This window comes from Xyrauchen texanus, chromosome 19 (assembly GCF_025860055.1).
Source record: "Xyrauchen texanus isolate HMW12.3.18 chromosome 19, RBS_HiC_50CHRs, whole genome shotgun sequence".
Taxonomy (NCBI): Eukaryota; Metazoa; Chordata; class Actinopteri; order Cypriniformes; family Catostomidae; genus Xyrauchen; species Xyrauchen texanus.
The window spans coordinates 10,162,892-10,437,456 of NC_068294.1; the positions used below are offsets into that span (position 1 = coordinate 10,162,892).

Here is a 274,565-nt window from a genome sequence, read left to right on the forward strand (position 1 = left end):
CAGTTTGCAAATAACATTGCAACCTTAATCTAAACGATTTAATCTAATTAAATTAGATCATGTCTCAATTATACATAGTTTACTTCAAAGACTTGTTTAAGTTAGTCCAAATGACCAGATGATCCTATTTCATTGCATGGCAACCTAGGCCGCTCTGCAGACTAAATCACTAAACCGGCCATCGATCTAATTAGATTGCAGCACCTCTCACTGCAGATCGCAATGCAAGTTTGATCTTTACTAATTGATACATCCCAGTCCTACGCCTGTATGCAAGAAGCCCATACCTTGGACCAATTTAACTGTTCCACTCACTGAGTTTTAATTGAGTCCACATTAAAATTTACTTATAAAATGATAATGGGCTTCCATGCAAATGATCCCATCCCAATATTGCCATGGCCAGATTTGCATATCCACAAGCAGCTTGGGAGTTCAGAAATCAATATAGATGATTAATAATGTATTGGGCCAGAGGAATAATTAAATTCATTTCATGCAGGAACTCAGTCAGGCTTGGCAAACGAAAGGTGCCATTTGCAACACATTAATTTAATACAAGTTGCTGGAATTGCAGTTTCAATTACCAGGATTGAAAATAATAAGGTGCGTTAAAAATTACACTTTCAAATATATGTTATTTCATTTAATGTGACTGAATACATTTAGGGATTAATCCCCCTTTTTTTGCGCATTTACATATTGCAGTAAATTGCTGAATGAAATTGCTCCTTACAGTCGGGCATTCCCATTTGAATATGTGGGGATTGTATCACTTGGGCCTAAATAATCAACATCTGCTCTCCTTCACTCTGTAGAGCACTGCCCCGCTTTCAACATACACAAATACGACAGTGCACACTTAATAATTACTGTATAACAATTTCAGTCTGAAAACAGAGCCTTGAAGTTTGTGCGTAAATAACACACTGCTTTAATGATTCATGAATTGACCAAGTTTTTTTTATCTTACTTAAATTAGACATTTTGGCAAGATTTCCTCAACTGCTTTTTATGGCAGTCTTGTGGAGCAGTGATTCTCTGTAGAGTGATTTGGCTGTAGTGTGTTCTTCACTTGTAAGCCCCATTATAGGATTATAATGTCCTAGATTATTATCATGACTCTGTTAACAACTTTGCGATATTAATGTTAAGCCTAAACCGATTTAATGAATGTTCTGCAGGTGGTTGCTAAAGCCATTTACTGTGTTTGTAACCTGTTTACCCACAATCCTCCCATCTCCACCAATGGGACTCGCTGTCATTGTCTTCATGTCTGTATCCACACATTACCATTTCATCTAAAAAACAAACATCTCTCTCTCTCCTGTTTTTTAACAACGCTTTCACATCCCATCAAAATTCAGCTTGCATAATGAATTAATTGCATGCATTTGAATCACCTCTGCGATTCGGGACGATCGTCTTGAACTGTCGACATGAAATTATGGACATTATGTTTTCCACAGCCTAGTACATCTTGGGCATTGCCCAGGCATTGTCAACAATGCACAGATTTTTGGTCTTTGCCCGTAATGAATGCACTCCAATATGTAATGACTGAGTAATCACATTATCTGCTGCATCTAGTTTGTGCAGACTGAGATATGCATCTGTGGCTCTGTGATAATTGCCAGGCAGAGAGAAGAGGAGGAAGAGGGGGAGGTGGATATATGCCCTCACTGGGGAGATGCACCGCAAATGATTATGCAGAATTGTTTTTGCAACAGGAGTGTCCGGCGTAATAAAGTTAATGATGTTGAAAGAAAAAAAAAACGATTAAATGCAGATGTTTCCTCCTTTTCCCTGCGATTGTGTGAATCTTTCAGCATGAGTTCTGTGAATGCTGCAGAGATACACAGGCTCTTAAATTTGGATAAGCCTCTGGATCATTCTGATTATCCGAACTACTCATCTCTGATATCCTCAGTGTGACCATCTTTGTAGATGTAGGTATGGATGGTAGATGGAAGATTGCAGTTGTGACATTCATAAAATTAAAGTACTTTATTTCCCTTCATACGTTAAATTAACAGCTGCTGGGTAGCACGCAATTGTTCTTGTTTATGCCTGACGCATTTGCATTGGCATGAACCACCACAGACAGCACAGGCAAAAGAACATGTATTTGTTTCTAATAAGTTCATCTTCATTGTAGTGGAAAAAACTTACAAACTAACTGAATTATCTTTTTAAACAAGAACAACTGATCAGCTGTAACAGGCAACTTCACAGTATAGGAAAAAATTTGTTGCATATATATAGTCCATGTCAGTGTTAAAAATGTCCCTGTCAGTGTTAAAACCTAGGGCCTTCTCGAACAGTATGTTCACAGAGGATATCGACACGTTGCTTCTGAAAGTTCATGTACTCTGAATTCAACCATATTCTATTGAGTTACTGACAAGCATCATACCCCATCAACTTACCCTCCGGTGCTTATGATAACATGTTGCATGAGGAATCTTTGAGACACTGGTTCTGGTCCAATGGAAACAAAGACGTAAATACATTCAACCAAACAAGGAGAGTGATTCAGAAGTTGCATTTTTGCTCTAAAATAAATTTTTACTCCACTGACGGTTTGTGTTAGGGGGTAGAGTTAATGAAATATGCATTCCTTTTGACTATATAACATCCTTTACAACTAAAAATAAAACTCGCTTTTGGCACCACTCTGTGGACATTTCACCAAGAAACTGGAGCTCACGTGTGTCCATACATTTAAAAACAATTCCAGCTTCAGCCACTGGTGGCAGTGGTTTAAATATCGCTAAGCACACATCGATTTCTTTAAACCTTCTGTTGTAAAGGATTACTTTTGTGCCAATTGTTTTGAACGTAACTTTTTGGGAAAAAAATACAAATATAAACTGAGAATGAATAAAAGCAAACTGAAACTGAAAAAATTAATTCAAAGAAAACAATTTACACTTAGTCTCAAATAAACTGCATAATTTGTTAATGAAATTCTCTGCTTGAATTCAATGATCAGGACTTACGAATGCGCTGCTCGCATTTTCAGTCACGCTTCCAAAGTTTTCATTTACACTCCCGGAGTTTTCATTTGCAGTTCTGACACAAAACTCTTGTGTGGGCGGCAGTGGCGTCGCACCCGTGGGGGATGTGGGTGTTTTAACACCCACACTTTTCCCGATGAGAGGGTTCAACACCCACACTTTTTCTGCAGTTTTGCCACAGTTTTGCACAAACGCCTTACTACAGCCGCTCCTCCGGCTGATGATTGGCTGTTCTACCTTAAGTCCCGCCACTCTTGGGGGGGATGTAAAAAACAACAACTTGCATCACTTAAATGGGAAGCTTTTTATATCTTGTATGTTATACCTTTTGTACCCTTCTGTCATTGTATTCATCGTTTTTATTGTTAATAAACAAACCACATCCATCCCCCGCACTTTTGAAAAGCTTGCTACGCCCCTGGTGGGCGGGGCTAACAAAGAGGAGTTCTCATTGGCTTGTGAGATTGTGAGTGACAGCTCTTTGAACTGGAAGTAGAGTTGACCTTGAAGGAGCTTCTGGTTCAGCTTTTGCATGTAAAAGTGCGATGGTACCAGAGATCCATTGCCCCTTATCAGACTAGGATCTTGCTATTCTTCATGGATTCATGAATCCCTTGACATCACCTTTGAAAGGCCTGGAGCTCCAGACAATATTTTACAGTGATATTATACAGACTATGTTCTACTAAATTTGCTTTGAGTTCTAGATTCAAACAAACACAATTCACAAGCGCACAAGCAGTTACACTTTATTAGTCTAAATCTGACTCTTTATATGTGCAAGTCTCTGACTAGCATCCTGACAAATAAATCTCAATACCCAGAATGCATACTTGGAAAGGAAATGGCTTATGTTACAGATACAGTACATCACTAGGAAGGGCCCTTACATCAGGCACATTCCATTTCATATTCAGGCAACAGTTGTTTAGCATTTCTTATATTAACATCATTTATGCTTATAAAAATACTTGAGAGCACTTGAAGATATAGAAAAATCATTATAGTCTATTTGTTGGCTTAAAGTAAAAGCAAATATCTGTTCATCTGTCAGCTGCTTTCAGAGAAAGAATATGGAACTTAATCCATAGTCTAACTCGAGACCAGACACGTGTGAGTTTTCTGGATGATAAATTATGATTGTCAATTGATGTCTGAAAATGAACATGAACGATATTTCTCTAGCTTGATTTTGCACTTTTTTTAGCTATTTGATTAGTTGTAAAACAGTGGTCTATTACTGATGCTTGATGTTAAGACATTTCAAATGATTAATGGTTTGTCCTGATTAATTATATTGTGCTTGACAGTGAAATGTACTGTATAGGAACACTGAATAAATGAAAAGAATGAGCGTAAATGAACGTAAATATTAAATGGTGTAATGCATTAACAAGCAATGTGCATATTATTCACTTTATAAAGGGAAAAATGGAAAGGAATGTAAATGGAAACAATGGAAATCGGCTTGACAATATAAATAATAGTTTAATGTAAAACTGAAACCAAAAGACACAAACACACACATAGGACAGACAGCTGCCCGTAAACGTTCTCTCTTTGTCGCACCACCATCCACAGTCGGCCTTTATCCCTCTCGGAGGCTTGATTAGCGTGATAAGGGGCCGGGTGTGTAAAATCAGGACCCGGCCCCGCCCTCCGCCCTGTCACAATTTTGTTTTGCTGTCTGTATATTGTGTACAATGTGTATTATGTAATATGAATGGATGTAATACGGTATGTGTGCATTTTGATCAGTGAGTGTTGTGTTTTCTGTATATCTTGTATATTATCTTGTAACTATGAGATGCAATGTTGGTGTACTGCACTAATAAAGTGATTTGATTTCTATAACAATTTTAAATCAAGTTAAATTCTTGCAAACTTTAAAATCAATCATTCAGCTGTTTTTTTTATAGAAGCCACATTTGAAACAGTGAATACCCATGCAATGCAATACCGTGAAAACAAGATCCATGCTTGATTAAGATTTTCATAATCTGTTTCAATCCATCAGAATTAATGGGAAAAAAGTGCAGCACATGCGCAAACAATGGGGTAGTCATGATGACAGCCAGGGGTGGACTGAGAAGAGAAATCGGCCCAGGATTTTACATCTGGCCCAAAAGCAAGTGAAAAGATGTTGTATTCAGATGAAGTTTTTAAGGTGAATATGAGATGGATGTATTTATAAAAACAATGTACATCACTAACCTAAAACGTTAACGTAAACCTAACAAATGCTGTCTTAAAAGATAAATGAGAGGTGAACAAAACAGACATGCTTACCCTTAAACAACACCTAAACCTAACAAATAGTATTATAAAAGCAAATTCGACATGAAAAGCACATTTACTAAAGCAACCACATCATATCGTGTAGCTTCTATGTCACTTTTGCTTCACTTTCATTTTGACCATCCTTGTTTTATCTCGAGACTCAGTCTCCGTGTCCAAAGACACTCTATTAGATGAGCTGCCGCAGAAGTAAATCAAATTGGAATTAGTGTGTAAATGTAGGTGGATCTGTAATGCAAGTGTTAAAAATGTATAATTTTTCAAATGTTGTGTTAAGATTAAAAGTGTTTAGATATCATAACAAAGCAGGGTGTGAGTAACAGAGTGAAAAAATAAGTGTTTACAAAGTCATTGACAGCTATAGTACTTGTGATTTGTGTGAAAGTGAATAAAACGCATGGTTGTTGTAGCACCTCTAGAGTTCATTTCACCAGGAAACTTCAGCAAAACATAGAAAGCGACGTGTAAAACACAGTTTGCAAAAAATGTGTTATAGTAACATTCATTCTATGAGACTAGGTTGATATGATAACATCTTCTTATTCTGGTGTTTAGGTAAAATACAGTAGTAGGCTCATATATCCTTCTTTCTGCTTATTATTTCACCGTGACGTAATCTGAATTAGTTACTGAATATCTAATGGGTATATTATGTCACAACCATGAAGATTTCTCAATTACCTGATTTTGCAGCTTAGTTTCCATGCATGGTCTTGGTTGTGGTAAAATTGCATTGGGAAAGTTAAAGTTCATTCAACTTTTATTTGAAAATAGCACACACACACACACACACACACACACACACCAATCCTGTTTTCCATGATATGGTCAATTTAAAGTGGAAACCTTTGCTCTGTTCATCATTATATAACTGTAGCGTCTCTGGTTTTGAGGCCCACATCTTTTTTATGATAAAATTACTAAATAATCCCCCAAATATTTACAATTTTGCCTCTTCTTCTTCTAGGTATGCCGCACTACTCCAATAATAATTGTTTGACACACCTTATATAATGCTCGCTCCATTTTAAATGGCTTTCTGCGACTCTTCTTTGTATTTGACAGCCTCTCTCCTGTCCTACTCATCTCTTAGTGTCTCAATTCAAAGCTTTCGTGCGTTTTTGTTTTCATGTTTAATTATATGGCTTCTGTGATTACCAGGTAAAACAAATTATGCGCTCTTCTGGCAGCAGATAAATCTTGGTTTCAATTTGCCGTAATGACCCGTGTAATTTTTAAGCTGTGCCTACATACCCGCTCTTTTAACGGGCATCATTAGTGGGCCGGTGTATTAGATATACATTTCTGTGGCTTAATTTGGTCTCTCAGGAGCACTTGTAAGGATGCAGCTGCTGCTTCGCTGCTACATGACGCCCTTAATTTATTTATTTTAAATGCTGTGATTAATTGAGTTCTTGAGGAATGCGAGACATCCATGCTGCTGAGGTCAGAGCCTCCTCCATATCCGCAAATTTTATGAGAAATGCAAAAAAGGGTAATGAATACAAAGGAAAAAACTCTCAAGCTGTCTGTGGAGTGAATTATCCAGAGAGAGCCCCGCAGAAAGGAGTGGAGAGCCAGATTCACACCTCTCTATGCAGCCGTACCTGAGACTATCACCTTCATTCTGATGGGTAAAGGCACCTTTAGACTGTGAACGCCAGTGTTGTAGTCGAGACCAGCTCATCCGAGTCCAAGTCCAGTCCGAGACCAGATTGGAGTCTAGACCGAGACCAGTATAAAGGCTGAGTCTAAGACAAGAGTTTTATATGAATGTATTAAATGATTAGTTTAAAGAACTATTGACTCTAGGCTCACATATCAAATAAACCTCATTTATTATTTTCATAAGCTTATGTTGGTTAAACAATATTACCAGTTGAGAATAAAATTTAAATAAATAACATGTCCTAGGTTAAGTGAACAAATTGGTATTACAAATATGACTTGTCAGTGTTAACAAACTGTTAGTGAAAAACGAAATGTTCAAAGTGCCAGTGTGGCTTAGCATGCCAATAAAACTACAAACTTCTGTATAGTCTGCTATTATATTCCATTCAAGTCAAGTAAACATTTCTGCTTTACAAAATACAGTGGTACTGTTCTATGCAAATGGGCCTGAAAAACCAAACAATGTATTAAATATGAAAATGTTTGCACAGAAAGTGCATTTGCATTACATGTATTAACAATTGCACTACTATATTTTATTCATTGTAAGTCAAGTAAGTATTTCTGCTTACTTTTGCCTGCAAGATTTCATCTCTGGGTATGTACAGAAACCATCAAAGACATTTGTTTTTGCATGTAGAAAAACAACTGCAAAACAGCATTGGTTGAACTGATCGTGTTTTTGTGGAACAAACCCTTATTAACAAGACACAGCACAAATGGAAGTTTCTCAAAGTTACCTCTCAAAACACAGTCTTTTGTTGACTGTAGGTAAAAATCCACTTTATCCAATGATTAGTTTGTTTTCAGTTTTAAAAATATCCCAATGTTGTTTTAATGAGTGAGAAGATGCTGAAAATGATTCAGTGAGATAGCAGTACGAACTAATCGGACTGAATAGCCAATCGATTCAGACCTTTTTGCAATCCCGTTTGGCCAATTCGCTGAAAAGAACCGACTCGATAGAATGATATATTTGTGAACTGGGCAACACAAGTTCTGATTCTATGCAGCATGCTGAAATGTGGGACAAATGTCAAGATGTCTGATATTGTCTATCAAAAATGTTTGTCAGAAAAGTTGAAGCATTTCACATAAAACATTTTTAAAGGGGTCATGACATGGTTTTTTTTATTGTATTATTATGTTCCCTTAGGTGCAATTATAGTATTAATATATTTTTTTTAAGAAAAACTTTTAAAATCTAGTGATTTATGACCTTTTCCCACCCTGTTTCTCATCCTCTGATTCAAACAGTCTGTTTTGGGGGCGTTTTCCATTTAAGACTTCAGTGTTAACACCCACTGTTATGATTGGCTAACGTCAGTGCCTATGTATCAATTATTGACACCCCCAGCCAGAACAATATGCAAGTAAACTAAGTAAAAACACTGTGATTATTCATAATGAATGAAATTGCGCTTTAAAAAGTAGTTTAAAGTTTAAAATAGATTACTTACAGTTTGCGTCGTCGTTGTTCCCAGAATAGTCGGCACGGACTTATCTTTGAGCAACAGTTTTCTGGCAAAGCCAGCATCATATTGAGATTTGTTCTCAAAACAGTCATCCTTAAAATGTACAGAACAAACGCTTAAGTTAACACTGCCGTGACTGGGACGTCCGCAAAAAATAAACTGCATCCATTTTTCCCTGACGTCTGGATCTTTCGGCAGCTTATTCAGAGGTTTTGTTTGACCACAGCCAGGAACAGCACATCTGTGTGGCATCGTAACTTTCTTGTGCACAAGTAGTCTCTGTCAGAGCTCGCTGTCCATCGACTGAACACTTGTGAGGCGACGGCGATACTGAAATGAGCGTAGTTGTCTTGCGCTTAAAGCGTAGTTATCTTGTGCTGGAGGCGGTCATATGCAAACGCTGGTACGTCACTTCTAACCGACACGTCACTTCTAACCATGAATCCAGAACGAGCTGTATTTTGAGCTTGATTAAATAAATGATTCGTTTAGAATGGGGAGGACGTCTTAAAATATTAAACTTGCAGGACGTTTTAATGATACAAAGACCTCTTATATACCAAAAGATCAAGGCAAATTTGGTTTCTCATGTCATGACCCCTTTAAAAGGGACTCGACTGAACTCGACTGAACTAAGTCAGAGTACACATTTGTTTGAGTTCGAGACAAGACCGAGTCAAATTGCTCTCGAATCCATGACAACACCAAGACCATGGAAATATGTGAAACGAGTCTGGTCTGGAGTACTACAACACTGGTGAATGCCATGACAAGACTCTCTCAGATTCTCTGACCTCACTTTAACTGGAGAGTGTGTTTTAAATTAAATGTTTTTCTTTCGTATTTGTTATGTGCAGAAACTATTTTTCCCTCTGGTTCCGACATTCTGTGGTCTCCTTTCCAAATGGTAGCCAGATATTATGAAATAAAATAACTGTTTATAACATTCTTTTTAAAATGAAACTGTACTAATCTTGAAATTAAATTATAAATCAATCAAATCAATCACTGTATTTGCATGTTTGCATTTTATTCTTTATTTTGTTATATATTTTTTTATTAGTCAACATGAAAATAAAGAAAATCAGGAAGAAAAAATGTTTTAGGTAAAAAAAGATTCAGACAACAAGAAGTTGTAAGATCGAGTTTACGAGCGGCCATTTTGGTATTCCGGAGCTGCCATAGAGTCTCAATGGCTGACAGCAGATACCACCGCAGTTTCACCATTTCTGACCTTCTTATACAACAATAGCATTTCGCCCCTAGTGACAATAATGATTAGCTCATTATAGATAATATTCTCTGCCAGGTAGGAGATATACACGGGGTGCGATGTCAGAGCATCCACCTACCCCAGTGTGCAGCCTATCAGTCCAGCACAATGTTCACCAAGGGATGTGGCAAAACTGTCAAGCTGTAATGTAAGTAGAAAAAGCTTCAATGTCTACATGTTTTAGGATGACAACATGTCCTTTTCCCCACCTTAAAAGTCCAACCAGGTTTCTAAATCACCTAAAATGCCAGTTTTCATTTACATTGTCTATTTGTGTTTGTCATTTAAAAGAATAAGTTAAATAAATAAATAAACCTAGCGTTTCAGTTTATTTTTATTAATATTTGCATGGCTTGTTTCCCTCTCTCTGCCTGCTGCATGTAAAAGAGAGACATAGCGTGTGAGAATGCTCGCTCTTGAAATGTCACTGTGTGAAATGGGCACTTTTAATTTAAACAATTGATGCAAATGTAACTCAGAACGAACACTTTTGATGTTCACAATACATTTGTCTAAAATGTCTGCATCTTCCCTCAGTTCCAGTGAACTTGTTAAACATTCAGCTTGATCTGTAGCCCACTGTAGTTAGTTAGTGCTACTTTGTGATATAGATATACTCGCTCAGGCTTTTAAGAAGCAGAAAAAGTTCCCGACTCCATATGAAGTTTGTGTTGTAAGGCTTTACAAGTATATATATATATATATATATATATATATATATATATATATATATATATATATAAATATATATATATATTGTTTGATTTATATACTGTATATATTTCAGTCTTTCTCAACACTGTAGAGGACAGGAATTGTAATACTTGGAGTTATGAAGACCAAGTGGCACTCGAAGCAATTACACACACACCTGCATTCAGTTTCTAGAACTCAGATTCTGCAATAACTATAAGTAAGTCTGCCTTGTGTTTTTACTAAAGATGACAAGTTCCTAGATATATTCTTAATGTATGAAGTCAGCTTTATATCATAACACATGTCGCCACATATAACAGTTATAGCCAAAGACCTGCTAAACATCTGGTCAAGATCAGAGAGCACCTCTTCATTGAGAACTCTCTCTCTCTCTCTCTCTCTCTTTATAAGCCCTCTATAGGTTAGTTGCTGCCTTTTCTCCTATCTCTATACATCCATCCATCCATCTAGCCATTGTCCTTTACTCTCACTTCCTCTCTGCTGGAGTCTAGAGAAAGAATGCTTACCAATATATCTCACACTCATAACGCTGCAGGCATTTTCTCAGCTCTCTCTCTGTCTCTCTCTGGGCAGGAGAGGAGAGAAAATCCTGCCTGTGTGAGGAGGTTCTGTTGGGAGTGCAAGCTTTGGACTCAGGCCCAGATCAATGTGACCTAAATTCAAATGCGAATTAGAAGGCTGTCAGTGGGAAAGGACACTCTGCAAATGAGCTCAGACAGTGCGGTGCCCCTTGGGGCCCCACAGAACCTAGGCCTCGCCCCGCCTCACCATTTTAATAAGTTCCAAATGGGCGACCTGGCTGCAATGTTCCTGATCAGCTCTGTACCCTTCCACCTCTATCTCAGAGGCTGCTCGCTGCCTTTGCACCCAGGAAGGCAACTTTCAAGGAGGCAGAAAGGGGAATACTCTTGGGCATCGGTAGGGTCCACTGACTCACTCACTCCACTCACACCTGGAGCAACCTGTCCAAGGTCACTAGAGAAAACTAAGCTCAAGAGGAAATAACAAAGCCTTTAATATGGGAGAGTCTTGATTGCTGTAATGTCTTAAAATGGCATTTTAAGAATTCTATGAATTTTAGGGTTGAATTATCTACTAAACAATATATATATAAAAGAAAATTATCTGGAAAGAAATATTTACATTATTATTATTATTATTATTGTGAAAACAATTTTGGTTAAAGGTTATGTATGTTATTTCTTCACACATGTGGCAAAACTGAATTATAATGACCAATAGTTTCCCATTGGTCAACAAACAGATGGTCCAGCCCCAAACTTATACCATTGGTTAAGCCAACGTTGCTGTGTCGGGATGGGGTACATTTCCCGTAGAACTACGTATCTTACTGCCCAACCACTATGTGATCATTGTTGGAGACAATTAATAGCTAGTCACGACTGTTTCCCGAAAAGTAGTAACTATATGGCACATCCATTGTTCGAACCACATTGGCTCAACAATATAGAACTGTCATGAATGGCGTTGCGCAGTGGGTGGAGTAATCTTTTCTCAGTATATCAAATTATAATAGCTAATTTACATGTACTACAGAAAGTTGTGAAAGCTGCTGAAGACATGGAAGCTGCGTGCACTATGTAATGCAGCAGATGATTACGCTGCAATAGTGGGGTTTCCCTCTACATCAGAATTTGGGGTTCCCCCAACACACTTGAGCCCATATACACATCCTCACCCATCAAAAACTTATAAGAATGGGACTTATGTGTTAACATGGACACATAAGTGGTGTCCTCTGACAGAAAGTGTTAAAGCGTTTTCTCTTAACAGCCTTTAATCCCTTTAACAACTGCATTTGTGTGTACGTGTCGTTTCAGAACGCCACTTTCTGCAAAACCCCGGAATAAGCAGTTTTCTTAAGTCAATGTAAACGTGGTCAAAGTCTTGATAGAATGAAAGCTCTATACAGTATGAAATTAAAGATATAGAAGCCTCAGCGATGTCAAATGATGTCCACACAGCAAACTAATAATGAACTAATAATGAACTTCTTACCACAGATAAAGAGCTGTAGTTTCAACCACACAACATTGTGATGCTGTTTGCGAATGTTAGTTGGAACTACGGTGTTGGGAAACACCAAACCATTGAACTACGTTGGTAATGATAGATCTTGCAACCATTGTTGGCTAACGATGCTTTTGGGAAATGCACACCTGGTCGGGGTTCTCACACAAAAGGAGAAGGGTTTTAATAACGCCACAGATACATACTGTAGTTTAAATATTTGCAGGGAAATCAACCTACAAATGTCTTGTTTATAATTGTCACTGCATATTAAACTGGAATAGAATAATATATTTCAGCATATAAAAAATAATACACAAACTGTTTAAAAAAATAAATAATAAAGCAATAAATAAGCCCCTTCTGCTCACAAACAGGCATAGCTGCAAGCTCTCACATGCCATTATACACTGTGTGTTATAGAGGTCATGTCTGCCACACGGGGTTGAGAGAAAAACAAAGCAAGAAAGAAAGCAAGATGATTCATATACACCCTTCATGTCCCCTATAACGGCCTCTTCCTATATGTTGGGTGCAAGATCCATATGGGATTGCAGCCTTTTTGATTGTATCCAATAGCATATGCTAATTGTTGATTGTCTTCAATATTATATGCTAATTGTCCCGAATTAGCATAATTCATTAACATTTGGGTCCTAATTACACAATGAATAAAGCCGATCTCTGAAGCTGCACTGTGTGCCTTGACTTACTAATGCGCCCAGCGATTAATGCGGTTCTGATTTGCATATTGCTTAGGAACTTGAAATATTAAAAGCATCGTAGAGTGAAATTTGTGATTAGTCCCTGATCAAATGTTGTTTCTTCTCCCCGTTTAAAACGCATTGCTTTGTTGCCCCTGAGGTGAGGTGTAAATCTGGTGTGTAGGTTTATTTACAAAAAGAACACATTTGCGAGCTTAAAGACATGCCTTAAAATGCAAATTACGAAGAAGTGGCTGCATTTTTTTTTTCTTAATTAATTTTATTCAACTTGTGTTTGTAGGGAAATTTAGAGGAACAAACGAATGAACAGTTTTTGTGTGTATAACGACAGCCGAACATGTTTGATATTTGATCTTGTATTCTCTTTGAAATTCTCTGATTAAGCACAATTAATGAGGCCCACAAAGACTAAAGCCAAATTATTCTCATTTCTCTCAATGAGGTAACAGTTCTCAGTCAGTTATTACATTTGTATTCAAATTTACAACAATATAATTATACCTCTTTGCAGCATTGTTTTTCTTCAATAATCATAACAATATATAAATATGTGATTCAATATCTAATATCTAGTAGCTGACATTAAATAATTTTGGGAAGTTGACATGCTCTGCTGTGTGACCTGCTATAGGATATATTCTGTGTGACACTCCATCTGTGCGTATTATGAAGAGCAATTTCAGAGGCTACATGGAATATTTGTGCTTTTAAAAATTCATTTGTCACACTGCAGGACCATTAAAATGAACTAAGGCAAAAAGGTGATTAAATACACTCAAAAGAAATGTTGACCAGTTACAGATCTATCAATCAATTGCATCCTGTTCTATTTAAAGTGTACAAAAAAGTTATCCTTCTTTTCACACCTGGGTCTGACTCCCAAGGATAGGATTAAGGGCCACACAGTGGGCCCCATGAGGAAGGGCCAACACAGAGGTAATTGAACAGCGCGTCTTTCTCTCTCTTTCTCTGAGTCTGCCTCTTATTCTGTGGTTCCCCCTGAGAGTGCGAGGGCTTGAGATCTGGAGCCTTTAATGAATGAGAGTGTCATTAAAATGATTACCATTTCCTCCGAGATCATATCCAATTTAAATGCATAAGAGAAAAAGAAAAGAGGAATAGTATGAATAAAATTGGTAATTGAAAAATCTTTGAGTTTTCTGCCAGTCAAACACAAAATTTAAAGCTTCTGAGAGAAGTTCTTATTTGTAGCTATGCCAAATAGATCCAATTACCTCTCTTTTTTTTCTGGTGTTTATTCCATCTCGAGAGCCCATCGGTGAAAGTGTTTACACCTTTAACCCCTAAAAAAACGCTAAAAAACTTTCCGCCCCCTCTTTGAGGTGTGGTGCACCACTGTGAAACCAAGAAATTTTCAAGTCTACTTTAAGTGAATTAAAAAGAGAAGCTGTCATATATAAGACCTTTCAGAAAAAGATGAAATTAGGAAAATAAAATAAGAGGACATATCGTAAAGCAATGGTTCTCAACTTGGGGACATGACCGAAAAAATGGGGTCCTAGTCTGTTCTGATCATTTCAAGGACAGCAGGAAAAAAAAACAATACATAATACTAATAATAAAAAAATTCAACATTTTAAAAGGAAGGAGAAAATTCTTCACATGTCTTTTGTTGCTGATGTCAAAGGCCATGTGTCCAGTCAAACTCTACAGGATGTTATTGTAAATGAATGTGTGACTTGGTTGAAACAAACCAAATTAGGCAGGTGGACAGGTTGTATGACATGCTCTCATCCTATCCAGAGCCATATAGAGAGAGAGTTGCGACAATGGAAGTTCTAAATGCTTGATCGTCACGTGATTCACGTAGACTTCAGATAGTTCCAGGAAGTGCTTTGGCGGTCATTTCAAACTGTTAGAGTAGAGTGACAGAACTGCGATTTCTGGTAATTAGTAGTCAATAAATGCATTTATTTGATATATTTATGTAACACACCGACATATGTATGTAGCATATGTTGTTTTTATTACAGCGATGTTGTTTTTTTAAAGATCAAATCAGCTAATATTTGAGGATTAGTGTTCGCTTACCGTTATTTGCCTCAACTTATTTCAGGCTAGGGTTTCTGTTGCCTTTTTATGTTACCTCATGTTCATTGTTTTCACTAATCTCATGGTAACTAATGTCATATTTATGACTTTTCAGATAGTACAGAGACAGGCTGGTGACAGGTGATTTCCAGCTCGCACCGCACAATGGGTCAATGAACTATTAACTATTAGCAGCAGTTACGTAAATGTAAAATGTAGTGAAATGAAGCTTATTGTTTACAATTCTTACAATTCTATATATAGTAATATAATTATTTATGTATTATAAATATTATATATCTAATGTATAATTCTTACAATACTTATTCATATACACAATATATTCAGCTTTAAAACAACTTAAGCATACTCGTATATAAACTGCCGTTCAAAAGTAATGAGGCTGAAAATTCAGCTTGGCATCACAGGAGTAAATTACATTTTAAAATACAATACTTTATCCAGTTCCAATCCTTGCCTAATCTGTTAGTTATCCGATAACATTCCTTATCTCCTAATTTAATGAGTAATACTCAACTATAAGGTTTTAATTTACAAGTTATTTTTATTTAGATGTACTGATAATATACAGAATAAGATAATATTATTCTTTAAACGTCTCACCTTTTAAAAGTGCGTCCCAAACGGTTTGTTCTGCTGCATCTCTACGGCGCGGCATGTGTTTGCTGCTACTTCCGGGAACTATTGAGAGGCTCCACGAGCCGCCATTGCTGTAAAATAACTTTCCATTGGAGTCAATGGAGTTGTCGCAACTCTCTCTCTATATGGATCTGGCCTATCATCATGAACAAAACTATGCAAGGAAAAAGAAAATACGACTCTTTAAGTACATTAAGGTTGAAAAGAGGAGAAACATGGTTTGGTCTGGTCATAATGTCTTTTGTGCAGTGTATTAATGGCTACCAAGAGAATGAAACCATAAAACTTCTAGAGATATTTACAAACCAAACACTTTAACTACAAACCTGTTTAGTTTTTCAAAAGTTGGTGATATTAAAGGAATATTCTTGGCTCAATCAACAGCATTTGTGGCATAATATTGATTACCAAAAAAATATATTGTTTTGACCTTCCCCTTTTTTTCTTTAAAAAAGCAAAGATCTGGGTCACAACATCCAACTAATTAAATGAAAACCACAATTATATTTCAAAATGGAACACAGAGACAGTGGAGATGAGTAAGCATGTAATGAGAAACAATTAACGTGTTTGCAGGAAATTATGGCATCAACCAGAAGCTAAGTTACACTGACTCAACTTGCTGAAGTTTGAGTGTATGTGTGTGTTCGTTTATGTGCGCCCAATGAAAAACAGAGCTAATCCAGGAGTTTCTTACATTTTAATTAAGAGAGAAAGCTTGCTGCTAATTTTTCAAACTTTTTTTGAGACAGAAAAAACCTTACTGTGACATTCTAACAGTAAATTTATAAAATATGAAAGTGGACAAAGACATTTAGTTTGAAATGTTTATGGAACTCCTAATTGAAAGCCATTAGGCTATTTGTTTAAACTGCAGTGACGGGCCTTTGGGAAACACTAATGCCGATAGGCTGAGATTTTAGAGGTCTTCAGTGACTCACACACCAGGAGGGAGCTTTCTAATCTGACTTTATGTTCTTCACAGATTAGTGTAACAAAATAATCCAATAAAGGCATTATATATGCTAAGAGCACTTCATTTTGGATACACGATACATGATTTGGACATGGTTTCATTTAGCTTGACAAGCTTAGAGCATAATACTAAACAACTAAATTGAGTATTTGACCTCCTTGTCTTAAGGCAGCATTTTACCCCAAAATCAAAAGTAAAAATAAAATAATAATATATATATATATATATATATATATATATATATATATATATATATATTTTTTTTTTGCATTGTGAAATTATTTTCATGACAATTAAACTTAACAACCTAATTTAATTTGTGTAAATAATCCAGATATTTTACTTGTGAAATTCTATATTGATTGTCATTAGATTTTTCATAACTGTAATACATTATAAGCATTAATCTTATATAATATAATAATTATAAGTGCATACTATATAAATATATATATATTTTTTTTATTAAATATATACTTTATTGAAAAGATAGTATTTAATTTATTATTGTAGTTTTTTTTAGCAATACAGTAGGCCTAATGAGAATGGATTATATTGTTATTTATTTATTTATGCTGTAATATGTGTGGAAATGTCCTTAATTGTCACAAAAAAACTGTTCTAAAAACAGACTTAATTTTCTTTAAACATAACTTAATTTCTTGTTTCTTTCTTTTGATTTGGGGGTGATGTATGACAATATATGACATGTTCTTGATTACTTTCATAAGATTCATCCGCATAGTCATTGTTAACATGGTTATCTACAAGCTACACAAACCAAACATTATGCAGGCATAAAAAACACTCTAACCTAATCAAATGTCTCTATAAATTGGTAACAAACACTGCTGAGGAACATTTCCACACAAAGCAGCTTGTTGTAAGATCTGTATCGATGGGGGTTCTGAGTGTTTATCAAAGAAATTACTGATCATAACATCACCCACATTGCTCTCCAAAGAGATGTCAGACCCATCTTGCATATTAGTCCTTGATGAGAAAAATGCAATTAAAATGTCAACTACTTTTTATTAGAATCTGCCCACCCTGTAGAGCTCAGCGTCCTCTAGAGTCCACTGCAGGCAGTCAAAGGATGGCACAGCAAAAGGATACCGTCAAATTTAGTGAGGAGTTTCAGCTGAAGTAGAACAAACAATCTGGCGCCTCCTTAGATAAGTTTAATCTACCACCTGTCCTCATATTTCACTCATGAGAGGTGGACTGGCCTTACCAGCTTGTAGCATGTCTCCCCAGTGGTTTTCTACAGCCCTTTTTACATTTTCTAAAAAGGATTAGTCGTGTTTTTAGTGCTATGATGGCACGTTTAGCACTAGCAATCGCTCATCTGCAGCATGGAGGTGGTGAAGGACTGCTCTGTTCTATTGTGCTGTGCAACTACAGAAGGACATGGAGAATAGAAAAAGACAATGAATGAAGGCACATTCTCTGTATATTCACTAAACAAAATAAATAATTTATTTTTAAATTTAAATACAAATTGTGTAAATATCACATGCAATGGCCCAAAAATGAATTTGGACACTTACAATCCCATTGCACTATGTGAAAGATATCAAATCTGAATGCGAATTAAGTAAATAGCACAGACAGTGGCCCCAAAAAGAATTTTAAGACACTTAAAATGATATTGCATTATATAACAGAATATCAAACCAAGTGTATTTTATTGCAAGCAAAACAATTAACAAAAATAGGGGGTTAATTAAGTCGCTTCCTTCCTTCCCTCATGGACGGCGGTCTTCTTTCGACCCCTCTGCGTTTCTGGGGGACAGCAGGGCACTCTTCCCTCCCTGGTAGCAGCTCCATCGCTCCAGGCGGTCGGGGAGTCCAGTCCCCACTCACATCGTGGACAGCGGCCGATCCCTGCGTCCGGGCAGTCGGGCTAACCCAGCGGATGGCAGCGGCGCTCCCCTGGGTGGACGGCAGTGTCGAGGACTCTGCGAAGGGCATCCCTCCTCCTTCCCAAGATTCGGCACCAGTGTTAAAGGTTGGGAACAGAAGGAGGATACGAAAGGCGGGTTGCTCCACTCAGGTAATGATTTTTACTAAACACCCAGAGCACCTGCCTTTAATTCTCTCTTTCTCTCTCGAACCGTTTTCACCGGATGCCTTTATCCCTCATGCGCCCCATCAGGCTGATTGGGGACCGAGCGTGCGTTGTTCCAGCCTGGCCCCGCCCTCCTCCGCTCTATATGTTTTTTTTTTTTTAGTTATGAAACAATAAATATTATGTTCAAATTATGTTTAAAAACTCTAATCATTTACTCATCTTCATCACAGATGTGTATGACTTTCTTCTGCTGAACACAAATGAAGATCTTTATGAGGAATATCTCAGCTCTGTAGGTCCTCACAATGCACTGAATGGGTACCAAACATTTTTAAGCTCCGTTTTTACAATAAATTCTCCTCCCTGCCCAATAGGTGGCGATATGCACGAAGAACGCAAATCAGCGCGACAGTAACCATCGTTATGAACATCATAATATCAGCTTTGTCTGCTGAAGTTCTCTGGTCACTCTCCCCCTCTGATGCTCTGGGAAGACTCCCTCTGCTATCGCTATAATGAGAGACAGGTATCAGAGATAATTATGAGCCAGGTGATGAGCCTTACTGCTCTCCTGCAGACCGACACATGACCACGCCCCCCCATACCACATGCCCCCTCTACTGACACTTATTTAACCCACTGCCTTACCCCCTTTTTTGGTCTTGGGCGCTAGGCAGGATGAGATCGCTGCAGTTTTGTCAACCTGTGGATGCACCTGCCCGTGACTCAATTGGATACCTAAATTCCACTCTCCCAATTGCACACTTCTTTGGGTTGGCCATGAGTCCCGCCCATCTCAGCGCTCTCAGGACAGCTCCCAGGTGTTGTTTATGCTGCTGCCAATCATTGCTGTAAATGATTATGTCATCTAGATATGCATCAGCATATGCCATGTGCGGTCTGAGGACCTTGTCCATAAGGTGCTGAAACGTGGCCGGGGCTCCGAACAAACCGAATGGAACAGTCACAAATTTGTGAAATCCGAAGGGTGTGGAAAAAGCCGTCTTTTCTCTGGACATTGGAGTTAAAGGGATCTGGCAATAACCCTTTATTATGTTTAGCGTCAAGTGAAATTGAGTCACGCCCAACCGATCGAGTAACGCATCAATTCGTGGCATTGGACACCGCATTCACTTTCCGGTAGTTAACACAGAAGCGGACTGTGAAGCAGAAAGTGCTGAGATGTTGCATAGGGGTACTGCTTCCAGATATCGCGTTTCATAGTGCACCAGATCTAAAACAAAGTGATGGAGACGTGCAGTTCACACTAATTGCTTGACAAGATCCATGGCAATTCTGTCAAAGGGAATCTCAATCAATGGCAGCAGGTGCAATGGCGCTTTTGGGGTGGCAGGTGGATTCACCTACTGAAATTCACGGCACACCGCACAACACTGGCGAATGTCCCCGTGAATGCCCGGCCAAAAGAAACGGGCCATTCAAAGTCTTTTTGTGACCTAAGAGGCCAGCCATTGGATTATAATGAGCCACCTGGAAGAATGTTTCCTGAAGGCTCATTGGTACTAACAGCTGAGTTGTATTCTCTTTGGCTTGAGTGTCCTGCGTCACTCGATACAGCCCCTGAGAACGGGAATTCCCTTGTCTGCATCATCCTGATATGGAGCCAACACTGATGGCCCTTGCAAAACCTCACCAGACATAATTTCGCACCTAACACCCAGCGTCGCTACTTTGCAGGACACATCCACACATATTACACTCAATAGATTTTTAAAACAGGGCCAATTGGTTCCCAGAATTAGTGGATGGGTGAGGCAGGAATTAACCGCGGCCTCGACTCTATGCCTTTTTCCCCTGAATCGTATCTCATTGGTAACCACCGGATACCTGTGAATGTCACCATGCACATTATGTGTCCCCACCTCCATTACTGGAAACTTCTCCTGGCTTTGTCTGGTTTCCCCACAGCTCCAGCAGACCAGACCAAGTCTTCCTTCCGCACTCACAGGGGCAGTCTCGCCAAACTGGAGGGGATAGCAGAGGGAGACAGTGGGGTAGGAGAGACAGACCAGGGGAAGGGTTTTGGCAGGGCTCCCCATCTCCGAGGAGCCGAGGGGAATGGTGGGGGGGTGAGGCATAGGGGTGGAGAGAGAGAAGAGAGAAAAGTACCACCAGATCGACAACTTCCATGTCTCCCACCAGTAACCATCTCCGGCAGGTATCACGGAGCTGCTGTGCAAACGCTTATGGGTGGCCATCCTTCCTGAAGCTCAACGAGCAGAAGAGCTGCTCTGCTCCAGGGTCCGACCGACCCGTTGCTAGATGGCCTTCCTCAGGTGGTTGCAATCCAGGAGGCTGGTGGCGGGGAGTTGTTCAGGGGCAACAGGCGGGCTGCCCACTGATCAGGAGGCCACCTCCAAACCTCCGTGATTTATTCAAAAAGGTCGAGGTACGCCACTATATCGTCATTTGGCCCCATTTTTGTAAGGGCCACCGGTGGGATGGGCTCAGAGGAGTTTGCAGTGCCAGCCCCCTCCCTGGCGTTCAGGCTCCGGAGCACCTGTTGGTCCTCTGCTTGTGCCTGGAGCAGGACCTGTAAGCGATATTCCTGCTCCCGGTGTACCTCCATGAGGGCTTGGTGGTGAGGGTCATGAAGAATTCACCCAGTGGTGTAGACTCCATAGCAGCGTTCTCCTCCAAAGCCGGGTTCTCAGCACAACTATAGAAAAGTTATTTTTTCGAGCAATGGAGGAGTCAGGAGACAACGAAGCAGTTTCAAGGTCAGTTCTATAATTTGCAGTAATGCTTTACACACACAAGACGGTAACCGTCCTTATGAGCATTAAAATAGCTCTCTCTGCTGAAGCTCTCTGGTCACTCTCCACCTCTGATGCTCTGGCGGGCCTTTTGGTGGAGGTCTCCCTCCGCCATCACTATAATGAGAGACAAGTTTTAGAGATAATTATGAGCCAAGTGACAAGCCTTACCACTCTCATTCTCCTGCAGACCGACACGTGACCACGCCTCACATGCCACACTTATGTATTACTTTTATGCTGCCTTTATGTCCTTTTAAATCTTCAAAATGTTGGTCACCATTTACTTGCTTTGTATGGACCTACAGAGCTGAAATATTCATCTATAAATCTTTGTTTGTGTTCATCAGAAGAAAGTTATTTACATCTGTGATGCATGAGGTTGAGTAAATGATGAATTAATTTACATTTTGTCCCTTTTAGGGGAACTGACTTCATGTGGTACCTCCACTAAAAAATTACCTTGGGACTAGTTGGTTTAAAATAATTGGCTCAGACAAGTGAAGTTCATTTTCCAAAAGTAATTATTTGTTCGATACAGTTTTAAGTGTAGTTGAATTGTACAAATGCTTTTTGGAGTCAATTGACCACTGCACAGCATCCAAACTATGAAAAGTGATAATATCAGAAGAATCATTATATCTATTAGCAGAAAGATCACATTTCTTTAGACACAATTTATATTCCCTTTTTTGTAGAGCAAGTGGATTCAACTCTCTGATCTGGGCCAAAAGTATTTAATTAACTATACTTGAAAGATTTTTTTTAAAATATATGTCTACACTATGTGGCTACTTCAGCTACTCTTTCATATATTTTTTTAATTTTAAGTTGGTTAATTACATTAATAATTTACCTCAGGAAACTTTTACTGCATAATGACCTTTAAGAGATATATTTGTTGTGTTATGTCTGATAACATGACACTGATACTGTGGAAAAGAATGGAAAGATGAAGGAGAAAGAATAGATCTTTTTAATGGAATTTAGCAATAGGTCTCTGGTGTGCTCATTATGATGACCAGTTTGACTTATTTTACAGCCATTTGTAATTAGTATTTGAGAGAATTATTGCCATAATCAGGCTAGAGTTGCTCCTCACTTCCTTTGTTAGCCATTAACTTTGCTGGTTTTTTACTTGCTATGTGAAGGCGGCCATTCATTAACTGCAGCAGTTGTAAAACTAATAAAACTGTACGGTTCCTAAAGGAAAGGTTTCATAATTTCATAGATATGAAATTTTTCTCAATCTCCAAAGCAGCCTTGACAAGGCCGTTACAGTGAGCTTGACCACATATTGGATACAAGTGCGATATTAGCTATAAATAATCCCACACTCATCGACTAGGGCAAAGTAGACCAGCAGTGTGTAATGACTAAAAATAAATAATGGTAGAATGGTTTGCGTTACTAATTTTTTACTCTACTATTGACCGTCATATATCAGCTAACAGATGTGGGCGGAGCTTCTTATCTTATCTGACCATAGCTGTGGCTGGTCTGTAAATCATGGTGTAGTTTGAAAAGAGTTCAACTCTGAGCTGTGTTTCGGAATAGTGATGAAGATCTGTGACCCAGGGGTTTTAGTATATCATTCACCATAAGTCTTTGAGCTCAGGCCAATCTCTTTTCCTGCGCTGGGTTTTATTTCTTGCGCCTTTAGTGCACAGCTAATGGCTTATTTATTACTTCCATACTTTATAAAGAGGATCCTGTGTGGCCTAATTAAGGGTCGGCATTCTTTGGAATTCTATGATAATTATGGGGCTTCGTTGTTTTAATATTAGTCCTTGCCAGGCTGGAACTCTTGTTCGTTTCTCAGTGTTCCCGGAGGGGATTTTTTTACGGCCGCTTTCACTAAGGGCAGACTGATGGATCTTGGGCAGAGCGGCTGTGAATGTTTACACGGCTGCAGTGAAAGTTGAGTCATCTCAAGTCTCCTGTTTCAAAAGTCCTTCAACAATCTGCTTTATATTTATGAAATATATATGAGAGCAGGAACCGACGCATGGTGATGGGGAATGTTCGCAACCAGCATTCACCACGAGCTACTTCGCAAGTTACCGGAGAACTGACTTAAGATCAGATAGGGTGTGAACATGCAGGATGACCCATGAAAGCTCTCATTGGACGTAACCCTATATGGAATATTTTCTTCAGTGCTTCTGCACAAAAACCCTTTCATGCATATGTATGCACTGAAGTGCCATTGCAACATAGATACACATCCTTTGCTTTTCCACATATGCATTTTATTACAGTACAAGATATATCACATTAATTAGTCAAATATACAGTACACTATTAAACTTTGCTGGTTTAGCTGGTCTCTAAGATGGGCCAAAGTGGTGTTTGTCTGTTTTAGCTGTATGGCCAGTTATTTTCCCAGCCTCACCAGCTAATAAGTGCCCAAAACTACTCTAAAATCTTCAAAACATACCTGCTTAACCAGCGTGCCATGTCTAGGAGACATGGCAGTATTAGGAGGTATTAGGCTGGTGTTAACGTTTTTTTATTTTGTTTTGTTCAGCAGGGTAGAGTCATGATATGACCAGACTGAAGAATATAATGTGTGAATCACTGACACCAATCTGTTCTGTACACTCCTGTACCATAGAGGAAGATTATACATTTTATAGATAATTGGCATCGGTTCTCCTGAGACAACTCAGAATGTTCATGTTGCCCTTCTAATGTTCTTACAACCCAGCGGACGGTCCCAGTCAATCATGGGCTTACTGCATGCACACATTCACTTTCATTTAGTCTGTCACCAAACAAACGCTTTTACCCAAAAGGCATCTGGAACTGCATTAAATAGATACATATTCATGGAGAGAGAAGATGATGAAATGCTTGCTGAGTGAATGCTGGTTTACATATGTTAGGATGTTTTTGAGCCATTACCTGCAATGAAGGATTTGGCAGGGAAGAGTGTGTGTTTGCAGGTTTTTGCATCCTCCTCGTAGAGCAGAAACAATACATTAAAAAAGTCACGTCAAATATTGTGACTGAAATCGTAGAAACCGTTTTAGTGCTCTAAAAACACATATTAAATATCACAAAGAAAATGCCTGAATTTTGCTTCTGAAATCTTAATTGTATCCACTAGGCTTGGGATCGAAGCTGTATTCACGTAACGCTAATCGAATGATTTTCCAGATGATTATCGATATATATTTATATCGATATAGATTTATTTTTTTCCAGATATAAATTGGGCTGCTCGTTGCACAATATTCTTTGTCTTTTCAAACATATTTCTCAACACAACATTGGTAAAGTGTAAGCGGTAGGGTTAATTATAGTGGGTCGCTCACCAGAAGTGTCTGGCGGACGACATGGCGCATACTAAAATTAAAAACAATTCTTTTCTTTGAAGGTTTGTATGCACACACCACGGAAGCGCCATGGAGCTCAACTCGCAGAGTTTCCAGTTAAATTCAACCCAAATCATAATCAAAAGACATAGAGTATTTACTCTAGTCATTACTGGATGATATATTGTAAACAAGTATTTTTCATAGAGCCTACACATTGTATTTTCAGTTGCAAGTATGTCTGTTTGTGGTTTCACAGCTTGAATGAAAGAGCTTTTCAATGATTTTTAATCATTCAGTTTGCACAGTTACGCCAGATTCATTTACTAATATGCAAACTCATCAATGTCAATTTATAAATTCTTGGAGAAGTACAATAACCTTTATAACTTTGGACTGCCATCAGCTTGTAATGTGTGTGTGTGTGATCTGTCACTTGCCCATGCCATGAATGGTTTAAATAAATGTTATGTCGCCCCCTTGTGATCTCCCAAATCTATTACATCAGGCCAGATTGAACGGAATGCAACTGGCAGTGAAAGGAAAGCACACAAATTAGGCTTACAAATGAAATGTCAGCTGATGTTTATATATATCGATACCTCAAAAATGTATCAATAAAAAAACGTGCCAATCAATAATCAATACATCAATATTTTATGACATATTATCCACCCTGGTATCCAACTTTATCCTGAATGCAGAAGTGTCCCCTGGTTCCGGAAACCTATTTTAATTTTCCTGTGTTTTTTCTTGCATCAGTGTATGTTTTATGTATTATGTGAAGTGACAAAAAAAAAAAGATGTGGCTCCATTGTGCCGATACTTTAAAGAGTCACGACGACCGTCATTTTACAGTATCTCACACATTAAGGGAGTGGGTGTATGACATGAATCTATGGCCTGGGGTTAGTTATGTTGAAATGTTATGACAGCCAACAACTGCACAAGTTGAGCCTGAACCTTTTACATTGATTCTTATAGAGACCAGAACTAGAAAACTGTCTAGAGGCAATCAGAATCATCATGGTAACGTCCAGTGGTTGCTCAGGAAAAATGTGGATTGACCAAAAACACTTGGTAGACATCAATGGTTCAAAAACTAGCTGAACTGTGTGATCAGCAGATTTTTGGCATGTGCAAGGGGATCCCTCTGTCCGATATGCATACTTTCCTGCTACACAGTAGGCAAAAATAAGAATGTCAATGAGTAGGATATCCAAATACTTGTGAAAAATATTCAAATGATGTATTGGAACTGCTGAGATTCTGAAGTGTGCAACCAGTGGACACTTTGGTATACCATAAGGCTATATGGGACCTAAGGTGGCAGGAAAAATGTCGGAGGAGTGTGAGATGTCTCATTTTAAGTGTAACTGGCAAGAAAATTGTTCCTCGTGGTTAAATTGTACTCTGCTGTCAATACGCAGAACAAAACCATAACAATTATGTAAATCATTTTGAGTCTGGTGTTGCTGGATTAATCTTGGCTTGGGCTCTTTTCATTTATGCAGTTCTAGTAAGTATGTCATGTATCAAAGAAAAAAACTGGGTCGAAGGACCATGCTAACGTGGCAGATATAGCCTGTCCGGGAATGTTTTTATACTATGCGAAGAGGAGGAGGGCGTGGCCGAAGGGTGTGAGTTGACTAATCAGTGGGAGAGAGAAGGAGTGGCCGGGACACCAGTTTGAGAGAAAGAAGGGAGACGCACGTGTTGTGTGTGTGCGTCTTTGTTTTGTTTATGTTGGAAAGCAGCTGCAGTGCTGATTGTTGGTCATCTGTTAATTTCATCACATTGTATAAGCTAGATAAGTCTGACATCTATACAAAAGCTTGGATTAGAGTCACTATATGACCTTCTTTATGATCTGCTATTCTAGTTATCCTCTGTGTGCTTTGGGTGCTCTGACAGCCCATTTTCTCTCTGAAAATAGTCTTATGGTCCACTGTAAATATGCAACAGATCGAGAAGCTCTCCTACACGGCCACTGCCCCAGCCTCGCTGGCCAAATCCCTGACTTAGCCTGTGCTCTTTGCTTTTTGGCAGGTGGTTTAAGCTCAGGTCTGTTGATTCCATCAGAGGTATTAGTTACTTTACCTCAACCAACCCTCATCCCCTCTCTGTGTCCTCATTAAGCATGCAGAATTCATTTGTTTACAAAGCAGCTGAGGGAGGGAATCTGAGCACACCCAGGGTGCAGATTGATTTATTAACTCTGATTTGTACCTGGGAGTTGATCACAGTGTCTCTGCTGTTTGAATTTCAATCGGGAAGAACTGTTCTGCTTACCAGTGATCTTCTAAAAACAAGCAGTGGTTCTTGACTGTTTTGCATCAGGACACTGATTTTACAGTGGACATTGAGTGATGACCTAATACGGTACCAAACTTTATTTATTGTTACCTTGCATTCTTTAGTTCATTTGTTTGTTTGTTTTTGAAGATGAGGGGATGCTACGAGTATGGCTAGTTTTTTCAAGTGAAATGTGAATTTGCATCTTCATGTTGTTGAGTTTGACTAAATGCATAGACTTTGATGTCAATAGCATAAGATATGGCAAGTGTTTTCTCCTCTCTTTTAAAAGTTAATCATCTATTTATTTTCCTAGCTTCGCTCCTGTTGCATTTTATTATTTGCATTTAGCATTGTTTTTCACTGCTGTCAGCAACCTACGAGAACACAACTGCGACACAATTGTTGGGTTGTTGTGAACTGCCTTCTAGTTTATAACAACATGATTATCGCATGGGTACTCGACGTCTTACTGCTCAATGTTCCGGTTCCCTGACAATGACCCCATTCTAACGAGTTACCGACAAGTGCCATCTCCCATCAGACATCTTTGCATCAATTTAAATGTGTTTACCTTTTTGTGTTGCAGCCTTGTGGAGATGGATTTTGGTCCCATGGAAACAAGGAAGCAATATTGTTCACATAATCAATTATGAGAGCTATTAAGAGGTTGCATTTTCCTTTTAAGATCACATTTTTACGTCACTGACAGTTAGGTTTGGGGATGGGGTCTAGGTTAGGAAGTAGGGTTAATCAAATATGCATTCTTGGTGACTGTATTACATCATTTACAACAAAAAACTCACTTTTGGCATCAATCTGTGTACATTTTACCTGCAAACTGAAACTCACATATCCCCACACGTTCAACAACATTTCCAGCTTTGGCCACTAAGGACTGAGGTTCGAATTTCAGTAAGCACAGATAGATTTTAGCTGAAAAATTAATTCTACGGTTGCCAAATTTTCAGTGAGATCAGTCTGGTTTAGTCGGTGAACAACGGTTTAGTTCACAATTAAAGTTGTGCCAATGCCTGTTTGCAACTCATGAACACATACTTTCAAGATATTTAGAAGTCTCACAACAGATTAGGGTTATGGTGTACATAAAGTATTTATTTGGATATGCATTGTACCCAAGTTCCCTGAAGTGATTTTATCTACTCTCCGATAATGGTTTATGATGATTTTGCATATTTTTGTTCTTCAGGGGATTCACATAATTGGAAAGCACTCACTCCCTGCATCCATTTCCTGTGCTATTTAATCGCTTCCAGGTGAGAGGTGATTTGACAAAGTAAAGATCTCATGTTTGGCATAATATTACAAAGGAAACATAAGTGAATTATTTGGCCTGAATGGGCTAGAAATATAACATTGTTAAAGCACAGACTTGAAACTCAATCCACAGTCCTACACCACATTTGGTTTTCATTCTTTTTCTTGAAAATTTAACAATAGCACCCAGGGATTAAGTCATGCGGCAGGTCGCAGCCAAACCAAACATCCTGCCTCCTACAGAATAATGAAGACAGATGAAAAAAGGAAACAGGTGTAAAGTGTACTTTTTTCATATTTTTCTGTATGTTTTCTCAAGGAGGCGTTTTATGCAGCGCTTGTCTTCGAACCAAAGGAAGCCTGTCTAGCAAAAACAAAAAAAAAGCATACCAAAACAAAACAATGGATGTTATTGTTCTTTCAACACAAACAGGGTTCCTGGGATGCTGAGCTCTCTGGGATGTTGCAGAAGTAATGGGGCTTTCTGCGACTCGACTCTCAGCTGCTAGGATTGAGTTTCCCATCGAGGGAGGTGTGACAGGGTCGGTCCCCAACAGAGCGGACCTACGGCCTGGGTTTACGACCACATCCAGTAACACTTCGAATTATACTCGTCTCGGTGACCCGGTCACACTCCCCACACGCCTCTCTCTCTGTTAGTTCTATTGGAGAAAGCTTCATGGGCCACACAAGGTCCGATTGGCAATGGAAATGATAATATTTCTTCAGCTGATACTGAGAGAGGTTTTGAGATGAAGAGATTGTGGTGAGAGTATGAGGTGTGGTTTTAGGTGGAGTTGATGACAGGAAAGCAGAGTTAACGGCATTGAGAAATCTGAAAGAAAAGCACTGTGGTCGCTGGATACTAAATTCTTACATTTTAAAAACGTACCTCGTTATAATTAAAGTGAGATTTTCTCTCTTGTCTGCTACCTTCACTATAAAGGCACGTGTAGCAGGAGAAAATTATGATAGGTTTGAAAAGTTATTCTGACAGGTGATTTTGCCTCCACCTAGGCTGTGAAAGACTGGTAACACTTGTCATAGTCGATGACAGGTGTAGGAACCGCAAGTGTCTCATCAGGACTAATAAGTGTTCAGCAATGGATGTCTCACTTTACAGTATAACCACATCAATTGAATCACCTCTTACAGTACAATAGATCACCATATGACCTTCTAGTTTCACCTTGAGGTATTTTTCTCTCTGGCCACCTTGCAGAAAAGACCAGCATAGACCAGAATTATTTTCCATGCTGGTCTCAGTTAAGAACCCACACACTGTCTGGTAGCTGATCTCTGGTACTTCTGTGCACACATGTAAGAGGTGTGCTCTTGACTCGCTGTTATGGCTGTGTTTCAGAGGTCAAAATGCCTGTCTTGGTGAGATATTGCAAACTCTGTTGACTAAGTCCATCCAGATGCCATAAGAACCAAATATCTAGATACATAACCCTGAAAACAAAGAGCAGTATACAGATGTGCTCGAGGAATTTTTATACTTAAAGTGAAGAGCCAGTATATTTGTGTTGTTTTTTGTAAAACTCTTATTAAGACACATAAGAGTTTAATAAACCTTGGGCAAATCCAGCAACTCTTTTCTTAATTTCATTTAAAGTGATTGATCTCAGTTCAGGAGACTATTGGCTGTCAGTAAAGTGTTAAACTTTATACGGACAGAGTCATGTGACAAAACAACATGGCGCTGACCACATCTGAGTTTGTCTTTGGAAGAAACGCCAACAAAACTACATCTGGAAAGAAGCCTAATTACATTTTTAGATTGAAACCTACTTAAGTCAAAATATTAGAGTCTCTAGTTTCATCTGATATGCCATTTTTTTAATTTCAGCAACTTATTGTAACAAATGCCACGGTGCTAAACACAATGTACATTATGTGTAGAATAGCAAATCCTATATTTACTCTGCATTTTCAAATTGACAAAAAAAAAGAGGCTTTATATGGAGTTAGGATGAAAATATGGAACTGTTCTGAGACCAGTGCAAACAGATCTCACACACTGGATAATTCAATAAATATCCTATAGCTTTCCTATGAATCCCAATGCATTAAATCCAAACCTCTTATCAAAAGTTCAGTTTCAGGCTGCAGATCATGTTTGAACCACTTAGCATGGTTGGCAGACATCGGACAATGATAATCAGTACTTACATTCAGAATTTATAATGTTGAATTTTATTTTAACATGGTTGGCTGTGATTAGATGATGTTGGCCATTACTTGTATCAGAATTAATTATGATAATTTGTAATTGGTAAAATGCATCAGCACTGGCTATCACTTGTTTGTTTGACAGTGCAAAGTGAGAACATTGAGATTTTGTTGCCAAATAAACATTGTAACCTAAAAATCAAATATTTTTTGTAAAGTTTTTTTATTTGTGCTTTTTCCAATCCACATTGTTCCAACGCAGCTTTACACAAAATCAGCTGTGATTGTTGTAACGTCTCAAAAACATGAATAATCAACACTGCTGGAAGCGTAATAAAAAATGTGATCAAACAAATCTGATTTTCTATAGCTTGGTATTATTTAAAATTTCACAACTTAGTCCCGCTATCCACATATGTCGACATACATTTATAGGAAATGTATTTGCTCTCTTTTTTATTTTTCTACTGAATGTTTATTAGGTGCTACTCAAATCAATATCAAAAAGCGAAATGGAAAAAGCACACAGCAGTCACACTCTGGTTTCAGGAGGTTATATAAATGAAACCTTACAGATGTTACATTTAAACTTTTATTATCAAGTGTAATATTTTTCAATATTTCATCAAAGGAGGGCCCCATATGAATCTTCTGAACCTATTCTAGTTAAGAGGCCTGGTTTGGACACCAGCACACCAGCACCGTCATCCAAAACACAAAATATGCTATATCTTATTTTTATTTATTTATTTATTTTTCATATATGGCTCCTTATGGAATTATCTTTGTTAGTAGCTCTAACAGACATTTTAACATATCTCGTGATCATAATCAAGAATGACAAGAATGATGGATGACTTTTAAATTACACACACCTGCAGAGGCCATTTGCTAGTTCCACACTATAACAAAATCATCCAATCTGGGAGGCAACCGCAACCTACAGCTTGAGGTATTCCTGCTCTTCCTGAAATATATGTTCCATAAGACAAGATCCGACTGTAGCAACACATGGTTTTGATGGGCCAGTGTGATATTTCCAGTGCTCCTTCAACGATTGGGCCTCCCATGGAAAGCTTCTCTGGTTGGAGGTGAACTTTAACACGGGTGATTTATACACCTTCTGAACTGTGCAAAGTTGGTGGAGGGCTCCAATGTCATCGCAGCCTGAGGCCTCAGGCACTTCCTGTTTAGGATGACTTACAGTTCCCTGTCAGTCCTTTGGGCCCAGTTTATGGCCGCCCAGCCCCTTGCTGAACCAGTACTAGGCCAGCACTGTCACTATGATATCACCAGTATACAGGAAGCATGTGCATTCCTTAGGCTACTCTTCAGTGCTGTAGATACGCAGATGGGCCTTACTTGAGGAGTGATATCATGGCATTAAGTTCTCTCACTCAACCAAACTACCACCCACACATGCACCTGGAAAGGAAATCATTTCTGGCAGTTTCTTTTCAAATAATTTGAAACCTATTTCTATTATTACTTGGAGATAGTGTTGAAGTACTTGAGACCAGACTCAAAAAAGTGTGGACTCAAGATCAGTCGAGTGCCTTCAAAAAATATACCATGAGAGCTTTGACTTATCAAATATTTTTCTGACTGACAATATCAGCTATTCCCCGTCTGTCGCTCTCTCGACGTTGTGTCGGAGACCCCCTCTCTTGAGCGCTGAATATGCCTCTGATCTATGAAAAAAGGCCAATGAGCAGTTGGCAGATAGTATTTGCATACCCCGCCCGCGGACATATTGGTATAAAGGCGAGGAAATACTATGAGTTCATTCAGAAATTTTCTTCAGAACCGATGGTCGTGTATGCAGTCAGCTGCGAGTTACACACCCGTTCCTGTTCCTCTGACGCTGCCTGCTGTTGGATTCTATGGCGCATTACAGCGGCTTTCTCCTTCTCTGCACGGCAGTGCAGTTTTCCCCTGGGCACATCGACAGCGCAGTTAAAAGAGTGATTTTCGCTAAAAGAGCAAATACACAGCTGGCATTAAACGTCCTTTTCAGGACGCGTCTTTTTAAAGACGTGTTTCCGCCTCTGTGTAGTTTCTGGATGCGGTTGATTTCTCCCCACCTCTGACGGTCATAAAAGCTGCTTTGCGTGCCTGGGCTGCTATTACACGCAGGCAGCATTTTATGAATGGTCTATGTTCTCACTGCGAGAACATAGCCATGACAGCATTGCGGTCGTGGCTTTCTTTGTCATGAGAGAAAGCCACTTCAGCTGTGCCTCGCCTCTTTCTTATGGGATTGGGGCAGGCGCCGCAGGCGATGAAGGCGATTTGGGGACAATGACGGGCTATATTTGCTGGGTAAATCCCCTCGAACCATCCGCCTCCCCGGCACGCTTGCTGGCTTCCATCCGAGCTCGGGATGAGCGATTTCTCTCCAGTGGTTTATGTTCTCAGTGCGAGAACATAGCTGTGGCAGCATTGCGGTCGCGGCTTTCTTTTGTCATGAGAGAAATCCACTTCAGCCGCCCACCGCTCCCGCCTCTTTCCTATGGGAATGAGGCAGGCGCCGCGGGCCATGGAGGCGATTTGGGGATAATGACGGGCTACGTTCGCCGGGTAAATCCCTTCGAACCACCCGCCTCCCCGGCACGCTTCCGTTCGAGCTCGGGATGAGTGCGGCCCACTTCACAGCCTCGGTTGAGGTGAAATTGTACGCTTTTTCTCCCAGGAGATCCCACTCCTCGGATCCCTGGATGATTCCTCCCTAGCCCTTGTGTGTCCGCAGTTCAGCGGAGGAACTCGCTGACCCAATCCACTGCGGGTACTTAATCTAGCCTGTTCTGGAATAGGTGGTCCACAGGTTAAGGACTCCTACCAGGACTCCCCCTGTGTGTATTATCCGCGGTACGGTCCCCTTACAAAAGTGGACCTGCGTTTTCCTTAGGCAGTACCCGGCTGCCCTCCGGTCGCCGTGTTGTAACAACTCCCCCCTCCTTGAGGCTGGATCTACCACCGCAAAACTTTCCACATGTCGCCTAAAAACCCATGTGACGTATTCACCACTCTCACCCCTTCCGGGCAGGTGTGGTCTCCGCAGTGTCTTTTCCCCTGAAAGAATAGGAAACTGGGTAAGACCCCCTTCCCTCGATGCATGTAAGGGCCCCGGATGCTTTTTGCTCTATGAGAGAAACATAGAGAGAAAAGAGGCCCAGGTTGGCAAGCATCGCCTTGTTCCCCTATCTAGGGTAACCAGAAGGATTCCGACAACTTTTTAGGGCATTGGGGAAGGGTACGTGCACTCTGACACAGCTGGTCGCCTGTGCATGTAAAATACCAGAACACGTACATGGCTCAGAGCATTAAATTTAAATTGGGCCCCTAGTGTTGCTTCTCCGACACAACGTAGAATTGAGCGACAGACGGGGAATGTCTAGGTTACTGTTGTAACCTCCGTTCTCTGATGGAGGGAACGAGACGTTGTGTCTTCCCGGCCATGTCGCTGAACCAAGCCACTGTTACGGCCAAACCTCACTGTCGGGTCCTCAGGCAAAATCCTGAATGAACAGACGCATTTGCCTCCCTTTATACCCGTATGTCCCGTATGGACATGCAAATTCTGTCTGCCAATTTCTCGTTGGCCTTTTCTGAAGTTCAGAGATGTTCAATGCTCTCAAGAGAGACCACTAGTGTCAGTAACCTAGAGGTTTTACATGCTTTAATACAGTGAAGAGGAATGCATATTTGAATTAGCTTTACTCCCAAACCCCAACCCTAAATGTAACATCAGAAGAGTAAAATTATAATCTACTGCATAATTTATACTATAGAAGATGACAAAATACTCGTCTGTGATGCTAATGACTCTGCTGACACAACACCGAACCAGTCATGCCACAGGAGAACAAAGTTAGCAAACTTAGACTGATGCAAATATTTCTGGTGGGAAATAGTGCTTGTCAGAAATTTTACTGAATGGGGTTGATTTCAGGGTACATGAACTTTCAGAAGCTACATGTCGACTTCCTGTGTTGCATGTTGCTTAAATTCATATGTAGGCACACTGTATAGTTGTTTACTAATTTGAAGCATTTAAGCATTAGCTTTTAGATCAAACGTTTTTAAAATTAGGTTAACCTTAATTTGTCAAGTGTGTCCAGTCTTTTGATCACAACAGACTGAGAATGTTTTTTTTTTTACTGAAATGTCATTTTCTATGGCTTTTACATAGCATTTCCACTCCAGTTTCAATCCACTTTCACATACATTAACTTTCTGTTTGTGGTTCTTGCTAAATCAACCGAAAACTCAGGTCAGGCCACCATTTTTCACTCTCCTACCACAAACTCTTCACTTGTGATTTCATTTTCAACCAAGGTCTTTTTTTTTTCTTCTTAAATGTCCATCAAAGGAAACCATGAAACATGAATTATTGAGACTTCCCATAAAGAGTGACAGACATGCTGATGCCTTCATCGTTTGATAAACCAGATGTAAATGCTGCCTATTTTTATGCGCTTTTCCCCATTTTGATGCACCAACCCTTTCTTGGTAGAAGAATGAAGAAGAGTGGCTCTGGCTTTCGACCTGAAGAATGGTAGTAACACACAAAATTTGCCATGGTAAGACCCAAAAACTGATAACAATCTGGCATGCACCCGTTCATTAAAACAACTGAATTTTCATTGAGAAAAATTAGGGAAGTCATTGGTATGAATGGATATATGATTGGGGAGTCTGGAAATGGTGTATGCCAGGTCTCGGTTGCATAAACGGAGAGATAGACAAAGCTCTGATACTCCCACACATTTTAGAGATACCAAGCAGACTTCCTGCTTTGATATGAGCTGGGGCATCAAAGGCTCAGTGAAGACACAGAAGATAAAAATAAAAATCTTCAAATGACTCCATTGCTGGTGTTTAACATTAAACACACGTTTATGTAGTTACACTGTGGACATGCTCATATTAATGTACACATGCAAACATACGCATATAACAGTGTACAACTAACACAACATATTAGCTCACTAAAAATAGTGGCGTTGCTAACTTAACTATAGGATAACTTATCCAGTTACAAGCTACTTTAAGGCAGAAACATAATTTACGCAAGTCCTTGAACACAGATGTTTCTGGCTACGCAATCTTTATTTCATGTGCACTTGTGTTCCAAAATGTATCAGACTAAACACTACGTATATTGTGGCAAGAGTTGCTGTAGGTATCTTTTCCTGTGGTTAAAAGAATCCGAATCAGAATGATACAAGGAATTTGTCTTGGTGGCAGAAGCTTCTAATGCACAAAAAATACAACAGCAAAACAGAGATAATAATAAAACAAAATTGAATAAAAATAAAAAGTGAATAGAAAAGTACTATAAAGTAAAATACTCTGTATTTAAAAAAAAATACACAATAAGACAAAAAATATATATATATTTATGTACAAATACAAATCTGTTATATACAGATGCAAGGGAATGTATGGGAGAAGAGATATGGTATGTTGGATAAATATAAATAGACAAAGCTGTGCATTGCACATAATTATTGCTCAATAGGGCAGTTTTAACTGTTCATGAGATGGATAGTGTGGGGCTTCATTCAGGAGCAAATTGTGGCTCTCGTGGAGAGTGCGTCACAGAAGGTTTACGGCCAGAGAATCTGGCCACGAATGTGGGTGTAGAGAATGGTTAATGGTGTCTGCCCGTTTAGCATGTGTCTCAGCTGGTATGATAACCTAGAGACAAAGCTGGACTCTATCTCCAAGTTATCTGTTTGACAAATGTGTGTGCAGGTATGTTTATGAGGGATTGTGTGTGTGTGTGTGTGTGTGTGTGTGTGTGTGTGTGTGTGTGTGTGTGTGTGTGTGTGTGTGTGTGTGTGTGTGTGCGTTTATTACCAGAGAGAGAGAGAACAGGGTAATTGCACCGAAGCCGGTTTAGCGATCGTGGGAGAGACGGCAACCAATAGTCTTGTAAAATCTACAAGCAATAACTTTGATACAAAAGAGTGTACAGTTCTGTCCTTTGTAGTCTTCTGATGTCTGATTTTATAGCTGAACCAAACCAGACAGTCATTGACTCAATAACTGCTGAGTAGAACTGTATCAGCAGCACCTGTGGCAGGTTGAACTTCCTCAGCTGGCGAAGGAAGTACAACCTCTGCTGGGCCTTTTTCACAGTGTCAATGTGGATCTCCCATTTCAAGTCTGTGATATGGCAGAGCCCAGGAACTTGAACCCACTGCTGCCACAGTGCTGTTCTGAATGGTGAGGGGGGTCAATGTTGGGGTGTTCCTCCTAATGTCCACTATCATCTCCACTGTTTTGAGCATGTTCAGCTCCAGGTTATTTTAACTGCACCAGTGAGCCAGCCGTTCAAACTCTCTTCTGTATACAGACTCATCGTCATCTTGGATGAGGTCGATGACAGTAGTGTCATCTGCAAACTTCAGGAGCTTGACAGAGGGATCCTTGACAGTGCAGTCATTTGTGTACAAGAAGAAGAGTAGTGGGGAGGGCATACATCCTTGGGGGCCACCAGTGCTGATCATACATGTGTTGAAAGTGAATTTCCCCTGTCTCACTACCTGCTGCCTGTCCGTCAGAAAGCTGGTGATCCACTGACAGATACAGTAGATCTGGGAACAGAGAATAGGTGTAATTTAGTCTGGAGTATAGCTGGGATGATGGTGTTGAAAGCCAAACTGAAGTCCACAAAAAGGATCCTTGCATATGTCCCTGGTCTGTCTAGATGCTGCAGGATATGATGCAATCCCATGTTGACTGCATAGTTCATAGTTCCTTGTTAGTTTGCTGTGTGGACATCATTTCACTTCGCTGAGACTTCTATATCTTTTATTCCATATACTGTATAGCTTTAATTCTGTCAAGACTTTGACCATGTTTACATGTACTTAAGAAAATGTCTTTAAGACAAGCTCTTCAAGGAGCTGTTCTTTAAATGTTACGTAAACACGAATGAAGAAAACATTTTATCACACATGGTTTCTGTCGGAGAACACAGCTTTTACGTGTTTGTATTAATAAGTGGTGTTTAAATGTGGCACATACAGCATATACACATATAGGCCTATTTCTAATTGCACATTCATTATAGAAACCCACATATTGTAAAGGCATCCATGCATATATTTTCCCAATTTTTTTCACAACATCAGAGTTTTTCCATTTAAATTTTGGTCTGAGATATACCAGACAGTTAATCAATCTGACATCAAGAGAAAGAAGACATGCTGTAAACTGGCCAGTGTTACATGTGCAATTTGTGAGGCTGTCAAATACTAGAGGTAATCAAGAGGACACCAGCTTTACAGCTCAGATATATCCCTCTTCCATTGAATTTTTCTTTGGACACAAGCACAAATCACACTTTGAATATCTCTCTCACCCTGACTTATCATCCAGTCAGAGAGCTCAGGAAAATTACTGCACTGGAGCAATCCCAGAAATGATTGATTCCGATCTGCATGGGTCAGAGTGTCTTTATGCTGGTTCTGTGCTTTGGTTCCAGCATAGGCCAAAACTAAAAAAAATGTAATGTGGTCTTTGGATAAGGTTTCACAAATATATCCCATCAACTGAGCATTGCTGGCAGGCGCAGCAGACCAAAAGGTCGAGACCTTGGAAGGATGAGTCTCGCTGTGAAGTTTGGAGCGGATCTTGAGATTTCTGGCCCGAGATGGGCCACCCCATGCTGAGAAGCACAGCATAAAATGTGACTTTTATAACTTGATGGACTGTTGATGTTTTAAAACATTGTGAAAGTGAAAAAGAGGCTGTGATAAAGTTTCATGTGATAAAGCATTGAGAGATGACGAAAGGATTTCAAGCCAAATGTAATCTTTATTTTTCTGTTTCTGTACAAAAAGCACGGGATCACAGGAAAAAAACAAAAAAACAAAAAGGAAAAAAAAACATGCATTTATTTACAGCATGGTCAGAGAGACGAAAGGAAAGTAGAATACATCTCCCTATTTGAGTTCTAAAAACATTAATTAAACATTGTGCTTTGATATATTTAGATATAATATTTCATATTTCACAAAGATGCAGTACCTTTCCCCATTTCATGTGGAGTTCAACATTTCCAAAGAAGCCAGCTCTCTACGTCTATGACAAAAAACAAAACAAAAAAAAACACTTTCACAAGCTATTAGAAATTGAATGCAATGGATAGAAATGTGTGTGTTTGTGTGTGTATATGTTTCCAGCCAGGCTGGATCTCTGAGAAGTGTGTTCTCTTGTGAACTTTGAGAATAAATTCAGCTGTTTCTGTACAATAGGACACTGTCAAATTGTATTTCCTTTACGCCATTTAAGACTAAACCCCGCAAGGATGAATGTAAATTAATTAGGTCACCTGTGATATAAAAGAGCTTTTCAGAAAACACTATTACATTTATATTCACTCACTCTCTTCGGGAAAATAGGAAAATCCATGACTGGAATATTAACATTACATTGTTTCTAAGTGGTCGCAGTAAGTGATATTTAGGTGTGTTAAACATAACCAAGAAACTGAATTTCTGGTAGTGTAACAAGCTGTAATGATTACCAACATCATATTTTGTAATTATGTTCCACATTTTCCCTTCTGCGACCTAAAACATTGCCGTTTTAAAAGTATTTCTATGTATCATATCACAAGCATGTTCAAGATTGGAGCCAAAGCACATCACTCTGGTCCATATTATTTTGATTTGTGATTTGAGACATACATTGTGTTGGAGCACATAAAATTTTAAGGCATCATTATAACCCCTTCTTTTATTTAATTTCACTGCTATTCCACTGAAATGTGGATAGCAAGTTGCTTGCAATATTATAACTACAGATTGCATAACTTGTGCATGTGTGTGCGACAGCAATAACAATACTGCCAGCAACACTGATGACAATTAATTGTTTCACGTCAAAACGAATTGCATGTGCAGTGCTGTGCAGGTTTGGACTTCTCTGATATGATCCATTTGGGAACATGTGATACATTTATCATGTTGTGTATTTATCAGCACATCAGATGTGAGCATAGAAATGCTGACTTTTCACTAGTCAACGCTATGTGGCGAAACAACAAATATCTAATGTAAAATAAATCTCACAAGGACAGAGAATTATTATGGAAACATTTTAGAAACATCAACAAAATCACATGATGAAGGATAAGCCATTTCAGTTATCATGACCAAAGCAAAGAATAATCAATCTGAAAACATACTGGTGCATATTGGAATACATTTTTCTTTTTTTTTTCTTTATAAGCATCATTTTCATCTGCTTGCTAAGATACATCGTTCTTGTAAGTGCCCCAACAAAAAGTGCATTAGGAAATAACTGATCATACACATTTCACAAGAACACACAAGACAAGAGGAAGAACAAACACAAATGCTTTTTGCAAAAAGAAAACATTAAATATACAATTGAAAAAAAAAGTTTGTATTTTTTTTACAAATGTGTTGGAGTTTTGCACCCTGCTTTTAAAAAACAGGTGTCCTGGTCATGTTCAGACCTCTTTTTTTTTTTTTCATTGTCATTTTTGTTTTTACAAAAACAATTGTAATCCCTTTAATTTTTCGCTCTTTTTACAATATCTAAAAGGTATTAAGACATCAAATGAGTTGACACAGATATTTGATACTATTAATTAGGCCTAACTCACCGGAGGAATCCCAAAACAAACTTTATAAATACATACAAAAAGCACAATAAGAAGTCCAACAATAAGTCTGATGAATTTGATTAAAACTGCAGAAAGCATTCCTGGCTTAAATCTACCTATCCATACACCTGGAACTACACTGGAACTACAAAAACAGTATGTTTAAAAATGACTGACATCCATCCACCTTGGCTGGAGTTTTTCCATCTGGAATCGTTTTGTATTTGTGCATTACTCAGTTTATTTGATTCCCACATTGATTGAGGTCACCTGCACCATTTTACTTGGATGGTAAAAATAAAAAAAGTCAACTACAATTACATTGATGTAAAAAACCAAAGACTTTACATTTCGTAAATAGGAATGGGTCATTTTTGATTGGCATTACAGTCCCAGTCCCATCTGATTGTGTTAGATTGCTCCTGTGATATAGACTCTTACCATCGAAACAAGAAAGTCTTGTGAATTGAACAGAGAGTGGCCAAGCAAAGAAGCCCCAACGGACAAGGACTGACCCCGTAGTGGGAAGCCCCTTTCCATTTCAAAACCCCAGCTCGTAGTTCACATTGTGCTAATCTCGTGAATATCCATTTCCTGACAGCTTCTCGGCTTCTTGCTCAAAATGCCACCTGCAGCTGTGGGTATTGACATCAGTGTTCTCAAAGTCACCAAGGATGAAGTTGTATAGGGCAATCAAACACAATCTATTGACATTTCAGGACAAGAGACATTTTCAGGCCAGGTACACTTGATTTTCTTTTTATTATTATTATTATTATAGGTGTCGATGATCTTTTTGGGCAGCTCCTCATACGATTGGTGATGTTTGATAAGAAATTGTCAGACAGGTATGGTGAGCCAGTGAGTTTTTTGTGGGCTTAATGAAGCCTTGAGGAGTATCAGGATCCTCTTCACATGGGAGGGACAATCAGGCCGGCCATAGCTGGAAAAGTAGAGAAACAAATGTCAACCAACAATAACAAAGACAGTTGACATAAGATATGTTGACATATGACATGACAGTTGACAGTTGAATATTGAATCACTTTGTTGCCATATTTGGACTGGACTGAGGATATACTGTGAATATACTTCATATGTTTTGAGAGAATACTTACAGAACTAGCTGAGCAATAGTGAGTATTTGTGTGGTTTCAGAAGTGAGGTCTTGAGAGTAACAGGACGAGAATTGATGTATTTTCAATCTTAAAAGCTTAAATTCTTACTATTTTACACAAAAATGATCTAACAGATGTAATATCCTGCTATATTTATTTAACATTTTAGAGAAGTCCAAGCACCTTTATTAAATACAAAAGCAGCAATGTTACTAAGTGCAATATCAGCATTGTGCTGTAGTCCATAAGTCCAGTAAACTTGCTTTATTGTTGTAAAAGCAACCAGCCCAAAGCATAGAAAGTTATGGATCAACTTTGACCTCAAACATTTAGTGAGACTCGTTTTTTATTTCTTTGTGACAAGTTCAAGAGGAGGATATTTCCCCCGATTGGCTCAGAGGCAGGAGAGGGGTGGGGTGCTCACCCTGTAGACTGCTCCCATTGGTGCCGGTGCAGGTGGGGGGCGGGGAGGTCTGTGGCCGGACGACAGGCGCGAAGGCGCTCTTCTGTTTGACTGCAGAGATCATATGGACAGGAGAGAATGAGAAAGGGCCCGCAGACAGAGAGATGGAAGAAGGGATGGATGAAGCGGAGGAAGAGGAGGTGGCATGAGGTTCCAATAGAGGGCTGGAAGGGGTGACTGAAACAGACACACACACAGAGACACACACCCGCACGCACACACACACACACACACACACACACACACACACACACACACACACACACACAAAGATGCTTGTGAGTGAGCAGGTGGTTATGAGGGTCATGCCGACTGTTAGTTTGTGAGGGTTAATTGAAGGGAAGGGGCAATGGTTGAGGCATTATGGGAATGAACAAGTATGCTACCTGCATGGCAAAGTTGATCCATAACTTAGAACTCTTGTGGATGATATCATATTTAGGTCATAGCACTACACATTTGGCCCTTATTTTTGTGCAGTTTCGCAGAAATACCAACATAAAACCATTTTTTTTTTCCGTTCACACAGTCACACATAAAGCATGCCAGAAGACAATGCTATCAGGACATATAATAGCCAATACACTTTACACTAGCCAATGACCTGAAGCAACCAAATTCTTCCACCTGGTACATGTTACTCTAGAAACATGTTACTATGCCTCCATTTTTGGTAAATTATATTTACTTGGCTTGTTGCATGTATTGCAGCAGTTTCCTATTGAAATGAACACTAGAGGTGCAAAACAACAGTGACTTTTATTCCCATGCACATAAAGATTATGTTCCTCAAGCAATGCATGACATCAAAACGTATACTATAGTGCATGAGTTATAAGGCAATACATTTTAACGTTTGCAATACATAACCAACAATATTTCAAAGCGTGTTCATGTATTAAATTGTGTGATAGCATAACTAATCTGCAAAGGTCCGGAGTGCGAGTCCTAAAGAGCGTTGATACATGAGTCGAAAATGTCATAGAATCACCACAAAATGACATTTTTTCCTTTTTGCAGTTGTGTTTTTCATCTCACATGCTTTTATGATACTATCGGTTATTTTACGTTCAAGGATAAGGGTGGGGAGGTAGGCTTTGTTGATTGAAAGCTCTATAGACATCTGTTTGGAAGAAAATTTTACTTGCTTTTAGCACCACTTAGTCACCATTTCACCTCGGAAATGCCACAATACATGTAATAAACCATGAAATATAATTTAGCAAATATTTCGCCACAGTAACCACGAGATCAGGCTCATATTCTTGAGTAGAAAGCTTGAGCTTTCACACCAAACTAGAGTAAAACCCACATAATTATCTAATGAATTAAATAAATTCCAATTGAAAACTCTTGCCAACTTGTTTGCCATTTTCATAATGAATGGAAATCAAACCTGCCATGACAGCTTTGCACAAAGCTTGGCCTGCCAAATAAGTGCCAATCACACAAGATACAGCTGCAATGTACTGAACATATGAACAGTCTTGTATAGTAACCCTGGTATATACTGTAAAGCAAGAGGACAAGAGCATTTTATTTATTGTTTTACTAATAGCCCTGGTTCTGTAAAAGACGTACCTAAATGAAGGTGCAGATAGAAAGCTGACTATTCTGACCGCAGTGAGGAAGCAAGTGTGTGAGTGAGTGGCATGGAAGTTTTGTTAATGTGTTAGACATGAAAGGAGATGAAAAATATGAGCGATCGTGGAGTTAGTTCTGATGGAGACATTCACAGGGAATGGTACAGCAGACAGACAAGACTCTTTCCCTCACAAAACACGCAAAGACTAACACATAACCTCAGCGTTTATTTTATAGATAGCCACATGATGTCAACAGAGTTCCCGCTGATTATAATTGTGATATCAACTTTGACACTGACAATAGTCGAATTTATCTGAGATTGTAAAATCCGACCAATCAACATCCAAAACATGCTCTGATGAGACAAGGTGAAGTGTGTCATTTTTGTGCCACTAGTGTCACGAAATGGAATTGCAAAAATAATAACCATTTTCAAACAGCTTTCCCCCAAACACTCCCCAATCTTCCATTTGTCGACAAAGAAATAATCTCGCCAACTCGCACCATTGGTTAAGGCAATGTTTCTTTGTATGGCTGGTTGGGATGCTCAAACAAAAAGAGTTTTGATCTGCTCATCAACTTGAATGGCTTACTTAAAACTGTCTCTGCATATTTAAGAAATAATCCAGGTTCAATACAAGTTAACCTCAATTGACAGCATTTGTTCCCCACAAAAAATACTTTTGACTCATTCCTCAATTATTTTATTTTTTGATTTTCTCCCCTTTTTCTCCCCAATTTGGAATGCCCAATTCCCAGTGTTCTCGAAGTCGTTGTGGTGCCTCTACGTCTTCTTATCATGTGGCTTGTTGAGCGCGCTACCACAGAGACATAGCGCGTGTGGAGGCTTCATGCTATCCTCTGCAGTCTCCACGCACAACTGCAAAATCCACGCACAACTAACCACGCCCCCCACTGACAGCCAACCACATTATAGCGACCACGAGGAGGTTACCCCGTGTGACTCTACCCTCCCAAGCAACCAGGCCAATTTGGTTGCTTAGGAGACCTGACTGGAATCACTCAGCACGCCCTGGATTCAACCTAAGGACTCCAGGGGTGGTAGTCAGCGTCTTTACTCGCTGAGCTACCCAGTCCCCCATTCCTCATTTATTTAAAAAAAAAGCATTGTGGTTACAATAAGGCATTTATAAGTGAATATAAGTGAACAGTGCCTGTCCATGAACGCTAAAATGTACATTGTTTTAAATTTATAGCCACAAGAATTAAACATTTTATGTGTTAACATGATCTCTGATAAATTGCTTACTAACCTTTTTTGTGTAGAGTTACTGTATATCCACTTCGTTGTTATGATGACATGACGCCAGTAAACCCCGTAATCTTTCACAAAGTTTTTTACACTAAAATAATGTTTACACATATAATATTTACATCTTGTTGCTATGCATTTGAAACAGTGTGTATTTTAATTATAATGGACTAGCCCCATTAACATAAATGGTAAGTGCTATACTGCAACCACAATATTCCCTTTTTTATTTTTTTTTATTAAATAAACGAGAGATGAGTCTAAATGTTTTGTGGAAATCAACATTATGCCACAAATACTGAGCATCACTTCTATTGAACCAAGGAACATTGCTTTAAGCTTGAATAAAAGAAAGTTCTTTTAACATCGAAAAATGACACACTTCACCTTTAACAACCCTGCTGAAATTACCAGCTTAGACAACTGTGAATATTCAGGCTGGTTTCTGCTGGTTTGGTGCTAGTGATTCAGCATAGCCATGCTGCAAAACTTAACTGGTAAGGCTAGTCGATCAGCATGATCTTTCAGGTAAAGAGGGTTGAGAATGAAAAGTCTTGCTAGTTAAGCTAGCTAAGAAGCCTGATGACCACACCAGCATCACATGCAGGGGTACCTGCTCCCAAAACAGCAGGGACATTTTCAGCAGGGAAAATGTAGGAACTGTTATCGTGCAATGTAGTTGACCAACAGGAGACTCACTTGCGTAAGGAGAGTTGGCAGCAGAGCCATTGAGGAAGCTGGGGGATCCAGGGACTCCCAGGTTGGTCATGCCAGCTCCGTATCCATTCATGGTGGATGTGATGGTGTTGTAGTTAGACTGCTGGGGTGTGGAGCTCGGCACGTACCCACGAGGAGACACGCTGTTTGAGTTGCGAGAGTAACCTGGAACACAAGACATTGCGACGGGTTAAAACCTCATGAGTTGTTGCTCAAATTGTAAGTAATAAAGCACTTGATGTGATTTGTAGATGTTGCAGTTGGACTGATGTGTGTCTGTAACACCCTGTGTTTATGTTTCTAGTGGGCAGGATTCCTCTGTAAGTGTGAGAATCTCTTGAAGACGTCCGGTGGTTATAAAAGCACTCAGTACAGCAGTCAACCAAAACTTTGTCCATGTTCCCATTAAAACAGCAGAGCTTGCAGTGTGTGTATTTTTACGTGTAAGTGTGTTTATGTTTGAGATCGAGAGAGAATGGGAAGATGTGTCATTGCTGCCACACATTCTACTCATCTTTCCAGTCTGATTTCATGAAAATTATGAAATTTGGCAACATTTTTGCTAAATGACATTAAGTGGTTCATTAACAATACTGTATCATGGTAGTTCTGAGGTGAAATGTACACTCTGTGGCGCTAAAATCATGTTACATGTTCTCTAAAACAGATGAGGATTTTAAGATTAACGTATAAAGTTTTAAATCAACAAAACCGAACTCTACACCCTAATCTAAAACCCTAACCTGTTCAACAGTGTCATAAAAGCAAATTGCTAACCTTACCTAATGCGCAGCTTCATTGCACTTTAATAAGCTTAAATAGTTGGTTCTCTTACGCTACGGGAAAGATTAATCTTTTCTGAGATATTGAAGCCAAAAAATTATCCTTAATTTTGTATCCATTGTCAACGCAGTGCGGCAGCTGCAGACCTTGAGCGGGCTAGCTAGCGAGCTCATTGGTTGCTCTGCGGCAACTGCTGCAGCCTATAGACGAGCTTGGGCGAACTCGCATCCAATGAGAGGCGTCCGTGCGCTCACTGCATCAAAGCCCGCCAAAAAAGGGCGTGACTAGAGTGCATATAAGCGTAGTTCGTAGGCTGGAACCCTGATTTTCATCTCTTCAGCGAAGCTCTTCGCATCACTGAACCGGAAGCTGCGTCACCGTTCGAGGGGCATCAAGCAAGCGTGGACAGCGCTCGAAGAAGCCGGCCGTCTTCGCCACCTTCAGCCGTCCTGCGAGCTACGCCAGCCGACGACGTATCCTTTTTAAAAGCAAGCTAGTTCTTAAAGAACTTCACAAAAGTGTACGAGCGTCTTTTTTAAGATGCCTCGCTCCACTTGCGCCTCATGCCGCGCTCCTCTCAGCACCGGAGACCGCCACATCATCTGCGCTCTCTGCCTGGGACTGGGGCATGCAGAGCTCGCCCTCGCCGAAGGCGGATGCGATCTCTGCGAGGAGCTGCCGATGTCTACCCTGCGGGCTCGACTCAAAGCGCTCAGGACCGAAGCGATTGCCTCGCCGGAGCCCATCCCTCGAGCATCGCCTTCACCCTCCTGCCCACCCGGGATGCGCAGTTGCCGCCGAGCGGCTGCTCTGCTGCCATCTCGGACGAAGAAGCGGAGGATAAGGGCTGTTCCATCATGGCTTCGGACAGCGAGGAGTGGTCAGGCTCACATGCCTCCTCCTCAGCCCAGGAATCCAGCAGGACCCGCGCCGGAGTCGAAGGGGAACTAACACGCCTCCTCACACAGGCCGTCGACCGCCTCGGGCTCGAGTGGTCACCGCCCCTTGAGCAGGCACCCAACAGACTTGACGGCTGCTTTCTACAGAGCCGCCGCCACGCAGCACCCCCTACCCGGGCCGCTCCCTTCCTGCCGGAACTCCACGCCGAGCTTTCCAAATCATGGAACGCGCCTTTCTCGGCCAGGGTCCGATCCCACGTCTCCACCTCTCTTGCTTCGGTGGACGGTGCCACTGAGAAGGGCTATGCTTCCATCCCTCCGGTTGAGGATGCGGTAGCAGCACACCTTTGCCCGCCCTCCGCGAGATGGCGGTCTAAACCAGTGCTCCCGTCTAAGGCCTGCAGAACAACTTCCGCCTGTGTTGGCCGCGCCTGTTCCGCCGCCGGCCAAGCTGCATCTGCTCTACACTCTATGGCCGTCCTACAGATCCTCCAAGTGGACCTTCTGCGGGAGTGGGATGAGGAAAGCAGGCATCCAGAGGTGGTTGCAGACATACGGAGTGCTACGGACCTCGCCCTCCGCGCTACCAAAGCTGCAGCCCAAGCTATAGGGAAGTGCATGGCCGCGCTGACTGTGACCGAGAGACATCTGTGGCTAACGCTAGCCGACATGGGAGAAGCAGAGCGCTCTACGTTCCTCAACGCACCGCTCTCTCCATCCGGTCTCTTCGGCTCCGCGGTGAGTGGTATCATTGACCGGTTTTCAGAGGTCCAAAAAGCCACACAAGCCATGAATCTCTTTCTGCCTTGTCGCGCTAGCTCCTCTGCAGGCCGCCCACGTGAGCCTCCTGCACGAGCCTCTTCACAGCGCCCAGCTCAACAAAGCCAGACTTCTCAGCGTCGACAGGGCGGCCGCCCTCGATCGCGCTCAGACAGCCGCCGCAGACCGCCGCCCCCCCCGCGGGTCTCGGACTAGAATTGCGCTGAAACCTGAACAACCGAAGTCCTCCTAGCTTTGTTTGCAAAACGATGGATTAGTCCCGCTGCGGCCGGACCACCGTCAAAGCTTCGCCCCCTGTCAGTCCCCTTCCTTCAGGCTACTACAGTGGTAGATTCAGCAGCCAACAAGCCGGTGTTAACGCCTGCTTGCCTGCGCTCAAACGCCGTTTTCACGGCGACCCAAATAAATCTGGTAAAGAGCAAGCATGCCATATGTGTAGAAAATGTGCCCACAACCCAGTGTTCACCTCTACACACAAGCATTACACATCCCGTGTCCATACCAGAGAGCAAACATGTCTTATGTGTAGAAAATGTGCCCACAATCCAGTGTTCACCCCTACACACAAGCATTACACATCCCGTGGCCCTATCACGGCACACTCACATAAAGCGGTTACGAACCGCTCGAGTGTTAGGGTTAATAAATGCACCCACGAATCCGTGCGCGCGCCCATTCTCTGGCCGCTCTGTCACACGACCAGCCTTATGTGTAGAAAATGTGCCCACAATCCAGTGTTCACCTCTACACACAAGCATTACACGTTCCGTGTCCCCATCAGAGCACACTCAAAAGCGGTTACGAACCACTCGAGTGTTAGAGTCAATAAATGCGCTCACGAATACGTGTGCGCGCCCATTCTCTGCCCGCTCTGTCACACGGCCAGCAAACACTTCTCTGTATGTAAGTCCCGTGCCCGTGACTATGCTTGCGTATCACTTAACAGACGTGACTCTTTCCCCATTCACCTCAATCGGGAAGTCACTCACAGAACAGCCTGTCCATGCTGTCTGCGAGCAGTCCAGCATAAGCACAGTAAGCGCGCTCACACATTCTGTTCAGCGCGCTGTGTGCGGCAATCAGAGCGATTTGGCCACTCACCCTCTAACATTACGCTTCAAAGCGTGGGAAGATATTCCAGGGATATCCGAATGGGTGTTAAGCACAATAAAACAGGGCTATTTGCTACAGTTCGATCGCCGTCCTCCTCGCTTCAGAGCGCGGCTCGAAACTACTGTGAACACGGAAGCAGCGTGCATGCTTCGTTCAGAAATAGCAAACCTTCTGTGCAAAAGGGCCATAGAGAGAGTGCCGCCTCCCCTGAGCGAGTCGGCGGCCTCAGACCAATATTAGATCTCAGGGTTTTGAACAAAGCGCTTGCAAAAAGACCGTTCAAAATGCTTACAACCAGCAAACTCCTCGCGCATGTGTGCCAGGGGGACTGTTTTATTTCTCTCGATCTGAAAGATGCATACTTTCAGATTCAGATAAATCCCCATCACAGGCCATTCTTGAGATTCGCCTTCGACGGCCAGGTTTATCAATACACCGTCCTTCCGTTCAGCCTGTCCTTAGCACCCCGTACTTTCACGAAGTACATGGACGCGGCGCTCGCACCCCTGCGGAGTCAGTGTTTGCGAATTCTGAACTATTTGGACGATTGGCTGATTTTGGCACAATCACATACGGAGCTTCTGTCTCACAGGACAGTTCTCCTCAGTCATCTGAACAGTTTGGGCCTTGCAGTCAATTGAACCAAGAGCTCACTACAGCCCAGTCAGACAATTTTCTTCCTTGGAATAGAACTAGACTCAGTGGCAATGACGGCTCGCTTATCTACACAGCGTGCGCGCCGTGTGCAGCGACTAGCCGCGTCATTTCAGATGAACAGCCTCACACCTCTGAAGAAGTTTCAGAGAGTGCTAGGCTACATGGCCTCAGCCGCAGCAGTACTTCAACTGGGTTTACTGCGCATGCACCCGCTTCAGCATTGGCTAAACACCCGTGCCTCTCGCCGGGCTTGGGCCACAGTCCGCCAGCCAATCAGAGTGACTCAGACCTGTATTTCAGCTCTGCAGCCCTGGACAGTGGCCGAGTGGTATCAGCGGGGAGTGATGATGGGAGCTGTATCTCGCCGAAAAGTCATCTCGACAGACGCGTCCAACACGGGTCTGCGAGGACTCTCCAGTTTTTTGGCCTATGGTCAGTTCAGGAAAAGCTCCTTCACATAAATTGTCTGGAAATGATAGCGGTCGAGTACGCGCTCGTGCGCTTCCTCCCAATCATTCAGGGTCACCACGTCCTGGTCCGCTCGGACAACAGGTCTGTGGTATCCCATCTAAACCGTCAGGGCGGTGTCAGATCCAGGAACCTCTTCCATCTGACGAAACGCATACTGAGTTGGTCCCAGCGCCACCTGCGCTTGCTGAGGGCGACGCACGTGCCAGGCCACCTGAACGACGGCCCAGACAGACTGTCCAGAGATAATATTCCCCCAGGGGAATGGTCCCTGCACGCTCAAACAGTCCAGACGTTATGGCGCATATTCGGCAGAGCAGAGATAGACCTCTTTGTGTCAGAAGAGAACTCTCACTGCCCAATATTTTTCTCGAAAAGCGAGGACGCACTGGCCCAGGACTGGCCCAACCACCTGCTTTACGCCTTCCCTCCCATCTCGCTATTACCACAGGTAATGCAGAGGATCAGGGAAACGCACCACTCGGTGCTCCTCATAGCCCCGCGCTGGGAGAATCAAACATGGTTCCCGGAGCTTACGCAGCTGTCACTGACAGCGCCGTGGCCCATCCCAGTGAGAGCAGATCTCCTCTCGCAAGCTCGTGGAACGATCTGGCATCCCCACCCAGAGCGCTGGGCGCTACATGCGTGGGTGATCAACGACTACCCGTCGCTTTGCCAGAAGGAGTAATAAACACCATCATACACGCTAGAGCCCCCTCCACGAGAAGACTCTATGCGTCAAAATGGTCTGTGTTTTCAAAATGGTGCACCGACAGAGACCTGGACCCACGGACATGTGGGGTGTCGCCGCTGCTCGTGTTTTTACAAGAGTTGCTGGATAAGGGCAGATCCCCATCCACGCTCAAAGTGTACGTGGCGGCCGTCGCGGCGTTCGCTGAACCCCTGCACGGCCAGTCACAGGATAAAAATGAGTTGGTCATCCGTTTCCTCAGGGGAGCTAGAAGGATGAACCCTCCGCGCCCCCCATCGGTTCCTATCTGGGACCTTTCTATAGTTCTCGAAGCTATGAAAGCCCCCCCTTTCGAACCGCTTCAATCCGTGGATGTGAAACACCTCTCACTTAAAACCGTTTTTCTAACTGCCCTATCATCAGTTAAATGGGTGGGAGACCTTCACGCGCTATCTGTCAGCACTGCGTGTCTTGAGTTTGGACCAAGTGACTCCAAGGTCATTTTAAAGCCTAGACACGGCTACGTCCCCAAGGTGGTCGGTACTCCTTTCAGAGCACAGATCATTTCCTTGTCGGCGCTACCAGCATCTGATAGCGAACGCGACGCCAATCTCCTTTGCCCAGTCAGAGCACTGAGATTGCATACTGCGCACTCCGCATCTTTCAGAAGCTCCAAGCAGCTTTTTGTTTCGTTCGGAGGGCGCACCAAAGGTCTCGCCGCCTCGAAACAGACACTGTCCAGATGGATAGTGGACGCTATTGCTGCCGCGTACGCGTCAAAAGACACTGGCCCGCACTCTTGCCGGCCAAATATTAATGCTCCACTCCACTAGAGGCATCCCCGGTCCTCCTTAATTCCCTGGGGCTCATGCAGTGGATGCTTCGCATGCACGGCGTTGACATAGGTGTGCCGCAGCGTGAGCTGAGCTTACGCCATCCGAGAACCTCTCGTCAGAGATTACAATCGGTTACTAACGTAACCTCGGTTCTCTAGATGAGGAACTAAGTATTGCGTAACGGCGTTTATCACGCTACAGCTCACTTTGTCAGCTTCATTCAATGAAAACCAGGGTTCCAGCCTACGAACTACGCTATATGCACTCTAGTCACGCCATTTTGGCGGGCTTTGATGCAGTGAGCGCACGGACGCCTCTCATTGGATGCAAGTTCGCCCAAGCTCGTCTATAGGCTGCAGCAGTTGCCGCAGAGCAACCAATGAGCTCGCTAGCTAGCCCGCTCAAGGTCTGCAGCTGCCGCACTGCGTTGACAATGGATACAAAATTAAGGATAATTTTTTTGGCTTCAATATCTCAGAAAAGATGAATCTTTCCCGTAGTGTAAGCTAGCTTACGCAATACTTGTTCCCTCATCTAGAGAGAACCGAGGTTACGTTAGTAACCGATTCGTTATTTAATGCAAACATTAAAATGTATCACCTCACAAGTCATGCACTATAGTAAAAAGTTTTTGATGTCATAAGATAGCATTGTGTGAGGAACAGAGCAAAAAGTAGGGCAATCTGCCATTTTACTGGTAATATGTTTGACAGAGAATAAAAGTCATTCAACGAGCCATGTACAAAATAATTTAGCAAAAATGTACAATAGGTTGAGAAACCTGATTCTATGAGACAAGGTTGGCTAATATTTTTCTAAGCTATTTTAGCTAATGTGCTGTCAATGGCCTCCCAAAACTAAAGTGCAAAGAGAGAGATTTGAATGTACCACTTGGCATCCATCCTTATCCACTCTCTGGACATTAAGCCTAATTTGCTGACCAGATCACAATTAAGAGCATAGTAGAGAAAATATTAACATTGAATACAGCCTTAGACAAACTTATGAGTGTGCTCATTGCAGTGCTCTTTACACATCTGAGCCACATGGGTATCAACATGTCTGCAATCATACACCATACACAAAATAGGTTGCAAATATCGTTCGTCAGCATAGAGCTGAAGTTGGTTAAGCCAGGGTGTGTGTGTGCTTCTTTTATAAATAAACTGTGTTCCTATGTGGTTTGATGAGCTGCAGGAGAGAGGTGATGTTTTTGTAAATCAGTTTGCAACTTGTAATTAGAACTCGAAACAATAATTAGTTTGACGGATGAACGAGAAGAGCAGTTTAACTGAATTAAAGCCTGCTGTAGTTGCACTGCATACGAGCATTAGGTATGGAATGCAATATTTGTATGATGGCTAACGGCCCTTTCCCATGACCTCATAGATTCCTGTAGGTGTTCTATTCCTGTGTGAATGAGGAAAACAGATGAGAGGAGAAGGGGATGAATGCTAGAAGGAGAGAAAACAGAGAGGTGTCAGGGGAATGAGAGTGTCTCTGTCTTCCTGCGTCTCTCTTTCTCTGATATAAGGAGAGTAATCTGTTCATTTCACATACATTCCCACTTCCTGTCTATGAGTGACAGAGCTGGTGGGTGAAGAGAAACATGGCTTGATGCTGTGGATATTGAAAACACACTCATGCATGGAGATGCTCATATACATATGCCAAGATGCACGCATTAACTCCCATAGGAAAGAAAATGACAAATGAGGTCTCTTTAAAATCTAATTTCCTTTAGTAATCTGGTGATCTCACTTGTGTCTCTTCTACAACAATGTCTTAAACCAACCTGGGGTGCATTTCCCAAAAGTATTGTTAGCCAACTATGGTCGCAAGTTATATTGTTACCAACATAGATCAACAATTTCATGTTTCCCGAAACCGTAGTTCTAACATTCGCAAACAGAATTGCAAAGATGTGAAGTTTGAACTACTGCTCTTTACCTGTGGTTAGAAGCATAGTTTCTTGTTAGTATGCTGTGTGGACATAATTTGACTTTGCTGGGGCTCTTATATCTTTCATTTCATAGTTATCTTTCATTCTGTCAAGATTTTTACCATGTCTACATGCATTTAAGAAAACAGCTTGTTCTGAGGTTTTGCAGAAAATGGCTGAAAATGTTCTGAAAACTCACTTAGACGCGAATGCAGCCGTTTAAGGGATTAAAAACTGTTATGAGAAAAACACTCATCCTCTGTCGGAGAACACTGCTTATGTGTCCATGCTAACAAATAAGTGAAGTTCTTACATGTTTTTAAAGAGTGTGCATGTGCGTAAGTGCGTCGGGGGAATCCCAAAGTCTGATGTAAAGGGCATCTCCACTCTTGCAGTGCAATGCATCTGTCGAATTTACAGCTTTCCTGTCTTCAGAAAATTTCACGCATAATACGTCTTTCTGGCATATGTGTAAATGAGCTATTATAATTTGATATCCGCAGAAGTTATTCTATACTCTCCCTGCATAACGTTATTACTGACAGCTCTATATTGTTGAACCAACATTGTTCGAATGATGGATGTGCGACATACTACGGTTTTGGGAAACAGACGTGACTAACTTATTACTTTCTCCGACAATGCATGGTACTATGGTGGTTAAGCAGTGAATTGTACAGGAAATGCATCCCTGGTCTCATAAAATCTTGCTACTGTACCATAATTTTTGCTAAATGAATTTGACATGGTTTGTTGTACATACAGTATTGCGGCAGTTACTGGTGAAATGAACACTAGCCATTGCATTTTTTACATCATATTTGCTTTTTTATGATACTATAATTTAAGTTTAGGCTTAATTTGTATTTTTATTTTTTTTTCACTTAACTTCATCAGACTAAAACTCTAAACTATGCTCATATTTGCCAATATGTCAAAGTCAGAGATTTGAATATGAACTAAAACATTTTTCATCACATTTTTTAAAGACCAAATTCTTCTGTGGTGTTATATACAATTTGATTTTAAATCTCTATATTCTTACTATGTATCAGATTGGCTTATTTGTTAATATTATAATATCTCCCATGATATTATAATTCTAAGACAATTCTGAGACAAAGTTGATCCTTAAATTAAACGTACCTTAAATTAAATTAAAAAGTTATATTTTAATTATTATAAAGTAAATTAAATTCACTCGGCAAAAGCTTTTATCCCAAGTTTGTGTGTTTTCTGGGAATGAAACCTATGACCTTGGGCTGTGACCTTGTGTAATGCCATGCATTCGAAGAGCAAATTAACCCAAATGTGTGCATACTGTGCTCAAACCTGTAGACTTTGTTTGCACTTGCAAACAACGTGTTTAATTCTTATAACGCTGTCATCCTGAGTCTTTCAGCTCATTCAAAGCCTGCGCCCCTCACACTTTTCTAAGGAGTGACAGGAAGTGTGTACACATACAGACACATACGTAAACATGTGTCATTCGTATAAACAGGTAAAGTTGAGTGGCAGTTTTGAGTGATGTGGGTGAAAGGCTTGTCAAAACACAGCCATGTGATCATCATGTACAGAACTGATGGGTGCGTGTGAAGCCCACCAAGAAACAGACGAATTGATCCAGACCCTGACTAAGAGGATGTGTGTGTGAGGATTTAGAGTAGTTTGAGTTCTATTATCAGGCCCCGCAAGTGTTTAATGTAATTCAATTTAAGAAATAAATAGAACTTAACACGCACACATCCACCAACCTTGGTCTGCCTGGGAGGCCTCAGAGATGTTGACGGCGAGCTGGCTGCTGAAAGAGTTAACTCCCATCATGCCCGAGTGGGCACTGGAGCCCGTCAGCGAGGGCAACTGGTTATGGCTCCGCGGCACACTGTAAAGCGCCTCTGTCAGGTCTGCTGCACGCTTTAAAATTATCTCCTGATCGAGACAGAGAAAAGAGAACGTGAGAGAAAGAAAAGGTGTTGAAGTAATTAATACAAAGCGCAGAGAGATGTACATATTATTAAATTCTAAGCTGAATATTCATGAGTTTTTATACCTGATTGTTATGCGGCATCCCATACAGTGCCTCCACCAGGTCTGCTGCCCTCTTCAGCAGTACCTCCTATAAACAAACAATGTAATTAAAAAAAAATATTAAAAAAATTATGTGATGTTGCGATATTTTATCAATATTATAATATTAGACTAATATTATTATTATTTATATACAATTTATATTTACATTTATGCATTTGGCAGATGCTTTTATCCAAAGTGACTTACAGTGCACTTATTACAGGGACAGTTCCCCCCAGAGCAACCTGGAGTTGAGTGCCTTGCTCAAGCACACAATGGTGGTGACTGTGGGAATTGAACCACCGACCTTCTGATTACCAGATTCATTTAATTTATATATCGATATTTACTGTGAAAGGCCCCCAAATAAAATAAAATAAAATATTGTATTAAATAATAATTAAAAAAATTAATAAATAGTATAATTCAGATCAACTGGCGACCTGTCCAGGGTGTCCCCCGCCTTTCGCCCAATGTTAGCTGGGATAGGCTCCAGCCCCCCGTGACCCTGTACACAGGATAAACGGTTGACGATGGATGGATGGATGGATAATTCAGATCATTCAAATACGTTAATGATGTAACGTATTTGCATACATACATTGTAGCAGTAGAGAAAATAAGCATTTAGACAGTATAAAAATTGGATTTAAAGTCAAAATATTGTTTATTTCCATTATATCATTGAACATAACCCTATTATTGGCATAATTCCATTTGAGCAATTTTTATTTGTTGATCTGTGTACTCATTGTATGCATTAGATGGACGCATTTGGAGTGTATTATTTCGGTTGTGTCGCATCTCATTAGATTTCAGCATCTTTAGTCATAAGCGCTGTGTTTTTTAGGAAGCTTTGTCAAGTTACACATAGTTTAAAACTTGAAAAGCAGAATTCCTGTGTTCTGTTGTGCCCTGTCCAGCTCTTTTTGAACACAAAGAGCATCTTCTGTGGAAGGCTTTGCTGTCTGCTCTCGTTGGTTTGAAGAGGCACGTTGCCTGCACAGCTGGAGTTGCGCTGACTGCCCCTAACTGCCACAGAATCAGCAGTACATCAAGCTTAAATTGCTCTGATGGTAGGAACATTCCTTATTACGGAATTTACCTACGGGTTAGGGGCTTAATAAATTGTGTTCATATATTTAACTTGTAATATTTCATTGAATTAATTGCACTACAGCCCTAATCATTTTATTATATAAATAATTAACCATTATTGAAGTTTCACCAAAGTTATTTAATTTATCTAAGTAATAAATGACATGTGTTCTAAAAACTAAACATGTGATGAGGCAGACAGAAAGAAAAAGCTGTCTGAATCTCATTTACACCAACCTGTCACACACACACATATGTACACACGTGTGCACACAGAAACACACCCAACCTGTGCCAAATCACACAAGCAGTGATCCAGTGCTGCGATCCTTTCAGAATGTACACATATACTCCACTCTCATTCTTCACACAGTGTGTGTGACTGTGGTTTTTTGTGTGGGTGTGTGCTATTTTGTAGTGTTCCTGTGAAAGTCACACATCTCCGCTGGCCTACAGACTCCTATTCTGGACATGAATACAGCTTTAAGAGCTTCTTATGCATAATTATTTTCCATCTGGTTCATCTGTACTGAATTAACGTCTAACATTTATCAACTCACTACTCTTTCCCAGCTGTACATCTCCTTTTAAAGACGTCATTGAATTAAAATGGCCTTTATTGACTTTATTAATAATTATCCCTGGTCTTATTCCCTGGAAAAAAAAAAATTCTGTTTGCAATATATAATTTTAAAATAACCTGTCTCCACCTCTGAAACAACTTTTCTAGAAAAATCAATAAGACTGCAGAAAAAATAATAATAACCAATAATCAGCGGTAGGAGTAATCTTATTACAAATTAATTAATTACTGTAATCTATTTCCCTTTTTAGTACAAAAATGATTGCAATGCATTACATTTTTAACAACAGTAATCAGATTACAGTTACGGATAAATTAATTATTTAAGTTGATAACTTGGGTTATACATATTTCTAAAATAATATTATTTGCAGAATACATGTAAAACATGAATGATTTAAAGTATGTTCTAATTAAAAAAAAAAAAAATTACATTTTATTTTGATTTTACGTACATCTAGTAAAAGAAAGTCAGTAATCTGATTACAACTTTTGAGAAGTAATTAGTAATTTGTAGTGGATAACCTTTTTTTAGTAACTTACCCAATAACGCCAATAATGTCATAGCTTAACCTGTAAAAATCTAATCTTAAAAAATGACATGACGTGTTGTTTTGAATAAATAAGACATAATAATCAGTTAAATGCATTCTCAAACTGAAGAGTGGAAATCTCTCACATGCACACACAGTGTTCAAAGAGAGGTAGGGGGTGACACAGAAGAAATCAGAGCTGGTATTATGGCAGCCTCTACTGGAGGTCCCCGGGGTATTACATTGAGACAAGGTGTGGGCCTACCAAAACACACACTTCACATGACTGTATGGGGAGGGAAGAGAAAACAAAAAAATAGAGAAATATGAAAGTATAAAGACAGAAAACACTCAGATCCAGAGAACTAAAGATGCAGTTAAAATATATCATGATAAAGTGGCACAAAAAACTCCAGGTTAGAGACAGTGAACAGGACAAAGAGAGTTAATGGTAGAGCAATTGTAAATCTCAGGACGAGAAGCAAAGGAGAGAGATATAGACAGAAAACAGCAATGAAAGATAAGCAAGGGGGGAAAGGGTTGGAAGAAATCAAAGGAAAAATAATCTAGGGAGAGAGAGAAGACAGAGGAAGACAAAGTGAAGGAAATGTGCACAAATAAAGTGAAACAGAGTGAGTGAATGAAAGAGTGAGAAAGTGATTGAGAAAGAAAGAGGAGGGAAGAGAGGGAACAAGCTGAATAGCGGGAGTTTGAGTTATTTTGTTTTCTTAAGAGTCACCAAGAGGCAGCTGGGGTTGCCTACAAACCTGTGATTACTGTACTGTGAGAACAACAGCCTGACTCTGTACACGCACACACGTTTAGCTGGCTGTCCAAATGGGGTCTTATTGACTTCTATTGTTCCTCAATTAAGAAATTCTATTGTTCTTTAATTATAATGACCAAATATGAACCCTAGCCTTAAATATATATATATATATATATATATATATATATATATATATATATATATATATATATATATATATATATACACACACACACACACACACACATACACTACTGGTCAAAAGGTTGGGGTCACTTACTGATACTTTATTATAATTTTTCACATTTTAGAATAATGGTAAAGTCATCAAAACTGGAATAACAAATGTTACTATGGGAATTATGTTGTGACTAAACAAAATTCAAAATAAATCAAAACTGTGTTATATTTTAGCATCTTCAAAGTAGTCAGCCTTTACCTAGAATTTGCGGAAACATTCTCTTGACATTTTTCTTGACATCAACTTCTTGAGGTTTCACCCTGAGATGCTTTTTAAACAGTATTGAAGGAGTTCCCATCTATGTTGGGCACTTATTGGCTGATTTTCTTTATTATTTGGTCCAAGTCATCCATTTCAAAAACTTTTTTTTTATTAAATTGTAGTTTTGTAATTAAATAAATTAATATGTTGGCACAATTATATTTTTGTCTACAAAACGAATTTCAAACATTTAAGCAGATCAAAAGATTTTTAACATCAAGAGAAACATTTCAGGCAAGTGTTTCAAAACTTTTGACTGGTAGTTTATATACAGTATATATAGTTTATTAAAGGGTGTATTAAATATAACAGCCTTTTGGGACATCCTAAAAAAAAAACTTGTATGGCTTTATTATTAATAGTAGTAGTAGCGGTATTAATATTATTTATAAAGAAGATGCAATTAAGTGTCTTTATGAGCCATTTTCCTTTTGAAAATATCCACAAAAAGATGATAATAATAATAATAATTTATTACTTGTTTATTTTTCAAATAGACATTTACATTAGACATTTTTCAACAGTTTTGTCACCAAAAGTTTAGGCCATAAAACGCACCCACTAAAATACACAAATGTAGCTCAATACTTAAATTTTTTATATATTTATATATATATATTTATTTTTACATTTATTTAGTATACTGTAAATACTGTATGTCTGCAAACATTTGCAGCATCTGCATCGTTGATGTGCATCTCTTTATGACTGCTTTATGCCAGACTGCAAGGCCTATATGATTTACCAGAGAGCCTGAAACTTCTTTGTCAAAGTTTCTGAATACACTGTTGAAACTGCTACATTTATGATGGAGAACAACAGTGACTTTAAGAGTACAGACTGAGAGAGGCAGAGGAAACCACCAAATATTCTGATGTTCTTTGGAGTTTAACTTTAACAGCTCATTTGGGACTTTGTTTCTCTGGCAAGTGAGGATTCAGGGGTATATGGAGACGGGGGGGGCAACTAGGCTTCCTCCTTCTCCTCCTCCTCATCCTCATTAACTTGCATTTCCCATGACAAAATATGACCTTAAGACTAACAGTCCTCCCCCAGCCAATCAGCTATGAGCAGTAACGATCCTCACAGATGGCTCAAGTCAATGACAAACACAGGGCGAGAGAGAGAGAGAGAGAGAGAGAGAGAGAGAGAGAGAGAGAGAGAGAGAGAGAGAGAGAAGAGACCTTATGCAATGTTGCTTTATCATTTAATTTAATGTATTTAAATTATTTATTCAAACTTTACATTAATAGTACTCTGATCAGTTGTAGCTTTAAACCTCATTTTCAGAAAATAACAGTACATAAGAAAAGATGGAATATAGTGCAGGTATAATATAATGTCCTTAAGGATGAGGGAGCATCTTGAAGTGATCTTGAAAACACACACATACTGTACACACACATTCCTTGATGGCAGGTGTCCAATCACCTTTTATTCTGCTTATTAAACACGGATTATTTTTACTATTGTAATTAAAGTTCAAAAGACTGCAGTGAAAATGATAGTAATAATAATAAAATAATAATATTTATTATTATTAATGAAAACAAAGTGTATTAATAATGTTATTAAAATTAAATAAATGCATAACTGTATTATTATTCATTCATTTGATTTAATTAATCAATCTTATTTTGCAAGAATAATATAATGCTCTGTTTTATACAGTTTATTAATATACAGTGTATTTGTGAGTTAGTGTGTATGAGTTGGCATTCAGTGCTTTTTAAAAATAAAATAAAATCCCAATCAAGGGTCTGATCACTAAAAAATAAAAGTGTTTCCTGTTTTACTGAATGTCTGGTCTTCAGTTACTTCATTAGGATATCCCTTTATCATAAATGCCAGTCCTCCCTCCCTTTCTCTTCCCATCTGTACGTGTCTCTGTGGTTTGTTTCTCCCCTGCTCTCTCGCCCGATGCTGTCCAGGTATGGGGCTCTTGTTCCAGGCTGCCTGCCCACTGCAGTTCCCTGTGTCTGGCCCCAGTCGCCAAACCTGTCCCTGGTTCAACAGCGCTCTGCCATCCACACCCAGTGGGCAATCTGTCACCAACATAGCCTTGGCACTGGCAGAACACCCCTCTCCCACTCTCTATCTCTCTCTTTCTTTTTCATACCTTTTTTCTCCTTTGCTCTACTCTCCTGTCCTCTCTTCCCTCTGGCCACGGCTCAGTTCATTAATCTCCATTATAAAACAGAAGTTAGTTAATGTGTCTGATGCTTGCTGACTACGACACCCTGCAATGGGCCCTTTGGCACAACATGAACACACACACACACACACACACACACACACACATGCACTAGTGCAAAAACACACATGCACACACGTGCTTAGCTATTCAAAAAACACACCCATATACCCATTCACAAATATACACTCGATCGCTAGCATATAAATACATAATCACATACTGTACACACATACACACATTAACTTATCTAAATAAGGACATATTGTACAATAGACTGCCTTTATTTACCACAAATTATAATTACTATAGACAAAGCCTAACCCTAACCCTAAAGCCCAAAAAGAGAAAATGTAGTCTTTTTAGACTTTTAAAAAACATATTTATTTAGGAATGGCTATTCCAAATCTGGACAACCCCCAGATGTCCCCAAAGGGATTTAGCAAATTTTTTGGAGACAATTTTGCTAGCTAAGTATGTACACACACATCTTGTGCTGTGTATGCTGACCAGGGGGTTGTTTATTGGGGGTTGTTTATTTGAGAAATAGAAGAAAGTGAGGTGTATAGAAAAAAGGAAAGTGAAAGAGAGAGTGAAAGAGAGAGTGAAGCATAAAATGGCTTAAAACAGACAAAAGGTGAATAGACTGTACAGATCTGCTCTGTGGATTTAGCTTTACTTTATTATTTATGTGCCGTCTACAGAAGCACCGGCGGCTATTTTAAACTCGCACCCCTTCAATTCTCTACAAACTATTTCACATCACACTTTCTCTCCAAAAACAAAAAGTCCTGCACATTCCCTCTTAAATTAAGTCTGCCAGCACAAATCAGGGCTGCGTTCCCTGTAGTCAAGGTGCTCTATAACCTCAATATCACTTCAAGGCTCAATTCTCACTTTCTTGAACCCCTAATGAAATGCAATCAATGATTGATAAGGTGGCAGTTGCCCTCTAGTAGACCCACTGATGATTACAGCTGGCCGTCCCGAGCACCTGACCCCGCTCTTGGCTCCAGAGGTGTGCCACCTGGCCCTGGGAGAGACAGGCACCGGGCCTTTTGTCTTATTAGCTGACTGTTGAGTTGTAAAGATCTGCCGCCTGCCAGGCATACAATTAGTCATCCTGTGATCTTTATTACTCTAGGGTGGTGGTCTTTCTTACCAGAATTCTACTTTGACACCCTCTCTTCCTCACCCAGGACCCCCAGGCACTGCTGGGGATCAGGTAATGGGACCTAAAACAGGGTCCCTTGCATCACAGGTTAAGGACGAGGCAGGAGTAGAGAGGGGTCTCTCTTGTGCTACTAAGAGGACTGTGAGCAAACTTCCACTGTGCCAGAAAGTGGAGGAATTTGGTTGCTTCATACATTTGTTTATTTGCAACGCCTTTAGCAAAAACCAATTTGTAATCAAAAACTAGAGATGTCATAAAATATTGATTATTGATTGGCGAGTTAGTTTAGCTATATATTTGTACGGCATCAATATATTCAAATTAGATAAAATTTGCATGCTTTCCAATTCACTCAGTTGTCCTCTGTTTAACAGTCTGGTGTATTCCAATAGCGTTGGAATACCATAAGAGGTTGATATAACCTTTACTGTATACTGTATACAATCACACAAACGCACACACAGGACGAGGTGAAGTGGCACAGATGGCAGTCCAAAATTACAAAGGCTTTTGTACTTCTTCAAGAATGAACAAAGTGATCTCCAAACTGAAGAGCATCAAAGGAACACATCTCTCAACACCCAAGTAGCACTCCTAGTAACTCATTTGTGGGAATGAACAAAGTGAGTTTGTAGGTTAGTGAAACTGGTGTAACTGCATGTCTATTATGCAATGTCTCTGTATGTAGCACTGAATTGGTATTTTATTCAAGCTGTCAAATCACTAAAAGACATTTACAGACTAGTTACTGAAAATACATTGTGTAGGCTCTATGAAAGATACTTATACACAATATATCGTCCAGTTATACTAGGCAGCCATATCACTCTGCAGCTCTTGCCTGGTTGCCCACTTAAGCTAAACAGGGTTGAGTCTGGCCAGTACCTGGTAAGGAGACCTCCTGGGGAAAACCAACGTTGCTTCTGGAAGTGGTATTAGGGAGGCCAGCAGGGGGTGCTCACCCTATAGTCTGTGTTTGTCCTAATGCCCCAGTATAGTGATGGGGACACTATACTGTAAAAAAAGCACTGTATTTCGGATGAGATTTTAAATGACCACTCTCTGTGGTCATTAAAAATCCCAGGACAATTCTCGTAAAAGAGTAGGGGTGTAACCCTGGTGTCCTGGCCAAATTCCCAGCATTGGCCCCTATCTATCATGGCCTCCTAATAATCCCCATTCATTAATTGGCTCAATAACTCTACTCTCTCCTCTCCACCAATAGCTGGTGTGTGGTGGGCGTTCTGGTGCACTATGGCTGCCGTTGCATCCAGGTGGATGCTGCACACTGGTGGTGGTTGAGCAATTTTCCAAGCTTAATCTTTTGAGGTTTGTCTCTTGAACTACTTTTGGCAACACTGATGCAGTTAGCTAAATGTCAACTGTCTTTAATACTTTTTGTGATATACTGTACTTATAAAATATAATGTAATAAAATGATGAGTACAGACAATACTTGCATTTTGCTGATGGTCTGTCTGATTCAACTGATTATTATCTCTTCCTTCCATTAGCTAGGATCTATTTGCCACCAAGTGAAAGTGTGCACTAGGACAAACTTGTAATTAAACTTTGGTGGTTACTGAAGCGTTATTAGAAAACACTGCTGAATTGTTCCTTATGTAATATGCAGTATTGGTTGTAATCTGATTACAAAGTAATCGTTAATGTAATATACAAAGCAATCAGTATTAATGTAATCAAATTACCAGCCTAATCTCACAGAATGAACTTTAATATAACACATTTTTTGCAAACTGGAGTTTTAATTGCTGCTGGTGAAATGAACACTAGAGGCGCAAAAACAATTATTAACTTTCACACAAATCATGGGTACTATGGCTGTTTATGACTTTATAATATCAAGTATAACAAAAATGTAATATATTTTTGCTCTATTACTCACACACTGCAATGTTATACTGTCAAAACATATTTACTCCAATGCATCTATGTATATTAAAGCTAGTATTAAAGACGCACCTACATTTACACACTTATTCCAATGATTACCTTCCGCTGTAGCTCACCTGATAGAGTGTTGGACTTTGGAATCTGAGCCTGGCGCCCAGCCAAGGGCTCTTTAAAAACGAAATTTAAAGTGGAGTGAAAATGCCATAGAAGTGACACGAAATGACGTGGTTGCTTCAAGTTGCTTCAGCAAATGCGCTTTTAATGTTGAATTTGCTCTTAAAATACTATCCATTAGGTTTAGGTGTTGGTTAAGGGTGTTAGGTTCACCTCTAATTAATTTTTTTTTAACACTACTGGTTAGTTTTAGGTTAAATATTTAGGTTATGGAGGTACATTTTATTTTCTATTTTCTTACTATTGCAACTAATATTCATCTTAAACCCCCAAAATAAACCCTGGGTTATTTAGTGCATCAAAACATGGATGGCTTTCTTAAGTACTAGAAAATAAAAAAAGCCATTTGCAAAACTTGAAATGGTTTTCCTACATGGTATCAGTCTGAAAAACCTTTTTCTATCTAATTGGGACCTTTATTTTTAAGAGACAGGCCGGTAAGGGTTCAGACCCTACATGAGATGTGCTCTGGGAGGCATGTGAGTTGCTCTCTCCCTTGTGAGATGTTCTGGATGAGCTGAATTCATGTCTTATATGTTAATCTCTTCAGTCCACATGCCAAAAGGCAGAAAGCACATGTTAGGCTGCATCAAGATGCTACGTTCCTCTCCTTTTCCTTTGCATAACCTCCACTGCACCGCTTCACAGCATGAAATCATCGCAAGACTCTCTGACCCCTGCTGTCTGAGTCTGGCTGAGTGTGCGTGTGAAGTGTATGTGGGTGAATGGGTCACAAGGAGTTGCTCATACGCTGTGCAGTTCATTCAGCACAGGTAACAAGGTAAGTCTGTTTGACTCTAGATTGTCCCGGCTCTCTGCTCTCTCACTCTGAAGGCTGTCTCTGGACCTGTTTCTATCTTCCTTTCTATATTTTCTTACTCCTGTTTTCCCCTTGCTTTCTTTCCAGGGGCTCAATTATGGGAGGTGGTTCTCAAGCACCCAGCGAGAACAGATCAGCTGACCCGGGAGTGCAAGCCATCCGACAGGTCCCCTAACAATGATAAATCACATACACACTTTGTCTGGTGAGCAGCAGCCCACCACACACACAACGTTATAGCAGCAACCTGCCACTGGCACACATATACAAGCTTACCATACTAATAAAGAATGACTAATAAAGTCAAATGTGCCAACATGACAATGCAGAAACAACAGATTCTACTTCCTCCTTAAAGAGTATACAAAGATGTATAAACAGGGCTTACAGGGGAGACCGGGGCTAGTTGTCACACGGGGAAGTTGTTACAAGGGCTATATCACATTAACTATATGGTTTTGAGTCAAAAGTACAATTTAAGCAAATCTGTGTTGGTTTCAAATATCTTGTTGAAAACTTTAGTTAATTAGTATAATTTAAAGTTCTATTTCAACTAAAGAAAGGCAGATGTTTCTATTTTTGTAGGTTCACTTTTACAAATTGTTGTGTTTTCATAATTGTTTTACTTTTTAACTTTGGCTGAGAAGCCTACAATAGACTGTTTAACGGCAGGTTTATTTTTTTTCTATTCACTTTTATAAATATATATATATATATATATATATATGTATATGTGTGTGTGTGTGTGTGTGTGTTTTCATTAATTTTTTCATTTCAGTTACAGTAAGGCACGTACATTGGACGTGAATGGGCCCAAACCATAAACTACAAAATACAAACTGTTTCAAAAATATAGCCACAAAACATAAAATGTTTTATGTATTAGCATGATTTTAGTGTGATAAAACAGCCTACTAAATGTATCTGTGTAAAGACATATCCAATATTACAACTTCATTGCAATGGCGACCTAACAATGATAAACCCTGTAAACGATTTTAACACTAAAATCAAATTAATAATGTATAATATTTACATTTTGTGGATATACTTTTGATACAGTGTGTATTTTAATATTTATGGACAGACACCATTATTTTCCATAGAAACCAATTGGCCCGGTTGCTAGGGTGGGTTGAGCCACATAGGGTTAACCTCCTCATGGTCGCTATAATGTGGTTCTTGCTCTCGGTGGGGTGCGTGGTGAGTTGTGCGTGGAGGCCGCGGAGAATAGCATGAGCTACGTCTCCGCAGCAACAAGCTCAACAAGCCACATGATAAGATGCACGGATTGACGTCTCAGACGTGGAGGCAACTGAGATTCATCCTGAGAGTCACTACACCACCACGAGGACTTAAAGTGCATTAGGAATTGGGCATTCCAAATTGGGGAGAAAAGGGGAGAAAATACTAATAAATAAATTAACCTATCCTGAGAAATGTTCTCTGGAGTAAAAAGTGACGACTAGCCCCAATCTTTTATGTTAATTTAATGTGTTGGGAACACAATCCATTTCTAAGTTTATAAGACTAGGCGTAATCCAGATGTCCAATAGAGTGGATATCACAGGCCGTTAATCTTGCGGTAACCTGGGACTGCCTGCGAACGTGTGTCCCGAATGCCAGCAAGAACTGCAGCTGCCTGCAGGAGAGAGGAGGGCCCTGAATCATGGCCATATTCCTCATCTCTCTGGACATAGAGGTGTACACTCACGGCCAAACCCACAACTGAAAATGAAATTATAGATAAACCTGATACATGTCTGGCCCCAGCGAAGGTCGTCAAGCAAACACAGCTGGGATTCTAAATGCTAGGACCATCACTGGCATACATACACATATCACACACACTGCAGATCTGATCAGGATTTTGGAGGGAGTGAAATATCTGCTGAAACACTGTCATATACTTTAGAAAGGACTATCCAGCAGCCACTTTTGTATCTTTTTTTTTAAACTAAAAGATATTAAATATAACCACCAGTAATGGTCCAAAATGGATTATACCTAATATAGAAAAATCAAAATAGAAAACAATCAAATCCAATTATCGTCATGGCAGCAAACACAAAAACAAAGATTTTCATGCACTGCTTGAAATGTCTAGCATAGCTGTTTACTACATTTGTAATTTTTGTTTTGAGGGAGTCAAGTATTTGCTAAAACAGTCATCTTTGAAAAACTATGCAGCAGCAATAGTTTTTTCTAATAGTTTTTTTTTTTTTTAACCAGAGGATATGAAACATAGTTTATTTACTTATTTGCATGCTCAATTACTTATTCATTCACTTAGTTATTTATTTACCTACTTGCAGCTTTATGTGTTTATTTATAGGACTGTGTGGCAAAAAAAAAAATCTTGGAATGGGGAATGAAGATAAAAAACATTTAAATTCTTATTGAGTTTTCCTCTTGAATGTATAAGTATATAAGAGGTGATAGCTGGCGGTCTGCCCCTGCCACATATCACGGCATCAAAGCAGCCAGACAATGTATGCTCACTATTAGTATCAATTTACAAATAAACTGCTTTTTTGGTGACTGGATCTCAGATGTCAGATTTTGATAAATGGTTTCAATTTGGCAGCTTTTTTAAAGTGTCAGTCCGCATCAGATCTGATCCCCTCCTACACCAGCGCCCTGCCCGAAAGAATCTCTCTCACTTAGCTTCCTGCCTTTTTAGGGGAAAATAATCTTTTCATACTAACCAGGCGGCAAACCGCCCAGGGCACCTGACAGCGTAATTTTTTTCACTTGACTCAGATTGTGCATATATGTGATTTGTATATATACATTGATTTAGTTGCACCCGTGTATCTTTTGTCCTTTGATTTGCTTGCTTGTTGCTGCCTCAAAGCTGCAATGTGCCACCAGCATGGATAACAGCACAGATCTAACCTCTGTCTCCCATCACTCTCGCTTTCATTCAAAAGCCTGCATCACACAAAAAGTCTCATTCACAAGCTTATAGCGCTGTTCTTCTACGCTATCAAACAGAAAAGCCTCAGGCTTTTAGAATGGAGGTTGGGCTCAAAATGAATGCGCAATCCTTTATTGCAGACATGAGAAAACATCTTTTTCAGCAAGCAGAGTTGAAGTACACAACGGCAAATCTGAGGATGAAACATTCAACATATATTTTACACCTGTTTCGCAAACGTTTTACACCCATTTATAAATTTACGCCAAGCATCTTTTTTCTTATGCTGGAGAGGTTGTGTAAATCTAAAACGCAGCCAGGGAAAACAATAATTTCAAAGGTGTGATTTTGATTTAATGTTAAATAGAAATGAACAGAAATCACTTCTGCCCTGTAACACTGACACCACTTACCTTAGGTAACCTCTCAGGGTCTCCAGGGTGACGAGGGATGACCTTCTGCAGCCTTTGGAAGCCGTAGTCTATGGTGGGCTCATTCAGAGCTGCAGGAGAAATATAAAATGTTATGTTTGTATGATTTAATTGATTACAGTTCTTTCAGAAACAGGCAATTATGTTATCTTTGTCACTTCCCCAAGTTCCTTGCATGACACTTCAGAGTTCAGCAGGATTAAATATCAGTGTGTATGTGTGTGTGTACGTGTCCCTCTATATTTGTTTACGTTTGTCCCCATGGCATCAATTTATTTTATGAAGTGTTTAGTGGGGCCCTGTGGCCTTCTTGTCCCCCTGTACACTTCTTTTTTTCACAAACTCTAACCTTTCCTGCCTAATTTAATTCCTTTCTCCTCACTCAACCCTCCACACGTTTGATTTCATTCTCTCGCTGCAAACAGCACCTCTGCTTAACCCCTCTTTCCCATCTCTCCATCTCTCCCCGTCGTGATACGAAACGCAGAAAGAAACGCCCTGAAAGCAGTTAGGGAGATATTTCTCCATAATCAAGCCCATTAATCATAAAAGGCTGTCAAATTTGACTTTGGGGACAATTTGTCAGCCTTCTTGCCCGGTCCGCTTTTGTCACCGTTGCCTCTTGTATTCCGTAAGGATGATTGACAGTCCAAATGCTAGCGAGTAGAATACCTAGTTTGCACCAATATGCATAAGCAGTGCTTTCATGAATAAGAATAAGGTAGCTGCGCAGGAGCAGGGGCCTCTTTTTAAAGGGCCCATTGCCATTTGTCGTGCGTGGCAAATAGATGTTATTACCATTATAACAATATTTGTTTTCTTTCCCCAGGAATGGGTCTCGGCAAACTGCTAAATCAAATTTGTTTGAGCAGTTTTCACGGCGAGGAGGAGAAAAGAGATCACAGAGTGAGAGGGGCTGTGGAGCAGGGGGTGTGGGCCTTACTGCGTGTGTGAGGAGTGAATTGGCGGCCCTGTCAGATTGAGGAAACGCTTCTCTGGATGTCCTGAGAAAGGCGTGGAAACTATATTGTTCCACCTCTTGGTCAGAAGAACTGTGGTCTGATCACACAGCAGTGGAAAGGAAGGGAAGAAGAAAAATAAGGAAAGAAAATAGATCAAAATAAGGAAGGAATGAGGGAAGGAAAAGAAAGAAAGCAAGAAAGAAAGAAAGGAATGAAGGAAGTAGAAGAAAGAAAGGAAGGAAGGAAAAGAAAGAAAGAAATTTAAGAATAAATTAAAAGAAAATAAAAGTAGGGAAAAGAAAGAAGAAAGGAAAGAAGGAAGGAAGGAGAAGAAAGAAAGAAAGAAAGAAAGAAAGAAAGAACGAAAGAAAGGAAAATAAATAAATTAAAAGAAAAGTAGGGAAAAGAAAGAAGAAAGGAAAGAAGGAAGGAAGAAGAAAGAAAGAAAGAAAGAAAGAAAGAAAGAAAGAAAGAAAGAAAGGAAAATAAATAAATTAAAAGAAAAGTAGGGAAATTAAAGAAGAAAGGAAAGAAGGAAGACAGAAAGGAAGGAATTAAGAAAAGGACTGAAGGAAGGAAAGAAAGAAAGAAATGAAAGAAAGAAGGAAAAGAAAGAAAGGAAAAAGAAAGGAATGAATGGAGAAGAAAGAAAGAAAGAAAGGAAGGAATGAAGGAAGGAAGAAAGAAAGGAGAACAAATAAATAAATAAATTAAAAGAAAAGGAAGGAAGGAAAAGAAAGAAGAAAGGAAAGAAGGTAGACAGGAAGGAATGAAGAAAAGGACTGATGGAAGGAAAGGACGAAAGAAAGAAAGAAAGAAAGAAAGAAAGAAAGAAAGAAAGAAAGAAAGAAAGAAGGGAATGAAGGAAGGAAGGAGAAGAAAAAAGAAAGGAAGGATAAAAAGAAAGGATTGAAGGAAGAAGAAAGAAATAAAGAAAGAAAGGAATGAAAAGAAAGAAAGAAAGAAAGAAAGAAAGAAAGAAAGAATGCAATTTCACAAAGCCATCACATAAAACTTGCTTTTTAATGAACCGTTGAACAGGGGGACACAAGGAGGAGGGGCTTGTCTCTATATCACACCCACGAGAAATTAAGCCCATTACTTCTCTTATTAAAATCCCCCTGAACTTTAACCCCAGTGCCCCATTGGCTGCCTGCAGGGCCTCTGTCCTCTCAGCCAATCGATATGGCTGCCTCCTGCGGAGAAGTGGGAGTAATTGGAGAGTGTGTGTGCGCGGGCCGAACCCTGACCCCGCCTGCATTACACAGCCCATATGAAGATGGATTGCCTGATTTAGTGTAAACATATGCTGCAATTCTAGCCATCAGTGCCACTTTCTCCATCGTAATTTGTATTGATTTTTTTCTCCCTTCCTCTCAGCCATCCACACGTGTTTGCGGTGCCTGACGTGCGATTTCGAAAAGGGAAAGATAATGCAGTTCAGTGAAGAGGTGGCAAGTGTGTGTGTGTGTCAGGGTAGAGAAGACGAATCGAGGGATGTATATTTATTATTAATTTAATCATCTCCTTATTGCAGGCACTGTGGGGCTGCATGTCTTTGTCTTTCTCTCTCTCTCTCTCTCTCTCTCTCTCTCTCTCTCTCTCTCTCTGTCTCTGTCTTGCTTTTTCATGTTTGAAGGTTATCAAACTCTCCACTGAGATCTACTGATGCTAAATAGAAGGTTGCTTTGGAGTGTGAGCTCACAGTGAAAGATTTACATTATTTCCTCTTTCGAACACAATGAGCAGCCATACATGCAATAGAACTCGGAAAAAAAAACATATACTTGTATAACTAGATCTATTACTGTTGACAAACTTCACATCCTCTAGTGTTTATATATATATACATTATATAACAATTCAGAAAATATTTAGCCATGAACAGTCATTATCCCAAAATAAACCCCCACAAAGTGACCAAGACCCCGACAACAAGCATCTTAAAGGGTAACTAAACCCTAAACCAACTTTTTTTAGTTAATGATCTGTAAGCATGGGGCTTTATTAGTACTGGTCATTGATTCAAGTAATTTTTTTGACATTTGTGTATAAAATGTTTTAATTCTACAATATATGGTGTAAAAACGTCTGAGTGCTGCCCTCTTCAGGTTGAACGGTGGCTACTGCAGTTGAATTTTCCTATTGGCTGTTTGCGGTACTTTGTGACGTAAGCGGTGACAGCTGACGTAAGCAGGTTCCAGCTCACCACGCCAGATTCATGTACATGTCGTCTTGCGACCGTGTGAGGAATAATAATAACATAGAGTCTGACAGCAGCTGTCAATTAATCCGTCACTACGAGTCTCAGGTGCCACCCCCCCCCGCTCAGCACCGCACTCGGTTCGTTCCCTCTATCCCCGCCGGGGTCTGCCCACTTTTCCTGCATTTTCAAATATTTCTAGTGGGTGGAGTCAGACTCTGAGCAGGTGTTTAGTTACCCTTTAAATAGAATATTGGATGTCCATCTTCAACCAATCTTTTTACCATCCGTAAGTAAATTATATTTCTATGTTTAAAACAATATATAAATAAAACAACATATTATCCCTTTCTTAGAATGGTAGACTTATTTCTTAAATAAATGCAATACATCTTAAATTATTAAAACTGTCTTTTTTTCTGTTGTTAATTTTGAGTTGGTCTGCATCTCGAACAAGCCTCCACAAGCAATCAAAACTGGGCCGTAGCCAGGGTTTGAACATTAGTGAGGTCCACAGTGATGTGTCAAGACTTTAACCAAAATTACACCTACAAATGCAACATATTCTTTACATCAAATTTAAATCTACAAATTAAAGGACAGAAACCAATAGTAACACTGAAATATTTTTTTAATCACAAATGCAGTTAATAATATTAATACTGACTTTTTGTCACATAGAAATGTACATTTGAAAATAAAGCACTGATTTTGAGTTGGGCAGCAAAATGTACTCATATTTACTCCAGAAAAACAGCAACAGTTAATTTACAACTCATTTATCTAGGACTATGTTAACTCTGTTACATATTCATATTATCCAAAACAATACATTTTCCTTTTGCCAGACTCACATGAGATGAGGTCATAGTCATATCAGTAACCTTATAAAAGATGTTTTATTCTACAAGGGGCAGAATTCCTCATGGGGGCTGTCATTTTAGAATCACATGACCAGCTGAATACTACTCGCTTAATCTCAGTAACCATCTTGTTATTTAACACTTTCACTCCTGGATTAAATGAATCGTGGTTGGTTGTGAATAGTGAATTTCTACAATGTAACTGAAAACTATTGATTTTAAAGGATGCTGCATCCAAACCACTAGGTGTCAGTGTAAGTCCAAGATGACATAAACAAAGAGTTACTGAGTGTAGCTACCTTTAATTCACCTTTTTCAATTAAATTTCATTAGAACTAAACATATTTACAAAGGAGGAAAAAGTCATAACTTCATACTTAATTCATGAGTGTCCAGGCTTTAAAGTTTTTTGTTAAATTCTGCTTTATATTTGCCTTTATGACAAATTACCTTTGTTCGTGCAGAGTATCCAGAGTTTAACTATGGTATTAGTAAGATCATGTTAATCACAGTTTAAAAAAATAAATAAAAAATCAACATGGTTAGATGTAATTATTGTATGTAATTAATTTGTAAAAAATATATATATATATATATATATATATATATATATATGTAGGCTATTAATATTAAAATGTATTACAAATATATACACTATTTCTGGCAAAATACCATAGTTACTACTACAGTTAATGTTACTACAGTAACTGTCAGTTATATTTCAATTAGGGTGCTGATTGGTGGAATGAAAAGCCTGTCATTACCGTTGTGAATGGAACAATGTATTCCTGTTTACCTCGTTACTGTAGTATAAAACGACGGGCTGTTTAATCTTGTTTCAACTAGCTTCAGCACAGAGCATTTAAGTGTCTAGTATCAGATGGGTTTATGACCGAGAATTCTGTGTCAAATTCAAATGGGTTGCATACGACTCACACTGTGTTATCCTCGGGATAGCATGCAGCAAGTGCAGAGCAGGTCCGTCAGATTAGTGAGACCGGTCTCGCTTTTACTTTGCTCTGCCCAGACACTCAAAGGAGTTATCATCCACTTTTTTTAATTATTCAGTTGTACATAGCATCAAAATGTTTTTTTGAATATGAAAAAATTACCGAGGTCCAGACCTTGGTGACCTCATAGCTGGCAATGGCCATGAATAAAAAACTTCCAAAATGCCACTTCCCAAATCCTCAAACTCTTTTCCAGCCAAACATGTATACATTCAGTCTTTGCTTGTTTACATCCATGCTCTCCAATGGGTTTACATCTATTTACCCTCCTCTGTTTTTCTATTTACATTCCCTTGTTCCCACTATTTAACAGGCCCTCTGGCTGATCATGTTTCCCTTTTCTTTGATGGCATCAATCTTTACAACATGGGAGCTCTTTAGGTGCCATATTCATTCCCGTCCTCTCCTCCTTTGCACCTATGATGGTGTGATTGTAAGCATAGTCATGCCCCTTCAGGCCACAATCCTAATCGTGTGTCTATGCCTTTCAGATAGAGGCTATTTCAGCAGTCTCTCTCTAACGCAGACTGAATGATTTAAAATGGAGCCCCCGATCCATCTAAAACACTTGATCAAGCCCTGCTCCATCCGTGGGAGGCGCTTTGATAGAATGGGGAATTTGATGCCTGTTTGGATTCCGACACAACATGCCTCAATTTCTCATTTTCATGTGCTACATGATTGATATGGGAGAGAATGGTTTCAAGCGGCTCTTATACCTGCAGATAGGTATCTCACACTTAGATTGCCCTTCTACTCTTTTGGGGGAAGACATTTAGAGATGCACAAGAGATGTGATACAAAAGGAAGTGATTTGTTTTCCTGCTCTAGTCTGTCAAGTGCTGCCCGGCTGTCACTGTGAGGTCACCGATCTGGATTGTTGACAAACATCTAAGCCCCCCTGTTGCGTGCCATTGATTTCAAGCCATCCATCTCGTCTATCTTGTCTGCTTTCCAGTCCTTGCATTGGAAAGGGAGAAGCGCATGAAAATATGCATAAATATGTTGCCCATGTGGAAGCGAATGAGCCTCTGCTGTGGATTAAAAAATCAGAATGCACTTCTTTACCCACAAAAGCACTCTCAAGGAATAAAACAAGAAGTGAGATTCAGAGTGCAATTCTGATCAATGATCTACACCCTGCTCCCCCATTCTTAACCCCTACAGCCCCCAAACCCTCCCACCTCCTCCTCCCTGGATCGATGCTCATAGAAATTTCATGAACTTTAAACTGTGATTGACAGTAGAGGCAGGGTGCACAGGCTGCTTTAAAGTGGAGAACCACCAGGGAAGATGAAGGGAAACCCATCCAAGCCTCTTCAAACACACAGACAACACAGACTCACACTGAAAACCACACACTTTTAATTACCGCATAAATGCACTTCGCTGTTATGGCAGCAATTACGAATGTTGAGCTACGTGATCTGACCTCAGTTTATCCCAGTGTGACAACACGCTTTGAAGCACTGTCTGGGTTTTTAGGGGTGGATAATAAACAAATGATTCTCACTTTTGGTCAAACACTGCATTAAAGGGATAGTTCATCCAACAATTAAAGTTCTGTTATAATTTACTGACCTTCTTATTGTTACAAACCCAAAAATAATTTCCATTTTAGATGAACTGTGCCATTAAGTTAAGGGATATCTTGATTTTGGGAAAATGTGTAGGCTGTTATATCACTTCACTGGACTCGGAATGTATGTGCGAGACGAGAACTAAGATCAGTGGAATACAAGAGGAGGATGAGTGTTTGATAAGCTGCAAAAGGATTTTCTCCACCAGGGGAATGTGTATTTCCTCTACAGAGATTCATATCACAATCAAAGGAGTCATTTTTTACTTTAAGAGTAGACCTGTGGAACCAATGTTGGATAATTAGTCGTTTCACGGGGGACACTTTAGACTGTGACTCCAAAATAATAACAGGCTCAGGTGTGGAAAATGTAGCTTTGAGGCACACTTCCTTGATGTGTCACTCAACCTAATCAAGGCACTACAGAGGCAATTACCCAGCAGATGATTATCTAGCCGGCAAGACAAACGGATGTAAGCGGTAATCAGCAGAGCTGCGTCACTACTCTGTCTCAGAGGAGAGAGAAGGAAAGAGAGAGTGAAAAAGTGGGGGTAAAAGATGAGGCTTTACTCTCCACTTCACTCTTTCTGCTCAGGAGTTCTGCATATGTTTGATGTTGACTGTGGTCAAGTTGTTAGCAGTCCAGACTCTACACATGGACGAGTTTGCGCTATTTCTGGATGTATGTCTAGTTATGAAGAAATAAGCTAAAAAGCTAAATAGACCGTATTGAATTTGGAGTTCCATTTTAATGGTTGATGTAAACTTTAACTGTGAACATTCCTGACCCGTATCTGTAAGATTTTATGCACTGCACTGCTGCCATAGGATTTCCTGATTAGATAATCACATGAACAAGTAGGTGTACAGGTCTTCCTAATAAAGTGCTCAGTGAGTGTATATCATCAGCATAACAATTGAGAAGTGAGTAGGAAAATTAGCATAAGTTTGAGAATGTCTTAGTATTTGGTCTGTTGCTTCAATGACAGTGTGTACTCAAGCTGGCAAGGACTCTGGAAGTTTGTGCAAAACCTGATAATCCATGTTATATCAGAACGGTTTGAGAATGTTCTAGAGAGAATCCTGAGTATTTTAATGGAAGCAAAGAAATCTAACCATTTGACTGGTTATAGATTCCTATACAAGAATAGCTGCCATTAAAATATCTGACTAAAACTGTATGCCACAGTCAGGATACTGTTGAAAGACCACCTCCTAAGTGAGACTCCTGAATACATCAGCATCCAAGCTGTGAAACTTGCTATGAACGAAATGATGATGATATCATGCCGGGTTCTGTTCTAGGTGCTCAGTAGCCCCACAGAGCTCATCCAATGGAACGTTCCGCTAATGTGTTCCATCTGCCCGTGCCGAGGATAAAAAGGTAACAAAGTGGCCCATTGTTCCTCAGTCTGGGCGACAAGTGAACTGCTCTTGGTCCCTTTCTGAGCTCTTGCATTGGGAACGGTCTTTGAGAAACATCAGCCATTACGTTAATGCCATAAAGCTTAAGTGCCAGTTTTAAAGAGCTTGTGTACTGGATGGCGCCAGAACTCCTGGCTGATGTGAGAACACAAGCAGCAGGTTCCAAGAGCAGCCCATGACCAGCTGGGAGCTCCTTGGTTTTCCAATCAACCTTCTTGGCCCTGGGCTTTGAAATCAAATCTCAACCTTGCACCATTGCCCAATGTCCATTCCAGCTCTGCGTTCCTACATTTCCACAAGTCTCTTAACAGAGCTGCAACTCCATATAATATTCCCTAGACTTATAGTAAGCAATATCAAGTTTTACATTCACTTTTGGCAACAGTGTAATGTTTGAAGTGTGTGCTTGTGTGCTCAGAGGCAGGAAACAGGGGCAGAATTTAGGCCGCCACAAAACATGTACACCTAGCCTAACCCCTGGGAGTGCTGCAGCCTAGTGTACAACCCTATGGTGGCCATAACAGTCACAAAACAATACCTGTCCAATAATTGCTGCTTAAACTAGGAGAAATTGGCTGAGCAGGTGGTCAGGGAGGTAGTCCATCCCTCCGATGCCAACTCTGTCACCCAGCACCCTATTTAGGCACCTTCCAGTCTTTTTAACAAAAGGTCTCACCCAGCAAAGATGCTATAGCTCTTGTTTGCAATGCCAAAGGCTGTCAGCCTGGAAGATATCAGGCATGTTCTGACAGGCAGTCTGCCACCCTGGAGAACAGTGCTCTTGATATTAAAAATCCTGCCCCTCCAGTTTACCCTTTCAAGAAGGTGAGAGGATGTTTGAAATACAAGTTTTGTTCTAGTGCATCTCTTTGAGTGAGGCAATCAAATAATATGATAATCCCAAAAGGCTGAATCCACTGCCATCTCTAAACTGCCCAAAAGCAACACTTTTGCTGCTAATTCGAATGCTTATTCCCTGCTCAAAACAGATTATGCCAGTCTAAGCAGGTTAGCTGGTCTCCCAGTCAGGCCAAGTTGGTTAGGATGGTCTGTTTTGTTGGTTTTTGAGGTTTTTTTTAAACTTGTCAGTCTGAGAAACCAGCTGGCCAACTAACTAAACCGGCTAAATATCTTCTTGGCCAGGCTGGGAGACCAGCTAAACCAGCTAAGCACAGCAAACTACCTTATGTCAAGCTATACTCTTTTTTTTATTTCAACAGGAATGGCTAGTCAGTTGCCAGAGCTAGAAAACCAGAGGCAATGATTTCCTACTCTGCTATCACTTACAAGTATCATATTGAATACATGACATCTGACCACATGCATTATTATTATGATTATTATAGCAGAGGCAGTAAGTTACTGGCGATTGGGAGGTTTGTGTTAGTGTAGGCTCGATCCATGCAGCCAGTCTCAGAGCTTGTAATGTATAGATCAATGTGGCCATGGGGGAAAGAGGATCAATGACTGTTGAGTTATTGCAGTATTTGGCTACTGATTTTAGAGAGCTGTGTTTTCCCAGGAAAGTCAATACCCTCAGGCTCTTCACACTCATCTCGCCCTCCTTCCTCTAACCCAACACCTGGGGGGTCTTAACCCCGAGAGAGAGAGAGAGAGAGAGAGAGAGAGAGAGAGAGAGAGAGAGAGAGAGAGAGAGAGAGAGAGAGAAGGGCTAGTGGACTGAAGGACTTAATGATGCATGCAGGCAGAAAGCAGAACTAACACAGAATAAGAGTAAATATTTCTCCAAAAGAAGAGTGAGAGAGAACAGAGTAGATGTGAGAAAGAAAGAGAGCGATAATAGTTCTCATATACCAGCTGCAACACTGAAAGTGAGGATGGACTTAACATTCTGCTAATCTAACAAGATGTCGTAGCTAGCCCGTCCACGTGTGAAATGTTTTCAGGGAACACGGAGAGATCCAGGTTTTTTTTTGGTAACAAGCTACTTTTGCCAACAAGTATAAGCAGCGCTATGTAGTATTCTTTGGTGATATTTCCAACCTAGTCTCATAGAATGCACATTACCATAACAACATTTTTGCAAGCTGAGTTATAAGTGTCACATTCTTTTCACCACATCTACAACAACCTTGCGTTTCCTTGCGAGTTCCACGGATGATTTAGACTTCATAAACACTTATTTTTCACTCTATCACTCACACACTGATATATTATTATATCAAAACACTTTTACTCTAATACATCATTTGAAAAAAGTTTTATTTTAATGCTAGAAGCTAGAATTACAGACATACCTATATTTACAAATTTATTCCAACATGACTATTTGTACAGTAGCTCACCTGATAGAGTGTTGGACTTTGGACTCGGAGGACTGATGCACAAGCTGACACGTAATACAACAATGTCATAGAAGCGAAACAAAATTACATGATTGCTTTTAGAACACTATCGGTTAGGTTTAGGTGTTGGTTTAGGGTAAGGATGTCTGTTTTGTTTACCTCTAATTTGCTATTGTGATACAATTGGTTAGATTTAATTTAAAGTTTTAGGTTAGGTAGGTATGTATGTTTTACTCATTAAAATCTTTAATTCACATTAAAAACCTCTAATTGACATCATATCACACGCTTTTGGTGCCACTTGCTGGATATTTCACTGGGGAACAGCAGCAATACATGTAATAAACACGCAATTTGTGTTTTGCAAAAAGTTTGCCACAGTAACGTTATTTTAATGAATTCAGGCTAGATATTTCTCCTGTTCATGCGCATCACTGACATTTTTAGAACAGGAGATCTTTGCTAGTCAAAGAGCACTGCTGATTGGCTTATGCACGAATGTATCATCTGTTGACAACTTAATTTTTTTTTTTACATCACCCTCAACAAACTCATTTAAAATGAATGCAGTATGTAATATAAACAGTCATCCTTTTCCTATGGTGCTTTAGTTTGTTCAGGAACAAAAGCTCATCTTCTGCCATTTTAAATTAGGCTTAACTGTCCTCTATGTGTCCTAGCTACTTTTAGTTAGTAGTTTACAGTGACACTAACATTTTCAAATGGGCAGCTTGACTGTAGTTGAACTACTTTAAATTATGAGTAGCTTGTAGCTTGGCAAGATAAAGTAGTTTCAAAGTAACTTCACCAACACTGGAGCTCGCAATGGTAAAGCCACAGCGAGCAGCTGCAGAGAGATTCAATTTCACTGTAACAGCCCCAGTGGTTCATTTTGTGATATGATGTCATTAAAACTGCGATCACAGTGGTATCGAAGAAGACATGCATCTAAATACTACAGCTCTGTATTTCCACTACACCCCACTAAAGATAAGATAAGTCCACCTACAATTAGTGGAATGGGCCCACTGACCGTCTAAGATGCATCTCTGGTGTCCATTACTGCTAATGAAAGACAGATAAAAGGACTATGGTAAAAAATAATCTGTGTCTGCAGCAAGATGACAGTTTCATCCACCATTGTACTTTTCCACTGAAACCCTGTATAAATCCATGTTGTCCAAATGCATATTTTAATTAATTAATACTATTATTAATAAACATTAATAAAATTAATAATTCCATTAAAACAAATAACCATCAAAGCAATTCAAGATTGAAGTGTATGTAACTTCTTGTTTTTATGAGCCTTGTCAGTAGGGGGCAGTAAGCATGCCTCAACTAACCTCACAGGCAGCACAGCCACAGAATAAGAACTTGTCAACAGGACACATTTTTGTCAGCTCGACGAAGCACAACAGAATGCTGGGATCTCGAGATGTGAAACTTGACACAGCATTCTAAAAACCTGATGTTTATGATACTAAAAACCAGTAAGATGCTACAAATGCATTTGTCTGATGCATATGTACGTAGACCAAACAGATGGAATGCAAGATGTGTCCTATCAGAACAGGAAAGATTGAGGAACTACATTGCTAAATTGATTGCTGTGTAGATAGGGTTATGTTCAATGACTTGGGGAAAAAACAATCTATTGACTTCTAAAGCAACTTTTTGTATTAACTAATCAGTGCTTTACTCGTCTGCCATATTAATGCAATATATTTCAATCTGTATTATAATATTACATATATTGTATATTTAATTGTTTGAATTATTTTGTATTGTTGATATAGAATTATCTTAATTTGAGAGCCTTTCTCAGCTAATACTGACACATGTGATTAATTGCAATTCATTTCATTAATTAATTTGCATGTCATGTAATTAATTTGATTAAAAACTTTAATTTTTTTTAAAAGATTGAATCAATTGAAAGCCCTACCTTTAAAATATTCAAACTGGCTTTAGTTTATTTGAAAACACCTAAAGATAAGAAGTGAGTTTGATTCTAGCTGGAATGAAGTGAAAATTTGAGCTCACTGGTGCTTATGGGAAATCCCTGGTGGAGAAGACATCATTGAGGTTAGATGCACTCTCATTCGTCTTCAATTATACACAGTCTGCCTATTTAGTATTTAAAAGCCTGCTTCATTTCACATTCATGAATTTCACATATCTCTGGCACAGTAAATAAGTTACTGGCTGTACGTCAGTGCATCCACAATCTAAAATATGCATGTGTGAATCTTATTTGCAGAGTACAATGAAAATGTATTCTGGGAAAGATTTGACATCCAGTGTCCAAAATTGGGCATATTGTGTCTTAAAGGAATTGCTATTGGAGCAATATCACACGTGCAAGAGTGCTGTTGTTCTGAATATCATCACGGCTGTAATTCATTTGGCAATCTTTGGGTGTATGCATGCAAACTGTGAGTGTATTGTATGTTAATGAAGTGGCGCAAAGTTCAGATTGCTATTTTCCTGAGAAGCAAGTCATTGTACTAAGATGGCAAATCGACTGGTAGAATTATTGTAAATAATACATACATTCTTTATAATTTAACAGAGCCTATGTCCAAGTCCTGACAAGAACCAAATTTCTCATGATTACAAAAGGAGTGTGTCCTTGTCATAGAAATATGCCTGGCATTCAACAAGGACGCAGTTAATACACCAAAAAAATATGTCCATATTTCTATTCTTCTAATTCGTTGCATACAGCTTTTTACACTACCAACTTCTTATGAATGTGCTGTCCTTATGTTACTGGTGCTTGAAGAAATTGACAATATAATATGATGCAGATAATGCAATAACCGTAGAAGAACCTCTAAATTAAACTGCACTTGACCCAGCATTTTAGCGCTTTGTGCACGGAATTTCACCAAACCAACTTGCACTTAGACTTAGTGCATTCTTGCACACAGAAAAACAAAACATCATAGCAGTGAACAAATATTTTTGGTGATTCAAAAGACTGGAGTCACTGTGATTAATACAATTCCCCACCACTATTTGGAAAGCTGCAAACACAGACAAGCGGTCTGATACAATTAGTAAAGCATCCCAGTGCTGCTGTACTAAATCAGCACTTTTGAAACACTGCTTGACCAATCAAATTTGAGGACCGGAACAATACTTTTCTATAAAATGGTGTAGCAAACAAACGAACAATATGTATATATATATATATATATATATATATATATATATATATATATATACACTCACCTAAAGGATTATTAGGAACACCTGTTCAATTTTTCATTAATGCAATTATCTAATCAACCAATCACATGGCAGTTGCTTCAATGCATTTAGGGGTGTGGTCCTGGTCAAGACAATCTCCTGAACTCCAAACTGAATGTCAGAATGGGAAAGAAAGGTGATTTAAGCAATTTTGAGCGTGGCATGGTTGTTGGTGCCAGACGGGCCGGTCTGAGTATTTCACAATCTGCTCAGTTACTGGGATTTTCACGCACAACCATTTCTAGGGTTTACAAAGAATGGTGTGAAAAGGGAAAAACATCCAGTATGCGGCAGTCCTGTGGGCTGAAAATGCCTTGTTGATGCTAGAGGTCAGAGGAGAATGGGCCGACTGATTCAAGCTGATAGAAGAGCAACTTTGACTGAAATAACCACTCGTTACAACCGAGGTATGCAGCAAAGCATTTGTGAAGCCACAACACGCACAACCTTGAGGCGGATGGGCTACAACAGCAGAAGACCCCACCGGGTACCACTCATCTCCACTACAAATAGGAAAAAGAGGCTACAATTTGCAAGAGCTCACCAAAATTGGACAGTTGAAGACTGGAAATATGTTGCCTGGTCTGATGAGTCTCGATTTCTGTTGAGACATTCAGATGGTAGAGTCAGAATGTGGCGTAAACAGAATGAGAACATGGATCCATCATGCCTTGTTACCACTGTGCAGGCTGGTGGTGGTGGTATAATGGTGTGGGGGATGTTTTCTTGGCACACTTTAGGCCCCTTAGTGCCAATTGGGCATTGTTTAAATGCCACGGCCTACCTGAGCATTGTTTCTGACCATGTCCATCCCTTTATGGCCACCATGTACCCATCCTCTGATGGCTACTTCCAGCAGGATAATGCATCATGTCACAAAGCTTGAATCATTTCAAACTGGTTTCTTGAACATGACAATGAGTTCACTGTACTAAAATGGCCCCCACAGTCACCAGATCTCAACCCAATAGAGCATCTTTGGGATGTGGTGGAACGGGAGCTTCGTGCCCTGGATGTATCCTATCAATATGGGCCAACATTTCTAAAGAATGCTTTCAGCACCTTGTTGAATCAATGCCACGTAGAATTAAGGCAGTTCTGAAGGCAAAAGGGGATCAAACACAGTATTAGTATGGTGTTCCTAATAATCCTTTAGGTGAGTGTATATATGTTTTCAACTTATGTAGTCACAGTGCATGTGTCCAACACATTGTTCTCTATCTTGTATGACCTTAGTTTTATCTCTGCTTTCTGATTCAAAGATATTCTACAGGTGCAGTTTCATTCATCTTTACAATTTGCAACACACTTGCTTCGCTTTGAGAATATTCTTTTGAACTTTAAGGAAAATTTAGCTATTCACAATGCAGGATTCATAAAAAAGCGATGCACCGTACAGCTGTCAGTCAAATCATCTTGTCAGTCCGAGCAGACATTAGCATCGCAAAGGAATGGTCGAAAGTAAGACAGGGCTGTCCTCTCCATTGTAAAGTTGTCTCTCTTTGCTGCTTACATGGCGAATGCATTTGAATGAGAGGTGCCTTCAACAAAGAAAGTGGGAAATACACTGAGATAAAGCTGATGTATAACAGAAAGCCTTAACACAGTCCTCATTTTCTATCTCTTTTATGACCATTGCTGTGACATTTTCTTATCGCACTAAACAGTCCTTGATCTGACCTTTTGCCTACCTTGACTGGCATCTGGATTTTACAGATGGAATAATCAGTGTGTGAAAAGCATCAATTTGACTAAATGATACTCGCCCTGCCTGATGGACAAAAGAGAACGGATATCGATCAAAGGTACAGACACAACCGTTATTGTAAAGTAAAAAATGACCTGCTAACATTATGCCATCTTGGGAAACCATCTTTGAGGACCACAAAGAATCTAAGTCACATTATGTTTATGTTAAAAAAGACGTCGAGGCACTCGAGAAAATGGACAAAGGCAACATGCAAAAATCAACCTCTGAAAAGAGTGACATAAATGTATTCTGATGCTGAAGATGGCGGGTAAAGCTCCAGACAGTTGCAAATGTTGTGTACCTGTGTAGACAAAGCGTCCCGGAGCTCCTTTGCAGAATTGCTTGGACTTGTAGGAGAGTGTCACCTCCACGACCCCAGGGATGTGTCTTGGGGGCGTCTGCACCCGGATAGCATGAGGTGTGATGAGCTTGAGGGCATCAGAGTACACTTTCAGTTGTCAACACTTAATTTACAAGCACTGTCTCCAATTTAAGAACAGTTAATATTGGGGCTAAAGAGTGATCCATTACTTCAAGAAGACAGTTATAGATTTTAGCCATATTGTAGGAAAAGTGTTGTACTGTAGTTTTTAGAATCAGAATCAGCTTTATTGCCAAGTATGTTAACACATACAAGGAATGTGTCCCAGCGACAGGAGCTTCCAGTGCATAACAATACAAAAACAAAACTAAAACAGCAGCAAGACATAGATAATCATAAAAAATTTATAAAAATAATTATACACATACGTACATACATACACACATACATAGTGCAATTCTAATACAAAGCTGTTATCTGTTATGTACAGTGCAAATTGTTTTTTGTTTTTTACACTACCAACTTCTTATGAATGTGCTGTCTTAGTTTACGTCACTGGTGCTTGAAGAAATGGACAATATAACAGGATGCAGATGATGCAATAACTGGAGAAGGACCTACAAATTAAACTGCACTTGACCCAGCCCTTTAGCGCTTTGTGCACTAAATTTCGACTTAGTGCATTCTTGCACACAGAAAAACAAACCTTCATGGCAATAAAAAATGTTTTTGGTGAGTCAGTGTGATTAATCAAATTCCCCACCACTATAGAAAATCTAAATATCCACGTACCACCTGGGGTACCTAGGATTTAAAACAATGTACCCAACCAAAAAGCCCAGTATAACTATTCTTACTGTATAAATATTTTAGATATGATATATATAAGAAATAATAATTTTATAAATAATATTTTTATATGCATTTTAATAATTAGTAGGGTGAAATTTATTTAAATACTAATAATTTGAAAATATAATAATAAATTGAAAATAGTTAGAATAATAAATAAATGTCTATTTTTGGTAAAACAATAAAGGGAGCAAACATAATAATAATAATAATAATAATAATAATAATAATAATAATAAAAAGAACTAATAAATATAGGTGATGATTAGGGTCAGACCTTTTCATATAGATATTCAAAGCTTAACTTTTTAAACTTCATAACTTACCTCACTCCAAACCAGCATTGTGCCGAAGACCACCTGCAATCCATCGAAGAAGTTGTCACCAATGATGATGACGGTGGCCCCCCCAGTCGTCCATCCCTCACTGGGACTGATGGCCTTAATGCATGGAGTGGCTGCTTCGGAAAACAAGATCACAACACAGAGTTACAGCAGGAAAGTGGCAACGTTCCTACAAAGTTTGGGAAACCTATCGAAAATGAATTATATTTACTAGTACTAGTTTTACACTGCTCCACATATCCTCAATTACAAGAGATAAAACTATTATTAACAGGAAACCCGATGACAGTAAGAGCTCCTTTGAACCTTTTTTCTACTGTGTTTGCACATTACTCAGCTCAATAAAACCATTACTTTTGTTTTTTGTTTTTTGTCTTTCTCGTAAATCCATCTTTGAGCAGGCGGTATGGAGACAGACAGGCTGACTGAGTCACTGCCCCAGTCTCCACTGGCTATGCACGGGAATTGATTGGTCGCAGCCTGGTAAGCTAAAAAAGGGTTGTTGGAGCAACTTCAGACCCCATTACTGCATGTAGTGCCATACACTCGTCGCCAATTTACTCAAACAACATCATGGGACAGCAAAGTTTCCAAACTTATGACTCGAAATCACTTCTGATTGTTTTTAAATGTTCTCTTTGCTGTGGAGGTAAACATGTATGTAAACAGGGAGTTTTGATACCTGTGAAGATTAATAGAACAAAGAAAACAAAACCTTTGGGTGTGATTTGCATTCACCTGTTGAGGTTCCCCTTTATAATTTCTGCATTGGTATTCTAGAGTGTTAAAGATGAAAGGCTGCCCATTTCCCATAATGCACTGTTCTCTGTGACTTCCTCTTCATGTTCTGCTCTCCAGAGTATTACTGAGTGTTACTAAAAGTAGAGCAATGACTGTTTTCCATCGGTTTGGAAACAGGAGCTCTGTGGTAGTTCCACAGTGACGATTCTCACACAAAAGTCACAGAGCTAATAACAATTTATTACATAAAGGAACAGTTCTGAGGTCAGCTGGGAAGAGGATGTTCTGGGTAGACTTTCATCACAACACATCAAAGCATCATTACTTAGAGCAGGCCAACCCTTTACAGAAAGTTTTTATTTTTATTTTTTATTTACAGGTGGGAAGTGAAAACCTTGTCTGATTTACCTGTATTCTGAAAAGTAGGTGAGAACTGACAAAGATACTTGTTTTTTTACTTTATTCTCTGTTGAAAAGACCAGCTTAGACCAGTTTCAATGCAATTTACATGCAGGTTTCCAATCATACTGGTTTATGCTGGCTAGTGTTGGTTTAGTACTTGTCTCGCTGGTGGACGTGCAGGTTAAGCTGGTCAAGAAGCCTTTTGGGGACAATAGCATACTAGCATCCCATGCTAGAGACCAGCATTCAAAACACAACATATTTATGTGTTTTTTTGAATGAATGAATTTCACCAATCTAATAATAAACTTTCTAATACACATTGTGGTAAATATGGTAATTTGGAAGGGTTTACATCTTACCTTCAGAGGGGTCCAGGCGTCGTGCCCGCCGCCCATGTTTGGAGTTGTTGTGGACGAACATGTTATCTGAAACAGCCAACACATGGCCGTCCACGTTAACTGTGGTGGACACCACCACCTATGGAAACACCAAAACATGTTTATTTTGGTTGGTTGTCCAAATGTACCATACCAAACCAAACCTTTTTCTGTATGTATATGTATTCTCACCTGAAATCGCCTCATGTCTCTGGGGTTCCCTGCATTTTTCAAACAGTTCTGGTTACACTTTAGGAAGAATTTCAGGAAAAATCTGGAAAACAAAGAAAGAAAAAAAGTCTGAGTGACGTGAACATATGAAAACACATGCATTCACCGGCCTTTAAAGCTGAAAAGAGTATTTCTGTGCCCCTAGTGTCACCAAAAGGAATAGCAGCAATAATTATAGTTTTCAAAGAGTTCCCTAAACACTCCCACATTTGACATTGGTCAGTAAGCAGATGGTCTTGCCCCAATCTAACACTTGTTTGCGCCAATGTTGTGTGTCTGCACAATGTTTTGATAGTGCCATAGAGCCACATTGTTTACCATTTTCAGGGGAATCAACATTCAAATGGCTTACTTATACAGTAGTTGACTGCATATACACGATAACATATTATTAATTAAATAAATAAATGACACTATTCAGTTTTAAACTACAAGAAAAAAAAACATTGATATAATTTTCACAGTCAGGAAAATAAAACCATGTGTTTTATGCAGCATGGTAACATCCGTCAGAGAGTGATTTAGCCCAGTCTCAATGCAGACTCTGAGAAGACACTCTGTGTAGACACATGATGTGTAATTAGAGATGAGCTTTGATTTTTCATCCTTTATATTGAAGACAAACTCTGCCTTGATTTACTCATATTTTTACCTCAGCCTGGCGCTATTGATTGGGAATGGATATCAATGAAGATGAGCCGTAATAGTCTCCTCTGCTGGAGGTAGGCTACAGTAAGAAATGGATTGCAGACTTAATGCATTTCCCCTAGCTGGTAATATCTATGCATTCATCTCCAGGACCATAAGCCACACTATTTTGATGGAGTGCTTTCCTTTTAATTGCCACATTATCACAATAATAATCCGGGCAGTTAACAACCAGCAAGGTCGCAGACAGCCATGTCACATTAACCACAGGATAACCTCCGCGCTGCCGCCCCACAGAGTGCGCGGAGAGAGGGATGCTGGGAGAAAAAGCGGTAAGAAAAGCCCCGTCTGCGATATAAATGGTCGGCATTTGCAGACAGCATTGATTTCTCCCTAATAAGACAGTAACAATATCTTTAAAAACACAGTGCTAACTCAAGCTATTTTTTAACCTCACTTTACTGCGTGACATAATCACAATATATACTTTAACCCCATCAGCACTCTTAAAGCGAATGCCCACAGAGAGATAAAAAGAGAGATAGAGAGAAATCTAGCAAGAAAGACGGATAGAAAGAAATTAAGAAAGAAAGAGAGAGAGAGACAAGGAGAGAGAAAGCCTGCTCTCTTTAGCTAGTATCGACTGACACTTGATCTGGGTTGCTCTGTTGGCTGCTAATGCCCTTTATGGCCATGGAATACAATAATATGGGGAACCCATCCCTGAGCTCCATTTATATGATATTGGAGACCTTGGAAGGAGAGATATGGATCAATAAGGATTGAATTAAAACACAGCAGGAGACAAGGGCTGTAAGTGAAGCTCTTCTCAGATATTAGAGGGAGTACTGTGTTCATCACCACCCCAGTCACCATTTGAAAGTAGAAAGTCCTGCACGGATCAGCACCGAAACCTGCCCTACCGTCAGAGTCAAGGAATACAGGGAAGAAAGAGAGAAACAGATAGATGAGGGTGAAAGAGGGAAATAGAGAGGCGTGGTGTGGTGGGGGGGTGTGACATGTGACGTGAGAGAGTCTCGTAGGTCTAGATTTCTCCATCTGCCACTGGGCAGGAGTTGACAGGGAATGCGAGATTCCAGGTCTCATCCTGGAAAAGAGGCAGCACTTCAAAGCGGGTCAGCTCCCTTCAGATCGGGGCTAGCCTAGTGTTTGGAAATGTGTGTGTTTTGGGGGGGAGGGCTGCTTTTAGATGACAAGGCTTGGGGTGGAATTGAGATCTCAGACAGGAAAATGGGGGCGAGAGAAAAGACACGATCAGGGCAGATTCTAAAATGGTCCTGTGTAACTAAAAGACTTTAAAGGAATATTCTGGGTTAAATACAAGTGCATGCTCTAACACAGCATCTGTGGTCTGCTGTTGAGTACCCCTGAAAATAATTTTGATTTGCCCATCAGTTTGTAAAACAAAAAAAACATGCTGACGTAAATGGACATACAAAAGAAGGCTTTGGGCCAATTGTTTTATGTTTGCCCCATAGACTGCATTGCTGTCTTTGCTAACTCAAAATTCTAATGTCAAACATAAATGTTTTGGACGGTGTCATTAAAAATGACTTAACATAACCTATACTGTATGTAAATTTTTGGCCAGTTTTACGAATACAAAATTGTTGTGGCCCAGTAGTTTGCACATATGCTCCAACATGTTGAGCATCGGTGCTCATATTAGCAACATGCGTTTGATCATGGCTTGCACCATGTCCCAGTTCTGTCCCGCTTCATTCTCTCTGTTATTTCCTCCCTTGATATAACTATTAATAAAAGTGACATAAATACATTTCTTTAATTATTTGAATTAAAGTTATTTATTGTTTTAATCACAAATCAAACAAAATGTAGGTAGTTTTTATCACACAAAAGTTTGCTTCTGAAGTGAAGGTATCTTGTGTTTAGAATGTGTATATATTTTTACAGTAAACCATGTCAAAATACTGATTTCAGGAATGTTCCAAGATGAGCTCAATCGACAGAAATAAATGGGGCCAGTCTGTTCCCCTTACAATACACACTGTTTAAAAAGTATAGCCACAAGATGCAAACATTATACATGTTAACATGATTTTAGTATGATAAAATTAGGAATTGACCAGCGTTATGCAATTTACCAGATAACAGGGCTTACAGGTGTTACATTGCCATGACAAAGATGTTGTAATATTTGATGTTACTGGACACAGATAAGCTTAGTAAGGAATTTTATCACACTAAAGTCATGTTAACATAATTAGTATAATAATTTGTTCTTATGGCTTAAATTTTGAAACCGTGTGTATTTCAATGTTTATGGATTGGCCCCATTCACTTCCATTATAAGTGCTTTACTGTAACCATGTTTTTTGCTTTCTTTTTAAAGATTAACAAGGGACGATTCAAAATAAGTTTTCCATAATTGCTGTTGATCGAACTTAACTTGTGTTGAACCTGGCATATATTTTATTTTTTTGCAGTGTACTGATTAACACAGCATTTTTTTAAACAGTCATTACAAACCATATATACTTAATCATATCACATAATTATCACTTTCACAGAGGCAAGAGTTTTTAACTCTTAGTTTGGACACTTGTCACCATCAAGTCCCCTACAGGCCCTTGCAATGACATACAGTATATTTTACCTGTGATACAAAGACCCTAGAATGAAATTAACAGACAGCTATAGGAATGACAGAATGACGTAAGAGATGAAATTGAGGTGTGGACAGAGAGTGAGAGCAGTAAGACTAACTCTCACGCTGAACCTCTCCCTCCCCATCTAAAACTTATTAAAACAACATAAATAATTAATGGCCTTCTAGAGCCAGGGCTCAGTTATTAGTCTCAGTGTTTCTTTCTCTTCATCCTTTTCTCTGTCTCTCTTTCTGTCTTTCACTGTCTCCCTCTCCCTCTCTCTCTCTCAGGCTGTCTCTCGCTCTCTATCTCTACTCTTAAAAAAGTGGGTAAAGATAATGAGGGAGTTGGCGTCTCTGTTGTAAGCCATCACCTCATTATGCTGGCCTGCAATCAATTACAGGGGGATGTGTGGCCCTGTCAGTTTATAATGTGCCTCCAACTCAGAGTCAGGAATTACTGCTGGTCTAGAGCACCTGCTGCACTTGTCTCTGTCTCTAACTCAGGGGACCGGCATGGGGTTCTGGGCCGAAGGGAGACCAGAATGGCTGGGCAGGTAGCTTCAGAGAGTGAAGGCCACGGTCCCACACCTGTGGCTCTGTGAAGAGCAGTTCTGCAGACCTTAAAGAGACTACTGTAGGGGGGCCTGTATAGCTCAGCCTGTATTGACGCTGACTAGCCCTGATGTTTCAAGTTCGAATCCAGGGTGTGCTGACTGACTCCAGCCAGGTCTCCTAAGCAACCAAATTGGCCCAGTTGCTAGGTATGGTAGTGTCACATGGGGTAACCTCCTCGTGGTCGCGATTAGTGGTTCTCGCTCTCAATGGGGCGCATGATCTGTTGTGCGTGAATCACGGAGAGTAGCATGAGCCTCCACATGCTGATAGTCTCCGCAGTGTAATGCACAATGAGCCATGTGATAAGATGCGCGCATTGACGGTTTCAGAAGTGGCGGCAACTGAGACTTGTCCTCCACCACCCGGATTGAGGTGAGTAACCGTGCCACCACGAGGACCTACTAAGTAGTTGGAATTGGGCTTTCCAAATTGGGGAGAAAATGGGATAACTTTTTTATAAAAACTTTTTAAAGAGACTATTGTAGCATCACTTAAGGCATGGTCACACATACTATCGCATGGCGAAATTCCACATGTCATTGGGAATCCACGCAATCCTGTATTTTGCACAATATTCTTCCAGTGGTGAAGAATTTCTTCTCACGGATTTCATGTGGATTTCAAGTTTGGTGAACTTTGACAGGTGAATTTGCCAATATTAAGTTGTTTGGTTTGGCAGTGACCTCTGTGTGGTCTTCGTACACAGCTACACTGAATATTCACAATAGACAAGGAAATAATTTGAGCAGTGTGTTTCCTTTTAATTTAAAGGCACTGTAAGTGATTTTAGCTGTAAGTGATTTTCCCCAAGCTGAGCCGTTGGATTAGCCATGCCCCCTTTCAAAACCCCATGTACTACACACCAAAGACACCAAAAGAGCTTTATTGAGAGCTGAACTTTTTGCCAAAAACAACAGCAGCAAAATAGCACCCTCAGCTGACAACTGCTATGAACAACATGGTATAAAAATGGCAGTAAGCCTCAATAACTCACTACAACTACAATACTATGAGAATGTGCAAAATGATTGACAGGCAAAAAGCATCATTTTTGTTTGCTGTTTACAGAGTCTAGAGCTGTCACAGAGACTGGTTAGATATCTCAGGACACTTATTTCATTAATATCTTGAAAGGAGAAGGAACATAACATTTCCATGAAAAATTTGCTTCATTGAAAAACAGCACCTTTATGTCTCACAGAGTATAAATTGCAGCATTAAGGCCCCAATATACTTCATTCAAAATCGAAGAAAGAATGGTGTTATGTCATTTAGAACAAAATCTGGCCATCTGGTTTTTGCATTCATTTTGGTGGTTCGTAAGAGCATGCCTGGGCAAACTTTTAAGAACAATTCCTACCGTCTACTAAACACCTTCTTACTGCCATTGGTCCACGTCATCCGTAGGTGTGACCTGAGCTTCACCTACCTTAAAACCGACAGCTAATTTTGTTTACATTGTTCAGTCAGTCAAAATCGGTCAACATGAATACACTGGCATGCAGATTTATTAGCAAGCTGGTGCAAATGTACCTACATCTGTACGATCGTTCACATAGAGACATTTTCCAAGACAATTTTTGTTGTTGTTGTTAAATTTGTCTACAAAAGGAATCAAATCTACTCAAATATTCTCAAGTGCCCATTCACTCATGTGCCATCTGCAGTGAAAGCCGTTCACACATCTGCCCAATGTAATCTTATCCTCCTTCTTCTGTCTTTATTATGCCCATTAACACTTTTAAACACCAATATTTAATAAATTATAATAACAGTGTAACCAACATATATTATGGCTGTATGAAGCGTGTCATGAATTCAAAAGTAAACAAGAAAAAGTGTTCTACTGCATATAGGCTATTTTACTGTAAATCATCATCGAGTGGTTAAAACAACTTATTCACTGACCTCATGTGAATTCTACTCAAATTCTATAACTTATAATATATCTATAATATCATCTCAGAATGCTATTCTGAGATGCAGGTTGGTGCTGTTTTGGCAGCATGAGGGTAACCTACACAATATTAAGCAGGTATTTTTAATGTTGTGGCTGATTGGTGTATGAAGTCCCAGAAGAAAATGTCATTGCTCAAAGGTTGCTCTTAACATAAGACTTAATGAAGTTCGCAGTTATGTTTTTTTTATCTCAGAAGATAAATCTGAGAAGCAGGAGATATCTTCATTCAATCTCATTACTGTCTAGGAGACAAAAATAACATATGAAATGGATCTCTTTTGTGATTTTTCTCCATACACACGCTCCAAGAATGAGATACTATAGTTCCTCATTATGACACAGAGTACAGCTTGTTGTATCTGGTGTGTTGAGTTTATGAGAATATGTTTAAAGACATATGTGCAGGCATATGTGCATACATTCATCCACATACACACAAGCAAACATCCTCACATGATGTGTGAAAAAGAGCATCTCTGTCTGCTTACCCATCACCTCACACACACACACACACACACACACACACACACACACACACACACACACACACACACACACACACACACACACACACACACAAACATCCCAAGAGTCTCTCATTTATTATGTTAGGCAAAAAAGAAAAAGAAGGAAAAAAATCTATCTTTCAGCAGAGGTATTTCTAAAAGCTGCCATGGATCCAATTCTTGGCAACCATTTGCAGAGAGCATTTGTTGCTTTCTATGAAAAGCTGCTCTTCTGTGGGACAGTTAAAATGGGTAGAAAGGGGCGACCTCTATTATAGACCTTGCATCAGATTAGCACTTTGCATTTTGTTCCATTCACAATGTTCCTGTCTCTCAACACACTGTAATTCTGCTAGATAGTTATCCAATTACATCACAAGAGTGACAGTGCGACAAAAAGTGTAATCAAAACACAAACATTTGACTGCGCTTGCAGCTATTGGTCCACTGGATGAACTGGTTGAAAGCCATGTAAGAGTTTCTTGTCATAATGTCCATTCATTTATACAGTAGAGTATAATAGCATAAAGAATGTTTTGGATTGTTGAGGTTGAAAAATCATATTATTGACTTTCTCCCGATTAGGAAAACATTAACAATAAAGGTGTGCAAAAAGGCAAGGTGTGTGTGTGTGTGCGTGTTTTTGTGATTTACGAGGACAATTTTGTAAGTTACAAATTAGTAATTACAAGGGTATTATGCTATAAATGAGATTTATGAGGACATTTCTAGTGTCCCCATAATTCAAATAACTTAAAAATCATACTAAACAATGTTTTATTGAAAATGTAAAAATGCAGAAGTTTTCTGTGATGATTAGGTTTAGGGGTTGTGTTAGGTTTAAAGGATAGAATCTATAGTTTGTACAGTATAAAAGTCATTATGTCTATGGAAAGTCCTCATAATGATAGGTAGACCAACATGTGTGTGTGTGTGTGTGTGTGTGTGTGTGTGTGAGAACGAGAGAGAGACTGGGCTCTCCTACACGTCATCAATTATTCACTAGCCAAGATGGCAATTACAGGACCGTGTACAATCAGAGTAAATAATTAATAAGGCACTCAAACAGTCTCTAGAATGGATCTTTGTCTCTCTCACTCTCTCCCTCTCTCTCCTTTGTCTCATCCTTTACACTGCTTCTAACGTCTGCTCCCCTGGCCTCTTACCTTTGTTATGAGCACAAACACAGTTTATACAGCTCACAGACTCTTGCACGTATCAGAGAAACTCGTAATGAGCTCTGCTTTAGGGAAGATGAGAAACCACTTTATATGCATTTTATTCTAAATAATGTTTCCTAATCAGGAAAGATGCATCTGGGGAGTTTGTAAAACATCTAAGGGGTGATAAACAGAAGGGAATTCATGTGTATTTAAAAAAAGAAACAAAATCAACCTGTGAAATTATTTAAATTATTTTGATATATCATGTCAACAAATACAAAAGTAAAACTAACCATTGATCAAGGAAAGTGCTTAGATCTTAATCAATAAAAATTAATCAAACTAGAGTTTTAGGTTTAGAGTTATGCATGCCCATGCAAAAGTTCCCACCAAATGTTATGGCATTGTGAGTGGTTGCAAATGTGTTGCTATGCATTTCCAAGGAGTAGCTCTAAGTGGTAATTAGCATGTTGCTATGCAGTTGCTGGGTGCTTCTGGATTAGGGTTGTGAACAGTAGTCGGGACATTACATATTTTGGCCAAAAAATGGCAACCCCCCCTGGTCTGCTGGTCTGGCAAAACAGTTGTAAATAATGAAGAAAGTAGCAGCTAGCAAAACTTCAGTGGATACTGCACCTTACACATGTGAGCTAAATGCTTTACCATCACCCCAAACTGTGTGAATATGTAAGCTTTTTAACTGAGGTTGACTAAAACACTAAATGTAGTGGTAACACATCATGTGCACTTGAAAAGTCACTTCCATCAGCTGTTCAATGGCGAATGCTTCCATGTAGTTCCATTTGGTAAGAAACTAAACTTTGAAAATTCATACACTATATGACTATAGTATATATTTTGTAAGTGCATAGTGTATAGTGTGTCTTTAGGGACACAGCTAATGGGAATTTATGAAAATCATTGGTCATATTACTTAATTGCTTAATACTTTGGGTTAGCTTTGTTACAGATCAGTCCTTCAACACAGATGCAGAATTCCCAGAGTTAAGGATGGGGAAATTAAATGTAAAAGAATAGGCAGATCCTGGAAAACCCAGCAGTGATGGTTGAATGTTTTTGTTTAGACCCAAAATGATCACACTGGAAGTTGGCATGATGTTTCCGAGAGTTCAGGTATACTAAGATTGGCCACATTATGCTTAACTCACCAACAAGCGTCATCACCTACCAGAAACTTTTGCATTGTCCCCAGCATGTTCACCCTCCCCTATGTTAGAGGTCTGCATTACCACAGATCTCCCACATGAGTATTCGAGTTGAAGACAGCAGAGGCACTTTAACCTGTTACCTGGTACCCCTATGCCCATGGGCCCCCTTCCATTTGTTTGTTGCACATGGATAGGGAAAATTGGACCCCATGGCTGCAAGCTGGGCACCATGGGAGTTGTAGGCCCCTGGGCTTCAGCCCGTATAATCTCATGCGTTAAGGTGCCCCTGGAAGGCGGTAGCGGACGGTACTTCCATGAGATGTGGATGGGAGCGGGTGGTCAGATAATAGCCTGAAAAATCTGATGTGAATCTCTTTTTTCATTTTATTTATTAATGAATGTAAAAAAAGAAAAACTTATATATATATATATATATATATAACTTAAAATAATTTTGCACACATCTTGTGCATTGAATTATCCAATATTAAGAGCAGGCAGGTAGTCAACGGGGCTTTAGAAGAATGGCAGAGCAAAGCACACACTGTGTCATCAAAGGACGTGAAACTCGGACTAGAAAACGGTCAATTTAGTGTCAAGAAACCAACATCAGGCAAGTCAGGCATTATATTCACTCATCATCTGATAACATCATGAGGGTTTGCGGGAACGGGAGTGTTCAGGAAGAAAATTGTTGCACAGAAACAAAATCTAGCTAAAGAAATGTTAAACTACTGTGTTTCACTGTGAGATCAGACTGTTGGACCAGTGAACAGTGTCTTTGTGTCTGTTTGTACTTAACAGCTAAGACTGAAGATGCGGCAATACAAATCACCCACACCCATCCACACACATGCTCCTCCCATGCGATCAAGTTTCCTCAAGACCCTCCTCAGCTTTATTTTGGCCCCTGTTGCCATGGCAAAGTACATATTTGTACCTCCAATCGAAATCAGTCCATGACATAATGCAGTAACTAGCTGAGAGCACGTAAAAAACAGAGGAATGGATAAGAAATTACTGAAAGCTGTACTTCCTGAACAGAGCACAGTCACTTATTACACCCATAACCAAAACCCCAGAAACCTGCTACACTCTCACATAAGCCATTACGCTGATAGAAACTGCACATTACAATATACAATATTTTATGAAATAACATACATCTTATTTGACTGTGGCTGGTGTAAAATGTCAAAAATGATATTGCTCAGGCTGGAGAAGTTTTAAAAGCAGTTTTGGTCTCCATGCACAATAATATGTGAAATGGGCTTATGGCAGCAGATATGTGTGGGAAGGATAGGGTGAATGAAACAGGCAGAGTTAAGACAATGTTTTGCTCTACATGAAGATCAAACTGTTAGGCTTGTCAGTAAAACAGCAGGGGGAGGTTGCACAGTGTTATGCACTGAAAATAATGTGTTTGTCTGCAAGAATATGATGCCAGGTGAGTTCACTGATTTACACTGGGAAATCAAGCTACTAATGGTTAGGGGTTTTAAAAACTCATGTTTCATTTTATTTTTGGGATTTTTACTATTTTTATCTGTGTCTTGGCTCAATGTGTCTCGAGCTTATCACTCATGGCTCCAACGTAGCAAGTTGCAATGCAAATTAATTCAAAATGGTCTGACGCCATTAGATATGCAAAATTGCCTGATCCTAACCTTTTTGCATTTTGCATCAAAGGCGTCATGAAGTGCTATTTTTTTAAAAATAATTTTAGGTCTAATGATAATGTTATATAAGTTTTTTTGCACCAAAACAGTCACAAATTAGTAATATATGATCATTTTCAACCCTGTTTTTGCCCTCGGTCTGAAATGCTCGGTTTTGGCCTAAGCGCCTTCTTAAAACTTCAACATAAATGCCCACTGTTATGATTGGCTATCATCATTCAGATTACTTTTTTGAGTGATGTGTAAAGTAATGCAATTTTTTATTTTATTTTAGACCATAATATCAGAGTTACTTTTTAAATAAAGTAACGCGTTGCTTTTGTACACTTCTACTTTCCCTGTATTGCAAGTAATCAGGAGTGAAAGTGTGAAAACTTTGGGGAGAAGATGTAGTGCATGATGGGCATTGTAGTTCTATGGAGTGTGAGGCCAGAGACTATTTAGAAGATACCAGTCACTTTTATTTAAATGAATGGGAGACATTGGAATGCTCAACCAAGAAGCTCTAGCACCCAACACTCAATGGATGTAGAAAGCAAGTCCCGCCTTGCAGGTAAAAGTGGCAATCACCTTTCAGATACAGACATCGCATGTCAATCAACTCGCTAATGCGCATGCACATTAGCAATACAAGCCAAGAAATTTGCATGTTTAAACGTAAAATGAGGTCAACATTTGATGAGTGAAACTGCTCCGTGTTACAGCTCCCTGTATCTGGAAGAATTTGATGAGAAAAGCTCTGGATCTCTGGATCAGTAGCTCCAAGCAAAGCTCTACATCGATTGTGTATGCAGAGAAAATGTCTTAGTTTATAAAAAAGATTAAACATTTTTGTTTTATAATAAGTAGTTTGATTCATAAAACAAACCATTATTATGAAATTTTGGTGACTTATGTAAAAAATATTATTTTATTAGACACATTCCTTGAATATGTTAGGCTGGCATTCCCCAATGAATTTTATCCTGACTTTTGAAAAATACCTTTGAATGAATACTCAATATTCTAATGAGTTACTTTTAAAAGAAACGTTACCCAACACTGCATCCGAATATATTAAACTGTTCATCAAATGTATCAAACAGACATGAAACTTGAAATATTCATGAATGAAATGGTTTACTTATATTTTTTATGTGTTTTTAACTGTCCCATCTTTCAATAACAGTTCCTTTGCAAAGCTGGAATCATATTATGATTGTTCATAAACAATGACATGAGCCGAAAAAAAACAAATGCACAATTGTCCAATACATGGTGAAATTACGTAAACACATACTGTAGGTGCACTGAGGCACACATCGCCAGAAACACACCGAAACGGTCAAAGAATTCCATCGTCAAAAACATCCTATGTTTACAAACATCCTATGTTTACATACAACCCATTCACTAAAAATAGTGCACATGGGTGAAAGAATGCATTAATGACTCATTTGTGCTCAAAGAAATACAGGTAGCAGCTGAATGAAAGAGAATTGCTTCTCCTCTTCAGAGTTGTAACTTGACACTGCGTCTTTTAAAAGAGGCAAAATAAATGGCGGTGCGATGACACATGTTGTGGGATGTGTAAATACAAATGAGCAATGTGTCATGATGTCACGAACAGCCAGATGTTTCAGCAGGGTGGCAACTATAAATGCTCTTTTTAGGCTGGGAAGGAAGTTTTGAGTTCTGAAATGTACAGTATGTTTTTATAGTACGGTTACCTCTTATATGTCTAAATATCAAGGACAATTTGATTCACCATTTCATGACCCCTTTTTAAAGAAAATGGCCCAGGTCAAAAGAGCCCACAACCAAGTCTCTATGATACTCTGGTGCCTAGATATGGCTCAGGTCCCTCCTTTATTGTAAGGATTTGGAAACATCTGAAATAATCATGAGCCCAATCATTTAGAAAAGTAAAAGCTGACCTCTTCTCAACAAGCCTCTATAGCACAAGCGATGTGGAACAAGTTTATAGGATCACAGAAAACAGATATTGAAAGCAGAATCTCCTTGTAGAAATACCCTGGTTCAATAGACCCTTGCCTCATTGTCTCCAAAGTCAAGAACTCAAGTGAAAGATCTCTGTCTGGAAGCAGTATATCTACTTCCTGAATCTTGTTACAACACTGTCTTCCATCTCAACCATCACAGTTAACAGCCTGTTCAGTCAATCAAGCCAGAGAAGGAAGAGTATATGGTGAAAAAGAAAGGAAAACAAAGAAAATCCTTGCTTGATGTGTGTAGGCTGACAGCTCTATCCAAGCCCCCCAGTGTTGAAATCAAGCTGTCACTCTTCTGCCATGGAAATAGAGGAATTGTGCGCTCAGATTTAAATACTGCCTATAATAGCTTCCCATCTATCAGGCCGGCTGGCCGGTTATTCTTAGACACATACATTAGCCCTTGGCCCAGATAGGAATGTCACCAGATTAAACATCCAATTTGTTAACCGGGCCAGGCCAGGGGTGCTGCTTCTTGACAGAACTTACAAACAAGCCCAAATGGCCCCATTTTTCACCCACAGTCCTGCTGTTTTTTTTCCTTAGACAGAGGGAACCACTACTGATGGAGTGAGAGAGCGAAAGCATGGAAGGATTTTTTCATAGGTGGAAAGACAAGGAGAAATGGTAGGTGTTCTCTGAGGCCAATCAATCTCAGGAAGAACCATAAAAACCAAAACAGTAAAAGAGAGAGTATTTGTCATGGAGTATTGATGTCTGGAACATTCCCTCATTAAAGCACTGCTGAGAAAAATCTGACATTTCGTGGAAGCATACTGTAATGCTCAGTTTCAAAACCTAGTGAGCTGCCTAGCCTCCCTACAGCAAGGTTGTTCCAAAAGATTGACATCTTAATTATGCTGCCTTCTAAGATAACTCGTTTAGCCAAATTCCAAGTCAGCATAGAATGTATCCTTTGTGAAGAACGCAATCTCAGAATGATCACTATTAAAATAGTCACTATATAGCAAGTATTGCAAGTCGCCTTTTTTATTCACATTGTTATAACTGCATATTACTGTTTTATAATGCATCTGTAAATAACTTATTAGTCATTAATGAACCCCTTAAAGGAATATTTCAGCTTCAATACAAGTTACCACAAAAATGAATTTCGACTTTCAATCCCTCTTTTCTATAAAAAAGCAAGAACTCTGGTTACAGTGAGGCACTTACGATGGAAGTGAATGGGGCCAATCCATGGATGTTAAAATACACAGTTTAAAAAGTAAATGCACAAAGCAAAAAACAATATGTGTGTTAACATGATTTTAGTGTGATAAACTCATTTATTAACCTTTTTGTGTAAAGTTATTTCCAATTTTACAACTTTGTTTCCATGTCGACGTAAACCCTGTAACACTACAAAAACTACAATAAAATAATAAATAATAAATAATACACAAGGTGTATCAGAACAATGAATATAAGTGCTTTTATTAAATTATAAGCTTCACATTTCTGACTTTAATCCCTCCAAAAATTGGCCCCATTCACTTCCATTGTTAGTGCCTCACTGTATTCTCGAATTTAGCTTTTTTGAAGAAAAGAAGGGACCAGACAACATTTATTTTGTGGGAATCAACATTATGCCACAAATGCTGGAGGTTGAGCTTAACTTATATTAAACCTGGAATGTTTCTTTAACTAAAGTAACATTATTGTAAAGTGTTACCTAAATCAGACAAACAAGGTTCCTGGTCACTTAAAAGGCAGTAAGCACCAAGGTAGCTCACTAGGTTTAGGAACAGAGCTTAAGTGTCTCTAACTTCTGAGAAAACACCTTATACTGTCCATGCATCATCAGAAATAAGAGGAAATAAACAACACATTGAAAAAAGAATATCATAAAGTCCTGGGAGTCATACTGCACTGATCCTCAGCAGTGGCCCTTTCAAAGCCCAGCGAGCGAGTAGATATATTCACAAAAGATGAAGACATAGATTAGAGTGAGTGAAGACCCTGTGGACAGATTGGTAGCATATTGAGCAACAGAGAGAGAGAGGGAACCAGATGCCACCAGATGCCACCAGTTAAAACCCTGTAGAATGGGAGACAGAGTGAGAAATATGGCCGTTCGGCACCACTCGGATGGTGGAAGCCAACCGAGGGGAGATATCTTACTCAGCGGAGAGAATGAATTAAGCCGTGATGTCACTGCATGTCATGGGCTTATACCATCAATACTTTCACAATTCATAATGAGTTAAAATCATCCTCAGTACAGTAGAAAATAACTTTTCAAGTAGCTAAACTGGGGTTCCTACAAACTGGGAATCAACAAAATAATACAATGTAAGACTTGAATACCTGTACAGTAAATTGCGTTAGACAAAAGTGTCTTCAAATGCACAAATGTAGTATGCCTTGTAATGTGCAATTTGAAAGCATGGGCATAAGACATGAAATGCACAAATTATTCAAATAAAGTTTGATATTACATATTATATTACATTATAAATTACAGCATATATGGCTTGGGCCCCTCCTGTAATTCTATGGAATTTTTTACCTGTTTTATCAGACACCAGGTGAAAATCGAAAGACTGATTGCTTTGAAAAATAAATGCACACCTCTCCTCAAGAAGCTACATGAGTTAAGGTATCGTTCATGTCTGTAGCACAAACGGTGCAGGTCGAGTTACATGCTGAAGTTTAATAATTAGGTTTATGGGGGCCAGGGTAGCTCAGCAAGTAAAGACGCTGACTACCACCCCTGGAGTTGCGAGTTCAAATCCAGGGCATGCTGAGTGTCTCCAGCGAGGTAGAGTCACATGAGGGTGTTAAAAGAGGGAGGCCTCCTCGTGGTCGCTATAATGTGATTCGCTCTCGGTGGGGCACATGATGAGTTGTACATGGATGCCGTGGAGAATAGCGTGAAGCCTCCACATGCGCTAGGTCTCCGCGGTGACGCGCTCAAGCCACGTGATGCGCAGATTGACCATCTCAGACACGGAGGCAACTGAGATTTGTCCGAGTCACTACGCCACCACGAGGACTTAAGAGCGCATTGGGAATCAGGCATTCCAAATTTAGGGGAAAAAGGGGAGAAAAAAACTCACTTGCAAAGAGGTTAACCTAAAGTAGCGACGCTTCTAACTTAACAACATTTTTTCAGTAGTATGACATTAGCAAAGCTATTTTCTCAAAAGTGTAGCTTTTACTAAAAAAATTAGCTTAAATGTAGTTAATCTAATTTTTGTTAGTAGCTCAGTGTTGCTAACTTGCATTATTAAAAGAGCTGTTTGTACTTGTTTCAAAGGAGCTTCCCCAGCACTGTCCCTAACCTTTAAAGCACTTGTAACAGTACTCATTCAAAGTCTAGTAAGACTGTATATACTCATAGACTCTCTGAAATACTGTTACACTGTTAGATGTTTGAACCATTTTCAAAGTGATCATAAGATCACAGAATCACAGTTTGAACTGAAGCCAAACGGTAGGTAAATCAGGGCTAAGTAAGTGAACCACAATACATGTGAGAGTTCCTTAAAACTAGGAAAATAAAAGAGAGTTAGACAGTGAAATAGCCTCTGCCTCTATGTAGAAACCAATAAAATTTCTCTCACGCTAGCAAACACAAGTATTTTATTATTCCAAAATCGTTCTTCGGGGGAAAGTGATTTATACCTCACTTTATCTGTCAGACAAATGTTTCTCTTTATGGCTATTACTATTCCAAACCGGCGGCAGGCTACACAAAACTAATATAGTGTGTGAAGTATTTAATTAAGTATCTGGGTAGGTATGGCTGAGCGTCTTGCTTTATTGAACCAAAATTAAAAATAACACCTCCATTTGAATAACGCCTGGGGCTTGCCTCTCTTACGCCTCATTTTAATATCACTCATGCCACTTTAACCTTTTCAAGCATGACGTCTGTCGTTTGTTTGTCAATTGAGAGAAATTTTACACTTACACACAACTGCACTTACACATGCACATTCGGAGTGATTCTCAAACAAGCTTACAGAACCATGTGTTTTTGCCACCTCGTAGGCAAGGAAGACAAATACCTCTAGGTCAATGTACTATTTTCACTTGTTTTGTTTTTGAAGTAGGGGAGAAGAACACAGGAATAAAGACTAGTAGAAGTGAGATTTATCAGCCCTAGATACAGTATGTTCATGAAATGTGAACATGATGCAATGGTTACATAGTAAATGTAATTTGTGAGAGCTTTGAAGTGTTTAGAAAGTGGCGGCCATTTTGGGGCACATCAGATATTGGGTTTAATTAAACATGACTGCAACACAAATAATGGAGGGAGAGAACTTCTTCTGAACGAGAACACCACACAAAACAAAATCAAATTACCACGAATGGGGTCGGGCTGCCAGAAAAGATGAAAGTTTATTCTTCACTCAGGGTGAAAAGAGTGCAAGTGAGAAATTGATAAAGAAAAATATCCAGATGCAGGTTTTAAAATCACAGAGCAGACCGATATTATCCATCTGTTTGGCACACCTCATTCTCGGCTGCATTGAGGAGACGGTCATGGACAAGGTGAACCCAGCATCACCATCTGGCTGTGTGCTGGCCTGGACAGAACTGAGGACAATTACACACTCCAGAGGAGCACACACACGGAATCGGCAATATCTTTTCTGAATCTTCCTAAGTATATTGCCTAATGAACGACTCGCATTTCTAAAGGCCTCACTGAGCAGCAAATCGTATGTGAGTCTTTTTATGTTTTCCTCTTTCCTTCTTGATGGCACTTTGTGATTTGTGACACCGTTAAAATCTGATGGTCTTTCACATATCACATACCTTACACCATTTTGTAGTGTAATAGTAAGAGTAGTGTGTTCACACTGAAAAAGATAATGAGAAGAACTGTATCTGGATGATGTAATTAGTCTACCAAAAACAATGCAGTGTGAAACATTGGACACTTTAAATACTCAATGGTTGCTCCTTTCCCTACATAGCAGAAGGCAAAGTTCCTTTCAAACAAGGCAGTATACTTGGCAACCATATTGGGAACACTCCCAATCAGCTATTTGTTATAGATACAACTAGCATACAATTACAGCTCCAATCTACTTGAACAGGGAAAGATTAAAATCTCCAAAACAGTTGGTCAAAGTTACGTTCAAAGTAGATATTTCAAATCATCAGTAAAATTGGACAGCAATGGTGTTATAAATTGTACTTCTTTAGCTCAGATCAAACAAAAAACACACTATTTTTCAGGCTGGTCCAGCTAATGCGTGTGCGCATTCTCAAAATATCTGATTGGCAATGTCTCCTTGAAAAAGGTGATTGGCTCTTTCACCTGTAAGGCAGAACTTGCTTTTTCTGCTGCCATATTGGGCATTCCAATTTCTCCCATTCATTTTAATTCAAGTGTCTTGGGCTAAGCATTCTCGACAGAAGGTAAGAAGATATCATGCCAAAAGAAATTGTTATCTTCTTCACTTCTTGACAAAAACTTTTAACAATTGCGAGCAAAGCCACTACCGAAACTTCTGAGAAATATTAATGATATTTCATATGTGAATGATTGAATGATTTACTATCATCAACCCACACTGTGTGAATATGTACCATTTGAGACACAAACTCGGACAGAGTTTGACTAATGTGCTAAAGCTAGTGTGTTTGAAATGTTACTTCCTTCAACTGAACAGATCACAATGTTCATTCAGCAACAGTAGGTCGAAAGTTCTGATGCTAAAATCAGTCTGTGCTTATCAAAATCATCTAGAGGGAAATCTGTTTACATGTGAATTGATGCAAAAATGTCTGAGGGGGGATGAAAAGAAATCTGGTTGAACAGAGTTGATTTCAGGGTACATGAACATGTCGATTTCCCGTTTGATGTTGAACTGGCCAAATGCTTCTGTATTCCATATGAGACGATACAACCCTTTGAAAATTCATAAACTAGATGGCCGAGTACATAGTGTGCACAATGTACAGTACATTATTTGAGACACAACTAGTGTGTGTGTGTGTGTGTGTGTGTGTGTGTGTGTGTGTGTGTGTGTGTGTGTGTGTGAGTGAGTGAGGAGAATTTGGTCTGTTGTTCACTCAGGCGGGTGTTGAGTATACACAGCTGTGCTGAGTTTGGCTTAATGAGTATCTCTTCTGCAGTACTACTCAGAATCCAGGTTCCTGTGGCCAGACCGGCAGGTGAAGACTTTGTGTTTTGATTTACATTCCGTGGAAATTTTATGAATGCCGGTCCAAGGCTCTTTTTCCGCATTTCTCAAATAAGCATCTCGTCTGGCAAGGCTCAAAGTTGCCAGAAAAGTGATGTGTGAGCTATGAAGTGAACGAGTAACCGTATGACCGAGATAGAAAGCTGCCAACGCTGGGGAAGAGAGGTCAAGCATTTAGCCATGACTGCCTCCAGATTGCAAACTTACACCCACTGAACACAAACTGTGTTCTTTGTTAAACAGCAGAATGGATTTGTCTATGTAGATGGGGAAGGGAGTTACGCTCAGATAGTGTATTGATTTATCAGAGGCTGGTCACTTGGGATTGTCGATTTAAACTGTGGTGGGCTATGGGAGTCATGTGATTTGTACACCGTTAAATTCAGCTTGACAAAAGTAGACTGTTTGGTTTGTGTTGGTAAACAGGTGTTGTGATATGATTAGTGATTACAAAGAAAAACAGGCTGCCTGATGCCACCAACACTACTGTAAGAAATAACAGGGAAAATTTGAATTTCAAATCTGATGCTCATTTCACGATATTGTGGTTTCACTGTGTTCGCAATTCATTAGGCAAAGTAGTGACATAATTTATATATATATATATATATATATATATATATATATATATATATATATATATATATATATATATATATATATATATATATAATATAAAATGATAAATAATTTATATTATTATTATTATTATTACTATTAGAGTTTCTTTTATGGGGGTAAAATATTAAATTGTTTATTTATCTAATAACATCCAATATATTTGATTTGATTTTTAGAATATAATATATATTTATATAATTATTATTATTGGAAGGGGATAGAAGTGAAATGAAATCGTAAATGTTGCAGACCAGACTTGAACCTGAATTGGTCGCATGGGCACCAGTAGGTTGCTTGTTTGTTTGTTTCAAGTGTGACAAAATTGGCCAGAGATGTTTAGAGAGGAAAGAGAAAATGAAAAGATCTATGTGACTTTGATCAAACCTCTACTGACACTCTAGTGTCAACATACACTATTTATTCTATTGCGGCACTGAATTTATGTTGTACTGCATTAAATATGTGTGCATTGTTTAGAAGTTCTGAAAAATCTGAAGTTAATGGTGTACTGTATCATTTACATACACTATTGTATAGTTTATTAGACTTCATTTCATCATCTGTTATGAATTAAGTTATTAAGATGGGAAGGACTGGAATTGTTCCACACAAGTTCCCATACCACAAAAAAAAATGTGAACAGGGAAGGTGCCACTTCCTGAGGAGGACACAGAGTTAACAGCTCCTGTCACGTCCCATCAGAATGTGTGAGATTAAAATAAGCTGTCACTCAATTAATAACTCACCTCGTCCCTTACAGCTGGGGAAGCAGCTGGTCTCTCTGGCACTAATAACCGCTGAGGAAAACAGGCCGGCAATGAGGCCCGAGGCCTCACGGTGTGACAGCACCACTTCAGCAGTCAGAGAGGAGTGAACACAGCCCACATAACTGTGAAGGACTTCATCACCCAGAGGAACACTCTATTGTACATTTAAAGCTTAGGAAACTTACTGGATGTTTCTTTCCAGAGCCATAAAATAAATGTAGATTGCATAGATAAGATAATTTGGTCTTGGAAGAATTTGATGAGAGAACTGTTTGAGTTTGATGGTATATGCTTCTGTTGAAGCCATCAGTCCAGTCCTTTATTAAATTGTGTTCAATAGTGAAATTACAGGTGAAGGACAGAGAATCGCAGTGAACTAGTTCGCCAAAAGAGCTCTGCAGCGACCGCACATTTCGATGATGTAATTGAGTCTCCCTTCAAGTTACAACTACTTATTCTGTATAATAAATATATCTGAATAGTTGGCAATAAAATTGAAATATGTTGTTTTTATACTTTTATACATAATTTTTATTTAGATTACATTATTCACAATGTTTAATGGGGTTGTAGTTCATCCCCTCATTAAAGATGTTAGGAACAGAGTCTAGTACCTTTTTCAGTTTGCTATGATGTGATTCACCTCAGCGCTGGTTGGTTTGGTACTTCCTGAACCCAGATGGCAGAAAAGGTGGGCAGGCACTTTTGTGCTCTATTTGAGATTTGTGTCTATGCAGAACAAAATTTGGCCTTTCCCAATGTGTAGGCATTTTCAAACCATGATGGGTGTTTTTCAACCGCTTTAAATGATTTGCCAACAACTGAGAATTGAGATTCCCTACTTTAATTGGATAGTTGAGAAACCTCCATCCTGGTTAGGAAATGCCCACTGATTACTACATTGAGATTCCCTACTTTCATTGGATAGTTGAAAAGAGTCCATCCTGGTTTGAAAATGGCCACAGATTGAGAAACGGCCATTATTGTTGCGCAGAGGAATACTTCCTCTATTCTGTTGGGTGCTGCTAGTGGCACAGAAAATACACACTTCACTTTTAGGCAAATGTCTCAATTCACTCTACTTTCAGTCTCATTGCTGCCTCACAGAAATAATTGAGATATTAAAGAGACCTTATTTGCGATTTTTCTTTCATGTGTGTAGAGTTGTTTAGACTCTTTAAGGAAGGAAAAGTTCTCCGTAGGTGCTTCTGAACTGTTATAAAAACAGCCAATATTTCAGTGCGGCAGGGTGCCAAAAGACAGAAAGAGACAGAGAGAAGGGCCCCAAAGAGAATGGTGCAGGTGCGAAACTTGGAACGTGGCCTAGCCGAACACACTCTGGAATAACACACTCCATACACACACACACATTTAATCATGCAGGTCACCCGTGCACACACCCTCCAACACACTGATCTGGCCAAATACCTCTCATGACAAAGGAATTATCTCAGCATCAGCTGCTGGGCGTACACACTCTCATTTTCTCATTCTCAAGATTTCCAGCCTGTCCAGTGCCATCTTAGCAACCGAGTTTGTTTATGTATCATATGGATACTGTATACAGCACAAAACAAACAGAGCCATGACAAATAGCAACGAGAGCTGAACTGAGATCAAAATGGTCAGCATAAACAAACACGTGCACACTAACACGCACAAGACGAGTATTCCCTGGGAATGGGCTTATCGCCCGATTCGATTGGCTAAAATGGGGGATTTTGGATATTGGATGGATGTGATGGTTGAAGAGAAGCAGAGTGCATGAGAAATTACACAACTCTCTTTCTCGTGGAATTCTGGATCCATTCAAAGAGTAATGTCATTTCACTGCCTCAACACAACAAAAATATATTATACTTTGTGTTTGAGATTTTGCAGTTTTCCTAATGGAATAACTGACTCATCAGAACAGCACGGGGACTTCCAGCTATATAAGCCACTAGCTGAAAGATAAATAAAATTGCTGCAATAAGAAATTCATTATTTAGCAGCAATTATACTGTAGTTGGACCCGCTGATATTTTAAGAATGTCATGGAAGGCTTTTAACCCAAAAATGCATACATCAGTAACTACTTTTTGCTATATTTACATCGAAGTAGTCTTTTTATCTACCTTTTCAAGAATAGATGGTTCTCCTAAAATACCTTAGGAGAAATAAAAAGAGACACTTGTTGACATGCAGAAAGAGCTATAAACACTTTAATTTAGTTCCCTTTAAGGGCGACTTTCATGCAATACTTCCCTAATAATGATATTTGTTATACAAGCCTATATTCAACTTGTGACAGAAATGAAGTATTTTTCAGCCAATGTAAGATTCATTTTACCAAGTCACCAAAATGCAGAATGAGACGTTTTTGTCTGCAAAAACTTGATGATTGTACTGACACGCTGACACGAATAATTAATGCAGCTTCACGATTGCAATTTGTAACAAAGCGGATAGTCACAAGTCTGCCAGCAGATTAATATTGTAGAGTATGAGAGTTATAGAGATTTAATTCCCATTGCAATGAATATTCACCCTATGTGGGGACATGTAGTGCTGGGTAGTACATGTACAGATTACATGTATTCTGGTTTATGTAATCAGATTACAAAAATCAAGTATTTGTAATTGGATTAAATAACATTTTAAAATACTTGTAATGGGACTAGAGTTACTTTTAAAGATTATGTGATTACATATTATCAAGGCAACAGAAGTACATTTTCAATAATTTATAGATCATTTTCATATCAACATCATCATATTTTTACCACAAAGCGCAAAAGTCTCACAGATGATCATTTTGAACATGTGCTCCTTTTACAATACAACAGTAAATTATGCACCTCAACAAGGAATAGGTGATGGACTATTACTAAGTAGCAAGGGTTAAGTAAGTTTGTCAGAAATTTGAGCTGTTATCGTTGACCTAGCAATGACATTGCTGTTGATTTCAGGTTCATTACTGTTTGTTCATGTAATAATTATTTTATGCACATAAAATGAACTAGATGTGTTTTAAAAAAATATGTAATATTTCTTACTAGCTCACACATTTGGCCATGCACTGTTTAATGCACTTTTTTTAAAGGCTCTTTTTGTTAGGAAGGAAGAATGGAATACATTATCTTACTCTTTGTACTTTGATGTTAAAATAATCATCTTAATTAAATGCATGTGACATAAAATAAAAAAATAATTGTTGAAAGTAATCCAAAAGTAATAGATGTAATAGAAAATGTAATCTATGATATTACATTACTGATTGCATTTTTTGTCATGTGATTTGTAATCAATACCTGATTACAATTCACAAGTAATTCCACCCAGCACTGGGGACTAGTTACTTCAATTACTCAAACTCCCTCTTAGACTTTGTGTATAATGTTACTTGAATTGGAGCTATTTTAGTGTATTTCTATATTTTAACTGTGGAAGGCTCTGTTTGGAAAATTTTAATAAAGCATTGCATTGTTACAAATTGCTTTTTTTTTTTCAAAGAAGACAATAAATGCATTTTGAAAGAAAAATAAGTATATTTAGTCAAATTTCAGCACTTTCAAAAGCTGCGATTAATCACAATTATCATTAAATTATTAAAAGTTGCAATTAGTGCTTAATATGAATAAAAACAAATGCAGAAGCCAGAAGCTTAGCTACATTATTAGCTCAAGCCCTGGTTCATTTGTAAATGCGTCATCTGGCCGTTTACAGAGTTGGTCACAGTTGTTCAGGTCACCTGTTTCTCCTTATCGTTTTATGATGTCACAATGTTCTTGCTGAGAAAGGAAACATGGGAAGGGAGGAGAGAGAGAAGCATGCATACACACACACACATAAACAGCCCTGATTTGTAGGAGAAGCCATTGCGCAATTGAAGCAATTTGTTCTTTGCCATCCACGACACATGGCCAGACAAAACGCAGTCCAACTAATTGCTCTGCCTGTAACTCCCACCCTTTTCCAAAGCCATACCACACAAACATAAACACACATTACACACACACACACACTAATGCATGCATATTTGAGCCAGGCAGGCAGGTCAGAAAGATCACAAGGGAACTGGACTGATTCTGGGTCTCTCTCTCCTCCACTCCAGTCCGGTTACACTCTCCATTCAGTCGGCCTGCTAAATGCCTCATCAACATGTTTAATCAAATTAGTAAGCAGCCAAAAATTGACGCTTTTCATTAATTATACAGGATAATTCTAATTGCAAATTCAAATGTATTCGTTTCGAACAGAAGGTGTTCAGTAATATTTCAGGGAATTTACATATTAAATGGGGGTCGTTCTGCATTATGTATGATAATATATGCGCATTGTCTTTATTTTTAACTCGCGGGCCATATGCGCCGCTGCTTGCCAGAGCAGGTGAAAAAAGTCCAGAGTGTTTAATTTTGCTGAACAAACTTGTCGAGGCGGCTTGTCAAGGGCTGTATGGTCAATGTCAGTCTTTGTTTTTTCTGTTTTCCCGACCTGTCTTTTGATTACAGCCGGCAGTGCTGCCATCAGTAAACAAACTCGAACAGGAAACAGGAAGTCCCATGCGTCTATCTCTTCCTGTGTCATCTTTTGATTCTGGGTCTGATTCATCTCATCAGAGCCGCCCTGTCAGCAGACGTCTCCCGCCATGTGGCCATCATAGCTGTCTGCATTGTCCAACACAATGAGCACCGTCCGCAAAATATGAGCTAGACACAAACCAAGCGTTTTGAGAATATTTCATTACCCACTAGTGACTTACTGTTTCTTCAGATCATATCTAGCCACAATGAGCTACACCTCAAAATGAAATTCTCATAACCACTGTGTATTCTTATCCCTCCAGTGTCTTTCAGGTGAAGCATCCCAGCACAGGTAGATGGAAAAACCGACTCTCTAGTTCAAGGTTGGGCAACTATTTTGGTAAAGGGGCCACATTGGGCTTTAAGTAGTGCATAGGAGGCCACACTGTATTCCTTTTGAGAGACATTGTTCTGCGTTGATTTGGTTTTTTGTATCTTTTAAGCCCAGGAATAGTTGTGTGCTCAATTTTCTGATATGTGACTAATGGGACTATTCTGCAATTGCCTAAAGTATTGAATTGCTCTACAAAGGCAGATATTTGTAAAACTGAATAAAGGCTGAGTTTATAATATATCTCTACTTGATAATTTATTATTAAATGTAACACTCTCTACATCAGTGGTCTGTTTTAATAAAAAAATTGTAAATGATAGAACTTTTAATGTCTGTCGCGAAAGGGCGAGTTTACCTATTTTATTCTCAAAACATTACCCGTTTACACGCTAAAAGGGTCATGAAGCGGGTCTAGTCAATGGTTTGACTGGACACAACTGAATAAAAATATGATAAATGATTACTGCAAGAGTTAGATTAACATATGGGTGTGAGGGAACTTCAACGTTTCTAAATTGCACAAATAAAAAATACATATAAATATTAATCTCTCGCTTGCTTTTGCTTGCGTGCCAATGATTACCCCTCCGCATGTCAATGATGCTGATATCTACTTTTATATTTAATTTCATAACTGAAAAGGTTTATCTGCAAACTTTGTAGCACCAAACATCACAAGCAGCCTCAAGAATGGACACAGAGTAGACATATAACACTTTTCCTTGAGCAGAATATTGCACTAGAAATCACTATGTTTGTTCAAATGGGAAAGCGAGAGCTAGAAAGAGCGCACTCATGTGCATGGTTGCCAGATTGCAAAAAATAAGTATAACATTAGGCAGAATATTTCCAATTTGCTATTCCAATATTTCCTCTTATCTGGCAATCCTGAGCATGTTAAACGCTTGTGGAGGCGCGTTAGGTACCAATGTAAGATAACTGAAATATCCAATGAAAAAAAAAGCTTTTAGGATAAATGAGCCACATTAAATCATGTGGATTTACGGACCGTAAATTGCCCAAATCTGTTCTAGTTGAATCGGAATACAAAGACTCCCAGAGCCCGAGCTGCACCTCCATCATATTCTGTTTTACGACCTGACTCTCTCCCAAGCCAGTTTCCAGACGTAAAAAGGAGTGATTCTTCAAAAGGAGATAGAAGGAGAGTTTTCATTGCAGAGAGAGCAGAACAATGATGTGGTTCAAGAAATTGAACTTCATTTATTTAAACCAATTGTAAGAATGATATTCTGATCCTCGCTGATGTAAGAGACTGTTGTGACTCATGCGTCTTCACTCGTGGACTGATTTCCACTGAACTTTTTACCTCGGTGAAAAAAATGTATTCAAGTTTATCTAGGATGCTTAAAGAATACATGGCTTAAATTAAGCCACCAAAACTAAAATATGAGGAACAAAATTACAATGTCTTTAGGTTTTTGCAACATAGTCCCATAACAAATCGAGATGGTGAAATCGTAATATATCGTATGACTTGGCGTGTTCAAAAAGGTCCTAATTTAATTCCCATAGAGTCCGACCAATCAACAAACACAATTTTAATGCGATACAATGCAAGCATCAAATGTTATCTAGCCCCTTTTCAACACTGTATTTTAAGAAGGGAAACATCTGTGAACATATTTTGATTGCTCATTCCATATTTATTATGCAGTCTCGTTCAAAACTTCAATATTTTAATTCTTCCGAAGTACACAAATGTAATTTTCATATTAAAATCATGATTCAGTAGTTTCAGATTAGTTTAGAATTTAAACTTTCGAAAAAACATTCATTGTATAATTTTTTTTTTCTCTCTGGAAAAAAATGTGTTTGTTTTTGTATAAGCATTGTATGTTTTTGACTGCGTTTATCATTTGGTTTCTATCGTTCATGGTAAAGCCACGAATTTACATTTTCTTCCACTTTAAACAATTCGGCGCAACTGACACATTCTTTAAAACTGCGGTGCTGTTGTGAAACTGTTAATGCACCTTGGAACGGGCTGATAAGACTCTTTGAAGGTTTAAGATTAATTACAACCTGAGGTGGGGTTGTTTCAGAGGTGATGATGTGTGCATGCGTGTTTGCATGAGGCATAATGACAGCGCACCTCACAGATGAAGATGCGCTCTTAATGAGCTGAGATCACAGTTCCTACATTCCATCTCCGTTATACAGGACGGGCCTTTATTATGCACCATACACTTCACTGTTACATGCTTTAAACATATTCACATTAGCGCATATTCACCTATTACCACCTAGGAATCAAACCATAACCTTGGCATTGCTAGTGTCATTCTGTACCAGTCCAGATACAGGAACATTGTATTTTCATGGAACATTTCTCGATATGGCATTTTAAATCTCATCACAGGGAGAATTTCCATCTCTCATCTATTAAAGCCAACCAGGGGAGCCAGTAGCACACGGTGCCACCGCCACGCCCGCCAGAACCGTACTCTAGCCCATCCATGGCTAAGTGTGAGCTGGCAGGCCTGTGAGTAGCTCTGGCTCCACTAATCTGTGAATACTGGAGTCCACTACTGCAGTGTGCCCAGGAGGGGGGCCCGTCCAAGGACACATCGCTCCTGGAGAAGGACCCTGGACAGATGGGCTTCTAGATCTCAGAAGTGTACACTAACCACTGATGTCAGGCCAGAACTGCTCTCCGGTTGCCAATGGTAACATTATGCTCACTTTCTAGTCAGTTATGGCTGAGGACACTTGACATATATTGCTTGTTAGATTTTTTTTATTTGTATTATTATTTAGTTGATTTTGTGTCTTTTCATTTATTATTATCATTATAATTTTTTATTAATTTATTTATTTTCATTTCTAAAAGCTCTCTTATTAAAGAGTTTTCTATTAAAAAAATGTAAACTCTATGATCATTTACTCATGTTAGTCTCATGTTGTTCCAGACTCGTAAGACTTTCTTTCTTCTGTGGAACACTAAAGGAGATGTTAGGTTAAGTTAGGTTAGGTTAGGTTAGGTTAGGTTAGGTTAGGTTAGGTTAGGTTAGGGATAAGTTAGGGTTAGGGTAGGGCTAGATTTAATGTTGCGAGCCACCTACTGTATCAGAGTATATTGAGTGTTTTAACAAGCTCACCAGAATTTTCATTTTTGGGTTAACTATCCCTTTAAATTAAATAATATATCATACACACACACACACACACACATAGCAAACACATAAGAAGAGAACAGCTTTGCCTAATTACCTTTATGCTACCAATGTTACCATTTCTTCTGCATTTTTCTGTATGTGTGGCCTGACCCGATAATTTAGAGTACATCTTGCTTAATGACAGTTATTTTCTCTCATAAGAGCAGCCTTGAATTAGTGCTCAAATATGATCCCTTATTACAGTCAATAAAAAATGTCATTCTAATTATGAGCCAGTGAAGCGCAGGATGGAAAAAACACCAACGCACATTTGTTTCAAAACCGATATCTCTATTAGAAGGTTTGTGGCTAATCAGAAGTGACAGAAAATTCAAAAGAGATAGTTCACCCAAAAATTGTAATAATTTTATCATTTACTCACCCTCATGTTTTTCCAAACCTTTATGATTTATTTATTTTCTTTTTTTTTTTTTTCTTTGGTGGAACATGAAAGGAGATACCTATAACATATTTCAAGCTACATGTTTCTATACAATAAAATTAAATAATCTGTTCCTTCTCCCATTTTCTTTCAATGGATGTCAAAAGTAGCCTTAACATTTTGATAAATAGAAATGATAAATGATTTTGTGTACCATGGAAGAAAAAAAGTAACATGTTAAGAATTACATAAAGGAGAGTGAAATGAATGAATTTTAATTTATTGGTGAATTATTCTTAAAAAAATATAAGAGATTAATTAAATGAAAACATTATTTTATAACACACTTTACACAAAAAAACTGTTATTAAAAGTGCCATAAATACAAATTACCGAACCCAACACTTACACATTACATGCTTTCTTTTTTTCATTATTCTATCACAATTTTTGTTTATCCCAGACAGTATAAATGGGTTATATTTTAAGAAGGGGGTAAATTACAAGGGAATGATCATATTTCGTGGTCCTTGGCATTAAGAAAGTTAGAAAACCCCTGTCCTATATTGTATTCTCATTAATTTCCCCATTTGTAAAGGAATATGTGTGTGATGTGCATGATAGAACTGATTTTAATCATATTCATATATTATTGTATACAACACACAATATTCTGTGTGTTGGTATGATATCCCAGATGGATGTTGGAGTGTGTTTGTGTTGTGGATGCACCTGAGCTCTCAGTGCCAGTAAAACTCCTTTTTCCTCCCTGGTGGCATAGCAGCTTCACCACTGAAAGAAAACACTAAACGCTGCCAAGGCTCTCGCGTGCTGCCCAGTTGAAGTGCTGCTCTGCCAAAAGCATTTTCTCACTCGCTCCCTGCCATTTCCATTTCTGCCAACTTCCAATGACAATGTTATGCTTGTTTGCACCATAAATACACTTAATAGGTATTATGACAACATTCATAAACAGACTGATTAGAACCTGCCTTCTTCTCTTGAATAATATGAATGCAGTATTATTTTAGACTAAAAGACACAAAGAGTTCTTATCCAAAGTAAACACTATTTCTTTGAGCTTAAAAAAGATAATCTTAAAAGCAGAGCTGTAAACTGATCTATCTCGGTCTGAATAATGATTTGTTTTTCCCGCAGGATGTGCACACCTATTCCACTCTACAATTTCTCAGACGTTTGGATTATTTATGTTGGAGTTCACTTCAAGCAAAATGGTCTTTAAAGCTTTAGACAGCGCGGCACAGATGCTGCCCTCCTCGTATTTCTAACGTTCTCGCCGAAAGTCTGTTTCATGTTGAAAAGTCCCAAAAAAACTCTTGCCACTGCCAGTGTCTTGGTATCTGTTACTGATGATTGCTGTCTGGGAGTATTCTGTATTTACAATTCACAAACGTATTATTATGATTCAGATTTGTTCACACAACTGCTTTTAATTAACTTCTCGATTCATCATGATTGCAAAACACGTGGGATGTTTTGTTTAGGGGAGGAAGTTTAATGGGGTTTCTCAGGGCTGCTAATTTAGAGGCGAGCATCAGACATGAGAGGGTTAAATAGCCCATTGTAGAGGTCATAGGTCACAGTAAGGGTTTCCTCTAGAGCTGAGTGTATGGGGATGAAAGACGCTGCTGAATCAGACAGCAGCTTTGGCTCTGACTGTGTGAACGCCAGGGTGTCATTAGAAGTCCACAGAAACTGTCCATTTCTCTCCTCTGGGAATGTACAGTCACTTCCTCTGTCCCCATTCCTCTGGGAATGTGAGTCATTTGGTTACGTATGTAACCTCCGTTCCCCGAGGGAGCGAACGACACGTTGTGTCAGAGAAGCGACACTAGGGGTCTCTCTTGAGCGCCGATATTCACCTCTAACCTATTGAAAAGGGCCAATGGGAGTTGGCAGTCAGTATTTGCATACCCCGCCCCCGCATACGGGTACATAAGCGGGGCATATACGGAAGTTTAGTCAGAAAATTTCTTCGGAGCCCATGGTCTGTTTGCAGTCTGCTGCGAGAATACACACCCTGAACGTTCCTGTATCTCTGACGATCTGCTTGCTGTTGGATTTGACGGCGCACAACAGCGGCTTTCTCTACTTTGCACAGCATGCATTGTTGCCCCTGAGCGCTTCGACAGCGCAGACACACACACACACACACACACACACTGTGTATTAAAAGAGCAATTCCTATTAAAAGAGTAATTTCTCTAAAAGAGCAAAACACAGTGGCGTTGAACGTTCTTTTCATAACGTGTCTTTTTCAAGATGCCCTTCCGCCCCTGTGTTGTTCCTGGATGCGGTAGAGTGCTCTCCGCTTCAGACGGCCACAGGCGCTGTCTCGTGTGTTTGGGCCGCGATCACACCGAGGCGGCATTTGTGGATGGTTCATGTTCTCACTGCGAGAACATGACCATGACCACGTTGCGGTCGTGGCGTGCTTTCAACAGAAAGCAAGCCACCCCAGCTGCACCCCGCATTGCTCCTTCTTCCCACGGGATCGAGGACGATGCGGTTGGCGCTGGGGGCAATTTGGGGGCGGCAGTGGGTGCAGTTTCGCCGGGTAGCCCCCCGCGAACCTCCCGTTCCCCGACACGCTCGCTGGTCCCCGTCTACGCTCGCGGCGATAGCGGCTCGCCTCACGGCCCGGCCGTCTATCCTCCCGAGCCCGAAGCAGATGAGCTCGCCGCTGCATCGGAGAGTGCGGTGTCTGATGCCGAGGACTCACCTGGACTGCCGCCTTCGGGCCAGCAGGCCCAGGCTGAGGCCGACGCTCAGATGACCGACATGCTTCCCCGGGCCGCCGTGAGCGTGGGGTTGGATTGGAACCCTCCATCCTCCCCACAGCCTTCACGGTTGGATGACTGGTTCCTGGGGGCAGCGCGCCATTCACGGCCTCGCATCCCCCCGGTCCCGTTTTTCCCGGAGGTGCATGATGAGCTGACGTCTACGTGGAGAGCCCCGCTCTCCGCTCGTCTAGGTGCCACCTGCTCCACTCTCTCCACCCTCGACGGCGGAGAGCGCCACGGATACGATGCGATTCCCCAGGTTGATAGGGCAGTTGCACACCATCTATGCCTCGGTAGCCCTACCTCCTGGCGTGGTCGCCCCGTACTCCCATCCAAGCCCTGTAGGACAACATCCTCACTCAATGCAAAGGCCTACAGTGCGGCTGGATGCGCTGCCTCCGCCCTGCATGCGATGGCCCTCCTGCAAGTCCACCAGGCCAAAGCTCTCAGAAACATGCACGGGGGTGGACCTGATCCTGATGTGTTGCAGGAACTGCGCTCAGGGACTGACCTCGCCCTGAGAGCGACGAAGGCCACAGTGCAGGCACTCGGACAGACGATGGCCACCCTAGTGGTCCAGGAACACCATCTTTGGCTCAATCTGGTCGAGATGCGTGAGGCTGATAAAAACCGCTTCCTGGACGCACCTGTCTCCCAGATTGGCCTTTTCGGCGACACCGTCGAGGACTTCGCCCAACAGTTCTCCGCGGTGAAGAAGCAGATGGAGGCCATCTCCCATATCATGCCCCGCCGCAGACCTGCCGCTACGGGCCCTGCCCCGTCTGCCCGCCGAGGGCGTCCCCCTTTGAGGAAACCAGCTCCTGCTCCGCCTCAACCTGGGCCCAGCTCTCAGCCCCAGCGTCGAGCACTCCACAGGCGGCGCACGCCCCCTGTCTCACGAACCCCTTCTAGGACCCGGAAGGCTCCCAAGCATTCCTGAGACAGCCGACCCAGAGCCGAAGACGTTAGCTCCGGAGGTGGTAAGACCGCTCCGTCCCCCGGTGGAGGGCCGGGAGGAGAATCCTTTGTTTTTTCTATCTAGTCTTGGCAGGACTCCAGAGACCTCCCTTCGAGCCGCTTGAATCAATTGGTCTCAGGGCCCTCTCTCTTAAGACGGCCCTGCTGATCGCGCTCGCCTCTATCAAGAGGGTCGGGGACCTGCAAGCGTTCTCTGTCAGCGACACTTGCCTGGAGTTCGGTCCGGCAGATACGTCTGTGATCCTAAGACCGCGACCGGGCTATGTGCCCAAGGTTCCTACCACACCCTTCCGAGCTCAGGTAGTGAACCTGCAAGCACTGCCCCGGGAGGAGGCAGACCCATCCCTTTCATTGCTATGTCCAGTGCGCACCCTGCGCATTTACCTGGACCGCACACAGAGCACCAGACGCTCTGAGCAGCTCTTTGTCTGCTTTGGGGGACGGCAGAAAGGGAATGCCGTCTCCAAACAGAGGCTCGCCCACTGGGTTGTCGACACCATCACACTGGCTTATCACACCCAGGCCGTGCCCCTACCCTTGCGGGTCCGAGCTCACTCAACAGGGGGTGTTGCGTCCTCGTGGGCACTGGCCAAGGGCACCTCCCTAGCAGACATCTGTAGAGCTGCGGGTTGGGCAACACCCAACACCTTCGCGAGGTTTTACAACCTCCGCGTTGAGTCGGTTGCGTCTCGTGTTTTGTCAGGTCCGAGCCCGTAGAACTCGGTAACACGTAGACCGACCGGCCGGGTGGATCGCTTGTGCCCAACGCCCTTTTCCTGACGTCAAGGTAAAGTAGTGCGCCTTCTTTCCAGGGCGCCCACTCCGAGTCGGGACCCTGGTCGATTCCTCCCCAGCCCTCCGGGTCCGCGGTTCAGCGGAGGAACTCGCCGACCCAAGCCACTGTGGGTACCCTGATGGCTACCCTGTACTGGTATAGGTGCTTCACAGGTAAGGCCTCCTGCTCGGACTCCCCCTGTGTGTAATTCCACGGTTCTGTCCCCTTACGAGCGGACCCCCGTGTCTCCCTTAGGCAGTTACAGCTGCCCCGGTTGCCATGCTGTAGCAACTCCCCCCTTTCGAGGCTGGATCTACCACCGCACCATACTTTCCACACGAGCTCTAAGACGGCCGTGTGACGTGTCTACCACTTTTCCTCCCCGAGAAAAAGGGCAGGTGTGGTCTCCGCAGGGTCTGGGTAAGACCCCCTTCCCTATATGCGTGTAAGGGCCCCGGCCGTGATTGCTCTATGTGAGAAACATAGAGAGAAAAGAGGCCTAGCCAGGCTGGCCCGTTCCCATGTTGGCAAACATCGCCTTGTTCCCCTCTCAGGGTAACTAGAAGGATTCCGATGTTCTTATGGGGCATTGGGGAAGGGTATGTGCAGCCAGGTACAGACGATGCGCGGCACTGGATGAAATCCCTGCCCGCCTCTTTGTCGGCGGTTCACGTACACGGTTCACATGGCAAGATTGGAATGGGTCCCCTAGTGTCGCTTCTCCGACACAACGTGGAGAGAGTGACAGAAGGGGAACGTTTGGTTATGTATGTAACCTCCGTTCCCCGAGGGAGGGAACGACACGTTGTGTCTTTCCTCCGCCATGTCGCTGAACCGAGCCACTGTTGTGGCCATTGCCTTTATGCTACCAATTCCAGATTGAGCCAAAGATGCCGTTCCTGGACCACTAGGGTGGCCATCGTCTGTCCGAGTGCCTGCGCTGTGGCCTTCATCGCTCTCAGGGCGAGGTCGGTTGCTGAGCGCAGTTCCTGCAGCACATCAGGATCAGGTCCACCCCCGTGCATGTTTCTGAGAGCTTTGGCCTGGTGGACTTGCAGGAGGGCCATCGCATGCAGGGCGGAGGCAGCGCGTCCAGCCGCACTGTAGGCCTTCGCGTTGAGCGAGGATGTTGTCCTACAGGGCTTGGATGGGAGTACGGGGCGACCACGCCAGGAGGTAGGGCTACCGGGGCATAGATGGTGCGCAACTGCCCTATCAACCTGGGGAATCGCATCGTATCCGTGGCGCTCTCCGCCGTCGAGGGTGGAGAGAGTGGAGCGGGTGGCACCTAGACGAGCGGAGAGCGGGGCTCTCCACGTAGACGTCAGCTCATCATGCACCTCCGGGAAAAACAGGACCGGGGGGATGCGAGGCCGCGAACGGCGCGCTGCCCCCAGGAACCAGTCATCCAACCGTGAAGGCTGTGGGGAGGATGGAGGGTTCCAATCCAACCCCATGCTCACGGCGGCCCGGGAAAGCATGTCGGTCATCTGAGCGTCGGCCTCAGCCTGGGCCTGCTGGCCCGAAGGCGGCAGTCCAGGTGAGTCCTCGGCATCAGACACGATATAATATAACATTAAGAGCATAGCATAAGTAGAAAAAATATGTATTAACTATAGACATTTTAATGACTTTTCCCATGATTTATAAGATTTTATTAATTTCCATTTCTTCTTCAGGTCTAGGAAGCCTTCATTTAAATATTCCCTGATATTTTCAGTTTTTCAATGAATGGGGGAACTCTGTTTACATGTAAAGTAAAGTTGCCTTTTTGACTCAAAAATCCAACATTTTCCAAGAAATATAAAAATATATTTCCTCTGGTAATGATGACAAAGCTGCTTGTTTTCAAACTTTGTTAACTGAAAGTAGGAACGCCAATAGATAAAACAATAAATTTTGATTAATGTTGTGATTCCAGAAGTTTTAAGTACAGTATTCTCTTCAATAAAAACAAAGGGAGATTTGAAATTAAGATTGTCAATTTACATGTACATATTTTTGGGCATTTTTTGATGTATTATAGCAAGATAGATTATTCTAATATGGCTTATTAATTTAATTATAAGTCATCTGGAGGCCCCCTTGAAAGTTTTCTGAGCCCCCTGGTTGAGAAACACTGTAGTAAAACACATATACATGCATTGATTTATGTACAATATAAGACAATACATCTACTCTATTACTACTGCCAAAAGTGAAGATGAAACAGACACATAAATGCACAACTAACAGGGTTCCTGTAACTATGCCAAGGTCATGGGTTCAGTACCGCCGCTCCCTATACACATACTACGCAGTCTGCGTAGGGCACCAACTCCTTAGGGGGGCACCATCTTAACCTAGGATGGCACCAGAAAGTCCACCGGCTGCCCTTACTTGCACGTTATACATTATTCAAGGACCCAAAAGCAGTTGCGGACCACAGACGATCGCTTCACGCTCATATCACACATAGAATACACAATCTGATCAAATGTTTACCATAAATGCACTAAAATGCTTTGGATAAAAGTGTCTGTGCCTAATATATAAATTGACATCTACTTCCATCAACTAGACTTTAGAATACACCCTTTTCGTTCACAAGATGTATGAAAAATGCAACCAAATGCTTAGATGGGCAACATTACAACATGATCTAAACTATTGGTCTACAATATAGAAAGCATTAACATAGTTAATGATAGATAACACTATCAAACTGAAATGAATTGAAATCAACAGACAGGATGTGGCTCACAAGTTACAAAGATTGTGGGTGGACAAGCTCAAGTCCTGATGCAAGACTTTCCACCATAGAGCCAAGAGTCAAAGGTTATCACTTCCATTTCTTTTGGAAAAACACAATGTACAGTAAAGAAATGTGAATTGACTTGGCGAGAGCTGAACTTCAGGAAGCTTGTGAAGTAGAGATCTGATGAAGAAGGTCTACATGGCCTGAGAAAGTGTCTGTTTGTCAGAGAAAGACAGCATTAATTAATGACCGTCTGCCAAACTGCAAATTCGCTAATAATACTTAAGCTTGTGCCTTGGGCCTGTCAGCCGCACACAAATCAATACATCGACACTTTCCACTGTACAACATAAGTCCATGTCCATTTAAACACACACACACACACACTTTATAGGGGGTACTGGCTCAACCATGCTGGATGTTTCTGACTGCTGCCAGTCTTTCCCTCTACAAGCCCATTCCCAGTACATTGCCCCAGCTAGATTAGCTAATTAAGGGGGACTGAAGCCGATCTGTAGCTGGTTTGGCGGCCTGTTTTGACAGGTGGGCTTAGCGAACTGTGATTAGGGGAGAGGCCACGTCGAGGCGGTTAAGCCCTCCGTAAGCCCCTCGTCAACACGGGTAGCGATGCAATGCATGCAGACCCCTGAAAACCTGTTGATGGGCTGCTCATTCGGTGCTGGTTTTGGGAAAGAGGAGAGGGTGAGAAGAGAGGGTGATTGACACCTTGAAAAGCTGAGATTCCACCTCCCACCTCTCAGTGCCAGAGGAACGGCTGTGATGTTGTCATCATGGGTGTTGAGGAAACACCTGAGTTTAAAGGTGAAGGTGAAGTTTGCCATTTTTGTGCCACTAACATCACCAAACGGAACTGCAAATATATTGATTGTTTCGTTGCTCCCCCTGTCTCCCATTGGTTGTTCAGATAGTCCTAACTCAAAGTGCTTTATTGAGCTGGTCGGGATGCTCAAACAATGAGGTTTTATCTTTTTATTGTTGATTCTGCATTTAAAGTTGTTCCTGTGTGACTTTTTTTCTGCTGTTGAACACGAATGGAAATATTATACAGAATGTCAGGGACTGACAGCCTTTTACTTTCATTGTATGGAAGAAAAATGCCTTGAAAGTGCAAGTCAGTCTGTCAGTCCCTGATACTCTGCAAAACATTTCCATTTGTGTTCCACAGAGGAAAGAAAGTCATACGGATTTGATACGACATGAGGGGGAATATGACAGGAGTTTCATTTTTTAATCAATTATTCCTTTAAGCTGGGAAAGGAGAAAGTATATTTTTTTAACATAGGAAAAATTACACTCTTCACCTTTAAAAAAGCAGACGCTTACACACACAGTAACTGTAAATGACCTGTTCAACAGTTTTAATAAAGTCTCTCCCCCTTACGCCAGAAGCACTTTGTTTCCGCTCAGGTTTACAAGTGCTTCTTTGTTTTTCCGTGTATGTGTACGCGCCTGTACGCTCACAAGCGAGAGCGCCTCGTGTATGTGTGTGTGTGTGTGTCTGTATGTTTGTGCATTCAGCCATTTGTGAACAATTCCTCATAGAGCTTTCTCAGCAGGTGAGGATGTGCTCGCGTGGGTGATGGGAGTAGGATTAGTATTATCTAAAACTCTCCAGCCACCCCGAGTATCATCCACCATGCTTAAGTTAAGGTGCAAGACTGGGTGATTTGCATAAGTAATTAGCTAATGTGCTGTTCAATTTCACTCCCATCTGGCTGCCTGAGCAGGCCCTCATTTCTCAAATTGACAGGCTGGTCTCTATCACTACCCACACTGCAACAAGGCGCACACCAAATTAATTTGTCAACCTTCTCCAGTAATGGGATGTTCACCTTGAAAACTCAATTTTCCCGTGTCCATCTGAGAGAAAAAGGTAGGATTTTGCTTGAAAATATGTTGTAAAAATAAAAGAATGGCAAGATGGTTTCTGTTAGCTTTTCAGAAAGTGACAGTGTAAACTGTATGAAAGATACTTGGAGGAAAGAAAGCAAGCACACATACGCAGGAAGTAACAGTAACAGTTTACTAAAATAAGCTCATTTATTATTCTCAGTATAAAGAAAATTTAATATTTTTTGGTTTACTTAGATGTGACTTTCATTGTTATCTTATTTGGAATAAAAAGTGTAATAATACTACATAGTGGGCAATTCTACATATTGTAGTTAAAATGTATTTTTTTTAAATATATATATATATATATATATATATATATATATATATATATATATATTATATATATATATATATATATATATATATATATATATATATTGTCAAAACATATTTAAAATAGCAAGCTGAGCAGCAAAAATGGCTAAAAATGGTTGAAATGATAAATTAATTAAAAGTAAATATTTAAATAATATGTTTACTTAATATTAAATAATATTTGAATAATATTTCATATAAAAATATTTGTAAAAATACAGTATAAAATAATCATAATAATAATCATAATAATATAAGAATAAATAAATCCCAAAATGTTCCCTCAGTCATGTTGGAAAGTCACAAAACACTATTCAAGGAGAGCCATTTTTATTTTCCTGGTTAATGGCTGTGACAACATCCACCCCACATGCATGCTTTCCACAAGTCTTTGACATTGCTGTTTGGTGATTTTATGCCACTCCTGGTAGAAAGATTCAAGCAGGAATTCAACAGACACTGGAATGGAATGGCTGTCATTTATGTAGAGATGCTTATTTAAGAAGAATTTGGAGCGGTCTCTTAATTTTTCCACAGCAGTATATATATATATATATATATATATATATATATATATATATATACTTTGGAAAATCACATACATGCACATATATATATATATATATGTGCATGTATGTGATTTTCCAAAGTTTGAGTCCACTTGTGAAAATGTTTCTATTTTACATTTTTCTAATTTAATTGTTTATTTTTCATTGTGAAAAATGAATGCAAAACCAGATTATTATGATATAATCATGATCCTGCATGTGAATTTTCACAAAGCGTCTTGTGAAAGTGCTTTAATGAAAGAAAACCTGTCCTTTTCTACAAAATTAGTTAACACAGTTAATGTCACAAATGTTCTTATTTGATGAGCCTACTGATCACCATATTGTGTGGAATCTTAAATATGTCCTTATATTATGTCATTCATTTTTCTAAATCATGCATCATTTCTAATCACTAGCACGCAAGCAACAGCAAGAGAGGGGCAGTTTATTTTATTTAGAATAATTGACGTTTTTCACACTTGCAATCCAATCTACATCTTGATGTAATCCTTCCTCATGACCAAGCATCGTGTTTTCCTCAACTGTATGGGAGTGTGATGAGACTCGTGATGCACATGCAAGCCATTTGCGCATCACATGCCGATCAACTATTTAGCTCTTTTCGGTGAATCTCACCTGCAAACTCCTAAAACTTTATTTCCAGGTTCGATTTATATTTTAAATAGACTCAGATGTTTATGTTTTCTCTTTTAGTGGTTTCATGTAATTTTGAGTGTGACCATGGTTTAAGGAGGGTGTACCTGTATGCGAAATCTCAAGGATTAATAGTGATGTTTTCCTTATTACATCACGTGCTGTTCTGAAAACAAAAAGAAACAAACGAAACACGAAATGTAGGCTGTCATCTGTGCAGCCTGACCGAAACAAAGCAGGCGCGTTCACTCACGCGATTAACCAAAAGTGAAGCGCTGCCGGCTCGTGATTCGTGAACGGCTTGCACGCACTGCACAAGTCTGTTGGGACCGCAGTCTCGTCAGATTTTGACTTTTTGTTTAGCCTCCCATTCAGCTCATGAAAACACGTTGTGTGATCATGAGGAAGGATTACATCAAGATGTAGACCGGAATGCAGGTGCAGAATTTCATATGTATAAAACAGTCTACTCTTCTCTCGCCGTTGCTTGCGTGCCAGTGATTACCCCTCCGCGGGCCAATGCTGGCAAGGTGCCATATGTTGGTGACTCCTGCACTATTCTGAACATCAAATAAACAGTTGATTTTTTCATTTTAATTTCTCAGCCCTCTGAGTTACACAACAACTACTTTCAATTGGATTGCAAAGAATCATTACTCCAACTATAGTCAAACCATGTTATAAATACAACACAAGTAATTAGTATCACTATACAGTACTGTCATTTATAGTAATAGTAAGTATCGTGAACGATAAATTGCTCAAAGGGACTTTATAGGTTAATAGTTCACCCAAAAATGAAAATTCTCCTAACATTCACGCACCTTCATGCCATACCAGTTGTTTATGACTTTATTTCTTCTGCAGAAAACAAACAAAGATTTTTTTAAAGAATATTTCAGCTCTGTAGGTCCATACAATGCAAGTGAATGGGTACAAAAATTGTGAAGCTCCAAAAGGTCATAAAGGCAGCATAAAAGTAATCTATATGACTGGGTTTGGGTAAGAAACAGATTTTTTAAGTACTATTTTACCATTAAGCTCCACTTTTATTTTACTACAACATTCTTCTTTTGATTTTGTGTGTTTTGCATTCTTCGTATATATCACCACCTATTGGGCAGTGTGGAGAAAATAAGGTAAAAATGGATTTAAATATTGATTTCTTTCCCTCCCACGCTTATCATATCGCTTCTGAAGATATAGGTTTAACTATATCTTATGTATTACTTTAATGCATTGTATAGACCTACAGACCTGAAATATTATTCTAAAAATCTTAATTTGTGTTCAGCAGAAGAAAGAAAGTCAAACACATCTGAGATGGCATCTGAGAGGGTGAGTAAATGAGAGAATGTTCATTTTTGGGTGAACTATTCCTTTAAAGTGACACTGAGACGTTTCAAGACTTGGTTATGTTGTATCTATCTAATCTCAGTGTTACCTTAGTTGTACACAATTTTTTAGCTTTGGGCTGTGGGCTTGGTTATACTCTTCTGGGTGCAGTGCTGGGCGTTGGGGGGGCTGGGTTGGCACAGACACCACTGATGCCAGGGTGTTCAGCTCAGGGACCACTCAGGGAAAGGAGCCAAAAATAATTTAATGAAACCTCCTACCATCCCCCCCAAAAGAAATGTAGTCTCATCTCTGGCCGGGGGCGGTTTGAGTCCATGGACCCCCGGCCTGTTTGTGGAGGCCTGGATGGAGGGTAAAGGGAAAACGAGTATGGATGGGTGGTGTAGAATATTACTCCCCCAATACCTTTTCTTCTCTATTTCATCAGTAATTTCTTTTGGATGGTGACTGCACACTTATTAAATTCCTTTGTGCGCTGTGCCTGTTCCTTTCTCACAGCTCTTAAAATGGCTATTCATTTTGCCAGCTGCCACCCACTAGAATATAAAGAGTCCCCAAGAACTGTACGGTGACGTGGGATTTCTGGAGTGAGCCAAGAACATACACATACTCAAATACATGCATACACACACAGACCAATGTGTAAAAACTGAGCTAATGGTGCTGCACACAGCCTATAATGTATGCCAATTGTATTGCACTTTTATGGCAAAGCGTACATATTATTTTTTATTTCAAACATTACATTAATATTATGAATCAGTGGTGTCATGCTCCTATTTGTTTTGAGGGGGCAACAGTGACAGTTCTGGCCCACTTTGTGCCCTAGGCAAGATAAGACATGACCAAAGGGAACATTTTTTTTTAACAACTTAACTGTTCACCACATAAGTGTGAGACATGATAGTCTAGTGGTATAGTTTTCATTTTGCATAAGCCAAACTTGACAGCCAGTGACAGCCAGTGCATTTTTGATGTATGGAAAAGAGCAGCTTTGACATTTTGTTAACTAATTTTATGTTCCAAGTGAAAACAAAAAAAACTTGTTCTAAACTACAGGAGGGAGGGTAAATGATGACAAAATTTTATAAAAATGATGATCTGAGAATGTGAATGCGTGATTTCAACTACAGCATTATATAATTTTTTTTTTATTATTATTTTACGTGCAATAATCAAGCAAACTTAATCATCTTTTTTATTTTTTATTTGCTTGTTTTTTTAGTTTTATGTGATTTTTATTTATATATTTATTTTATTTTTTAAAGACACTGATTTGACTTTTAACATAATCAGTGACTTGAAACTTGCATCCAACTTTCAACTCCATTTAAACATACAGTGACAATGTGGTTAATTTGCATCCAATAAAGCAGCAGTCGCCCTGATGTTCATTTAGGATTGGTCCTGCACACAGGGGCGTTGATCTTGTGTGCTGATGGAGACTAAGAGATGAATTCCAGGTCCTTAGATGCCTCTCTGTCTGTCCAGCACACCATCAAATGCTTTCCATGCCATTTAGCGGTGTGAATCCCAAGCCACAGCGCGTGCTCGACCTTGCCGTTTTCTAGTGCCTCTGCCTGTGCCATCTGCAGCCGGCAGGCTTGGGTAGTAAAGCATCTCGACCCCGCGATTCGGGCACATTATGCCCCCGTGAGGGGCTCAGCCAGATGGCACTACCCAATAAGAGGGTTTTACTGCCGCTAAAGATGCCCGGGCAGCAGCAGTGCCCACTCTCTCTCTCTTCCTTGTTTGCCATGCCAAATGCTCCTTCAGTAGACACTGCGGTCATGATTAGCAGGCAACCAACAATCCTTTAGCATCCACAAGGGCCTGCTGAACACAGCCATGCAGCCAGAGCCTTTAGCGTAAAGACGAAAGAGAGAGAGACAAACGGCCTGCCTTTCATTACTGCAACTCTGTGGAGACTGATCTCTCTGCTCCCATCATAAAGCTGTTGTTAACTGCCTACAGACTGTGCTTGATGAGAACCAACCCCTCAATTTGCTTAATAAAGCACTGGACTTGTTTTCCTACAATGGCTTACAGTTGGTCAATGTTGCGTCACATGGCAGCACTGGCTCGCAAAGCTAAAAAGTGTCACCATCACTCCAACACAAAAAGTTGTCTCACTTAAATAATTAGTATTTAATAGGGTGACTGTAAATATAAGCAAACACGAAATCAAGCCACTCTGAAACATGATAAACTACTGCTAGCATGGATGCCTTTTCTTGCTTGTTTCAGGGGGGCCAAGTTTGGCAGGTTAACTTTGTCAGTTAAGCAATGCCGTAACTACTATTATGCAGGTAAAAAGCTTATTTCTCCATTTCTATCATTCACAATCTGCTGTGCATGCTGACAAAATATATATATATACTGTATCTATATATATATATATATATATATATATATATATATATATATATATATATATATATATATATTTATTTATTTATTTATTTTATAAATAAAGTTTTTAGTTTTTAAGACTCTACGCAAGTATGTGAATGCAGATGCTTCTAGCTATTAAAGTTTGACTTTGTGCTTTGCTACATTTCAAAGTGTGTCCAAGAGCAATTCATAATATTATGCATTGCATTCTCAACTTTGTCACATGGGGAGCTATAGCGGACATTAAATAGCACAATTATAATACATATTTAAAAGGTTAAAATATTTACAAATATTGTCAAATTGTTTTTATACATGTTGTTACCACAAGGGGAGCTATAGTGGACGTTAAATTGTACAATAATACTACATATTTAAAGTTCAAATATTTTTTAATATTTGTAAAAAATACTATCCAGTTGTGCAGCCAAAATAAAAAAAAGAATGAAATAATACATTAATTAAATAAAACAAATAAATCTAAATAAATAAAATGTACAAATTTATATATATATATATTTACAGAGTAACACAAGAGCTATTTTCAATGGGATAATTAGACAAATCAAATAAATACAACAAAATGTATATTAAATTATTTCTTCATTTATGGTAACAGTATAATGGACATTAGTGTGAACTGTCTACTTCTATGTGAGTTTTCTCTTTCAAAACAACTATTGTAGGTATTGTCAACTTTCCCCTATTAGCCGGGACGTCACATAATTTGGCAGAAATTAAGATGTCCAATTCGGGATGCCAATTGCCACATATTTTAGCAGCAGGACACTCGTAGCAGTGGGACACACCATTGGATGGTGAAAAGTCCCATCTTGAAGGCATTGTGCCCTGTATTGAAGTGTAAAAAATCTCAAGCGGAAAAATGCTCAAATGTTGTATTTATACCATCCCAGGTCAGATGACGAAAAGTTAGTAACCCTTAACTACTGTCATGGCTGAGCAACAGTTTAAAGAGAATATTCTTGAGCAAGTACAAGTCAATATATTTATAGTAACTTACATTAAGTGGTTTAGGGCACATTTTTGAAGGTAACTCTGCTGTCCCCTTGAGTACAGGTTTGTTCCCACCACAGTAACGCAAGAATGCATGGCAAGGATGTTTAACCGGACCGCGCATTGGCAAAATCTGCGTACACGTACTTGCATAAAAGGTACATTTCTTGCCTATTATACAGTCTCAAGATATTTACTGCTCATGAAGCAATGCCACAGAGATGGAGCATTCCAGTTTACACTTCCTTTTGCACCAGCTGAGTGTGGCAGGGCGGATGGGCGGGGCCGGGTCGTGATCCTACACACCCGGTCCCGTATTAGGCTAATTATGCCTCCGTGAGGTTTAAAGGCTGACTGCAGAGGGCCGTGCGGGACCCGGCCCCGGCCCCGCCCTCCGCCCTGCCACACTGAGCAACTGCCATTGAAATGCATGGAAATGCAAACGCATGGCTCTCCCCAGGTATATTTGACCTGGCTCATTTGGAAACCCAATTAAGAATGCTGCAGGTACAGTGAGGCACCACTGGTTTAACAACCGCAAGGCCTGCACTAGTGAACCTGTCTAGTGGTATTTTTACACTAGCCAGAGTCCCCATTTCTTGTGTGGTCAGCCTGGCCATTACACCACGTCAAGGGACATATAGATCACTTGGCTCAGGTGAGGGAGAAAAATAGGAAAAATTCTGCTTGTGGTCAGAGAGAAATCAATAACTTCATTTTTTTGTTCGGGGAGTAAGAGTAAAAGAGGGTTGTGCGCTAGAGAATGCCAGAGATGGTATTGCTACGTATCGTATAATCGTATAATTTCTTTCTATTTTTCTCAGCTCTACTTGGGTTTCTATGTGTATCCGTTATCATTAAGAAAACCAGACCTAAAATGAGGGATACAAAATAGCAGGTACTTTTATCAATCCTGGCTTAAATGTCTCTAAGGTCTAGCTTAACACATGTGGAGATCTTTTAGTAAGCTTGCTAGTATTGCAGCAAACTCCAGTCAATCACTTGGACAGTAAAGCCCTGATCGAAAAACTCTTATTCTCAGCTGACTGGGTCTTACCGGAGGATTCTGCAGCATGGTTATGATTCGTGAGGGGTGAGCGGTGGCCCTTATGTAAGTGTTGATGGGATCAGAGGTGGAGGAAGGGATCTTTACTGGACTCTCAGCCCAATTAAGCGTCAGTCGCTGTGGTTGATTAAGGGATTAAAACGGGGTGGTTGATGAGCTCAGTATTGACTGCCGGGATAGAGACAGAGAACGAACGAACAAACCTAAATCCCCCCTCTCTCTTGAACTCTTGCCCTTTAAGAGTCTGTGTATGTGTGTGAGTATTTGTGGAAAAATGTGTAAATGTGTTTTGGATCTGTATGTGTATTGCAAAATGTCATTGTGTAACTCGTCACACTCTTTTTGTGCTACAAACTTGAAACATAACAAAGAAATATACCTTATACTGTGTGCTTTTACTTTGCTAAGCGATCAGACTTGCAGTTTGTGTATGGTGGATGAAAAACTGGCAAAACAAAATCCATAGGCTTGCTTTAAAACTCTTGGCCACATTTGCCGCCAACATATTCAGGGATCATAGTATCAATGAGACTTGAGGGTGGGCTTTTTTGACTTGGGATGGTAAGCAACTGCCCTAGCAACTACTGTGAATGCCTAGGCAACCACTTTGAAATCATCAATACCACCCTGGCAACACATCAGAAACCATACAAAACTCCTTCAAATACTGGGGAAGTTGTCATGCCATGTCCAGCATTGTGGCAGCGAGCTTTGTAAGGGCAAGCACCACTCACATTTGCTTCAGAAATATATAAATCTAGTTAGTATTGCATGTGTGTTTGTGTATAAAGTGCAATCTTTGGTTTTGGGGTTTATTCTGGAAAGCTTTTAGATGCTGGTGGTTTTACTTGCAGAGGTAAAACTGCTTTTTTCTTTTTTATTGTCTTTTTTTTCTCCTCTGTTTTATGGCACGATTGATTTTCTTTTATCGGTCGAGACTCCCCAGGAGAACCAAGGTGGGGTTGGGGGGGTGGTGGGGGGGGGGGGTGAAGGGGGAGGTCAGGGAAAACTGAAGTGTGTGTATGTGGGAGTGTGTGTGTTTGAGTGTATTTCCACCATACTTTACCAACCCCAGCTCTTTCTGTGTTTATTGGACAAGTTGAATACTTCACTGTGTATCTATACAGCATACCAGGGAATACATGCTGAATACAAGCTGATGAGTGTGAGAGACATCATCTTCCACAAACGCTTCTCTCTTCCTGTTATAATCTATATATCTCTATGGGCCTGACAGCACTGTACTGATCAACTGTTGTTGAAAATTATATTATTAGTGGAGGTAGTAGTAGTAGCAGTAGCAGTGTTAATAGTAGTATTGTAGTCATAATACTAAAAGGCCAAGTTTTAAAAATTAACTGCTTCATGCCGTGCCTAGCAGTAACGGAAATGTATACAATACACAATTCTTCCACCAAGTAATATAATTATTTAGCCTGACAGAATGCTGTTTATAGTTGCCAAGCAACATCGCAATTTGATGCATTAACATATGACTCAATTGATGTTTCTAGTTGTAGTTGTTTTTATTATTATTATTTTTTTTAACAGTGATAAAAATTATATATATATATATATATATATATATATATATATATATATATATATTCAAATCAAAACTTTAATTACATTTAATTACATACACATTTTTATGTAATTTATACTGCAAGGGCAGATTTTTTATTTATTTAATTCAAAGTAGTTTTAAAATAGTAATGTTTTTCTATGCAGGTTTTTTTCTTTAACACAAGCTGATTTTATAAAAAAAAAAAAAAAAAGCAATTGGGTTCAATTTTACAGTGTGTCTACAATTATTAATATTATTAATTTGTTGTTGTTTACTTTAACAGTGTACTGAATTATCACATACGCATCTTATAAGCCTGTTCGGTCAAGATTCCACTTCTGGCTAGTCTGTTGTGAGTGATCAATGTCTTACAAGACATTGTGTATTTACTTAGGGCATAAATCCATGTGAATGTGTGCCTGGCTCTAGCTAACAGAGGGGACACGGCTCAGACAAATCGCCCCACTTATCCCAATCCCAACACATGCTACATTACTCTGCAAAGATTTGGGGGGCACCCCTTCTGTCCACCATTAGCTACTGTATTTCATTCCTGGGATCACATTTGTTATCCAGTTAGGCCTCTCATCTCCAACTCAAAGGGAATAAATAAAAGTAGGCTTTATTGCTCGGCACCCTGAAACAAGAAAGGGGCAAAGTGAGAGGGCTAGAGAGAGAGAGAGAGAGAGAGAGAGAGAGAGAGTAGAGAAGGAACAGAAATCTCCAATTCATTCGGATCCAGTCAATAATACTGTAATATTTATGAAGGCTGGATGCTGGCCTGCCCTAAAACCCAAACTCCAGCAATCCTGAATTATAAATTGGTATTGATTTGTGTTGTGTTTTGTGTGAGTGTGTGCGTGTGCATGTTTGTGTGTGTGTGTTTGTTAGAGAGACAGAAATGTAGAAACAGTGTGTGTGTGTGTGTGTGTGTGTGTGTGTGTGTGTGTGTGTGTGTGTGTGTGTGTGTGTTTGTTAGAGAGACAGAAATGTAGAAACAGTGTGTGTGTGTGTGTGTGTGTGTGTGTGTGTGTGTGTGTGTGTGTGTGTGTGTGTGTGTGTGTGTGTGTGTGGGTAGAGGCAGTATTCATTTGAAAGCGAGAGAGGGTGTGTTTTTATGTGGCCGATAAAATTCTAACAAGAGGAGTATTTAGCTTCAGGTAAGCTTTCACGTGTGTGTGTGTATAGAGCAGTGTGAGCATTAATGTGTGTGAGGGAGAGAGGACATGAACACAGCTACACAAGAATTTATGTATATCATACTATAAATGCATGTAGGTGTATTTGTGACGTCCACATACAGAATGTATACATGTGTGTGTGTAGGTCTTACCGACAACAACAAAGCATCAAATATACATGATTCTACAGATCTAGAGCTCAATGTCAGTTGCACAACACCACAAATGCCAGACCGGCCCAGACAAACACCAACACAAAGATAAAGTACAGTACACATCCACAAATAACAGACAAGACATGCTTCATCCCACATAAATATAGATAGGAAACACAGTTCATATAATGGTGACCAATAATTAGTTGTAAATGCTAAGAAAAACTATTACCATTGCACTAACCCTAAGTATTACACTTTGATGCATAACTACATATGGGATATAGATGTTTATTAAAATGCCATTCCTTTATTAAACTGTCTTGGAAACTTTTTAGTCTCCAAAAAAAATTGCCCTAGGTGTGGATGTGGATGTGGAGGTGAGTGTGAGTGTATGTCTGTCTATGTGTGGCCCTGCGATGGACTGGCGACCTGTCCAGGGTGTCCCCCGCCTTTCAGCCAAATGTTAGCTGGGATAGGCTCCAGCCCCCCGTGACCCTGTACACAGGATAAGCGTTGACGATGGATGGATGGATGGATCATTTATTCAAAATTATGACTTTTGTAGCATTGTTTTCAGCACACCAAACAATTTTGCCCATTTAGAAGATTTTTCATTTATTTGTTGTTTTTCAAAAGTTAGAGATATTTTTAAAATAACACTAATTTCATTATTTATGGCACACAAAAAAACAACCAAAAAAACAGGAAAATAAAATCCCATAGACTTGGAAAGGACCCAAATCATATCTATCATATCTTACGTACATATTGTACTTGCTAACTAAGTCAACAAAACTGTCAGTGAAGATCATGATTGTGATGAAATATGAGACATGGGATGTTTATAGAAAACAGAAAATGTAACCCTCCTGGTATGTTTGGGTCATTTTTGTCCCATTTAAGTGTTAAAAACTGTGAAAAACGAATCTTACATTTGTTCCAAATGCCTTTGGGTTATCCTTAACATTAACTTAATTAATATGTTTTTAGGTTTTTATAATATTTAATGTCAAACCTTTTATGTACAGTAAAATCTAAGGATTTACTGCAGATCTTCAGTACACGAGTGGTACCAAAACGGATATATAGGTTGGGAAAATCCAGCCACAATGCTACTATTTAATCCTGTGTTCACTGTGGAAACATGTAGGTAAACCTATGACAATTTTCATGTTTATAATTAATAGATAAGTGTGCTGTAAATCTACTGAGATTCTATTGAACTCTATATGGGTCATTTTTGACCCAAACATGACAGTCGTCATTATTTTTAAACATAACAGGAGGGTTAAGGTACATTTCACATTAAGAAGAATATTTTTATTTGGCATAATTTCCAATTAAGCTGTAATTTTGTTTTTGCTTTTTTATTCAAATATAATGTATTTGTGTGCATTTATGATAAATAAAATGTTTGCTATTAAATTAGTTTTAACAAGACAAGGGAGTCGGACACATTTAAAAAAAACACAAAAAAAAAAAACATCAAACATTAAAAGTGTCTTTTCCACCAAAAAATGTGATAAAAAAAAAAAAAAAAAGGAAATGACACTGTGGTGGGAATTTTCATGACTTTCAGAAAAAAATGAAAAGCATGACTAATCTCACATGATGCATGTCTGACATTGTTGGTAGACAAAAAATTTTGAGAGTGTAAAAAATGTTTTAAGAAGACATTACAGGCTTATATAGGCTTTTACAGGCTTATCTAGAAGACCACAGTGCTAAAAGTGCCAGAAGTTGAATAAACACTCAAATAGTAGATGTACTGTAACTGATATGAGACAATTGCTGCTTTACATTACAGTTTGAGTATATCTCGTATAGCAGTTTGTTAAAACAATATAAAGGCTCAATGACCAGGATCCGACAAGCTATGTGAGTGTGTGTCCTTATGTAGGTGATTATGTAATGGTCAGTCCCTAAAGCAGTCTCCTGAGGCTGGCTACTACTTTGCCATGGTCGCCCACATCAAATTTATGGATCTTTTTATAGAAATCAATACCCTCTTAATCTGCTCCTCTTTCTCCGCAATCTACTCTGGCCTGCAACCCTCCCCCTCTTCCATTCTCACTCCTGCTTCTATTTCTTCACCTACTTTCTCTCTTGTTTGCCCTCCACCCCACCTCTACCCTCATCCACACCATCATTTTTGTCTCCACACCCCTCTCCGTGGCTCTCCCTTTCTTTTTCTCTGCTTATGGGCTGGTCTGGGCATGTCAAAACCAGATTGCACCCTTAGACAGCGAGAGACCCAGAGGGAAAAAAAGGAGGCAAGGAAAGAAAGCCTAGATGAAGTGGTAGAGGAAAAATCGCACTCATTCAAAATTGCATCAAGGACGTTCTGTACCGCTGTGTTTTCCTGTTGTTCAGCTGTGTGGGATTTAGAAGGTGAGGTTGACTAGATTTGGACCTGTAGAGTTAGCAAGCTCACAAGGTGGAATGGCCTTCTTTCTGCTTGCGTTTTGATGTGGAATCTGAAGAATTCTTTGTAGTGATGAGAAAATAATGACTGTTTATTGTGTGTGTATATATATATATATTGTACATACTGTACATATATTGTGATTAACAGGTAATTGAGAACTATGTTTGATATGTTCAATAGAATCCTGTATTCAAAGCCATCTTTATGAAGGACTCAGGAGCACCTCTCTAGATAAACATCTGTAGTTTGACCAGACCATGCCCTGCACAGAGCCTCATGCTGATCAGCATCTCCGTGAGGTTACAGGACTACTCTGAACTTCCAGATGCTTAAGGAGGAACATGTGAATCCCCTTCACATCTGCTAGCCAGAATCAGCACCATGGATAGTGCTGCCTTAATGAACCAGTTCATGGCACTGTACCCTCTGATGCAAAACAGCGGGCCTCGTTAGGGATGTTTTTAATTGGGCAGACATACTGGTAACTAAGGTGAGAGAAGGAAAAGTTATCAGGGGGTATGTAGAACATGTCGGTCCAGTGAAGTGTTAAAAGGAATCGCTACCATACAGTGCTGGGAAATGTGTTTATGAAAAAAAGAATTTACTTTCTTAATTATCTGTTGCTAAAGATATTAAAAATAAACATTTGTTTCATAATTTAAACTATTATTTGCTGTTAGAGATATCAAAATTACCATTTATTTCATTATTTCATCAATTATTTGTTGTTAGAGATATCAAAATTACCATTTATTTCATTATTTCATCAATTATTTGTTGTTAGAGATATCAAAATTACCATTTATTTCATAATTTAATCAATTATTTGTTGCTAGAGATATCAAAATTACCATTTATTTCATAATTTAATCAATTATTTGTTGCTAGAGATATCAAAATGACCATTTATTTAATTATTTAATCAATTATTTGTTGCTAGAGACATCAAAATGACCATTTATTTAATAATTTAATCAATTATTTGTTGCTAGAGATATCAAAATTACCATTTATTTCATTATTTCATCAATTATTTGTTGCTAGAGATATCAAAATTACCATTAATTTCATTATTTCATCAATTATTTGTTGCTAGAGATATCAAAATTACCATTTATTTCATTATTTCATCAATTATTTGTTGCTAGAGATATCAAAATTACCATTTATTTCATTATTTCATCAATTATTTGTTGTTAGAGATATCAAAATTACCATTTATTTCATTAATTCATCAATTATTTGCTGTTAGAGATATCAAAATTACCATTTATTTCATCAATTATTTGTTGCTAGAGATATCAAAATTACCATTTATTTCATTATTTCATCAATTATTTGTTGTTAGAGATATCAAAATTACCATTTATTTCATTATTTCATCAATTATTTGCTGTTAGAGATATCAAAATTACCATTTATTTCATCAATTATTTGTTGCTAGAGATATCAAAATTACCATTTATTTCATCAATTATTTGTTGCTAGAGATATCAAAATTACCATTTATTTCATTATTTCATCAATTATTTGTTGCTAGAGATATCAAAATTACCATTTATTTCATCAATTATTTGTTGCTAGAGATATCAAAATTACCATTTATTTCATTATTTCATCAATTATTTGTTGCTAGAGATATCAAAATTACCATTTATTTCATTATTTCATCAATTATTTGTTGTAAGAGATATCAAATTACCATTTATTTCATTAATTCATCAATTATTTGCTGTTAGAGATATCAAAATTACCATTTATTTCATCAATTATTTGTTGCTAGAGATATCAAAATTACCATTTATTTCATTATTTCATCAATTATTTGTTGTTAGAGATATCAAAATTACCATTTATTTCATTATTTCATCAATTATTTGCTGTTAGAGATATCAAAATGACCATTTATTTCATCAATTATTTGTTGCTAGAGATATCAAAATTACCATTTATTTCATTATTTCATCAATTATTTGCTGTTAGAGATATCAAAATTACCATTTATTTCATCAATTATTTGTTGCTAGAGATATCAAAATTACCATTTATTTCATTATTTCATCAATTATTTGTTGCTAGAGATATCAAAATTACCATTTATTTCATCAATTATTTGTTGCTAGAGATATCAAAATTACCATTTATTTCATTATTTCATCAATTATTTGTTGTTAGAAATATCAAAATTACCATTTATTTCATAATTTAATCAATAATGTGTTGTTAGAGATATCAAAATTACCATTTATTTCATAATTTTATCAATTATTTGTAGTTAGAGATATTACATAATAGTCATTTATTTCATAATTTAATCAATTATTTGTTGTTAGAAATATTACATAATAGTCATTTATTTAACTTCTTAATCAACTATCTATTGCTAAAGTATTTAAAAATTGCCATTTATATTATTATTTAATCAATTATCTGTTGCGAGAGATATTAAAAAAATATTATTTTTCTCTGATTAAAAATGATTTGCTGCTAGAGATCTTTAAAAATTGTCATTTATTTAATTATTTAATCAAAGATCAGCCACGAGAGGTTATGCTTTACAAGAATTGTATCACAGTTTAGGGGTGTTGTTAGCTACATTGCGACACATCCAGCTAAATTATAAGACAAATAAATGTACAGTGCAACACTGTTTCACGTTCATCAAATATATTTCTAATAATAATAACAAAATTTTCTTCCACCAAGTAAAATAATGAATTAACTGTGCCTTATAGCTATTATACAACAGCTCCAAAAGTGGCTCATCCAATCAGATTTTAGAGTTGTCATCAGATTGTGGGTTAGACTCTGGGTTCAGGACCAGTTCAGTGGTATCCCAAACAAGTACATGATCTTAGTCAATACTAGGGCATGGCTACGAAGGCCTCTGACTGTGTTCACTTTCCCAGATTACACAGCACCCAGGGTTCCTTCTTTGAGTTCTGCAGGAGGCAGCGATATGTCGACAGAGGGATGAGGGGAAACGATCGATAGCTTTTCCTTCACAGAGGGGTAGCGAGGGATAATGCTAGCATTAGTGACAGGCACTGGAGGTATGGATTTAGCTACAACACTTCCACGGTTGCTGGGAGGCTATCAGCCAGATTCCCATGACCCCAAACACACTCTGCTGTGCAAGTTCCGATGCTCACCTGGCTGTTTTGAGATTCATGCTTGGAGCATCTAACAGCATCCAAAATAATATTCAATGTTAGGCATGTAAATCCAGCAGAATGGTGTAACAACACACAGATGTGTTGTTGTTTTCATTGTCTCTTTTGGTTTCCCATTCTGTTTTGCCCTTTTCTGTTTTGCTATTTTTCCATCACAGTGGGCCCTCAGGAACACGTCCATCCGAGCGGGCCCCAGGGCCATTCTGCAGGCTGTGACTGAGCCTGGGCCTAATGCTGTCTGCCCCAGAGGCTTCCAGACACATCTCACCTCAGGCTCTAGATGCAAACACAACTTGCCCATAGAAAGATGTAAACAGGGGCTCCACCTGCCTCTCGCTCTGTTATAATTCCTGCTGGCCTCCCTAACTGCTTCATTTATTTTTAAGTAAAGAAATAGATACCTTAGAATACCTTTTACATTAAGCTTTTTGTGTGTAGGAAAAATCTACAGCAGCAAAAACATATCCAGGAGTATTTACCCAGAACACACAGTAAAACACGCTGTAAAAGTGAAAATATACAGTTGTTTATCTTAAGGAGCTATTTATAACTGATCTGACACTTAAACGTTATTTTTATAGGTGTAACCTAATTTATTCAGGCTGATTAAATTAGTATAGTAAACAATATTTTTGACTTGACTAAAACCAGTTAATTGAGGTGTTACCACAGAAAGCACATGGCGCACGTTTTATTATTATTATTATTATTTAATGTGTACATGTACTGTACAGTATTTATAAGGAATATTTCTTACACTGAAAAAATTTTAACCTAAACCTGTGTTTCATGTGGTAACATCTAAATTAACTGGTTTGATTCAAGTCTATTGAATCAAATATTATTAATCATCACTTAAAAGAACAGTTCTCTCATCATTTACTCACCCTCATGCCATCCCACATATGTATGACTTTCTTTCTCCTGCAGAAAACAGACAAAGATTTTTAGAAGAACATCTCTGCTCCGTAGGTCCATACAATGCAAGAAAATGTTGACCAGAACTTTGAAGCACCAACAATCATATTATGGCAGCATAAAAGTAATCCATAAGACTACAGTGGTTTAATCCATGTCTTCTGAAGCGATTCAATTGGTTTAGGGTGAGGACATACTAAAATATATCTCCTTTTTCACTGTTAATCTTGACGTCAGCATTCAACATGACGATCATGATTTCAAGCTCGATTACACTTCCTAGTGCCATCTAGTGCTCTTTGCATGCATCAAGAACTAGGAAGTGCATTCAAGCTTGAAATCATGATCGTACCTAGATACTACAATTGCAAGATGTATATTCAAAATTAGTTACATTTTGTTCTGTTCTCACCAAAAACCAACTGGATCACTTCAGAAGAAATGGATTACACTGGCTTTATTATCTTTTTGGAGCTTCAAAGTTTTGGACTCCATTCAATTGCATTGTACGGACCTACAGAGCTGAGATATTCTTCTAAAAATATTCATACGTGTTCTGCAGAAGAAAGTCACATATATCTAGGATGGCAAGAGGGTTATTTTAAGGCCATATGGCCATTTTGCTGTCACTAAAATATATATTTTTTTAAAAGTGCAAACATTCCATGTAGTTTCTCAATTAAATATATCATTAAGAATGTCATAAAACTACACATAAAAATTTAATGAAAAAATGTGCTTCAAAATAGTTTTAAATAAATTCTATCATGTCACGCCGCAGGACACTCCAGAAGTTTGTTTGAGTTTTCATGCCAACAACCCACATAAAATATTTATACAGTGTATTCAGACTTACAAATTCTGCAGCTTTTTCTAAAGGAAAAGTTTCCATCTATTGTAGACAACCCTTAATTGGCACAAGTGGATGATACCGAAGCAACAAGACAATAAACATCCCAGACCATGTGGACATTGGTGCTCCAGATAAGTTACAGTTAACCTTCTACTGGAGGCTTGTGTGTTGCAGAGGGTGAGACTGTAACAACAGAACCGAGAGGGAAGGTGATTGTGGTTCTGTGGCTTTCTATTTGCAGGCCTGACTGTGTAGCTGCTGTAGTGAGAATTGAAACAGATAGCGTGCATGAAAGACGAGAGGTCTGCAGCACAAACAGCGACTGTTGTATTTCCCTTCAGTCATCCCGCAGTCGGCCACTCAAGGTCATTTTTACCATATTATTACAGCTATGATAAAAACACATAAATGCATAGGTTGCAGCAACAGACGGTTATTTTATGGGAAACTTTCAGTGCCATGGCCTGGTGCTTGGCACACATGCTCAATATACATTGAGCTGTGGCACTCAAGTGGGTTTGAATCCCATCTTGCCCTGATTATATTCCCCCCTCTTACTATTGATAAATGGCAAAGGGCACAAGAAATACATGATCAATTTCAGAGTCTAGGCTAAAAATGCATGAATGATCATTTTGAACCGTATGCAATTGCTTCTAGTTGATGGGGTGCTTTGGGTAAAAAATGGCTCAATAGACTTGGGGTTAATGAGAGATGACCATTCTAGAATCGCTATGGGAAGTTTACGCTCCACATCGTCATGGCGATTGGCCTCATTTCACCTGCATCTGTCACTGTTTTTATCAGAGTGCCACCATCAGGGCTACAGCAGTGGCACGGGTTCAATCTCTCTCTCTCTCTCTCTCTCTCTCTCCATCCTTGCTTTGTGTTTCTAAACTCAGAAAGAGGAGTTGGTGGAGGGTGACCCCCTTTTGAGATGGTGAATTATTGAACCAGCCAAACAGGCCACCTGCCTCTACAACCCACCATGATCATCCATATTTTACATATACACAAACACTCACACACTTACAACCTAACTTAAAGGTAAAGGATGTCCATCCATCCATCCATCCATCGTCAACCGCTTATCCTGTGTACAGGGTCGCGGGGGGCTGGAGCCTATCCCAGCTAACATCGGGCGAAAGGCGGGGGACACCCTGGACAGGTCGCCAGTCCATCGCAGGGGGTAAAGGATGTCATTATAATATAATACGTTCTTCTGTCCCATTTTACATATTTGGAGCTTGATTCCCAAAAAACTTTTAACACTGTGGCTCTGTGGCACTAGGAAAAAATTTCTGTGTGTTTGAACATAGCAACATTGGCTAAACCAACGGTGGAAACCTGTTTGCAATTTGGTGCAGCTAGTGGCACAGAAATATTGTAACAATATTTGGAAAATATGTAATTAAAAATGATTTCATATTATCATAAAATGCTGCTACTGTAGGGGAAAAAACAGTTAAGAAATTGTAAAATAAAAAAGAATAAATAAAAAAATAAAAAAAAAACAGTTGCATTTCAAAGACTTCCCTGTCTGAGTGTGTTCTGTCATGCATGTCCGGAATATGCCTACACAGATTCTAACACACACATACATAAAATCTGCCTCTTTAACACCTTCTCTTCTGCCTCTGACTCATCTCCACTTCCAGGAGCTCATCATTTTTTTTTTTTTTTTTTTTCAATTTTACCTAGGCTGCCCAGTAATGTCCTTCTTTTATTGCAAATCTATACTCTTAATCTGGCCGGCACCGATGGGCGCGTAGCACGATCAATAGAACGCGATTGCTGGGAAGAGTCCAGAGAAGCTGATAACCAAAAACCAGCCACCACCCCCCAACAGGGTTAAGCTCTGTCACACACATGCACATTTATGTACAAAAGCCACACACACAAGCTCTCAAACACAGGGATAAGCTTAGACACACAAGCACATAGATGTAGACACAATCCTAACACGCATATGAACAAACAATCAAATAGAGGGTTAAGTTCTGTGTCACTCACAATCACATAAAAACAATAAAAAACAAGGTTAACACCTGATTAACTCACACTAAGTGAAATATAGAATAGTAAAATGTACAATTTGTGGCCTTTGTTTTATGTCGGTTAGCCGTAAGGCCATATGTATGCTAGTGTGCGCCCTAAAAGTTAACAAAATTATCTATAAACAGATGTTCACATTTAAAATTAACTGTATTTCTCCTCCAGGAAAACGGACCAAAAATATTGATGATGCACTCGCAGGTGTATCAAAAGTTTCGTAAAATAAAATGCTTTCTAAAATGAGAACGTCCCTAATCCTAAGCAATCCTAAAATGTAAAATAAAAGCTATTTTCAAATGGGACTAGTCCTTCCATACGCCCCAACTCCTTTTCTTTTTTCAATAGGAAATACGTCAACATAGGAAAGAAAACTACACTAGTCAACGATTTCATGTGGTCTTTAACATACAAACACTATGTCTAAAAAAATGGCTTTGACTTCAAGTCGGTGTTGTACAGGACTGTCATGAAAACATGCTGATGAAGAGATCTTCAGAGAGCTAGTAGACATGTGGCAAAGGCCAGAGATCATAGACATGTATGTAAGGTCAGGAAGGTCATGCAGAAATGGACATTAGAGCTTATCTCTTCCCTCTTTTCCATACCTTACTCATCAAGCATGGCTTAAAATGAAGAGCACGAAAGAGCTATAAAACCATGATGATCATGTTCGAGACAAGATGGGTGGGAGGCAAAAGGAGGTAATTAGACCAACACCCCCAACCCCCTCTAAGCACTGACAGCACTGCACAATTTATAGCCTAACTAGGAGAACTCTCTGGACGATCTAATTGCAGTATTAGCTTGTAATATCACCTGTTTTAAAGCTCTGTGAGTGATATTTCACCCATCCCATCATGGCTTTACCCTTGCCTTAGCAATCCTTGCGCTTTTATGGGCACAATCCCTTTAATGCATGTGCTTCATGGTTCGTTTAAGTAAGGGGCCTAGGACAGGACTGCTGACCTTTCTGACCTGTACTTAACCCCTGAATAAGTGAACTCCAGAAAGGACTTGCATTTATGGCCTTGTCGCAAAGGGCACCCTCAGCTTGCGGTCATCCTCCGAGTCTACACTTTGCATCATGGGCTGTTGGGTAATGGTCCACTATGCAGTCCAAAACAGTGCTCTTGAATCATAAAATGACAAATGGAATGACCCACTAGAGGGCTTTTTGAATCCAGTCCTGGTGGGTAACCGTCCACCAAAGTTTAGTTCCAACCCTAATCAAACACAACAGCGTGTCATTTTCAAGTAATCCTAAAGAGCTTTATTAGGTGTGTTTGATTATGGTTGGAGCCAAACTTTAAGAATTGACTATGTCATCATAATTACATTATTTCCTGTGACAGTCAATAATGGAGAAAACTCTAGTCCAAAAGAATCAAGTGAACATCTTTGTTATTGTTGTTTATTGCTTCCATTAGTGGTAAACATTGGGATCAATGGGTAAAATTGATAAGACCAAACTAACAGAGAGGCAGGCGTGAAAAATGATTCCTCAGAATGCCACCAGCTCTAGCTGCGTGCAAGGTTTTTCTTGCAATGCAAGCTTGTGCATGTGTGTGTGTGGTCTCTTATTTGTTTGTGATTGTGATGCATGGAGCCACTCACCCGTACACAGCAGGTCTTGATTTACACAGCAGATCTGTGCTTGAAACAAAGGTAGGGACTGTGGAGGGGAGGATGAATGGCCGTCATTAAGCCTTTTACAGTGACGGGTGCTACAGCTGATTTGCATGGTGGGCTGGCGGCCGTCCCTCGCACCAAACTGATTGATCTGTTGGTTTAAGGAGCTCAGGGCAGCGCTCCTATTAATACTGCCCTTCTTAATAGGGCGCTAAAATGCAGTCGTACGGACCAGTCTGTCCTAAATCAGAGGCATCTGCTGTCACCCGTAAACACTTTTGAATGGGTTTTGGTCAGCATAATGAGGGGTTCAGATGTGGCAGGGACACTCGCATATATACACACACACACACACTAGACATCAGTGATTCAGCCGCTACATAGCACCATTCATTGTGACTACTCCCAAGGGAAACATTTCAGATGGCAATATCAGCCTCATTGTAGAGAGATGAAAAATTCAAACGCTCTTTTACACGCTTTTGTCGTATTTTGTGGCGGCTTTGATGGTTCTCTCGCCCTGACTGTTGTTAGTAAATTGGTATTATTGGTAGTTTGTTTACCGGTAGGGCCTTTATAATGGGTGCAGGGTTTTGTCATTTACTGAGAGGCTAAATAATGGTACATTCCATAAACTACATGGAGAGTATGAAAGGTGAAATCATCTCTGCAGGCTTGGACCTTACACTAATCAGATGCACTCCATGGCAGCTAGAGGTGAGAAGATTTTGTGTGTGGGTGAGTGTGTATACGCATTTGAAAGTGTGTTGTGAAAGAGGGAGGGTCACTGATTTCCGGCTCCCTTCACTTCTGTCCGCTGGATATGCTCCAAGGCCAGTCTAACGAGCCAACAAGGATTTGCTAATGACCCCTGAGCTCTAGGAGGACACTCGCACTGGTGTCCTGTTTGGAAGTGCACACTACCTCACACAATCATATCTATTCCATTCCAGTCATTAAAGAAGCTCCCTACAGATGATTTTAGTGGGTAGAAGCCCAGTCAACAGGGTTAACAGATTGAGGATTAGTATTCGGAACAGAAAACCAGAATATGTGTAAAAGGCCCAAACAAAGGAATTCTAAGAATGTTTGATAATTGTATTATACTGTCTCAAATAGGATGGTTCTTTCACACTTGAAAGTATATGTAGATGTTACCACATCTAAACATGAACCAAGACAGACAGACAGAACTTACTGGTGTGTTGGGTGTGTGGTGTCATTCCATTTTTGTAGAATGGGAAAAAGATAAAAGATGTTCTTACCGGTCTATGATGACAGGATCGGATGGTGTCTCATTTCTGTTCCCGCAGCTCTTCTTGTCACAACATCGACTGAAATGAACAAAAGACATATAAAATACAAGTTACATACTGTATCTATGTAATCATTTTATTATTGGGGTTTCATAAAACTCATAAAAGTGACTGTATCTTCTGTTGTCCAGTCTGATGTTCAACTAGATTTTATAGAGTATTGACTGGAATTGGAACCAAAGAAAACCATATTGTTATTTGTCTGACCGACCAAGAAATTATGTTTGCATTTACGAAAGAAGTCATTGGTTTCTTTAGTGCTCAGAAGATATTTCTCTGCTCTCTTCTTTGAGACATAAGGATGGAGTTATGTGGTGACCGGCAAATCCTGCTCAAGCTGGTGGCTGCCTGACAGGTCACCCTCTTTCTCCTCTTGCCCTGTGCTCCAGCTGGGCTGGGCCCACGCCAAGGTCACTCAGCCAGCCTCTGACAGTTTGGACAGCACCCAGAGAAGTCCTGGTGCAGCAGCTCTCTCCCAAATGCTCTTTTCCAACACTGTCATCACCTCTGCCCTTGCCCGTGCCCTCGCCCCAGGCTGGCACCTCATCTGGTGGCATGTGGTTCCCCTAAATACATTCCGCCTAGCCCATTCAGCCCTCGCCAACAAATCTGGCAAGGCCTCTGGTTTCCAATTCAGTTTATTCCCATTAGAGAAACATGGTGGCAGTAACTACACCTATGCATCTTTCTCTGCACAGTTTGATGTAATGATAAAGTGGATGCTGAAACAAAAAAATCATTATCCTCGATTAAGATTAGCTAATCAATAACTTCTCAGACGGCTAAGACTCCTGATGTATTCATCCTACTTGCTTCATGCTGTCATGCATTAGATTGCCATTTGACAAATAATCCTCACTTAGAGCTACTGAATGCAAAATGATCTGACCTTATGAATAATGTATTGCATAGTTTGATCTTTAAGAACCTAAAAAAACATAAGTCTTGCAATGTTTTTTTTTTTTCCTGTTCTTTGTGTGTGTGACTGTTGCCATAGAGCATGCCACCATAATTTACTCCCCCAGCTACTTGGAACCATTAGCAAAGTTCCAGGAGACCAATTAGCATTGGAAACCCAATGGTGAGACTGTGGTGACAACCTCCTCAAACTGCGAAAGAAGTGTTTTAAACAAACTGGACCCCAAGAGCACAGCCCAGTCCAGAGGGAGCCTGAGGCCCCTGTTCACAAAAACAAACCTTGGCGGAGCGTCTGTAATGTGGCCTTAATGGCATTCCCTCTAGAGTCTGTACAGAATAGCCATGGCTTGGCTAATGATGGTGGGCCAGAACCACGAAAACAAATGTGGCTCCAACCTCAAGGACAAGCTGTGTTGCTGTGGAGAGGCACCAACGCTGGTCACTCCGAGTGATTAGTCATAGATTGAGGAACAGACTTGCTATCTCCACCAGAGCCCTCAACAGCCCACCAGACAGACCTTCAGTATCCTGAAGTAGATTCACTTGAAAACAAGAAAGATGGGTTTATCAAGACGAGACTGCAATATCAGAGCAGGACTTGTAAAAAAACAGCCTTCAAAGCCTCCCTGGGGAATCTTAAGACTAACATCAGATTGAGTAGAACATGCTGAATAAGTAAGATAAGACATGAAACAAAAGAGAGGGTGGAAGTTAAGGAAGTCAATAGAGGGCTTGTTTTCAAAGGGCAAGTGTTGTAATTATCCAGCCCAGCACAGAGAGGCTGTAGCTAGGGCTAAAGATATGCACCAGGCTGCCTGGCTGGAGGGTGAAAGCCCAGAGCAAACCTCTCCAAAGCAGTATTTTCATCCAGACTGTCAGCAGAGCAGGTGGAGAGAGACCAGTCCATTCCCACAGTGCACTATGTGCCATGATTTTGTAGATGTGTCATGCCAGCTGACTGCTGAGATGCCTCATTTGGAGACACAAGAGTGCCAGATGCAAGTAATTGGGAGAACCATGAAGGACCTTGCATGTCTGAAGAATGACCATAATACCTTTCTTCCTCTTTTACAGAACACATTATAAACTTTGACCTGTTGAAAACACTAGCAGCAGCAGCTTATGTCACATTTCAATCATACATGTGGCAGACACATTTATCCGACAGTGCCTAGAAGGTACACCTTTTATCAGTAGGTGTGTTCTTTGAAAAATGTAAATGCTCCGCCAGTTGAGCTCAGGAACTTTGTGGCAGGGTGGAGGGCGGGACCGTGTCATGATCTTACACACCCGGTCCCGTCCTCCGCCCTGCCACAAACTTGTTTTGGATGCTTGTGCACTATTGTCCCCAACAGGCCATTAAACCACTAAACCAAGACTTTGGTAAAGCAGCATCACAAAAAAGACAATGCTTGTCGAACAGCATTGTTTTGCTGGCGAATGGCATGGCTATGCTGGTTCACAACAGATCAGCACCAAACCAGCATCGAAGTGCCTACTGGTAAGCTATTTTTTGTCATGGTGTCCTTAGAGTTCCTGGTTATGATTGTGATCAAGGCCAAAATTGCCACTTGTCGAGCCTACAAGAGTACCCACACTACAAGAACTTAACTAGTAGTCTAGTACACACAATTCACAGCAAACCATGATAAAGGACACCACCATAATCTTGGGGCAGACCCACAGCACTTCCTGAAATGAATAAATATTAAAAAGTCATAACATGCTAAATTACAGTAATTTGCAAGCATCAATACCAAAGTTGGTTACTCCAGATGAGTTAAGAGAAACATGGACAGAACCAAAAGAAAAGAAATGACAGCGGTGCAGCCCGGGTCCACGATCCCTTGCAGACTTACACACATCATTCAAAACTGGAGCTGATCGGCAGACACATGCCTCAGACCTACACATACACAGTGCCAGAACCACACAAGGAAATGGACTGAATTCTACTGAACCTCAGCACACAACTCCAGCTCACTATGAAGAGAGGGAAACAAATGACCCCGAATACTTGACTCCCAAATAGACTCATCGAAAACCAGCAGCAAACCAGGGGTGCCTGACATGGTTGACATGGTTGCATGGTCTGCTTATATTGTACCTGCAAGTTAATTGCTAGCAGGCCAGGTGACAGAAATGTATGGGCACATCAGAAGGAAAGGGATCAACCATTCAAGCTTTCTACAAGGGGGGTGGCTGCCTATCCTGTTACAGATTACCAAGTTTTAACATTTTGTCTTTGGTCCCCTCTGATATTGAATATTTGGTTTCATTCTTGATTGTGATTATGACATTCATCTGGCAATATTTTATCTCATAACTAATAAGAAATGCCAACCAGTCTGTCAAAGTTGATTGCTAAGCTCTTTTACTACACCAAGGAATGGGTCTCAAAGACAACTGCTATTTATTAAAACTGAAAGGGACCACAGGCACTCATACTCATATCTGGGATAAGAACATCAAGTTTGTCAAGAACAGCTGCTGTGCTTTCAGCAATGCTCAGTCTGTTCATGGGTGTTGCAAGTGAGGCAGACTCCGTCAGGTCCCTGATAAAGAGCTCTATCACTTGGGAGTGAGAGACAGGGGAAATATCTCTCATCTCTCTCTCATTAGCGGTTGGAAACAACCATTCATCAGTGAAGGCAGTTAATAATCACACTCAATCACATAATGACCAACTCATACTGAGCCATCATTATGGAAATGGAACCAATATCGAAATCATCTCAGAGAATGCCTGGTTCCTTGAGGGAGAAAAAAGCACAGAGTACCCAGCATCCAGTGCGATGTGGTGTAAAGCAGGGGAGTTTGCTAGGAGTGATGATGTCCACTTTACACAGCGAAGCATTTATGAGATTTATGTAGCATTGGTGACTGCCAGATGGAATCACTTCAGTGATGAGCATAATTAGCAAAGTCCATCTTAATGATTCTGAATGTGTTGAAATTCCCATCAACACTTCAATAACTTGACAGGTATCCCATAATAATTGACTATGTCTGTTCTTGGCAAATATCAGCTAAACTAAAGCATAGAGTGTTGGCATTAAATATATAAAATATCATATGTGCATTGCATCAGTATTCAGATTTTTTTCCCGGTCTTGCCATTAGAGCTTTAGAGGAGGATTTTCTTCTCTCATTGGCCCTTGGGTGGCCAAGGAAGCCCAATCATTTGCCTTTGTTGTATTATTAACTCTGGTTTCCCCACCTGGTTAGCCCCCATCCCCTAAGATGTGCACATGTGAGCCCCCCAAACATCCTAGACTCCCACAGCCTTGATCCCCTACTGGTCCATATCCCCCTTCAATGGCCATCAGGCGAAGCTTCATGGAATAGACACCTCTACCCAGGCCCCCAGTCATGCAAACCCACTGTGAAGCCATAAATACACTGCATTAAGGTCAATGTAATGAGGAAAGCACCGTAGGACTTCACAGTGGAGAGAAGAGAAATGTGTAGGCCAACCTATGCAACCCTGTGGTACACTCGTGAGCTGAACTTCCAAACCATATGTTAATATTCTTTTAAAGCCTCTCTCACACAGTGATGGTGAATCGTGACCAGTAATATGAGGCTTAATACATTTTCACATGAAACAATAATACAAATTTAATTAATAAGTTATTAAAGTTTATTTAAAAAATGTAGCTTGCATGTTATGCTGTGTTCAGAATGTTGGCACTTAGAATATCAAGAGAGCAATGCTTGTTCTAATGTTTCAAAGCTCTATAAAAGTAAAATTGTAATTGTGCTATACATCTCTTAATTGTTCATCTACGTTTTTGTCCTAAACAACCAAAACAATCAACAGTAAATTTTGTCAGTCACTTGGTTGTGCTGGGTAGCCTTGTTTACAGTGCAACCTTATTAGTCCAAAATCCTTCTCCATATATTAAACTCAACATGAAACAGCATTAACAACCCATTGTACTTCCATAATTTTGGAATTTCCAAATTTTTCAGACTGAAACAGGATCTTCAACAGTAAAACTAATTTTAGTACAGGACTTGTATGCATTGGAAATTGTTTGGACTGTGAAAGTCGATTATTTGCAAAGTCGTTTCAAAGATTATATATTTTTTTGGAATAATATATACTAATGAATTGTTCACAATAAGACCAAGAAAATGTATTAAGAAAGTAAATCCATTTTGATTTAGAATGGACTTGTGAAGTACAGTATATATGTTGTAACTCATTGTAATGGACTGACCTGCACATGATCTCATGGGTGAGAAGAACGCGACACATCTCTGGGTTTTTGTCTTGGCCTTCATAAAGGATTGGCTATAAGACAGAGAGAGAAAAACAGAGGCAGAAAAAACTATTGGTATTAATTCTAAATACAAAAAGTTATGCAGCTTATCCATTAAATGCAAATAACAATATGTGTATCATAGGGCTGAAGATTTGAGACTTGGCTGACCCATCCTTTAGCTCATAGTGAAAGCAGTGATTGCTCAAGATAATTGTTCAGGATGCTGACACCTGGTCATTAGTCATGTTTTTGGTTTGGACCATGCTGACAACTTTAACATATGCTAAAAGCTAAATCTGTTCATTAGCGGCTGGATGTATGCGATGATCCGAGGGGGATCCAGACTCTGCTGGGGCTCATGTGGAGTAACAATCTTTCTGTTCTCCCCTTCAGCATCCACCCTGAGCAGACAGATGGCCAGCCAGGCCCCAAAAGAAAGGACTCCTCCCAGGCATCCGTCATTGGGCTGTCATGCCTGGCCTGAATGACGGATGATCAGTGCATATCAAGGAAGTTAAAGGACTCACTCCCCCTTCCTACCAGGCTCTCAATCCCTACCAAACATCAACACCAAAGATAAATCCATCATAACACTACCGCATAAGCACACACAAACACACAACAAAATCCACCTCAAAATATCCTCCATCTTACTTGCCTCTGGTCAGTCGGCCAGACAGGGTTGACCCAATGCCATGGGGAACAATACTTTTAGGATAACGACCACTTCTACATTATTGATTTTTCACTAGCCTGCCAATGGAGGTCTTTTCCTCTTCATCACCATCCTCCAATTTTGTTGAAGGGGGGAGGGGATTTGGGGGAGCTGGGGGGTTGGGGGGCAGGAGGGTGCGGGTCGATATTTAAATACCATTTTTGATTCACACTGCTGGCGCCAAAGTAGTCCGACCACCCCACATCTTCAAGCATGTCTGACTCCAGCAATATGGAATATTGTTACAACTCTTCTACGAATTCCAGGAGCAAATATACTCCCAGTCTGTCCTAATACTTTAATTAAATGGATAATTCACTCAAAAATACAAATTCTGTCAACATTCAACAATTTTCATGTTTTGTGTGAACTATCCCTTTAAGTTGTCTAGCTTTACAGGATATACACTCACTGACCACTTTATTAGGTACACCAGTACACCTACTTATTCATGCGATTATCTAATCAGCCAATCATGTGGCAGAAGTGTAATGCATAATATCATCCAGATACGCGTCAGGAGCTTTAGTTAATGTTAACATCAGCAATCAGAATGGGGAAAAACAATTATCTCAGTGATTTCAACCATGGCATGATTTTTAGTGCCAGATAGGCTGGTTGGATTATTTCTGTAACTGCTGATCTCCTGGGATTTTCACACACAACAGTTTCAGAAAGGCTACGGTAACTCAGATAACCACTCTGTACAATTGTAGTGAGCAGAATAGCATCTCAGAATACACAACATGTCAAACCTTGGGGTGAATAGGCTACAGCAGTTGAAGACATCATCGGGTTCCACCTCAGTCAGCAAAGAATAGAAATCTGTGACTGTTGTGCTTGAAAATCTCAAGAGATCAGCAGTCACAGAAATACTCAAACCAGCCCGTCTGGCACCAAAAATCATGCCACGGTCGAAATCACTGAGATAAACTTTTTCTTCATTCTGATGGTTGATGTGAACTTTAACTGAAGCTCCTGAACCGTATCTGCATGATTGTATGCATTTCACTGATCCCACGTGATTGGCTGATTAGATAATTGCATGAATAAGTAGGTGTGCAGGTGTACTTAATAATGTGGTCAGTAAGTGTATATTTGTGGAACAAAATAATTTCATAAAGTAATTTTGAGTAAACGTGTTGATTTGGGACAATTAAACCAGGCACTGTAACTCAATGTAGATCCTTCTCTCTTGCATTCATCACTCTCAATTAGAAAGAAAAAAAGGTCTCCTTTGATCGATATTTGCACCTTAGCTGTTGATGCACATATGTAAAGCCTGTGTGTGTGTGTGGGGGGGGTATTTTACAGGCGAGCACAGCTACAGCCCTTTTTTGTCGTTGGGGGGATTATTGTCTCCAGTGTGTCTGCTCTGCATCTACATTAAAGCTTATTGATTGGTCTCTGGGGTTGATGCTTTGTTGAGGAACTGGTTGCCATATTGATCTGAGACAGGCTGACATGCAGTGACAGTGGGACCTGCTGGGCCATGGAAAAGATAGGAAGAGTGGAGAGATTGAACTCTGCTCTATATTTTATGATGGAATGCAGAACGCAGGTGCTGAATTGAGTTCAGCATATGAGAAGCATCGCAATTGACTCTTTTTGAGTCCAACATTTGTGCTCTGCAATGCAGAGGAGGAACTTTCTAAGTGAACAAATAATACCTAACATGCTAATATGGGGAACTTGCAATTAAAATAAAAGAACCTGCTGAAAAACAACTTAAAACTTGCTAAAAAGGTTAGCCGGTATCCCAGCTTGGCCATGCTAGTATAAGGCTTGTCTGTTTTGTTTGTTTTAGAGGGGTTTTGGGCTGTCAGCTTGGCCAGTCTGAAGGACTAGCTGAACCAGCTTCTGTAACACCAGCAAAGCACCTTAAGCAGTTTTTTTGTTGTTGTTGTAGTTGTTGTTGTTTTTTTTAGAGAAAATTTCATTAAGAAAAAATCAAACTGACTATCAAGAGCATTATAACATGTTTAAACTCAAAATTATTAATCTAAACAGTACTCACCTGTTTAGTCATGGAGTCTATTAACCGAACAAACAGATCCTGTTCTGTCCTGATTCCTGCAGATTTAAATGGAATATACACATTTTAGCCAAAAAAACATGTATCTCTTTGAGTATAATAGATAAGCAATAACCTAAAATGTTCTTATTTGCTCTGCATATACTAAAATCAGCTCAGTTCTAACCTAAATGCATCTATTGTGCCAGATTTCAACACAAATACTAGTAGAATCAATTTTGTTTTCAAATTAAAAGCCTCTTTGAGCAAATATAAAAGAGAGCCACCCAACATATAAAGTCCAATTTCTTTGCAAAAGTCAAAATAAAGAGACTAATTTCTTATGGAAAGTCTTGAAAATGTTATTTGTTTTATTATTTTTTCCCCCACAGTACATTTATGCACATTCTGTTATGCTTGTCATACTAACTGAGCTATTCCGCTAACGCCTCTTAGCAAAAACAAACTCGAATGAGCTCTGGAGTTTTTCTATTATTTATTATCTTCCCACACCTAAAAGTGTGAGAGCTCTACTCCATCTTTGCCATAGAATAACACGGAATTCACAAACTACAGACAAATCAAATAAAACTTATCTCTACCTGTTAGCAGTATGCTAAGGATAATAGGGGGGATCTGAAGGGGAGTATTTGTACTTTCATATGCAAAGAACAAATATATAAAAATAACCTAGAAATTTGTCATTTGAATATTTGATCTTCTATTGTACTCAATCTTGAAAGTTTGGTGGTGACATTTGAGGTGATAACAGTAACACGTTATAATAAGTTTAATTTTAATTTTCATAACTTTAAAAGTGATATGTCTAACTATATTTGAACTTTTTTGGTCAGCAATGCAATATTCTAACAATTTGTCCAGCAATATGTAATGTAACAATGTTTATTAATGTTATTAAGGACGTGTTATTAAGTATTATTATGTTCTGTTTAGGCTTGTAAATTGATCTTAATATGTGTTATTAGTGTTAAAAAAAATTAGGAATGTACTTAATAACTTTTGTATTATGTTGCATATATTACAATGAGTCCCAACTCTATTTTAATCACTTGAAATGTGTCATTTTTACTAAAGGTGTTCATTTTTTAAAACTGCAGTGCCAAAGAACATTGACAAGTGTAACATCACTAGCTGTTTTTGATGCATTTCATTTACACATTTAGCAAACACTTTTGTCCAGTGCATAAGATATAAATTTAATCAGTTCACGTGTTCCTTGTAAATCTAACAAATGGCCTATAGCGTTGCAAGCACCATGCTCTACCAGTTAGTAACAGCTTGAAACAGCTAGCTTGTATGTCCTTTACTTAGAACTGTGCGCTCAAATGAGGCTGTGTTTAACATATCTGTGTGGGTGAGTAACGTGGAATGACATTATACATGAGCGTAAACTGTGAAAGGGTGGCAAATGTGTTCAACACTATGAACTCCTCTCAGGATAAACAGATGGAGCTCTCAAATACTCTTCCAGATGTGATGAGACATGTTGCATGGTTGTGGTTACATACCATTTACAGTTGGCCTAGCTCTGCCTCGCAATATGTCTTAGTTATTGATGGGTTATGAAAAGGGTTTGAAGGAGCAGTACGGGTCTTACCGTTGCTGTAAAGAAGCTGTAACCTGTAGTGGATGCCATTGTTGGTCTTCTCGCCATTGTATTCCTAAAAGCAATCAAAAGAAAGAGAGGAACGTTCATATGTGGCTATACTTTACAATTAGCAGAAAAATGCATATAAAAGGGCATTCAAAAACACAAAATACATTCAAAGCACATTACATATTGCTCACGATAATATTATTATTATTTAATTGTATGAGTTTTTACTCAGTTTCCCTCATCAGCAAGATGCAAAGTGGTCCAAAAATACAATGTTAGAGGATAAAAAAGTGCAAAAGTCCATTATAGTGGGTTGAATTTGTTCAGTGTTTTATGCAGTTTTGCAGTAATTTAGCATGGCAATGTACTCCAAATATATTAAATACATCTTTATTGCATCAAATTGAAAAAAAAATGTCTCTTTATCGTACACAAAGCTGCTGTTACTTACTCTATCACAAACTGAATCACAACACATGAACTGCACTGTAAAAAGTGGCAAGCTGTGACTGTTACCATAACAAGCTATTTCTAAATCTAATTAGTTTTGTTAGTGTAAATGGACCCACTGTATATTAGGTAGCCTTAACTACTATGTACTTAACCATTTGATACAATGCACTTACTATGTGCATACATGTTGTTGTAATGTAATTACATTTAGAGTACTTGCATTTAATTACATTTGTAGTTACACTGTTAACTTTACCCCTAACACAACCTTTACCCCAAAACCTAACTCTAACCCCTAATCCTAACCCTAACCTTACTCCTAAACCTACCCGTAGTTACACAGTAAATACATAGTCTTGTATGTATTTAATGTTAGTACATAGTAGTTAAGGCCACCTAATATAAAATGTGACTGTGTAACTTATTATATTTGGGTTGATTCAATGATATTAAATAATATTTTTGCCTTGAATTAAACCAGAACACTGAACACAAAGAAGATTGTTAGAAGAATATTTCAGCATTGTAGATCTATGCAATGCTAGTGCATGGTGGCCCAATTTTGAAGGTCCAAAAAGCACATAAAGGCAGCATAAAAGTAATCCATATGACTCCAGTGGTTAAATCCACATCTTCAGAAGTGATGTGATAGGTTTGGGTGAGAAATGTAAATATTTAAGTCCTTTTTACAATAAATGATCCTCCTTGCACAGTAGGTGGCGATATGCATGAAGAATTTGAATCGCCATAAACAAAAGAAGAAAGTGAAAGTGAAAGTGAAGATTGGTCATAAAAAAGGGCTTAACTATTTATCTGTTTCTCACCCACACATTTAATCTCCCTTAAGAAGACCACTAGAGTCATATAGAGTCACCTTTTTTAGGTGAACTATCCCAAAGATTGTCTGTTTGTAATAAACAATTAAAATGTGATCCCAGTTTGATTTTACTTGGGGTTTCTGTTTAAACATCACGTCCACCCTGGACATCAGTCCAGTAAAACACAGGGTCATGACACACCCACATGTGTCGACAGTCTTTCTGTTGTCTATCTTCTCTACATCTCATTGCCAAGTTTAGTGGTACTGTCTTGGCAGCATCCCAAAGTGGAGTGGAAGAGTGTGGAGGGGCACCGGGAGGGGGTAATGGTGGAGGTGAACGGACAGTGAGGACAGAATGCTGACCATGCCAGCTGGACCTCGTCCCATATGACCGTAGGCGGAGCTGTTCTCTGTAACCTTTTACTGAGAACAACCCCCTGACACACACACTGTGGGGTGATCAGGACTATCCTCCGACACACTCTCAGCAAACACTGCAGGTACAAACACATGACTACACTGCAGAATTGAGCCAATGGTACCATGGAGAGGTGATTTTATTTTATTTTTCTTTGGGAAAGAGAGCATAAGAGGAGAGGGGTTAGGGTGGCAGAAATGTATTCCCAGGATGTTTATCCTATGAATTATGCACAGCTGATAAACAAAGTGGCAAAGAATGTGGGGTAAAAATTAAATAAATATAGTCTTTTAATATAATTTTAAGTTAGATATTGCAAATTAATATTTTTTTAGTTAATAAGAATATTTTATATATTTTATTAATACTGTTAATGTACTGTAATGTAAAAAATACTCAGATTTATTAGAGTTAAGAGCTATTTTAATATGTGTACATTTTGCCTCATTGCTGCCCCCTATATGTAGTTTTTGGTAAAGCTACTACTGAGAATCAAGACTGTGTGTGTGTGTGTTTGACAGTCTGAGTGTCAAGCCATGTAATTAGTGCGGGTCCTTCAGTGTATATACACACTGCAGCTACACAATAGAGAAAACAGGTAAATAAATGTCTGTTTTAGAGAATAGAAAATATATCAACAATTATGAAGAGATGACACTTTTCTTTTTATTTTACAGTTTTAAGACATTGCTGGGGTTTCAGAAATTGTTTCAGAAGTGGGTTTTTTTGTGAAGTTTTTTCAACTTTTGTAAATGTGTATTATCAATAAGCATAACATGAAACCTGTTATTTTAACAACAAGCTTATAACATATTTAATTACATGATAATAACTATGTAATTATGTAGTAAAAAGAAGAAACCCACTGAAATCCTCCAAATCAGACAAACCTCTGAAAATATTATAAACAATGACTTTGGCCTGTGCTAAAATACCGTTGTAACATCTTAACTGGTTTAATTAGAGTCAAATATAATTTGATATCCCTGAATCAAACTGACTACACTAGTTAACACCAACAAAACACATTTTTAGTGTAAGATCAGGTAGAAATAGCTCCTTAAGGTAACACTTGCAGGTTTCCAGTGATTGTTTTTTTTTTCAGTGAACATAAATCTTCTTGGGATATTTCCCACATTTTAGATTCTCATGGAGATATCTAAATGTCTATGAGGATAAATGTGTTTTAATTTACAAATTAAAAACAAAACCCACAACATATTTTTTTCACACATCTTTGCATTCTCTAAGTTCAGTATGCTGCACCCCATGATATTCCAAAAACCATGTTGTGTTGTAAAGAGGTGTATGTTTGTGCAGGGTGCTTACTTTGTCCTTTTCCACAAAGTCCACATAGGAGGTTCTCTCAATCTCAACGGGCTGCCCCTGTCGGTCATAAAGGGCCAGGACGAAATGGAAGAAGTTTGACTTGCGCAGATTTGAAGGAGGCTGCTTCTCATAATGGGCTCTTGCCAAACCCACACCACTATGAAAGAGAGAGAGAGAGAGACAGAGAGAGAGAGAGATTAATTTCCAGGAAATTACATTTTAAATCAATATACTTGTAGACAGATGAATGGCAGTTTCACATGAACTTGTACGAATAATATCACACAGCAAATATAATGTTGTACCATTAAAAAGTCACCAAAACCTATAATATATAAGTTCTGCATATGAATAATGGGAGTATGCAGAAAATGCGTAAATTTGCTGATTAATAATTCCAAATTGCTCAGATAATGAAGATAGCAACAGACTAACTGGAAATACAGGTATAATGGGAAAAAGAGAGATAGCAGGAAAGAGATATTTAGCTTTTTTTCCATTGCCCTGTGCATGCCATGAACTCTTTTCTCTTCCACCTCAACAATTGGAATTTGGCGCAGACGGGGGGAACCCAGAAGGCACCGTCTGCCTTTGCGGCTGCCAATCGCTACTGGGTACAGCTCGCCTTGGCAACTGCTGCGTTTCTCTTTCCCTGACCTGTCAGTCAAACCTGCTCAGCTCTCCTCTGGGCCTCACTTGAGCATCGATTAGAACACGTGGCAAACGGTGGACTGACAGATACCAGCGAGCCTTGTGCAACCCTTACCTCCACACCAACCCTACACATCCACCTATCAATCAAACCTTCAGCCCTGCTCCCCTGCTACATAAACATCACTGATCATCTTTCCTTACCTTATCCAGCGGACATGTGGGCCGCAGAGGGACAAAAAGATAGAAATGAAGGCCTGAAGTCAGGTAAGGATGATTAAAATGCAGGTGATCTGTATTTTTAATGGGGTTGTAATGCATGCATCCTTTCCCTCAAGCAGAAACCGAAGACAAGCACACGGTCAAACCCAACTTACTGCCTAACCATTTAACACATCATTTTTACATTTATTTATATTTTTAAGGGCAGTGCGACTAATTAAATAAATAATAACACGTTAAAAAAAATTACGCACTCAATCATGCCCTCTGAATATAATAAGGAATATTCCTATACCATCGGAGTAATTCATGCTTGAAGTACCAGCTTCATGTTTTTGAGAGTCCCAGCCAGCAGGGGGCAGTAAGCGCAACTTCAACTGAACATGCAACAAGCCTGACTTACTGACTGCAGACAGCACAAGATGAGGATGTTTTCTTGCATTCAAACACAGCTGGATGGAGCACAACCCCAAATGCATGGATCTCGAGACGTGTTACGTTTAAATTGGCACAGCAGCTTAAATACACTGTGTTTGTGACGCAAATCAGCTAAAGTGAGATGTTCCAAAAGTGTCCGTCTGAAGCATGTGTATATTGAAATGTCCTTTGTAAAGCCCTTATAATAAAGCTACCTCAGACAGACTGAGGAATTAAAATGCAAAATGGATTGATGTGGACTGTAGGCCAATGATGGGCTTATGTTCTATGATATGGAAACAAACAATATATTGCCTTCTAAAGCCAATTTTGTATTCTGCACTCATCTGCTACACTAATGCAATGTATTTTAATTATCTTAATAATCATATATATTACATTTCTAATTACTGAATCATCATATATTTAATTATTTTAATTTGGGGGGTCTTTATCTTCAAATATTGATTATTATTGTGATTAATTCGAGTAGGTCTTGTAACTATTTTGCATATTTTATAAGAAGTATTTAAAGGCGAAGTGTGTGATTTTTGCACCATTAGTGCAAACCAAACGGTTTAACAAAAATATTAATTTCTAAAATAATGTTTTTTAACCATTGGTCTGGCAACAGATAATCCCACCCTAAACTCACATTATTGGGTGAGCCAATGTTGCTATGTTGAGCTGGTCAGGATGCTCACATAAAACAGAGCAATGTTTTGACCACACTAAGTGTTTACACTTTTTGGGTAAGTCAACTTTGGAAACGCATTGTTGTCTTTGCATATTAAACTGTTATACTAGTATTTTTACCTTAAAGATAATTACACGCATCACTTCGAAGTCAAAGCAAGTAGCCCATAATATTTTTAAATCACTAAATTAAAGATTGCATGGCCATAGATTGCAGCCGTCATTGTTAATTCGGTTTGTTATTTACACATTACCCTGATGAGGTGGGTTGAAATGCATTTAAATCTTGAAAATATGCTCATACATAAATATTTGTTCATCTGCTTCGCTCGGGGTGGAGAGCTCAGTGTTTTGGAAAGCAGCCTACTCTCTGTCTCCGCTCGTTGAGATATTCCCCTGATAGGACATTAATAAAACCTGACCCCTCCTCAGTCCTATTACCAGGGCTTAATGCCTCATTTGTATCCTAGCCTGGTGAAATCTCATTCGTGAAGTTAAGGTACTACACTAAAGGCAAAAACAGCTTTCACAGAGGCAGATATGGGAGGGGGATTCTGGGAGGGGCACTTTTAAAAGCGGATGACTTCAGTGTAAATGGGAAATATGATCTTGTTCATCTGTAGTTATCGATTTGCATTGAAGCTCTTTAGCAGACAGACTGGTCAGGACTGTGCTAAGTCTGACGGAGGCCCTTAAAATACAATAAGAAAAAGGCAAACAAGACATTACAATTTTACAGTGAAATGGCTTTAAATATCAGAAATAACATTATGAGAACACTATGAGTGTCTTAATCATTTTAAACAACTCTTGATATTAATGGGTAGTTAATGAAAAACATGTCCAAGATTCAAAGTTACATTTATATGAATGTACAAGGGGAAACGTATTTTAGGTGCATCCTTTTAATCACATTTATGCCTTCATTATCTATATGTATATGGTCCTGTGGTGTGAAAAATAATTTTTTTAAAAGCACAAAAATTCCATGTAGTCCTTCAATTAATATGTAATCATGAAAGCATGCATTATAATTAGAAAATAATTAGCAAAATGCTGTTTTATGGAGTTTTAGAAAAAGTATAGTATCTCACACCACAAGATGTTCCGTAGTGGATGCAAAATTTGTCCGATTAGATTCTTTATAAACGTCAAGTTTTAAAGATAAAATCTGTATGAATGTATATGGAAAGTGTATTGACTTGTCACTATTTCTTTTGAGTTTCTCCCTATTTTCAATCACCTTTTTGCCTTCACTAGTTCATTATAAATGGTCCTGTGGTGACAAATACATTTCAATGTAATCTCTCAATTTTAAGAGGTCATATAAGCTGCAGCATGATATTTTTTTAAATTCTGTTTAAAAAAGATTAAGGTGGAATATAGCATATCACACCACAAGATATGTCAACTACCCAAAATTATTTCATGTCAACTACCCTTATATTTCAACCTAGCCAAATTCTGTCTCTGCGTTGCTTCAAAAGCACAAGTGCATATAAACACAAATTATCACCTTCACAAAGGACGATGGAATTACTAAATTACACATTTGTGGGGTAGAAAAGAAAAGAACACCTTTACGACATCACACTTAAACACACACACACACACACACACACACACACACACACACACACACACACACATATTGCATCATGAGTTCCTCTCCATTACCCCATCAGCTCAGTTAGGACTAGGAGGCAAGGCATCATGTTTCTGATGAAGTGTGAGAGAGAGAGAGAGAGAGAGAGAGAGAGCTTTCCCGCATGCTCTCACAAGGCATGGATCTTTACGAGCAGGAAACGATCGACTCGGAAAACTTGTTAGTGTTATTATTTTAATTATGTTGATTGCTGCCATATCCACTCCAGCAGTTATGAGTCAGCGACAAGGCCGCCTGCATTGCTTTCATTCACGCTCTATATTGAAAAAAGCAATTGAGGTGACAAACACACACACATACATACATAGCAGTGCTGTGTAAATCAGTCACTAACGGACAGCTCAACAACTGTTACTCTCACACTTGTCTTCATCTGACTCCGTTAAACACACTGTTTGACATCTTCTCGTCACAAACCCAGGGAAAAGAAAAGGGAAAGACCGTTCAAGCCAGAAACAACGACAGTTCTGACACAATTCTGGACGTAATACCTCCACTTGAAGAAACTTTTATTTAAATCAATAAATACATTCTCACAGAGCCGATTTAACTATAAACCATTCAGAGAGCAGGAGCTGAAGGGGTTTGTAATGATGATGTTTAAGAATACAAGAGCTCCATCTCTCTTTATGCAACGGCAGCCAGTATTTCCAGTCTGCACCCCTTTGCACACTGCCGGCTTAATGCCATACAGAAAAGTCTAATTATGTTAAATGAAAAAAGTAACCCCAGGCTAAAATCCTCACAGCTCAAGGGTCTGAACACTTGAGGGAAATAGATACTAAGCACAGAATCTCTAACTCTGAAATCATCTGCTAATGAACATGCAGAGCAGAAGAAACTGTCAATACACAGGACACGGTGAACTCTACTGAGATATTAAGAGCTAGCTGTTTAATGTGTGTAAGTGTGTAAGCGGAAAAGAGAGTTTAGTTGCATGCAGACGTGCCTACACATGTACATCTCAATAAAACAATCTCATATTGAAGATCATTTTGAAAGGATTAAATTGAAGGGAAACTGTTGCAAAGCTCTCATTTTAAAGTTGACATATTTCCGAGTGAAATAGAAGATAAAATCGTACATGTTGGCTTGTATGAAAAGGCATGACATTTACTCCCATAGAGAAAAACAAACGAACCAACAAACTTTGTTATTACGATTTTTTCCTAAGTTTAACTAACTCCTAACCAAAACATAAACCTAACCCTAAAGTCTAACTCATAACTCAAACCTAAACCTAACCATGATTTTAAGAGGAATATCACTGTTGTCTACCACGTAATAAAGAGAAACCTCACAGTTCTCAATGGCTGTTCCTACAATTTTAACTTGTAGTTTCTACAAGTTTAACCCCAAACCAAACCACAAAGTCAAACGCCTTACCCAAACCCTAAACATAACTGTGATTTTAATAGGAAAATAACTTTTGTGTTCCATGGAAGAACAAAAACATCTGTTTTTGAAACGAGACTTGGGAAGCGTATTACAGATGATTGACATACATCAGTCATTTGTATTGCATATATATATATATATATATATAGAATAACCCAATTTGTTCACTGAAGATTCCTTTCTTAAAATAATGTATAAAATAAGAGCAAAGCTGTCATTTGTGGGTGGGACGGGTGGGAGATGTCTCTACCACTTTTTGCCTTGGCCAAATTTTCCTTTGCAAATAGCTTTCGTAAGTGTTTAATGCAGAAGGTATAAGTGACGACCCCCCCACCACCTCCAACTATCTCCACCACTTTTTCAATCAAAGTGGATAAGAGGTTAGCGTCGAGTTGTCATGAGTACTGTTGGGTGTAATCCAATTACAAAGTAATAAGTTACTCTAAACGTATTCATTTATAGTTAAAAATGTACTGTAATGCATTACATTTTTACATTACAAGTCTTGTAATCAGATTACAGTAACAGACTTTCAATTAAATGTATTACTTTTAAGTGTATTATAGGGTTATGCTTATTTCTAATATATAATTTGTGTAGACCATATGAATTATTGCCCCCATAACAAGTCATTGTGAAGGAGAAATGTGAGGTGATGAGTGTATGACTTGTGTGAAACAACAAACAAGGAAGAAATACAGATATTATTTTGAATTTGTTGAGCAGAAGATTGTTTTATAAAGTAACTTAAAAGTACAGTAATTAGTAATGTGATTACTTTTAAGTAATCTGATTTCAATTTTAGATAAATAATTAGTCATTTGTAATGGATTACTATTTTCAAGTAACTTGCCCAGCACTGGTCATGAGACTGTGCTGTAAATACTGTAGGGCAGGATTTAATTGAATCGTGATTGTTAGTCTGTGATATACAGAACAAAATGGTTTATAATCTAAAGAAATGTGCAGCTTTGAGTCCATAATCCAAAATCCAACGTTTACTGAAGAGTTGTATGGAACACACATGTAATAAACCAAAAGGTGTACATGTAGTGCATTAAAAGCAATATTTTACCATAAGGTCTTTATTAAAATGTCTGCAGAATAAAGAAATAAGACACAGATTGTGTGGGTGTGTGTGGGTTATGGGTGGCATCACAGTCTCAGCCCTACATCTCAGTGACATTAATCACGCCTGTGATGGACTGTGACAGAGGGAAGTCTTTAACTACAGCTCCACTCTCTCTCTCACTATCGAACTAATGAGCCGTACAACAGCGCTCTGTTTATACAAATGTGACGCAGAAAAATCATCTCTGCCCTGGCTTAGAGCCAACGTGCTGATCCAACAAGTAAATATAAATCTCTTTCTCCCTCTCTCTCTCTTCCTTCCTCGATTGCACATTTTGTTTTTCTACTCCATTTCTTTTTCTCCTTTGCTTCCTTCCTGACAGTTTCTTTCTGTAAAAGGTCTCGTCGACAAGAAATGTTACGCGGCTGGAACAGATCATCTGAGATTTGGTCGATAAAGCAACCACCTTCATCAAAGATCTGCGATGGGAGATCATTTTCTAAATTAACTTACATAAGGGAATCATATTTAATTTGACCTTTACTCTAATAAATGTCCAATACGGACTAAATGAGAGAGGAGGAGGAGGGAGCTAGAGTGTTTTTTGCCTTCTCCAGCTCATCAGGGTACTTGCGGAAGTAGTTTGAGGATGGCAGATACTAAGATATGCACATACTCTGTGTTTACGTGTGGAGAGGAGTAATTTATGCAGAGAGATACAATTACTGTGGCATACATTTGCCCATGCCTGCGTGTATGTGTGTGTGTGCCTGGGCGGGAAATGTGGTGTTGGGGGTGGGGGGCGGCAGCAGGCAGTCAGCATGGCAGCGGTATGTTTGGTTAGCGCTTATTAGCTGTGTAATAAGATTTAATGAGTTGAGGACTAAAGCGCTGCAGGAGCACGGCCAGCAGATTGGGATTAGTGGAAGAGAGAGAGAGAGAGAGAGAGAGAGAATAGAAGAGGTTGTTTTGAAAACCAAATGCCAATGTGGTCAAACCAGGTCTCACTTTTTTCTTATCTTGATCTGCTACGATGTCAGCTCTGTAGTTCTCGTTCTCTCTTTCTCAATTTCAATTTCAAAGTGCGTTATTGAAATGATTTTTTTGGCATGCAATATTGCCAAAGCATCACTACACACTCACAAAAATAAAGAAATTAAAATAAGAAAAATATAGAAGATTAAAAAATAAGGCAAGTCATTTTAATAAAAAATCGAATTGTAATATACAAGATACAATTTAATACAATAAAATACACTTTCAGCACTTTCGGCCCCTGTAATACAGTAACGTTACGTTAATGAGAATTATCATTCAAATCAATAGGAATAGTAAAAGTTAAATATCTGGATGTCTTAATAATGAGAAATGGAGGATAAAATGTGTTCAAGTGTCCTAAAAATAATGTCACAATGCAAAGCAATATTAAAAGGTCCTAAATGTAGGCTTAATTTTCTTAATGCAAAATATAATTGCATATTTTTGTTTTGATTTGGGATTAAAAATGACTTTCAGTTTTGTGAAAATCACCCATTTCAGCTTCATGGACATTAAAACTGTTGTACAGAAAATACAAATACAAATAACTATTCAGTTTTGAGTTTAGAGCAATAGTTGGTTTCTGAGGGTGTGCGGTACAAATATGCATTTGGCTGTGAAAGATGCATGACTGATTTTTGAGCATTTTCTCTTTTAATCTCTAAACTTTACAGTTAAAGTGTGCCTCACTTCCAATCTCACCGATCCCAAAGTGAGCAAAGACTTTTTCTCGCTCTCTTTTCAAGTATGTGTTGATTTAATTGTTCAGCACAGGCCTTGCGTGTTGTAAATTGTCAATTTGGGCAGTTTAGATCTCCCTAAAGTATGAGAATGCGTATTTTACATGGCTGTTATCTGAAGTTAAAGCTCTGTGCCAGATGTGCTGATCGCGTTTATGGATATTCTGCGTCTTTGTTTCTATAACACTAATTGGATATTATGACATAAAATCATGGCAAAACCTTCATAGAGTGACAGAGTGCACAGAGTAATAGAAGCATTTGTCACCGCAGCACAGGAATGGGTGGCCATAAGTCAAAGCCGATGTGTCAGAGAGGATCTTTGCATAAAGAAAGGGCTGTCATCTCTCCATGATTTCTTCTGCCACACAAACACAAACGGCATGTCTGTCACGTCTCCCAGTGATAAGCTGGCACATACATCACCAGCTGCGTGCACCACTGCCATCGCCTGCTCACTGCTTTATTCACACACACACACACACACACACACACACACACGTAGACACACTAACACTTTTACAGACATCCTAAAATATGTGTCTCGTGTCTCTGGTTGCATTTGGATAATTTTTTTTAAGTCAGTCTTAAAAAGACTTAATGATGATACTTTTCAGTTTCATTAATCATGTGATCATTGTTTATCATTCCATTGGTTTGGAATAGTTTGTGCTGAATAGAATAACTTCACACTTGTTTGTTTAAATACAGGCATTTAAGGAATATTCTGGGTTCATTACAAGTTATGCTCATCATCAGCATTTGTTACATAATGTGAATTATCAAAAAAAAACACACACACACACAAGTCTGGGTAACAGTGAGGCACTTACAATGGAAGTGAAAGGAGCAATCTGTAAACATTAAAATACTCACTGTTTCAAAACTATAGCCAAAAGATGTAAACAATATGTGTGTTAAAATGATTTTAGTGTGATGCAATAACTGCAATAACTTACTAATTTACTAATATCCAGTTTTACAACTTCCTTGCCATGACGACGTTACGCCACAAAACCTAAAACTTAAATAATACACTGAAAAAGTTTAACTGAACAATTAATTTTCTAAAATTATAAGCTACACATTTCTGCCTTTAAACCCTCAAAACTATTGGGCCAAATTAGTTTTATTGTAAGTGCCTCTCTGTGACCTCGTTATTTGCTTATTTTCAAGAAGGGGGTCGAAATAAATATTTTATGGTAATCAACATTATGCCACAAATGCTTTCGACTGAGCTTAACTTGAATTGAACCCGTAATACTCCATTAAACCTACTTAAATACAAGAATTTAACTAAATATTCAAGATTGGAGGGAAGAAACAATAACTATACTGATTCAATCATTGAAAAAAACTATTTTGAATGACCGCTAATCTAAAACTTTGGTGGGACGTGCCCCTCTAAATATATCTATAGTGGTTCCAAACCATGCTGTTTAAATATCAGGTATATTTAAAACAAATGTACACACTTATACATAACAAAGTTATGAAAAAATTTACAATTATAAATGCATTCACGATAAACCTTAAACAAAAACGAAATGCACTCTGAAAACAATGCATCACTGTCAAGACAACAATCTCTCACACACAATAAGCATTTTGCCATCAATACTTCACTGATCGTCTTTTTGATGTACAGTGTGAACTTAGAAAGAAGGCAATCTGCTGAATGGCCCCTGTGTAGTCAAAGGGGTTGATGTGCCATCATTGCTCACTGATTGCGCTCCTCAACACGAGAAGATCTGAGTCAATAGACCCGCAGCTCGCTCACAGATTAGACATCTAATCAAATTCAACCCCGATTGTTTGTCGCTTGTCGTCTTTGGCTATTAGACGTCAGCGTGGAAAACTTCACAGCTATGACAAAGCGAGGATCCATCACATGAGGTTCGTACGCTTATGACCTTTGACCTTGACTTTCACAGGTTTACTTATTGTTACTATTTGTACATCTTAACGTACAAATAACAATGTCGTTTTGGACAGCTAAAAATATAAACAACAAACAAAATATGTACAGAATGGATTTCAATCTCCATTACAATAGCATTTTCGAATAGCTGTTTACACAATGATCGTAAAAAGACTAGCAAACTAGCAAAAAGATTCACACACATACAGCTGATGGCATTGTCAGACTTTGCAGCATGTTGGAAATGTAATACACTTTTTTATTGGTAAATGTGCTAAACGCTTCCAGCTAATTTCTAATTTGCCTGTAATTGCGGAGAGACAAGTAAACCACTGCGCAGTGAGAAGTTATTTCCTGGAGCTGGATGGCTAAATTACAAGCAAATGTTTCATGCTATTAGGACACTCTAATTGAGCATGTGACACAGAATAGAGCAGCTTGTTTGATGCACAACAAGTGTACCAAGTGCATAAGGCATGAAGGAAACAGGTATTTACATGTGTTGCTTCCTAATCAGCTTAACAACTGCATTCTTTTTGCCTTGACCACACTGAACTCCTCTTCCATAATTGTTTGATTTTGCTTAAATCTAAATAGCAGAATATTTGTTTTTCTTTTCTGAGCTGTGCCTCGTTTTAACTGATGCATGTCTCCTCTCAGCTGGATTCAGAAAGCTCTGTGTAAGTTCTTTACAACAGTCTCTGCTGTATACATGTGTGTCTGTGTTTTATTAGTGTTGCACTTGTGAATGTTTGCTGTAGGTTCAGCCTGACTGCACCTGCCAGACCTCCACACAAGCTACAAATATGGCACTCTTGCCCTCTCTCACTCTCTGTGCTCTAAAAAACTTGCAGTCATTTCTAAAACCGTTAGTGGCCTACAGCTGAAATCATTAGCTGGTCACCTGTACACTTCTAATGGGGTCATTACTGAGGTGGCCCTGCAGTCAGCCACTAATCGCTAGCATGTTATGGGGCAGCTGTTTCTCGAACACTTGTTTCTCTGTGTTACATTCCAGCGAGCAGGCGTCAACAGAGACAGAACAGAGCAAGACATCGTAAATCAGGCGTGTTTCTGATTCTGCAAGTGTTTTTCAATACGGAAATGTTTCTTAAAGCGGAACTTAACCGTACAAACTTGGCAAGTGCCATTCCTGTTTTGCCCTTTCTTGTTACTTGTCATTATTATTGTCGGTGTCATTAATTTTGTGGAATTTTAAACAACAAAAAAAAAAAAAGTATCCTGCCATTGCACTCTGGGATGGCAAGGGTAGAAAAATGCACGCTCATTTGATATTTTATGTGCAATTCTAACCTCAAACAGGACAAGATTTGTTCAGTTTCTCATCCTAAAGCCTGGGGGTCTGGACTTCATTAGAGCACCACCAACCCCCCCAGTGTACAAAACACAGGCGACATAATTCACTTTGCCAGGTTTTACAGTGTAGGGGTACAGAATCGGTGAGAGGGTCAATCGAAATCTGTTCCCCAGCTGTGCAGCCCTCTCACTCACCCCTAGGCCCGGAGAGAGAGTAATGCTTGGGGGGAAATGGACCCCAAAAACGTACCCCCGAGCAGCCTGAGCATCACAAACCTGTTCAGCCAACTCTATCTACATCTACATCAATCGAAATCGTGTTGGAATTCAGAGCAAACACATTCACACTGGACAAAAATCTGCACACGGTTCAGTGCGATGACCCACAGCGGAACTAAACTGTGATTAGATATTAAAATAACACCATGAGACCAAGCATGAATGCTATTTAGAGGTGAAAATCAATGCACAGATTCCCGTAGTGTCCCAATAATGACTTTCCTTACTGTAACACCACAGGCGACAATACATAGCGAGCCAAGTAAAAAAGGAAACGTCTACCAAGTTCACCCCACCTGCTCTCCAGAGTCTACAGACAGCTACCTATCACCATTACAGCCAACACATGGTATTATTTACAGGATCACATGAAGGATTCAAATATAATGAAGCGCTCACTCTCAGCAGACACAAGGTAAAAGTGCATACTTTCAGGAATATTACGGGTTCAACACAAGTTAAGCTCAATCGACAGCATTTGTGATATAATGTTGATTACCACAAAAAAGTATTTTCGACTCGTCCCTCCTTTTCTTTAAAAAAGCAAAAATTGAGGTTACAGTGAGGCACTTACAATGAAAGTGAACAGGGACAATTTTTGGAGGGTTTAAAGTCAGAAATGAGAAGCTTATAATTTTATAAAAGCAATTACATGAATTCTTCTGTTAAAACTTGTGTATTATTTGAGCTGCGAAGTTGTTTAAATCGTCGATTTTACAGTCGTTTTATCGTCATGGCAACTAAGTTGTAAAATTGGCTATAACCTTACACAGAACAGATTAGTTAGTGATTTTATCACGCTAAAATCACACATATTTTTTTATGTCTTGTGGCTGTAATTTTGAAACAGTGAGTATTTAAAAGTTTACAGATTGGCCCCCATTCACTTCCATTGTAAGTGCCTCATTGGAACCCAGATTTTAGCTTTTTTTTTTTTTTTTAAGATAAGGAGGGACACGTCCAAATTTTGTGGTAATCAGTATTATACCACAAATGCTGTCGACTGAGCTTAACTTGTAATGAACCCAGCTTTTTTTAAAATCTTCTACTGCATTCATCCAACTCAGACCTGCCTTCTTTGTGAACACACCATTAACAGCATCCATTAAACTATCCTAACCAGCAGTGTATATTTTAGATTTAAATGGATAAAAAAAAATGTTTTTAAATAAATCAGGACACTTTTTAAATAAAATGTGAGAGAGCACAGATTTAAAAAAGTAGGTGCATATATATATTTGACATGCGCATTAATCTAAATCATTCATATGGGACACATAGTAATGTATTTCCTAACAAATGAAGAATTAAATAACCATTTGTTAATCACAAGTATGTCTGTAAACTATGTAATGTATTAACTATCATTTAGTAGCCTAGTTAAAGACAACATTGTGTCACATTAGTTTAGTTTAGTTCGCGGTTGTAAGCAGCAGGGTGAAAAGCCTCAGTGTGAGGCTGATAATTGAGGTTAATTGCAGAGGTTTTTGCGGAAGTCTCGTGCAAATAATTTATTATGAGGGGATCTGTTGTAGGCATGTATTAACATTTACATATTGCTCTTTTTCTGCGGCGCTGCTTCTGTGTACTTGTGATTATTTTAACTGTCCAAAAATGAATGAATTGCATAAATGCAGATGAAATGGACCTCTTTTGTTGTTATTAACAGGTTTATGCGAAGGATTTTAAAATCAACTCCACCTGTGGATCATTCGTAGTAGCCTATAAGTGATCGGATCTTAGTGTGACGCTTCTGTCATTCGGGTCCTCGCGCAGAGCCGCATTTAGCGCACGCACTTTAAATCTCATCAGCATCACATTAGAAACAGAAAGCAACTATGGAAAATAAACTGCTCTACAGGCTTGTTTGTGTGCTATATTGCTTAAATGCAGTGCGACTTTTTCTCCATTCAATTAATAATTCAGGTAGTGTGTTTTTATCTCATGTGGGGTAATTATTGTTTCAGTGCAAACACTGGTGTCTTTAATCTCTTTGTGATATGAGAATACTCGTATGAAAGGCAGCGGATGGGCAAGTGATTTCGGCCACTTGAACCTGTTAGCTGACCTTTGTGGTTAGATCGAAACATTTTCTAGATCTAGTCTACAATATGCAATATTAATATTCCACAGGGATTCATATCTGAACACATTTTAGTGAACCATGAAAAGATGTAAACGCAGAGAAGCGCTTTATCTCTCTCCGTGTGCATGTTTTAATGAAGTCTAAGATTATTTTTACATAAAAATAAATAAATGAAGTCGCAAAGCAAGCTTTCCCCAGTATATCCTTGAGACGTTTAACTGGTTGTTGTATGTGTCTCATTAAGTGCGCTTTACTGCTCAATTTAATCACTTAAAAGCCTTACTCTAAAGAAATTAAACATCATTTATTATGGCCCGTATGTTTGTGTTTGGCCCTGATTGATGAAGCAAATACATTTTTCAACACAAAATTACGTTTTTCCCTTGCCTTACAAAAATACTCAATGAGGCTAAATTTGTAAACCCAATATTTCTCAAATCACTCAGAGATTTTTTTTAAGTGAGAAAAAACAAAATAAAATAAATATTTCCTGCAAAACAAATGTTCATCATACTGATGCTCTCTATCCTTCCTTCTCTGTCTTTTATTTTTATTTAACAACAAATACATTAAGAAATAACATATGATTACTATGTCTGTGCTGTTATCAGAGTTTTCTTCTTTTTTTCTCTCTTTCTTTTTTTTTTGGAAAATTAAATGTCCCGAATTGGAGGTGCTCAAAAAAAAAAAAATCCAAGTGCGTAAAACATGATTTTAACAAGTCAACTTGAGTCTAACCCATATGCCTAGCATTTCCTTTAGTCCCAGGTCTCATTTTGTTGGGTGAAACAGAACAGCACACATTTCCAAACACTTCATGATCCCAGCAGCCCATGGGAGAGTACATGCGGACTCCAAAAACTAACTTTGATTCATGCGCAGATGGTTGGTTTTGTATGCATTACGCAACTGAGATAGAAAAGGAAGCGGTGGTCAGTGCTACTTTTTCATATTAGTTTTATACGAAAGTGCAATAACATTGTGGGCATTTAGCATATGTTTTATAAGTATTTATCCTATATGTCATATTCATCATCACATCACATATGAGATGCATCCGAATAAATAAGCAGACAGATTGAATATTTTTAATCACCCCGAAGAATTTTTAAGAGCTGAAAAGATTTTTATACGCTATCCTTGATTTTACAATATAGGACATACAAATCCATTATAAGCGCATGCTTGTCATTGATTCTCACTAGACCATTCTGTCCCCGCGAGGCACAGTCAACATTCAGTTATCAAGATTATTACGATTTACAAGTGTCAATATTTTCACAGAGGCACGTTCGTGGCACGAGTTGGGCATTCCTAGCCAAATACAATATCTAAGCTTGCCAACCCCTTTCAACCATGGATTAAACAGAAATCAGGTGAAACGATTGCTTTCTCAAGGATGCTGGAGCGTCGCGAATCGCGTTTTCTTGGGTGTTCAAACGCGTAACGATCGCGCAGTCATGTTATTGGTCTATAACTAAAAAGAAGTCACTGAAAACTGACGTCGAACAATTGTGTGCATCGTTGTGTGGATAGTTATAGTCAAAATGCGTTACATCTAAGCTCGAGTAACTGCGCAGCGCAGTTCAATGTCATTGCTCGAGTTCAGTGCTGCGTTTTACGCTACGCGATCAACCAGCTGCAATACGAGAAACTTGGAACTTGTTGGGGATGTTTACCTTTGCGCCGCTGTGTTGGCATCTAGAATCCCCGCGCTCTGCATCCACGAGCGGACCGGCGTCATGCCGCTCGTGAGGGGCTCTTCTTTCATGGTCAAGGCTCCCCGCGGGAGACCGTCCTGGATGGAGAACATGGAGAACAGTCTCTCTACACCAGCTCGAGTGGAATAATCCTTCTGCACTTTCAGAACAAGGCCACCTGGATTAACAAAAACCAAGTGAAAGGGAAAAAAATCTTCCCCAAAGTGCTACAAGGGGAAAGCGATAGAGGTCCTTATCCGGAGACGTGTTAACGTATCCCTTTGGGTGTTCCTCTTTCTTTTAGATTCCAAACCCAAGTTCAGTTCACAAAAGATTAAACTGTCTCTAGTTAAAAGAGGGTGGAGAGAAGGCGAGCGCTCGAGCTGTGGAGCATCTCAAAGGAGAACGATCAGCCGGGATCAAGAAGACCTTCTCGTCGGCGCGGGGAGAGAGCGGGGTGAGCGCGAACTTGCTCTGAAGAAGAAGGCGAGCATACGCGCACGGGATTGCGAAATGAAAAGTGGGATAAAACGGGCGACTGCTTCAAAAAGGAGTCAAATGAAATGATTACCAAACAAGAGGGAGGGATGGACCAGGGAAGGCTTGCTGTCCCTGGGGGAAAGAGGGATTGGGTAGCAAGAAATCTCATTCCCTCCCTCACCGTCTCTTTATGCCTCCTCTGTCCCAACGGAGCGCACCTTCTCTCGGGTTCCGAAGCTCCTGAGCTCTCAGGGGGAACAAGCGTGGATTTCTTGAGGGCGGAGACTTGCCCTTAAAAGGGAAAGTCATTTAAATGTCAATCTTCGTTTTGGATTCTGATTGGTTGCAGTCATCCCCTGCGTCATTTTCAAAATTCGCCGCAAAAACTCGGCTGTGTGGAGCGCAGCAGATGTTTGATGGGCTGAGCGCACTCGCTAAAGCAGTGGATCATGTGGCTGTGCTTTTACATGAACATGTTTTGTATCACACTTACGCGATTTCCCCCGAAATATGTCCTTAATGTAAAAAACCATTCACAGTACACTTCAGTTTAAAATAGCTCATCATAAGAAGCTAAAAGATTATAGAGAGTGGCACATAATTGTCCCGAGTTCTAATTTGGATCTGATTCGAGGTTGTGCCATGCAGTTGCCATGAATGCGAATGCAAAGCATTTAGTATTGAATGATGCGTTGAACTCTGCAGAACGGACTCTACAGTAAAGAAGTCAAAGTCATCTGTTGACACAGAGAAATAACATATAATTAAACAGTAACATCTCTTGCCCGCTTAACATACTAAACTGATCAAGAAGAATAGAAACATACTTAAATTCGAAAGACCAAGACGTTGTTTGCATTCAGTGTTATCTCATTAAACATTAGGTCCATTAATTAATGAATGTAGTATTATTTTATTATTGTTATTATTAGCCATTAATATTATTATTAGCCATTATTATTAGTTATTATTATTATTTGCCATTATTATTAGTTATTATTATTATTAGCCATTAATATTATTATTATATTATTATTATTATTATTATCTGTTATTATTAGTTATTATTATTATTATTAGCCTACGTTAAATAACATTTATAATCATTGTTAGATTATGTAATTAAATCGAATTCATTGGAGTAAGTAGCTTATTGATCATAGTGAATATTTAGGCTACTCAAATATATTTACAAATGTGTAAAATTTCGTTTTATTAGAAAACAGTATCTGGCGCTTTTGTCTTTATTTTGAATTCCACCAAATCAAGGCTGATTAAATATTTATTGAAGATAACCCTCCAGATTTCAAAGCCTAAAAACGCTCCCATGGGATTTCAGAAAATAAGTAGGCCTACAACTCATGCAAACTAATGTTTTATCTAAAAACAACTAATACATAAATATATATATTTTTTAATTGACCTGATAAAGCTAACAGTCTTTATAGTGTAACAAAACTTTTGTATTTGCAATAAAACCATCATAATGAGTTGTGTTTTTCCTATTAGGAGCGCAGTCACGTACATTTATAACCTGTATATTTTTAGTTTTGTCTTGTAAATATTAACATTGTTCAAATTGTCATCATTGGTTTATTTATTGTTATTATTATTATTATTATTATTATTATTATTATTATTAGGGCCTATTATTAATAATAATATTGTTATTATAACTATTATTATTAATAATAATAATTAATTGTGACACTACTGTCATTTATTTTAATAATGTTTTTAAATCATGCTCACAGATCACTCACTCTTCTTCGGAAATTTGTGCGCTAATTTCTCCAGTCAAAATAGCATTATTATTTTGCTTAAATGGTCAGAAAACTCTCTTGGGGAAAGAGAAAACGTTGCGCACATTTCATACTCAAAGGCAGGAAAAACACTCGAAGCTGTACAGAAGCAATCGTTTTTCATGAAAGGCATCCACAAAACGACACAAGCCCTGTCTGCCCGTCACTGACACTAACGGAGCATGACAACTCTGATAAAACAATCTATTCTATTCTATTCTATTCTATTCTATTCTATTCTATTCTATAATGAAGATCAACATCCAGAACAAATCATTTGTAATACATTCATTTGTTAGACACAAGCCAAGGACATCTCTAAAGATTCTAAGCTATTCTATTTTATTCTATATAGAAATGTCAACTATTTCATGTAGGCCTATAGAAATCCCCTGCCATACAGCCTACTGCTCGCGTCAAGCTATTAGGCGTTTTTCCAAATCCCCAAACTCTCCCGAGCTGGTCTGGGAAATATTTCTGTTCCTTCTGATATTTCGGAAGCCTTAGATTTTTAGGACAATCCAATAAATAACAACAAATAAATACAAATCTAATGTTTTATTTCAGTCACTTCTGACTGTTTGAAAGTCTTTAGATCATAAAAAGCCAAGAACCTTTTCATCACATCGCTAAGGCACTTTCAGCCGCATATATATCTTGCATTCCCCCGAAAGATGAAGGGAAAGTGGTAAACCAACACACGGTTAAGCTGTCCAGCTGGGTTGTGTGACTGAGTGTATTCTGCAATTCGAGTCATAGTCATTAAGCTAATATAAAACATAAAAGGCCAACATTTTGGCATAATTTGAAAAACCCGTGAACATAGTTTAGTTAGGAGAAATCATTTGTTGTTATTTTTGTTTCTGAACACACACATATTATGTAGGACGAAAACATTCGATAATTGCACTGACATTTTTTCAGGCCTAATGAAGGAATATGTTAAAACGGCAATTTATCTTTATCTAATTTAAAAAACGAAAGAAACTCATGTGTGGTAGCCTTCATGGGCAGTTTGTTTCCTAGAAGCTCTGTTACAGGTTAATTGAAGTATCATGCGTGTCCGTGCTGCTTTGTGTCAGATTAATGCATTTGTTTCCACCTAGTGGCAATCGAGTAAATAAATAAACAAACAAATAGATCCAATCATCACGAGCTAGAACGCAGATTTCCAGTCATCTAACTTACAATATTGTGTTCTGCAACAGCTAATCATTTTGATTATTTATTTCTTTTCCATCACACCCTGAAAATAATAATATCTCCTGCTGTCTTTTAGATCACATTTAATATGAATGGATTTTTGAACTGAGATCTCTACAGTTTAAGTATAAATTATGGATATTTTCTGGATATTTGAGTTGAGTGAGCATAGTTTAGGCTTCTTTAGCACTGAAACTAATCATTAAATAAATAGACATGCAGAAAGAAAGAAAGAAAGAAAGAAAGAAAGAAAGAAAAGAAAGAAAGAAAAGAAAGAAAGGCACTTAAAATATATGAAATCATCTCTGTTTTATTCATTGATAAAAACGGTAGCTTGCATGGGACCAAAAATGTAACATACATAAAGAAAATACACTGCTAAGAAAGAGTGCTTATTGAACAGACACCAGACATTACATTATGTATAATGGTGGCAATTCAAGCAAACAATATATAAGCCTATATAAAAGTATTTTTTGTGACGTTTCAGTTGTTAAGATTGTAAAATATTGCTCGGAAGTCAATGACAACTGAGCAGTTAAATAAGTGTTGCTGAAGAACAGGACTAATAGCCTCATCACTATTTCTCAAGGCAAAGAGCTCCATCTAATGGTTACAGAATGACCTGCAAGATGTTTGATGATCTTATTGAAGAAGGGAAACTGTTGACTCAATTACAAGCTCAATAACTTAATATCAATACATAAATGCAAACTTGTTTTGTTTGTTTGTTTGCTTACTATTTCCATTCATGCTAAATTGAATTACCCCTATAAATTGTGTACATAGAAAAAAGTAGTTTCAGCATAGTACAAAATAACTTTTAGTAGTTTCAGCATAGTACAAAATATCATTCCATTCAGTAGGGATTCACCTTTATTATTATTAATATTATTATTATTATTATTAAAAGTACCTCCAGACATTTTTTAGGTCATGTTGAAATAATGCTTCCACCATTACATCATCAAAACAGTAAATACAGAAATTGTTTACAAAAGTGCAGTCTGGTTAAAGATGTACACCAACGTCATCACAACGTCATTATGCTTTCAGACTTTTTGCTCCGCTATTAATATTAAGGATTTTTGGTATGATATATGTATTAGCAGAGCCTGATAAAGTTGTCATTGCTCTGAGTGGCACATCTAACCTGTAAAACCTGAAATAACATACAGTGTTTTGTTAGCAAAGAGTCTGTTTAGAGCAACATACATTCTTTAATTACACCCATTATCCATTTCATATATTTAGTAGTTAATGCACAGAATGTTTATGTAATTAACTAAATAATTTGCCCACTAAACACTTAATTTATAGTCCTCATTTCTCCTAAACTTTGCTAAAGTTAATTTTATAATTTAACGTTTAAACAGGAGGACTGCTTATTAGTTCTTTACATGTCAGAATGTAAAGAACATTCTTTACATTCTGACATGTAAAGGGAGACTATTCCATAGATTAGGACCTAGCATAGAAAAGGCACGGTCACCCTTAGATCTGGCTTAGACTGTAGTTTTTTTGCTCCTATCACCCATCTCGTAAATTTCTCAACTAAACAATGTGTATTTCCAAATTGCTGGAAAACAGAGGTAATCACCCCCGTTTTCAAGGACGGTAAACCAACCAACGTTTTCAACTATAGGCCTATCTCAAACCTATCAGTAGTTTCTAAGATAGTAGAAAAGACAGCAACACAGCAACTTACTCATTTTCTTAATATACAAAATAATTCATTGTTTCCCATCCAATTCAGGTTTCATAAACATCATTCAACGGAATCTGCTGTTTGTTATTTTATTGAGCAAGTAAGGTTAAAATAAGATAGGGGTGGAGTTGTAGGTACTGTGTTCCTTGATCTACATAAGGCATTTGACACTCTGAACCATAATATACTTTTATCTAAACTATCACATTTTAATCTGTCAGCTGATACAATAAAATGGATTGAATCGTATTTGACTACAAGAAAACAGTGCATTCGGGTGGAAACATATATATATCCACCTTAAGATATTGTTCAACTGGTGTCCCTCAGGGGTCTATACTTGGGTCCCTACTCTTCAGTTTATACTTGAACGACTGTCTGTCTGGATGTACACATTCAAAAGTATGCAGACGATACAGTGATTTATGTACATGCCAAAACTATTGAACAGGTGGCGCTCAAACTATCATCTGCAATAACAAAAAGTTTTGATTGGCTTACACGGTGCTGTCTTACTTTAAATGTTCAGAAACACAAGACAAACTAGAGAAGAGGAGATTGTGAAGTGCAATGCAGAGCCTCAGACTTTGGTCATTCAGCTTTCTCAATAAGAGCAGTCAATATTTTAATACGTTTCCAACTAACATAAGACAATTCCTACTATAGCACAATTCAAGTTTCACCTGAAAATATGGTTAAAAACAAACATTGAATAATTAGTAATCTGGTATTTTTTTTTTATATATATATAGTATCTTATGTATTAATCATGTAATGTTCATTAACATTGTTATTAATACTGTATTTTTACTTTGCGTGTAATGTTTTTGTCTGCTGTTTAATGACTACTGTTTTAACGATGCTTTTGTAATAAATGTTTTCTGCCCAGGGACTACAGATGAAATTTAGCTCTGTACTGAAGCTAAATCTGGGGTAGTCTTTAACTGTCCAATGTCCCTGTTAAATAAACTTCTAAATATCCATCCATCCATCCATCCATCGTCAACCGCTTATCCTGTGTACAGGGTCGCGGGGGGCTGGAGCCTATCCCAGCTAACATTGGGCGAAAGGCGGGGGACACCCTGGACAGGTCGCCAGTCCATCGCAGGGCCACACATAGACAGACATACACTCACACTCACCTCCACATCCACATCCAACTTCTAAATATAAATAAATTAAATATTGCGGCAATGAGGAACCCTCAATAGAAGTTGCTCAGAAAACCTAGGAGCTCTGGTGGGGGAGTAAGGGTGTAGAAGATCACTGATATATTGGGGCACAAGACCAGACAGTGCCTTGTAGACATAAATCCGAATTTTTAAATCAACCCTGAATTTCACAGGAAGCCAGTGTAGAGTGGTTAAAACAGGGGAAATGTGATCCCTCTTTCTTGACCCTGTTAAAAGGCTAGCTGCCACATTTTGAAGCAGCTGTAGGGGGGATAACACATTTTTGGGGGAGACCAACGTACAATGAGTTACAATAGTCTAACCTTGATGAAATAATTGAGTGGACCCACAATTTCCAAGTCTTTATGGGAAAGAACATTTTTATTTTAGCGATAGAGGTGGGAAAAAGTGGGAAACAGCACTGATCTGCTTATTGAAATGTAACAATGAGTCTAGAATCACTCCAAGACTCCTTACATCATCTTGTTCATTCGACGACAGAAGACTTAACAGGGCAGGTTAGGTGGACATGGATGAACCTAAAATCAGAACTTCACTTTTGCTTTCATTTAATTGTAAAAAATGGTTTGCCAGCCAATGTTTAATACCTTTGAAGCAATTTAGGGCATTCTGAAATGAGTGAATCGTCAGCATAACAGTGATGAGATATGCTGTACTTCTGAAAAATAGAGGAAGAGGAAGCATATACAGGGAAAATAACAAGAGTCCTAAAATCGGCCCCTGAGGGACACCACACTGTAATTGAGCTGACATAGAAGAAAAATTACCTAAATTTACAAAGAACATCCTTTGTTTTAGATGGGAGGAAAACCATTGGAGGGCCATACCCTGGATGCCAACCATACATTCAAGATGATTAAGAAGAATATTATGGTCGATAGTGTTGAACTTAGCACTAAGATCTAATTAAACTAAGACGACAGGTGAACCTGAATCCATGGAGAGAAAAATATTGTTAGTGACATTCAGCAATGCATATTCAGTCCTGTACAAGGGTCTGTAACCAGATTGAAATGGTTCTAAAATGTTAAATGTATTAAGATAGGAGTAGAGCAGTGAATAAACAACTCTGTTACAAAGGAGGCACATAGACTCTATCTAGCGGCCACTGCCGGATGCGTCAATAATGATTGTGCACGAGACAGAAATGTGCACGTCATTAGCAGTTGCGCTCTGTGAGTAAAGAGTGTTTGAGAAGTTGCAGCTCTGTGTTTATGGTGTTTATTCATAACTTTGAAAAGTGAGTTCAGTTGTTCCCTTTTCACTTAAGATTGATTAGAATAACTGAGTATTCTGTTCATAGATTTAATCGAGATATACAGTATGTATACATAGCCAATTAATAGCATTATGAAATTATTATTTAAGTTATTTATATGTGATTTATATGTTGTGGTAATACGGAAACTGATATTCCATTAGTTGTTTTATAAGCGTTCATATTTAGAAGAATGGTGATTTATAACTTTTCTGTTCATGTTGTTTATATGGAACCTGGCATGATGTTAAACTTATAAGAATCCATAGATAAGGTTTCTTTATACATGTAACATCTATTATTGTTTATTTATTTGCAGCCACTTATATACTTCTAAAACCTACTATAGACATCAATAGAAGCTGAGCTGCAACCACTATGTCCAACTCTGAACTATGCCAATGTGACATCATTGCAGTCTAATGTATGTCTGTGCTGTCAAACAAACAGTTCAGTAAAGTGTTTGAACTGATTCCTGTCTCCTGTCTGCATTCTGACCGATGCCCCAGGGCGAGAACTAGCATCCTAAGCACCTGTGGTCCTTTCTCTCACACAAACTCTCTCCGAAATCTTGTAAATTTGGCAGTTTGGAGATGTGTCTGTAATTATTGTGTTGCCAGATCCAAAAAAAAATTTTGGATGTAGAACACTCCACTTGCTAAGGAGCTGTTAATTATAGCTGTTACACAGGAACTGGTAGTTATGAAAACTTCTTTAAGCATGCACAGAGAAATAATATACAGCTTGTAACTGGAACACTTCATGTTGGAGACTACATCTGCTAACTGTGCTGATAAAAGTTCAAAGTGAGTCAGGGGAGCTGGACAGGGAAGGTATTAGTGGTTGTTTCACAGGTCTCTTGTGTGTCGTCTAGAAAAGCATTTCTAGTTGGGTTTAAAACAGAATCGATTGTTTGAACAATAGTCTGGTCGATTTGCATTATCAGAGATTAATTTAGAGAAAAACGTAGCTTTCGCTTCCTTTGCAACTCTCTGAAAGTTAGTTAAACCTTTAAAATATCATAAGAGACCTGAAGCTTGTCTCTTTTCCACTTATGCTCAGCTTTTCTGCACTCTTGTCTGAGCGCGCGGGTGATGTCTTTTAGCCAAGTCTGTGAAAGTCTCTTAACTCTTGGCTTAAGCAGAGGGACATTATCAAGAATGAAAGTACAAGATTTATTAAAAGCGTCAATCAATGATTCAGTGTCAAGTCCAGCTAAGACATCATCTGTGAAATGTGTAAGATTGTCCATGGACAATGTCCATGCCAAATATATGCCCTTGAGTGAATGGAAAATGGAGTGACATAGGGTCTGAGAAAAAGTAGGGAGAGGACAAGTAGAGACACTCAAACGTTATTGATTAATGGTAAGAAATGCAAATATCTAAGACCTCAAAGTTAGATACAGAAAGACCACAAGATAACACAAGATCTAATGTATGACCCATATTGTGAGTAGGACCAGTGACATGTCGTAAAACATTTAAAGACTCCGTGAGGGAGAGAAATTCATTTACCAAAGGTTTTGATGGACAGCATATGTGAATATTAAATCCCCAAGTATCAGGAGTATATCACTACAAGACACCAGTCCAAAGAGAAAGTCTTATTAAATCTGGTGAGGTCTGTACTACACAAGCGCACAGATAGCAGGACCCAAGATGTCAATACAAGAACATAATCATTTCACAATCTTCTATTCCCAAAATTATTTATTTCAAGAGAGAGAGATTTGGCCACTACACTACAGGAGAAAGGTAAATATTCCTGATTTATTTTTATCGGCATGTTGAATTATTATAATTTTTTTTTACCTACTATTCAGATTTTCAGGCAATCTTGTTTTTTAATCCCCAAATTGGAATCCCCAATTCCCACTACTTGCCCTTGTGATGGCGCAGTTACTCAACGCGGTTTATCAGGCAATCTTTAATTGCCTAGAAGTTTGCAATATAGCACAGAATGCTCTTTGAAATTAAATGGCTGTATAATTCGAGACAAAGGGGAGTATGAGACACACACACACACACTTGTACATGTGTAGTGATTTCATGATTCCATCTGTACACTTTTAATGGCACAGTGAGCTTTCTCTGAATATACAGTAACAGAGACATCACAGCATACTTTAAGGGCAAAACGTGATTAATATGGTTTGTATCAAATGTCACAAATTTTTAACTTACGATAGACATCGGTGTCACCTTTATGGTAGTAAGCTGCAAGAAACATTGTCAGTAATTTGCAACGTTGCATTAGCAATTCCAGGAAACTAATATACAAATAAATAGTGCACCCAAAAATTTAAATGCTGTCATCTTTTTCTCATCCTCATGTTATTCCAAAACCATGAGACTTCCTTCCGTGGGACACAAAATAAAATGTTAGGCAGAAAGATTCTGTCACCATTCACTTTCTATGCATCTTTTTTTCATCCAATGAAATCAGGTGAATGAGGCTAGTGTTTTGCTAAACATCTAATTCTGTGTTCCACAGAAGATAGTCGACATCATAGAGGTTTAAAACAAAATGAGGCCAAGTGAACTCATTTTAATCAGGGTGCTAAAGGGTGGGGGTTCGCCAAGGGCACCATACATGCTAGAACCGCCACTGGTCACAATGATCAAGAGATAAACTTGGAAAGATATGTTGTGATATGGGTTGAAGTTTGTCCTCTGGATGAATAAAAAAAAAAAAAAAAACAACAACAATACCTACTGTACACTTGGAGAGTAACAGCAGAAATTAAACATATGCAAATAATAATCATGTTGAAAATAATAATCATGAGTATTTCAAATAATGCTGGATAAGAACATACAGCAAATCGGAGCCAAGGAAATGTCTTAATACATACGAATAGTCAGACAAAAAAAAATATTAGCAAAATGAAAAGACAAAACATTAAAAGGATTTTAAAGTTAACAATTTAAATGATTACATAGCTGTAATTAAGGTATCATACGTTCAATAGACGGGTCACGTGTTGTAGTAGAGATGAGACTGGAGGCAATGGATCCATTCGCTGGCTTTTAATGAAGATGGACATACACTTCAACAAGAACTGACCACGTGGGACTGGGACACACTTCAACAAGAACTGACCACGTGGGACTGGGACACACTTCAACAAGAACTGACCACGTGGGACTGGGACACACACACACACACACACACACACACACACACACACACACACACACACACCTTAGTGCCCGGAGAGCAGCCAAAGGCTCGAATGACCATGGTGGAGCCGGAGGACTAAGACAGCGCCATAGGCTCGGATCACCAAGGCAGAGCAGGGGGATCAGAGGACTGAGGAAGAGCCAGTGGGACTGACGACCAAATGCGGAGCTATATGGATTGAGGTCTCTGGTGGAGTTGAAGGATCGTAGAGCCGAGGTGCAGCTGGAGGATCAGAGAGCCAAGGTGGAGCCAGGTGACCAACAGACCAAGGCGGAGCTGGGGGACGAGGGATCCCGGTGACGCCGATAGGCTGGAGGACCACAGTGGAGACGAGGGGACATAGAGCCGAGGTGATGAGGGGTCAGAAGGCCAAGGCAGAGTCAGTGGGTCGACAGATCCTCTTGTCTGGGAAGTCACTGGGGGCGATGGTCGAGCCTGTGACTTAGGGGCAAACAGCCGATCAGAAGGAGGAGGAGGAGCTAATGTCCTGGGTGGAGGCAACAGAGGAGAAGGGGCCAACGTGCTGGATGGAACCAACAGTGAAGGAAGGGCTAGGGTGCTGGATGGAACCAGTGAGTCTATGATGCTGGACAGAACCAGCGGAGGAGGAAGGGCTAGGGTGCTGGATGGAACCAGAGGAGGAGGAAGGGTACACAGGGTTGCATAAGGGCAGGAATCAACACCAGGGCTATTAGCTCAGCGAGAGCTGGCTCTGGGACGAAGGGGGCTTGCAGCAATGGATCTGAGACAGTCGAGGCTACAGGTGTTGGCTCTGGGATGGTCGAGGCTACAGGCGTTGGCTCTGGCTTATTAACCATGGCAGGCGTAGGTGCTGGCTCGTTCAAAATTAACCTGGCTTTTAATGAAGATGGAGATACAAAAATCAACGTGTACACAAGTAACAACAAACAAGAACTGACCATGTGGGAACAAAACTAGAGGGTGCAAACAGGTGCTGATGAGGGAATTGAGAACAGGTGATGAAGATGGGGAACAGATGGCAGGGATGAGGGCAGTGAATCATACTAAATCAAAATAAGAGTCCATGTAAACATAAGTGACACACTGTGACAAGAAGACAATTTTTTTATATTGTTTCTAAAATCAACAGCATATTTAAGCAGGAGTGGATTGAGGGGGTACAAATTATCCCTTGAACTGACAAAACTTGTAAATATAATTAAAAAAAAATTCAAATATTTTTTTTTTTAAATATTCAAATGTGAAATATTGCCATTAATTTATAGTGTTATTTTCTGTGTTTTGGCAGGATTTCTTTAGCAGGCATGTCCAAATTCAAATATTGCTTGCTTATAATGCTTGTTATTTTCAAGTAAATTCAAAGACCTTTGATTCACCGGTTGGGGTGTTTGATTAGAGATGGATTTAATGGTGTAGAAAGGTACTGTAGATCTCCTGGTGCTGGTCTTAACACCCCTGCATTAGCTCAACACAGTCCCTGAGCAAAGAACAATAAAATTGACAAGTTTTCTGGTTAACAAGAAAGTGTCCAGATTAAGGAGTTCAAAACATTTCAGTCATATGCCTCATCACAGCATAATACACAAATAAAATGAACTGATTTGTTATTTGCCTGCTTTGCTCTCTATATACAAATATGATGTGTAATATATTTTATTTCTAAATGGTCCAGTGATAACCACTAAAATACTGACAAAATTATCTCTTGTCCTCTTTGAAGGCATGTTAAGGTCTAATTTATTATCTCTATCTGATACATTTGTCTGAACACTTGGCTTGACAAATGTCAATAAATGTTTGGGAGCAAAGGCAATATGCAAAACTTACATGAATATTTTATAGATGTTCAGGGTGAGCACAAATAATGTAACACATGGGATCATGTGAAAATCTTAAATTCTGCACAATATGCAACAATATAAACTAACAGAGAACTTTAAAAAGAATCACCTGTACACCTACTTATTCATGCAATTATCTATTCAGCCAATCGTGTGGCAGCAGAAAAAATGTGATCTCTGTGATTTCTGCCATGGCATGATTGTTGGTGCCAGACGGGCTGGTTGGAGTATTTCTGTAACTGCTGATCTCCTGGGATTTTCACACTCAACAATCTCTAGATTTTACTCAGAATGGTGCCAAAAACAAAAAACATCCAGTGAGTGGCAGTTCTGTGGACGGAAATGCCTTGATGAGAGGTCAACGGAGAATGGTCAGATGGTTTTGAGCTGACATAAAGGCTATGGTAACTCAGATAACCACTCTGTACAATTGTAGTGAGCCGAATAGAATCTCAGAATGCACAACACATCGAACCTTGAGGCGGATGGGTTGCAAAGACCACGTCAGGCACTTTATTAGGACCGCAGTGTTCCCAATAAAGTGCTCAATGAGTGCAAGTATATATTACTCTTCTAATATCCGTAATATCCTATGATAACATTAAGAATGCTTCAAAAGCAACAACTTCAATTAACACATTTATTCTGGATTTTATCTTTCACAAATCAAACCAATAGAAAAATTTTATAGTATTTATACACTGATAATAATTATTATTTTTTTTTTTGGTTGAACGTAATTTAGTTATGGACATAGGTTCCACACAATTAACAAAAAAATCTTTATGAAATTAAAATTCAGGCTCTACTCAAATACTTTGGGTTGCAAAAAGGCAGGGACAGGCAGTGACAGGAAAACGACCTTAGTGGTTGTGGGCACCAACAGAGACAGGGGAACAGCTTCCATGGCTGTGAGCACAAACAGTGACAGGGCCTTGGTCGTGGGCACCGGCAGGGACAGGTCAACATTCTTCGTGGCTGTGGGCACAGACAGTGATAGGGCTCCTCCTCCTCAGGACAGTGACAGGTTCACAGCTTCAAACTGGACCATCAGAACTTGCCACTTGGAGACCACATTGACATCCTTAACATTTCCTTTGGCTCTGGAATCCCCCAAATGCAGAAATAGCATGACTGGCTGATCCACTCTGCAGCAGGGCCAGATCGAAAACTCGGCAGAGCTCTGTGGTGAATGCTAGGAATGACATGCAACAGGGTTCCCATGTAAATGCCGATTCTGCATGTCAGCTGCACTTGAAACACATGAGGGAAAACGTCAACACCACTAGACCAAAAGAAACAGAACATGGTACGGATCCCGATACAGACTGAAACAAACAGGAAGTATCCAGACACCATGCTCCGGACATGAACAAGACCAACCGAAGAGCGCACAGTGGTATCTCACAACCAGACCCGTGCGCTCACACATAATGTACACGAAACATAAAACAGACAGGGAATGATGTCACAGTCCCGAAAGCCAAAACCCACACCTGACAGAGTGACAGGACCGTGACCTTAACAAAGAGCAAATGTTGGGGTCTCACACCCGGACCCATGCATTCAACACAAAGACAGGACACAAAACACAAGACAGAACATGGGGCGATGATGTCACGGTCCCATCAGACAAAAACCCAACCTGACAATTATCAGAACTGTGACTGCTGCTAAGAGTTTACAGATCCCCAATCAGTCATAACCGATGATCTCTCAGTATATGCTTCATGAGAAAAGCAATACATGCTGATTTTATTGTTAGCACTGTATCCAACCTCAACCTAACCTTTAGCTCCACTCATCTCCGAAGTTGTAACCTCCAAAAAAAATTAAACTCCTCTAAATCCCAACATAACAGAACATTAAACAAGTCTCCTACTTGTTTAATTTTGTGTTGAAATCCATTAAAATAACTTTTATTAACAAGACTAATAAACTTTAACCAATGAAAAGACAAGACTAATAAACAAGATACTCAAACAATGAACCAATGAAAACAAGACACATGAACAGGATCACTCAAAAGTAAAAACTTACCAGAGATGCAGCAATAGAAATCAACTTTAAATAATACAATTATAAATAGTAATAAATCTTAAAATACTGTATTTTCACATTTGTATTCTGTATGGTGAAAGCAATTTGTGAATTGTTAAATGTAAAATGTTTGTCTTAAAACAGTTAGTTGGAGATATATCGGTGTAAAAACAAAATCTGCATGTCTCCCTCTTAAAAAGGTATCTTGGAATGTAATGGCAGCAGTGGAACACTTTTTTTAACACAAATAAAGTGTTTATTTTTTAACGTATATATTAATTATATTGTTAAGAAAATTTCTAATTTGTGATATTTTAAGAAAAAGTTGTGTCCCTCAACTTCATGTCTATGGTGCTACAACATTGGAATTCACCTCTTTACAAAAATGTCTAGGTTACTGTTGTAACCTCCGTTCCCTGATCCTAACGCTATCACACGCATCGGGGAAGGCGTTTTTTTCCCAACCTATTCTTTCAGGGAGAAAAGACCCCGCGGAGACCACCACCTGCCCAGGCTGGGGGGAGGTAAAGAGTAGCGAAATACATCACATGGGTTTTCAGGCCACATGTGGAAATGGAGCGGCGGAGTTGCTACAAACATGGCGAACGATGGCAGCGGGGACTGCCCAAGAGAGACGCGGGTCTGCCTGTAGGGGGACCGTACCATCACAGTCGGTAAATACAAACGGAAAATACATACAGGGGGAATAATCCACACAAGGGCCCGTCCTGTGGCGCACCCATTCTAGTACAGAGTAGTTTTAGTACCCATAGTGAGTCTGGTCGGAGAATTGCCCATTGCACAAGGGGCCCAAACCATGTTTGGAGGCATCAGTGGTGACCAGAACGCGTCGGGACACCTGCTGTAGGGGGACTCCTGTACGCAGAAAACAGAGGACTGTCCAGGGGTTGAAAGTCTGGCGGCAGGCTGTTATGAACACACGGTGCATGCCGCGGTGCCATGCCCATCTCGGGACTCGAGTCTGGAACCAGTGCTGAAGCACTCTCATATGCATCAACCCCAGTGGCGCGACTGCCGTGGTGGATGCCATATGCCCCAGGAGCCTCTGGAATTGTTTTAGAGGAACCGCTGTGCCTGGCCTGAAAGAGACATTTCAGCACTGACTGCACTCGTTGGTGAGGCGCGCTGTCACTGAGACTGAGTCTAACTCCATGTTGAGAAAAGAGATGCTCTGAACCGGGGCGAGCTTGCTCTTTTCCCAGTTGACCTGAATCCCTAGACGGCTGAGGTGCCTGAGCACCTGTTCCCTGTGGGCGCACATTAACTCACGAGGGCGGGCCAGGATGAGCCAGTCGTCGAGGTAGTTGAGTATGCGAATGCTCACTTCCCTTAGCTGGACAAGGGCTGCCTCTGCCGAAGGGGATGACCTTGTATTGATACACCTGGCCGTCGAACCCGAACTGTAGAAAGGGTCGTGTCGAGGTAAGATAGAGACGTGGAAGTACGCGTCCTTCAGGTCTACCGCTGCAAACCAATCTTGATGCCGGATGCAAGTTAGAATGTGACTTTGCGTGAGCATTTTGAACGGGAGTTTGTGCAAGGCCTGGTTTAAAACTTGCAAGTCCAAGATCGGTCGTAAGCCGTCGCCTTTCTTGGGTACGATGAAGTAAGAGCTGTAGAAACCCTTCTTCATCTCGGCTGGAGGGACAGGCTCTATCACATCTTTGAGTAGAAAGGTTGTGATCTCCGCAAGCAGTCTGTTGGCGTCTTCGCCGTCCACAGAGGTAAAGCGGACGCTGCCGAAAGTGGGCAGGGGCCTGGCGAACTGAATCGCGTAGCCGAGTTGGATGGTCCTGGCCAACCAGCGCAACGGGTTGGGAAGTGAAAGCCATGCGTCCAAGATACGTACGAGGGGGACTAAGGGGACGATCGTTTTCAATGTACATTGCGAGGCTTCGCGGGGTAGGTAGTGTGGCGTCGGGAGGCAAAAGCGTGTCCTGAGGCTCTGGTGCTGAGAGACTCAAAGCACTTACCTTGCTCCGCACACCCAGCAGGGGTTGAGTTAGTGACTGAGGAGGAGGTCACGTGTAGGTGTCCTCTGGACTTGTCAGAACCAGCTGGCAGTTTTGGGTCAGGAGGCAGGGGGTCCACGTCCGGGGGACCCGGCGAACCAATCTTCTAGCTGTGAGGGGTGAGGGGAGACGGAGGTTTCCAGTCCCGCCCCGCACTCACGCCGGTCCGGGCAAGCATAGCGGACATCTGCGCGTCAGGCTCAGACTAGACAGCAGACCCGGAGGCGGCAGCCCAGTCGAGTCATCAGCATCAGACGCTGCTGTGATGTCATCAGCATCTCCGATGCAGTGGCGAAATCCGCTCTCACCTCGAGCACGAACGGAAGCAAACGAGCATGCTTGGGGGGATGTGGAATGTGGGAAACCGAGCCTGTTGTATGCCCCAAATCGCCTTCATCACCAGTCACGCTGGCCCCAATCCCGTAGGAAGGAGGCGCGGCACAGGGGGGCGGCTGAAATGGCTTTCTCTCGTGAGGAAAGAAAGCCGCGACTGTAACGTTGCCATGGCTATACTCTCGCACTGAGAACATGAACCATTCATAAAATGCTGCCTGCGTGTGATCGCAGCCCTGGCACACGAGGCAGCTCTTATGACCATCAGAAGCGGAGAGAAATCGACCGCATCCAGGAACTACACCGGGCGGAAGGGCATCTTTTTAAAGACGCGTCCTGAAAAGGACGTTCACCACCAGCAGTGTATTGCTCTCTTAGAGAAAATAACTCTTTCAGCAGCACTGTCGAAGCGCCCAGGGGCAAAGCTCCACTGCCGTGCAGAGAAGTATAAAGCTGCTGATATGCGCCATAGATACAACAGCATACGCTATGTAGAGATGAGTGAAACAGTAAGTGAATGGAGCTCACTGATCACACAACCACTCGGCTCCGAAGACAAAATCTGAATGGATAGACACATATATCCCTCCCTTTATACCCGTATGTCCAGGGGAGGGACATGCAAATTCTGTCTGCCAATTTCTCATTGGCCTTTTCTCAAGTTCAGAGACGCGTGAGGCTCACAAGAGAGACCCCTAGTGTCGCTTCTTTGACACAACGGGAAATGGGAATTCTATTTGTACTACTATACTAGTGCGTAAAAGTCATCGTAGGTGATAGTTGATCTGGAGAGTGTATGTTTATATTTTCTTATTCAATTTAATATATTTGACAAAATTTCTGAAAATTTTATGTGGCACTATCAGCACTGCAAAAACTGGTTTTAATGTTTAGTTGTATCAACTAGATTTTTTGAGTTGACAACTAAAATTTAATTCCAACTTTTGATTCTATTAACTTGTACTTAAATTGGATTAACAATCGTATTTGCCATTTCAACTCACTTAAGAATGTTGACTGAAAAAAAGCAAAGATTTTCCAGCTCCCAGTAGGCATTATTGTAGGCTTATTTTATTTATTATTTTTATTATTTTCATAAACATTAAAACTTCAGGTGCTGCAATGCATCCTGGGTAGCCTTGTGTGTCACAATATTAGTTTATATTAAGTTAATTGAATTAAATCCAGTTATCTTGTTGAATCCAGGAAAAAATAAACATTTTTGTCAATGGATTATTTAGTTGTCCCAACAAAACTTTTTAATTTGACAGAAATTTATATTTTTTGTTAGAGTAACTACAAAGCAAAAGAGTCAAAGCAAAAAGACAACTATCTTAAATTAAGCTGAGTGGATATTTTTTTTTAGTTTTTTTTTTTTTTACAGTGAATCTGTGGTGTTACAACTTGCAGATTTGACAGATTTAAAATAAAATTTTGATAAATATAATATTATTAATATTTCCAAAAGGTCCCCTGACCTTAAAACTATCATGTTGGCAACCACCATTTTAGAAAAGTCCAGATTTGTGTAAATTTGCCTTTGATGTTCCTGTCTTTCATGGTAAAACAGACTCCATAGTAACTCCATAGGCAATATACAGAGAGAAGCATGGGTGTAATGTAAGTTGTCTGTGATGTCTTTCCAAGACAGAACTCCTCGTGATCCCTACCAACCCGTCTATTGACTACAACCTTACTGTTTATGTTGGTTCAACTGCACTAATGCCAACCAGGACAGCTCGGAATCTGGGAGTGATGGTAGATGACCAGCTTAAATTCACTGCTCACATCTCAGCAACCGCCCGTTTTTGCAGGTTCGCACTATACAACATCATGAAAATCTGACCTATGCTCAAAACTGTACTACTGTAAAGCTCTGTTGGCCGGCCATCCAGCTAGATGATTAAACCGCTGCAGATGGTCCAGAACGCAGCAGCTCATCTGGTCTTCAATCAGCCAAAGAGGGCTTACATCACCCCTGTAGGAGCCAAATTAAATTATTGTTCAAACCACTAGAAGGCAGTGTGCACCAGTGGTGTGGGTGTGGTCACCTGTTAATTTAGCTTGTTATTTAAACTTCCATGGGTTGTATCAGGACACAGGTGGCGGGAACATATGGTTCTTACCATAGTGCCACATAGAGCAACATAGAGCAACATGTGACACAATGTAAGAGATATATATATTCATTAAAAAGACAGCAAAGGAGTTGAAATGAATATAGATGTGTGGATATTGTTTATTAGGAACTATGCGTAAAGAACATCTTACCACCTGGCCCTGGCTTATAGGAAAAAGCCACTACAACCCCACTCTTGATTTCACTACACAGATTACCTGTAGCTGCCCAAATCAAATTCAAGGCTTTGGCCTTCAGGACAGCCTGTGGAACAGCACCCTCTTACTTCAATTCACTCCTCCAGGTCTATGTGCCAACTCGCACTCTGTGGTCAACAACCTGGTGGTCCCGTCACAGAGAGGCACAAAGTCTATGTCATGATCATTCACTTTCTATGTTCCTCTGTGGTGGAATTAGCTTCCAACCTCCACATGATCTGCTGAAACCATCTCATTCAATAACCAGCTGAAAACACATCTGTTTAGAGAGCACTTAACCAATCCACACTAAACGCATTTTTTTTTCTCCCCCTTTTCTCCCCAATTTGGAATGCCCAATACCCAATGCGCTCTAAGTCCTCATGGTGGTGTAGTGACCTCAATCCGGGTGGTGGAGGACGAATCTCAGTTGCTTCAGCGTCTGAGACCATCAATCCGCATATCTTGTCACGTGGCTTGTTGAGGGATTTACCGCAGAGATGTTTCGCTTGTGGAGGCCCATGCTATTCTCCACGGCATCCACGCACAACTCACCACGCGCCCCACCGAGAGTGAACTACATTATAGCGACCACGAGAAGGTTACCCCATGTGATTCTACCCTCCCTAGCAACCAGGCCAATTTGGTTGCTTAGGAGACCTGGCTGGAGTCACTCAAAATGCCCTGGATTTGAGCTCACAACTCCAGGGGTGGTAGTCAGTGTCAATACTCGCTGAGTTACCCAGGCCCCCTCCACTAAATGCATACTTTATATTTCACAATATTAAAACAAAAACTTGTCTGTCTCTGTCTTCTACGCTAGCTCCTATACTACTCCAGACACATTGAGAACTTGACAGTGCAATACTGCAGATGTTGACTTTTAAAGAGATTTTAAACCCTAATGTATACTTACTACAGTAAAGTAAGTACTGTATACTTAGTTACTACAGTAAAAGTCTTTCTAGCAAGACAGTCCACTGGTGGCCCTCTCATGTTGGTCTCGTGGAGCTTTTTCCAGTCATGACAGTGCAGCTCCTATCTATTTGAAAGGGAAAAGACCAAAATCTCCAAAACAGTTGGTCAAGAATACTGTCAAAGAACATATTTCAAATCAGCAGTAACATCTGACAACACTGGATTATTTTTTTTACCTCTGATTATGCATAAATTCAATTTTCCCAGTTTGTATAGCTAACACGCATGCGCATTGTAGAGTTGATTGGCAGGGGAGGTCTGTATCTAAAATGTGATTGGCTTTTTTACCTGTAAGGCAGGACATCCTATCTACATCCGTTGACCATTGTGCATTCCAGTTTCTCCCATTCATTTTAATAGAAGTGCCCTCTGCTAAATAGTCTTTTTTTTTTTTTTCAATATATGTTAAAATAAATAGAGATCTCCCTTGACAGAAATATATATATATATAAAAAAAAAAAACTCCACACAATTATTAAAAACTGAAATGTCAATAAAGCAATATAATTCTTAAGTTATTTAATTTTCTGAATAAATCCCTAAAGTTGCATTTACCTACTAATTTAAGAACAACCCTGAATTTCATGTCAAATACATGTAACACCACAGACATAAGCGGTTGTGTTTAATTCAATTAATCCAGTATTTCATTCAAGTTATTTAAATCCCGAAATTAAGCTTCTATTTTACTAGATAAAACATAACTATTTAAATACAGTATACAACAATAATGTATATTATTAAATAAATAAGAAGCATTTTTCCAATTCTGCCTCTTGTTTGCCACTCCAATTGAAGAATGACCAGATTAGAGATGCTGGTTTTAGAGGCCAGCTGAATTATCAGGGTGAGACAGACATTTTTGAGAGGCAAGTTTTCAGCAAAACTGATACCATCAATACTCCACTATGGGGCATTTTGCAAAGAGGCCCTCTTGTCACTATTTCAGAACTCATAAGAAGAGAAAGAGAGTAGGAAACTTTTTTGTTCCCAAGGCAGTTCTTCAATATTGCCGTTCTTTATTATCGAGTTGACTGTCTCCATTTGTATTACTTTATGTTTTCTTTTATCTATTTATTACATTTTTGGTTTCCTTTTACAATCTGAAAATGTATTTGCCTTGAGAAGATTTTGAGAAATAGCCTCTAAAAAGACTGTATGAATACACATACTATGTAGGACTGTTTCGTAACCTCTTTTCCTCTGTAAGTCAATGCGTCCCAGAATTTTACACACAACATTTCAGTAAACTGATGTTGTGTGTAGCCGTCAGGAGGACAGACAGAGTAAGAAAAGGGACATTTTGTATAAAGAGAGAGAGAGAGAGAGAGAGAGAGAGAGAGAGAGAGAGAGAGAGAGAGAGAGAGAGGAGGATACATACCTATACAAGTGTGCAGTGTTGAAACACAGGCCTGCCCGTTCATACCCAATAACTATCACTTACGTCAGGATATATAATCGGTCGGGTTCCAGGGAAGCCGTTAGTCCATTTTAACGGCTCATTTTGTCCGTTTCCGGTTCGGTGTCTTCGGGTTTCTGTTGGATCTGTAGAGTCTGGCTAGCGAGAACACAGCTAACCGCAGCTAGCCTGCTAAATCTCCTCTTTTTCGGCCTCCAGAGCCTTTTACACTCACAGAATGGCATTAAAACGAATTCACAAGGTAAAATATTTCATTTCATGTCAATACTCTGAAATGGAGGTCCAAATCCTTTGGGAGTTTCGCTTGAATCTAGCTGAGTTAACGTTAGCAACAGCTATGAAGATATCAGGCTTGGTTAAGAAGCTAGGTTGTTTTTTTATTTTTACTATTATTTTAACAATATATTTTTATTGTAATGTTGCTAATTGTTTTGTTTTTTTTTCTTTAAACAGGCCTCTGTCAATATCTATCTATCTATCTATCTATCTATCTATCTATCTATCTGTCTGTCTATCTATCTATCTATCTATCTAGTCTGTCTGTCTGTCTGTATCTATCTAGTGTCTGTCTGTCTGTATATATCTATCTATCTATCTATCTATCTAGTGTCTGTCTGTCTGTATATATCTATCTATCTAGTGTCTGTCTGTCTGTCTGTCTGTCTGTATATATCTATCTAGTGTCTGTCTGTCTGTATATATCTATCTATCTAGTGTCTGTCTGTCTGTCTGTCTGTCTGTATATATCTATCTAGTGTCTGTCTGTATATCTATCTATCTATCTATCTATCTATCTATCTATCTATCTATCTATCTATCTAGTGTGTGTCTGTCTATCTATCTAGTGTCTGTCTGTCTGTATATTTCTATCTAGTGTCTGTCTGTCTGTATATATCTATCTAGTGTCTGTCTGTCTGTATATATACAGGTGAAACTCGAAAAATTAGAATATCGTGCAAAAGTTCATTAATTTCAGTAGGCCTATATTATATAGACTCATTACAAGCAAAGTAAGATATTTCAAGCCTTTATTTGATATAATTTTGATGATTATGGCTTACAGCTTATGAAAACCCCAAATTCAGAATCTCAGAAAATTAGAATATTACATGAAATCAATAAAATGTCGGCCCTCTGAAAAGTATAATCATGCATATGTACTCAGTACTTGGTTTGGGCCCCTTTTGCATTAATTACTGTCTCAATGCGGCGTGGCATGGATGCTATCAGCCTGTGGCACTGCTGAGGTATTATGGAAGACCAAGATGCTTCAATAGCGGCCTTCAGCTCTTCTGCATTGTTTGGTCTCATGTCTCTCATCTTTCTCTTAGCAATGCCCCATAGATTCTCTATGGGGTTCAGGTCAGGCGAGTTTGCTGGCCAATCAAGCACAGTAATACCATGGTCATTGAACCAGGTTTTGGTACTTTTGGCAGTGTGGGCAGGTGCCAAGTCCTGCTGGAAAATGAAGTCAGCATCTCCATAAAGCTTGTCTGCTGAAGGAAGCATGAAGTGCTCTAAAATGTCCCGGTAGACGGCTGCGTTGACTCTGGACTTATTAAAGCACAGTGGGCCAACACCAGCCGATGACATGGCTCCCCAAACCAACACAGACTGTGGAAACTTCACACTGGACTTCAAGCATCTTGGATTGTGTGCCTCTCCATTCTTCCTCCAGACTCTGGGACCTTGGTTTCCAAATGAGATGCAAAATTTGCTCTCATCAGAAAAGAGGATTTTGGACCACTGGGCAACAGACCAGTTCTTTTTTTCTTTAGCCCAGGTAAGACGTTTGACATTTGAAGTCCATGTCCAGGACCCGTCTGTGTGTGGTGGCTCTTGATGCAGTAACTCCAGCTTCAGTCCACTCCTTGTGAAGCTCCCCCACACATTTGAATGGCCTTTTCCTGACAATCCTCTCCAGGCTACGGTCATCCCTGCTGCTTGTGCACCTTTTTCTTCCACACTTTTCCCTTCCACTTAACTTTCTATTAATGTGCTTTGATACAGCACTTTGAGAACATCCAACTTCTTTTGCAATTACCTTTTGAGGCTTTCCCTCCTTGTGGAGGGTGTCAATGATGGTTTTCTGCACAACTGTCAGGTCAGCAGTCTTCCCCATGATTGTGAATTCAACTGAACCAGACTGAGAGATCATTTAAAGGCTCAGGAACCCTTTGCAGGTGTTTAGCTGATTAGAGTGTGACACTTTGAGCCTACAATACTGAACCTTTTCACAATATTCTAATTTTCTGAGATTCTGAATTTGGGGTTTTCATAAGCTGTAAGCCATAATCATCAAAATTATATCAAATAAAGGCTTGAAATATCTTACTTTGCTTGTAATGAGTCTATATAATATATTAGTTTCACCCTTTAAGTTGAATTACTGAAATTAATGAACTTTTGCACGATATTCTAATTTTTCGAGTTTCACCTGTATCTATCTAGTGTCTGTCTGTCTGTGTATCTATCTAGTGTCTGTCTGTCTGTATATATATCTAGTGTCTGTCTGTCTGTCTGTATATATATCTAGTGTCTGTCTGTCTGTCTGTATATGTATCTAGTGTCTGTCTGTCAAATAGATAGATACTAGATAGATATATACTAGATAAATAGACAGATAGATAGATAGATAGATAGATAATCTATCTATCTATCTATCTATCTATCTATCTATCTATCTGTCTGTCTGTCTGTCTGTCTGTCTGTCTGTCTGTCTGTCTATCTATCTATCTATCTATCTATCTATCTATCTATCTATCTATCTATCTATCTATCTATCTATCTATCTATCTATCTATCTATCTATCTATCTATCTATCTATCTATCTATCTATCTATCTATCTATCTATCTATCTATCTATCTATCTATCTATCTATCGTTTTCATCAACTTATGATATTCATAAAGACAGGTACCACTTTGCAATATGCATAGTTTCAAGCTAAAATCATTGTACATTGCCTATATAATTTCCTCAGAATGGTTACAGGTTTAGAAAGAAGGAAATACAGGATCAGAAATGAAAAGGTGAATGTGGAGGATTATTTGTGATTCTTCTGTGAGTCAGATATTAAGGCAGAGCCAATGTGAATAAGACTTCTCATACTGTAACTCACTGTGTCGATTCGGATAAATAATATTTATGAATCATTTCCACAGCTACAGACATTTCTGGAACAGTCTTTGCTTAAAGAGTAATTCCTATGCACACAATTTTGACATTATCTCTTATGGATCACAATGTATCTTTTTTTTCTTTATCTTAATTTTTGTAAACACAATAAAAGAACTTGCGTCATTGATGGAAGTTCTTCCTGGAAAGCTACTATGAGTACTCGATACTCTAGTTAGAGATATCTGGCTTGTAACAATGTGAAGTAGCCTAATGTTGCACAATACTTGTTGAGCTTTGCTACATGAGGATTATATATATATATTAAAAATAAGATATTACATGTTCTTAGGTGTGCCTAACACTCTACAGTCCGTTGCTATAATTATTTCTGGATTGTGCATTTCAATTCACAGAGTTTTTACAAAGTGGCTGGTCTCCCAAAAAACTTTTTATCACATACATCAAGCAAGTTAATTTCCTGATCTCAACTAGAAAAAAAAAACTGGTCCAGGCTTAACATTTTTCTGATGTCTGGTCTCTGTTTCCAGGGGTCTATGATTATACATAAAAATAGTTTGATGAACTAGTAAGGAGTACTTATATATTAGTAAAATGTCATGTTTCCACTGCAAATGTCACATCAGTAATGCTGGAATTGCCCTAATACTACTTAGTTTGTACCAATCTTCTGTGACTTGTTATATCAGTGTCGAGCAGTTTTGAGGGTCATGGGTTCTTTAATATGAAAATGTCAAGTATGGCAGCAACTGAAAGTTGAGCTGAGATTTTCAGGGCAGCCTATGCCAGGTGGGCACACAGGCTTATGGTTGACTATGCCAGCTACATATCTCTCATGTGATGGTAGGGGTGGTATATTACCCACACCCTCATTTGAAGTATGCAGGTGAAAAAATAGCTGCTTCTGTTAGTGCTGATGTTCACACTGGCCTATATTGTTGTCGTACATTAAGTATCGTAAAGGCTTTCCCCACCCACATCATCCATGCTGCTTTAATTAAGGATAATGGAGAAAGAAATGATCTCACCTCACTTCCAGAACCACTAATAACTTGGATTTTTTTGTTGATCTGGCATTACCCTGCCAAAAATAAATAAATTCGCTGAAACATTGTTTACAAACTAATTAAAGCTGAATTGTCATTTCTGCGACACTAGCACCAAACGGAATTGCACAAATAAGCAATGTTTTCAAAACAGCTGCTGTTGTTCAAATAGTCCCGCCTCCACCTCATGCCATTGGTTGAGTAACGTTGTTGGGGCGGGTCTAAACAGGTCGCTCAAGAAATAGGAATTTTATAGTGCCACAAAGTTTCGAGAAAATGAACCTATGCATGGCTTACTTATAGTCTTTTCTGCATAATAAGCTTGGATAGATGAAAGTATTTTAACATTTAAAAAGTTTTTTTAATGTTTTAAGTATGATCTTGATCTCATATCTGTGCCATCACGAGTTTGTTGTTCTCATGTGTGAACTTGTGACACTGGTTAGCTCCTTAATTTGACTGGTTTATTTCCTTATTAGTTATATAGAGTATCAGAGATAGAGCTAAATGAATCTCAGAATTGCCTCAGAGATTTGTATTGTAATTATTAAGCTGACATAACTATATAATTTATAACTTAAACTTGAATTCTCAGTTAAGACTCTTCACCCTCATGCAGGTAAATTATGCCATTTTAGTTGTGTGTGTGTGTGTGTCACAAGCCCTTTCAACATATAATCATGTGCTAAATATGAATTGTAGATGTCTATAATTAAGTTTTACATATAAAATGCAAAATTCTTGGTATCCGCAATGGAATTACTTGTGAAAATGCTCATTTATAATTAGCATAATTATGTTTGAACTAGTAAGTAAAAATTGTAATTCTTGAAATTGAAAATGACAATTACTCGCAGAACACCCATTCTTTTCTGAAAATATGTTTCAGATATCATTGAATTGAAGAGTAATTAAAGATATCGTAAAAGATAGGGATGCACCAATGTGGAATTTCAATAATTCACAGCTCATTATGGCTGATCTCTCTCTCTCTCTCTATCTGTCTGTCTGTCTATCTTCATGTTACATCCACCATGCATTTTTCAAATGAGAAGTTTTTAATCAGTTAGCTAGTGGTTTCAGGTTAAAGGATTAAAAATTAAAACACACACATATATATTAGGGCTGTCAATAACATTTTTTAATCGAATTAATTACATGGTGTCCCGATTAATTAATCGCATATACAAATATTTGATGAGAAAGCCCCTCATATAACAATAATTAAATATATAATGATTAAATAATTACACATAGTTATCTTTTAAATATTTAAAAATGCTGTTAAATCAAGTTAAATATAATTTAATACTTAGAATACATCTTGAGATCCCTTAGTTCGGATTTGCGACCGTTGGCGACTAGATGTGGGCGTGTCTAGTGACGCGACAAAGTTGAGACAAGTTCAAATTTATTCAAATGAAGAGCGACTAACGGAAGCGACAGCCAATAGGAGAGAAGACGTGAGAGCTCACGTGATCCTTTTCTCTCTCTCTCTCTCTCTCTCTCAGCTCCTACAGTAGCGGAAAGATGGATGAAAGGCTAATTCTTTTTTTTTTTTTTTACTGAAAAGACGTACTTTATTACATTTGTTTTAATGAAACAGATCAACGCTTAATGAACTGATTACCAGTCCGCTAATCTTCAACTTGTTTTACACTATAAAATGCTTTTTGAGTGAACTATGTGTAGAGTTTACTATGATAAAAATGCTGTTTTATAAAAGAAGTCACGGACAATATTGCGATAGGTAGTCGTCTGTTTACGGCTCACCACATTCAAGTGTATAGTGTCCGCAAACGGTGACTTACTGTCGTAACACGCTGGTTGACTGGTTTGCTCTTTTTTTTTAATTTTTTTTTTTTATTATTATTACAAATTATACATCACAAAAACAGGGAGCATTCAACAACGTAAGACACAGAACAAACTTAAAGGAACAAGGACAAAGAGCAAGATTCAAGACCGAATATGATATATATAGATTCATATACATATATGCATATACACATACATACATAAACATACATATATACATATATAAAACACAAAACAAGGATGTACTAAAACAACAAATACTTTGACATAGCAAAACATAAAGCTTCAATCTTTTTTTTTTTTTTTTAATATTTGAAGCTCTGGAATGTTTTCACAAAATCACATAAAAATAAATTAAAGGAGGGCTTGCTTTTTTTCCATTTACATATATGAATATGATATTTACCCAGCAACAATATCATATTAACCATGTCAGAAATTTGGGGATTCAAACTGTTTTTATAAAAAAGGATACTCTAAAAAAGGATACTCTTTAACCAAATGGAATTTACGTAAGTGGTGTGTTTTGTTTTTCCAAATAAATTTAAACAAGATGGAATTCACTGATTTGATTATTTTTGGGGCAATATACAGGGCATGGGATAAATAAATAAGTTTGGATATTCCCTCGGTTTTAGTTAGAAGAATTCGGCCCAATATAGTTAGGTCTCTAGACAACCAATGATTTAAGGATTTTTGCATACCCTCTATTTTAAGATTAAAATTATTTTTTTCTCTATTAACACAGTTCTTGGTAATCATGACCCCTAGGTATTTAACCTCCTCTTTCACGGGAATGCCCACTATCTCCTAAAGAGCACAATTATGGATTGCCATTAATTCACACTTTTTCAAGTTTAGGGTCAGTCCTGAAGCTTTTGAAAATATAGAAATTCTGTCAATAACTAATGGAACCACCTCTATATTTTTAAGAAATAAAACAGTGTCATCTGCAAATTGGCTTATGGTAAAAGTCCTACCAAGAATATCAATCCCTATATTATTCTCAAAAATTTTTAATGAATAAAGACATTAGTTCTGCTGCTAAATTGAATAATAATGGTGAAATAGGGCATCCTTGACGAATTCCTCGTTTGATTTGAATTCTGGGTGATGGGCCTTGATTAAGGGATACACTACTATAAATATCATTATAAAACATGGAAATTACTCTGCGAAACACTGGACCAAAACCAAACAATTCAAGAGACTTGAACAGAAAAGGATGTTCAAGTGTATCAAATGCCTTGAAAAAGTCTAGAAATAAAAATAAACTTGACTGAGGAATTAAATAATTATAGTCAAGCATATCAAGGACTAACCTAATATGACTGTGAATACTTCTCCCTTTGATAAAAGCAGATTGAGTTTCATTGATGATTTTACCAACACCCTTTTTAAGCCTATTTGCAAAAAGATGAGAAAGCAATTTGAAGTCGTTTGATAAAAGAGTTATTGGTCTCCAATTGTCTAAATATAATATGCCCTTATTCGGCTTTGGAATTAGGATAATTAAGCCATGTTTCATTGATGGGGATAATTCAGATTTAACTATACACTCTTTTAATGCTTCAAAAACGAAGACTCTTATTTCGGCCCAGAAATGTTTATATAGTTCTACTGTAATACCATCAATACCTGGGGACTTTTCATTAGGCGTTTGTGAAATAGCAATATCTAATTCTGAAATATCAATCTCATCCTCCATATTGCTTTTAAAATCACTATCTATAATAGGTATTTTGTCCTTTAAGGAGGAGAAGAAAAAATCACAATCTCTCTCTGTATGTCTTGATTTATATAAATTACCATAAAAGGAGTATATATAATCATCAATCAGTGTTTGCTCTTCACTTATACAGTTATTAATACTGAGTTTATTTATAGTTTTTAAAGCTTGTTTGCGTTTTTCTAAGTTGAAAAAATATGAAGAATTTTTTTCCCCCTCTTCAATCCATCTGGCTCTGGATTGTATGAATGCCCCTTTAGCCTTTTCAGTATAAAAATCATCCAGCTCAGATTGAAGAAGGTGAAGTTCTCTCTGCTCACTCTCGTTAAGAATTACTTTATTATCAAAGTAGTTTAATCTCGATAAGATTATTAACTGCCTTGATTTTCTAGAATTTGCAATACGTTTCCCTTCTTTTATTGCCAATCTTTTAATGCTAAATTTAATACATTACCATTTACCAATTGGAGTTAACTCTGACATACTTTTAACATTGTTTAGCAATAACAGAACAGAATTACAAAAAGATTTACACTTTAACAGATTACTATTAAACTTCCAATGAGATCTAACTGAAGGTCAGTTACCATTTCTCCTAACAGAAAGTAATATGGCACTATGATCAGTTAAAATAGATGGAGAAATATCACAGTCATACGAGAAAGGAAGGAGATTAGAGGTTATCAACCAAAAATCCAATCTAGAACGCTGAATACGCCCGAAGAAGACCCCCATGTGAATTGTTTTTATGTGGGTTATTCACCACCAAATATCAACCAAATCAAGAAACTGAGATATATTAGAAATTAGGGGGTTATAGGAGAATGTGTTGAAGGGGGTGGGATGTCTATCCTGCCATTCATCTGGAACAGCGTTAAAATCTCCTCCAATAATAATTTTGTCTGTAAGATATGTGTTCTTCCACTCGTCAATCATGGTACCCATATTTTGTATAAACAACCTGTTAGTGACCTTGTTTGTATAACCATAAACATTTATCAAAATATAATTACACTCGTTAAATTCAAGAACAACCATAATCCAGTGACCCTCATTATCACATGCAGAGGCGATAGTTTTACTGTCCAATCGATTAAACAAAAAGGCGACTCCTGCTGAGTGAGAAGTGCCATGAGAGAATAAGGCCTCTCCACCCCACTGTGACTTCCAGAATCTAACATCCACATCAGTTGAATGAGTCTCTTGAAGAAAAAAACAATTAACTTTTACTTGCTCCTTACAAAAAAGAAAAAGTGCCTTACGTTTAACATTACACCTTATACCTCGAACGTTTAAAGATAATAGAGAAAAAGACATATATTTAGAGAAAAGGAAAAGGGAAAAAAAACAAATAGCTTTCAAAAAATCGTTTCTTATACTCAGGCAATTATAATAACATTTTGACCGTTATAACCTTATGATAAGCACGCTCACTCACAGTTATAGCCTACTCTGGGGAAAAAAAAAAAAAAAAAACAATTCCGATAATAATTTCACTTTAAACTTCTTTAAGCTTAGGAAACTAAATAAAGTACCTGGTTTCAGATCATCATGGAATCTTGATTAAAGATACGTATGTGCCTTAATTTAAAATACTGTAATAAAAAAAACAGACACATGTCAACATTTTCGCCAGTTTAATCCGTCACCCTCTGACCATTTATCACTGCATATCCGTCGCGTAGGTATGCTTTCAAATTCTTCTTCCTTGCCTCTTCAACTTTGGGCCATAGTCGAGCATGTGCCTCCCTGTCATCCTTGCAGAAATCCTCTCTGAAGAGGATTTTTCTCTCCATACAGAGCGGCGCATTTTTGGACATCCTCCATACCATATCACGAACAGTTCTCATACCAAATTGAATGATGATTTGCCGCGGTCTTGCGCCCTTCACTTTTTTACCGAGACGATCAACTGTATCCACAGTATTCTGTAGCTGGTCGGGAGAGTGAGGGACAATCTGTGACAGAAGCTCAATGACAACGCTTCTGGCATCCTCATCTTCTCTTTCAGGCACGGTTAAGCCGCAAGGACCATCTACGCTTGTATCGTTCATGTTCCACACTTTTCTGTTTCAAAAGGTCATTTTCCTTCTGAAGATGTGTCACTTGGGTCATCAACTTTTCCACATCCTCCTTAACACCTTTCATCATCAACGTATTTGCATCCAGAGACTCCGTAATTTTCACAATCGCATCAGTGTTTTCTTTAAGTTGAAATTCAAAAGCGCGGATATATTCTGAATTTTCATCAAATTTACGGCTAAGGCTTTGGATGGCAGCATAAAGAACGCTAGTGGAAACCTCCTCTTTTTCCTGACACGCTTTTACTCTTTTGGGCCCAGGGCTTTTGAGAGGTGTGTGTGGCATCGTCTGCTGTCGCATGTCTTTAGCAGAGGACACTTCAAGCTCCATCGAATCTGTACTTTCCTCTCCTGCTGCAAGTGTAGCGGTCGCCACATAATTATGTTCAACCGTCTTCTCCGCCATGACGCTTCAGAGAGTATCCTGCTGAAAAAAGACAATCCCAAAAAGTTTTGAAGACAGAAGTTCACACCTGAGTAAAATGAAAACAAATTAGGTATGATTCCTATACTGCTGCATCAAACCTAACCCATCAATAAACGGTCTTTTACTAAAAAAAAATCAGAGCCTGTAAAAAGTTCGACTTATCACTCCGCCATCTTGCCACTCCCCCTGAAAGGCTAATTCTTGCTGTTAGAAATTTTCCAGTGCTCTGATATGTCTCTTCCCACGTACAAGGCCATTTTTAAGAAAAATACTGCATGGAAAGCAGAGTTTCCGCTAGAAAAAAAAATGGTGCCGGTCAAAGTGACCGGCAGAGGTTTCGTTTTACGGACATTTTGATGATATGCCGGTCAAATATATCGCCTCTTAATTAGTCAAGTTGAGGAAAACTGGAGGCAGTCTATGTAACTTAAAAAATGACATAATCAGGCCGTATAGAATGCAACATATTGTTATTAGCTTAACTTTCAAATAGACGAAAAAAAAACATGAACGTCCGATTGGCGTCGATCAACGCCAATTGTTTTTTACTGTGGTTTCACACACATTCACTTTTTGAAACATTGAGGCACGGATGTACCTAATACAAATAAATAAAACATCTCCAGTTAACTAGCAGATCATTCATTTAGGCCTAGTCCGTTATTAAATAAGAGATCTAGCGCTAAAATCTGTTGTTTTTGAAATCAAGCTGAGCGCTCGTGTCCGCTGCTATCAGTTGCATGGACGACGCGCTGCGCGAGTTGCGCAATCTTCACTAGGACGCGCGTTTCAGTCTATCGCCGTTGCGGAGCCTCTCTATTAATTCCGGTGAAATCACAAAATAAGATGCACACAAACGTGTCCCTGCTTGATATAGACTGTAACCATGCACTGACGAAAATAGGCTATTCAGTTTTGATGATAGAGAAAAAAAACTGCACGAATGCGCGGATTAGAAGCACTGATCTATCTATAATGAGATGTTCCTGATTCACCATCGCCTGGCCTCTGAAAAAAGCTTTTAAAGCTAGTCTGCCTGGGCCTGGCCATATTTGAAACGCCTCACTCAATCGCTCGTTGTTTAGGCTATATTGCAGCCGCTTTTAGGCGTGCGCTTTATTTGAAATGCAGCATGCGATGTTGTTTCATAACTTTCAAACGATAGAGCCTGTTCCTTTATAACATAGCAAGAGATCGGTGTATTTTTGCTTTATACATTTTAGGCTTATTCTCAAATTCAGATTGTGTTCGGGGGACGGGATTATTAGGCAATTTTAATCGGACAATTTGACCGGAGAGATTTAATTTTGTCCGACATTAATTTTTTTTACCGGCCAATGTCCGGTAATTACCGGACAACGGAAACCCTGATGGAAAGGTGTATCTGAGATCGCGGGGATTTTATGGACCCAGACAGACCTGCATTTGCATTTTCGCCGCAGATAAACAGCCGCTATGGCAAACAGCACACCTTGTTTCTCATTCATCTTTGATATAAAGCATTTTATGTACTGAATCCATTTATATTTAGTATTTTCCCTCCAAAATGTTTGTTTTTAGTGGCAAGAAAAGATATTCGCTGTCAACAGCAATGGAATGACATCCGTGAATGTAATTTATAAACGTAAAGTCGCTGGCAGTGTGTACGCACCTTGTTGTTCTGCTGCTCAAGGGTGTTTTTCTTCACTGTATAAACTGCGCATTGCCACGCAGCTGAAGTTCCACTTAACCCTCTGGAGTAAACAGGTGGTACTACAAGCATGCATTTGTCAGGAATCTTCCATATTACGGTCCAGGGACATTGCCATTAATGGCGTACATTTTTTTTTAGCCTGTTATTTTAAGTCAAATTAATCTCACTGAATTAATGCGTTAAATAGACAGCCCTAATATATATATATGTGTGTGTGTGTGTGTGTGTTTTAATTTCCGTTAGCTAATTGATTAAAAGCTTCTCCTTTGAAAAATGAGTAATTTTAAAAGTTTGGAATTTAGACATGCTGAGGCATGGTGGATGTAACATGAACCGTAAATGTGCCTATATTACACATGAATGCTGATTTGAATGACAAATATATTACAATACACTAGGGTTGGGTGGTAAAATAAATTGCAGATAATTGCAGATTTTTTTTTTAGTTTTTTATTAAACTATTATTTATATTATCAAGCCGGTTCTCGCCGCCTCCTTTCCATCGACACTGTCGTCCACCCAGGGGAGCGCCGCTGCCATCCACCGGGGGAGGGAGTAGACCGACCGCCCAGACGCGGTGAACGGCTGCCGGGGCGGAGGAGTGTCCCCGCTGGGGACTGGTCTCCTCGACCGCCAGGAGCAGGAGGGCCACTGCCAGGGGCGGAAGAGTGTCCCCACAAGTCGGCGAGAACGCGGAGGGGGCGTTCTGACCGCCGGGGGTCATGAGTCTGACTCCGGTCCACCCGGGTAGAAGTGGCTGTCGTCCGCCTGAGAGGGTAGAGAAGTGATCGAGGACCATGTGACAGTGTATCGGAGAACCGGCGAGTAGGTTTTTTTTTTCATCTCTCTCTCTCTCTCTCACTGCCGCTCTGCGTTGGCCTTTTCCCTCTCATTTAAATTTTACAGTGTTTTTTTGGGGGGGTACTACACTGTTACAGGAAGCCCCCATTTGAATTATTTCTGTTTCCCTCCCCTTGTGCCCTCCCTCACCCTGCAATTTGAAAATGCGCATAAAAATTGTGTGATTGAGTCTCTGCATGTAGGTATGAAGCTGCAGTCAGTCGGAGATTCTCGAATATATTTGACAGTCCAGTGTGAGATATAAGATTAATAAAGTGCAGTGCTGATTATTGATCGTGAGCGATCAAGTGTTCAAAAGTCTGATTGCTTGGGGGAAGAAGATGTCATATAGTCGGCTGGTACGGGTCCTGATGCTGCGAAACCGCCTGCCTGATGGTAGCAGTGAGAGCAGCACATGACTTGGGTGGCTGGAGTCTCTGATGTTCCTCCAAGCTTTTTTCACACACCACCTGTTATATATGTCCTGGAGGGAAGGACGCTCACCTCCGATGATGTGTCTGGCAGTTTGCACCACACTTTGCAGGGCTTTGCGGTTGTGGGCGGTGCTATTGCGTACCAGGCGGTGATGCAGCCAGTCAGGATGCGCTCTACAGTACTGGTGTAGAACCATGTGAGGATGTGGTGGTTCATTCCAAACTTCCTCAGCCGTCTCAGGAAGAAGAGGCGCTGGTGAGCCTTCTTCACAACGGCCTCAGTGTGGACGGACCATGTAAGTTCCTCAGTAATGTGGACACCGAGGAACTTGAAGCTGCTGACTCTCTCCACCGGTGCTCCATTAATGGTGATGCGGCTGTGTTCTCTGTCTTTCTTCCTGAAGTCCACTACAAGGTCTTTGGTTTTACTGATGTTGAGGGAGAGGTTGTGCTCCTGACACCAGGGTGTCAGAGTGTGCACATCCTCTCTGTAGGCTGTTTCATAATTGTCAGTGATCAGACCTACCACCGTCGTATCGTCAGCAAATTAATGATTGCATTGGAGCTATGTGTTACCACACAGTCATGTGTATACAGGGAATACAGGTGCGCAGGGCTCCAGAGTTGAGGGTCAGTGATGAGATGTTGCTGCCCATTCTAACCACCTGACATCTGCCTGACAGGAAGTCCAGGATCCAGCTGCACAGCGAGCTGTTTAAGCCCGGAGTTTCACATCAAGCGTGGAGGGCACTATGGTGTTGAATGCTGAGCTGTAGTCTACAAACAGCATTTTCACATATGTGTTCCTTTTTTCCAGGTGGGAGAGAGCAGTGTGTATTGTAGATGCAATGGCATCATCAGTGGAGCGGTTGTTGCGGTAGCAAACTGCAATGGGTCCAAAGAGGTGGGCATTGGTGGACAATAGTGGACATTTTGAAGCATGTGGGGACTACAGACAGGGAGAGGGACAGGTTGAAAATGTCTGTAAAAACACCAGCCAGTTGGCTCGCGCACGCTCTGATGACGCGGCCCGGAATGCCGTCTGGACCCGCGGCTTTGTGGATGTTCACCCGTCGGAATACAACTCGGTCTCTATGTCCTTCAACTTCTCCCAGTCATGCTCCAAATACAACTTGGTCGCTAGCAGATTAGCAGATAATTCCCTCTACGATGACTCCAGATAATTGATCTGTTTCTCGACATCCCCCACTCTTGTAACCACCTCATTGAATTTCGTCTCCATGGCAGTGATCGATGGAGGTATTATAGCAAGATCCTCCAAGTCAGCAATGACCTTCATCAGCATTGCCAACATGTTCAACATTTCTTACTGAATTTCCCTCATATCTCCAACCAAATTGACTCCCGGGCTTGGGGCCTACTCAGGGGTGCCAGCTTGAGCACGTAAGTGTCTTTTAATGTCTCTTAAGGGGTGGCCGTGGCTCAGGTGGTAGAGCGGGGTGGCCACTAATCGCAGGGTTGGCATTTCGATTCCTGGCCCACACGACTCCACGTACCAAAGTGTCCTTGGGCAAGACACTGAACCCCAAGTTAGCGCCTTGCATGGCAGCTCTGTCGTCATTGGTGTGTGTGAATGGGTGAATGAGACTCATTGTAAAGATGCAGTGTAAAGCATTTTGAATACCGCTTAGGTTAAAAAAGCACAATATAAGTGTAGACCATTTACCATCTCCAAAGGATTTTGAATTCTTTCACATATTGTCCTCCTAGAATGGTTATGAAACCGAGTGTATTGAATCTCACTGGTTTATGTCATGTATGTCGCCGTTCACACGTCCAAACCTCGCATGGTGTCACATGACAGGGGCGACTCCCTGTAATTGCATTTTAAACAAAAATGCAGTTACAGATAACAACATTAGGATTTTTACTAGTTGAAATTCCATTTTTTATGTAAAGAATGGGAATTTCCATGAGTACGTCATTTTATGCTTTTCTTATACCAAGAATGAAAGTTTTACTAGTGCAAACCTTAAAAACGGTAGTACTGGGCAAACGTTTTAGGCACTTTTGAAAAACTTTACAAGTGAGGATTTCCTAAAAACATTATAACATAAATAGTTTTCATTAATAAATTAATGTCATACAAAGTCCAATAAACAGAAAAAGAGCTAAATCGATATTTGTTGTGTACAATTTTGCCTTCAAAACAGCACCAATTCTCCTACTTGGACCTGGACACAGTTTTTCTTTGTTGTTGGCAGATAGGATTTTCCAAGCTTTTTTACATTTTTAGCCATAATCACTTCTCATGTCTTTGGTTTGTTTAAATCTCACATGAATATATATGCGCTTGTTAACATGTTGTAGGTTCAAAGAGGAGCAACATGTCACAAACATTGTCAGCTAAACAATCTTCCTGGTGTTTGTTTTGATGTTTCAACCATAGACACCCTCATCATCAAAGAAACCTCTGACCTCCACTTCCTGTCTTCGCTCACGCTCACACACACAGACATGCACTGCCAGAGGGTTGCCAGCACTACATATACGTGAATTCTCAGAAACCTGTGCTATTTTCTGAGAAGTGGTTTATATAGGCCTAGTGACAGTGTACCTCTATTTTCCATGATCTAGAGCGATAGTTATTGTCTTAATGTCAGGGTGTGGCAGAAATCAGCAGATGGATTTATTATGCAAGTGTCCATTGTTATTACCTTAACCAGTGCAAGTGGACACGTTAACACTTTGGTTGCTGATATTGGGGTGAAGCGTTGCACACAGTTCCTCTTTCTTATAATAATATATCAACACATTGAACAGTGAAACCGGCTTACCTGCTAACAACTGAGGCAATTTAAATGCAAGACAAAAAGAGCGGATGCGAGCTAACGTATTTCATGTTCAAAAGACACATCAGCTTGTGCAATGTAGTGTTTCACAACTGAAACTAAAAACATTTCACGCAAAAGTGCTAAAAACGCGTTTTACTGCTATTAGTAAAAATGAGTTCTTGCGTGGAGAAGCAAACCACTGTCAACAAGCTTTTCTCACATTAGCTCTTATGAATGCGTAACAAACGTCGAGATGACTTTACATTTTTCACTGAAAAATTACTTTCAGATTGGGTTGTTTCCCACTGAAACCAATCACATGATTTTAGAAAATGTGAAATATGATGCACGAGATGCATGGACTACTTTCCTAAAACTTGGGTGCTTTTTAAGTTTGAAGGGAGTCATGATCAACTGCCATTGTATTGAATAGATGGACTAAGATATTCTTTTACTATTTTTAGTTTTGTAAGAATGAAAGTCATACAGGTGTGAAACTAAATGAGGGTGATTTTAAATTATACATTTTTGGATGAATTATTCCTAAAGGATGCATATTTTTATCTTGTAGTGATAAACTAAAATGTTATCGTGGTTAATTAATCAGCTGATATGATCCATTTTGAGATCATTGGCATCTATGGCCATAACCGTGCCCTCTTGCTCGATTAACTGAAGTTTTCCCATGTGGCAGTTCAAAATCTACCAACAGCCTTGTGAAAGGATGATAAACATTTTCTGTTTAATGTTTTCCAATTCAACAGTGAATTTTGATTAAATAATTGTTTCAGCAGTGTAGTTTAAGTTTGCGCATTTATTTAGTAGTCTTTAAATTGCATTATTGATACTCTCACTGAGCACTTTAATAGGAACACTATGGTCCTAATACATTTCTCGACATGGTCTTCTAATGTTGTAGCCCATCTGCCTCAAGTTTGATGTGCATTCTGAGACGCTATTCTCTATGAACCTGTAACTTGACCTCTCATCAACAAAGCGTTTCCATCCACAGAACTGCTGCTAATTGCATGTTTATTTTTTTGACACCATTCTGAGTTGTTCCCAACCCTGTTCCTGGAGGCCCCCCAACATTGCACATTTTGTATATCTCCTTTATCTGACACACCCAATTCAGGTTGTGGAGTCTCCACTAACGAGCTAATTAGTTGAATCAGGTGTGTTTGATTAGGGAGATATCCAAAATGTGTAGTGTTTCGGGGCCTCCAGGAACAAGGTTGGGAACCACTAGAGACTATCCAGGAGATCAGCTGTTACAGAAATACTCAAACCTGCCCATCTGGCACCAACAACCACAGTTGAAATCACTGAGATAAATTTTTTCCCCCCTTTCTGATGGTTGATATGAACATCAACTGAAGCTCCTGACCCGTAATTACTTATCCTGAGATGCAAATTGCAACACTTTTTGAAAAAAGTTTGACGTGATCCTTGGATTGTTTGCTGAACTTGCTGGTGTGACTTTCACATGACTGTGAGGAAACCAAAGAACATTTTGCTCAATCTAGCTGTAATACTTTTTCTTCTTAAAGAAAAGACAGGCTTGTCATTTCCTGCAAGTGTTTTTTCTTAGTTGTGAAAGCTGTCAGTTTCTTCATCAGTGAGAATGAGAGTCAGTGACTGTTCAGGAGTAAAATTAAGGATAATCTATCCTCTATTTCCCTCTAATCCTTATGACACATGAGTGTCTGATCTCATTGTTCTCCAGAATCCATAATTTGGGTCTCCGAGACTGAAGAACTGTCTAGTTGTGACCGTTCTTGACTTGTGTTGTCCATCTAGGTCTCATCATCAAATCATGATCGTGTTCATTTTAGCCCTATTCATTTCCATTGTAAGTGCCTCACTCTAACTTTGAGTTTTTTTGTTTTGTTTTATTTTTTAAAGAAAAGGGAAAAGTCCAAAAACATTTTTGTGGTAATCAACATTATGCCACAAATATTGTTGATTGAGCTTAACTTGTATTGCAACATTCCTTAAACAACCAGATTGTGTAAAATATTTCATTTGAAAAGTATGCTTGTGCTGTCTAGCTGTATAATAAATGGCAGTTGGTTTGATGTGTTGTTATTCAATTCAGTGACATTCATGCATTAAGTGTGGCTTAAGCGATTTGATTAACTGGTGAACATTTTTAGTGGTTTTTATGGTTCTGCAAAAGCATTTAAATGAAATGAGTAAATGTAATGGATTGCAAAGGGGAAACCACTGCTCTGAATCTGAACCATCCTTAAATGGCAGGTACTGATACATTATATCTCTGTTTGTTTAGGAGCTGACTGATCTGGGCAGAGACCCCCCAGCACAGTGCTCAGCAGGGCCAGTTGGAGATGACTGTGAGTTATTTCACTCTTCATTTTCATTACCCATCGTTTCAACACATCACTAAGTTCGCCATAATGAGACGTTTCTTGCTCTTTATTTGTAGTGTTTCATTGGCAAGCGACAATTATGGGACCTGTAAGTGGATGTGCTGACTGCATTTTTATTTGCATGAACACAGACTTCATTGATTTCAAGTTATATAACGACATTATCTGATCTCTGTGGATTTGTCTTTTTCCTTACAGAATGACAGTCCATATCAAGGGGGTGTGTTTTTCTTGACCATTCATTTTCCTACAGACTACCCTTTCAAACCACCTAAGGCAAGAGTCATTCATAATTTAATAGCAACGTACAGGTTTATTCTTCTGTAGTGACTGTCACAGTTTAAAGACCATATTGTGTCTTTGCAATTTGCTTTGCTAGCATTTGAACTCCGTTTTGCACATAGACGGATATCATGACAGAAAACTTCTGATATTCTAGCTCTACACTAAAATATTAGGTGGATTTGAAATGTGTGGGGTCTGAACTGCTGTCTCGCCCTCTCTCTCACAGGTTGCATTCACCACAAGAATATATCACCCGAATATTAACAGTAACGGCAGCATCTGTTTGGATATTCTAAGGTCGCAGTGGTCCCCTGCTTTAACTATCTCTAAAGGTGAGCTAAACATTGACCTAACTTGTAAGCATTTCTTCTTGGAATTTAAAAATACTTTTATAGTTTTTTTACTATATACAGTCTTGTTATTTATACCATGTGCTAACCTGTGTCCTTTCTCTTCTTTCCAATGCAGTTCTATTATCCATCTGCTCACTGTTATGTGATCCAAACCCAGATGATCCATTAGTGCCAGAGATAGCACGTATCTATAAAACAGACAATGAAAAGTAAGTATATTTTGTGTTTAAATCTTTATAACTCAAATAACTTTTTTTTTTTTTTTTCCCTTTAAAGCTAATTGAGCACAACAATCTGGTTCCAGAATTAAAAATCCCATACATTTTTTCAATTGGGGAATTGATTTTTATAAAAAAGGCCTGATCTACTTCCAGAGAAGTTCTTCTTTGTTCTTCGTTCAGGGGTAAAAAAAGTTCTAAACAGCCGAGCAATTGTGTACAGTTTGTGAAAAATTCAGACATCTGCCACAACGCTGTGGGAGGCGTTTACAGGAGCATTTAAATATGAGGACGCTCTTTTACTAATGTGGCATAAATGTGTGTTGTCAATTACTTTATGCCTCATTCTGTGAGTAGAATTCATATGAGGTCAGTAAAAGAAGTTGTTTTAACCACTCAATAATGATTTAAGTAACATATGGAGTAGAACATTTTTTATTTGTCTTGTTTACATTTTGAATTCATGACGTGGCCATAATATGCACCGGTTACACTGTTATTGTTATTTATGATGACACTGATACTCCTGCAAAAATGAGTGTATAAAAGTGTTAATGTGCAGAATAAAGACAAAAGAATGATGATAAGAGAGGTATATCTTACTATGGGAATATCATGTGAGAATGGGTTTCGCTGCAGATGGCACATGAGTGAATGGGCACCTGAGAGTATTTAAGTAGATTTGTTTCCTTTTGTAGACTAATTGAACAAAACAATAGTATGACATTTTCTTTGAAAATGTCTATAAATTGTATAAATGTCTCTACACAATCAATCATAATGATGTAGGTAAATTTGCACCAGCTCACTAATAATGCTACATGCTGGTATGTTCATGTTGACTGATCTTGACTGACTGAACGATGTAAACAAAATTAGCTGTCGGCTTGAAAGTAGTTGGAGCTCCAGGTCACACATACGGATGATGTGGACCAATGGCAGTAAGGTGTTGAGCAGCCGGTAAGAATTTTTCCTAAAAATTCGCCCAGGCGAGCTGTTACGAACCACCAAAATGAATGCAAAAACAAATTTATTTTTAAATTATGTCTCACTTGATTCTTTTCACATGACTTGCGTTTTATATATTTTATGCCAAATACATTGAAGTCTGTGGAGTGACACGTCAATGCAACCTCAGCTCCAACTTTACACCAAAGTGTTTTTCACACATGTTTTTGCTTCACAAACGATGAATTACAATGTTAGGGACTTACAAGACCGTTTGCCCACTGAAGCTAAGCAGGGTTGAGCCTGGTCAGTACCTGGATTGGAGACCTCCTGGGGAAAACTATGGTTGCTGCTGGAAGAGGTATGAGGGGGCCAGCAGGGGGTGCTCATCTGGTGGTCGGTGTGCCTCAGTGCCCCAGTACAGTGACGGGGAATAGTATACTGTAAAAAGGCACCATCCTTTGGATGAGACATTAAACCGAGTGCGTGACTCTCTGTGGTCATTAAAAATCCCATGGCACTTCTCTTAAAGAGTGACGTGTACCCTGGTGTCCTGGCCAAATTCCCCCATTGGCCCTTCTCAATCATGGCCTCCTAATAATCCCCATCAATTAATTGGCTCTATAAACTCTACTCTCTCCTCTCCACCAATAGCTGGTGTGTGGTGAGCGTACTGGCACAATATGGCTGCCTTCGCATCATCCAGTTAGATGCTGCACACTTGAAGTGTTTGAGGAGAGTCCCTTCTTCACTGTGTAAAGCACTGTGGCAGTGGGGGCGTGGTCAAGCATCCGTCCGGAGAGAAAGCCAATCGCCTGTTGGTATCTGGCTCTTCTGCCATTTAAAGTTCAAGATGGTCCACAGACCGGGAATGGCAGATTGCTGTCGCTGACTTCCTTTCCAGAAATGGGGGGGATTGGTAGACAGACAGGATGTCTCCCTGGCCTGAGTCGGATGGTGGGGATATGTGGCAAAGTGGGCATGATCAAGTGTCCGGAGAGAGAGAAAGCGGTAAGGGCTCCTGCACCTGAGCTATATTATGTCTAACACCTGTCCAAATATCTCGCCAAGTGGCAAGGACCCTTTGAGGTCACACGACGAGTGGGGGATCTCAATTATGAGGTAAAGCAAATGATAGAGGGGGCGCACGTCAAATATATCACCTCAACCTCCTGAAATTATGGAGGGAGGCGGTACCTGTGACGTTGTCTACGGTAGTTCTGGAGAGAGCGGCTCTCGGGCCGGATGTGAATACAAAAAACAATCATATCACTCTTGTCATTTGCGAGACAACCTCTCACCGTATCAACTTGCAGAGGTTGCTAAGTTGCAACAGGAGTTTGCAGATGTGTTTTCCCCTCTACCTGGTCGTATAAACCTCTACCAGCACCACATCGAGACCAAGCCACCCCATGTCATCCCTACCGATTGCCTGAGCTCAAAAAGAAAATTTGTCTAGGAAGAATTCGAGGCAATGCTCGACATGGGGGTAATGGAGAAATCCCACAGTGATTGGTGCAGCCCAGTTTTTGTAGTTCCTAAGAGTGACTGGTCTGTACGGTTCTGTGTGGATTATAGAAAAGTAAATGCGGTGTCTACATTTGACGCATACCCAATGCCTCGCATTGATGAATTGCTCGATCGGTTGGGCATTGCTCTATTATATTCCACACTGGATTTGACAAATGGTTATTGGCAGATCAACTTTACACCAATTTCCCGTGAATAAACAGCCTTCTCCACACCGTTTGGATTATATCAATTTGTGACACTTCCGTTCGGTTTGTTTGGTGCCGCTGCCACGTTTCAGCGTCTCATAGACCGAACCCTCTGACCGCATTTGGGGCTGTTTTTACTTTCACCCGATTTCTCTCTCCCTTTTGTCTTGCAGATGGACGCTTCAGACAGAGGGGCTGGGGGCCGTACTCTCGCAGGTGGTGGAGGGGTAGGAGCGCCCGTGCTGTACATTAGCCGCAAGCTCTCGCAGAGGGAGACTACGTACAGCACCGTAGAAAAGGAGTGTCTCGCCATCAAGTGGGCGGTCCTCGTTCTCCGGTACTACCTGTGGGGGTGGGCCTTCACCCGCTGCTCCGATCACGCCCCACTCCAATGGCTCCACTGCATGAATATACCAATGCGTGGATCGCCCGTTGGTATCTGACTCCTCCGCTGTTTAAGTTCAAGATGGTCCACAGACCGGGAGCTCAGATGGCTGTCACCGACTTCCTTTCCAGAAATGGGGGGGGGGGTAGACAGGCCGGATGTCTCCCTTGGCTGAGTTGGACAGTGGGGATATGTGGCAGCGGGGGCGTGGTCAAGCATCCGGAGAGAGAAAGCGGTAAGGACGCTTGCACCTGAGCTAGATTATGTCTAACACATGTCTCTAATTCCTGTGAGCATGGGGAGAGCGGCATATAAACAGCGACACCACCAGCAGATTGAGAGAGAGCCTGGCACAAGGAAGTCCATGGTATCTGTGAAGCTAATGAGTTTTGTGAAGCTGTAAGCGTTGAAGTTGCCAATTGAAAATCTTTCCTGTGCCAGGAGAAGCCCATTTCCCGGTGTCCACCTTTTATTCTGCTGTAGACCCTACTACAAGCGCTTTGAGTGTAGTGTCAGAAAAGTGCTATATAAATGTAATGTTCATTCAAAACAGTCTGAATTTATGAAGAGATATTGAATGTCTTAATTTCTTTTAATTTAGTATTACTTCATCATCTCCAAGTATTCTGAGGCTCCAGTTATTGAACTAGAGCAATTACATTAAAAAAGAAAATGCTAAGACCTTAACATAAACAAGTCCACATTTCACATTCTGCAATCAAAGCAATTGCCAGTTTTATTTCTGTCTTCCAAATATATGTTTTCAATGTTTATTGTGCACTCCCGCTTTCTTGCATGTAAAATTGCCCCTCCGTGACACTTTCTGCAATGTTTGTCATGTGGAGAGCAAAAGTGGTTCTTGACGCCCTGGCGCAATTCACGTGAAAGGCACTTTACAATGATGAAATGATGTAATTGAAACTTATGATTATTATTTTTAGGCTATTAGTCTTGTCTTTTCTGATAAAAGTCATGCTTAGCAGTTTAAATAGGTAGGAAAATGATAGATCTGCTTTGTTCTTATAATTCTTAAACATTCCATAAGTTATTAGATTTGTAGACATGCAGATTTTTGATAAAGGTGAAGGTGATGACCTTCACCTTTTGAAACTCACTATTATTGTTGTCTTTTTGGATGAAAAGTCAGGCTCAGCAGTTCACAACTGAAAGAAAATTATAGATGTAATGTCAACAAACCTTGAACCCCTAAAACAACTGTAAAAATGACAAATTAAACTATTTTGCAGCTCAAATAATTCAAAAACAGAAGAATTAATGCAAGCGCTTTTATAAAATTATAAGCTTCACATTTCTGCCTTTTTAAACCTTCCAAAAATTGGCCCATTCACTTCCATTGTAAGTGCTTCAATGTAAACTAAAAAAAAAATTTAAGAAAAGGAAGGATGTTGAAATTTTGTTTTCAACATTCATTATTATAAAATTCTGTCAATTGAGCTTAACTAGTATTGTACCTGGAATATTCTTTTAAACACTATGAAGTCCCTTGATAGATTTTGGTCTCGAACAACACAAAATGATTCAATGGCTCACAAAGATGCTAATTTTATGGCTACCTAGTGGCATCTCCAGAAGTGGTCACTGAACTAATCAGTTTATGAAACTGAACAATTTTGTGAAACAGAAGCAAGCCACACTAAAATACCTGTTGTATTTGCATCTAATTCTGCACAATTGTGCCATTTATTTTGCTAAACTTGAATCATGTAAATCGATGGAATTGGTGCTTTTAGCTTATTCTTTTAAAAAATATCCCCAGAAAACATGAAAAAAGTGATTCTCACCTTTTTTGCCCTATCATGAATTTGCATCTGAATATTTTGCATTTAACTTCAAATATATTGATTATATACATATAATCAAAACAATAAAAATAATTTCAAATGTCATTCACAATGCTAAATGGGTTTGTAGTTCATGCCCCATGAAAGAATAACGTTACGTACATGGTCTGGGATCTGACATTTTGAAATTGATCTTCAAATAATTTTTAGCTTCAAATTAAAGTTTGTAATGTTGTGAATCACCTCAGATCTGGTTGGTCTGGTTCATTTCTTAGAACTCTTTTATGAAGGATTTTATAATGAAATCCCTATGGGAAAAATACTTCCGAACCTATGACTCAGAAAAAGTGGGCGGGCACTGTTGTGCTCCGTTCTAATAAAAATATGTTTGCACAAAAATGACAATTATTGTTTGGGTTTACATGGTATGTCTTGAATTGTTAGTTAGCTTAGTGTCTTCTCTCAGGTATAATAACTAGCCAGAGAATGGGCAGAGAAATATGCCATGTTATAGAGGTTAAGGTGGGCTAGGTATCATGGAAAAGTGGGGAGCATGTTTTTGGTTGATGTAGAAAAAGCTGATAAAGACTGGCCAGTGCACCCAATCAGCAGCAAACCAGCAGATTACATGGCCCAAAAAGACAACCTGACAAATGTTTCCTATTTTAAAATGAAGCACAATTCTTACAGATGCAATCCAGCTGTGATATTGTGTTTTGAAACTTGATTAGTGTCTTTTAAAATTTAAAACCTTTCATACAACATTTAGATCTAATCTGTAAAGGTTTGAGAAGTCAAAAGGTTTGATGTAGTAAACTGTTCAGATAGCTTACACTCACATTAAAATAAACAGCAGAGGGAATGTTTGAACTGTTGTGAGTGTTGAAGAGGATGCCACTGTGTTTGACCTTGAGCTGTTTCTGCTCTCTGTGTGTTTGTGTTGGCTTGAGACAAGTTGGCAGATAGTCCTTTTTCACAGCACGTGTGATGATGTATCTGCAATAGCATTTGCGCCAGTGCCACACTTCAATTTCTCTCTTTCTTTCTCTCACACAGGTACAACAGAATAGCTCGGGAATGGACTCAAAAGTATGCCATGTGATACCAGAGGAAAATCTGACCAGTCTGAAGTATAGCTGAAAAAATAAATACATTTATATATATTTTTTTTTTGGTCCCTTTACCCTAACTGAATTGACAATTTCCCATGTGTTCAGACCATATCGGTTCTGCTTGGTTATTTTGCCCCCTTTCAATATTCACTCACATGCTGTAAAAAAGACACTCAAAGATCCACAACTTTTTTTCAGAAACAAGCTCATGTCAAAGAAGCATGTTTTAACTATGAGCTCAGACATTTTTTTTATTGTTATAAAAAATTATTCCTAAGGTGAAACCATCGGCCGCTTTTAACTCACGCCACTGGCTAGAGGTGCTATTTAAGAAAATAAAAACCAATGGCTCTGCAGGTGCCAGCTTACCTCAAAGTCTGTTGCTGGGTTGGCCTTCATGTTTTTTATATGCTTTTACAATAGCAATGAGAACTATGGTCTGTAAAATATATTCTTGCTTATAATTGACTGGTTCTTACTAAATCAGTCACGTCATTGTATCAGCAGTTACAAAAATAAAGATTTTGCATGTTAATGGAAGAATTAAAGTAATTGGTCTGTGGTCTGCTGAAAATGAATATCTGCAGACGATGTTAAGCGAATACATGTCCACTTTTAGAATTCTGACAACTTAATTTGTTACTCCTATTCTCTCCTCCTTTTGATGTTTTAGAAAGGTGAGCTATTAGTTCGTCTATCCTCCTAAACACTGTTCTACGTTGCACTGAATATATGTGATTGAAAGCTCTTGGTGGATGACCGATCAACTAATAGCTCTACTAGCTGTTGATTTTGTTTGCTCAATAAAGTTGCTAAACTATCATTTGGTGTCTTAATGCAAAATGTATATCTTGAAAAGGAAATGTTCAAAATTATTTTATTTAAGATAATTGCACCTGTAATTACATAATCACACTTCCCTACCAGCAGTCATCATTTGTGTGTTCAATCTGGCACATTAATCTTGTACAAAAACACAAGGTGAATGGATAGAATTATATTAGTTCTCTAAATATGGGAAATTCTAGTGTTTTAATTCCAAGGAAAATGTATGTACACTGACCCGTTTATAGCCTCTAAGGGAAAAAAATGATATTAAGACATTTCTGAGATGAAATGGTCATATGTAAAAAATATATATATATATATATATATATATATATATATATATACATATATATGTATATATATATATATATATATATATACATATATGTGTGTGTATATGTATATTTTTAAAGAGTTGTTAAGAAATACTCAATTTACTGAAACTTTTGCAATTTAAATGTGGAAATTTTAAATTATTATTATTGTGTATTTCAGTCAAGATTTACGGATTTCAGTTGAATGACATTTCCAATTCAATTAAGTAGGGTAAATTCAGAATAAATGTCAAATATTTAATAAAAATTATGGCATAATTAAAAACAAATATTTTGTAAACTACATTTAAATGTTTTAAACAACACAGGTTGGTAAATGGCAAATCATTTATTTATTTTATTTTTATTTTTGTTTTGCATTAAACTAATTGTACTTAGCAATGTGAAAAATTAGCTTTTCCTTTTACCACATCTCTCAACATTTTTTCGCTTTTTTACAGTAAGACTAAAAATATGTATATGTATTTTTTATTTTAATTAGCAAAAACGTCAGTATAAAACAAATAATAAACTATGACGTATAATATGTACAATTTAAATAACGTCATATTACTTATGTAATTAATATAATTTAGTATAACTAATTTTCTTAATATTTTGTATTCCAATAGTTTGTGACCATTTCGCCAAGTGTATAATGAATTTCCATTGGATTCACGTTGAAACGGACATGAGCAACACAGTTCATGTTTCTCTCATAAACACACAGTATTTCAATACATGCTCTTCCAGTGGTGTCCACCAGTAGGCGCAGGAGGACGCTTTTTGGCTCAAGACATGTTGAACACGAGAGACGTCACAGGGAATTTCCAGTAAGGAAGTCAAGCTGTCTATTCAAACGAACGTGTTGAACTCGGCATGGTTTATTGCGCTCATTTACAACTGGAGTTTAAAAATCGATTGATCCTTTGGCCTGTGTAATCTCAGCGGACCTTTTGCATATTACGTCCAGCTAACGAAACCACCATCGTGAATAAGAAAGCTGCCTTGAACTTACTTTCTCTCAGCAAACAGTAGTGGACTTCAACGTAACATGGCGAAATAAGTAGTAACAACAAAACTTCCCAGCTGTTTGATGTTGATCCTGACCATCGGATATTTATCAGGAAAGGTAAGCAACACAAATTGTTGAAGATCGAGCCATGCTTGAGTTGCTGCTCATGTTGCCATCTAAAGGTTGTTGTGATACTTTGTATCAAGTCCTGCTGAACTTCCTACTTCTGCCTCAGAGGCCAATTGCACATTTCAGCCATTTAATAAGCTTGTTTGGAGTAATACAATCTCATTATGTTAATGATCATGCTTATTTGTTTAAGGTGGCTCAAGGTCCAGCAGAAGAACGTTTTATGAAATATGTAATAGATTTAAGGTGAAATGTCTGAAAGCCTAGTGAGCTACGACCTAAAGAGCATTTGTGGGCATCGTTGGCGCGTCCAGAATTCGAATCGAAATTACGATTTATCGAATCTTGATTGAATTCGAACAAAACAAACCTTTCTATGATCCTTCTCTTATGTTACGGTGACAGTTTGTTACAAATGGGCGGAAAGAGATGCTCGAGTCTGCTGTCAGCGTTTAATATGTGTAATAAACGTGTAACTAATAAAATCTGAGGTAAACCATGAGTTTTTCAGACATTTGGGTTGAGTTTATTAGGCGTTTGAGTCATTTGGAAGACTGTCATCTTTGTCAGTTTCAGTAGCCACAAAATATTTCATAAAGAAAATGTAAATATTATAAAGTAATTATTCCATGGTTCACAGTATTAATATATTCACATATTAAAAGTGGAACCAAATCTGCAAACAAATGCTGCTAGAGCTTTTCTCAGAGCTAACTTCACTTTTCTAGCCATTTTGTGCTAGAGCTCTGATTTTTTTTTGTGTGAAAATCAGAGCTTATGAGGGATTTCATGAACTTGTAAATTTAGTAATGGATTTTACTATTCCCTTCAGGAAACATGGCTGGAGAAGATCCATACCTCCCGGCTCATGGAGGGGTGAGGAATTTTCTGCTCTGTTTAACCTAGAAACACTTGAGCATCTGTAGCTGTTTGCTCATTAATCGAAATTATCATTATTATCATTAGCAGGAAGTAGATATCACAGCATAAACTGTTGTAATTACATTCACAAGACAAAAATAGACATCCAAGCTATGTGTTCCATGCTTTCTGATAATGCATATGAGCCTGATAGTAAATGATTAAATCTGAAACAGGACATATTAATTGGTGTAAATACCACAGCATCAGACAGGAAGTGCCTCTTAGAAAGCTGAGGAGGTTGTCTTTTTTCCTGCCTTCTGTGGTTGCAACTTTGACTCACTCTACTCAGCACCAAAAACTTTTGAAGCTATATTTGCTGTATTTAAACCTGCAAGATATTCACTAACCACCCATAATCCAATTTTACCAGGCAATGGTGCTCTGAAATATCAAGCACGATTCATTCTTAGTAAAATCCCTCATCTGTGATTATACTAAAAAGTCATGGAGCTGTTTATGAAGTGCATTGTTGCTCAAGTTCAGTACAAATCTTTCAGTGTGTGTGTCATTGCTTTTGTATTTATATTCTCTCTGAAGTACATGGACCATTTGGGCACGTTCAGAGAGGAGCAGCTATGGATGCCCATGGACCAGTTTCAGGCCATCCAACACAACAATAATACACTGAGGGCAGGTAAGAGTTTCCTACAACTGAGTTCTCAGACTCTTCTGACAATCAAGGTCTCGATAATGACTTGCAGAATGGATAAGGAAAGACTGGCCTTTGTTTCCTCTTTTCTTCATGTCTTATTCCTTTCTCAAGAAACACTGCACTCCGCAGAAACTCCAAAACACCATGCAGTGTAGCTCAGTGATGCCAAACACCGTAAAAATCACAGAAACATCAAAGTTTCTGAACAGACTTTGGTTTTGTGATGTCATACGCAGTCATTTGTGTATTGAATAGGTTTGAACTACAGGAGCAGATCTATTTTTTCCCACGTTTCACTTCCTCATTGGAATGCAGAGACATGAACCACTCTTCACCGCTGTGTGGTTGCATGAGAAACCAACTCTGAGATAAGTAGTTTTGATGCTGGCAGCTTTCGACATGCTCTCTTGATCTACCGGAGTTTGCTTGTAGAGCTCAGAACAGACAACATCCTCACTGGAGCTTTGAAGACTTTAATTTTAGATTCACTTTTGGTTTAGGAATAGTTCACACCAAAAATGAGATTAATTAAGAGTTTCTCTCTTATGCACAACAGAAAAAAACACTGAATATTCCAGCAAGTCTTTCCAATACAATGGCAGTTGATACGGACTCACTTTAAAAGTGTCATAAATGTGTTCCATACGACTCGTGAGTCATATTCCAAGTCTTCTGTAGGCGTTACATTTGAGTGTAAGCTTTTAGCACTAAAAATAGTGCAAGTTCTGTGAGCATGCCACTGTGAACGAGCATCTGTCATAGCTCTCATGAACACGCAACAACCAAAAAGATTTTCACTGAAAAATTACATTTCGGGTAGGGCTGGGCGATAAGAACATATATTTCATGGCGATAATATGGAGTGTTAATTGATATATCGCAATATGTAAATAAATATCCATGTTTGTGTTTCTGTTAGTGGGCAGGGGTTCACGTGAAGAGACATGGACAGGGTTTTTCCAGCATTGAAAATGTCGGCAAATTCAATTATATTCATCTTGCATTCAGCGCTTCATAAGCACTAAATATACATCTCATCTTCTCAAGTGCATCTCTGTTTCATTTGAGTGTTGCGCATGCTGGCTCTGGAGCGCGCAAGTGTGCATGGGTCCAACAAGGTTCCCGATATTTGTGCTCCAGAGATAAGAGCGCAGAGAGGGATTGCTTGCTTTACTTAATCTGTCTTCTCTCGATTTTGTGGCTCAGACCACAAAACGTTACCCATTGGAGTTTTTTTGCCTCAAAGCTCTTTGAAGGAAGTCCTACAACTCAAACGGCTTGACAGCCTGACATTCTAACCACCACTGACCAAAAATGAAAACACTGTGTTATGTTCCAAAATAAAGGGTTTTTAAACTGCTCACCACATTTACTAAAATTCAGTTCAATTATGTTTGATATTAGGGGAAAAAACCTGCCATGTTTGCCTACAGATATTCATATATTCTCTATAGAGATGACTTAAGTCATTAAGTCACATTTTTATTGGATACATTTTTTTATTTGTCGCATTGCTCTAAGAAGATGTTGAGTTTGTTGAAGAAAGTTAATAGTAGTAATAATAATAATAATATTGGTCAACATAGACTGAAATCTGGCATAATGCGTAATGTAAGGTTGATTTAAAACAAACCTGGTTGGTTTTATTTATGGATTATCAAAAAATAGGCATTACAATATGTTTATTTAATAAAGAATTGATTGTACAGAAGAAGAAAAAAAATACTATATTGTGATATAAATCGTTATCGTGATATAAAATTAGTCACGTCTGCCTTCATAAGACTTGTAATATGATGCACAAGTCGCATGCTGTTCACACTGACCCGAAGTAATGATTCTGATTGTGTCGGAAAAGCCATCAAGGAGATTGTTTGAACATATTGTTAATTAATAGAGAGAATTGCACATTAGGGTTGTGCCGAGAGTCGATGATCTCGGGGATCGCTGATAGTCAGAGTGATCGCCAATAGCTGATGCCTTTGATGATGTCAAGACGATATTTGGCTTGTTTTCCCATTAATGTATAAAATTATTATTATTGGGCTATTATTATTATCAAATTAATATTAAAAATAATTTGCCTGTAGACACACAGACACGCACAGAAACATTTTATTATATTATTAAGAACAGATGACAGAAAAGCCGTATATGTGCATATATGACACGCTGATTGTTCCGAGGTGTATGTAACACGTGTATGTAAAAGGTTCTCACTCTTTCTTTGTTTCTGTCTTCTGAATTATTATTTTTTTTTATGAGTCTATGAGTGCTGCAAATGACCTCAAACATCTCAGTTCAGGAGGTGCTTTGAGTTCAGTTCACTTAATTTCCACAGAGCAGTTCATTGTGACCACAAACATGCAGCTTATAAAATAATACAAAATAATACAAAAACACTTTCACCTCAAATGAAAATTTCAGTGATTATTATCATCATTATAATTATTATTTTTACATTTATCATTGTTTTTATATCTTAATATTTCTAAGTAATTTTCCGTCTGCATGTTTAGAGCGAATACATGTTTAGAGATATATATATATATATATATATATATATATATATATATATATATATATAATTATTTTATCACTTTATTATTTATTTATTTGCTTTTTCATTTCGTTTGGAGTGCAATTTGAATTAAAAAATGTATTTGGTTTAAGTTTAAAAATTTTTAAATAAATTAATGAAATTTTCTATGCAGAAATACTAAAGCAAGAATATTCACTGATCCCTCAACCCAGGGGATGCTGATGTAATTGGATATTGCGATGAAGTAGAATCTTTGTCAGAGAGACGTTGACAACTGTTGTAAATTTATTTATTTTTTTAAATAAAAAGTTCAAAGTTTGAAATCAAGGTGTCTTGCTTTATTGTGTAGTCTTAACCCCTAACCCTGCTTAATGAAAATGACCACATAATCCCACCTAGCATCCAACCAGCGGGAATACCAGTGTTCGTCTGTTTGCTGTGGATTTATTTATTTTTCTGCAACCAACCGACCAGTCAAAACTTAATTGACCAAGACTCTTTTCATCGACTAACATTTGGTCGACTAGCAGGGGCCAGCCCTAGTGACTACACATGGCAAAGCAGACAGTGAAGCTCCGGTCTTTATAGTTGGATATAGCAGTCAAGTAAAAACATCTAGACCCGCGACTTGGTGAGTTATTGCGATTAAACGCTGTCAGTGTGAATGCTCTGTAGCTTCAACGTTCCAATATCCTGAAAGTCTTTTGAGAGTCATCAGGCATGCTACTTTGGTTTGATGCTGTTCATTCAATCTGATGATAGAATAATGCATTGAAATTTTGAGTTCAGATCTCAAAACCACTGCACCTGTGGTATGGAGATCTGCTTTAGACTTGAGACGCCATCTCATCAAGACAGTAATAGGTGGATCATGTTGTAGACAGTACCTGTTCACATCGTATACACACACACTGTTTCTTTATGTGATTACGTTGGTGGATACAGTGACGCTGTGTTGGAGGAGGTTAAATTCTACAGGTTTGACGCGGATTGATTTAGCTCTGCTTCGCGAAGGATGTGGTATCAGTCCCTGTACAGCACAGGAAGAGGCTTACGCTTCTGTTGAAACACGTGGTACAGCGAGAACTAAAGTCTTTAATATCTACAGAAAACCAGTTGCTAAACAATCATTTCAAAATGTCTATGTGATTTAATTGGTATTCAAGTCTCTTTGATTTTCCTGCTTCTGGTTGAATTAACATCCTAGTCATGTTTGCTATTATTGCTGTTTGTGTTGCATCTCATTGACTTTGAAATAGAAGATTACTAGGCTTTTGGCTCACATGTTAGCTTGCGTGATCTTCAGGACTTGTACCCTGATCCTTTGCTTTGCAAATGCACTCTTAATTAACCAACTGCACAATTTCATCAAAGTTGACCAAGCTTGTAAAAGTAGTTGGTTATGTAATGCACATGTTAAAATGTGTCGCCTTACAAGTCATGCGCTATCGTGAACGTGTTTAGAAGACATAAGATATCATTGCCATTTCTCTCATGATTTGTGTAAAAATGAATAAAAGTTGTTGTTGTTGTAGCGCCTCTAGTGTTCATTTCAACAAGAAAGTGACGCGATTCCTACAACTTTGCATGTAAAAATCATTTTGCCAAAATGTAGGTAAAGATTCTTTGAGACCAGGTTGGCTGAAACAGCTTAAAGTGAAAGTTGTTGAATCACTAATTCATTGTGTACAATAAGATGAGGATTGTGTATTAAGAAAGTAAATAGGGTCAATTTTATATTTCAATTTTGAGTGTCATTTGTTTATGTTTTCCTTATCTCTCCTTTTGCAGTCGACGTACCATCTGTGCGAATTATAGAAGAACCAAAACAGGTAATTGATGGATTTGCTTTCTCATGAATTTGTCAGACAACTTCATCATTGAGACTCTCTAGCTTCTGCTAGTGTTTTGGCATGGTTTTGTCTCAGTAAGTCATTATGCTCTATTGTGTTGTTAAAAAATACTCCAGATACAAACACACAGTAATGGAAAAAGGTTGGGCAGGAACTGGTTGCCTGGGCAATGGTCAGTGACAGTAACAAACTCATTATAATTTTAATTTCCAGAGGGGCTTCAGGTTCCGCTATGGATGTGAGGGCCCCTCCCATGGAGGACTCCCAGGGGCCTCAAGCGAGAAGAACAGGAAGTCTTACCCACAAGTGAAGGTAGGTTCAAAGACCCATTTTCTTACAGTTTGCTGTGGTTTGTTTATGAAGTTTAGGTTAAGACATGGATAAACCTTAATGTTTGCTATTTCTTTAGTGCTTATAAAAAAAGCAGCTTTGTGTCTTCTTAATTGATTATTAACCATAATGTTCATTGCAATAAAAATTATGTTTAAACATTTCAATTACCTACGCCTTTGGTTGATCCAATGGTTGACTGCAATGACGTCACTAATATTTGCATTCTGAATTGAAGTGTTCTTTCTTGCATTCATTTGAATACTAAATTGTGATTGGCCTTTTCTGTCTTGCATATGTTTATGGAAAGATGATGTCACATTATGTGTTGAGACTCATGTACAGCCAACCGAAAAGAAGACGCGTAATGAGTGTCATGTCTGCGATAAAGCGTATTCATTAGAGGTTTTACCAATTAATTGGTGCTGATAGTTGCTTTTTAGAACTATCTTTTTTGCTAATCTTTTTTGCCATGCAGGCCTAGAGAGACCTGTGTGACATGGTTTTCGCAATGGCTCTTTTATCAGCAGATAAATAAAGCTTATGCAATATTTTGTGGATCACTCGGCTAAAAATAGTGGCTGCTTATCTGTGTCAGGTCAATTATTTTGGACACTCATTGGCTGATAGTTGGGGAAGTGAGAGAGAGAGAGAAAACAGAAGCAAACAAAAGGGAAAGAGAGGGCAGAAAAGAACGATAGAAAGACTATGTTCTCTGTTAATATGTTCTCCTGTATGATGAAAGTTAGTTTGGGAATTTCCTCAATGTGTCACTGAGGTAATTAGTGGGAAGACTCGTTCTGTGTGATGCGGTGTTAGAGATGGGAAACGAAGTGTGTGGCTGCTCGCCCCCTCTCACTCCGAAACACTCCGACTGACATGCAGCAAACATACATGTAAGGTGTGTGTGTGCTTTCCACATACACTTCTGAGTGATTGTGGGCTGTGGACTCTTGTTTACAAATTACCTCACCGTGACTGGGTGGCGCAAGTTTCAGAACAATGAAGAAGCATTGTTGACGTGTAAATTTGGGCAGGCGTTTGTTAATTTCAGAATCCTGAGCATTTAAAAATAATGTACTGCGGAGGAATTTTTGACTTGTAAATTTTTTACTTAAAAGGATCAAGGAAAATGTTACCCCTGAAATGAGCCCTTCATTATCTTCTTACAGGTTTATCGTATGGATTTCAGGTTTTATGTTATATATATTATTGCTTGCACCAAGGGAAATTAGCTCAGTTTTTGCCCAAATTGCTCATCAACTGTTTGCTCAGCTGTCAATAGCTTTAGCGTTTAACCCACAGCCAGATCTGAGAGAGTGATGTAGGTATAAGAGGTCATGTATGTTTTCATGAATGGCATCAATGCTTTCGTGATATTTTATGACGTTTTGATCTTTCTAGAGGGCTTGTGTTCGTATTCTTTGATATCGGCTGGGTATTTTTTCTGGGGGTTGATATTTCTATGTGCATGACTCATTTTGTCCTAGAGAAATGTATTCTGACATTTGAACTGGGCCTATAGAAAACACCACAGTCAAACCACACATCCAAAATATGAGTCAAAGGGATTATTTTAATTTGAAGGGATGATTAACATTTCTCATCAATGATTTTGAATTACTTGTACTTCAGGTCACCACGGACGGGATGAGCACTTTTGTTTTTTAGTTGAGTTTGCTCTTTCTTGTCTTTATTTAGCTTTAGAGATTCTCTTGATAATAAAGGCTGAATTATATTGTGGAAATGTTCACAAATAGTCTGCCCACTTTCCCCGTGAAGCAGGGGATTCCCACACCGAAATGAGATTACCATACCTGTGACATTCCTTACCTTTTAATGTCTTCTGGTTTGCCTTTTTGATTTGCACTGAAATGCATCCCAGTATTTACAAAGCTGCTACAACACAAAAATATCAAATTGTGTCTATAATTTTACTATAATTTTTATTCTTATTTTTATGGTCTATAATAATAATAATTATTATTATTTCTAATGTTATAATTACAATAGTGTTATTATTTACTGATATTTTATCTTATTATTAATCATAATATTTATTATATAATTAATTATATTGTATAAATAATTATTATTACTTGTAATATTATTTGTATTATTATTATAATAATAATATTATAATAATCGTTAAGGTTATTATTTATTAATATGTATCTAATAATACGAATAAGATAAAACATTAATGATTAATTATATAATTATATAATTATAATATTAGAGACTAATTAATTTTAGAATATAATAATAATTGTTATTATTATTATTATTTTATATCATTATTATTATAATTATATTTATTAGTGTTATTTACTGAAACAGTATTTTATCTTAATAATAAAATAATAATTAATTCTTATAACAATTAATTATAATATATAATTATTGTATAAATCATTTATTATTATTATTAAATGTAATATTTTGTAATATATTAATATAATTAATATAAAATATATTTTAATAATAATATAATAACCATTAGTGTTATTGTTTATTCATATTTTATCTTATTATGATTGTTATTAAGAATAAGAATATGATTAAACATTAATGGTTATTTATGATAATAAAATAATTTTAACATTTTAAAGATAATTCTTATTATTTTGTATTATTACAATCAGGGTTTAGAAACTGTTTTCAGTTTTTATCTTAAATGCTTGTAACCAGTTAGTATCGTTATTATTTTGTCCCGATAATTTTCTTGAAACCAAACACCAAATTGTTTATCACTGTAAACTTTCAGAATGACACAATTTCTTGTTTCCTGTTGTCAAACACAATATACATTTTGACTGTTAACTATCAGATAAATTGTAGTTTTTACTTCTAAAAAACATTATTTTGTTTTACTATAAAATTGCATGTATTGTCTTGTTAAAAAATATGTTTCACTGTATGTTATAAGGTAACTATCAGTTAACCAATTAACATTTTACTGCAGCATTTTTACATTATTTTTATGTTGAAATTACTAACATTATTTACAGCGTTGAGTAAGGATGTCAATTTTCAGACATGTTCATAATTGATTATCATGGAAATTAACAATCAATTAACCAATTCATCGTTAACGTTAATACTGCAAAATGCACATGAAGGATTCCAAATAATTTGTATTTAAATGAATAAACATTTTCCCCTTAAAATATTTTAGTTTGATATTTAATATTAATATTTTAGTATGTAAATTGTAATACATTTATGCTATGTTTATTATGATTTTGTGAATTGTTTAATTAGTTCATGAATTACTTACTCTTAATTAGAACTTGTATTCATGATATATAACTTGTATACATATTTGATTTCTTTAAAACTTTACATTGTGGATCACGGAATATTTTGGTCCTTTGTACTTTTTGATTTGAAATTAAGTTTTATCAGAGCATGCTGCGTTAACACAGCAGCCTACATAACATACCGTAGGATAACATACCGTTTCTCTTGTGCTGGTGAGATGTCAGCTGAATCTGGTTTCCCAGCGATCACTGACGTAATTGTAGGTTGGGATGAAACAAGGAGACCAGTGGATCAACAGTGCTTGTTATACTTTAACACACTAATATGGTGTATGCACAAAACATAATGTTAATTTATAGAGAAGTGCTCCAACATGGTTTACTTTGAGCTTGCTTCATTCTCTTCTGTGCATCTTCTTATGCAGTGAAGACATGCAGACTGTATAGATAGCCTTATAAAAGTCTTACTGAACGCATTTGTCCTGAAATTAATTACCGTAATCAACGATCGATAAGCCTAATCGATCAAATTATTAATGCAGATTAATTGATTATCGATTAATCATTAACATCCCTAGTGTTGAGAAATTTTTGACAGCTATATAACATTACTACATAAAGTAGGTTAATAATTTTTGGGTAAATTCACTTAACCCGAACACTTCTCTCTCAATCTTTGCCAGCGACAGAACAAGCAGTTCTATGAAAACTTGACACTGTTGGTAATAGCAACAGTAACTAAGGGAGTGATGGACGGACGACCTGCTTATATTATTTCTATCCAGAGGTTGCAAGCTCTTCCTAATTTTTTAAAACTGATTGGAACTCTATCGTTTCAACTTGTATATCACTCACCGCTAGCACAGTGAACTCTCGTTTTAAATGGAGTGTTTTAACCTATTATTTTATTTACCACATGGACAGGAGGCAGCAGAATGCCGCAGCCGGAATGAAAAAATACTGTTTCTGCACAGAAAGAACCAAACTGGAAAGATTTAGTTTCTAATCCCTCCCAAATTCCTAAATAGGAATTCTTCCACTGAGGAAGATGGTTCAGTAGGATCTCTATGCATTAATATAGAATTCAGTTAGTGTGTGGTCACAGATGCATCTTGGCTATTTTACTACCGCTTTGAATCTGGCTAGTCCAGTCAGATTTTAGCATTGGAACTTATTTGTTTTATAATTGAGACTTTCTTTTTTGTTCTTTTTGTTTGTGGGATAACAGATCTGTAACTACCAGGGTGCAGCGCGAGTGGTAGTTCAGCTGGTGACCAACACTCAGGAGCCCCATCTCCATGCTCACAGCCTGGTTGGCAAACATTGTGATAAAGGAATCTGCATCGCTGACTTGCAGCCGAAAGATTCGAGCATCAGGTCAGAATTGTTTTCCCAACATACATTTTGCTAATTCAGATCAATAGCACTCTTGCCAACTATGATAATGATGCTAAAAGTCATAATCAATGTTTCTTTCAAATTATTTGCAGTTTTCCTAACCTGGGAATTTTGCACGTGACAAAGAAGAATGTGACTAAAGTTCTGGAGGAAAGAATGATTGAGGCCTTTAGGATGGGATATAACTATGGTGTGTTCATCCATCCTGACATAGACGCCCTCCAAGGAGAGGTCCGGATGCCCAGAGAACTCGCAGGTAGGAAATGTTTGTGTTTGAGTCTCGGCAGTGACATTGATTGCATTCATATTGCACGTGGAGTTGGGTGGTTTACTCTAGAGGGACTAACCTTGTAATAAGAATACTGATCTCTGGATTAGAGGTCGACCGATAGCGGAATTTACTGATACCGATAACTAAGTTGAGCAGTACCTGCCGATAACTGATTAAACAACTGATATTTTTTTTTATTGATTTTGAAAGAAAAAGTAACACTCAAAGAAAAATAGCGCTGAACTTTATTACAAAAATAAAGAGTTTAACTGAACAATGAAGATGTATTTACTTTTTTAAATGAAATAAATATATAAATATTAATATCTATGAACTAGTGTTCGAATTGTAAAGTCAGCTGAATTTTAAATTGACGTTGTTAATTTAGTCCACAAGAGGGCGCAATAAATACATAAAAGCACCGTTATATTATTGCATAGTACATTCCAATCCTGGCTGTTAAAAAAGAGCATTTCATTTTTAAGTAATGTGCCTAAATGTATTGTAAATGTAGAGTAGCAATATTCACAGATAGTGGTATTCGGCTGATCTTGGTGGTGAAGCGGATCAGATTATGAGCCCAGGCCAGGGACTGTTCAAGCAGAGGGAACGCAACAGACTGGAACCGAACGTTAGGATCTTGAGACACATTTTTCCAAGTTTAACAGTTACCTGACAAAGCATTTAAACAACTCATTGCTTAATCTGAGAAATGTTTATAAGAGCAAGACGCAACAGCCAAAGACGTCTACTTACTCTAAGGGGCTGTTCATACTGAATGCTTTTGCAACCATTTGTTTTTTTATGTAAACGTGCATTAGACGAGTGTCTTTGTTTCTCTTTGTTTTTTGTTTATTCGGTGTCCCGTACAGGGGCACAGTTTTTTAGATGATTTGTCTAATTAAAATGAACTTTAAAAGCATATTGTGACACCTGCATTCTGTTAAACTGTCTAGCCTGTTTTAGTGCAAGAATGTGATCTATCTGAAGTTATCAGATTACAGTGAGGATAAATACAATGAATTGAAATCAGATGCGTTTCTGATATGTTTACACGTACTCTTGACTGCATGAAGATATTCATTTGTTTTCTCACGTCACTAGCTTTAAATATGCAACTCTGCTGGCTAACGAATGCATAAACATGGCCAGCTGGATATAAACAAATGCAAATAGATGGTAATAGATGGTAACAATCGTAACATTTAAAAATGTGGGTGTATTTTTGTCACATTTTTCTAACCGCTTGAGGATAGCTTTAATGTTAGCTTCCTCTCAGTCTTGTCAGCAAACATACTGCTGCTCTCTACTTATGCAGCATCTAGTCAACAAATAAATTACTTTATAATGAAATGACAATGTGTACTGTAGTGTATTGTATACATACCTTTTCGTTGTTGAAGTTTTAAATCCGCATCTGAAGTGTTCCGCTCCATGCAGTGTGTAGTCACACGTCAAAACAAACAACACAAGGCATAAGTGAAGTATTAATTTTGCCTCTAGAGGCTGCTCTCATACTGTATAATGACAACGGATCCTTCCCAGCTGCTCCAGCACCGGACACATTGGGGAAAAACATTTGGTGTGTATTTTTGCCGATAACCAATAGTTCCAGAAATCTGTTATCGGTGCCCATTAATCGGCAAAACCGATATATTGGTCAACGTCTACTCTGGATGAACTGTATGGCTGATTTCTTGATGAACTAATTGCTCTAAATCTTTGTTTCACAGAAAAGCCTAATGATCCTTGATTATTTTAAAGGAATGCGTGAGGTTCAGAACTATTAACAATCAACAATAACCAACCTCAATAAATCCTGACCACATCAATCGGAATGTATTTCAGATCATGAGAGGATCCTGATCAGCAGTGCAGCCGCTCATCAGGCCAAGGAAATGGATCTGAGCGTGGTTCGGCTCATGTTTACGGCCTTCCTGCCTGACAGCGATGGAGGGTTCTCTCGTAGACTGGACCCAGTAATATCACAGCCCATCTTCGACAGCAGTGAGTGTCTCAACCTTTTCACCTTTAAAACATTTTGTTTTTAATTTACAAAGTTGAATTTCTGCACATAATTGTCAGTTAAGTCCTACATATACTTCGATTTTTGTCTCGTCTTATCTCCCCTCGCCTCTTCCCAGAGGTGGGACCAAGTCATTGTTTTGCTTGTCACAACTAAGTCTCAAGTCTTTGCATTCAAATCTCAAGTCATAAGTCAAGACAGGCAAGTCCCAAGTCAATTCCCTAGCCAAGACAGAGAGGTCCAAGTCAAGTCCCAGGTCCTCAACTTTAAGCGTCAAGCCTTAACGCTGCACTATGTACGATTTTGTGGTTACAAATTTTGATAAACAATCAGTGTTCAAAACAATGTCCTAATAGTTGATAAAACACTTGAATAATCATATTAAGATATACTGGTGGTGGCTAATACCTGGTCCTAACTAGACGCAATGCATAAGATTGGATAAGATAAGGGAAGCGAAGAGTAAGTAAGAATAAGCCGGTATGTCTCCCCACTACCGTTCTGAACCTATGTGTGCGTGTGTGTGTGCGTGCGTGCGTGCGTTGCGTGCGTGCGTGCACGCTTGAGACAGATCTCTGACTAAAGAGAACGAGACCTCAAGCACAACATTTGGTAGGTGTGTGACACCATTTGTTGACTGTGCTGGCCGTCACGATGTCGCAGAAATAGAAACCATTTATAAAATAGAAATCGATGTCACTCATCGTGTGTCACGACTGGGTTGGACAAAAACTCTGATTAACATGGAAATATTTTTTATCGCGTATCGCAGCATCTAGTCACGTCTGGTTAGACTCCCCTGTTCTATATTGAAAAGTGCTTTAAGTGTAAAATTCATTCAAATATGTAAATAAGAGTGTTGTTTGTCTTCGTCAAAGCAAATACCGTAATTTCCGGACTATTGAGCGCACCTGAATATAAGCCGCACCCACTGAATTAAAAAAAAAATATTATTTTAAACATAAATAAGCCGCACCTGTCTATAAGCCGCAGGTGCCTACCGGTACATTGAAACAAATTAACTTTACACAGGCTTTAACGAAACACGGCTTGTAAGAAAAATAAATAGGCTTTAACGAAACACGGTGTGGCAGCGGGGGCGTGGTCAAGCGCCCGTCCGGGAGAGAAAAGCGGTTAGGGCACTTGAATCAAGTGCTGAAAACTGTCACACTGGTGCCAGTTTTCCCAAGAAGGACACGTGAAGCAGGGCACTTGACGTTCCAGGTAAGGCTTTTAATGGCCACAGCAATGTTTACAATCAATTTGATAAAGTTTCTCAATTTTTGGACTTCTATGCGCCAACACTAGACTGACGTGTGTCTGTCTGTCACTCACTCACTCTCTCTCTGCTGCCTTTTTATGCCGCTCTCCCCATGCTTACTGAAATTAGACACAGGTGTTAGACATTAGCTCAGGTGTTTTCTCTCCCGGACGGGCGCTTGACCATGCCCCCGCTGCCACACACGGCTTGTAACAAAAAAAAAAAAAATTTGCAGTAAACAGTAGCCTAGCAAGAAAGTCATTGGTCACTATCTTCCTCCTCTTGTGCACACGAAACCACTGAAGTCATCTCCTTCGGTGTCGGAGTTGAATAGCCTCAGAATATCCTCAGATTTAGAGTCAATTCATCACGCTGCTGTTTCCAACGTCTCCCGTGCAGCAGCTCTATTTCCTTTTCCAACAGCCAGATCAATCGCCTTCAACTTGAAAGCTGCATCATATGCATTTCTCCGTGTCTTGAGGGTGACAAAATGACTGAATGATGGGAAGTTTTTTTTTTTAATAAAATTTGAAAGCGGGAAAAATCCATATATTAGCCGCGTCGTTGTTTAAGCCGCGAGATTCAAAGCGTGGGAAAAAAGTTGCGGCTTATAGTCCAGAAATTACGGTAGTATTTCTGTTTCAAATGTTTAATCGTATAACATATATCAACATGAAAATAGCACGTTATGACTCCGCTCCAGTCATGTTCATAATCGATGTCCAGGTGGCTCAAATTGGGAGATACATCCACCAGAACAGTGTTGCCAACTATTTTCAATGGAAAGTAGCTAAAGCCTGCTCGAAAAGTAGCTAAATGTCGCCAGATGACGTCATGCGTCATTAGCATATTAATGACGTCATCGCGTCGTATTTGCATTCTGCCTAATTTGTCGGTACTGTAGCCTACTTCAGTTTATAATAACGGTTCCCTATCGAGAGGTCTCTCCTATTGCGTAAGTAGCTTACGCTATGGGAAAACTCAGTTTCTCGAGAAATATTGAAGTCTTTATGTAAAACGCATTGCAGCTGCACAGCAGACAGTGATGAGCGAGGCAGCTCGGTCATTGGCTGTGCTGCGGCAACTGCTCGAACCAGTGACGGGGCGACTTAGAACGCGCGACCAAAGGGCGCGCGTACTGCATTCGCGCGCACAGAGCCTGCTGAAATTAGCATATGAGGGCTATATAATGAACGTCCTGTCATGCCAGTTCTTTTAGATTTAATCTCCTTCAGCGAAGACCTTCTCTTTGCTGGATCCTCCGGATTTTTGCAGTCTTTCGCCGCCGTGGACAAGCTTACAGCGGGACTGCTGAGAGGACGCTGGCATCTTCAGCCGCCTTCAAAGCCTTCTGCTACACCATCCGGCTCGCATCACATATCCTTTACTGAACAAGCGTTCGCCCCGCAACGCTTTTTAAGAGTAAAAGAGTTATTTTCCAGGCGTTGTTTCAAATGCCTTCAGCCTGCGCCTCGTGCAGAGGCCCTCTTTCTGACGGAGATCGGCACATCATCTGCACTCGCTGCCTGGGTCTGGACCACGCAGAAGCTGCACTCATTCCTTGGGCCTCGCCGAGCTGCGCACTCGCTTTGCCGTTTTCACCGCAAGCGAGCCGGCTGCCCCCGTGCTGCCACCTCTGTTCGAGCCGCGCAAGAAAAAGCGCCGCTCACAGAGGCTGCCAGAGCACCCCGACTCCGGTGATGTCACGCCGGCTCAGTCCCCGCGGGCATCACCGCTACCAGATGTCTCCCCGCCACCGGTCCATTTCAGCGAGGCGGACCTGCACCCCTCCAACAAAGCGGTGGGTCTCGCCTCGTTCGGCACATCAGGGGACGACGACGGAAAGGATGACAGCCTCTCTCTTGACGCTGCATCCGACGACTGGCCGGGCTCGTTCGACCCCGCGCCATCGGCATCAGCAGACACGAGCGCGGGCACCAGCATGGACTCGGAGATCGTCCGTATCCTGTCTAAGGCCGTGGAAGACCTCTGGCTCGACTGGTCTTCTCCGGAAGAACCCGCCCGCAGCCGGCTGGATGAGTGGTTCCTGCAGAGCGCCAGCAGGCCCCCCGACAGAGACCCTCTCCTTTCTTCCCTGAGGTGCACGACGAGCTCACAAAGTCGTGGAAAGCCCTGCACTCGGCTCGCCTAAAGCCTTCTTTCTCTTCTTTGCTCTCCTCAGTGGACGGCGCGAGAGAAAGAGGCTACGAGGCAACTCCGCCCCTAGAGGAGACTGTGGCCAACCATCTATGCCCACCCTCCACCGCTGGATGGAAGGCCAGAGCGTCTCACCCATCGAAGCCGTGCAGAACCACATCAGCTCTCACCGGTCGCGCATACGCCGCCGCCGGTCAAGCTGCGTCAGCGCTGCATTCGATGGCGGTTCTACAAGTGTTTCAGGCCAAACTTCTTCGCTTAATGGACGAGTCTGGACCTGAACCCGACGCTTTTAAGGACCTGCGCAGTGCTACGGACGTAGCTCTGCGAGCCACAAAGGCCACCGCCCAATCCATTGGCCGGGCCATGGCTAATTTGATCGTCCTTGAGCGCCATCTGTGGCTAACGCTAACGGAGATGAAGGACGTGGATAAGGCACCCTTCCTTGACTCACCTGTCACTCCGAGCGGCCTGTTCGGACCTACGGTGAGAGATTTCACGGAGCGCTTCACTGAGGCGCGGAAGGATTCGCAAGCTATGCATCACTTCCTGCCTAAGCGCTCCAGCTCATCTCAAAAACCGCCCCAGCAGCAGCAGTGAGCCAGGGCAGAGCCGCCCGTCTCCCAGCCGAAGAGCAGACCTGAAAAGGACGCTCGACGCCGCTCGCGTTCCGCTGGCTGAAGAAAGCCGCAGGAGCAACGAGGCCCTCGACCCAGAATCACCCTGAACACAGAGCCTCGTAAGTCTAGCAGCAGGAAGAAAGAGAGGGAGTACGCATCTCGCAAATGCCGGACCACTCCCTCGCAAACATTTAAAACATTACCCAGTCCCCTTACAGGCGGCTGGAAATGTCTATACAGCAGTCAATGGGCCAGTCATAAAACTCGCTCACCTGCAATCAAACGCCGTTTTCACGGCGACACACAGAAATCACCAAAAGAGTCATTTTCTGCCTGTGTCACTAAGGGTTCACATGTCCACACTAAAGTGCGCATTCCCACATATCAATACTGTCCAAACAGTGCCAAACACCTCCCCAGCTCAGGCTGGATGTCTCAAAAATGTAGATTGTGTGCCTATTGTCATGTATTCCCTGAGAGGAGGGAACGACTATTGCGTAAGCTGCCGTGTCTGTGCTTGGTCAGTTCGCTTCAGTCGATTGAACCTAAAAGAACTGGCATGACGGGACGTTCATTATATAGCCCTCATATGCTAATTTCAGCAGGCTCTGAGTGCGCGAATGCGGGACGCGCCCCCTTTGGTCGCGCGTTCTAAGTCGCCCGTCACTGGTTCGAGCAGTTGCCGCAGCACAGCCAATGACCGAGCTGCCTCGCTCATCACTGTCTGCTGTGCAGCTGCAATGCGTTTTACATAAAGACTTCAGTATTTCTCGAGAAACTGAGTTTTCCCATAGCGTAAGCTACTTACGCAATAGTCGTTCCCTCCTCTCGATAGGGAACCGAGGTTACGTTAGTAACCGAGTCGTTATCTCCCCTAAACCGTGCTCATACTGTTTTTATATAAGTATATAGCCGAATGTCCAGTAAAACGGTTCTCAATTACATATTTTCTGTTAGACAACGGAACGGAACGGAACTTAGCTAACGTTACATGTTTATGATTTTGAAGAAGGTTTATTGTTGTGTTTGGATAAGTAAAATGTATAGAGTCTGTAAATATACGATCTGAAGTCGGAGAGTTCAGAAACCGAACCGGAATGAACTAAAACTCTGATTAGTAGTGAATATAAGCGCATGCCAAGAAAAAACGGTCAAATTAAATGTTTTGAATTAAAACAAAGGAGAAGGCAGCTGCTATGTGATCACTGATTGGTTCCTGCTAACACAGCGTGCACATGCGCAGCTCATTCATGTCTATGTCTGCTGGCGTGCAGTCAACGGAATGTGCTGCTCCTCTCAGCCGCACACTGAACAGAGCAGACGCAGCGGGGAAGTAAGACCTCACGCTTGCAGTACTGGCGATATTTGGAATTTGGAAAGTTGCTAAGGTTTGTCCAAAAAGTCGCTAGATTTGTCGCTAGTCAAGTCAAGTCAAGTCAAGTGGTTTTTATTGTCGTTTCAACCATATACAGTTAGTACAGTACACAGCAAAACGAGACAACGTTCCTCCAGGACCATGGTGCTACATAAAAACAACAAAGGACCAACATAGGACCACATGAGACAACACAACGAAATAAAATACCTATATAAACTACCTATAGTTTATATAGCTAGTCGCTGTTTTGAAAAAATGTCGCTAAAGGGGTCTGAAAAGTCGCTAAAAATAGCGACAAAGTCGCTAAGTTGGCAACAATGACCAGAAGAGCTGTGCTAAAACACGACTGGCGTGATGTATTCTTCCGCGAATTGCTTGCAATTTTAAATTTCAACCACAAATGTCGCTAGAAAGCACAAAATTTGTCATTAGTGTTCTTTGCCTAAATTAGTTGCCAAGTATTATACAATATAATTATAGTATATATAGTAATTAAACCCTACAGTATTAGCATGTTTTAGCACAATGTGTGGACTTTTCAGGTGGTCCCTCACCACACCCTCTACAGCAGGGGTGACCAACCCTGGTCCTGGAGAGCTACCTTCCTGCAGAGTTTAGATCCAACCCTAATCAAACACACCTGAACCAGCTTATCAAGGTCTTTAGGATTACTTGAAAATGACAAGCAGGTGTGTTGGAGCTAAACTCAGCAGGAAGGTAGCTCTCCAGGAGCAGGGTTGGTCACCATCGTTTGGACTTTTCAGACAACCCCTTACCCTTAAATTAAATTAACATTTTGGAATGATTTTGACTTGACACCATCTGACCACTGGTCCACAGTGCATCTTTTAGCTGTTTTCAGCAATGAGGAATGCAAAATAATTAACACAAAAACTATAGTTGCAGTGCACTGAGCTCTGTGAAACTAAGTAGCTAGCTAGCTAACCCAGCTAACATGATAAGTTAAATGCTTCTGAACCATAACTGATGTGTAACTGTTAACAATTTCAACTTATCTCTGTCTGTGAGTTTTCAGATGCCTCACAAAATTGGTTGTTGACGAAGCAACTGTACATTTTGAACCACAGCTTGTACGTGTTGCAATACTTTTGTTGCCTTAAATATTGTATTCTTTATATCCAAATTAAATTACCTTTGGTAGCATTTTTCTGTGTCATCCTTAAATGCGCAATTTTCAAATTTGTTCCTACTCTCATGGAAGTTGATTTATTGGTTGTTTGATTGGTTGAATATGGAGCGCGGAAACGCAGATTTTAAAATCAAATGAATCGTTTATTGGGGAAGTGAATAATTGATTTGCTGCACATTTTTAATTGAACAACTGTTTGGTTTTAGAAGTCATAACGTTTTTAAGTCAGAGGGCTCGAGTCCAAGTCAAGTCACAGGTCATTGTTGTCAAAGTCTAAGTCTTTGATTACGTCGACTCGAGTCCCAAGTCATCAAATTTGTGACTCGAGTCCAAGTCAAGTTTAAGTCATGCGACTCAAGTCCACATCCCTGTCTCTTCCCTTCTTGTCTCTTCACATATCAACTTGCTTCTTGTTTCTTCTCATCTAATCTCATCTGGCTTCTTCTTGTGTCATATCGCCTTGCCTCCTGTTTTAGTTTCTTGTTGTCTAATCTTGTCTTTAGGGTTCCAAGCACCTAAGGTGCTGGAACCCTATTGTATCCATTTAGTATTTTTTATTTATTATTTAGGGGACCAAGCACCAAAGGTGCTGGAACCCTATTGTATTCATTAGGTTTTTAGGGGTTCAAGCCCATAGGGCTGAAACCCTATAGTATTTGTCAGGATTTCTAGGGGTCCAAGCACAGATGGTGCTGTAACCCTATTGTATTTGGTCCGATTTTTAGGGATCAAAGCACCAAAGGTGCTGGAACCCTATTGTATTTGTTCAGATTTTCTCATTATTCTTATTCTTATTATTAGTAGCGAAGCACCGAAGGTGCGTAGTCACCAATTGTTTGATCTTTTTATTATAATTATTATTCTGTATGCGTTTCTTATGGCAGCCCATAGAACCGTTCGTAGCAAATTTGGAGTCTTTATCTCAAATCTTCTAGCGCTAACAACAGTTCTAAATTTCACTCATGTTCATGCTAATAACTTTTGAACCATAAGTCCTAGAGACAAAATTCCTGAGCTCATGCCGAATCAAAAGCATACCATGGTTTCAATTTCCACCCAACTAGATTTTCCATAATTTTTTCCACCACAAATACTTTTTTTTTTTACTTGTCCTAGGCCGTACGTCCAATTTGCATGAAAATTTGTGTGTGTCATCTGGAGACACTCAGGACTAAAAATTATACGAATTTTGATAGACCAAACTGTTTTTGAATGGTGCTTCAACAAATTCAACTAAGAATGCGCCGAATTGAATTTGAGGCTGTATCTCCACAACACTTTAAGGATTGTGATGAAATGTAGTATGTGTCATAGCCATCATGCCCTGAGGTGACCTGCAGCATTTCGGTGCCCTTCAGCACCCTACGGGTCAGGAGATATAATAAGCAAATATTTTTGATTATAACTTCTGAACGGTTTGTCCTAAAATCAATAAACTGGACTCTTTAGATTCTGTGGGGCATACCTTGTCAAATGATACCAATTTTGCCTATGTCTGCCATTTTGGGCATCGGCTATTATGTATTTTGATGTAAAATGCTGTATTTTACAAACACATTGGCGTATCGTTATGAAACTTGTTATGTGTCATTGGCACAATGCCCTGAAAGTGCTCACCAAGTTTTTAAATATAAAATGAAATATATAAAAATACTAAAAACTTTTGATAATTTTAGCTTATTGTTATGACACTGGTCTTGATAGATTCCTTTGATCAAGAGTTCATCAATACCAAATTTGTCATGGTCAGACAAACTTCCTTTCGGCCATTATTAATTTAATTGAAAACCTTTTTTTTCCCAACTCCTCCCAGACAGTTGGTCCGATTTCCATCAAATTTGGTTCAGATCATCTTTAGACCATGCCGACAAAAAAGTTGTTAAAAGATTTTTGAAAGACCAAAACCGATGAAATCACTCAGGGCTGTGATAGCGCTGCTTCTGGCACGCTTCCTCAACGTGCTTACTGCCCAGGCACGTGAGGCAGTGATCGTGACCGTCAGAGGCGGAGAGATAACGACCACATCCAGGAATGGCACAGAGATGGAAAGGCATCTTTAAAAAGACGCGTCTTTAAAAAGACGTTCATCATCACTGTGCCTTGCTCTAATATAAGAAACACACTCTTTTAGTGAAAAGCTCTTTTAGAATCGCTGTCGAAGCGCCCAGGGGTGTATTCTACAGCAGAGTGGAGAGAAAACCGCTGAAATGATTTGATCAAAAATGACTTTTTTCAAATAGTGATGGTGCTGTTTTTTACATCAGTAATGTCCTGAATATACTTTGTGAACAGTTGAATGGCACTTTGGTGAATTAAAGTACCAATTTCATTCTGAAACAGCAAAATCTGTACATTATTACAAACTTTTGGCTGCCAGTGTGTGTGTGTGTGTATATAAATACAGTTCCGGTCCTCGAATCTGTTTGGACGAAAGACTTTCCATGAGCATTGATGGTGTGACAGAGATGCTTCACTGTCTGTATCACTCCTCTTGTGTTCGTGCTGTTCTAAACTAAAGTGTAAGTGTAGTGCATATGTGTTAGGAGTTACTGTCAAAAGACAGGTGGTGGCAAAAGACATTTTTTGTGTGTAATATGAGCCAGTAGGTGACGTAAAGTGAATCCGTTAGTCATTGTTTACATAGAACTGCGCTCATCACTATTTCTGAAGTGACATTTTTGAATTACTAACGGATTCTTGGACGCATCGGCAGATTCTGATCTGCCTCGTAATAAAGTAATTCCATGCACAAATGCATTTTTCTGTCCGTACTCAGTTTTTCCTCATTTTTTAAAATGTACTTGTGCATTGAACTGTTTTATATAAGCAGTGTCTCACTGGCAATCGTGGTATATGGCCCTAAATCAGCACTGCTTTGATTACCTACAGATCTCAGCCTGCGGCCGAATCACAGCAGTGCTGATATAGGGCCATATCACACTCTTGCTCGTGTGATATTTCTTAAATAATATATATATATATATATATATATACATATATGTTGCAGGGAAAACATAATGGTTAAACATTCCGTGCATCTTAAGTCAGCTCATTTTTAACATGCTTAGTGATTTAAAACTGCTCGTCATTGTTGTTTGAAATGACCAGTCTAATCAAAGAAGGCGGGAGCAGCATGCAGATCGAGCCAAAGCAAGTTAGATTTACATTCAGTGCCATGTATGATGCAAGCAGTGAAACTATATGGCCTTGTTTCTTTAAACTTTCTTTCAATTTTGCCCTGTTCCATATGAAATTCTACTGCAATCTGCAGGGTTCCCACGGGTCATGGAATTTTAAAAGGTCTATTCCAGACATTGAAAGTCAGGGAATTTTATATATTTTTTGTCCAAGTCATGGAATATCAGGGAATTTAGTTTGTTGCTTTAAATTTTATATTCCATTTATCAAAATGTAGTTTTTCTATACCGATTTTTTTTTTTTTTTATCGCGCTGTTTCACACATCTTTCTGTATTGTTGCGCTTAGGCTATTTTTAGCGCCATATTTATTCCCTTCCCGCTCGATTGAAAATCACTTGGTTAACAGGTACGGGTGACTGCATTCGACTAAGGCACTAACATGCCAGGAAAATGTAAATTTCAAGAGATTTGGCTACAAAATGAACAATTTAAAGACTGGGTGTTAAAAGTAGACGACAGAAAAGCTAAATGTAAAGTTTGTAAAACTACTATTGAGCTATCAAATATGGGTGAGGGTGCACTTCGCAGCCACGCAAACAGCAAGAAGCACGCTACTCGTATGAAGCCGACAGGAGCGTCATCTTCGGCCCAAGTGCCCATCACTGCTCTACTGCAGCCTCCCCATATAGCTCCAAGAGAACCGCAATCAGCTAATGAAGCCGCTCCCACCCCCAGCAGTGACGGCAGAGTGAGACACAGTGGAGCACGTCTCGGCTTAACACCAGCAAAGACCCTGGAGGCTGAAATCTTGTGGTGCCTTAAGCTTACCGAGTCCCACTGGTCATACAAGTCATCAGAACAAAGTGGTATGTAGCTATAATGTTAGCTAGCTAACTGTTAGTTATAATTAAAGATTATTTTTGTGTAACGTGTATTTTTGTGTAAGTGTAATGTTTAGCCTAGGTTAGGCAGCATAAGTGATCGCTGACAAAATTGAAAATGTTGCTAATTAGTTTGCAAGCTAATTACTGTTAACTCTTGACAAATTCTTAGCCTATGCAACCGGTATTTAGCCATGTATGTAAACTCATATATTTGTGTAAAGTAATCGTTATTTAATGTTTTAATCAATGTTGTATTAATGATACAACAGGCCCTTGAAATTAAATGAGGCAATTCAATCTAGCTTCCAGTCCAGCTTTGTTTGGGAATTTAGCACCGTGTCCTAAACAGATGTGACGTGACAACACGCGATAAAATACATTTTACATGTTAATCATTTGTCCTAACCTGCCGCGACATGACAAAAGATTCTATTTTTGAAATGGTTTCTATATTTCTGGGATTTTGCAGCTGATAGTTCAGCCCATACAGAGGGAACAACGACATTAAGCAACAAATACTTGTCATTGTGCATTTCAGTTTGAACGTTCTTGTTTCCTTTCATTTCTTTTCAAAATCTGAGGTAAATTATCCATTGTTGTTCTCATAGTGGCAATCAAAGTCTCACAAAATGATATTCAAGCTCAGACCATTTTAAGCTCAAACAAGTGCATTTCATTACAAATTTTGTATCAGTCACTGATTATGTATTTTGAATAATGTTTAATGGTTTAATTTTGTTTAATTCCGTTTGGTTTTCGTGCTGTGAACAGAGCCCACGCTACGGTTATGATTGGCTGTGATTTATGATTGATTTTGTCGTCGTGTAGCTTTGTCACGTCAGGTTAGGACAAGGTAAGCTAAAAAATAATAATAATTATAAAAGGGTCACGGTAAGCAGCCTTTTCACTGCACACGACATTAGGATACGATTGTCGCATTTCGCCCCCTAGTGGCAGTAGCACATAATTTTAAAATTGATCATGCGCAGCCCTTACCTTCATTAATTTACCATGGTAAAATTTATAAATCAATATATGCACATTAGATAAACTACCAACATTACTTCTGAAGGACAAATATTATGGGTTTTCCAGGACTTAAATAATTAATATTTATCAAATAATTATTTCAGACATACACTACCAGTCAAAAGTTTTGGGACAGTAAGATTTTTAAGAGTTCTTGTCTTAGGACAACTTTGATGCACTTTTTGATCCACTTCAAATGTTGACTACTGTATATTCAAACAGAAACAGTTATTTTAAATAGTAAAAATATTTCAAAATTGTTCTGTTTTTGCTGTACTTTGGATCAAATAAATGCAGGCTTGTGGAGTGTCTTTTTAAAAAACAAAAAAATCTTACTGTCCAAAACTTTTGACTGGTAGTGTAAATAATCATCATAACCATTTTACAGAAATAGCCTAGTAAGAACAACATTTTAATGAAAACATCAGTTTTTTCAACTTTACACTCATAGCTTTGATCTTAATACATCACATCCAGTCGGTTGGTTGCATACGGTGTAGTCATTCAAGTTCAAATATTAATGTATCCACGGCTCAAATCAGATGTGAACAAGTAAATAAAGTTTGAAATTGGTTGGATTTAAAACACTGTCTGTGGCTGTTTTTTGTCTGCTCGGTGCTCCGCAAAACAGCAGCCTGTTTTGCCGTTCATTATAGGTCATGGAAATTCATCTTTTTAGTCAGTGAAAGTCAGGGAATTTGACATTTGGTTTAGAGTGGGAACCCTGAATCTGTCACACACAGCATTAAAGAGCATGAATCAAACATTTATTGTTTGAATTTCGTGATAAAAGTGACAAATTGAAAGCTGAAGCTAAAATCATATTTCTCATAAATCTACATCTCAGTCAAATTATGGAGCATATCACATTTGTTTATATGTTGCTGTAGCTGGTGCTGTTCAGTCCTTCAAATCTGCGTTGTGTGTGCAGATATTAATGAGACCAGATGCCGGTTTCTAAAGTCAAATTTGGCTTGTTTATTGGCTGCTGCAGATCTGTATGGGTTTCTATTAATGTTTCCTCCCGTTAACAGTCTGAAGTTCAGCGTGGACTGACAACAAGCAAAACCAAATAAGAAATCGGCTACGGCAAGTGCTTTTGGGTATCTGTTGTCAACATAATTTTTCAAAATAAAATCCCACAATATTTAGGTGGGGCTCTGCCATACCTGGCCATATGGAGGAGAAACGCCTGTGTATACAGTAACAAAATCAGAAACACTCTCCTCGATTCACATTCATTGTGCATATCGCCACAGAATTTATAGTAAAAAAAAGACTTAAACATTGATCTGTTTCTCACCCACATAAATAATTTTGCTCCTAAAGATATAGATTTAACAACTGGAGTCATATGGGTAAATTGTACGCAGCTTTATGGGCTTTTTGCAGCTTCAAAATGTAGTTACCCAGTTCACTTTTTAACAAATTTAGTTAAGGAAGGATCTATTGTCAGTTCATTTCATTTGTGCATTCACTGGATAATTTCTGTCAATTCTGATTATTTTGGTTATCTCTCCACATGTGCTTGGAACCCAATGATTGCTGCTTGCAGCTATATTTAGGGCCAGAGCACAGAGGTGCGAGGACCCTATTGTATCTGCTCCGCTTATTATTATTCTGTATTCTTTTTTCAAAAGTAAATCACATTTTTGAGGGCCTAAACATAATTGAAAACTCACGAAACTTTGGACACGTGCCAGAAGTGGAGAAAATGTACATCTGATGTGGGTTTCAGAATGAGGTGTGGCAAAATGACTCGATAGTGCCATAGAAAGCTCTTGGAGCCATGCCCTAAACTCAACAGGAAGTCAGCCATATGGATTTTGCCATTTCCAGGCCTCATACTTAAACAAACTCCTGCTAGAGATTTTATCGGATCTACATCATATTCGGTCAGTCTAATCTAAGGGCCTTTGCGATGCTAAATTGCGACGCTTTTGAGTTTTCTTTGAACGGCGTGTCAATGGCGGCCTGGCATATTTCGAGGTTTTGCCATGAAACAGGAAGTTGTTGTAACTCAAACATACAATGTTCAATGCCCTAAACTTCACATGTTTGATAACAGTCCCAGCCTGAACACACCTACATGCCAATATTAAGTTATAAAAATGTGTTTTCTTGTTTAAATATCTGCTGTGTTATAAGATTCTGTCAGGCTATATATGTGTCAGTATCATTATTCTGATGTTATTTCCGTATCTTTGATAAAATTTGTTGTGAAATAAAAAGTCTTTACCTCCTTAACTCTCCTGTCCTTTCAAAATTACATACAAATACATGACCTGAAGAATGAAATACATTATAACATAAAAAGTGCTTAAAAGTGGATCCCCTGGCACACCAGCCCCAATGTGCACCAAGGTGCGAGGGCCCGTTCATCGCTGCTTGCAGCTTTAATATTTTTTTTTTTCTTCTTTTCTCTTTTTGTCTTTCCTCCTTTCTTCTCTTTCGTCTCTTCTCATCTCATCTCACCTCTTCTTGTCTTGACTCTTCTGTATTTATGTTTAATAAAAATAGTGCAAGTGATTTTTAGTGCAGCAAGTGGCATTTCATTATTACTTGAGCTGTCTGGGCTTCCAGAGCCCTTCAAGGGTCAAAAGCTCAGACGAGAAGAGGTAAGATGAGAAGAAACGAGAAGGGACAAGATGAGATGAGAAAAACGAAGAAGAGGGGAGATTAGTTGAAAAGAGACAAGAAGAGGTGAGACGAGATGAGACAAAAGACAAGATGGAGGTGAGAGAAGACAAAACAAGAGGCAAGATGAGATGAGAAGAGAAGAAATTATATGAGAAGAGACAAGAAGAAACCCATGACAAGGCAAAAATGAATAAACAATCTATAATAATTCTAAGGTCATTTTTAGCTATTATTTCACCAATGTGTGTAATTGCGTGTCTGGTGTTGTGGGCTCGTGGACGCGCACACAACAGCCCCACTGCTGCAAAAATCATATTGTAATCACTGTGAGTGTTGTCTTTTTGAGTCTCACTGGCTTTCTCTTTCTGTCTCTCTCTGGTTTGTACTCTCACTCTCTGAAAGAGAACAGGTGAATATTGCTTCCTCTCTCACACTGAAATCAGGCCTTCAATTTCCCCTCCCTTTTCTCATAATTTCTCTCTCTGTTTATGCCTCTCACCTCAGTTCAATAGGCACTTGCTCATAAAAAAGACAGCCAATGTTCCCAAGAAAGGAAAAACAAAGCAATCCACAATAAATAATTATATGACTTGTTTCTTTTCTAACTCCTCTGTCTTTCTTGTGGCTTCTCAGAAGCCCCGAACGCCTCCAATCTGAAGATAGTGCGGATGGATCGGACTGCTGGCTGTGTGACGGGTGGAGAGGAGGTCTATCTGCTGTGTGACAAAGTCCAGAAAGGTTAGAAAGCTCTGAAGATTTAGGGGGACATAAAGGGGAGTGGTGGTGGTGGTGTAGTGGTCTAAAGCACATAACTGGTAATCTGGTAATCAGAAGGTTGGTGGTTCGATCCCCACAGCCACCACCATTGTGTCCTTGAGCAAGGCACTTAACTCCAGGTTGCTCCGGGGGGATTGTCTCTGTAATAAGTGCACTGTAAGTCGCTTTGGATAAAAGCGTCTGCCAAATGCATAAATGTAAATGTAAATAAAATGGTGACATATCATGGAAAACTGGATTTTCCTTGCTCGTTTGAAAGAAAATAGTTTGGTGACGGGTGTATGGTGTAGGCATATGCTAACATTCCTAATGCAAAGCTGTCCCCTGTCCACCGAGACCATTTATTGAAACTAAGCTACGGAAATTATTGTGTTTTGACATCACAACAATAAGCACATGAGCATATAACTGCCCACATTTACATGTCTGCACCTGTTCAGCAACTTTGTGGGATTGTTTTTATTTAACAATCTAATCATTTAACAAGATAGCAAATCAGCCCGTTTAACTTGTACAGAAGTGTAGAACATAGCCCCTTTAAAGATAAGGGACATTAGTGTGAGATATAGGGTTCATATTTTCCAGTCTACTTGACTTTATTTCTGAAATTAAGTTATGTATTGTTGAATGAAACCACCTGTAAACAAACCTCTTTCAAATATTTTTAGCCTTTTACCTACAGATGATAAGCCACTTTTTACTGTGTTGTATTCTGGACGCTCTGGTCCTCTCATGAAGGAAGTTTTTACTTCATACTTCCAGCTGTAGGGATTTCCCCATCTCATATGTAAATTAGGGGGTAGGAAAGAGCTAAATAAAAGTGTTCTGTATGTCAGTTAATAACAAACCTACTCTGCATTACTATTCTTTCATCTTGTTTTTCTTCTTTCATTCTTTTCATTCTTCTCTTCTATTTTTATTTCATCTAGCCTCTTCCCCTCTTTTCTCGTGTTTTCACGTCTCATCTTGTTTCTTCTCTGCTCATCTGGTTTCTTTTTGCCTCTTCTCATCTCTTGTCTGATCTCATCTTGCCTCTTCTTTTCTTGTCTTGCCTCCTCTTATTTCTTCTCATCTCGTATCATTTCATCTCTTCTCATCTCGCCTCTTCTCATGTCTCTTCTTGTTTTGTCCTGTCTCACCTTGTCTTGTTTTTTTTTTCGTCAAATCTTGTCTCTTGTCTCATCACACCTCTTCTCTTCTTTTCTCATCTCTTTTCAACTAATCTCCCCTCTTTGTTTTTCTCATCTTTACATCTTGTCTTGTCCTTTCTCATTTCTTCTCATCTCACCTTGTCTCATCTGATCTCATTTTTAGTCTTCTTTTCTTGGCTTGTCTTGTGTCTTCTCATCTCGTCTCTTTTCTTCTCATCTCATCATACTTTTTCTCTGCATTTCTCGCCTTATCTTGTCTCACCTTTTCTCTTTTCATCTCTTGTTTTCTTCTCACCTCTTCACGTTTCTTCTCATCTCTTCTTTTTTTGTCTTTTCTCATCTTGCCTCATTTCTTCTCGTCAACTCATCTCACCTCACCTCTTCTCTTCTTGTCTCTGTTTGTCTTATTTCTTCTCTTTATTTCTTGTCTCTTCTCGTCTCTTCTCATCATCTCCACTTGTGTTGTTTCATCTTGCCTCATCTTCTCATCTCATTATGTAATCTTTTCTTTTCCTGGCCTTTTCTCATCTTTTCTGGCCTCTTAATGTCAGGCCTCTTCTCTTCTTGTTTCTTATTTTCTCATCTCTTCTTGTCTTGTCTCATCTCACATCTTCTCTACTTTTATCATCTCTTATTTCTTCTATTCACTTTTCATCTCACCTCACCTCTTCCATCCTGTTCTCATCTCTTCACGTCTCTTGTTTCATCTTATCTCTCTTGTCTCTTCTCGTCTGATCTCGCCTCTTCTCTTCTGTCTAATCTCTTCTTGCCTCTTCTCATTTCTTCTTGGCTCATTTTGTATAATCTCTTCTCATCTCACCTCTTCTCTTCTTGTCTCTTCTCTTCTTGTTTTGTCTTCTCTTGCATCTAATCTTGACTCTTCTGGTCTCATCTCTCCTCTTCCCTTCTTTGCTCGTCTCTTCACATCTCGTCACGCCTCTTCTCGTCTTATCCCTTCTCTTCTGTCTCTTCTCTTTTTGTCTTGTCTTGCCTCTTGTTTCTTATCTAAACTTGTCTCTTTTGGTCTCACCTCTTCTTGTCTCATCTTGTTTCTTCTCTGTTTTTATTGCCTCGTCTCGTTATTCGTCTTGTGGTGCCTCGTCTCGTCTCTTCTCATTTGATCTCATCTTGCCTCTTCATTTCTCTTCTTGTCTTGCCTCTTCTCATCCATCTCATTTTGCCTCTTCTTAAATTTTTTTGCCTCTTATTATATTATCTTGACCCTTCTTGTTTCTTCTCTTCTCATCTTGTCTCATCTGATCTCATCTGGTATCTTCTTTTCTTTTTTTTTCTCCCCTTTTCTCCCCAATTTGGAATGCCCAGTTCACAATTCACTCTTAAGTCCTCGTGGTGGTGTATTGACCTCAAGCTGGATGGCAAAGGAGCGAATCTCAGTTGCCTCCATGTCTGAGACCGTCAATCCGCACATCCGATCACGTGGCTGTTTGAACGCATTACCGTGGAGACGTAGTGCACGTGGAGGTTACCCCATGTGACGCTACCCTCCCTAGCAACCAGGCCAATATGGTTGCTTTGGAGACCTGACTGGAGTCACTCAGCACACTCTGGATTCAAACTCGCGACTCCAGAGGTGGTAGTCAGCATCAGTATTCGCTGACGAAGTATTCGCTGCCTCTTCTCATTTCTTGCTTTTCTCATCTCCTCTCACCTCTTCTTGTTTCTTCTCTTCTCATCTAATCTTGTCCTGTCTTGTGTGTTCTCTTGTCTCTTAATAAAAACTGAAAACTCTGCTGTTAAGTCGGGTTAAACCTGAAATACATCATATACATAAATGTTCTACACAAACAAACTTCTTTGAAGCATTTACAAAAACTAAATGTAAGCTCTTGAATGTTTTCAACAAGGATGCCAATCCATATCAGGGCAATTTCATTACCCATTACTGATGTCTTTTTCTCAGTCAGCAATAGTCATAGTAAATTAATCTTTAAAAATATTATTTCTGACCATGTGTGAGTGTTGTGCATGTCAGGTGCACCTCTAAAACAAGTTTGTTCTGCTATGTGGTAATCGTGGCTTTTACGGAAGTAAAATGTGTGCTTTACTGTATGTATGTTTTGCAAAAGTAGTTTCCTCTTTCCCTGTTGGTTCTCAGTAATGTCATTTACTGATTTATAACACATACTCATATGTGATGATGTCATTGTTTTTGTTGTTGTGACAGATGACATCCAGGTGCGTTTTTATGAAGATGATGATGATTCAGGTTTTACCTGGGAAGCGTACGGGGATTTTTCCCCCACTGACGTTCACAGACAGGTCAGAACAGACTTCCTGTCTCGACACACTGCTGTACTGATTGATTTGTATGACAGTTCTTGAATGTCTGTATTGTTCCACTGATGCAGATAGAACACCATATTAAAATACTGCTACTAAATCTACATCGACATGGCAAAAGAAATTGTTTAGTTGTAATACATGGTATTTTATTAATAAAAAAAAGAATGTTGTTTTACCTTATATGTCACCAAAAATAGTAATGTTTTAAGTAGTTTTGTTTAGTGTATATAGTTATGACCATTTATAGCTATTTAGGCTTTGTTTTAAGCTAATGTTTTAGGTAATGTGGCCTTTCTAAACTTTTGCCTGTAGTTTTGCCAATAATCTAATGCCGACCTTCAGAATGCAGTTTCATGTTGACTTTAAATAAAAGGGATTGTATGGTGTTATTATTATGATTAATAAAATGAATGGGTTTTTCACCTCTCATTTCCATCCCATAGTTTGCCATCGTCTTCAAGACGCCCAGATATCGGGACCAGAACCTTCAGAAGCCCATCTCTGTATTTGTGCAGCTTAAGCGGAAATCAGACAACGAAACGAGTGAACCCAAGCCATTTACCTATCATCCACAGATTATAGGTACAGTTCTTATCCAGCTCACTAAAGCCAGCTGTGCACTGCATGATTTGAACTCTCCTTTACTATTTTAGCTTGTTCAATTTTATAATACCACCCATGTTTTGGATAAAGGTCATGGCAGGCTCATTTTAGACTACAATTATTTTATTCCTTATATGTATAAAAAACAATTTAATCCTTATTTCCATATTGTGTAGGCTTACTGTTCCACTGAATCTCTCTTCTAAAACTGTGTTTAGACAAAGAAGAGGTCCAGAGAAAGAGACAGAAGACCTTGCCAAACTTTCAGGACTACAGTGGAGCGGGAGGTGGAGCTGGAGGAATGTTCAGAGGAGGAGGGGGTGGGTCTACAGCAGGGGGCGGTCCAAGTGGAGGGGGAGGTATATCAACAAAGCATTTCACTTAATAAAGCAATTCAAAAGCCTATATTTCCACATTGCACTGTTTTGATTCAACAAAGATTTAAAACCGAAAAGGTCATGGCTAAAACGTTTCCAAACTGTTTTGCTGTGAATACATTTTGAGGTCAAAATATTTTGTGGTTTTGTCTTCTAGGACATTACTTCCAGGGCTATCAAACCTATAACAATTATGGGTCTGGATACAACTTCTCTGCTGGAATGGGAGGAGGTGGGACCACCATTAAGCATGGTTAGTTTCTAAACTGTCAGTCGACCTGCCCTCAATGCAGTGGCTTTGACTATACACTCAACAATTAAAACAAAACTCTAAAAAAGCTTCCTAGTTCCATAAGTTCCAGCTTTCAAAGTCATTTAAGAGAAGGTTATGGTTAGCTGAAGCAAATCCAGTTCCTCAACAGTGAGTGTGGGACTCTTTCAACATATAGTGTCTCAAGGCCCTGGAAGACAGTGATGAAGACAGTGATACAGATGATGATCCAGCAGCAGGTGGCGTGGTGCGAATCTGTGCCCCGCCTGAAATTGTTGATGGGTGGGAAGCTGGTGAGAACACAGATCCCACGGAAGCCACAGGTGAGCATACTAGGACTTTTACCTTAAAGCATTTGATGACTTACAACTTTAAGGAATACTTCTTCAAAAATGAGAAATAATTTACTTATCGTTCCAAACCCATATGACTTACTTTATTTGAACATAAAAGGAGAAGTTTTGAGAAACCTTTACATAGCTTTTTCCCATCCAATGAAAGCAGCAGTGACCAGGGGCTGTTAAGAACAAAAATAATTTAATGCTCATGAAAGAAGTCCAAACGACTCATGCAGTGTAGTCCTCTTAAGCCATACAATAGCTTAGTGTGAGGAAAAATCTAATGTTTTTGTCATTATTCTTTGAAATCTCATTCATGCATTTGCATATTCAAAGTTGACCCATCATACCGATGACATTTAGCATCAGTGTTGTTAAACCTGACACAACGTGTCTTCATGCGTGAAGTTTAAATATGTAAATACACAAATGAGATTTCAGAGAGAAGGGGAAGAATCACTGAAAAAAGAAATTTCAAACTGCTCTTTACTCAAAGCTATCATATGGCTTCAGAAGATGTATGGAATACTTTATGAAATGTTAGTGGTGCTTTTATGTCCATTTTGGTGGCTTGTCAACCCCTAGTCATTGCTGCTTTAAGTGTATAGGAAAGAGCAGTGTAAACTTAAGGCATGTCATAAAATATCGAAATATCGATTATTGATAGCCATGTTATTTTATCGATATATTAGCATTAGTCAACATTTAAATTAGAAGGCTAATTTGCTTGCTTTCCAATTCACTCAGTTGGGCTTCTGTTTAATGTCTTGCATATTAGTGTTGAGAGACCACAAGAGGGTGATATAACATTTCCTGAAGCAGGTCGCAAGGCACATATACCGCAACATAGGATGGGTATTTTAGAGCTCCTTGCACAGGACGCATACACACAAAATTTACAAAAAGTTTTTTGTACCTCTTAAAGAATGAAAGTGACGTTGATGTGTTTGCAGGTTAGTGTATGAAACTGGTATAAATGTGCAAATTATTATGTAATTTCTCAGACTGTATCGTTGAAGAGGTTTCACTCAAGATGGCAACCACAAAAGACATACTTGTAACTGAAAATACATTGTGTAGGCTCTATGAAAGATGCATATACACAATAAATCATCCACTGATGGCTAGAGTAAATAATCTTTGTCCTTTGTTAATGATTTGGATAGAATTTAATGGAAAACTATGCAAGTTACGCTCTGTAGCACTTCAGATTTTTGAGCAGCATGCAGAAACGCTGTGCCCACGCTGTGTATTTACCTTCATAGAAAATCATTGTTTCGAATTTTAGAACGTGCCATGTCGTCTGCCAGACATGTCCAGTGTGTGACACTCTATAATTTACCTTGCCACTCAAGCTTTACAAAAGTTGGGTTGAGAAATATATTCGAAAAGACAAAGACTACTTTGCAACGGTTAGCCCTGATAAATATCGATAATACTCTGGAAAATCTTCAGATTATTGATGCGTTAAAAAGGCATCGATCCCAAGCCTAGAAAACATTCTGTAAAATTTCTCCTTTTGACTCCGATTTTATTTTTGGGTGAAGTAACTCTTTAAGACTATATGCTATGTGCATCGTTCAAAATAGAATTGAAAGACTTCGACTTCCTAGTGTACATTCTTAAAGTGGTTTACTAAAGCTTTGAGAATGTGCAAAGTTTTTAGCTCTTGACAAACCAGATTCAATTCCAAACATGATATTATGGAACTACTTGGATATCTCTCCCTAAATATGTTTTATATGATTTATTCTCAGGGTGTGTATTTGAACCCTATTTGGCAGTACTAGCAGAGAGACTGGCTCATGCTCTCTTTCAATACGCATTAAGTGGTGATGCCAGAATGCTTCTGGCTCCACAGCGCCCCCTCATGACCACTCAGGATGAGAACGGAGACACGTAAGTAAGAAAAAACAACCTCACATTTCTGTAGTAGAAGCTCTATTTTCATAAACCTCACACTTCTACAAGAAAAGAAAAACTGTTCCCACCTACACATGAACAGTAAAAAAAAATTCAGATGTGTGTTTGTTTTTTCCCACTAAAGATCGAAGCTTTACCAATTGAGTTTGTTTCAATGTCTGATCTTATGGGTTTGTGTCTGATTTTAGGGGTTTGCATCTGGGAGTAATCCACAGCCAGACAGATGCAGTGAGAAAATTAGCACAAGTCATCGCTGCTCTCCCCGGAGAGGATGCTCTGAACATGAGGAATGATCTCTACCAGGTATACCACAAACACATGTACAATACATTAGATCAGTAGTTCTCAACTGGTGGGATGAGACCCAAAATTGGGTTCCAGGTCTATTCTGATAGGGTTCCAGACAAAGGCCCAGATCTAGAATGGTTACATTAGGGGAGAAATAATATATAATGGTGTGGCGTTGAACGCGTGTCTTCCGTTCAAGCACATTTTGTTAGGGCTAGCGCCATGACGATACAGCATAGGGATAATTGGGGGGTTAGGTTTAAGATAGGATTAGTTAGGGTCAGGATTAGTTAGGGTCAGGGTTAGTTAGGGTTTGGTTGGGCTTAGTTGGGGTCAGGATTAATTAGGGTTATGATTAAAAGAGAAGAAAATGCTTCCCATATCTTTTTTTGTTGACATCAAAGGTTGTTCTTCCAATCAAACTTGATGGTATGTTTGCACAAGTAAGTAAGTAAAATGTATTTCTAAAGCACACTCAAACACAACAAAGCTGACCGAAGTGCTGTACAGATGAATATACAATACATTAAAATAAAACAAACACGGCAAGTACAGATGAATAAACAATACATAAATTAAACAAACACGTCATTTAAAAAAAAAAGAAAAAAAAAAAAGACAATATCATTTAATAATGCAAAACGCTAGAGAATAAAAATGCGTTTTAAGACTACGTTTAAAAATGCTCTATCACCCTTGCGTATACAATGTGACCGAGGAATATGTAATAACATTTAGTCTTCAGATCTTAAAGACCTAGTTGGTAAGTATGGCTGTATTAAATCCCTAATATATGATGGGGCCTGGTTATTAATAGCCTTAAAAACAAACAACAGTATTTTAAATTGAATCCTAAATTAAACAGGAAGCCGGTGCAGAGAGGCCAGGATTGGTGTGATATGATCCCTTTTTTTAGATGATGTCAAAAATCTGGCTGCAGCATTTTGAACCAGTTGAAGACGGAAAAGAGAGGATTGAGGAAGACCAACATAAAGAGAATTACAATAATCCAATCGAGAGGTGATAAAAGCATGAATAACAGTCTCCAGGTCTTGAAAAGATAAAGCTGATTTAAATTTAGAAATCATTCGTAACTGATAAAAATATTTTTCACAACCGAATTTATTTGTCAGACTAAGCCCAAGTCAGAATCTATAATGACACCAAGATTCCTCAAATGCGAATTAACATGGTGGTAGTGTTGGCCAAGCTTGTTAGCAAGAGCGCTTCTAGATTCAGCAGAACCAAAAATAATCATTTCAGTCTTATCATTGTTTAGCTGGAGAAAGTTACTCGATAACCACTTTTTTACCTGATTTCAATGGCAGATAAAGTTGTGTATCATCAGCGTAAAAATGAAACAAAATATTATGTCTCCTAATAATATTTCCAAGAGGGAGCATATACAAATTAAAAAGAATTGGCCCCAGAATGGATCCTTGAGGAACCCCACAGAGAACAGGAGCCACAGATGAAGAGAACCTATCCAAAGTAGCAGGAAAAACCCTATCTGTAAGATAAGATTTAAACCACTGTAGTGCTGTGCCAACCCAATTTTCCAACCTCGCAAGGAGAATGCTATGATCCACTGTATCAAAAGCAGCACAAGCTCATCTGTTACTCGATGAAGTCAATCAAATAACACAGATGTCAATATGGGCAGATTGTATGACATGCTCTTTTTCTTTAAATCAATGAATAAGACGAGACTGCATTAAATTTGTGTTCAGTTGCATTTTATTAAGCGTATGCAGTTCATGGTAATATTAGTCAATAGTCATTTCAATGGGATTTTAAGGACATTTTGTTCAGTGTTTAATGAAATCCTGTGATATATTCATCCTAGACTCCTTTACACCTAGCGGTAGTCACACAGCAGAAAGAGGCAGTGGAGGCGCTGTTAGAGGCCGAAGTGGACATCACCCTCACAGATCGCCATGGAAACTCGGCACTTCACCTGGCCGCTCTGCATAAAGAGGGCAGTGTGCTGCGATTGCTGCTAAAGCACAAAAAATTTACGCAGTTAGCTAGTGTCCATAACACAGCAGGTACACTGCACTCTGTGTGATCCATTAATGCGTGATATAGACAAAATGACTTACTACCCATATGCACATGTGCTCAGGAGTGTTTTGTGTATGTGCAGGTCTCTGTCCGCTCCACATGGCTGTGCAGGTGAACAGTTTGAGTTGTGTGCGGGTCCTGCTGGAGAGTGGGACAGATGTTGAGGTTCAGGAGCTCACATGTGGCCGCACCGCACTTCATCTGGCCACAGAGCAGGACAACCTTTCCCTCGCTGGCTGCCTCCTGCTTGAGGTACTTCAATTACTATAGGGAATAGATTCCTACTATATATGTACAGTTTCACATTTTTGCAACAGCCAACAATGAATGAAGCTATGTGTTTGTAAAGCAGAATTATGTGCTTATTGTTAATTGTAATGATCTGTTGATAAATTACATATTTTGTGTGTGTGTGTGTGTGTCCTTTTGTCTGTGCAGGGTGACGCAAATGTAGACAGTGTCACCTATAATGGTTCAACACCTCTGCACATTGCTGCAGGACGGGGCTATACAAAACTGTGCGCGCTCCTCATCGCAGCAGGTGTGTGTGTGTGTGTGTGTGTGTGTGTGTGTGTGTGTGTGTGTGTGTGTGTGTGTGTGTGTGTGTGTGTGCGTGCATGAATTACAGGTGCAGGTTGCAGATACATGTCACCTGCCAACAAGGGTTGTAATGTTGAAATATTTATGACTTACATAACAGGTTTGTCTGTAATAAGGTTTATCTGTCTTTCGTCAAATAAAACATCTCGTCTTCTGTTGTCATCAGTTGTCATCAGTGTTCAGAGATTGTATCTATTAGAATTTATTCTAAAGAAATTACTACTTTATCCATTTATTGAAGATCTTTCACCATTCAAGTTAGAATTGATATATCTCTGACTATGTTTTAGAGATTTGTTTCAACTGATAGGTTTGATTTAGATAACTTATCAAAACAAGTTACATTTGCAAACAAATGATCCTAGAACTTTTTTTTTAAAGTTAAGTGTTGCCTTATAATCAAACCTTAGTCAAAGTCCATGCTTGATTTTGGTTTGTCATCTCTTGCTCTGCCTTTTGAAGTGTCTTGTACTTCTCTCTGCTTTTAGGAGCAGATCCTCATAAAGAGAACTTTGAACCACTGTTCTTCAAAGATGATGAGTGGTGTGCTTCATGTGAGGATGAGGAGGAGGATGAAGGTTATATTCCAGGGACGACGCCGATGAACATGGCCACCTGCCCAGAGGTGGGTTTGACGTCCTTCACAATGTAGTTCTGAGGAAGTTAATATAGATACAGGACTTATTGGGGAGGCTTTTCATACTAAAGTCCTGGTGTTAAAGTAAAGCTTAAGACAGTTTTCTAATCCAAGTTCATTTTAGTCCTGCTGGGCAATGTAACATTGAGAGCTGTGAAACAGTCTCCTTCCTGGAGAGGCGGTACTGAGCACTCACAGGAAAACAGAGCTGCTAGTCTTCATAGGCGAGTTGAGAGTTCGAAGACCAATGGCAAACGTCAAGTAGATTGTGGCGTTACAGCTTGTCGAATTTGCCAAACAATGGTGTTATGTCCCGGTGCTACAGTAACAGTACATCAAGCATGTCATTTTATTTACACCGACATCACCGAGCAAGATGCTCATAACCATCAAAAAGCAGCTTATTCAAAAACACGACAACATAAGAAACAAGCTAAATGAATCCGGGGTAAGAGGGCAAAAACGAAATATGTGTGCCGATCGTTTTTTGCTCAGACTGCTAAATAATATTGAATTATGTACATATAACGCAAAGGCAGAGGTCAGGCTCCTCGCAACGGTTTTTTTTTCTTCGCTAGCTATTGAACGCTTGAACACTGGGGGCTTTAAGACATTAAGGCATGATTTTCTGCTTTGAAATGATGTGCATTGTGGAAAGTGCTATTCAAATAAAAATGACTTGAATGTAGACAAACTCATTTTTCTCATAACTATGTTCTGATAAATGCAGTGTTTTTGTTTAAGTTACTTTATTATAGAAGTTTGCTTTATGTTGCCAATGTCAGGCACTGTTGTGTCACTTAAGATTAAAAATAAATGTAAACATTTTTGTGGGTGGCATTTTATTTATTTTTTAATAATCGTATCGTATCAGTCTTCTGCATCATAATGTGAAATTTGAGTATCATTACATGACTAGTCTCCACCATGTTCATTTTAAGGGCTAGCTAGTCTCTTGCTTGTGAAATGGGCGGGGTGTGTGACATTGGTGATGTTTTAAGGCAACACTGTGGGGCCATTGGTCTGATGGTGGTAATGCAGATCGATTTTGGTCTTGCCTTGACCAGTTGATATCCCTAGCTCGCACTGGCCCGATCGTGAAAACGCGGCTAATGTTGCCCACAGCAGGCCTCAAAGGAAAAACAGATTGCAGTATTCTAGTAGTGTTTACTAGTCAGATATTTAAAGCTGAATGAGTACTCAATTAATCGATTACACATTGTGCATATCTCTCTTATCGAATCCACCTGATTTAACACATAATTTTGTTAGTAGAGGCTCCATGACCTGAATTGACACTTCGCTTAGCCCGGCCTAAAAATGTTACTGACCAATTTCTGCCATATGTCCATTTTCATCACTTCATTCATTTGCTATTTATAAATGAAAGTCTATGGAAATCATGTGTGTTTGAGTAGTTTCAATTGGAATTTTTTTCACAGTGTTCAGTTTTTAATCGTAAGTTAACTTTATTTTACAAACAAACTTCAGATAGCACGGCTTTGCAATGTTGCTCTTCATTACAGCCCTCGTAACAATAAAATCCATTTAGTTCATGAGCATACAGTATTCTGCCAAAAACCATGCTGTTCATTGCAGTCTCCCATTCATTCCTATGGGAAGTTGTGCGAAGCTTGTCAAAGCTAGCAGTGGTAACTAAGGGGGCGGAGCTGAGCAAAGGGTCAGTTTGTTGTGTCAATTAAAGGGAGACACCCATAATGTGCATTGTTGGGTGTACTCAGGCACTGGTTCTGAATGTAATACATGATTTATACTCTGTGTTGTCAGGTTTATGATATTCTTAATGGACAAGAGTATCAACCCACCTCTGTTGTAGTTCCACCACAAGGTATGAACTGACCGCACTCTATTGTAAAATGCTACCATCTCATGAACTGTGTTTTGTAACACTTTGATGTGCATTGTATATTGAATACACACTGACGTATGGTGTGACACTAGATTACAGTATTTGTGTATTTGATTTGTGATGGCAGGTGACATGAAGAGCTTGAGCTCTGAGATGAAGCAGGATCTCTGTCAGGCTCTGGAGGAGCAAAGAGGAGGCTGGGAGAGTCTGGCTTATGCTCTGGGGCTCGGCATTCTGACCAGTGCTTTCAAAGTCAGCTCCTGCCCTGCTGGAAAGCTGCTGGACAGCTACGAGGTAAATAAACTTGCACCCTTTTTGCATGGACACTGTAGAATATAGTAAGAAAGGATCAGTCTGTTAATTAAGCTAGTATTAGTCCACAACTGCAGCAGCAATCATTTTCTTATCTTAATTATAGCATTAATTATCTGCAGTTCCATGTTTTAAACATGTAGTAAACAGATATACCAAATAGGTTATTTTAAAAGAAAGCCACATACACGCTGCAATAACCTATAATTTTAAGTTGTTTTTGACCAAACTAACATGAGTAACCAGAGACCTATAATTGTTGAGCAATTTTAGCTGCAATGTGTACAGTTTTTTTTGCTAGTATTATACGAATATCAGCATTCTAAATAATGTATTCAATGGATGATTTGGTTATTCATTAACGTACATTTTGAAACTATAAGTTGTGCATACAATGCTTTTCGGAACTGTAAATGAATTGGTTATCAGCCTTTTCCATCGCCTGTTATCATACTCTGGTATCGTATCGGCAAAATCCATTCAGTTGACCTCAACTTAAAACTAAACCTATATGCACATTTTTCTTAATATATCATTTAGTTCTGTCATCTTATTAGCAGCAAGCAGCACACTTTTTTATCATGCACTGTAGTCAGCTGTTGGTGATCTGTCTTATCTGCAGGTTTCTGGAGGAACGGTGCTTGATCTGGTGGAGGGACTGAAACATGTTGGGAACAGCAGTGCTGTCAGTTTATTACAGGCTTTGTATAAAGAGACTGAAGCCATCCACACCACAACTCAGCTCACAGGTAATTCATAGAGATTCATTTTATTTGGCATCCTGACATGTTCATTTGTGAAGGGTGATGTGGCCAAGTGGTTAAATATTTGGGCTCGTAACTGGAAGTTTGTTGGTTCAAATTCCACAAGGGGTGATCCATTAACCATCAACATTGTGCCCTTGATTAAGGGGACTTGGGACTGTTCCTGTAGTAAGTTTACTGTACTTTGATTTGGATAATAATTTTAAAATGGATAATTCCGAATAGGGCTGTCGATTAACACATTAATTCAGTGTGATTAATTATATAAGAAATTATGTGTTAAAAAATGCAATTAATCATGCCCCCGTAATAAGGAATTTCCCTACCATCTGAGCAATTCAAGCTTGAAGTACCACCTTCATGTTTTCAGCAGGGGGCAGTAAGCGCAACTCCAGCTGTACAGGCAACAAATTACTACCGTCAGCCGACGCCACAAGATGATGATGCATTATTGCATTCAAACACAGCTAGATGGAGCGCAAATCCGAATGCAGGGGTCTTGAGATGTCTTTTTTTCTGTTTAGCTTGACACAGCATTTTAAAAATGCCAATACGAGCATTCAAGATGAAGAACAACAACGATTTTAAGGGTTAGTTAAAGGAAAAAATAGTTCAGGCTCAACTTGTGCAGTTGTTGGCTGTCATAACAACTTGAAGTTGTCAATGATATCCACGTAACTAACCTCAGTTCGTACCTTCAAGTCATCCACCCACTCCTTAAAGGTGAAGTGTGTAACATTTGTATGACAAAATATGTTCTACTATCCAGGTTTTCAAATAAAGTTAAGCCATTTGTGGGTTTACCTTCACCAAAATTGTAAACACTAAGCCTCCCAGCCACATTGATGTTTATATATTGAGCGGCTTGCTCAGTCCCGCCCATCGCTTTCTGGCTCAGCCAATAGTGTGAGTTTGTGTCGTGGCTACTTGTTCAGCCTGAGGAATATGAAAAACCATGGCAGACGTGTACAGGGGAAAAGAAAGTTAGCATCTCCTACAGAGACAGAGAACGTAGTAAAACCAGAGTGAGCATTGGCGTCACATTAAAAAGGTGGAGGACACACACACCGCAAATGATAAGATTGCTCTGGCAAATGGGATTACCAATAACGAGATTGTCGCGAAAGTAGCTAATACGCTGCTGCCTTCCCCCGTCTACAACAGTGATCTCGCTTGGGCTCCAAAATGGTCAGAAACGGTGCTTTTGTTATGCTTACTAGTTACCAGAAGAACAATCCTACCTAATGTGCATGATGTCCCATACTGCACTCTCAACTGCCGATCAATCTGCCGTTGTTTTCAGATGAACCGATTCCTGTGCCACACTTTCTGTCCTTTGTGTATATGTTATAGTGTTCTTGTTCATTACGATGTTAAAAGTTTCTCACGTTTAATTTATTATGGCCTATTTGTTCATAAGGTATATTTATGCACCTAATTGTGGTGTTGTTAGGCAACCAAATACAGCCTTACAGTTAGGTCAATTAACTACTTAAGGGAAGCATTGTTTATCTTAAATATTATTCATATATACATATATATATATATATTTACATTGAACATTGTTGGAGGTTTTAGGCACTCTACTTTGCATTGTGGCTAAGAAACATCCCTTACCCATTATAAAATCTTGGTAACGCATTGCTTCCAGTGGCTTATTGCCTTATTTTTCATTTGCTCTCAAATGCTTTCTAACAGATAGCTGATTCTGTTCTGTATACACAACCCTCCAATATATTCTCAAAACCTTTTTTTACTTAGTGGTGAGTGTTCATTCAGTGACACATGATGTTTCCCCAAGAGCACATCATCACAGTTCACAGTAGGCTACTAGTGAAATTTTTATTGGTTACACTTTATATTAGTTGTCTTTTTTATGTTGCCCACAGTATGGTTTGTAAAACCCCAGAATAAATCACTGTCAGCCCCTGTCCCCTACCTCACCATCTCCTTAACAATACTATCACACTCACTTAGTGATCCTCTGACATAACCTAATTTTAACTCAACTGTGATGTCAACAAAAACAGCACTACCACTGCACTCAAAGGGAGTTCCCCTTGGTCTCAGGGTGACCTGTCACACTGCAGTAGTGTTTGCTTATTTTCTCTGCAGTGATGGTGATTTTTCAGGGGGAAACGAGCACTACAGAAGGGGATTCCCAGAAAAAAAGAACTGAGAGCCTGATATGGAAGTTCTGGTTTTTGTCTCAAACACTGGAGCCATTTCTTTGAAACTAGTATTTCCACCTTGCTGTCTGATTTGAAGAGATGCCGCAGTCATCGTCAGGATAAATAAGTGTGTTTAAGCCAGCAGGGGACATATTCCTCTAAATTTTCTTCTCGTGGTCACCCATGTTAAAATTATATTGTTAAAATTAGCTCACAATAGGATGCCATTTACAGTGATTTTACTATGGGTATGTTGTTAGGATATGCAAAAGGTGAAGCTATATGATCAACATCACCAATGTTCAATAAACTTAATTAAAAATAATTTATAATAAACCATTTTTCAGCCAAGTAATATAGTTAATAGTTAACACAGCTAACTGTGTACGGTTTATGATTGCCAAACAATGCCATAATCAAAGAGAACAAATTACTGCATTGATATAGGATTCACTTGACATGCAGTCATAGTTGTGCATATATCGGCATTTTTACAACACAATGGGGCAAAAAGATGTTTTGTGATTACACGCTTTTATCATGTTATTAGGATAGGTCTCAGGACATGTACCATTTTTGCCCTATTTGTTTCCTCATGCTGATGTAATTAACAGGATACTTTTTACTCAAGAATTTTGTCACATTATTTGGCAACCTAGTCTCATAGAATGGACACTACTATAACTACGTACATTTTTGCAGATAAAAGAAGATAAAGAAGATAAAACTGTAATATTTATAATGTCTTAGAGTCATCATTGTGTAGTTTGATAAAATACGATTGTGAATTGTGTTTTAAAATAATTAATTAAATAATAATTGTATTTATAACCCCAGTGAGCAAGCTGAAGGCGACTGGCAAGGAAAACAAAACTACATAAGATGTAGATTAATGGAGAAAAATAACTTTGGGAGAAACCAGACTCACTGTGAGGGCCAGTTCCCCTCTGACTAACATCATGAATATAATGTCAATATTACTTATATATATTATTATATACAGTGCAAGTCGTGGTTTAAAATGATTAAACTAAGTAAGTGTTAAGGGCCAGTGTTTAAACAATATAAAATACAATGCTTTTGTATTTTATATCAAAACACTTACTCTAACGTATCATTTGAAAAACAATATATTTTTAAGCTTGTATTACAGACCTACATTGACACTCATATTCCAACATGGTTAGATTCTGCTCAAGCTCACCTGATAGTGTGTTGGAATTTGGACCTGGTGACCGAGCCTCGAGCCCAGCCAAAGAATGTATAATGTGCTTTTAATGTCGAATTTGCTTTTAAAATACTATCAGTTAAGTTTGGGTTTTGGTTAAGGGTAAGGATGCCTGTTTTTTTCACCTCTCATTTATCTTGGTATAAACTGTTGGTTAGGTTTAGGCTAAAGATTTAGGTTAGGGAGGCTTGTTTTACTCATTAAATCATCCTTGTATTATACACCTTAAAAACCTTATCTGACATAATACAACATAATTTCATAATTGTATTTAAAAAAAAAAAAAAAAAAAAAAACTGGCACCAGGTGTAAAATATTAATAATGTATAATATTTGAGTAAAGACGCTGACTACTAACCCTGGAGTCACGAGTTTGAATCCAGGGTGTGCTGAGTGACTCCAGCCAGGTCTACTAAGCAACCCAATTGGCCCAGTTGCTAGGGAGGATAGAGTCACATGGGTTAACCTCCTCGTGGTCACCATAATGTGGTTCGCTCTCAGTAGCACGAAGCCTCCACACGCACTATGTCTCCTCAGTAACGCGCTCAACAAGCCACATGATAAAATGTGCAGATTGACGTCTCGGACGCAGAGGCAACTGAGATTCGTCCTCTGCCACCCGGATTGAGGCGAGTCACTACGTCACAACGAGGACCTAGAGCAGCGCATTGGGAATTGGGCATTCCAAATTGGAATTACTCTATACTCCTTTTCTGTCAAAATGTTCTTATTTCCATCTTAGGAAATAAAACAAAACATTATGCAACAACAATGCTGTATTAAAATTTTCCAAACAAAGTCTTCCACAGTATAAAGATAGAAATGCACTAAAATAGCTCCAATTCAAGTAACATTAAATGTTTCCCAAAGTCTAGTGGGAGTTTGACTAATTGAATGAACTAGTCTCCACATTGGTTCATATTCATTGCAATGGGCATTAAATCTCTTAAACTCTCATCCTCCAAAATAATCTTCCGGCAGATTGTGGCTTTACACTTTGTTACAGCATTCATAAAGCCGTGTTCATGATTTGCGTCAGTGTGTCAGCACCAGCACCAGGTGCCAATTTGAACTACATATGAAAAGTGCTTGTAAACAATGCCTCATTCTGCCTTTTGGTGATAGTTAAGACTTGATGTGCTTCTGTGGTATTTAAAATAGGATCCTTTACATAGGATGAAAAATACTTGATTTCTATTGCAAGTCCCATATGGGCTTGTTTTGTACAACAAAAGGGGACAGAGGCTGACAGTCCCATGTGGGCTAATTTGATTATGCTATTAGCTATCAATAAGACTGTAGTACTCTCAGCTCCATATAACATGTTTTACCATGCCTCAATCTCTTCCATAGAATTCTGCTGGTCCCCTCCCAAATTAGCACAGATAATGTAAAAAAAAAACTAAAAAATAATAATAATAATTCAGATGACTAATTTCCCTGTTTCTTCTCTCAGTTCCAGGGCTGTGTGAGACCATTCATGGTTTGACGTTGGGCCCCCATCATGAGGAGAGTGGGGTTTGCGACAGTGGGGTGGGGGTGGAGACCTCTTTCTAAAACAACAGCCTCGGACTCGCTGACACTCTGTATCTCCGAACACAACCACACAAACTCAGGCCTGACCCTAAAGGCCAGCTTCTCCCTCCCACTACAGCAGCATTGCCACTCAGCCTCAGGACACACCTCCGAACTCTTTGATTGGTGGATGTTTAGCAGGTCAATGCAGACACTCCTCAGGCACAACCAAAATGCAAATAAGAGAAGATTGAGTGCTCCTCAAACTGTATGACCAAGGGGAATGACTTTTATGTTTTATTTTTATAGCTCTTAATATGAATAAGTACCAAAAAGCACTTATTTGAAAATTTTATTTGACCTTTTATAAGAGCTATATTTACTTTTTTTTTTTTTTTTTTTCATATTTCTAAGTAGCTGTGTTTTCATTTGTGGTTAAGCTGAGTGAGGATTTGACTGAGACTGTATGTTATAGCTGTGTTCAAATGTACATTTGACACTGTTCAGGAAATGCAATATTTACTCTCTTGGGCCTAATTAGCTAAACATTATTGCATGAAAAACATTTACAAATAAGAAAAGCGTTTCTGTACATTTTCATTTGTTGGTTTGTTCTCAAGTGCTTTTCTTTGTTATTTTTTATTTAGTTTTTATCAAAAGATCTGATTCAGGAATGGCACACTTCTCCCACTTTTCAAGTTAGCCAACTTCTTATACAAACATCCAGATGTAATTCAGTTTTAAGACATTTTAATTCTCATCCTGAGAGGATAGAATGTCTACTGGATTATCATGACTCTGGACCAATCGGATGTGTCGTATGGTGTAAAAAGTCCTTCCATTCATCCTCGGATGCACAAAAAACATAAAGCTTGTTCAACTGCTGTCTCTTGCCCTTTTCCATTTGTGATGTAGAGCATTGTTTGGGATTAGTTTTAAATTGTTTATTGGTGCTACTTTAAATTCCTACTTTCTGCTCACGTGTTCTAATAAAACAAGCAAGAGCTTATTTTATTAGACGTCATAAGCTTTGAGAGAATATTCTCTCGTTCATCTCCACATATTTAATTATTTTATAAAAATGGGAGGGTTAAATCTGCTGGTTCTAAGTGAAGTGTGTGTGTGTGTGTGTGTGTGTGTGTGTGTGTGTGTGTGTGTGTGTTTGTTTGTTTGTTTGTTTGTTTGTTTGTTTGTTTGTTTGTTTGTTTCATTCAGATTTTAGGATCTGTTTGAGATGTGTGTATGGGGATCAGAATAACCAGATGTCCAAAAATGAAAATTCTGTCATCATTTGCTCACTCTCGTGTTGTTCCAAACCTTTGTGACATTCTTCTGTGGAACATAAAATAGATTTTTAGACAGAATGTTTGGAATTGACAGAATAACGTCTACTTTTGTGTTATACAAAAGACTGATAGATTATAAATTTTGGAGTGAACCAACCCTTTCAACTCAGGCTGTATAGGACAGAATATCACTCGGATAACATCTAGGATCAGATCCAAACGGTTCGTTCAAACTTATGCATCACAATATCAAATGTAGAATTGATTCTAGGTCATCTCTCACTCTGTTTGCTCTGTGAAATTTTCTAGACATGGCCTCTGACCTTTGAACTGACAGGGGGACTTGTGATACCAAAATGCTTTTAGAAATGGTGATGTTTTTACATTATAGTGAATGCTAATAAGAGCAACAAAACCCCAAACCAAAGGTAGGCACTGTAATGTATTTTTGGTTGTAAATTGGTATTTATGTCTGTACCCTGTTAAACAGTGTTGTACAGAGGGATAAATGTGTGTGCTTTGTAACTGGTGTTATTGTGATACTTTTATAATAAAATGATTCATTGTGTATAACTTTTGAAATGATGTATAACTTTTGCTACCTTTAATGGTGTACATGTTGAATATCTATCTATCTGTCCATCCATCCATCTTTCTATCTATATGGGTGTTTCTTTAAAGTGATAGAACTTTCAAGCTCCATGAAGCAGCAAACAAGTAATCCATACACTCCAGTGTTAAATACATGCCTTCAGAAGCGATCTTTCGGTTTTGGGTGAGAACAGACTTTAAATACAAAACTATGAAAATCCATTATACAATTACATATGATAATCTTAAGTCTGAAAATAATAGTGAAAATTGATCCAAACTATTTAAATATTTGTTGTGTGAAAATTATATGACATTTTCGAAAAATACGACTGTTCCACAGTTGTATCGTTGTTTCCACAACACCACAACTTTTTTGCCTCTAGGTTTTTGCAAAAGTTAGTGAGCTTGTTATCCAAGTCTACAAATGTGCCAGTGAAGAGCATGCTATACATGAAATATTAAACAAGTGATCTTTAAAGAAAACAAAGAAAATTCAAGGTAAATGTCACCTGTGAGCAGATTATTTGCATTAGGCGTCATTTCTAATCAAGTAATTTTTTCCAAAGTCCACAATGCTAAAAGTGTCAATGAAGAAACTCCCATATCCTATATATACTGCACATATCCTGCTGGTTTTTATTCAGTTTTAGATTGGATTTTTTTATTTTCTATGTGCTTTGTTATACAAAGTCGCTAGAAGATGGCGCCAAATCTTAAAATTGTAACCATTATTTATTTATTTATTTATTTTATTAATTATTTTAATTCTCATTTCAACATCACATTCAAGGCTTTTTTTAGACAGCTTTAAGCTCATGGAGAAAAATCTTTATACATCATTTTGTTAAGAGTCTCTCTCTTTTTTTTTCCTTCACTAGGATTGATAAACCAAGAATGTTGGCACCCATTGGCTTGCATTGAATGGACCTTCAGCGCTAAAATATTTGGTTTTATTCTGCAAAAGAAAGTCATACACATCTTTTGTCTGTGTGTATGTACGTATATGTATAATTATATATATATATATATATATATATATATAATGTCTTGCTGTTCACTGGAAGCTCCTGTCACCAAAACAAATTCCTTGTATGTGTAAGCATACTTGGCAATAAAGCTGATT

General features: G+C 39.1%; 4 protein-coding genes across 10 annotated transcripts; 3 read left to right on the top strand and 1 right to left on the bottom strand.

Moving 5' to 3' along the window:
* Positions 1–38,639: 38,639 nt before the first annotated feature.
* Positions 38,640–176,180, bottom strand: LOC127659912 (transcription factor COE3-like). 5 transcript variants are annotated; one of them, XM_052149897.1, is made up of 16 exons: positions 175,559–176,180; positions 160,377–160,533; positions 157,357–157,420; positions 155,742–155,797; positions 152,965–153,038; positions 147,770–147,838; positions 87,565–87,646; positions 87,355–87,472; positions 85,832–85,965; positions 84,633–84,759; positions 68,958–69,046; positions 55,844–55,909; positions 55,548–55,722; positions 45,607–45,789; positions 42,009–42,224; positions 38,640–41,409 (listed from the first exon to the last, which is right to left on the bottom strand). In XM_052149897.1, exons 1-16 carry the CDS (start codon positions 175,690–175,692, stop codon positions 41,378–41,380), a joined length of 1,776 nt encoding a protein of 591 aa, XP_052005857.1. In that variant the 5' UTR covers positions 175,693–176,180; the 3' UTR covers positions 38,640–41,377. The 5 variants fall into 5 exon arrangements, with proteins under 5 accessions (XP_052005857.1, XP_052005858.1, XP_052005859.1 ...); XM_052149898.1 differs by having other exon boundaries at positions 85,832–85,962; positions 175,559–176,179; XM_052149899.1 differs by having other exon boundaries at positions 42,009–42,098; positions 175,559–176,118.
* Positions 176,181–197,211: 21,031 nt separating this feature from the next.
* Positions 197,212–223,380, top strand: LOC127659918 (ubiquitin-conjugating enzyme E2 D2-like). 2 transcript variants are annotated; one of them, XM_052149908.1, is made up of 8 exons: positions 197,212–197,593; positions 215,646–215,709; positions 215,802–215,833; positions 215,944–216,021; positions 216,257–216,362; positions 216,499–216,592; positions 219,441–219,887; positions 222,511–223,380. In XM_052149908.1, exons 1-7 carry the CDS (start codon positions 197,570–197,572, stop codon positions 219,496–219,498), a joined length of 456 nt encoding a protein of 151 aa, XP_052005868.1. In that variant the 5' UTR covers positions 197,212–197,569; the 3' UTR covers positions 219,499–219,887; positions 222,511–223,380. The 2 variants fall into 2 exon arrangements, with proteins under 2 accessions (XP_052005868.1, XP_052005870.1); XM_052149910.1 differs by lacking the exon at positions 219,441–219,887 and having other exon boundaries at positions 197,214–197,593.
* Positions 223,381–224,516: 1,136 nt separating this feature from the next.
* Positions 224,517–260,085, top strand: nfkb1 (nuclear factor of kappa light polypeptide gene enhancer in B-cells 1). Of its 2 annotated transcripts, none has more exons than XM_052149903.1 (15): positions 224,517–224,840; positions 225,685–225,728; positions 226,314–226,410; positions 230,762–230,802; positions 231,037–231,135; positions 235,645–235,793; positions 235,907–236,070; positions 237,934–238,092; positions 253,003–253,107; positions 256,483–256,577; positions 257,045–257,183; positions 257,423–257,563; positions 257,739–257,834; positions 258,031–258,175; positions 259,948–260,085. In XM_052149903.1, the coding sequence occupies exons 2-14, from the start codon at positions 225,690–225,692 to the stop codon at positions 258,054–258,056; spliced, it is 1,350 nt and encodes a 449-aa protein (XP_052005863.1). In that variant the 5' UTR covers positions 224,517–224,840; positions 225,685–225,689; the 3' UTR covers positions 258,057–258,175; positions 259,948–260,085. The 2 variants fall into 2 exon arrangements, with proteins under 2 accessions (XP_052005863.1, XP_052005864.1); XM_052149904.1 differs by having other exon boundaries at positions 257,423–257,524.
* On the top strand, positions 258,074–271,604 carry LOC127659546 (nuclear factor NF-kappa-B p105 subunit-like). Its single transcript, XM_052149406.1, has 12 exons — positions 258,074–258,175; positions 259,116–259,143; positions 259,948–260,089; positions 260,302–260,416; positions 262,248–262,449; positions 262,548–262,717; positions 262,904–263,006; positions 263,554–263,690; positions 265,491–265,551; positions 265,700–265,866; positions 266,507–266,633; positions 271,504–271,604. The coding sequence occupies exons 1-12, from the start codon at positions 258,074–258,076 to the stop codon at positions 271,602–271,604; spliced, it is 1,455 nt and encodes a 484-aa protein (XP_052005366.1).
* The last annotated feature ends 2,961 nt before the right edge of the window (positions 271,605–274,565 follow it).

Coding starts and splice junctions, on each gene's coding strand:
- LOC127659912 (XM_052149897.1), bottom strand. CDS start 175,692: ATGTTCTCCATCCAGGACGGTCTCCCGCGGGGAGCCTTGACCATGAAA. Junction 87,647..147,769: donor GATCCTGTCATCATAGACCG/GTAAGAACATCT, acceptor TTTGTTTTCCAG/ATTTTTCCTGAAATTCTTCC. Junction 41,410..42,008: donor CAATGGGAGCAGTCTACAGG/GTGAGCACCCCA, acceptor CTACTTTTCCAG/CTATGGCCGGCCTGATTGTC.
- LOC127659918 (XM_052149908.1), top strand. CDS start 197,570: ATGGCATTAAAACGAATTCACAAG. Junction 197,594..215,645: donor CATTAAAACGAATTCACAAG/GTAAAATATTTC, acceptor CTGTTTGTTTAG/GAGCTGACTGATCTGGGCAG. Junction 216,593..219,440: donor TATAAAACAGACAATGAAAA/GTAAGTATATTT, acceptor TTTGTCTTGCAG/ATGGACGCTTCAGACAGAGG.
- nfkb1 (XM_052149903.1), top strand. CDS start 225,690: ATGGCTGGAGAAGATCCATACCTCCCGGCTCATGGAGGG. Junction 226,411..230,761: donor CAATAATACACTGAGGGCAG/GTAAGAGTTTCC, acceptor CTCCTTTTGCAG/TCGACGTACCATCTGTGCGA. Junction 230,803..231,036: donor TTATAGAAGAACCAAAACAG/GTAATTGATGGA, acceptor TTTAATTTCCAG/AGGGGCTTCAGGTTCCGCTA.
- LOC127659546 (XM_052149406.1), top strand. CDS start 258,074: ATGATGATCCAGCAGCAGGTGGCGTGGTGCGAATCTGTGCCCCGCCTG. Junction 258,176..259,115: donor AGATCCCACGGAAGCCACAG/GTGAGCATACTA, acceptor TACCTCTTAAAG/AATGAAAGTGACGTTGATGT. Junction 259,144..259,947: donor TGACGTTGATGTGTTTGCAG/GTTAGTGTATGA, acceptor ATTTATTCTCAG/GGTGTGTATTTGAACCCTAT.